This window comes from Leucoraja erinacea, chromosome 14 (assembly GCF_028641065.1).
Source record: "Leucoraja erinacea ecotype New England chromosome 14, Leri_hhj_1, whole genome shotgun sequence".
NCBI classification, from domain to species: domain Eukaryota; kingdom Metazoa; phylum Chordata; class Chondrichthyes; order Rajiformes; family Rajidae; genus Leucoraja; species Leucoraja erinaceus.
Genome location: NC_073390.1, coordinates 16,281,132 through 16,569,489, shown reverse-complemented (window position 1 = coordinate 16,569,489; position 288,358 = coordinate 16,281,132). Strand labels below are relative to the sequence as shown.

At 42.6% G+C, this 288,358-nt stretch overlaps 1 protein-coding gene across 2 annotated transcripts; it reads right to left on the bottom strand.

The window, feature by feature from the left end:
* Positions 1–113,867: 113,867 nt before the first annotated feature.
* Positions 113,868–278,151, bottom strand: dipk2ab (divergent protein kinase domain 2Ab). Of its 2 annotated transcripts, none has more exons than XM_055645683.1 (4): positions 278,058–278,151; positions 253,668–254,530; positions 206,110–206,413; positions 113,868–116,325 (listed from the first exon to the last, which is right to left on the bottom strand). In XM_055645683.1, the coding sequence occupies exons 2-4, from the start codon at positions 254,319–254,321 to the stop codon at positions 115,994–115,996; spliced, it is 1,290 nt and encodes a 429-aa protein (XP_055501658.1). In that variant the 5' UTR covers positions 254,322–254,530; positions 278,058–278,151; the 3' UTR covers positions 113,868–115,993. The 2 variants fall into 2 exon arrangements, with proteins under 2 accessions (XP_055501658.1, XP_055501657.1); XM_055645682.1 differs by lacking the exon at positions 278,058–278,151 and adding an exon at positions 277,166–278,049.
* Between the last annotated feature and the right edge of the window lie 10,207 nt (positions 278,152–288,358).

Genomic DNA, 288,358 nt, shown 5'->3' with positions numbered 1-288,358 from the left:
TACCCTGATCTGCAAGAAACCCAGACAAGGCTCAATACCTCATCCAATCAACACGCGGCAAAATAAAACTTTTCAACATTATTTACAATTATTTAAAAGGTGTATGTCTGGTTTGCAGTCATCTAATCTATTCTACGCATTTTGCACCTAATTGACAGGGTCTGCAGATGTTCATATCCTTTTCCTGCAGCTTGTATCTAAGCTCTAGACAAACTGGCACCACTCCACAGCTTGTCCCAGTTCTGCAGAGAACAATTCCAAATTGACCAAATCTCCCAGCAGCCCTGAAGTTTTTACCCCATTTTAAAGTCCTAGCCTCTCCAATATGGCCAGGATTAACAACGAGAGAGAGATTTATTACCCAACATTCCCATCTTATGTTGAACACCAACTCATTAACATATACATGAATATGTATAAATACATTACACTGCTCTCCTTTTTTTAAAGTATTAAATCTAAGTACTCAGTTACAATTTTGTTGTTGTGATACTTGTTTTGAACTAATATTCATGAAATTCTAAATGATAACATAATATATTTAATTTACATATCTACACATTTTCGTTTTCCTTATACAGTGAGTTACTTAACATACAAACCTAACCTGACTACTGGTTTACGCATCCTACCTTGTCGTCTAACAGTAACAGGTGTAACAGGTTTAGGTGTTGACTCAACTGTAGGCTTGTTTGGCTGTGTTTCAGTACCCTGACATTGACCAGAGGTGTAACAATTCACCTAATACTTAGCTGTACAAAGGTTACACGGTTTGAGGAACTCGACAAAAAAAAGTCTAAAATCTTTAACAATTCCAAGGACGCCTTCTTGCCACGTAGACACAACATAGAGATAGCCTGACTAACTCCCAACAATTTGTACAGCTGCTGTTTTAAACTACAGTCCCCTGCATAGAAGGATCTGTGGCCTATCCCTCAAAACTGATCACCAAACTCCGTGACTTGGGCATCAACCCCTCCCTCTGCAACTGGATACTGGACTTTCTAACCAACAGACCCCAGTCCCAACAGAAGCACACCTCTTCAACCCTCACCTTGAACACCGGCGTTCCACAGGGCTGTGTGCTGAGCCCCCTCCTCTGCTCCCTCTTCACCTACGACTGCACACCTGTATATGGCACAAACACCATCATCAAATATGCAGATGATACAACGGTGATTGGCCTCATCAGCAACAACGATGAGTCGGCCTATAGGGAGGAGGTCCAGCTCCTGGCAGCATGGCGCGCTGAAAACAACCTGGCCCTTAACTCCAAGAAATCCAAGGAGCTCATTGTAGACTTCAGAATGTCTAGGGGCGGCACGCACACCCCCATCCATATTAATGGGACGGAGGTGGAACGTGTCTCCAGTTTCAGATTTCTGGGGGTCAACATCTCCGATGACCTCTCTTGGACCCACAATACCTCAACACTGGTCAAGAAGGCTCACCAGCGTCTCTTGTTCCCGAGGAGACTAAAGAAGGTCCATCTGTCTCCTCAGCTTCTGGTGAACTTCTACCGCTGCACCATCGAGAGCGTCCTTACCAACTGTATCACAGTATGGTATGGCAACTGCTCTGTCTCCGAAACTGTTGCTAGGCGCTGGACCTCCTCCCTATAGGCCAACTCATCGTTGTTGCTGATGATGCCAATCACCGTTGTATCATCTGCATACTTGATGATGGTGTTAGTACCATGTACAGGTGTGCAGTCATAGGTGAAGAGGGAGTAGAGGAGGGGGCTCAGCACACAGTCCTGTGGAACGCCGGTGTTCAGGGTGAGGGTTGAAGAGGTGTGCTTGTCTAACCTAACAGACTGGGGTCTGTTGGTTAGAAAGTCCAGTATCCAGTTGCAGAGGGAGGGGTCGATGCCAGGTTACCGAGTTTGGTGATCAGTTTAGAGGGTATAATGGTGTTGAATGCTGAGCTGTAATTGATGAACAGCATTCTTACGTAAATGTCTCTGTTGTCGAGGTGGGAGAGGGCGGAGTGAAGTGCCGTTGAGATGGCATTCTCCGTACTCCTATTCTTGCGGTAGGCAAACTATTAGGGATCCAGTTTGGGGGGTAGGCAGCCTTTGAGGTGTGCCAGGACCAGCCTCTTGAAGCACTTGGTGCGTAACGTTTTGGTTCAAGTCCCTTTTTCATACTGATTCAGGAGAGAGCGAAATGTGAGGTATGAAAAGGTACAAAGAACAAATGAATGAAAGGTATGAAAAGAACAAATCAAAACCAGCAACGATGATCAAGGAAAGGTGAAGCCCAGAGTGGTCCATTGTTGGCTGTGGAAAAGATAACAAACAGATACAATCAGTGAAACCAAGCGGGATGACAGTGAAACGAGCAGGAAGACTAGAGTGGGAGAGGGACAGAGAGAGAGGGAATCAAGGGTTACTTGAAATTAGAGAAATCAATATTCATGCCATTGGGTTACGAAAAGATGAAATCCAAGCCAGCAACAATGATCAAGGAAAGGTGGAGCCCACAATGGTCACAATGGTGGAAAAGGTGATAACGAGTAATAAGAAACAGTGAAGCCAATGGGAACAGTGAGTTCACCTCCATGAAACTCAAAGGGTCGGAATACAGGTTTAGTAAGTAGTGAGCGGCTAATGAAATGAGACACTTTATCGCATGGGGCACCGCATACAAAGGTAAGTTTTGCTTCAGCTTCACAGAGTACAGGTGAGCCCATATTTGGCATACTGCATACAGTTTCAATCTCCAAATTTGAGGAAGGATAAAGTTGTATTGGTAGCAATGCAGAGATACCATAATTTCTGTGATGAGAGGCTTGGAATATAAAGATATATAGAGTTAATCGGGCTTAGTCTCACTGGAATTTAAAAGAATCAGACATTTCAAAGAATCTCATTAAATCATGTAAATTTCTGAAAAAAACCACTTCTGAGGTTTGGGTGATATCATTAAAGCATTTGAGGTTGTGAATAGGGCATGACTACCAGCTGTGGAAGAAAATTAGCTGTCCACCTGGGGTTTTTCATATTGACATGCAGAGCACCATACAGTTTGGTAGAGGTTTAAGATGAACAAGAGGGAGAAATAGATGTTTTTTTGCCTCCAGTATGTGTCCTTTTCCCCTGTAATCTTGGCGTACAATTTCATCATAGTCATGGATGGAATGGACCTTCACATAGAGTTAGCTGGAAATCTTTACATTGGCTCAGTCTAAAGGCTATGGCTGCAAGAATGGCAGGTCACATCCAGAAGAGTCCACTCTGTGATGTGGCTCCATCAATAGCCCAGACAAGAGATCAGCATCAATGGTGAATGGGTCATTTTGACATTGCATTACCATGTGCTCCCTCGTAACTAGCACCAATGAAAGTGTAGTTGTGGAACAAGATAAGCTAATATGACATGAGTTCATAAGTCATACGAGCAGAATTTGGCCATTTGACCCATCATATCTACCCCACCATTCAACCATGTCTTCCCTTCTCAATCCCATTCTTTTGCCTTCTCATCATAACCCTTGACACTATTTCTAATCAAGAATCTTTCAATCTCCACCTTAAAAATACCCAATGTCTTGGCCTCCACAGCCACCTGTGGCAATTAATTCCACAGATTTGTCACCCTCTGACTAAATAAATTGTTTCTCATCTCCTTTCTAAAGGTGCATCCTTTTATTCTGAGGCTATGCCCTCTGATCCTAGACTCTCCCACCAGTGTAAAGATCCTCTCTACATCCACTCTATCCAGGCTTTTCGCTCTTCGGTAGTTTCAATGAGGGTCCCCCTCATCCTTCTGAACTTCACTAGGTACAGGCCCAGTGCCGTCAAACACTCCAAAAATGTGTCTCTGCTGTTGTCAAACTCAACAATAGTATCAACCAACTCCAACAAGAGTCAACACATTTTTTTTAATCTTGGGTCCATTATCATAGACACCTCTTTTTTGTTCCTGATGATAAACTGATGAAACACGCTTTTTGGATAGGTAGCCATCAACTTTGGCCCATTTAACAAAAAAGGCATGAAAGAATAATAAGATCACCCTCAAGAATAAGAAAGTGATATACAGCATCTGATTTATTAGTGTAATGCTTTACGCCAGTGAAATGCTGTCTACAGCTATGTTCCACCCATCGAAGAAGATGCTTCCCACATAGTTATCATTTTAGAAGCAAAATTGCCAAGCATCTCAGTATTCATTAAGCAAAAGAAACTGTACTTGCTTGGGCATGTGATGGAATCAAACAAGGCTGCACCCACAATGGTACGATACAGTCATGGATCGGAAAGGTATAGAGGGATAAAGGCCATACACGGGCTAATGGGATTAGCTTAGATATGGCATATTTGGTCAGCATGGACAATTTGGGCAGAAGTGCCTGTTTCCATGCTGTATGTCAATGACTCTTTATGCAGTAGTGACCCAAGTCAAAAGACCCATAGGCCACCCAATACTCCATGTTAAGACTGTTTGTAAAAACAATTTGAAACTTCAACGTTAACTATGACAGGGGTAAACTGTGACTGTTGACAGGTGTGAGTGACAATATTGCCTGCTGGGAAGAATGCATTACCATGGCAACCAGTGCTTTCATCAGCTTAATTGTAGATGTTGCTGCCACCAGAAAATCACAGAACCATTGATCGTCCTCAGACATCAGTCAATCACACTTGTGGTTGTGACATTTGTGATGGACACTGTCTTACCACAATCAGCTTATTTAGTCAACAGCTAAATGTATTCCATGATGTGACCTCAACAAACATTGATCTATTGATCATCTTACACAAAGGGAAGGAGGGAAGGTTGTCCACAATGTTCTAAAGTTAGGCCCAAATTACCAGAGTAATTCAGCGGGTTAGTCAGCATCTCTGGAGAAAATGGATAGTTGACATTTGGGGTTAGGACTCTTCTTCAGAAGGGCCACCTATCCATTCTCACCTGAGATGGTGCCTGACCTGCTGAGTTACTCCAGAATTGTGTCTATCTTTGGTATAAACCATCATCTGCAGTTATTTTATATTATATTTTCTACAATGTTCTTGTCTGACTGTTGTGGCCATAGTCCAATTAACTTCTCGCCCACTGTGTGCTGGATCCATCTGTCATTTGCTTCCTAAACTGGTAACCTCCAGTGATTCCAATCCAAAAAATATATATTTGTTGCCCATTATAATAACGTTTTATCAAAATATAATTTCAAATAACCTTATTGCCAGCTCCAACAAAAAGGAATGCAACAATGAGAAGTTAGTACGTTTATAATAATGTTAATTGATTATAATATTGCAGAGAGAATTCCAATTTTATCAGCTGGTCATGTGAAATTATCCACAACCCCTCTCCTCACAGGCATGGCTCAATTTTTAACATTTTGTGCTCTGGTTCTAAACACATTGACCAGCCGAAAACGTCTTTCACTATCTACCTGATCAAAATCCTAAAATATCTTAAATATATCTTAATAAATCTCCTAGATACCTTAATATCTTAATCCTTAAATGTATCTCCTCATATCCATTTTATTCCTGGGAATATAGTTTATTTTGTCACTCCTCACACATGGCATTTTTCACAACTACGAAACATCCCACGGAGATTAGCATAATAAAGTCACGGTCATAATGCACTAATGCGAGGTGTTGCATTTTGTGATGTCTAACAAGGGCAGGACCTACACAGTGAATGGTATGCCTCTGGGGAATGTTGTAGAGCAGAGGGATCTAGGAGTGCAGGTGCATGGTTCCTTGAAGGTCGAGTCGCATGTAGATAAGGTGGTCGAAAGGCTTTTGGCACATTGGCCTCATCAGAGTATTGGGTATAGAAGTTGGAAGGTCATGGTGCAGTTGTATAAGACATTGGTGAGACCGCATTTAGAGTATTGTGTTCAGTTCTGGGCACCATGTTATAGGAAAGATATTGTCAAGCTTGAAAGGGTTCAGAGAAGATTTACGAGGATGTTGTCAGGACGAGAGGGTCTGAGCTATAGGCATAGGCTGGGACTCTATTCCTTGGAGCGCAGGAGAATGAGATGTGATCATGAGAGGACAGAATCTGTTGCCGAGAGTGGGGGTAATCGAGGACCAGAGGACATTGGTTCAAGGTGAAGGGAAAAAGATTTAATAGGAATCTGAGGGGTAACGTTTGGTGGGTGTATGGAACAAGCCGCCAGAGGAGGTAGTTGAGGCTGGGACTGTCCCAACATTTAAGAAACAGTTAGACAGGTACATGGATAGGACAGGTTTGGAGGGATTTAGACCAAACGCAGGCAGGTGGGACTAGTGTAGCTGGGACATGTTGGCCAGTGTGGGCAAGTTTCCACACAGTATCATTCTATGACTCTCTGATTCTAATGAGGAAACTATTCACCCACAGCGAGCCCTCACAAAAAGCAGCGATTAATAACAATCACCCATATGTTGACTGTGGGTCAAGCACTGTCCTGACCAACAGGGAGAAAGCCATTCATCTCACTACTCTACAAAATATGGACATGGCATATTTTACCACAGTCTGAGGGAAAGTAAATAGGGCCTCATATGACCCACTTATGCTAAGAAAGCTTCTCTGGGTCATGGCATAAAATGTGCTGTATGAGGTACAGTGAAAAGCGTTTTGCTGTTTGCTAACCAGCCATCGGAAAGACTATACATGATTACAATCAAGCTGCCCACAGTGTACAGATACATGATAAAGAGAATAAAGTTTAGTGTCAGATGAAGTCCAGTAAAGTCTGAGTAAAGATAGCCCGAGGGTCTCCAATGTGGCAGATGGTAAGTCAGGACTGCTCTCTAGTTGGTGATAGGATGGTTCAGTTGTCTGATACAGCTGGGAAGAAACTGTCCCTGAATCTGGAACTATGTGTTTTCACACTTCTGCACCTCTTCATGGGAGAGGGGAGTAGAGGGAGTGTCTAGAGTGAGACTCATCTTTGATTATGCTGGTAGCCTTGCTGAGGCAGCGTGGAGTGTACGTGGAGTCAATTGACTCCATTTGGCTACTGTTGCTATGTAGGTGTGCCTAGCAACGCAACCTCAACCTAAAGGTATTGCGTTGGGTCTGACTGAATTTTTGATCAGATCTGGAGCATGTGGATAGGTGACATTTTGACGTCAGGACCCTTCTTCAGTCTCAATATGCCTGACCCACTGAGATATGGGATTATGGGGAGAAGGCAGGAGAATGGGGTTGGGAGGGAAAGATAGATCAGCCATGATTGCATGGCGGAGTAGACTTGATGGGCCAAATTGCCTATTTCTGCCCCATATAACATAAGAACATGAGTTACCCCAGTACTTTTTGTCTTTGCTTTGGGTCACGCCGACCATGCATTGCAAACCTGCCTCAGGACTTTGCACAGGTCCAGACCATTGGATTATGAATGCTGCACATGATAACATGTTTGAGATCATTACAGTTACAGCAATCAGATTCAGATTCAACTTTAATTGCCATTGTCAGTGTACAATACAGAGACAACGAAATGCAGTTAGCATCTCCCTGGAAGAGCGACATAGAATATGATTTCAATACATAAATCTATTTACATGTATACAGACATAGTGTATTTTCCTGTGGGAGGAGTGTCCGGTGGGGGGGGTGATTGGCAGTCACCGAGGTACATTGTGGAGTAGTGTGACAGCCGCAGGGAAGAAGCTGTTCCTGGATCTGCTGGTCCGGCATCGGAGAGACCTGTAGCGCCTCCCGGATGGTAGGAGGGTAAACAGTCCATGGTTGGGATGAGAGCAGTCCTTGACGATGCTGAGCTCCCTTCGCAGACAACGCTTGCTTTGGACAGACTCAATGGAGGGGAGTGAGGAACCGGTGATGCGTTGGGCAATGTTCACCACCCTCTGCAGTGCTTTCCGGTCGGAGACAGAGCAGTTGCCATACCATACTGTGATACAGTTGGTAAGGATGCTCTCGATGGTGCAGCGGTAGAAGTTCACCAGGATCTGAGGATACAGGTGGACCTTCTTCAGTCTCCTCAGGAAGAAGAGACGCTGGTGAGCCTTCTTGACCAGAGTTAAGGTATTGTGGGTCCAAGAGAGGTCATCGGAGATGTTGACCCCCAGGAACCTGAAGCTGGAAACACGTTCCACCTCCGTCCCGTTAATGTGGATGGGGGTGTGCGTGCCACCCCTAGACTTCCTGAAGTCTACAATGAGCTCCTTGGTCTTCTTGGAGTTAAGGGCCAGGTTGCTGTTAGCGCACCATGCTGCTAGGAGCTGGACCTCCTCCCTATAGGCCGACTCATCGTTGTTGCTGATGAGGCCAATCACTTGTATCATCTGCATACTTGATGATGGTGTTAGTACCATGTACAGGTGTGCAGTCGTAGGTGAAGAGGGAGTAGAGGAGGGGGCTCAGCACACAGCCCTGTGGAACGCCGGTGTTCAGGGTGAGGGTTGAAGAGGTGTGCTTGTCTAAGCCGTGTAATTTTAACCGTCTAATTTTAACCCTTTTATGTGCTTTTTAAAATCGTTTTGTTTCATTGACGTTGTTTTATTACTCATACATTTGTCGTATTGCTTGTTTTGCAATTTTTAATTATTGACTATTTTATTTTTTCTTTCCTGTAAAGCACCTTGAATTGCTGTTTGCACGAATGATGCTATACAAATAAATTTGCCTTGCCTTTGCCTTGCCTTAACCTAACAGACTGGGTCTGTTGGTTAGAAAGTCCAGTATCCAGTTGCAGAGGGAGGGGTCGATGCCCAGGTTACCGAGTTTGGTGATCAGTTTAGATGGTATAATGGTGTTGAATGCTGAGCTGTAATCGATGAACAGCATTCTAACGTAAGTGTCTCTGTTGTCGAGGTGGGAGAGGGCGGAGTGAAGTGCCGTGGAGATGGCATCCTCCGTACTGCTATTCTTGCGGTAGGCAAACTGATAGGGATCCAATGTGGGGGGTAGGCAGCCTTTGAGGTGTGCCAGGACCAGCCTCTCGAAGCACTTGGTGATGATGGGGGTAAGTGCAACTGGGCGGAAGTCGTTGAGGCTTGCCGCAATGGAGTGTTTTGGCACCGGCATGATGGAGGTGGTTTTAAGGCACGTGGGGACAACTGCTTGGGCAAGTGACAGGTTGAAGATGTCAGTCCAGACGTCTGTCAGCTGCGCAGCACAGGCCCTGAGGACGCGCCCGGGGATGCCGTCAGGGCCAGCAGCCTTACGTGCATTAGTCCTACTCAGTGCCACGTACACGTCGTAGGAGGTGAGTGTGAGGGGTTGGTGATCAGCAGGGAGCACAGCCTTGATGGCTGTCTCTAGATTGTCCCTGTCGAAGCGGCCATAGAAGTGGTTAAGCTCCTCAAGGAAGGAGGCGTCGCTGGATGTGGGGGTGGTGTTGGTGGGTCTATAGTCCGTGATGGCCTGGATGCCTTGCCACATGCGTCAGGGGTCGGAGTTGTTGTTGAAGTGCTCCTCAATCCTGAGCTTATGGCAGTGCTTGGCCTTCTTGATGCCCCTCTTCAGGTTAGCCTGGATGAACTGCCGACATCGCCTGACAAAGCGGGTCGTGCTTTCAGCAGTAGCCTGACCTCGCTGTTCATCCATGGCTTCTGATTCGGGAATATGGTCGCCCGTTTGAGGGAGGTGACACTATTGATGGTGGAGTTTATAAAGTCCAGAACAGAGGATGTGTAGGAATCAAAGTCCGTGTGGGAGTCAAGGGTGGCCTGGGCTGCAAACGCCTTCCAGTCAGTGTTTCCAAAACACTGCTGAAGTGTGGAGTCCGCTTCCTCTGACCAGACTTTAACTGTCATCACAGTGGGTTTAACCCGTCTGATGAGTGGGGAGTACTATAGGGAGCAGGAACAATGAGAGGTGATCAGACTGACCAAGGTGGGGGAGGGGGACGGCTTTGTAAGCTTCAGCCATGTTAGTGTAGACTTTGTCCAGTGTCTTGTCTACTCTAGTGGGGAAGGAGACATGTTGGTGGAATTTGGGGAGTACAGTCTTCAGGTTGGAGTGATTGAAGTCACCCGCAACAATGAAGGCTGCCTCGGGGTTGTGCGTCTGTTGTTTGCTAATGGCAGTATGCAGCTCTTTCATTGCAAGCTTGGCATTAGCATCAGGAGGGATATAGGCTGCAGTCACAACAGTGGAGGTGAACTCTCTGGGCAGATAGAACGGTCTGCATCTAACCAAGAGGAACTCAAGGTTAGCTGAGCAGTGACTCTCGATGATGGTGGAGTCCGTGCACCATGCTTTATTTACATAAATGCACAGACCCCCACCTCTGGTCTTACCGGAGTCTGTTGTCCTGTCCGCTCAGAGTAAATGACGCCCCGTTAGCTGGATGGCGCTATCAGGAACGTCGATGTTGAGCCAAGTTTCCGTGAAGATCAGGATGTTGCAGTCTTTGATCCAGTTGTGGGAGGTGATCCTTAGCCGGAGTTCGTCCATTTTGTTTGCCAGTGAGCGCACGTTGGCGAGGAAAAGGCTAGGAATCGCTAGCCTGTGTGGGGCTAGCTCTAACCTGGCCTTTAACCCACCTCTGCGTCCCCGGCGGTACTTTTGTACGCGTCGCCGTCTGTTGGTGCTTCCGGTCGGCCGAGCTGGCTTGGTGCGCGCTGGTGTTCTGGCCGCTCCATTGCTCCGTGCCTCCGTGGCTCCGGTGGCGGTCTCCAGCCCCGCGGCTCCGGTGGCGATCTCCAGCCCCGCGGCTCCGCGGCTCCGCTGGCTTTCTCCAGCCCCACGGCTCCGCTAGCGTTCTCCAGCCCCGCGGCTCTGCTGGTGGTCTCCAGCCTCGCCGATCCGCTGGCTTTCTCCAGCCCCGCGGCTCTGCTGGCGTTCTGCAGCCCCGCGGCTCGGGTGGCGTTCTCCAGCCCCGCGGCTCGGGTGGCGTTCTCCTAGCCCCGCGGTTCCGCTGCCATTCTTCAGCCCCGCAGCTCCGGTGCTCCGTTGCTCTGACGAGCTCAGGAGCAAGATGGAGATCGCCCAGAAAGTTGTTGCAGCCACAGGAACTGAAGTCCAGAAGTTCCTGTCGGCGGTACGAAATGGATACAAGACTGCTCCGTGTGAGCAGCCTTGAAACAGGTAGGGGAATTCTAGTATTCTATTCTGGTCCCAACAGACCTTTATTATGTAATGCATTGAACACTACCTGCCGGGGATTAATTTCCAGGCAAGCTCCTCCATTAATGCAGAATTCCCTCAATGTTTCTCTTTATTGTGAGTTAAGGGCCTTGTCCCACTTAAGCTTTTATTAGGTGACTGCCAGCAATTGCTGAAAAACCGGCGACTGGACCCCCTTTCGACATAACATTTGAAATAGAATCATTACTTTAACAACAACAAAAAAACAAAGTCACCTATGTCACCGGGCAACAGCCTACGTTAACCTGCCGACAACTACGACAGCACCTACGTCAGGAGAAGTCACGCTACGCTCATTGGCATCAAACCCACTGTCTCCGAAAAATTTTCAATATGTTGAAAATCCAGCGGTGACCCAAAAGACTCTTTGGGCAACTCACGACCATACAGGCGACACCCCGGCAACCATGTGGCAACAGCCTAGTCGCCAGTGGTCGCCTATAAAATAGCTTAAGTGGGACAGGTTCTTTTCAATGTTGTCTCTGATGAACCTGCAGGCATTTAGCTGAAGGGCAAGTACTGTCCCTTCTGAGCCACGTGGCTGACATTATAATTTAATTATAATTAAATCCTTGGAGTCCTGGTAATATTTGGGTGATTTGGAATTCGACTCTCGCTAGCCTGAGATAACTTGCTGTCTCAGAATTGCATGCAAATCTCCAGGGCTTTGTGTGGCTTTCAAGTTTATCTAATTGTGCTTTGCACTGATGTCTTGTACAGTATTTTTTCTTTCTCCTGCCTTGCAAACTGTTATGAGCAATTTATGTATAATTTATGATCTGTGTTTGTCTGAGTCTATGTACCTACAATCCTGCGGCCAGCATGATTTTCATCGTACTTGGTCCTCAGTGCTCTTGTGCATATACAATCAACTCGACTTCACTTGACCGTATTCCTTCCCTGTGGTTATTAAGGCTGACCAGAAAACTCTGTGAGATTTTATATATAAACAGCATGTTGCACGATCGATGTTATGTATCGTAGAGGATGAGGCAGGGGGTTAGCCAAAATACATACATACTGAGCAAAGATGTATTACTTTGGAGGGGTGCAAGGAGACTCAGCAGAATGTTGCCTGTAATGGAGCTTTTCAGTTATGAAGAAAGACAGTCGTTTTCTCTTTTAAACAAAAAGACACAACACTGGAATAACTCAGTGTTTAAGAAGGAACTGCAGATGCTGGAGAATCGAAGGTACACAAAAAAGCTGGAGAAACTCAGCAGTCTGAAGAAGTGTTTCGGTCCGAAACGTTGCCTATTTCCTTCGCTCCATAGATGCTGCTGCACCCACTGAGTTTCTCCAGCTTTTTTGTGTACACTGGAATAACTCAGTGGGTTGGGTAGCATCTCTGGAGGATGTTATCAAGTGACGTTCCTGGGTTGGGAACCTTCTTCAGTCTGAACAGGCTGCCTGATCCAATAGGTTACTCAGACACTTTGTGTCTTTTTAGACTTTGGAATTTAGAAAAACTGAGTGGAAACAGGCCCTTCAGCCCAACAGATCTGAGGTAACTAGTGATCACCCCATACACTAGCACTACACACTAGGAGCAAATAACATTTTTTACCAAAGCCAATTTAACCTACAAACCAGCACGTCATTGGAGTGTGGGAGGAAACTGGAGAAAACCCATGCAGTCACAGGGAGAACCTACAAACTCTGTAAGGACAGCACCCATAGCCAGGATCGAACCTGGGTCTCAGGTGCTGTAAGGCTGCAACTCTACCATTGCACCACTGTGCCCGCACGTTGTTTTGTAAACTAGCATCTGCAGTTCCTTCTGTCTACTGTGCATTTTGCTTTGCTCTATGTGTTGTACTTGTGTATGGTTTGATTGTACTCATGTATGGTAAGATTTGACTGCAGAGCACACAAAAAAAGCTTTTCACTGTATCTTGTATATGTGACAGTAGTAAATCAATACAAAAGATACCAATGACTAGAAAGTAGGTCTGTTGTCGCTGGAGTGGTAGTGGAGTATAAGAAGCGATGTGATTATGGTTAATAAATGTACGAGAATTATGGATAGGGTAGACTGCAGGAAACCTTTCTCCCCATCAGAGGTATATAGAATTAGAACGTGCAGATTTAGGGGAAGGGGTAATGAATTTAGAGGGATCTGAGGGGTACCTATTTTCATCCAGAAAGTGGCGAATATCTGGAATACACTTCCTGAGGGAGTGATGGAAGCAGAGTTGCTGGCAGCATTTAAAAGGTGTCTGGACAAACACTTCAAATGCCAAGACATAGAAGGCTATGGGCCAAGGGCTGGAAGATGAGATTAATGCTGATGCTTGCCCAATTGTCTACAGGGACATGCTGGGCCAAATCATAATCATAATAGTACTTTATTAGCCAAGTATGTTTTGCACCATACGAGGAATTTGATTTGCCATACAGTCATACCAATAAAGAGCAACAAGACACCCAAATAAATGTTTAGATCAGATTCAGATTCAGATTCAATTTAATTGTCATTGTCAGTGTACAGTACAGAGACAACGAATTGCATTTAGCATCACCTGAAGAGCGACATAAAACGTTTGAATTAAAAAAAAAATAAATAGGTAAGTGTCCGTGAATGGCAGTCACCACCACAGCGAGTCCCCCAAATTCCTCACTGCTGATTCGGAAAATTTAAATCTCCCGGATTCTCCATTTGGGGTGAGAGCCCTTGGCGATGCTGAGCACCCTCCGCAGACTCGCTTGCTTTGGACAGACTTCGTGGAACCCGGTGATGCGTGGGCAATTTTCACCACCCTCTGCAATGCCTTCGGTCAGAGACAGAGCAGTTGCCCCACCATCTCGTGATGCAGTTGGTAAGATGCGCTCTCGGGGCAGCGGTAGAAGTTCATCTGAGGAGGGCAGATGGACCTCCCCAGGAAGAGAAGAGCCCTCCGTGTTGAACCTCCGCTTCGGGGCGACTCATTTAAATCTTCTTTCCTTCTTTGTTCTCCTGCAGTCGGGGCTCTCGGACGTTCCATTGCCGGGGCGATCTTGGCTCCCCCAATGAGCCCTCCGTCGAACCTTCCGCTTTGGGGCGATCAAGTTCCCCAGCGCTGGGCGATCGGACCCCGGGTAGGAGCTGGTCGAACCTCCGGTGACTTTGGCGCTTCCCGACATCAGACTCTACCCGAGACTTCGGGCTCCTCCATGTTGAAATCCGCAGGCCACAGTTGGAGCGTCGATCCCAGGCAAGGGACCGCAGGCTCCGATGGTAAGTCCACAGCCCCGCGGTGGGGCTCAAAGTCAGCCTCGAGCACGGCCGCCAGCTCCATGATGATAGGCTGCAGAGCGACCAGAGATACGATCCAGAAAACAAAATCTCATCTCCTGCAAGTTAAGAGATTGAAAATAGTTTCCCCTGACCCCCTCCCCCACCCCCCACATAAAACAACCAGAAAACATTAACACATACTTTTAAAACACACTAAAAATAACAAAATAGATGAAAAGACAGACAGACTGTTGGCGAAGCTGCCATCGCTGAAGGTGCCACCTGGTGAATGGCATGATCTATGACATGATAAACGGGAGACATGAAAAATGAGGAAGAAATATTGGGGAAATAAATGAGGAAAAATATTCAGTGCAGTGAAAAGAATATTTGTGAATGTGCGAATAAGGCAGGGAATGGGTTTTGTTGAGTTTAAATGCTATGGAGAATGTATTTAGGAGCTTTTGGAGAGTGCGCAAAATACTTGTAAAACGAAAGCATTTTGCTGAGTATAGTTAAAGATGTTTGAACATGATGAAGAGGGCATTAAATGCACTGAATCTGCACACTGTGGACTTGCTGTCAGCTTGGGAACGGTAGTAAATAAAAGATGAGCAATGGTGCAGTGTTGCTTGTTTACATTTTGGACAAAAATGTTCAACGTTGTCAGAAAAGATCTTCAATGAGATTTACTGAAACCCGTACACGTGAGGTCACTTTCAGGTTAGCGAGCATTTTTCTTATCATATGCACTTGGCAACAAGGAAGCACAGATACATCGCAGTGTGTATCATTACATGACTAACAGCTTCCCTACTTCTTCGAACATATCTCAGTAGAGGTTGCCGTCTATTAAAGGAACATTTTCAAATATTCATGACATCGATCTCTCAACATATAACATGTAACGTGAGGTCAGTTAAATGCTCTAATCTGAACAAATCTTACATACACGTTGTAGACAAATTTCAGAACACACTTCAACATCTAATAGATCAATTGAAACTTTTATTTGGTTAATCAAAGGATTTCAGGGATTTTTGTCTTATTCATTCAAGGGATGTGGGCTGAGCCAGCATTTAATTGCCCATCGCTAATTGACTGTGAGAAGGTGGTGGTATATTGCCTTCTCCAACCGCTGTAGTCCGCTGATGCACACCCGCAATGTTGTCAGGGAGGGATTTCCAGGATTTTGACCCAATAACAATGAAGGACAGTGAAGGAATAATTGTATAATACCAAGTGTGACTTTACTTTAGATTTTAGAGATACCGCACGAAAACAGGCCATTCGGCCACCATTACCACAATGACCAGTGATCACCCTGCACACTAGCACAGTCCTACATATTAGGGACAATTTACAATTTTATGGATGCCAATTAACCTACAAATCTGCACATCTTTGGAGTGTGGGAGGAAACCGGAGCACCCGGGGAAAACAGGGAGAACGTTCAAACTCCGTACAGGCAGCACCCGTACAGGATCGGACCCGGTGTTTGGTGCTGTATGGCAGCAACTCTTCCTCTGCACCATTGTGCGTCCCCACCATGTGGTTTGGAGGAAACTTCCAGTCGGAGGAGTTCCCATCCTTTTGCTGCCCTTGTCCTTCTGGCTGGTAGTAATTGTGGGTTTAGAGGCATTATGTAAGGTGTCATAGAGAGAGGCTACAGTGCATCCTACACACGGTACAAACTATTTTAATGAGCGGTAAACTACCTCATGCACTCAGTTTAAATGTACCTCCAAGGATGAAGTATCTAGCATCTATATTATGCCTTTCATATTCATAGCATTTCACAGCAAATTAAATATTTCTGGAATGTAATTAATGCTGCAATGTAAGGACCAATGGCAGCCATTTTGCACACACAAGCTCCACAAATGGCGGTAAGACACCTGTTCCGAGAATTTACCTGAGTGACGTTTAGGAGGGATCAGAAGAGGCCAGATGCTACTTTGATGGTGGTTCCAGGCGATCCTTTAAATTAAGTACAGCGGCAAAGCGGTAGAGTTGTTGCCTTACAGTGCCAGAGACCCAGGTTCGATCCTAACGACAGGTGCTGTCTTTACGGAGTTTGTACGTTCTCTTCGTGGGTTTTCTCTGGGTGCTCCGGTTTCCTCCCATGCTCTAAAAACATACAGGTTTGTAAGTTAATTGGCTTGGTAAAAATTGTAAATTGCCCTGAATGTGTAGGATAGTGCTAGTGTACGGGGATCGTTAGTTGGCGCGGACTAGGTGGGCCGAAGGGCCTTTTTCCGTGCTGTAATTCTAAACTGAACTAAACCTGCGAAGGCAGATGTGACATTGGTTTCCTGTTCCAATAGGAAGACTGTTTCAGCCTTGATATGGTGCACAGCTCTCCCAAGTAGGGATTGAACTCACAACCTTAACAATGGTCATCAATTGACTATAACACCACCCACGGAACACAATTGGCCTCACGCATTCTGAACTATATTTCCCAGAACTGATTCACATGTGTGCAAAAAGGCATTTCCTCTGTCTCCAGAAATGTTCAGATTTTTACATGAATATGAAACTCGTTTATAATTCTGCACTTGAACTAAGTGACTTGCCGCCCACTTCAATTCCATCCCCAGAGGATATTGTTGAAGCAGATGGGTTGTTAAGAAAATCCATTGGTTTAATGGTCACTATTTAAAATCCTAATGTTTTTGTTTGCAGATTTAGTTTAGTTTATTACAGAGATGTAGCGTGGAAACTGGTCCTTTGGTCCACTGAGTCCTCGCCGACCAGCGATTCTCCATACACAATCAGAATTACAATAAGCCAAGTATTATTAGCCAAGTATATTTTGCAACATACGAGGAATTCCATTTGCCAAGTCAGTCATAAAAATAAAAAGCAACGGAACACACAAAACACATTTTAACATAAACATCCATCACAGAGACTCCTCCACATTCCTCTCTGTGATGGAAGGCGAAAAAAAGTTATATCTCTTCCCTTTGCTCTCCCGCGGTCGGGGGCCTCGAGCCCTCTGTTGACGGGATGATCTTGACTCCCTTAGCCGACGGCATTTGGGCCTTCCGCGTTGAGGCGATCAGCTCCTGTGTCGGGGGGATGTCCGCTCCTCCACGCCAGACGATCAAATCTCGCATCAGGGCTGGTTGAACTTCCGCGACATTGCAGCTCCCGACATCCACGGCCCCTCCCGAGACTGCGAGCTCCCGATGTAAAGACCGCAGGCCGCGCGCGGTTGGAGCCATCGCAGGCACGGGATTGACTCTGATGTAAGTCAACTCCACCTTAGTGGGGCCCAAGGCCTGTCCAAGGAGGCCTCCAGCTCCAATGATGGTTGGCCGCAGAGCGACTGGAGAATGCGATCGGCAAATTAATGGCATCTCCGGCAAGGTAAGAAACTGACAAAAAATGTTTCCCCCGACCCCTCCCCCTCCCCTCACATAAACCAAACTGGAGAACATTTACACAGGCTTTAAACACACACTAAAAATTTAAAAAAGACGAAAAAAAAAAAACAAACAGACTGTTGGCGGGTCTGCCAATCGTACGGCACCCCTGGTGGTAACACTAACATTATCCTACACATTAGGGACAATTTACAATTTTTACCGAAGCCAAATTATCCTACAAACCTGTATGTCTTTGGAGTGTGGGAAGAAACCAGATCACCCAGAGAAAACTGACACGGTCACGGGAAGAACATACAAAATCTGTACAGATAGCGCCTGTAGTCAGGATCGAACCCTGGTCTCTAGCACTGCGCCACCGTGCAGCCAATCTACATAATTGTTTACATTTAAATTCTCCAGCCGGCCTTGTGGAAAAACACATCCTTCATTGTGTTCTCAATGTATCTGAAATGTGACCATTTCCACCGTTACCCGCAATACAACCCTTCACTATCCTCCAATGCTGCTCAGCATGTCCGGCCTCTTCCACTTTGGATCAGCTTGTGTTTCCTGTTTATTTCAGAATATTATTCTGCCTGCTCCGCAGGCTGGAAGTACAGCTGTCTGGCAACCCTAGTAAAAAGCATCACAACTGAGAAATTATGCTCAGCAATTGTTCATTCCATCACTGGTCTTCAAGTACACGCAACCCTTGTAATAGCATCAGCTGTCAGATTTACCTCCAGGCCTGTGGTAATGCGGCTAACATCTTGTCTGACACACAGATTGTCTGACTTGTCTGACACACAGGCAGATGCACGAGTTGCAGACTGGTAGAAATGACTCCAAGTTCATTTATCTGAGGCCACTAAAGGTTACACAGCTCTGAGTAAATTAAATTTACTTTTCTCCTAAATCTGTTCCCACCTTGAAGATTTTGCTGCCAATCATCTTGTGCACTGAAGAGAGTGGACTGCCAGTTCTATTGGCTGGTTGCCTGAGAAACCAGACTTGTTGGTGGATCCATGATACAGAGATGGTGGCAGTTTTGACTGGAAACAGCGTGGAAACAGGACTTTTAGCCCTCTAAACTGTCAACCATCCAATAATCCTACATTAACAATATATTTTCTATTCTCTTGACATCCTCATTAGCTCCCCTCCCCATTCCCCACCACCACTGCCCCGTCCTCTCCCCCCCTTACCTGACAGATTCCACAGGATCCAAGACTGTGCCTGTGGATTGACTATTGCATGTTAGCCAATTAGAATGCTTAGTAATTATAACTCCACCTAATTATAACCAAAGATCCTAGAGGCAGCAGTGTGAATGTGTAATGACCTGCTTAGAAGATTATGACCTGAACATAAAAGATGCTTATGTTTCAACCTGTGTGAGTTTGAGCTCTTTACATGGTGTCAGTAAATCGAGTCTACCCCGAGTCTGTATACCATGATTTATTTTGTTTATCAGTTTTTATTTGTGAGTGATTTTGATGACATGGCTAACTCTTGTCGAAAGCCTAGACCGCTCGTGTTTGACTCCGATATTGCCGAGCTATTAACAAGCTGCCAGTACCAACCGATGTCACCAGCCTACAATGATTTTTAGGTATGGTTAACTACTTGGGCAAATTCATCCCCAATCTCAGCGAATTATCAGCCCCACTGCGACAATTGACCCACAAGGACAACACCTGGTCCTGGTACCCACAACATCAACGAGGTTTCGAGACTTTAAAATTACAACTCACTAGTGCACCAACCTTGGCATACATCAACATCAATCTGCCCGTCACAATCACCTGCGATTCATCCCAGTATGAACTGGGTGCAGCATGCCTGCAAACTTCCTTCAACGGCGACGTGATGCCCGTATCCTACGAATTGTGCACCCTAACTGATACTGAACAACGCTACGCACATATAGAGAAGGGACTGCTTGCTGTGGTTTTCGCCTGTTCGAAATTCAAAGCCTTTAGTTTTGGCAAGACCTTCACGGTAGAGACTGATCATCAACCACTAGTCACCATCCTGAGCAAACTGATCCATGCTGCCCCAGCCAGACTTCAAAACATGATAATGCAGCTACAACAGTTTGATTTTCGCATTGTCTACTAAAAAGGAAAGACATGCACATCGCAGACACTCTATCTAGAGCTCCACGTACCACCAGCGAACAACACCCATTCGAACAGGACAAGTTCTCCGTCCTGAAAGTCTCGTTTGTTCCCACTACTGTGCATCGCTTGCACCGCCTTGCCAAATATATCGCTGTAGATAAAACCTCCCAACTGCTAACTTCCATCAAAGGCGGGTGGCCAAACAAACAGTCTAACACCCCTCTTGAAATACGACACTACTTCCTGGTACGTGACGAACTAGTACTACAGGATGGAGTGATTGTCAAGGGTCACAAGGCGGTCATCCCCTCATCCCTGCGAAACGAGTACTATGAGGAAATCCACGGTGGTCACCCGGGCGTGGAGGCTGCCTTACATTGTGCGAAAGAAATGTTAAATGCAAATCGCCATATCTAATAATAATGGGGTTAAACACAATCGCCATATCTAACAGGTGGCTTGCTAACCCGCCCGGGTCCTCATACGGTATGGAACTGCCTCATCAACCTCTGATGAGGGTTAACGCTATCAAAGTCAGCAAGTAATGTACAGTCTCAACCATCCGACAAGCATGAATCGCTTGCTCCAAAGTCAGTTCAGCGTTGCACAGCAGTTTGGCTCCGCAGCGATCGCTCATTCCTCCCACAATTTTATCACGTACTAGCTCATTGGTCAACTCACCAAATCTGCATCGAGAGCTGATATGTCTCAAGTCGCCAATAACTCGTCCACATGTTCATCAGCCTGTTGCATTCGGGCAAAAAATCTTGTCCTCTCGAGGATTCTGTTGAACCTGCGAAATATTGCAAGAGATAACATTCTAGGTTCTCCAGCCCAGCGCCTGATGTCCCGCTGAACGCGCCCTCCATTGCCAGTCGCCCAGGATCATCTAAAACCTAAAGTCTTCACCCCGCTGTAGTACAAAACCCCTCACAGTCTAATCGAGACGCGCAGAAACTATGTTACGATAAGACCTGCAAATCACTCAAGCCACTCATTCAAGGCCAAGTGTACCGACTAGAGACAGACAAAGGACGTACCAAACTGGGGTACATTTATGGCCCCTCGAAGGAACCGCGTTCCTACCTGGTCGATGTCGATGGTACCATCTATAGACGCAACCGTCAACACCTCCTTCCTGTGAAGGAACGCCGCCCGGCGCTTCAGGGTCATGATTCCCCACCGCTCAAGTTTAAAGTGATCGCTGTTCCAGCAGTTCCGGCATCTGCCGCCACCAGCCCCATCCACTCCCCGCGTCATCCTGCCCCCACTTCCCCTTTTGTAACCGGCTCTCCGGTGCCCACACGACGGTCTTCCTTGGGTTCCCCTACGGTGTCTCCCCATAGCCCGTCGGGCTCACTGAACTTTTCGGAGGAAAAGGTTGATGAGGCAGCTCCATACCGTACGAGGACCAAGCGGGTTAGCAAGCCACCTGTTAGATATGGCGATTATGTTCAACCCCATTATTATTAGATATGGCGATTTGCATTTAACATTTTATTTACTCGTTGTAGTTGTGATGCCTTAGTTGCTTTTCATTTATACAAGATAAGATGTAGATTGGCTATTGCATGTTAGCCAATTAGAATGCTTAGTAATTATAACTCCGCCTAATTATAACATTCATAGTGTAAGAGCTCGCCCACTGCCTGCCAATATCAGAACTGAACAAGGAGGAGGACACAAATGCAGGCTCAGACACAGGGCAGATCAGTCTTCAGAGTTTAATCGGTCCAAGTCGGTACACAGGTAAGCAAAACAGAGGCAACAGTACAATCTAGGAGCAGGCAAAAAACAGAGGTCGAAAAACAGGCAATGGTCGAGGTCACAAGATTTCTAGAGCTGGAACGAGGTGATACCAAGTAGCATACACAACGAACTGGCAATGAGAACTAAAACACAAAGGGCTTAAATACAGACTAGCAGGGGATAACGAGACACAGGTGAAACACATCAGGGCGGGGCCAATAATCACATGAGGGTAAACGACCTGACAGGAAATGGGACCTGAAACAAGAGGAGATGCGAGACACCAAAATAAAACAAGAATGCACACTCTAATACTAAAAAACAATAAGAAACAGAAACTAGATCAAACCCGAGACCTGACAGCCAGTAGCTGTAGCAGTGTGAACGTGCGATGACCTGCTTAGAAGATTATGACCTGAACAATAAAGATGCTTATGTTTCAACCTGTGTGAGTTTGAGCTCTTTACAGCGCCCAAGGCAAGTGACTCATTGTGTCCTAGTTACGGACGTACATCTGCAATCACGCACTACAATCACTCCACTCTTTTAAATCTCTACTCCATCACCAGCATTTCTGACTTCAGCTATGCTCCTCTTATTCACGTTATTCCCTTCATCATGTACCTGTGCAGTATGATCTGCTCGATTGTAATCATGTATTGTCTTTCCGCTGACTGGTAGCACGCAACAAACGTTTTTCACTGTATCTCAGTACACGTGACAATAAACTAAACTCATAGGTTCACCTACACACAAGGGTCCAATCAATGCAAATATCCTGTGATGTGGAAGGAAGCCAGAGCACCCAGGAGATACCCACACAGAGCAAACTCCACACAAACAGCACCTTAAGTCAGGATTGAACTTGGGTCTTTGTGCTGTGCAGTAATTTTTTTTTTAGCTGCACCACTGTGCTGCAAGTTTCTTTGAAATTTAAAAAATCAGTGAAGGTTCTAAACACAACTGGTGTTTGGAGCCTAGGAGCCTTCTTTCATACACTATTGCACATGGTTAAAATGCCTCTGAGGATTTTCGCTCATAGGCTTAAGTAGGGCAATTGATATTCACAGACATCCTACACATGATAATGTAAAGACGGCTGGAGATCTCGTATCAGAGTTGCCAGGCTGTGTCATGGTCTGAATAGTCCCAAATCCACATCACAGCGAATGCATATTTTCCTTCAAGTAAAAGGTTGCTTTATCTTATCTTGAATTTTGGAAAATTAAACTTTGGCTTATACTAAACTAAAGCAGCTGATCATTCCACAGACTTGGATCGGGGAATGGAAGATCCAGAATCAAAACAGGAAATAGTGGAAATCCTCAGAGAGAAAGATAGAGAGAGACAAGACATGACATTTCGAGTCAATGACCCTTCATCAGGAACCATTATAGTGAAGGATACATAATGAGTCTGAGAATGTGACAAAAATTTGCCTTAACTTCTTACATGTACGGGAAAGATAACTTGGCAGTCAGATTGATTTATATTCTGTGATTGAAGACCACATTGTTAAGCAGAAAAGCTGCTGAGGGTTCAGGTCCCTGGGTAGGCGTACAAGCTTTCTGAGTTCTGCTTTAAAGATAATTGTACCTAGAATAGAACAACATGGAGTGTGGAGAGACACCAGAGTTGGAAAATTGAATTATATTTACAGTAAAAGCTATTTGCATTAATCAAAGATTAAATTGAAGGTTCCGTAGTATTGAAAATTCTGTAATAATACCCAAAACCAAAGTACACAAATAACAAATTGACCTCTTAATGATGATAGCGTTACCAGCCTTATGAGGAACCTGGAGATGCGCACAATATTTGGGCACTTTCTGGAGAGCTGCTGCCACTGGGTTCCTGGCATTTCCGTCTTAGTCTCTTTTCAAACTTGGAATCTTGAATCTTGAATCTAATCCTTCTGGAAACGGCACGGAGGTGCGGCTTTCTCCGAAGACCCAAATTCGATCCTGTCCTGTGTGGAGTTTGCATGTTCATCCTGTGCCCGTGTAGGTTTCGCCCGAGTGCTCAGGTTTCTTCTCACATGCCAAAGTCATAAGAGTTGGTGGTTTAATTGGCTGGTAAATTATCCACCAATTATTGCAGATGGGGGTGGTAGGAGAATGGGAAGAATTAATGGCTACGGGAGAGAGAACAAGTTACAGGGAAATAATGGGGGATTGAGATTGATGGATTTGCTCAAAGAATCAGCAGAGATTCAATGCACCAAATCGCCTCCCTCGATGTATAGAGAAATAGGAAAATCTTGAGGAATGCCTGGAGAGTTCTGGATCTGTGCTGATATCATCACTCAATTAAGAAAAGCTCTTGCAAAAGAGGGCAAAGTTCAGTCAAGTACATAGCATCTGAGTTACTGCCCATTACCTTTGCTTACCAACCTCCCTTCCACTGACATCGGCAAGGCCACCTGCATAATCAAGGCTGAGTCTCACCCTGGACACTCCCTCTTCTCTCCTCTCCAATCATGCAAAAGACACAGAAGTGTGAAAACGCACACTTCCAGATTCAGGGACAGTTTCTTCTCAGCTGTGTTTGGGCAACTGAACCATCCTGTCACCAATTAGAGAGCAGTCCCGACCTACCATCTACCTCATTGGAGACCCTCACACTATCTTTAATCAGACTCTTCTGTACTTTATCTTGCACTAAGCATTATTCCCTTTATCCTGTAACTGTGTACTGTGGGCGGCTTGATTGTAAACACATATAGTGTTTCTACTAAGTGAATAGCATGCAACAAAAAGCTTGTCAAAAGGTTTCACTGAACCTCGGTACACATGACAATAAACCAAACTTAACTAGACTAATCTAAACTGCTTCTGTGATGACAAATGGTAATGTTCCCTGAACAATTAATTAGCCCACCAACATTCACTGTCAACAATTACCAGAAGGTCCACACAGAAATCTTGTGAAAGGGAGAGAAGAATGGCTTCCAATGGAAGGCTTGCATCCAAAGTGAAAAGGCATGTGGAAATGTCTGCACCATGAAAGATAAGAGAATTTGCACAAATTAGAGTTTGCAAATATTCTCCAGACACTCAGGGAAATTAATGCACACAAATAACCATTAAACCATCCAGGGATGAAGCTGCAAGAACGATATATCCTCTGGATGAATTGCTGGTTGAAGCTGCCAATAGGATTTTTGTTCTATGTGGTGTACGCTGGTGATGAATTGTGCTGCAGAAAGACTGCAGCTTGCTCACTGGAAGAATGCTTGGTGAATTGTGCTTTCACTATGCAAATCACTGGCTACTGGGTTGTGTGGATTTCTGGATTTGCCAGCCAATTTTCCTTGAACAGTTTATTACACGATTCAAAAAGCCAGTGTGGGCCACGGCCTTTTATCCCAAGCTAGTTCCCTCAGATACCAGAAGTGACGTGCATGGACATTGCATCACCAGCTACTACACAACTAAGCTTCTACGCATTATAAAACATTAATGGAAATCATATCTTATCCCTCAGAGTGTGAAGTCTGCAGTTTTATTCAGACCACTATGTGCCTCAGCAGCCAGGATATGAACGGCAACATACAAAGAAAATCAACACAAGGAATTGCAGATGCTGGTTTACTAAAAAAAAGACACAGAGTGCTGGTGTAACTCAGCAGACCAGGCAGTATCTCCGGATAACATGTACTCCTGCAGTGAATGTCTTCAGAGTACCTGTCACATTTTCTTCCGTTTAACTTAAAAATTGCATCCCTGGGGAGGTCCCTAAGCTTTGTTTAAAAATTCAGGGCAGGTACATCCCTTTAAGTAATCTCCTTGCTGGATCTATAATGGGATTGTCCACCTGACCTCCTACACATTGACACAAGGAATTGCAGATGCTGGTTTACTAAAAATGACACAAAGTGCTGGAGTAACTCAGCAGGTCAGGTAGCTTCTCTGGATAACATGGATAGGTAACGTTTCGGATCGGGGCCCATCGACAGACCGATTGTAGTAGGGGGAGAAAGCACCCACCCACCCACTCCCCCCCACCTCCTCCTTCCACCTCTTTTCCCGTTTTCTCCTCCCCACTACAATCAGTCTGCAGAAGGGTCTGGACTCAAAACATTGCTTTTCCATGTTCCCCAGAGATGCTGCCTGAGCTGCTGAGTTAGTGCAGCACTTTGTGGCTTTTTTTGAAACACAAATATAATCTGGTTGGCAGTTGAAGGATGTCGAGTGTTGCATGATCCGTGATGTCTAGGGGTGCTCCAGCAGTGAATGCCTTCAGAGTACCTGCCACATTTTCTTCCATTTAACTTAAAAATGACATTCCTGGGTAGGTCCCTAAGCTTTGCTTACAGATACGGTTCTGGTATGTCCCTAAGTAATCTCCTTGCTGGACCTATAATGGAATCTTCCCTTCACCAAAGTCCCACGTGACTCAATACAGCGTCCAGCATCCACCTGATCGCCAAGTGTACTCCAACCCAATCACAACCTCCAGCTGATTACTGCCCCCTCTCCTCCACAACAACATCCAACAACCTAATGGGCAGCACAGTGGCGCAGTGGTTGAGTTGCTTTCTTATAAAGCCAGAGACCCGGGTTCGATCCTGACCGCGAATGCTGTCTGTAAGGACTTTGTATATTCTCCCAATAACTGCAGAGGTTTTCTCTGGGTGCTCTGGTTTCCTTCCACATTCCTGAGACATGCAGGTTTGTAGGTTAATTGGCTTCTGTAAATTATCCCTATTGTGTAGAATAGAACTGGTAATCAGCACCACCAGTCAGTTCTATCATGTTTAGGCTTGTCATTTCTGATTGCTTTTCATTGTCCTGTGAGAAAGATGCTGGTGCTAAGTTCATAAATTCATAAGTTCTAGGAGCAGAATTAGGCCATTGACCCATCAAGTCCACTGTGCCACTCAATCATGGCTGACCTATCTTTCCCTCTTAGCCCCATTCTCGTGCCTTTGCCCCATAACACCTGACACTCTGACTAATCAAGGATCCACACAACAACTTGCTACAGAACCATCACTGCATGAACCACATCACAAAGCAACCTGCTGGGTTACTTGTTAAAAAAGGATGCCCTTTCTACAGAACGAGTGTAGTGAAGATTCACCAGACTGTTTCCTGGGGTTGCAGGACTGTTGTAAGAGAGGCTAATTGGCCAAATCTTCATCCTTTCGAGTTGAGACGAGAGCTGGCCTTATTGCAATGAGATTCTAAATATTATAGATTATAGAACAGTACAGCACAGGAGTAGGTTCAGCCCACAATGTCCACACCAAACAAAATGCCAAATTCAACTAATCTTTGCCTGTGTGTGATCCAAATCCCTCGATTCCTTGCATATAGAATCCAAAATCCTCTTAAATGCTACAATCGTATCTGCCTCCACATCATTCCTGGCAGCATATTCCAGGTTCCCACCACTCTCTGTGTAAACAAATTGCCCCGCACATCTCCTTGAAACCTTGCCCCTCGCACCTTAAAGCCATGGCCGCTAGTCTTTGACATTTCCACCATGGGATAAAAGGTTCTTCACTCAAAAGGTGATGGTATCATTGGAATTCTCTATCCCAGTGGTCTGTGGAGCCTTGGTCAACGTTTCATTCAAAACTGACACCGAGACACCGTTCTGAAACATGAGAGGAATTAAGACATTACAGGTGTGACACAGAAAAATGATGTTGAGGTTGAGAATCGTCTAGACATTGATGAACAGTGAGGCAATCTGGGGAGGCAAGGACAACTCTTGCTGCTTGTTGTTATTTATGTTATGTTATGAGCAAGAAGCAGATCGAGCTTTGATTCTCACTGCAGTTGAACAGCTCAATTTCTATCACAGGTTAAGTCAAGTCAAGTCAAGCTTATTCGACACATACACATACGAGATGTGCAATGAAATGAAAAGTGGCAATCCTCTAGAATTGTGCGAGCATTGCCACTTTTGTACTGGTCTACCTTTTAAGTACCTTTTAGACTGGGCGGCACATTGGCCCCGTGGCACAGCGGCACAGGTATTCTTTATCTAAAGGATAAGACTGGGCAACAAAGAATATCTAGAATCAGTGTACCCTTACCAAAAGGAGAGATAGCCTCCCCACTGAAGAGTGTGTTCAGTTTACCACTGAGACTAAAAACCTGGGATGAGAATAACAAAAGCAAGAAGAGCAACTGCCTTTCCTCAAACTGACAACCACACCACTTGGGGAGCATACAGCCTAACAGTATGAAGATTGTGTAAGAAAGAACTCCAGATGCTGGTTTAAATCGAAGGCAGACACAAAATGCTGGAGTAACTCAGCGGGCCAGGCAGCATCTCTTGAGAGAAGGAATTGGACGTTTCTGGTCGAGACCCTTCTTCAGTATGAAGACTGTATTCTTATTTCAGGTAACTAACCTACAAACGTCCCCCCCCCCCCTTTCCTTCTCTGTGTCCCCACCTGGGTTCTGAGCCCTCACTGCTCCAGTTATCAAACAAACGGCAAAGTGCTCTTCTCAGTTTCCACAGGCTTCAGAACCCTGAAGAGACCGAATACTCATTCAACATTGAAGCCCTCAGCTCCACTGTGCTACACAACCGTTCTGAAGCTGGATCTCTTCTGAAAACTCTTTAATTAATGCTGACGCAAGGACACTGCAAATCCCTGCTTACTTGCTGAATGCAGCAACTAACTCGTAAGACAAATCAGTTGCTGTATCTCCATGACACCTTCAGTAAACCTGGAATGGTGTAGGGTAGGCTCTCTCACAGAGGAGATTACAGCTGTAAGCCCCGGTGTTTGAGAATGTGCACTCTATCTTGGAAACAAAGTGTAGGCGGCAGCTGTCAACAGAGGTCAGAGGAGTAAACGGACGTTACATTTTTGTTTCTCCCCGAACATCTGTTACTGACAGAAAGCACTGCAGGAAGAATGATATTAATATTCAAACAGCATAGACCTCAAACATTTCTCTTAAAGTTCAGCACACAGGAAGCCTTCAGAAAAGAAAACTACTTTTGCAACAATAAAAAAAGAATTTGAATTTCCGGGAGACCATACACAAAATAGTCAGCGAAGCATAAAGGTTTCTGGCATAAATTGAACCCATCGTTCAAAACCATGGTTGGAAGTATTTACTGCACCACTTGCCTACAACGACCACAGGTTAGCTCTGGTGTCTGCATGGGAGGCACAAGGAACTGCAGATGCTGGTTTACAAAAAATGAAGTAAAGTGCAGGAGTAACTCAGCAGATAAGGCAGTCCCCTTGCCTCCTTCTTGCACTAGAAGTTAGTTCACCAGTTTCACTGTTTGCAACGATGTAGGCTCCCCACCCAAAATGGCATCTATCCATTTTCTTCACAGATGCTACCTGACCCGCTGCGTTGCGTTGCTACAGCATTTTGTGTGTGCATTTTTGGTTTAATGCAGGTATTATAGACCAGTAGAGTTGCTTTAAGAAATCAATTCTCAAGGCAGTGACTCAGGCGGTAGATTTTATTTTCAGTTCATATATTTCTGTGGCAACCAAGGCATAGCACGAAATAACAAGACTTATGCCCCTGTCCCACAGGCAAATGTTTATACTGGCGACTAGGCTGTCATCACATGGTCGCTGGGGTGTCGCCTGTATAGTCTCCTCAGTCGCCCAAAGAATCGTAGCCTTTTTCTGGTCACTGCAGGATTTGAAATGTTCAAAACTTTTCGGCAACAGTCGGTGACAGTTGGCTTGACACCAATAGCCTGACGTACTGGTGCTGTCGTAGGTTGTTGCCAGGGTGATGCAGGTTGTCGCCAGGATGACGTGCTGGTGCTGACTTTGGTGAATTCCATTAGTGACTACCAACATCAACCTACGTCAACCGGCGACAGGTACCAGCGACTGAATTGGCTTACCTTGTTGTAGCTTGTTGCGGGTGGGTGTAGGCTGTCGTAGGTGTGGTCATTAGGTGGATGTCTTAATGGGTCGCCGGTTGTCGGTAGCTTGCATCGACTAGGTGGTAGGTTGTCGTAGACATTGTCAAAGGGAGGTCCAGTCGTCGATTTTTCAGTGACCTGCTACGACTAAGACAGTCGCCGGCAGTCGCCGAAAAAAATCGCCTGAGTGGGACAAGCCCATTACTTTCACATCCTCAGTGTATCTGCCCTTACTTCCAAGATGTAAGGGTAAAGAAAAGAGTGCTATGAATGAATTCACTATCACTTTGTTTCCAGAATGTCCAGCTTGAAGGAGTTATACTTGGCTCTCCAATTGTTTCTTTTATCTTGATCACATTCATTAGTTTCTGTTCCCTCAAGGGCCTGTCCCACTTGGCCGTCATTTACCCAACAGGTTGGTAGTGACGCACGCGCGACAGTCACTCACGTCATCACCCGTCATCATGCGCCTTCAAATATTTTATCTGCTCTGCAAGTGGAATTAGTCAGCGTATTGACATCATTTGTTAAGTGAAACATTGATAAAATTATTGTTTGCTGGAAAAATTCATTTACTTTTAAAATTTCTGAATTACTCCCAACAAACACAAAATTGAATTACATTATAGCAGTTTGAGGGTTTGAACCCAGCTTAAGAATTAGTTTGCAATTATTTTTTTAAATGGTGTTAGTAAAAATGTTGGTGGTTATTTAAAAAAAAAACGAATTTGGTTACTAGTGTTCTTTTAGAATATAAAATCTGCAATCTTTACCTGGATGTTAACTTCTGAAACATCCTTAACTAAGGATATGTCAAAAATACTTATTAAGGTGTTACTCTGAAGGCATTACTCTGAAAGCATTCATGTTTACGGAGTAGTTATTTTCTCATTGTGGCCGACTGCGTATGGGCGATGCACGGCGGCGCATGGTCACGCATGGTGATGTAATCATGCATAACCACGCGCTACCCGTACGAGGTCAGGACGCCCGCATGCGACCACAATACACCTGCGTGCGTACGCGATACGTCACGCCGGAGTTGCGCGAAGATTTTGTGCCCTACAAAAACCTGGAGCACCACGCAATACCGTATGCAACTCCATACCTCTCCATGCAACCGTACCGCACGGCCCACACGCTACCCGTGCGTCTCAATGCGACGACAAGGTCGCGTAAATGGCGCGCAAATGACGGCCAAGTGGGACAGGACCTTAATTATTTGATCCAGTACCATCTAATGCCCCCACCCTCACACTGCACTCTTTTGTCCAGTTCGCCCCACCTCCACCCCACCCCACCTTCTCTACAAATTAAAATGTTTAATCGCTAACTTTTCCTAATTCTGAGGAATGGTTGACAACCTGAAACATAAATCAAAATAAAAACTGTAGAGGCTGGGAATCTGAAACAAAAACAGTTTATGCCAGAAATACTCAGCAAGTCTGGCAGCATCCATGGAGGGAGTAGTAGATTTAACAGTTCAGGTTGTCGACATAGAACATAGGGCAATACAGCAATGGAACAGGCTATTCAGCCCACAATTTCGAACCCGATTCCATGAAATTAATTTGCTCTGCCTACACATGATCCACACCCCTCAGTTCCCTGCATATCCATGTGCCTATCTAAAAGTCTGTTAAACACCACTATCATATCTGCTTCCACCACCACCCTTGGCAGAGCATTCCAGGCACCCACCGCTCTCTGTGTAAAAAAACCTGTCCTGCACATCTCCTTTAAACTTTGCCATCTTACTTTACATACAAGCTCCACACAGACAACAGCTGAGGTGAGGATCAAACGTGGGTCTTTGGAGATCTGAAGAGGCAGAACCGACCACTGCACTAGTATTCCCCTCCCCTTGACCGATAACAATGCTGACAGTTCAGCACTCCCTCTTGGTATGTCTTTGGAATACCAGCCATGCTTATGAGCTTGAGCAGACCCTAGAAACTACAGCCTGCTAACTAGGAAGAACATGGGTTCCTATCGGGGCGGGCCAAGGTTGGCAGGAGTTTTAGTTTAGTTTAGTTTGAAGATACAATGTGGAAACAGGCCCTTCAGCCCATCGAGTTTGCACCGTACAACGATGCCCACACATTAACACTACCCTACACAAACGAGGGACAATTTTTTACATTTATACCAAGTCAATTAACCTACAAACCTGTATGTCTTTGGAGTGTGAGAGGAAACTTAAGATCTCGGAGAAAACCCACACAGGTCACGGGGAGAACGTACAAACTCCATACAAACAGCACTCATCGTCAGGATCGAATCTGGTTCACAGGTGCTGTAAGGCAGTAGCTCTACCACTATGTCACCATGCCACCAAAGGTACGTACTGGCAGCTCAAAAGACACCAAGTAGATTGTATCCCAATGATTTAAAAAACAGACAATGCACAGTAAATAATTTGGCTGGACAATGGCTGCAGCGCCTCAGATCTCCCTCCAGTCAATCTCTGAATACAAACAGGTTCCTTTTCTTAAATAGGAGGAAGAAATCCAAGATGGTTAGGATTCAGGATTGGACTGCTCAAGAAACTGCAGCTGCTGGTTTAAACAAAGAGAAGCAAACTGGCGCAGTAGCACAGTGGTAGAGTTGCTGCCTTATAGCACCAGAGACCCAGGTTCGATCCAGACTACTGGTGCTGTCTGCATGGATTTTGTACATTCTCCCTGTGACCGCTTGGGTTTTTTCCGGATGCTCCGGTTTCCTCCCACATCCCAAAGATGTGCAGGTTTGTAGGCTAGTCGCTTTCTGTAAATTGTACCTAGCGTGCAGGATAGAACTAGTCTGTAGGTGATCAGTGCATTCAGTGGGCCGAAGGGCCTCTTTCCACACTGTATCTCTAACCTAAACCAAGTGCTGAGTAACTCAGCGGGTCAGGCAGCATCCATGGAGAGCATGGAAGGTGACGTTTGAGGTCTGAAGAAAGGTCCCTGCATGAAACATTAAATCTGAAGAAAGGTCCAACTTGAAACGTCACCTATCCATGTTCTCCAGAGACATTGCCTAACTTGCTGAGTTACGACAGCACTAGTGTCTTTTTTCACAACTCAAAGTGGCTCAATGATCAGCACTGATATCGGATTCAGTCTCACATGACTCTCAATCGATTAGCTGTAAGGATAATAACTGAACAATGGCTTTGGACTTCCACATAGAAGGAAGATTATCTGTGGGTGACATCGACTTTGTTCCTGAGTTTTCTTTAACAGCAGCTGAAGACAATGGCGGTGCCACTGATTGGAAGTCAGGAAGATGAATACAGAGCCCAAAATACTCAGTTACTATGAATCCTGCAGAGTAGACCAAAGCTTCCTTGCCACGTTTGTACCGGTTTGAGCAGGCAATAACAGGGACACCTGAAATAATGAAGTGTGTGTGAAGTTGGCTCAGATATATTCTAGAGATCCTTAATGAAAATTGATGCAAAGTAAATTTAAAACCAACGTCATGAAATGTATGTGTATACAATGTATCTGTCATTTATGTTTTATGCGGTGTCTGTGTCTATGTGCTTGCGACGTTGAGGCAAGCAGTTTTTCTTTGTACCTGTACCTCATCCGATCTGTGCATATGAAACTACAATGGCTCAGCGGTAGAGTTTCTGCCTTGCTGCACCAGAGACCTGTGTTCGATCCTGACTCCAGGTACCGTCTGTACGGAGTTCGTACGTTCCCCCTGTGACTGTGTTTGTTTTCTCCGGGTGCTCCGGTTTCCTCCTACACTCCAAAGGCGTACAGGTTTGTAGGTTAAATGGCATCAGTAAAATTGTTCTTAGGGTGTAAGATAGTAAGATAGAACTAGTATACAGGTGATCGCTGGTCGGCACGGATTGGGTTGGCCAAAGGGCCTGTTTCCATGCTGTATCTCTAAAGTAAACTAAAGTAAAGGTTTTTTTGTCAAGTATGGCCAAGTTCACCTTGTAAATCACGGCTTGCTTACTGGACAGTAATTCTCCAGGTGAAAATCACCACTGTTACTAACACGCAATCAGCCATATGTTGAGCAGTGGCTGTGACACAGTTAACACAGTCATTCATCTGTGGAACTGGGCTCTCGACTGCCTGTGAGCAGCGTCAAAGGGTAGCAGCAGGTGCAGTGCAGAGGAAAGAAATGATTAGAACGGATCAGTGCCCAGATTAAAGCAGAATTCAATCTGTGAATGTGAAAATTGCATTCTGAGGCTAAATGAAAATTAAAAAGACCCTACAGCATCAGAAGCTGAATGCCAGAAATCCACGCAAAAATCCTGTTCACAAAATGGATGGGAATCAGTTCACTTCAGATGAGTTGGTTTGGTACTTATTTATTATTGTCAGGTGCACTGAGATACAGTGAAAAAGTGTATTGGGACGGCACGGTGGTGCAGCGGTAGAGTTGCTGCCTTACAGCGTCTGAGACCCGGGTTTCATCCTGACCTTGGGTGCTGTCTGTATGGAGCTTGCATGTTCACCCCATGACTGTGTGTGTTTCTTCCGGTTGCTCCGGTTTCTTCCCACACGCCAAAGACGTACATGTTTTGTAGGTTAATTGGCTTTGGTAAAGATCATTAATTGTACTAGTGTATAGGTTAGTGCTAGTCTGTTGGGATCGCAGGTCAGTGTGGACTCTCTGGACCAAAAAGCCAGTGACCGCGTCGTATCTCCAAACTAATCTAAACATTTGTTTGCAAGCTATCTCGTCATCAATACTGTACATGAGTAATGCCATACATACGTGAGTAGCCAGAATTGCACAAAATATTTCAAACATAGTCTCACCAACGTCTTAAACAACACCTTGTTTGAAGATAGGTTTAAGAGTCAAGAGTCAAGAGTGTTTTATTGGGATATGTCCCAGATAGTACAATTAATTTCTTACTTGCAGCAGCACAATAGAACATGTAACCATATTCTCTATAAACAATATCATATATTATATATATAGAATGGCTGTAGGGATCTGAAGAAGAATATCTTTAATCCATAAGGCAGATAGCATCTGCAACACACTCCCTGAGCGAGTGATGGAGGCTGGTATATTGTAACAGCTGGAGTGAAGCAAAAATACCAGATTACAGATTATAGTTTTTCAGTATTGTATCGAAACAATCCTAGAGAAAAATACCAATGTCCACAATAAAGTAGGTTGGAAGAACGGGACCTAAATTTCTCTCACCTAAATTTCACTTATTCTGGGGCAATAGACAAGGATGCGCTCTCTCCCCGATGCTATTTGCATTAGCCATAGAACCTCTTGCCGAGAGTATTAGGGCCCACCCAGGCATATATGGATACAATACTAAACATACTATTAACAACATTTCCCTATATGCAGACGATGTACTTCTATACGTTACCAACCACCAAATCAGTATTCCAAATTTATTAACCACTGAATGTGAAAATTGCATTCTGAGGCTAAATGAAAATTAAAAAGACCCTACAGCATCAGAAGCTGAATGCCAGAAATCCACGCAAAAATCCTGTTCACAAAATGGATGGGAATCAGTTCACTTCAGATGAGTTGGTTTGGTACTTATTTATTATTGTCAGGTGCACCGAGATACAGTGAAAAAGTGTATTGGGACGGCACGGTGGCGCAGCGGTAGAGTTGCTGCCTTACAGCGTCAGAGACCCGGGTTTCATCCTGACCTTGGGTGCTGTCTGTATGGAGCTTGCATGTTCACCCCATGACTGTGTGTGTTTCTTCCGGTTGCTCCGGTTTCTTCCCACACGCCAAAGACGTACATGTTTTGTAGGTTAATTGGCTTTGGTAAAGATCATTAATTGTACTAGTGTATAGGTTAGTGCTAGTCTGTTGGGATCGCAGGTCGGCATGGACTCTCTGGACCAAAAAGCCAGTGACCGCGTCGTATCTCCAAACTAATCTAAACATTTGCTTGCAAGCTATCTCGTCATCAATACTGTACATGAGTATTGCCATAAATACGTGAGTAGCCAGAATTGCACAAAATATTTCAAACGTAGTCTCGCCAACGTCTTAAACAACACCTTGTTAGAAGATAGGTTTAAGAGTCAAGAGTCAAGAGTGTTTTATTGTGATATGTCCCAGATAGAACAATTAAGTTCTTACTTGCAGCAGCACAATAGAATATGTAAACATATTGCTCTGTAAACAATGTCATATATTATATATATAGAATGGCTGTAGGGATCTGAAGAAGAATATCTTTAATCCATAAGGCAGATAGCATCTGCAACACACTCCCTGAGCGAGTGATGGAGGCTGGTATATTGTAACAGCTGGAGTGAAGCAAAAATACCAGATTACAGATTATAGTTTTTCAGTATTGTATCGAAACAATCCTAGAGAAAAATACCAATGTCCACAATAAAGTAGGTTGGAAGAACGGGACCTAAATTTCTCTCACCTAAATTTCACTTATTCTGGGGCAATAGACAAGGATGCGCTCTCTCCCCGATGCTATTTGCATTAGCCATAGAACCTCTTGCCGAGAGTATTAGGGCCCACACAGGCATATATGGATACAATACTAAACATACTATTAACAACATTTCCCTATATGCAGACGATGTACTTCTATACGTTACCAACCACCAAATCAGTATTCCAAATTTATTAACCACTGAATGTGAAAATTGCATTCTGAGGCTAAATGAAAATTAAAAAGACCCTACAGCATCAGAAGCTGAATGCCAGAAATCCACGCAAAAATCCTGTTCACAAAATGGATGGGAATCAGTTCACTTCAGATGAGTTGGTTTGGTACTTATTTATTATTGTCAGGTGCACCGAGATACAGTGAAAAAGTGTATTGGGACGGCACGGTGGCGCAGCGGTAGAGTTGCTGCCTTACAGCGTCAGAGACCCGGGTTTCATCCTGACCTTGGGTGCTGTCTGTATGGAGCTTGCATGTTCACCCCATGACTGTGTGTGTTTCTTCCGGTTGCTCCGGTTTCTTCCCACACGCCAAAGACGTACATGTTTTGTAGGTTAATTGGCTTTGGTAAAGATCATTAATTGTACTAGTGTATAGGTTAGTGCTAGTCTGTTGGGATCGCAGGTCGGCATGGACTCTCTGGACCAAAAAGCCAGTGACCGCGTCGTATCTCCAAACTAATCTAAACATTTGCTTGCAAGCTATCTCGTCATCAATACTGTACATGAGTATTGCCATAAATACGTGAGTAGCCAGAATTGCACAAAATATTTCAAACATAGTCTCACCAACGTCTTAAACAACACCTTGTTTGAAGATAGGTTTAAGAGTCAAGAGTCAAGAGTGTTTTATTGGGATATGTCCCAGATAGTACAATTAATTTCTTACTTGCAGCAGCACAATAGAACATGTAACCATATTCTCTATAAACAATATCATATATTATATATATAGAATGGCTGTAGGGATCTGAAGAAGAATATCTTTAATCCATAAGGCAGATAGCATCTGCAACACACTCCCTGAGCGAGTGATGGAGGCTGGTATATTGTAACAGCTGGAGTGAAGCAAAAAATACCAGATTACAGATTATAGTTTTTCAGTATTGTATCGAAACAATCCTAGAGAAAAATACCAATGTCCGCAATAAAGTAGCTTGGAAGAACGGGAACTAAATTTCTCTCAACTAAATTTCACTTATTCTGGGGCAATAGACAAGGATGCGCTCTCTCCCCGATGCTATTTGCATTAGCCATAGAACCTCTTGCCGAGAGTATTAGGGCCCACCCAGGCATATATGGATACAATACTAAACATACTATTAACAACATTTCCCTATATGCAGACGATGTACTTCTATACGTTACCAACCACCAAATCAGTATTCCAAATTTATTAACCACTATAGAACAATTCAGTTCCTTTTATGGCTACAGAATCAATTGGGGCAAAAGTGAAATTATGCCAATGAAAGAACAAGACGGCACCCAGCTCCAACAGTTTCCCTTTAGAATGGTTACCGAAAAATTCAGATATCTCGGAGTTTACATTACCAGAAAATATTCCCTTCTGTTTCGGACAAATTTCCCTCCATTAATCACTAAACCCCATATGTATATTCAATTTTAGAAAACACTGTCTATTTCTCTTCTCGATAGACTAAATGCCGCAAAAATTATTTTTCTCCCGCAACTTTTATACCTATTCCAGTCAATACCGATATATCTTCCCAAAATTGTTTTTTTTTTTAATTGATTCTATTGCCACTAATTTCATCTGGGATTATATAAACCACCAAATACACAAAAGACATCGGTGTAAATCTAAAGAGAATGGAGGACTAGCCTTACCAAACTTCCTCTTTTACTATTGGGCAACCAATATTAAAACTATAATTTTCTGGCTGGATGATTCATGCCATCAGGCCAACAGGTTATAAATGGAAAGAGAAGATTGCTTGCCTTTCTGCATAGGCTCGATTGTCCTGTCTCCAATATCCCTGAACAAGTCAACGCAGGAGCATAATCCGATAATACATACTACTATTCGCATTTGGAAACAGCTGAAGTCCAGTCTCAAATTGAGAGACATGTCTCTCCTCCTTCCCATTGCAAATAATTCCTCTTTTAAACCCTCTACTCTAGATGATGGTTTTGTTCACTGGAAGAACCAGAGAATCAAGACAGTGGGAGACCTTTATCAGAAGGGGACACTCAAGAATTGCAGGAGAAATACGATCGGAACACCAATAACATTTTTAGATTTGGCATAATTTTTCACTTTTTTTGTTAGGTCCAGACAAACTCAATGAAAGCTTGAATAGACATACAGATACAGAGAAGTTGATATCCCACATTTATAATGCCCTCCAGAATATCGACACTCCATCATCTGAAATTTATGGGCATTCATGGGAAGATGAGATGGGTCAACACATCTCCAAGGATTTATGAGACAAAAGCCGACAATACATACATTATTGCTCTCTAAATGCCAGACACTGCCTGATACAGTTTAAAGTGCTGCACAGGCTATATTACTCAAAGACCAAATTGAGCACGATTTTCCCCACTGTTTCCCCTTTTTGTGATTCTTGTCAATCTCAAGAAGCCACTTTAACCCACAGTTTTGTACTGTGTAAAAAAAATAGAAAGTTTTTGGACGGAAGTATTTAGCGTCACCTCTAAAACACTGAAAACTCCACTATAGCCAGACCCAAAATTGATAATACTGAGAATATCAGAGGCATGTAGCAACCTTACGGCCTCTCGAAGACGCTTTCTTGATTACGGTCTAATATCAGCAAAAAAACATATACTTAAATTTTGGAAAATGACAACAGTCGCCTCAATGAAGAAGTGGATTACGGAAATGACAGATACACTACATCGAGAACAAATTAGGTTTATCTTGACTGACAAACCAGAACAATTTTTTAAAATATGGTCTCCTTTTATTGAATTTCTTGAGCAATACAATGGTTGAACACAAACTCAAAACTGATTGTAGGGCTGGGTGAGTGCGCGCATGGGTGGGTTGGTGGACATATCTCCTCCTCTTTCTCCTTTTCATTTTTCTCTTTCTTTTCTCTTCTCTTTCTTCTCCTTTCAATTGAAAATTCTGTTTGTAAAATCTTAAAATTGAAGCTGTGATAGAGTTGTAGAATTGTCAAGTTATTTTTTTTTGTACAATTGCTTCCAATAAAAATATATATAAAAATAAAAAATAAAAACATTCCAATGTCCACAATAAAGTAGGTTGGAAGAACGGGACTATATCAAAGTTTACAGGTGACAGCAGAGGGAAAGAATGTATTCCTGAGTCTGGTGGTATGTGCTTTCAAGCCTAAGGGGGTCAGAAGAAGTGAGAATGACCATGGTGAAAAAGCTCCTTGAATGATGGTTGCTTTCTGAAGCACCCCACTCCCTACCTTCAGTCTGAGGAAGGGTCCTAACCAGAAAAGTCAGCTATCCTTTTTCACCAGAGACGCTGCCTGACCTGCTGAGTTACTCCAGCATGTTGTGTCTATCTTTGGTATAAACCAGTATCTTCAGTTCCTTGTTTCGACTTATCCAATCATTTGTCATTGCAAATTAGTCTTTAAAAAAAAATCAATTCTGCTGACTTAAGCATTTCTAATCAGCATTAAAAACCAAATCCCCTGTGATCTGAGATCGAGAACTAAATGCTCTGAGCCCCAAATGCAATGACACCCTCCCTCGCCTCAACCGGGAACAAATAACAACTAAGATTAGAGCCTACGGCAACAACAACTTTAATTTATGTGCTGCCTTGAAGTGGAAAAATAGCCGAAGGTACTTCACAGGAGGGTCGTCAAACACACCTGACACAGATCTGAAGGAGAACTTGGCCCAAATGCTTGTCTAACGAGATGGGCCTCCCAGGTTCAAAGGCCATTTCAGTCGAGACAATAAATCCACCTCTACCAAAAAACACCCCATCGGCTAGCCATGCTTGACAAATGCTTGTGCTTATCCAGGATTCTAAAACTATATGTTTTGCGAACCCTCAGGCTGAGGGTAAATTCAGGGATGGATTATGAATCCAATTGTATTGAATTAAGCACCAGAGAGCAATTTATTTCATTTTTCATTTCACACGCAATGATGCTGAAATCAGCAAGAACACAATGATAATAAAATGTCTGGTATAAATGAGTGTTTCTGTGCACTGCAAAGACAACTAACAAATCAAATAATGACAAAATACTGAAGGATGACCTGTCTGAGTACTCCTGTCACGTGTGGGCTTTTACTGCTTCTTGTTTTTAGCTTCATTCGTAATGTATCCCTGAATTTTCACATCACAAGTGAGATATTGTCAACAGAACATAAAACAGTACAAAGGGCAGACACAAAGTGCTGGAGTAACACGGCGGGTCAGGCAGCATCGCTGGAGAAAAAGGACTGTTGTTTCAGGTCAGGACCCTTCTTCAGACGGAAAGTAGCAGGCGGGGGGAGAGGGGTGGTTAAGGTGAAGAGCTGGAGGCAAGAAACGTTCAGGATCAATCAGGGCCTGCCACAAATGACCTCAAGCAGGACGTTGTCTGGTAGGTCCATTGGTGACTTGGGAAGGAGTTCTCTCAAGAAAAACAATGTGGAGAACTGTGGAACTGGTAAAACTACTTGGGAGGAGAAAGATCCCAACCCAAAATACCACCCATCCTTATTCTCTGGAGATGCTGCCTGACCTGTTGGGTTACTCCAGCACTCGGTGTCTATCTTTGGTATAAACCAGCATCTGTAGTTCTTTGTTTCTATAGAATAGTATAACACAGAAAGAGGCTTTTTGACCCACAATGACTGTGTCAAACATGATGCCATGTTAAACTAATCTCCTCTCGACCCAAAAACCTAACGCCCATGTCTGGGTTCACCGCTTGTCCTTGACAGCCAAGACATATGGGCCCTGGAAATTCACCAGGATCACAAATCCAATAATATTTGCCATGTTACCAGCACAAATAAAATAAATCACACTTTCATATCCCCTAGCAATGAAAATACACATAAAAGTTAAATGGTTTCAAACAACCCACTTAGAATGAATATCATTAATTCGCTGTAAGGCAGCAACTCCACCACTGTGCCACTGTGACCTCCGTGTGTGTTGTGACTGTTGGCAGAACAATTTCCCTCCAGGGATGAATAAAGCCTTATCGTATCGTATCGTTCTGACAGTCTACCCTATCTATGCCTCTCATAATTTTATATACTTCTATCAGGTCCCCTCTCAGTCTCCAGCGTTCTGGAGAAAACAAACCAAGTTGCTCCAACCTCTCCTTGCAGCTGATAATCCCTAATCCAGGTAGTATTTTGGTAAATCTCTTTGCACCTTCTCCAAAACCTCTTCATCCTTGTCATAGACACACGCTACCTCCCAAACAACCACAAATTGTAAAAATACTCTTGAACTTTGGAATCAGAGAAAAATATATTAGCCTGATTTGGATAAATTACTTGGACCTCACAACACTGGAAGTGATGTTATCTTGCACTACCAATTCTACAGTTGGAGAGGTGAAAATGGCTGGGTCATTAATGTGTGTCAGTGAATCTGTTTCTAATGCTCAAAGAGTGGCAATTAAAAATGGCTGCAGTATTCTGGAACGATGTTGGTGTCAAAAAGACTGCAATAATCAAAGAAAACTTTGCCGGGGAACTGGACAGAATACAGATACACACTGAATGCAGCAGCATCACTTTAGATGGGAACCAGGACAAAATGATAGCTCAAATGCAGGCAGCCCAGGAGTGTATCAAAGTATCAAAGGTATTTTATTAGTCACATTCACATACACCTAGGTGTACACACGTGAAGTGAAATGCTTTTTGCCATTTTGCAGCACATAAAAAAAGAATACAGACATAACACCAATGAGAGTCTTAAACACATAGAACATCCCCCCACAATGGCTCCCACCATGAGGGAAGGCACAAAGTCCAGTCCCCAACCCCAGTTCACCCATAGTCGGGCCTATTGAGGCCTCCACAGTTGCCTCTACGGAGGCCTGATGTTCCTGGCCATTCTCACATGTGTGATGTTGCTCCGGCGTCGGGAGAGTCCTCCCAGCGGCCTGGGAACCCTGGAACGGCCGCTTCCGCACTGGAGGCCACGGCTTCCGAAGCCAACAAGGCTGCGCAGGTTGCAGCTCCACAACTGGCGATCTCGTCGCGAGATCCCAGGCTCCCGGTGTAAAGTTCAGGGGCGCCGCCCGCAGCTGGTCGCTCCTCAGACCCGCAGTTCCGCGATGTTGTTCCCGGCAGTCTCAGCTCACCGGAGCTCCAGCGCGGCGACCCAGGCAAGGCATCGCCCGCTCCACAATAGCGCTCCAGCGCTATGCCGCCGCTAAAAGCCGTGGGTCTGGGCGGTCCCCGACAAGAAACGCCGCTCCAGGCCCGCTGGTAGGCCGCGAAGACGGGTCGAAGCTGCAGCCCGGAGAAAAGCCGCATCTCCGACCAGGTAAGGACTCTGAAAGGTAGTTTCCCCCTCCCCCCCCCCCACATAAAAAAAGTAAAGACCTCCAACAGAACACTTTAACTAACTTACAATAAAAATGAAAAGATGAAGAGACAGACAGCTGCTGGCTGGGCAGCCATGCATAGGACAGCGCCCCCTAGTGTATAATTAACATAAGATTGTTTCACTGCATATGTGGAAAGAATGGACACATTCTTCAGCTCTGATACGATCTGGGAACTGAAAACTCCTTTGGCACAGAGGTCTGCCAGAACAGAGTGCATGAAGACTATTGTTGTAACAGATTATAGGCACAAAATGCTGCATTAGCTCAGCGGGTCAGGCGCATCTCTGGAAACATAGAAACATAGAAAATAGGTGCAGGAGTAGGCCATACGGCCCTTTGAGCCTGCACCGCCATTCAATATGATCATGGCTGATCATCCAACTCAGTTTCCTGTACCTGCCTTCTCTCCATACCCCCTGATCCCTTTAGCCACAAGGGCCACATCTAACTCCCTCTTAAATATAGCCAATGAACTGGCCTCAACTACCTTCTGTGGGAGAGAATTCCAGAGATTCACCACTCTCTGTGTGAGAAAAGTTTTCCTCATCTCGGTCCTAAAAGATTTCCCCCTTATCCTTAAACTGTGACCCCTTCTTCTGGACTTCCCCAACATCGGATTCCTGCATCTAGCCTGTCCAACCCCTTAAGAATTTTGTAAGTTTCTATAAGATCCTCCCTCAATCTTCTAAATTCTAGCGAGTACAAACCGAGTCTATCCAGTCTTTCTTCATATGAAAGTCCTGACATCCCAGGAATCACTCTGGTGAACCTTCTCTGTACTCCCTCTATGGCAAAAATGTCTTTCCTCAGATTAGGAGACCCAAAACTGTACGCAATACTCCAGGTGTGGTCTCACCAAGACCCTGTACAACTGCAGTAGAACTAACCTGCTCCTATACCATACAAATCCTTTTGCTATGAATGGCTACATACCATTCCCTTTCCTGCCTTCTTCACTGCATCTGCTGCACCTGCATGCCTACTTTCAATGACTGGTGTACCATGACAACCCCTTCTCAATTTGTAAGTTCCTATAAGATCCCAAGTCAATCTTCTAGATTCTATAGCGAGTCAAACCAAGTCCTCCTACCAGCCAGTTTTCCTTCATATGAAAAGTCCTGACAGATAAACCTTCTCTACTTTCCTGTTTTTTAGGAGACCACCAAACTCCTAAAAGATAACCTCAACATGCCCTATACTCAAATCCACTTATACTTCGCCTTCTTCATGCCTGCTGCCCTGCATGCATTTTAATGCCCACTCCATGACCCCAAGTCTCCTATCCCCCCTTTCCTAATTGGCCACCATTCAGATAATAATCTACCTTGCAGCCACCAAAATGGAGCTCACATTTATCCACATTATACTGCATCTGCCATGCATTTGCCCAGCTCACCTTGCAGCCTATCCAACTCTACCACCTTGCAGCTCCTAGCATCTGCCTCCCCAGCTAAAAACCTAACAGCCCAGGCATCCTCCCACAGCTAACACTGTCAGCTCGTGTCATCCGCAAACTTGGAGATGTTGCATTCAATTCCCTCATCCAAAATCATTAATATATATCGTAAGTAGCTGGGGTCCCAGAACTGAGCCTTGCGGTACCCCACTAGTCACTGCCTGCCATTGTGTGAAAAGGACCCGTTTTACTCCTACTCTTTGCTTCCTGTCTGCCAGCCAGTTCTCTATCCACATCAATACTGAACCCCCAATACCGTGTGCTTTAAGTTTGTATACTAATCTGTTATGTGGGACCTTGTCGAAAGCCTTCTGAAAGTCCAGATATAACACATCCATGGGTTCTCCCTTATCCACTCTACTAGTTACATCCTCGGAAAATTCTATAAGATTCGTCAGACATGATTTACCCTTCATAAATCCATGCTGACTTTGTCCAATGATTTCACCACTTTCCAAATGTGCTGCTATCCCATCTTTAATAACTGATTCTAGCAGTTTCCCCAATACCGACATTAGACTAACTGGTCTGTAATTCCCCGTTTTCTCTCTCCCTCCCTTTTTAAAAAGTGGGGTTACATTAGCTACCCTCCAATCTTCAGGAACTACTCCAGAATCTAAAGAGTTTTGAAAAATTATCACTAATGCATCCACTATTTCTGGGGCTACTTCCTTAAGTATTCTGGGATGCAGCCTATCTGGCCCTGGGGATATATCGGCCTTTAATCCATTCAATTTACCTAACACCACTTCCTGGCTAACCTGGATTTCACTCAGTTCCTCCATCTCATTTGACCCCCGGTCCCCTGCTATTTCCGGCAGATTATTTATGTCTTCCTTAGTGAAGACAGAACCAAAGTAGTTATTCAATTGGTCTGCCATGTCCTTGTTCCCCATGATCAATTCACCCGTTTCTGACTGCAAGGGACCTACATTTGTTTTAACTAATCTTTTTCTCTTCACATATCTATAAAAGCTTTTGCAGTCAGTTTTTATGTTCCCTGCCAGTTTTCTTTCATAATCTATTTTCCCTTTCCTAATTAAGCCCTTTGTCCTCCTCTGCTGGTCTCTGAATTTCTCCCAGTCCTCTGGTAGGCTGCTTTTTCTGGCTAATTTGTACGCTTCATCTTTTGTTTTGATACTATCCCTGATTTCCCTTGTTATCCACAGATGCACTACCTTCCCTGATTTATTTTTTTGCCAAACTGGGATGGACAATTGTTGTAGTTCATCCATGCAGTCTGGAGAAAAGGAATCGGTGACGTTTCGGGTCGAGACCCTTTAGCATTGTTGCAAACACCGGCTCTGTGTCTGACCATATGTTTATTGAACTCAGGAATTCAAAGATGCTTCATTCACTGAACTGCACAGAATTTGGAGGATGGTTCCAATCTACAGCCATTTAAAATGGCAGAGAATTCTAAGCTTGGCACAAAGAATCCAAGAACAGGAGAAACAATCAGCAAATACGTTGTGCTGTAAATGATTTATCAAAGGGTTGGCTTTGGTAAAATCTTACTGTGAGATAGATTAGTGCGTGACTTATATATTAATTGGACCCAGTATCACTTGGTAAACATACAGTATCTTGCATTAGATCTGACATACAAAAGTGCCAATGTATTTTGTCCAACACTAGATGCAAATGTAACAGTAGCTTACAGTTAGAAGACAGGAAAGAAAGCTCAATGATTATAACATTTTATCAGAACCTTACACTGCTGGCGTGGTGGTGGAGGCAGATATTATGTGGCGTTTAAGAGGCTTTTGCATAGGAACATGGATATGCAGGGAATGGATATGAATCATATGCAGACATATGAGATTGATTTATCTTGGCATCATGTTTGGCACATACATTGTGGGATGAAGGTCCCGTTCTTGTGCTGTCCTGTTCTATCTTCTATGGTTATCCAAACAAAGCACAACTGCTGATGCTTTATTCATGCAATAACTTGAAGATTTTGACATGCTCAGTGAGAGGCCAGGTTCAACATGTTAAATGATTGAGGGCATAGCTTTATGGTAAGAGGAGCAAAGTTTAAAGGACATATGTGGGACAATCTTTATTTACACAGACGTTTGTGATTACCTAGAATGCGCTGCCAGGGGTGGTGGTGGAAACGGATACAATAATGACGTTTAAGATGCAATCACCACTCCCAACTCTACCTCATTCGGGTATTTCATTATTGCCTTTTAATTTTGTTTTTGCACTGCTTTGGATTCCCCTACAATCTTGCACCAGGCCGCTGTATTGCACTCGCGGTGTTTTATAGTTGCGTTTATCATTACTGTGTTTATACCGATTACTCGGTGAGCTTCATGTGAACAAGGAATTTCATTGCGCCCTGGTGTCTAGGATAATAAACTAATCTGAATCTGTAAGCAAGTTTTTGCTTCTGAAGAGATCCCTTTTGCCAGCCTTTTGCCTGCATAACGGTTGCATATTAATTCCTCTGCCAAAATTGAAAGTAGGAAGCCAGAAAAGGAGCTTAAGAGATTAGGGAATGAGATTAGTGCAGCCAAGGGAATGCAAAAATATAATTAAAAGAATAAAATGAAGTGAGGGGGAGGATAAGGGGAAGAAAATATGAGTTGGTTTTAAGGGTGCCAAACAGATTGGAAATGTGTCAAAAATTGGGTTCAATTTGTTTACTGCTCCGATCACTAGCATTTTTAACCATTTCCATCTTAGCTAGCATCCTGAGAGACAGGGGATCAAGTGCCTGTCTATTTCAAATCACAGTACGTCTAACCTGACAGTGTTAAGAATTTAATGAATTCTGTTCTCCATATCTATCAGTAGGGCCCTGACAGTAATGCTCCTACACAATGTCAGAAACAGGCACCTCAGATCTTAGCAATGAGACTTAAGCTTTCTACTTGATTTGACACATTCATAGTCCCTTAAAATAAGCTTTTCCAGCTGTAAGTTCTCAATTCTAATAGTTTCCAGTCCAGAGTCAATGAGAGATTCAAATGAGGTGTGAAATTCTGATTGTTTTCTGCTAGACTCAAGCCCACAAGGGAATCGGCAGAGACTCAGAATTCTCTTTTTTGCAAATTTACAACAAATGCAAACGACACATTTCCCTGGCATGCTCCTTATACTGTCACACTGAATTAAGCATCCATTGCTGCCTGCCAATGAGCCAGGGAAACCTGAACATATTTGCTGAATAAATGGTTATGGAACACTGCTTTTCATTTTCTTACTAACCACTAAATATTATTCATTACCAAATCCCTCCAGAAATGACCATACGAGTAAAATAGTTTAGCAGTGTGAAAGGTGAGGGTTGGTGAGGCTGCCTCTCCACAGGCAATGGAGCAAAATCGAATGCATTAAAAAAAAAAATAAGCAGAACATCCCGATACTCTGTAAGCCAGATGGGACTTGTGCTTCTCCGCAGTGTTGGAGCATAAATAAGTTAAGAGCTTTGCTGCTGACAGCATTACTAGTTGGGCTTTGTCGCTCTGCAAAATGTACCAGCCATTTGATGCACCGGGATAATTATAAATGGGGGCGCAGTAAGCATAGGACTGCACTCGACCTTAGAAAAGCTTGATCGAGACTCGCTTTCCAGGCCACTTTATATTCAAAATGTAATGAAGGTTTTTTTTTGCTTTCCAGAGCTTAATTCTGATAGTTGTTATCTTTCCACTCACCTTCAAATGGCCTACGCCTGAAGTTTACGTTTTTTAAATTGACCAGAGCCGTTAATTATTAATATAAAATCGTCATTGACAAATTATCTCCTTGAGCACAGTCGATAACCAGGCAGAGCATAAAGCCTTTACCGTTATTCATAATTATTCATGAAAGTATGAGTGCAGTTTAAATATCTTAACTTGTAGCAAGTTTTTTTTTAGCTTTGTGAAAACTCGGGTAAAATATTAGAATTTTCCAACGGCAAACCTGAAAATCTAACTCCCACGTCTGGTTCACTGTTTGTCCTTGACAGCCAAGACATATGCACCTGGATATTCAGCAGCACCACAAGTCCGATAGTTGTTGTTATGTTGCTAACACAACCGAAATATACCACACTTTCATATCTCCCAACTTAAAGAAAATGGAAACAAAAGTAAAATGGATTTTTTTTAAAAGACAAATTAGTATTGATACAACTGTTCACACCTCGTGGGTCATTCAGTTCAAAAAAAGGAACTCAGTGAATCTAAAGAAGGATCTTGACCCGAAACGTCACCCATTTTTTCTCTGCACATATGCTGCCTATCCCATTGAGATACTCCAGCTTTTTGTGTCTAACTCAGTGGATTAGGCAGCATCCATGGAGGGAAAGGGTGAAGGTTGCAGCTTGAGGCACTGCATCAGGTTCATTCAAAGCTTTTCACAGACAATAATGTACTTTGCTGTACAGTCACTGTAGTAACTTAAGACAACAAAGTAGTCAATAATTATAAACCAACCTCTTATGAAAACAACGGGCCTGATGAGCAGAAAATGGGCTGCAAATTTGATTTGCTAATTATACTTTCCTAGCGTAGTATTTGGCCTTATGTCTTATTGCACTAGCCATTATGAACATTTCATTAACATCCTCAGGTAGCATTCTGCTGGAGATGATTTCAACCATGGACTACCACAGTAAGTGCATAAGAACAGAAGTAGGTGTAGACCATCTAGCCCTTTGAATCTCCTCACCATTCAGCAAATCATGGTTGGTGTAGTTTAACTTAGTTTAGAGATACAGCATAGAAACAGGCCCTATGGCCCACTGAGTCCACGCTGGCCAGTGAACCCCTGCACGCTAATACTATCCTACATACACACTATTTTTACAATGTTACAATTTTTACTGAAGCTGTTTAACCTACAAAACTGTACGTCTTTGTAGAACGTCTTTGTACCAGAGCACTCAAAGAAAACCCACGCAGGTCAGGGGGAGAACATACAAACTGCGTACAGACAGCACCTATAGTCAGGATTGAACCCGGGTCTCTGGCGCTGTAAGGCAGCAACTCTACTGCTGCACCACATCCCTACTTCAAACACCTTTTCCTGTACAATCCCCATATGCATTGATCCCTTTACTATCCAAAAACCCATCAATCTTTAATTTTAAATTTGCAATGACTGGGCCTCCATAGCCACCCCAGGGAGGAAATTTCAAAAATTCTCCACGTGAAGACATTTCTCCTTATCTCAGACCTAAATGGCCTGATCATTATTCTACCAGTGACGCCTAGTTTAACACTACACCGCCAGGGGAAACTCCTGCACCAGCCTGCCAAGCTCTGTAAGAAATGTGTAAATTTCACAGAATCCGCCAATTCTTCTAAATTTAAGTAAATCTTTCTCGTGCTAATGTGCTTAAAGTTGAATGAGAGTAGTGATGGGTGGCACGGTGGCGCAGCGGTAGAATTGCTGCCTTTATGCCCCTGTCCCACTTAGGAAACCTGAACGGAAACCTCTGGGGACTTTGCGCCCCACCCAAGGTTTCCATGTGGTTCCCGGAGGTTCCCAGAGGTTTTTGTCAGTCTCCCTACCTGCTTCCACTACCTGCAACCTCCAGCAACCACCTGCAACCTCCGAGAACCGCACGGAAACCTTGGGTGGGGCGCAAAGTCTCCAGAGGTTTCCATTTAGGTTTCCTAAGTGGGACAGGGGCATTTTACAGCACCAGAGACCCAGCACCCGACTACAGGTGCTGTCTGTACGGAGCTTGTACATTCTCCCTGTGACCGTGTGGTTTTTCTCCAAGTGCTCCAATTTCATCCCACATTCCAAAGACAGGTTTGTAGGTTAATTGCCTTTAAAAAAAAAGTTTAATTGTTCCTAGTATGTATAATATTTAATTGTCCCTAGTATCACGTGCTAGTGTACGCAGCGAACAGTATTCGGCACGGACTCTGTGGGCCAAAGGGCCTGGTGCACTCTGGATCGCTAAAGTCACAAGGCTAAGGAATACAGAGAAGGTGGTAGGATTAAGAGACAGTGAAGTGGGCTGAGGAAAACTACAGTTATTGGTGGTGGGGATGGGAGGGATGCATTAAATGAGTGCAGAATACTAGAAAGGGCAAGGTGGCAGGCAGTGAGCAATGACACAAAGATAGTAGCAGCAACAATCGGAGAGAGGCAGTAATATCTGCTAGTAACCTGTTCTTCCCAGCTCCTCCTTCAGCCAAATATATTTTTAAGCCTACATTTGTACTGACCAGAAGCCCGATCCTTTAAAGATGTCCCTTTGGGCCACATACATGGGAGACAGGTTCAAGAATTTACAATCCATAGAATTCAAGACATGTGCAAATTGTAACCAAAATTGACCTAATGATAGGAGAGAGAGGGTGATGTTGAAGGGTTATTTTTTGTGATTGGCCTGTCATTAGTGGTGCACCACAAGGATCGGTGCTGGGACCCCTGCTGTTTGTAATATGCACTAACAATTTGGATATGAATATTGGAGGCATGATTAATAAGTTGACAGATAACACCAAAATTGGTGGTACAGGTGCACAACCTTTTATCCGAAAGCCTTGGGACCAGACACTTTTCGTAATTCAGAATTTGTCGGTCTTCGGAATGGAAATTTTTTTGCGTAGATTTTAATGGCTGGCTCAGTGGTAGAGTGCTCGGCTCATATCCGCAAGGTCGCGAGTTTGCGCCTCGATCCCGGCAGTTACTCGGTCGCGAGCTTGAGTCTTCAATGTGGTTTTTTTTTTGCAGAATAAATGTTTGTATGAAATGCAGTGTAGGAGAGGTGTACTGACTGTGTGGGCAGAACTTTGGAAGAGATTGCCCACCAGTCTAAAAAGCCGCTGTGTCTCCCTGTCCCTGGGATAGCAGGGGGCGATCAAACAGCACACTACTCCCCTCCCCCTCCAACTCCAGAGGAATTCGCTCCCCGATGGGCCGCTACGGCGACAAGTGGCAGTTCGCCCACAGCCCGAGCTGCGCGACCCAAGAACAAGACGTTATTCTTGCACACCATCAGCTTCTGCCCATACGGGGAGCGTGTTCTTCTGGAGTTGGAACGGGGCTGGGCTGGAGTTGCTGATCTGGGATCTCCGTGCTTGCAGTGGGCCTGGGGGTCGGTGTTCCGTTGGTCCTGACGTCTCCGGTGACTGCACTATGCTGCTAGCATCGCAACGTGAAGACAGTACAAAGCCCCCGCGCCGGTGCAATGAGCGGGGAGCTGGAGAGGGGAGGGAAGGGGTCACACACATGGCCGGGAAGCAGAGGGGTGTAGGTGGGGTGAAACTGAAGGGAGCGACAATCTACTGCTGCCTGCACGCTGAGTTAAAAAGTTACCACGCAAGACTCACGATACACTGTGTATCGTGTCTACCATGGGAACTTTTTAACGCAGCTGGCAGGTAGCAGCATATTGTCAATTATTAACCCTCCCGCGCAATATACCCTCATCTTCTCTTTTATGAATGGGGATTTAGTTCCCCTTTCTTCGAGGACCGACCGGAGGTTCCGCTGTCACCTCTGCGGGCCGCCCTCGTGAACGATTTCAAGGACCTTTCTTCAAGGACTGAAAAAATGTCGCTATTCGGAGGTTTTCGTTATTTGGATCGTCGGATAAAAGGTTGTGCACCTGTACTGTGGATAATGAGGAGGGTAGCCTTCCGTACAGTCAGTAAAATGGGCAGCCCAATGCCAGAAGAAAGTTATCTTGATAAGAGGACAAAAAAGTGTAGGACATGGACAATGAATGGTAAAATCTAGATAGCGCAGAGAAACAGACAACGTCAATGCATGTCCAAAGATCCTTGAAGGTGGCAGCACTTGAAGATGTTAAAGAAGGCATCAGGATACTTATACATACACTACAAGAACAGGGGGGAGGGGCTGGTATTGTACTCCTATAAAACTTAGGTTCGGCAACAACTGGAGTATTGTTTGCAGTTCTGGTCATTAAACTATAACAATACATGATTCCACTGGAGAGGTTGCAGAGAGGATTCACCAGGATGCTGTCTGGGATGGAGTTCTTCACAAGACAGGTTGGGGTTGTTTCCCTTGAAGCAGAGCAGGCTAAGAGGTGAGCTGATTGATGCATATAATATTTCTCGGGCATGGGCAATGTAGATGTCAGAAAACCTTTCCCCAGAGCAAAGGTTTCAAAACCTAGAGGACATACGTTTTGTGTGAGGGAAGAGGTTGAGAGGGGATCTGCAGAATAATTTTTCTCACGCAGAGAGATGGATGGAATCTGCAACACACTGCTTCAGGGGGTGGTGGAAGCAGATGAAATGTTAAGGCGGAGAGAGCTATGGACGAAGTGCCGATGAATGGGATTCGTGTAGATGGGTCGGCATGGGCACGGTGGGCCAAAGGGCCTGTTTCTGTGCTGTATAACTCGTTGAAGGAAGAGTTTGAGATTGAGTTTAGTTTATTGTCACATGCACCAAGGTACAGTGATCAGCTTTTGCTGCGTGCTAACCAGTCAGCGGAAAGACAATACATGTGACAATTGAGCCATCCACAGTGTAAATCCACATCCACATGTGATCAAGGGAATAATGTTTGGTGCAAGATAAAGTCTGATCAAAAATAGTCTGCGTGTCTCCAATAAGGTAGATGCAAAATTAGCAAGGTGGGTATGGTTGGGTTGTGAATGATGTGAGCAAACAGTGAAAAAAGTCCTTAAAGCAGGACTTACTTGAAAGAAGATCAATGCCTTGGACTCTCGAGGTAAGGCCTGCTGAGTGTTCAACAGAGGTACAAATTATATGTCGCCTGGTACCAATACATATGTTACAGGCCGATTACAACCACTGCATACATCCACCAACATTGATGTGCCATACACGGATCCCTCTAACAAATTTAACAAAGGCACACTGTGCGCACAAGGCTGTCGATAACGGTTGGCAAACAGGTCTTAAATCACATTTCATTGTGTTGAACAGCACAAAGGAATTCATAGCTCACCCTTTTCATCTTATTTTGGATAAACCAATGCATCTTTTCAACATTAATACAAAGGAACTATTGATGTTTAAGATTCTCATCAACTTCTAATGTTGGAAAGAACCTTTAGCATTCTCAACAAAATGCTCATCTCTAAGACAGTCAGTATGAAATATTGACTCATTTCAGTCTATTAATATTCAATATTCCCCAGGAGAATATGCTTATCTACCATGCTAACAGCTCTGCTAATAGCTACCTTGCCCAGTTTAGCTAAATTTGACTTATCGTCATGCACGTACCAGGAAAGCGTACAGTGAATTTGTTTGAAATGTCATTAATGTATTATTATGTATGTAATGCTTCCTCCGAGCTTCAGTGTTTGAAGCCACGTGTTTTGATTATAAAGATTGTGCTCACACAAAGAATTCTTGATGATTTTCAATTACTAGCATTGTGGTACTGTGCAACCCAGAGAAAAGCCATTCAGTCCGATCCGTGTCTGCTGGCTCTTTACAAGATGAGTCCCATGCGCCCTGCTCCACTATGATCTGTGTCAAGGACAATGTGAGTCTCATGGTGCCTTCTTACTGATGTTAATAGGATACCTGAACGAATCACCGTATGTATATTAGCAGAAAATATACCAAATGCTGGAGTAACTCTGCTGGAGAACATGGGTAGGTGACATAGAAACATAGAAACATAGAAAATAGGTGCAGGAGTAGGCCATTCGGCCCTTCGAGCCTGCACCGCCATTCAATATGATCATGGCTGATCATCCAACTCAGTATCCTGTTCCTGCCTTCTCTCTCCATACCCTCCGATCCCTTTAGCCACAAGGGCCACATCTAACTCCCTCTTAAATATAGCCAATGAACTGGCCTCAACTACCTTCTGCGGCAGAGAATTCCACAGATTCACCACTCTCTGTGTGAAAAAAGTTTTCTTCATCTCGGTCCTAAAGGATTTCCCCCTTATCCTTAAACTATGACCCCTATTTCTGGACTTCCCCATCATCGGGAACAATCTTCCTGCATCTATCCTGTCCAACCCATTAAGAATTTTGTAAGTTTCTATAAGATCCCCCCTCAATCTTCTAAATTCTAGTGAGTACAAACCGAGTCTATCCAATCTTTCTTCATATGAAAGTCCTGACATCCCAGGAATCAGTCTGGTGAACCTTCTCTGTACTCCCTCTATGGCAAGAATGTCTTTCCTCAGATTAGGAGACCAAAACTGTACGCAATACTCCAGGTGTGGTCTCACCAAGACCCTGTACAACTGCAGTAGAACCTCCCTGCTCCTATACGCAAATCCGTTTGCTATGAATGCTAACATACCATTCGCTTTCTTCACTGCCTGCTGCACCTACATGCCTACTTTTAATGACTGGTGTCGTTTCAGGCCGGGACCTTTCTTCAGTCTAAATTGAACAAGGGTCCCAACCCAAAATGTCACCTATCCATGTTTTCCAGGGACACTGCCTGACCCATTAGTTACTCCAACATTTGATGTTGGGTTTTTTTGGTACACTAGCATCTGCAGTTGCCCCCCTGTTTCTATATTAACAGGTACACAGATATTGTAAACTGCAAAAAACAAATACTGGAAAGCAAAAACAGATTACATTGCTGGAACCAAGCCCGAAAGCGATTTCTAAACCTAAATGTTCCTCATGATTTACCATTCAGACTTTTCTGTCTGACAGATTCCCATTTTCCAAGCTCAAGGGACATTTTCTTCACTTGACCTCCGATGCCCACATTTTCCAGGCATCCATACATCTTCCTGATGAAAGGACATGGACCTGAATTGCTAATTCTGTATTTAGACAACTGTCGGTAACATTTCACTAGTTTTATCAGTTGATGTGCTTGTCCCATAGTAGTACAGGAGAAAGCATTTGAGGAATAATTTTACATTATGTAGATTAATCCCTTTGAATGAAATGTCTTTGTTAATATAATAAGATCTCTACTTTAGACTTTAGAGATACAATGTGGAAACAGGCCCTTCAGCCCACCAAGTCCACGCCGACCAGCAATCACCCCATACACTAGCACTATTCTACACACTAGGGACACATTTACAAATTACAGAAGCCAATTAACCTACAAACCTGCATGTCTTTGGAGTGTGGGAAGAAACCAGAGCACCCAGAAAAAACCCACACAGTCACAGGGATAATGTACAAGCTCCATACAGACAGCACCCGTAGTAAGGATCAAATCTGGGTCCCTAGCGCTGTAAGGAAGCAGCTCTATCACTGCGACACTGTGCCACCCCTATCTTCATTAATTACATTAAACTAGGTTCTATTGGTGAACCACAAATAAATCTAGAGCAAGTCTGAGGCTGTAGAGTTTCACAAGGAAAACTGCAATAGAAGATATTTGTCATTCATGATCAAAGTGACAGAGCCAAACCCATTCAACCACAGAGCCTATTCCAACATTGCATAAGATCATGGGTAATCAGCCCCATACTCCATTCTCGGACATTGCCCATACTTGTACTGCACTGCTCGCAAGATTAGTGTATTATTTCTGAGTTAGAGTGCCAGATCATCAAGGATGATGATAGCCGCTATCGTCAAGGATTCCCACCATCCTTGCCATGGCCCCTTCAAGCTGCTGCCATCGGGCAGGAGGTACAGAAGCCTGAGGTCGCACTCTTTCAGGCTCAGGAACAGCTTGGTACTTTCCAACAACCAGCAGATTCTTGAACTGACCTACACAACCCTGCCGCACGTGCGGCAACAGGCAGTAGACAGGACTGTTCAGTACATTTGTAACGTTGTCTGCGCTAACACATGGCGACACTTGTGTACCGCCTTGGTTGTATGCTTTTCACTGTACCTAGGTACTCTAGCTACACGTGACAATAAAGCATCATTAATTCATTACGTATAATTCATCCATTCATTCTAATCCTACCTTGACAATGGAAGAAGATGGACCACCTCTTGACTACCAATGCCTTTTTTTTCTAAATGTATTTTTCACTCGTGTCTTCTTTTCCAGCCGTCTTTCTCTCTACTGTCTTGCAGAATTTCTATGTGCAATTTATGTATGATTTATATCTTGCACTATTGCCTGAGTCCGTGTGAAGCTGCTGCAAGCAAATTTTTCATTATACCTGTATCTCGTTGTACTTGTTCATGTGACATTAAATTGGAGACACAAGAAGGGTCCCTACCCGAAACGTCACCTATTCATGTCCTCCAGAGATGCTGCCTGACGTGCTGAGTTACTCCAGCACTTTGTGATCTACACTGCAAATAAAGTGGACATGACCTGGTCTTCTAATTCTAAAAAAGAATATTCCAAAATACTTGCTGATTAATTTTGCCCATGGGTAACGCACTTTTACAAACTATGTACACAAGCTCCATGATCTCTTCTGGATCACTATTGGTTTAGCTTTTCAACATTTTAGAAATATCTTTACTGACTTTGGAAGCCATGAACAGTTTCTCCCACTCACTTAATCAGACAACAAGCCACCATGGAGTTCAGATTCCCAGTGACCTTAACACATGGTGTCTATTGCAACAGTTAATCCATTAATTAGTTGGTTTCTTGTCACAGATCCTTGTGGGACTTCAACCCTTTCCAGTTCAATCACATGAGTGCTATCCCTCCTCTTTATCTTCCACTGGTTAACATAGAATCAAATCATTAATTTACCTTCAATTCCATGAGTTTTAATATTAGCTAACAGCTTTGTGAAACTAAATCTCTTCTGCAATGCTATATCTATGCATCCATAGACTTTTCCTTGTCTAATTAGTTACTTCAAAAAATTCAATTAGATTTGTTAGGCATGACCTACGCTTTACAAATCCATGTTGGCTCTTTCTAATTAGCACAACTACTCTCCGTGCTCAGTCACTCTGTCCCTAATTATACATTCCAAGAACTTCTCTACAACAGATGTTACACTAACAGCTCTATAATTTCCTGGTTTCTCTCCCTCTCACTTTCTCTTTCAGCTTTCTCAAATCGTGATGTTTCTAATTCTCCATTGCAAAGAAGTTGAACCTGGATAGTTTTGGAAGTGCGGCTAAAGGATAGTTTCCTCACTCACTTCCTTCAAAGCCGCAAGGTGGAAACATCAGCTTCTCTTGTCTTGTGGCCCTTTAATGCCTTTAGTATTTTGGAAGTATTTTGATGCTTGCATTAACTTTCCTGACCTAATCTGGAATGTCAAGAATATTTATGCTCAAAATTATTATTGAGCATAATTAAAGTTCCTGTATGTCCTCTCAGGTAGCCACAAGATATCCCATAACACCATTTTTGAAAGGGAAATGGAGAACTATCTCCATTATAGAACACAGAACACAGAGCACATGCCGTATGTGCTGAACCTGGTGCCAAGTTAAACTAATCTCCTCTGCCTGGACATGAATCTATATACAGGTACCTCCATTCCCTGCATATCCATTTGCTTATCCAAAAACCTCAAAAACGGAATTATCAAACCTACTTCCACCACCATCACTCATGGGAGTGCGTTCCATGCACTCACCATCCTCTGGGTAAAAACTTGCTCTGCACATCTCCCTTAAACATTGCCCCTTTCACCGTAGACCAATGCATCTAGTTTCCATTAACATTTAGATCCTGGCAAAACGATTATGACTGTCGTTCCTATTTATACCTCTCATTATACCTCTCAGACAATGTCTGTCATTCCAGAGAAAACAATCCAAGTTTGTCCAACCTCTCGTTATAGGTAATGTTCTTTAATCTAGGCAGCATTCAGGTAAACCTCGTCTATACCCTCTCCAAAGGCTTCATGTCCTTCCTATAATGGGACGATCAGAACTGCACGCAATACTCCAAATATAGCCTAACCAAAGTCCTATAAAGCTGCATCATGATATCCTAACTCATATACTCAATTCCGACAACTAATGACGGCAAACGTACCATACGCCTTCTTTACCTAATATACTTGTCTGGTCATTAATTATTCCCAACCCAATGTTACAAAAGCTGATTATCTGCTCATTATAACATTGCTGGTGTGGGATCTTGCTCGCTTGCAAACTGGCTGCCATGTTTAATATATTAAGCAGTAACAACTCTTCAGTGTAGTTTCATTTGCATTTAGGAAATCCTAAAATTGTGAAAGTCTGCACAATGGTGCACCTTATAGAGCTGTAGCCTCGTAGCATCAGAGACCCAGAGACCCAGGTTCAATCCTGACCTCTGGATGCTGCCTGTGTGGAGCTTGCATGTTCTACCTGTGACTGCATGGGTTTCTTCCAGGTGCTCCGGTTTCCTACCACATCCCAAAGGTGTGCGGGTTTGTAGGATAGTTGGCCTCTGTAACAATTGCCGCCAATAGGTAGACAGTGAATGAGAAAGTAAGATAATATAGAACTAACGTGAGCGGTTGATCGATGGTCAGTATAGAATCGGTGGGCCGAAAGGGCTGTTTCCATGCTGCAAGTCTAAATTAAACTAAACATTCTTTTTAATTCGCATTTGATATATTTGGTAAGTGGAGCACTTGGCCCTTCAAAGTAAATGGCAGTCCTGAATTGAGCTAAATTAGATTTTAAATGCCCTATCTGCTCATTTGTAGTTTAGCACAGCAACACTTTGACCAATTTGCCTTTGTCAGTCTCTGTCTCAGCCCATTAATGTTTCCTTATTGTTAGATTATTAACTAATTCTGCCTCATTACTCATCAATAAGCAAACCTTCTGTCAGTTCAGGATCGTACAGGTTTGGCCAACTAAAATAAATATAAAATCTCTTTGAATTGAGGTGATCTGTTATTGCTGATCTAGATGAATAATCAAGATGTTAGATGTTTGCTGCTGTCCCACAACATTGTTGCTGTCAGATGGGGTTTAATCAACTTCTATTACAGTTTAAAATCTTCTCTAATTCCTCAATTCCAACTACATTGTATTTGTTGCTTGCTTGGTCTCAGTTTGCAGCTTTAATCAGTACGGCAACCCTTCATTTCCTTCCAACTTCTCTCTCCTTCCCAAAGACCTTATATCCTAAGATCCTTAGCTCCAAACGATGGCCAGTTGGCAGCCAGGTCTCAGTAATACCTTGCACATAATACTCTGAGCTCTCGCTGAGCTTCTAATTCACTCAATTCAGATTGTTGTACTCTGTGTACTTATATATGAAGCTCCTATTTGGCAAAATAACACAACCAGGCACTGCCCGATTACTGCTTTTCACAAACCATTCACACTTTCTTATTTGTCACTCATAATGTAACTGCGTTAGTCGTTGCAATATTTCCTTCTTCTGGAAACTTTTTTTTTTGCCACGGCTCGCCAAACCTTCCCCTTGTTTACAAGATCAAAGTTCCCCGTACCAGCTCACCCATTCTCTCCATTGGGATCCTTTTCATGGCATGTTCAAAAGCAGTCTTCTCCACTAGAGTGCCTCATTCCTATTTTAGTTCTCCATGAATTTAGGAAATCCTAAAATTGTGAAAGTCTGCACAATGGTACAGTTTATAGAGCTGTAGCCTCGTAGCATCAGGGACCCAGGTTCAATCCTGACGCCTGGATGCTGCCTGTGTGGAACTTGCATGAATTGGCAACACATGCTGGAGTAACGCGGCAGGTCAGGCAGCATCTCTGGAGAACTTTAATACGCGGCGTTTCAGTTTGACACCCTCTTCATACTGATTGTAGGGGGTGGGAAGAAGAAAGCCAGAGAAGGGGAGAGGCAGGATAAAGCATGGAGGCTAATAGGCTAACACAGGCAAGAGTTTATTTTTGATAGGCAGATGGTTGAAACAAAGGCCAGAGAGAAGAACAGTAGGTGCGAAACAGGTTTGAAGAGTTGTGGCTTGTCGAGAAAGTCAGGACGGGGGAAGTAGCAGGGGGGGTGGGGGGGGGGGGAGAAATCGGTGGGAGTCCAGGTGGGGCATAGCGGACGGGAGGGAGTGCTCTACATTTATCCATAAATTGGAACAATACTTGGTCACAAACCATGACTAACTTTGCCCCCACCCTCACTTACATATGATATTTTCCCTATGTCAAATAGCAGGTGGCACCAGTAACATTCTCGATAATAATATGTTTGTGCTGCTCCCTTTCAATTTTGCTGCTAATTCCTGGTACTCACTCAACAGAGGACATCTGCCGCTTTATTCCAGGTACTAGTTTAAAGACAAACTGCAACAACCACCAGACTGACGGTAGTTAAGCTGCTGCCCCACAGCGCCAAAGACCCTGGCGTAGAGTCATACAGTCATACAGTGTGAAAACAGCCCAACTTGCCCACATTGCCCAACTTGCCCCATTTACACTTGTCCCACTAGCCTACGTTTGAAGCATATCCCTCTAAACCTATCCTATCCATGCACCTATCTAAATGTTTCTTAAATGTTGTGATAGTACCTGCCTCAACCACCACCTATGGCAGCTCTTCCATACACTCACCTCCCTTTGCATTTAAAAAAAAAGTGTAATCCCAAGCTTTGGCACTGACTGAGTGGAGTTTGCACGTTCTCCCTGTGATCGTGTCGGTTTCTTCCGGGCGTTTCCAGTTTCATCTCATATCGCAAAGACATGGAAGTTGGTGAATTAGTTGGTCTCTGTAAATCAACCCTTGTGTGTAGGTGAGTGGTAGAATCTGGGAGGAGTAAAAAATGGGATTAATATATGATTAGTGTAATTGGGCGCTTGAGAGGCAGTGGGGAGGGAGGGGGTCAAAGGGCCTATTTCCGTGCTGCATCTCTCAAAGACTCTTTGATTCTACAATGTTAAGTGGACATCCTCCACTTACGGTTCCAAATTTATTTTCAATTGTCATTGAACATATGTTCAACCACACATCCATCTGGATTCGTAATCATTACAACACAGAATGCTTCCAATCCCTGTAGTATTGAATCCACTGTTCCATTTCCATCTGCTTACTGACCCTGTGGACTATCTGTGGTGGAAATCAGCATCTGCAGTTCCTTCCTACACATATTTGTCTGCTCCACTGCAAAATCTCCTCAAGGTATGCCAACTTTGAAGACGTTCCCTTCTCTCTGACGCCTTGATCATTGTTGCTGGCTTTAATTTGTTGCTTTCATGCCTTTCATTTATTTGTTCTTTGCACCATTTCATACCTCTAGTTTCCCTCTCCCCTTACTCTCAGTCTGAAGAAGGACCTCGATCTGAAACATCACCTATTCCTTTTCTCCAGAGATGCTGCTGATCCATTGTTACTCCAGCATTATGTGTCTATCTTTGCTCCACAATATCTGGGTTAGCTCTTCCTTTCATTCTCTCCCACTAACACCAAAGCCAAGAATTTTTGCCCATTTCTGATAGTCCTGTACATTCACTCCAAAAGAAGCTTCTTAAAATGTTTAAGAGTAACCCTCATGGTGCAGTTGGGTAGAGAGGTCAGGAATTTGATCTAGTTTGAAGGAGAAACATTCCAAACGTCTGGCTTTGAGGGAACTTGCAAGTGGTGGCATTCCAACAGAGATATTGTGGTAATTCTGGAAATACGTACGAGCCAGACAAGTTAAAACAAAAAAAAACAAACTCAAAGGGCATAAGTGAACCTTGCTAATGGTAATTCTGAGGCTTGAGGCAGTATAATTCCATTGCCATATACAGTATAACTCCCAGATACATAACGTTAAGGGGTTTGATCATATTCTGAATCTATCCAATTTATCCATCACATCACATTGTTGGGTGTCCAGGATGTGAAGGCAAGGCTTTCTGCACATTCTATTATAATTTTTCAGTTCATTCCCACCCATATGAAGTACTTTATACTATTGGATAGGACCGATGTCTGCAACACGACTCCCCCTTGCATTCTCTTCTTCATACCCTTCTATGTCCCCTCATTTCTGCACTCATGCCTCCCTCTGGGTTATAACTCTAAACCAGAGGACATCTTATTATTCCACCCCATCAAGTAAGTGGTGGGGTGTTTCAATCTCAGGCTTGTTGGATTGTTTCAAGTCAAATGTTTACTGCACATGTGCCAAATTCCCACATATTACAGATCCACATGGAACCATCTTTGCTGTCTAATGTTTTAATTCATTAATTAGTTAATATAATTTAGTTTTCTGTTTATTATATATTCAGTGCCTGGATTTATAACTCTTTAACCACATTCCCTTACGTTAATTTATAATTTATATATATATTATTTTAATGGCATGCTGACTTTAATTTTAATCATGGCAACAATTAATTATTAATTATTAATTAATTGTATATGTTTATATAATTATTTATTTCCTGATTCATTGAGTTCTAGTCCTGATGCTTAATTTCCCATTGAATCCCTCTCTCAATGTCTTTGTCTGTTTGGACATTCACCAATTCTTTGCAAACTTGGGGTCTAAATCTCACATGTTGAAAGGATAGGCACTGAGGAAATCAACAATTATTTGCAACATTGCCACTGTGATTATAAGTTTTGCAAAAGACTGCATAGGAAGGGAATCGTTGTTTTCCAGGAAAAGTATGTACAGAGAGTGGTGGATGCCTGTAGAGTTGTGATAGTTGTGATAGAGGTAGAGACGACAGTGGCATCTAAGAGGCATTTGTACAGGCATATGGATATGCAGGGAATGGAGAGATATGAATCACGTGCTGGAAGATGAGATTCGTTTAACTTGGCATCATGTTTAGCATGGACATTGCGGGCCAAAGTGCCTGTTCCTGTGCTGTGATGTTCTATATGCAAGAGTGTTTTTACTGCCGTATATGGTTGCAAAATGGAACAATTAAATTCATGTTTGTAAAGTCATTAAATATTATAAAGTTTAGGTTTAGATTCAGGATTCGTTTATTATTGTCAGGTATACGAGGAACAATGAGAAGCTTTGTTTGCATGCTCTCCAATCAAACCAGATAACACTACACATAAATACAATCGAGCCAAATTACAACAGACAGACCAAAGGGAAAGATACAGAGTATAGTTCTCAGCATTGCAGTGCAACAGCTGCAGACACAAAGTCCAATATCAGCAATGAGGTAGAGGTGAAGCAGACAGTAACCTAACTTATGGTCGGACAATTCAGAGCCTGGCAACCAGGGCTGGATTTAGATGAAGAGAGGCTGGTTTCACTAGGTTGTTCCACTTGTGAGGCCCCTCCAATCTCCCACCCCCACGATGAGAGGAAGATGGAAGAGTCTACCAGATTGACACCGATGTGCAGCCGAGCGTAGCCAATGAGATAAGGGCTGGAAAGCTGCACTTTTTATTTATTTATTGCCAATGCTAGTGTCGAGTTATCGGCTTAAAACACTAATATTCTGAAATGGAGGGCAAGGAAAATGACGGAAGTGTTGTTCAGAGACTACAGTGCGTTGTGACAGCATATTTAAGAAAGGCCTATAACAGTGTAAAAAATATTATACACCAGGCCCGTACGAAGCTTTTCAAAAAGAAGGTGGCATGGCAGGATTACAAACATTTTATGTGAAATAAGTGCATGCAGCGCACTTCACAAGCGTGAAGCTCAAAGACCAAAGTGGCCGGGGTCCAGGGCCCTGGAAGCTCTTCGGTTTTAGATGCTCTCTGGTGCATTCTGAGCTTCATTTTGGAACATCTTTGCACCAAATATATGACCAATATTTCAGAAATAATTTTGGTGGAGTCAAAAGTAATGAGTGGTTGGAATGGGATGATTGGGGTCATTGTTGTATACATTTTTTAAAATAAAGTATTGATAATCAACTTGTACTGTAAAATCTGAAAATGTTATGTCAAATGTTATAAAGGAACATGCAAACACTGCAAATAAAATAAGACACTGCAAATAAAACACAGACACCGCAGCCCGCCCCCGGCCCGGAGAAACAGGCACTCTCTCAACGCAATATTCCACTACTTACCTGGAGTAGACACCAAGGATCTTTGGTAGACACAAGACATTGAGGTGATTGTGTGGAGTGCAAATGGAGATCTGAACCCGCCCGGGCGCACTGCGCACACAGGGAGAGACAACTTCACCGGCTGTGTCACCAACTGCTTCACCGGCTTCCCCCAACTGCGCCGGCGCGGATGGTCGCAATTTTTCCCCAAAAAAACTTCCAGCGGACCGGAAGCAGAATTTTGGGTAATTTCCATTAAAGTGGAAACGCTGAGAGGACTCCAATTTTGTTTATCTGGATTTTTCTACTCTGGGATAAAAACACCTTGGCCGGAGGCCACCTAGATTTTGAGGCCCAAGGCTTCAGCCTATGAAGCCTATATGTAAATCTGGCCCTGCCGAGGCCTCCCTTGATCTCGAGGCCCTAAGCTTAAGCTTATGAAGCTTATACGTAAATCTGGCCCTGCTGGTAACAGAGGGATTCACAATATTACTGAGTCTGGTGCTGTGCACATTCAAGCTTCTGAACCTTCTTCCCAATGGAGCAGGAAGAAGAAGGAATGGCCTGGATGGGAAAGTTCTTTGATTATGTTGGCTGCTTTCCTTAGGCAGAGTGGTGTATAATTGGGTGTTTGGGCTGTATGATGGACTGGGCAACATCCATAACTCTCAGCAGTTTGCAATGGTTTGATTGAATAGGAATAGAGTGGATGTTTCCACATGAGAGGTCAGTCCAAAACATTGGGTTCATGATGGGGCTTTAACTTTTCACATTTTACTTTAAGGTTCTAGTTAGATTTCAGGGAACTAGTTATCTTTGTTTATGAATTAAACTTCAGTTAATAAGAAGCATAGATTTTCACTGTTTTTCAGTTGCAGCAGAAGCAATCGAAGTAAAACAATGGCTGATGTGAAATGTCCGTGCACTGACACATGGGGAGGCTGTTCCGCAGTGTGAAAGCTATCTCTTCTGGTTGAGCATGGGGTTGCCGGCATTTGTTAGATGGGGAGGGAGAGATCAGCTGCAACTCTGCATCTTTTAAGGGTGCGGTGGAATTTTTTGCTCTTGTTGAGATTTGTTCAAGCTCGTACAGAATTAACATGAACTGCCTTTGTGATCTGACAAGAAATATGTTTAGCAGCAAAAGGGATCCCTTCAATAACAACGTCCTGGTGGTTTGCTTTTGAGCTGGTAGCTGCTTCATTCAACATTGGAGATCCCTCAGAGGATTTTTCTGCTCAAGCATGATCTCCCATTCCGAACAACTTTGTCAAATTCCATCCTTCATTAAGGGTGTGTGCATCTGATGCTTCCGACTGCCTTCTGCACCGAATCCCACCTCACCAAATTCCCAGTGTTTTTTGTAGAAACAAGGAAATGTAGATGCTGCTTTACGGAACAAAAAGACACAAAAATGCAGGAGCAACTCAGCGGGACAGGCAGCATTTCTGGAGAGCATGGAGAGGTGATGTTTCAGTTTGGGTCCCTTCTTTTTCTGTTTACACAGACCTACTAACTCACTGTAAACACTAAAGTTCACAGGCCAAATGGATGATACAAAGCAGAGGAGGACCAGTTACAGGATAGCAATGCCCTTTATCTTGTATCTGCACACTGAATAGCTTGACTATATAGTCTTTTTGCTGACTGGATAGCAGGCAACAATAAAGCTTTTCACTGTACCTCGGTATGGTAATAAACTAAGGTAAACCAAACAATAACACTGAGGTCAAAACTATCAGGAAAGACTGAACATGGTGGGTATCTTTCCCCATGGGAGAAAATTGACGCCATGTTTTTAGCCTTCCAATTTGTGACCAGGCACATCTCACAGACAAGTGCGATTGTCCATAAAGGTGCGTTGAAATTCACACACAGCACTCTGAAAGCAAAATGTAAATTCTGAATTTATCGTCAGTTTGTCAACAAATCAAAATGAAAAATAATTTTTCCATGTCAGCCCTCAGGCCTGTTATTTTGCTTTTATCTGCTCAAGCAGAAAACTGGAAGCCCCATATAAACGTTATCCACAAATAAATCCAATGAGAAGTTCAGAATAAACGTGAAGAATCTCAGAACGATTGGACGACTGGGCTTGGTGCGGCCGACAGCTTTGAGGTGGCTAGTACCAGTACATTTAAAACACTCGTTTGTCAGAGTGAGGCCAAACGCAAAGAGGAAGAGCACCTTTTATTTTCCTTGGGCAGTTTACAACACAGCAGTATGACTGTGGATATCCCTAACTTTAAGTAACCTTTGCATCCCCTCTCTCTCTGTCTCTCCCCAAACCTAGTCGTTGTACTAATCTCACTGTCCTCCCTGGTCAATTCGTCCCTTCCCACCCAAACCACCCGCTCTCCTGGCACTTTCCCTTGCAACCGCAGGAAATGCTACACTTGTCACTTTACCTCCTCCCTTGACTCCATTCAAGGTCCCGAGCATGGTCTTTGATTATGTTGGCTGCTTTCCCAAGGCAGCGTGATGTATAATGTGGAGTTTGCAAGGATGATGGACTGGGCAACATTTATAACACTCAACAGTTTCTGCAGTGGTTTAATTGAATAGGCATAGATGTTTCCAAATGAGAGGCCAGAACATGGGTTCACGATGGGGCTTTAACTTTTCACATTTTATTTTAAGGTTCTAGTTAGCGTTCAGCAAAATAGTTAGCCTTATTCATGAATAAAACTTAAATTAATGAAAAGCATCAATTTTCACTCTTTTTTAGGCGCAGTAGATGCAATCAAATTAAAACAATGGCTGACATGAAATGTCCGTGCACTGATATATAAGGAGGCTGTTCCACTGTGTGAAAGTTATCTCTCCTGATTGGGAGGAATAATTATATGGGGTTGCCACAACTTGTTAGACACAGAGGGAGAGATCAGCTGCAATTCTACATCCTTTAAGGGCGCGGTGGGATTAGTATTTCTTGTTGAGATGTGTTCAAGCTTGTCCGGACAGTATTTAAGAAGGAACTGCAGATGCTGGAAAATCGAAGGTATACAAAAAAATGCTGGAGAAACTCAGCGGGTGCAGCAGCATCTATGGAGCGAAGGAAATAGGCAACGTTTCGGACCGAAACGTTGCCTATTTCCTTCGCTCCATAGATGCTGCTGCACCCACTGAGTTTCTCCAGCATTTTTTTGTGTACCCTGTCCGTACAGTAGTTTGTGTTTTGTGCCTCCAATGTAGATTCAGTGCACTGAAGAACTTGTTTTGAAGCTGTGTGATTCTATGTTCAAGTTCAACTTACATTTATTATTGGTACAGTGAGATTTAAGTTACCATACAGTCATACGGATAACAAAAGAACGCAATACACGATAGAGTTTAATATAAACATCCTCACACAGCGGAATCAACGTTTCCCACTGTGAGGGAAGGCAATAAAGTTGTCATCTTCCTCTTTGTTCACCCATGGTCGTGGCCTTTGAGCCCTCCGCAGTCGCCGCTACGGTGGCCTGATGTTCAGGCCCTCTCGTCGGGATGATCGGAACTCCGACGTCAGAACGGAAGAACACTCTCAACGGCTTGGAGTTTCTGAATCGGTCACTTCCTACCGGAGACCGCGGCTCCTGAAGTCCAGGGGCCGAGCTGGGTGGAGCTCCAACAATGGCGACCCCCAGCAAAGGATCCCAGGGCTCCACGATGTTAAAGCCAGCGCTGCCCACGGCTAGAAGCTCTGCAAAGCGCAGCTCCATGATGTTAAAGCAGCAGGCCCAACACTCCGGAGCCCCAACACGGCGATCCCTGTAAGGCATCGCCCACTCCATGATGGTAATTCAGTGCTGCGCCGCTGCCGAAGCTCTGGCTGGTCTCTGGCAGGAAAGGCTGCGCCAATCCAGACGGTAGGCCGCGGGGAGATGCGACTCAGAGAAAAGATGCATCCTCGACCAAGTGACTGGGAAATGGTTTCACCCTTCCCCCCCCCACATAAAAAAGACTAAGAAACCTCCAAAAACATACTTCCATACAGACAAAAAATAACAGAAAGGGTGAAAGTACGGACAAACTGCTGGTGAGGCTGCATGCGGCGCCATCTGATGATGATTCTATGGCTCCACATCTCTCATTTTCGACTCACAGCCTCCAAACTACTTCAGGAGTGAATTTTAAAAGGGTTACTGAGCCACTGAGTACCTGCATGTGGGGAAGGCACAACGCCACGTAGCACAACTACCTTGGTGCACCCTGATTCAACAAGAGGGCATTTGGAATTGCAATGTGGTCTGGGAATGTCATTTTCTTCATTGATGTAAGTGACACCCTATTAACAAATGTTACACAGCCTTGGAAATTTCTGATGAAAAAGATAGTTACAGACACTCAAATTAGCATCCGCTGTGGCAAATTGAAAACAAATATTAAAGTAACCATTGCTAATCTGCCTGCTGCTCCAACAATTAATATGAAGGATTATGCTCAATTTATTCATACCAGCACACAAAATACTGCACTCACCGGAGACAACAGCTTCAAACATTCAAGAATCATCAACTATATCCACACAGAGCGATGATGAAAGTCACTTCAGCATTGATTCATCACAAATTGTTCACAATGGCCACTAATTCACATCAACAGCGAATCTAATCTAGACCCTGCTTCCATTAAAAAGGCTTGTCCCACCCCAGTCATTCCTTCTTCTCCTTGCTCTCATCCAGCGCACCACCAGACCCAGGAACAGCTTCTTGCCTTTTGTTTTCAGGCTTATGAATGGTCCTTCCATAAGCTAGGGTATTGTCTGATTCACCTCTGCCCCATTGTGGACATTAGACTTAGTCTATGGCTGGGCCATGATGTGTAAGAAGGAACTGCAGATGTAGACACCGAAGTAGACAAAATGCTTGAGCAACAGAGCGGAACAGGCAGTATCTTTGGAGAAAAGGAATGGGTGATGTTTCGGGTTGAGACCCTTCTTCTGACCTATAATGCTGGGAATGATATCCTGCACTCTGTATCTTCCCCTTTGGTTCTATCCATTGTAATTGAGTTTGAATTGATTGTGGATATGTATGGTATATCTGATCTGTTTGGATAGCATGTAAAACAAAGCTTTTCACTGTAACTCGGTACAGGAGAAAATAATAAACCTAAACCTAAAAGACGTTTGATAAGAATTTATAATAAAAAAAAAACACCAACAGATACATCCTGCTTGATCAAGATAAGGGAGACCGCTCTGCGAAGGCCAAGGGAGTCAGGTTATTTGTGCAGGTGATTTCAAGCTGGTTAACAGAATTCCTGAAACTTCTCAAGCCTAATGTGTGCTAATGGAGAAATCAGCATTATCGACACATACTAAGTATTTAAGTCTTAGCCCAAATGAAATCAAGTCCTAACACCAGTGGGGCCTCAGCACAGTCATACTTTAACATAGGTTTTTATGGCCAATTGAATTTCTAGGCCACTGTCTCATGGCCAGAGGTGCTTTGATTCTAAAACGTTCAACATTGCTTGGATTTATTGTGTGCAGATTATGGATTTCTTACGGTAACACAGAAATCCAAGACCTTCCCTAAGGCCCCAAAAAACAGGTTTTCAGCTTTCAGAAGTAGGGAGGATATAAAAGATTGTTGTTGTATTTGCTGCAAGCTAATAGAAAAATTCTGAAGGGATCTTAACTAGAGATTCCAGGCAGGCTAATATAGGGGATTAAGCGCGTTAAAGTAGCCTTTTGTTGCCGGGTAGGTTAGACCATGTACTTCTGCAGTATTTATTAAATCATACGTGGAGAATGATATGCTGATGTTGGAAGGAGAATTTGTTCTGTACCATTTCACAATGCTAGATTCTCTGTACAGTATATCCAGCATTGATAATTCTAGCTTTATGCAGAATGTTAGTGAAACTAATGAAAGACAATCAATTTTAGTTTGGCATGTTTTGATTTTTTTTCCACAGTGAAAGTTCCGGGCCCGCAGGTTCAGAGTGTTCTTTAGATTTTCTGCTTTCCTTTCAAAAATAAATATCTTCGCTCTGTTGAAAATTTCACTCACTTCACTTGATCCGCCCAAAACATTTTGATGTGGCATCTTTGACGTCACATAGCTCACAGGGGAGTTCACATATATCTTGTCAAATGATATTTGGCATGAGCTGCATATTAAGAGAGATTTATACTTTAGAGAATCAGCACTGAAACAGGCCCTTTGGCCCACTGAGTCCTCACTGATTAGCGATCACCCCATACACTAGCACTATCCTACATACTAGGAACAATTTACAATTTTACCAAAGCCAATTAACGTGCAACCCTGTACGTCTTTGGAGCGTGGGATGAAACCGGGGCAAGTGGAGAAAACCCAGGCCGTCACAGGGAGAAAAAAACAAACTCTGTACAGACAGCACCCGCAGTCTGGATCGAACTCGGGTCTCTGGCGCTGTAAGGCAGCAACTCTACCACCATGTTGCCCCCTTTCTTTCTTCCCCAAAATATTCAACTTTATTTAAGTTTAGTTTGGCCATAATTACAACATTGTTTATAATTCATTCCAATGACCACAGTTTGATCAAAGAGGCAAGTTTTAAATAGTATTGTAAAGAAGGAAAGTAAAAACACAAAGTGCTGGTGTAACTCAACAGGTCACCTTTGGAGAACAAGGCTAGGTGACATTTCGAATCGGGACTCTTCTTACAGCTTCTCATATTTAGCTTGGGCAGCTATTGATTTCTCAGTTAGCCCCGGCTAACTTCAGGTAGCCCTCTCTCCCTATCTCTCCCCCACCGAATTGGCACTAGCTTCTCGTTTTCACCCAATAAAGAGCCAACAATGGCCTGTTCCTTTTATCATCATTATTTTTGCATATCTTTCATTCATTGTTCTTTATCTCTCTACATCGTTTCCCTTATCCCAAACCAGTCTGACGAAGGGTCTCGACCCGAAACTTCACCCATTCCTTTTCTCCAGAGATGCTGCCTGACCCGCTGAGTTACTCCAGTACTTTGGGTAATTTTTTTGTAAACCATCTTCTAAGGTCAGTTCACTTAGACTGGACGATTAAACTGGAGATACACAGGACAGGATTAGAGGAATACATATTTAATTGTGTTGTTGAACTGGTGGGGATTAAAAATGAGAAAGGGCAAAGTTATGGAAGTATAGGAAACAAAGATACAAATTTTTAAATCTAGGTGTTGTTTAATTAGGAACCAATGGCAATGAGCACAGGGGTGATGGGTGAATGGGATTTGGTCCAATTTAGGTCAATGACAAAAAAAAGGTACACATGCTCTCAGGTTTATAGACAACGGGATAAGGATAGCAGATGAAGTGTAATGGGACAGTGAAGGCTACAGGCAACAGAGTCATGTGTAAGGATTTCTTACACATGAGCTCAGCAATGCTGTAGAAGTTGAAATAGGTTCTTGGCATCAATTATAATGCTTGATTCAAGGCACAGTGGGTGGTGGTAGAGAGTTGCTTTTCAGACTGGATGCCTGCAACAAATAGTGTACAACAGGGATTGTGACCAAGGCCACTGTTGTTATCTATATAACTAAAGGTCTCATCTTCACCACTTTCTGTCTGCACTGTATATTGATTTTAGAGAAAATGCTACCATATATCGCTATGAATTTTGGCCATCTTACTCACAGTCCTCCTCCGCTGAGGCAGCTCCAAGGAATTTTTCGATCGATGAAAAATAAAGAAGTTATGAGAGTTTAAAAAATCTTGAGATCAACTGATTGGTCCTCTCGCCTGTCAATCAACACAATGAAGCCCCTTCCGGTGGGGGGGCAGGACTATAAAACCTCGGATGCCTGGACGTGAGTCAGTCACTGGAAGATCGTGTACAGTTTTGGTCTCTTAATTTGAGGAAGGACATCCTTGTGATTGAGGCAGTGCAGCATAGGTTCACGAGATTGATCCCTGGGATGGCGGGACTGTCATATGAGGAAAGTTTGAAAAGAGTAGGTTTGCATTCACTGGAGTTTAGAAAGATGAGGGGGGATCTTATAGAAACATATAAAAAAATAAAAGGACTGGACAAGCTAGATGCAGGAAAAATGTTCCCAATGTTGGGTGAGTCCTGAACCAGAGGCCACAGTCTTAGAATAAAGGGGGGGCCATTTAGGACTGAGGTGAGAAAAACTTTTTCACCCAGAGAGTTGTGAAATTGTGGAATTCCCTACCAGTGGAGGCCAAATCGCTGGATGGATTTAAGAGAGAGTTAGATAGAGCTCTAGGAGCTGGTGGAATCAAGGGATATGGGGAGAAGACAGGCACAGGTTATTGATTGGAGACAATCAGCCATGATCTCAATGAATGGCAGTGCTGGCTCAAAGGACCGAATGGCCTCCTTTGCATCTATTTTCTATATTTCTATGAGGGAGAGTCCACAAATGTGGTTCTAAGCTGTGAATCAACTGAACTGTGAGTCTGCGATGTACTTGCAATAAATGATTTGTTAGCCCTTAATGACAATGCAATGAGTTGTTTGGCAATTTGGTGGCCTGTACTCTGCTTGAAATGCTATGAAATGCTATGATTTGGACATGAATGTAGGTGGCATAGTTAATAAGTTTACAGATGACAGTAAACATGATGGTACAGTGGAGATTGAAGGAGGTTGCCTATGACTATAATGGGATCTTGTTCAATGGGCCGAGAAATGGCAAATGAAGTTTAATTCATAGAAATGTGAGGTATCCCTATTTGCTAGGACTTACATGGTAGGACAAATCAAGGCAGGACAGGAAATGGTAGGGCCTTGGGGAGTGTTGTGGAACAGACAGGTACATCATTCCAAGAAATGGCAACACAAGTGAACAAGGTGGCGAGGAAGGCATTTGCTTTCATCAGTCAGGGCATTGAGTATAGGAGTTGGAACGTCACATCACAACTGTACAAGTCATTGGTAAGACCCCATTTGGAGTAGTTTGTGGGAGGTGAATTGGACACAATTGTGTCAGAGCCACCATGCAGAGAGATAGGAGAGAAACTAGGGCAAGATGCTGGATTATGTGTAAGATTGGAAAGCTTGATCTGATGGGCCAAGGGGAAGGATGTAACTGCTGCAGTTGATGTTCCAGATCTTAGCAAGATGGTTCATGACATATGTTATTGTAATTGAAGGTGAAGGAGACAGTGGAGAGCAATTTATGACAATGGCTTGCAGTAGAAAAGTAAGGAAAGAAGATAAGGATTTTCATGTATTCCAGGATGATTCTTGAACAGGAGTGGAAGATAAAAGGCATACATGGAGGGGAATGATGATGCCAGTTGTTGTCATGTTTATTCAAGCCTGCCTTCCATGCATGAAGGAGCAGAGATGAGAATGGCAAGAGATGGCGGGTTTTAATGGGGATTTGAGCATCATATTGGAGGTACCCGCTCCTAATCTCAAGGGACTGCTCAACTGTATCTGCCTTCATCGACCATTTGTGATATTGGTGGAGGTTTAATCTCTGATCAATGCAAAGCATCTGATCTCAATCACTGCAGTGACAGCGATTAGGACACTAGTCAAAGATCTGTTTAGATTTCCATTGTCTTTCACTCATGCTGTCCCATTGCCACACTAGATGTGTGGAAGGATATGATAGGGACAGAATTACCATCTACTGTGATTCAACTTGATGAGGCAAAACATCTCAAAGTTCTGAATATTTGTAACAGGGTTTATGTGGCAAAGCCTGATTAAAAGATCTGCCACGTTTTCCCTAGACATCACAGCCATAACAGCCTTATAGAGTACAAAATAAGTATGATATAAATCCAAAAACTGGCCCATCATTCACTGTGCATTGATTCAGTTATCAATCTATACATATATTTAAACGAGAATATTTGTGGTAAATGGATTATGCTTTTCATAAAGCTTCATTAAATGCCACAGCCATTTCCACTCCACAGACTTTATTCGGCATATTTCAGAGATCCTGGGTCCTATGATAGCTGAATACTATTAAATATATTTAATGTATCCAATGAATTAAATGTACTTAATGGATGTTTAATAAATATTGGGAAATAAATCACTCATGAACAAAGTCTGTGTATGATACAAAATCCACATTATTACTTATGTAATGAAAAGTTTATTATTTGCATTTTCTCATTTTTGGTTTGCACAAATCACATTCTCTGCAAAATGAGAAGGGTTTCAAACTTTTGTTCTCTCTACGCTGTAATCAGTAGTAGGGAAACCCTGCAAAAGTAAATGAAGTAACAGAATAAACTATATGCTGTAACAGCCTGGAGCTCGGCTGGACTGGGCACCGATTCAAGAGGCCTGGCGCATGGACCGGACACAGTGAAAAGCTTTTGTTGCATGCTATCCAGCCAGCAGAAAGACAATACATGATTACATTTGAGCCATTTACAGTGCATGGATACGTGATAAAGGAATAGCGGCTTGCGCAAGGTAAAGCCAACAAAGTCCGTCTGAGAAGGGTCTCGACCCAAAAGGTCGCCAAAGATGCTGCCTCACCCGCTGAGTTTCTTCAGCTTTTTGTGTCTACCAAAGTCAAATCAAGGATTGTCTCAGGGTTGCCAAAGAGGTAGGTAGTAGTTCAGCACTGCTCTCTGGTTGTGGTAGAATGATTCAGTTGTCTGTTTACTGATAATTGTACTGAATCGTATACAAAAATGAATTTCACTGTACCATGCGGCAAATAAAGTACTCGTTGTAGCTCATGCCACAAAGGCAGTGTGGTTTCAAGATTAATTTGATAGCTACCTCTATGTCTTGCCTGACTCTGGACAAAGTTGTCGAACTCAGTAGAGTTCATCTAAAAAGGAACCTCAACATAATAAGCATAAAAAATAAAAGTTTTCCCTTTTTGTTCAAGTCAAAGGGTCATAGGAGCCCCAATGACCAACTTGTCCCTGCTGTCCAAGATGCCCTACATAAGCTCGTTCCATTTGTCCGTGTTTGGCCCATATTTCTTTAAACCTTTCTTATTCATGTACCTGTCCAAATGTCTTTTAAATTTTGTTATTGCACCCATTGTTTTCTCTGCAGCTTGTTCCATATACCTGTGTGAACAAGTTGCTCCTCAGGTTCCTATTAAATCACACATCTCCCAATTTAAACCTAGGCTCTCTAGTTCTTGATTGGAAAAAGATAATATCCCCTATAATATTCCCCTATCCTGGGAAAAAGCCTCACCAATGTCTTGCACATCTGTAACATAACATCCAAACTTCTATAATCAATTATAGAAAAAGCTGGAGTAACTCGGCAGCACAGGCAGCATCTCTGGAGAGAAGGAATGAGTGACGTTTCGGGTTGAGACTCTTCTTCAGACCTATAATCAATTGCCTGAAGGCTAACTCGCCAAAAGCCTTCTTCACCATCCTACTTACCTGCAATATTTTCTAACTCCTCAGTGAAAGGAGGCAAAAGAATGACGCCATCCCAGACTGTGACACTAATGACAGTGTAGGAAAGAAGTGCAAATGCTGGTTCACACCGAATATAGGCGCAAAATGCTGGAATAACTCAGCAGGTCAGGCGGCATCTCTGGGGAAAAAAAATAGGTGACGTTATGGGTCAAGTCCCTTCTTCAGACTGAGAGTGCTTTGTTGATATAAGTGAGTAGCACATCCTTAGTAATTAAAAAAAAAATATTTGAAGCAGTGTACAAAAATGTAAACAGCGGCATATGACGTAATAGTTATTGTACAGCTTCAATTTTAATTTTTAGCTAAAGATGAGAGAAAAGAAGAGAGAAAAAGCAAGAGAGAGAAAAAGTGGATGTGCAAGAATAGAACCCCTAGACTACCAAATTGGTGTAGTCAAAGAGCGAGTAAGTAAAAGAAATATGAAAGACGTAATTTAGTGATTTTTCAGAGATTCCTGGATTTCAATTGACCAAGCCACTTTCTACTGTTGCTAGTTCTACTATTTTAGATAAGCAAAGAAACCAACATCATGGAGTGAATTAATTTGGCCTATGTTGTCCAAACCAGCCAACAGAAAGACATCCAGCCTTGTCCCACCTTGCAGCTCTTGACCTATAGTCTTACAGTCTATTAGGAGAAATAGTGTTTACTTATCATATGTACTAGGAACAGAATGGTTACATTATTATTTGCTGCAGCTTTACAGGCCCATTAATACAATAACATAACAAATAAAGTTATAATAATCAATAATACAATAAATTGACAATCAGTAATATGCGGCAACCAGACCGTAATACTGCAAAATCAAAGTATGTAGTGTAACCAAAGCAAAACTATGCTCAGGTAGGGTTGTGGTCAGTGTTATCCAGTGCCATTCAAGATCATTGCTGGGAAGAAGTGGTTCTCAGGCCCTTGTGCCTTCAGCCGATGGTCACATTGAGATGAGACATTGGCCAGATTGGTGTGGGTCTTTGTTAATATTAGTCACATTCTAGTGGTACCACCTCCCTTGATGGTGGGCTGCAAAATAAGTGCATATTTCATTTACACGAAAGAGCTGTAAACGTCAAATAAAAAGACTGCTGGTGACCACTGAAGTAATACATCACTGTTCCTTTTTGTCATTCATTCTGAACCTAAGTTAATGTTATCTCAGTAATTGCCCAATTCAGAACTTTAAGAATGACAAATGAATTACAGTTTGAACAGTGTGGGTCAGAAGATGAATCCCAGAATGCTGACAAAGTAAAGGCCATCCAATTATACTTGCCACAGGTGCAACATTGACTGGAAAAGGAGCTTCTACTGTGCCACTGGAAGTAATTAATTACATCTCTAGGCTTTATAGCACCATAAAATATTTGTGCCATTAATGTTTCCATTGCATAGTTCCAGGCCAATAACTTACTTTCACTCAATGGCATGTGAATATACCAGGTAAGATTCTGATTTACCAGCACATTTTATGCACAGCAGTTTTTCATGTTTATGCTTTAAGATTGAAGATCCATCTCAGGGAAGGCGCACCTGGAAGTTACCCTCCGAGGATTTGAACACTGAATGAAAGCCAGGAAAAAGTATATATAATCAATGCACAATATCTTTTAAAATAAATATTAAATAAATCTGAGACAACGGGGAAAATAAACCATTTTAAGGACTGAAAACAGAAAATGGCAAAAATTATTTTATATTTACAAAGATGAAGAAAAATATATCAGAAGGGAATGGATCCCAGCAATAATATTCGTATAAACAAAGCTTCAATCCTTTCCGGAGGCCTCTGATGCTTTCTAGCTTGCTGAAATTCTCAGGAGGGGGATTAGAACAAGACAACATAGTTTGGTTCATTGGAGAGGCAACATTAAGTCATTGCTCACTATTTCACAGCTCATGCCTTTATGTCAGTACTGAATTATCAGCCGTGATCACATTATATATAAATATATATGAAGTGTGATGGGGAGACACGTGTGGTTATCCACTTTAGAGTAGAAGCGCAGAATATTATTTAAAACATATGAGACTAATAAATACTGGCATTTAGAGGGATCTACATTTAGGGCGATCTGTCTCACAGAAGTTACTGTAGAGTTACAATGCAAGCAGTGAATAATTACAGAGTTACAGAGTTGAACAGTACAGAAACCGGTCCTTCAGCTCACCAGATACACTGGTTCCATGGTGCTTCATTTGTCAAGGTTGCAATTGCGCAGGGAAATTCCTTTTGCATACTTACACATGCAGGCACTGCCATGTTTTGGCGCCATTTCCAAAGTCCAAAATCTGGTCCGCAGATCTACTGGAGCGGCTCCCATTCCTATGGAGCCCCAAGCTCCTGCAGGGCCTTCCTCCATCGCCTTTGACTGCATCGGCCCATGAACCAACATCCCTCTCCTCACACACCCATCTTGGTGTCCCCGGGGCACCATCTGCGGTCAACAATTGCCCAGCTACACTAATCAACCCCCCACTTAGGTCAGTATTCTTCGTGTGACTCACCTATTTAATTTCTTGTTCAATTGCCTCTCAAATGTGACAAATGTATAATTTGTATCAAATGTATCAACTCCTCTGGCAGCGAGCTCCAGATATCCATCACTGTGTAAAGAAGCTTTCTCCTCAATATCCCCTTTAAAACTCCTTCCTCTTACCTTAAATGTATGCCCTCGTATTTTTGATGTTCCTACCACAAGAAAACAATTTTGTCCATCTATCCTATTTATGCTGCTTATGATTTAAAAAACCTCTATCGTTACACCTCAGTATCTTTCACTCCTGAGAAACAAGCCCAGTCTATCAAATCTTTCCCCACAATTAAGTCTTTCAATCCAGGGAATATCCTGGTGAATCTCCTCCACAGTCTGAAGAAGGGTCTCGACCCGAAACATCGCCCATTCTTTCCCTCGAGGGATGCTGTCTGTCCCGCTGAGTTACTCCAGCTTTTTGTGTCTATCTATAGTACAACCACTTCCTTCCTGTACAGTGATAACCAGAAATGCGCACAATTCTCCAAGTGCAGTCCCATCAGCGTTTTGTAAAGTTGTAACATAATGTCACAACTTGTAAGTAGACTTGAGAGTTACAGCCCTTCGGCCCACCAAGTCAGCGATCACCCCGTACACTAGCGCTATCCGACACACTAGGGACAATTTACAATTTTACCAAAGTCAATTAACCTAAAACCTGTACAACTTTGGAGTGTGATAGGAAACTGGTGCACCTGGAGAAAACCCGCGTGGTCAGGATCGAACCCAGGTCTCTGGCACTGTAAGGCAGCACCTCTACCACTGCGTCATCTAGTTTTATGCTACGTCCAATGAAGGAAAGAATACTATAGGTAATCTTCGCCACCCCATGTTACCACTTTCAGGGGACTATGGATTGAATCCCAGGGTCCCTCTGTTCAGCAACATTCTTTATTTTGGTGTCATTGACTACATATGTGCTATCACGTTTTGATTTCACAAAATGGGTCACCTCACAGTAGTTGGGATTAAATTTAATCTGCCAATTTTTAATTTAGTTTAGAGATACAGCACAGAAACGGGCTCTTCAGCCCACCAGGTGCTCGCCGACCAATGATCCCCGTACACTAACATTACCCTACACACACTAGGGACGTTTTTTACATTTACCAAGCCAATTAACCTACAAACCTGTACGTCTTTGGAGTGTGGCAGGAAACCGAAGATCCCGTAGAAAACCCACGCAGATCACGGGGAGAACGTACAAACTCCGTAAAGACAGCACCCATAGTCGGGATCAAACCCGGTCTCCGGCGCTGCATTCGCTGTAAGGCTGCAACTCTACCACTGCGCCACCGTGACCGCCTTATCCAATGCTCTATCCAACTTTCCATCTTGCAAATTAAATATTACCCTTTATTTTAAAAGAGATAGAGTAAAACAGGGAGGATGCCTTGACATAAATGTATAAAGTTTTGATGAGAAGCATGTTCAGTTTTAGCCTCTTTAAGAAGAGATGCTTTGCAGGGAGTACATAAGGGGTTTATTAGATTGAGTCCTTGGATGAAGGGTATGTCCAATGTGCAAATCTTGAGTAGATTGGGCCTGAGTGCTCTGGTATTCAGGAGATCGCAGGGATGTGTGTAAGAGTCTGTTTGCATCTGGCAGCGTAGCACCTGTGAAGACTTTGCCTGCTGTGGGAATCGACAACTTACTGAAGCGTGTCAGGGAACGAGAGTTGCCCAGTTTTGAACTGAGATAAGGAAGAATATCTTCTTTCAGAGGGTTGCATTAATTCATCATTTAGGCACACTGAATACCAGATCATTTAGTATGTACAAGGCTAAGATAGATTTTTGAATTACAGAGGAATCCAGAGTTGTGGGATCATGAGGTTAAACACAAGTGAAGGATAGATCAGCTCACCCATATTCTGTTATTTAATTACATTATTTCAACCCATTAGCCATTGCTAAAGGAGAAAGCTTTGTCAGCAAATATAACTGGGGCAACTTACTGCATCTGTGTAAGAACATCCTCTGAAATCTTTCATCTGTTCGTGATGAACACTTCATGTCAACAAATGAAAAATCAACATAGGAAATAGAAACATAGAAACATAGAAACATAGAAAGTAGGTGCGAGAGCAGACCACCAGGTCCATCGAGCCCGCACCGCCATTCGCTCATGGCTGAACACTAAACAGACACACTTACCCACAAACAGTAGACACAAGACACAGAACACAAGACACTACCCTCCCCTTTATACCGCTATCACCCCTCTCCACCCCAAGAACCTCGTGATCTCCTGGGGGAGGCAAAAAACCGGATAAAAACCCAGGTCCAATTCGGGAAAAAAATCCGGGAAATTCCTCTCCGACCCCAATCTAGGCGATCGACACTTGTCCAGGAGATCACTCAGGTCTTACTATACTAACCATACCTAGGTCCATATCCCTGCCCTCTCCCCGTAGCCCCTTATCCCCTTGGCAGCTAAAAAACCATCTATTTTAGTCTTAAATATATTTAAAGTTTCTGCTTCCACTGCTCCCTGGGGCAGTGAATTCCATAAATTAACCACCCTCTGGGTGAAGAAGTTCTTCCTCATCTCAGTTTTAAAAGAGCCCCCCCTTATTCTGCAACTATGTCCCCTAGTTCTAGTTTCCCCGATCATTGGGAACATCCTCGGTGCATCCACCCGATCAAGGCCCCTCACGATCTTATATGTTTCAATGAGATCGCCTCTCATTCTTCTAAACTCCAAAGAGTAGAGTTCCAGCCTACTTAACCTTTCCTCATATGTCAATCCCCTCATTGCAGGAATTAATTTTGTAAACCTTCGCTGCACTGCCTCCAGGGCTAGTACATCCTTTCTTAAGTATGGACCCCAGAACTGTACACAGTATTCCAAATGTGGTCTCACTAATACTGTGTACAGCTGCAGCAAGACCTCCGTGTTTTTATACTCAATCCCCCTAGCAATAAAGGCCAAAACTCCATTGGCCTTCCTGATTGCTTGCTGCACCTGCATACTAACTTTCAGTGATTCATGTACTAATACCCCTAGATCCCTTTGCGTTGCATTACAACGCAGCTCCTCCTCATTTAGAAAATAACTTGCCCTATCATTTTTTTTCCCCCAAAGTGAATGACTTCACATTTATTAGTATTAAATTTCATCTGCCAAGTTGTTGCCCACTCACCTAGCTTATCTATATCCTTTTGCAGACTCTTCCTATCCTCCTCATCCCCTACTTTTCCTCCCATTTTTGTATCGTCCGCAAATTTTGATATATTACACTTGGTTCCCTCCTCCAAATCATTTATATAAATTGTGAACAACTGGGGTCCCAGCACCGACCCTTGCGGAACCCCGCTAGTTACCGGTTGCCATCCCGAGTATGAACCATTTATCCCCACTCTCTGCTTCCTATTTGTTAGCCAATCCTCTACCCATGCTAATATATTACCCCCAATCCCATAATTTTTTATTTTTAGCAATAGTCTCTTATGTGGCACCTTGTCAAAAGCTTTTTGGAAGTCCAAGTATACCACATCCACCGGTTCCCCTTTATCCACCCGGGTTGTTACTTCCTCAAAGAATTCGAGCAGATTCGTTAAACAGGACTTCCCCTTCACAAAACCATGTTGGTTCTGTCCGATGAAGTCATGTTTATCCAAGTGCCCCGTTAGTGTTTCTTTAATAATTGTCTCTAACATTTTACCCACCACCGATGTTAGACTAACCGGTCTATAGTTACCCGCCTTCTGTTTACTTCCTTTTTTAAATATAGGTGTTACATTGGCCATTTTCCAATCCACTGGGACCGTTCCTGCCTCCAGGGAGTTTTGGAAAATTATCACCAATGCATCCACAATCCCCACCGCTATCTCCCTCAAGACCCTTGGATGTAATCCATCAGGCCCAGGGGATTTATCCTCCTTCAGTCTCATTAATTTCCCTAATACCACCTCCTTGGTGATCTTAATAGTATTTAGCTCCTCCATTCCTACCGCCCCCTGTTTATCCAGCGTTGGAATATTTTTTGTGTCTTCTATGGTGAAGACTGATACAAAATACTCGTTTAATGCCTTTGCCATTTCCATGTTCCCCACCAACAACTCTCCAGTCTCACCCTCCAATGGACCAACGTTCACCTTAGCCACCCTTTTTCTTTTTATATAGCTATAAAAACTCTTACTATTAGTTTTTATGTTGTTCGCTAAATTCCTTTCATAGTCTATTTTCCCCGTCTTAATTAATCTCTTAGTTATTTTTTGCTGACCTTTAAATGCTTCCCAATCCTCTACCCTCCCACTATCTCTGGCTACCTTATATGCCCTTGCCTTCAGCCGAATACTATCCTTTATAGTTTTACTGAGCCATGGCTGACTGTTCTTACCCTTACCCCTTTTTTTCTTCATAGGAATAAATTTTTCTTGAAGGTTATACAGTATACCCTTAAACGTACACCACTGCTCATGTACCGTCTTATTCTTGAGTCTGCTATCCCAGTCAACTTTGATCAGCTCAGTCCTCATACCTTCATAATCCCCCTTATTTAGACTAAGCACCCTAGCCTGAGTTTCAACCTGCTCCCCTTCGATTTGAATATGGAATTCGACCATATTGTGGTCACTTGTTCCCAACGAGTCCCTAACTATGACATTTTTAATTAATCCTGCTTCATTACACAGGACCAGATCCAAGATTGCCTCCCCCCTTGTCGGTTCTGTGACATACTGTTCTAGGAACCCGTCTCTAATACTTTCTATAAACTCTTCCTCTAGTCTACCCTGCCCAGTTTGGTTTGCCCAATTAATATGAAAATTGAAGTCCCCCATGATTACAGCAGTTCCCTTTTTACATGCGTCAACTATTTGCAGATTTATGTTCTGACTAACAGCGTCACAGCTATTTGGAGGTCTATAAATTACACCCACTAGTGTTTTTTTCCCCTTATTATTCTCTATCTGTACCCAAGCTGTTTCACTATCCTGATCCTTCAACGCAATATCCTTCCTCTCTATTGCCGTTATTCCCTCCCTTATTAAAAGGGCCCCCCCTCCTCCCTTTCTTTCCTGTCTATCTTTCCTAATTGTCGAGTACCCCTCTATATTTAACTCCCAGTCCTGATCCCCTTGCAGCCATGTCTCCGTAATGGCCACGATATCATAACTATATATACTTAATTGCACCGTTAATTCATTTATCTTATTACGAATACTCCGTGCATTTAGATAAAGCACTTTCAGATGATTTTTACTACCCTTCCTTTCCGTTTTTGCCCCTTTTACATCTAAAGCTTTATCTTCACACATTCTGTCTCCTGTCACATTTTGACTTTCCGCTTCCCCACTGATACCCTGCTCTATTTCCTCTACCCCTGCCGTTATTACCCCCCTTGATACCTCCCCCCCGCTACTTAGTTTAAAGACCTCTCTACTGCCCTAGTTATATGATTTGCCAGGACCCCAGTCCCAGCACCGTTCAGGTGAAGTCCGTCCTTACAGAACAGATCCCCCCTGTCCCAGTACTGGTGCCAGTGGCCCAAGAAACCAAACCCATTATTCCCACACCAGTCTTTGAGCCACGCATTTAGCTTCTTAATTTTACGTACCCTCGCCGATTTGGCCCGTGGCTCAGGTAGCAATCCGGAGATCAGTACCCTCGAGGTTCTGCTTTTTAATTTATTCCCTAACTGCTCAAACTCCTTCAGCAGATCCTCCTTCCTCGTCCTTCCTATGTCATTGGTCCCCACATGGACCACGACCACTGGATCCTCCCCCTCCCACTGCAAATTTCTCTCCAGCATCGCAGAGATATCCTTAACCCTAGCACCGGGTAGGCAACACAGCCTTCGGGACATGTTCTGCTGGCCGCAGAGAACCCTATCTACCCCCCGAATAATACTATCCCCTATCACTACGGCATTTCTTCTAACTCCCCCCTCTTGAATGGCCTCCTGATCCACGGTGCTGCAGCCAGGTTGCTCATTCCTCCCACAGCCCCTGATCCCGTCCTTACATTGAGTAAGAGCCTCGGTCATGCTCGTCAGGGACAAGGGCTGTGGCTCCTGCCGCATCTCCTCCTGGTTCCCCCTACCTGCCTCGCTTATGGCCACACCTTCCTTTCCTTGCTCACTGCCTACTGAATTAGTTAAACTGGTCGGTGTGACCATCCCCTGGCACAAAACATCCAGGTAATACTCCCCCTCCCTGATGTACCGCAGCGTATGAAGTTGGGTCTCCAGCTCATCAATGCGGAGCTGGAGTTCCTCTAGCCTCAAACACTTACTGCAGCTGTAGGGATCTTCTACATCAATGGTGTCGACAAATTCCCACATCTCGCAGTATTGGCACATCTCCTGACCGCCCATCTTATATAAGTAATTAACTGGTCCTATTTAAGAATCCCCTACTGTATTGATACACCCCTTATTTATATAATCCTACCTCCTATAAATGGGAAAGTACTCACCCCAGCCGTAAATTACCTACTGGTTTGGCTGTCTAGTGGTAATTCCGTCCGCTCTTCCTGTCTGGTCCACTGCTCCCTTGCAGTGCGTGGCAAACCTCTTTGCCTCTCCCAGAATCCTTAGCCTCTCAAGCGTATTGCGTGGTCTCCTCTCCTCAGCCTCCTCTCCGAAGACTCTCGAGCCAAAGACTCACACTTTTCTCACAGGGCACTTCACTCACTGCCGCTCGCAAAGGGCTGTCCTGCTTAAATTGACTGATAAATTGCCTATTTACCAATTTACACAGCCAATTCCTCAGTTTTCAACTGTTTTCACCCCTCTCCTCACACTTGGGCTAGAGCCAATCAGTGGTATCTCTAGCTAATCTGTTGCTGCTGTTGCTCCTCCCAAATAAAAGCAGGAATTGGTGAATTAGCAATTAAACCTCCACAGCTGCTCAATAATGTGCAGTAGGGTGGATATTCAGAGAAATAATTGTAAGGACCTAAGGAACCAGGATCAAATTCATGAGTCAGAATCACCTTTTTGGAGGCTTTATCTGATTATCCTATTTTAAATGCAAGATAAGTATTTTGCATGGGAACTAGCCAGAAGCTTACACCTTTGCAATGGTTAAGATGCAGAAATCACAGTGAATTGTTAATCAATTAGCGATAAAGTGCAGCAGAGAACTAGCTCTGGAGCTTCATCCCTGCACTTCTCAGTCAGTCAGTCTTCCTCCATTGTTCACCCATGGTCAGGGCCATAGTCGCTGTGGTTGCTGCTACGGATGATGTACAGGCCCTCTCGTCGGGATGGTTGGAACTCCGACGTCAGGACGGTCGAACACACTGACGGCCGCGTGGGAGGCGACATGGAAAAAGTCGCCTCACCGTGGAGGAGGCGACCGAAAGCGTTCCCCCCTTACCTCCCCTCATTTCACTCAAAAGAGCAGAATTAATCCAGTGTATGATATTACTTGAAACAATACTGTTCTGGTATTATCTTGAGCAATGTGTGTAGTGTGCACTATTACATCTTTTACCACAATATCTTGGAGAAAGATGATAAATCCATGGAGGAGCCATGACAAATGAATAATTATGCTCTTTCATCAGATACACAATACCCACCTTCATTCAACAAACAGCAAGAATTAAAATATCTTGTTTGAGTTTATTGAAACGTTTGATTGTAATTCTTTCTGAATAGTGAAGCTATCCATTGGTCATAATTTTTGTATGAAAACACTAGGGGATGTTTGAATTGGCAAGATTTAATTCCAGGTTCTATTTATTTGCATTACATATAATGCATGTTTTATGATGTGGTGTATGTCCATTAGCTGTTAAGTGAAACTATCTTATGAAAGCATGTCACATGATTAACATTCTTGGTATGAGCTGAAGACTGCCACAATAAAAAGGTACATCTACGCAATACTCCAAATCTCAGTGTATGAATGAGTGATGACCCTGATAGATCTTCAATGCACCACGCAGGTGACAAGGAAAGGATATACGCAAGTCCCTGATTACAGAAAAAAAGGGCTGGTTGAGATTGCAATTTTGCAGAAGAGTCATAAAGTAGAAGTCATGCCCAAAAGTACAATAAAGGTGGCACAGAGATGCATCTGGTAGAGCTGCTGCCTCACAGCACCAGAGACCCAGTTTCGATCCTGATCTCGGTTTAGTTTAATTTAGTTGTGAGATACAGCGCGGAAACATGTCCTGCAGCCCACTGTGTCCGCAGCTACCAGGGATCGCCACACATTACCACTATCACACTAGGGACAATTTAGATGTATACCGAGCCAATTAACCTACAAACCTGTATGTCTTTGGTGTGGGAGGAAACCAAAGATTTCGGAGAAAACCCACGCGGTCATAGGGAGAATGTACAAACACTGTACAGACAATATCTAATGTCGGGATCGGACCCGGGTCTCCGGCGCTGCAAGCCAGCAGCGCCACAGTGCCGCCCTTACTGTCTTTGTGGAGTTTGCACTTTCACCCTGTGACTGCATGGGTTCCCTTCTGGTGCTCCGATTTACTCCCATATCCCAAAGACCTGTGGGTTTTTAGGTTAATTGGTCTCTGTAAATTGTCCATGGTGTATAGGGAAGAGATGCGAAAGTGGGATAACAGAATTAGTGTGTTCGTGTGATCAATGGTCGGCATGGCGATGGGACAAAAGGCCTGTTTCCATGCTGTATGTGTCAATGATTCTGTGAAAGATTAGTACATTCAAACTGGGAGCTTAAGACCGGATGACAGAAGCAGCAGAAATGGAACATTTAGGATGGCAATTCAAGAAAAGACTGCGAGAGTTCAAAATCATGATTAATAAATGGTCAGAAACTTAGAATAGATGTCAACAAGCAGCAGACTGTTGAATAATGAAGCTAAAACTCCCAGGCCTAACTTTAGACAGTGTGTTAGGGGCAAACTCTAGAGAAGTACTGTGGACTCTCAAACAAACTGGGTGCATAGGGCGGCAAAGTGCACAGTGGCAGAGTTGCTGCCTTACAATGCCGGAGACCCGCTTTTGATCCTAAGTTTGGGTGCGCCTGTACGAAATTCGTACATTTTCCCTGTGACTGTGTGGGTTTTCGCCAAGTGCTCCGGTTTCCTCCACCATCCAAAAGCATACAGGTATGTAGGTCAATTGGCTTCAGTAAAATTGTCCCTAATGTGTAGGATAGTGCTACTGGTCGCTGTTCGTCGCAGACTAAGTGGGCCGAAGGGCCTGTTTCTGGGCTGTATCTCTAAAGGTTAAACTCTAAAGCATGCAGTTCAAAATAATCAGGTCAACTAATGATAAGTGCAACCAACTTTACCCAGAAACAAGCTGTGCTGGGATTGGATAGGTACACTTGAGGCTAAAAACTTGATGCCACTTGCAGGGGAAGGGTGGGAAGAATGGCTAATGAATGAACAGACGAGTCTTTACCTCCAACACCACTTGCTATGCCTGTAATTCAGCACAAGGTAGAGGAGGAAAGAGAGAGACATCCAAGTGAGCCGATGGTCAACACAGAGACAGGACGTATTTTGGCGTTTCGGACAGATGATGTATAAGCATGTGCTATGTTGCAGCTGTACAAGGCAGTGTACAAGGTGCTGGTGACGCAGCAGTATTGTGTTCAGTTTTGCTCACCGAACTATAGGAAGGAAGTTAGACACAACATGCATAAGGATACAAGGCAAAGGGATGCTATGAGGTGATTTCAATAATAATAATATATTTTATAATATATACTTTATATATTTTATTATTATTATCAGGTAACAAGGAATCCACCGTATGTGTAAAATGTTGTCACTGCTTACATATATATATATATATATATAATAAGGAATCCATATATATATATATATATATATATATATATATATATATATATATATATATATATATATATATATATATATATTATATACACATAAATGTAACCACATTTATATGTTTATATTTTTAGTAACTGAATATTCAAGCTTACAATTGACCTTGGATGCTGGTTTACGGAAAAAAAAAAATTGCTGGAGTAACTCAATGGGTCAGGCAGCATCTCTGGAAGACATGGATAGCTGACATTTCTTTACTTATCCGTGTCTTCTACAGATGCTGCCTGACCTGCTGAGCTACTCCCAACATTTTATGTTTCTTATTTACAATTGAACTTGTTGTCTTACTGGAGTATATAAGTCTACAGTACAAACACATTTATTGGCTTATTCAGCATTGTTCACTTATTTCTTTCCTTTAAGGGTAGATTAGTGTAGTGTATATCTATCTTCTTAGGTGTACATCTATCTCCACATGCAAACTGGATGAACAGCACTTTATATTCTGCTTGGGTAGCTTACAACCCAACAGTATAAACATTACATTCTCCTATTTTAGGTAACCTCCATATAATCCACCCCTAACCTTCGCTCCTTCACTCTCACACCCACCCCCCCACTTCTCTCTCTCTATTTCAGCCCCCTTCCCTCCTCGATGGTTCACCTGGAATCCTACCACCTGCCTATCAAAAAATCCCTTTGCATATTACCTGGCACAGTACCGATTACCTGCCATGTTTTGTCCTGCATCTTCCCTTTTCCAGCTTTCTTCTCCCCCCCTACAATCAGTCCGAAGAGGGGTCTCGACACAAAACGTCACCAATCATGGTCTCCAGGGGTGCTGCCTGACCTGGTGAGTTACTCTAGCACTTTGTGTCATTTTGAAGAAATCCCTTGAGGTCAAGCATGACCTGCTTCCACTCCTGTAGGTTCTGAAATGACTGACCGTATGGCCAATGCGAGATAATATCAACCAGACTTTAGTCATTACAGAAAACTGTGATAACTTAAATAAACATTATGTGATGATCTATTGTAATAATTGTGTATATCATAATTGCAGGTCATCTGAAGAGTAACTTGTCATGAATAACGATAGATACAAGAAACTGCAGATGCTGGAATTTTGAGCAAAGCACAAGCAGCGTCTATGGAGCACATGCTTACTGCCTGACTCACTGAGTTACCCTGACACTGTGTCATGAATAAAGGTTGGGTTTGCTTGAAGCTCCATGTCCAAGTGAGTGAATAGGTGATGAAGTAAAGTTTGGAAAATCCTCAATATACTATAAAGATAATAAACAAAGTCCTCTTTCCAAATAGGGTGTTCAGTTGTATAGAACAGCACTGTGAGGAATAAAGATAAACCTGCAAATACATGTAGTGTTGGATATAGAGAGGAAAATGTTGTCATATTTCATCAAACAATGAGATATTCTCTAACATGCAAACATTTTACACATCGAATATCCTTTATGTGAAATAAAATTATCAAGGACAGAAGGCATCTTTCAGTAACACCGATAATCTGTTGCCATTAGAATAACGCGCATTGGTAATCACTGCACAGAACAGCTACCCAGTCAACTCCTAAACAGTCAGCAGCTGCAAACACAAGCTGACTTTGACTAAAGATAGATGCTATTCATTAAGCATTACGAATTGCTTTGCCATCTACTGGAGTGGAAAATGAACTTTACAAATCTCTGCGCTAATCTGGGGTTAAATAACATTTTTTTTTGGACATTCGCTTTTAAGAGCAAAAACGTTTTTTTTACAAAAAAAAGCAGTCCAAAGCAAAATTTGACAAAGCAAAAAAGTCCAAAGAGTAATTCATCATAGTTGGGACGATTGTTAATGAGAAGTGGAGAGAGATTACATGCGGTTGTGGAGCAAATCCAAGCTGGTGCCACCTGGCCTCATTTCTAATTGCTAAGAGTTTAATCGCATTCTCCACTTGAGTGCCAACGTCACTTGTCTATTTCCTAGAGTGTATTTACAGTGAAGTCTGCTTCAAGCACCAACTTTTTTTTTAAAGCTGTTCCGAATTTATTTAATGATGCTGGCATTTCTGAGGAGCCGGCAGTCCTGCTGTGCAAGGCAAAACTATGTCAACACCACTAAATACATCTTATTCTTAAGAGGGTCGTTGCTTCGCATGCAAGATATTCAGTTTTTTTATTAACGCCCAGACTGCTGGGATAAGATGACGGCAAGGTCACAATGTGGATGCGCGGGAGTGCTGCACCATCTGCCTTGGCAGTGGCTCTGACCTGGTCAGCAGGAGGCTGCTTGGACTGGCCACATTTTAAAAGACAAACAGCGTCAGACCTAGAGCTCAGTGCTTTCACTCTGTTCACAGACATGATACTTTTTGACAGCAAGTTGTCACTTGTGCAGCTCAGGCAGCGTGCATTGTTTCTTCGGCGAATTAAGTTTATTAAAGCACTCTTAAAGCACTTATCAAAGAGAAAGCTCACAATCAATGATTACCTGCCTTAAACTGGAGCAAGACTTTCCAATGAATGTAATGTAATCCTTCCTAGTGGATGGCTTGACTTGAAGGCCAGCTTTCATTCTGATGGCAGCTTATTCAGATGTTATTCTCTCCACAGGTAGTTGCATTTAAATACCGAGTTGGTGGGTTGCACGGTTTTTGGAGATTTGAACACGCAGGAAATGACGTGGTCTTTTCAGAGGGCAGATGAGGGACAACAATATTGGTTAGTTGTCGCAGAGGAACGGTGTTGTTTTGCTTTAACACAAAGATCAGATGAAGAATGGCCCGGGGGAAAATAAAATATATTTTCCACATTAATGGCAACAAACCTAAAACCGTTCAAAACTATGTATGAGATTGCTTTTGAGGCAGAGGAGGGAGTGGAAGAAACCAAACACCTTTCATAAGTGCGTCCACATGTTTGAATCAAAAGGCTTAGTTTATTATTTTTACTGGTACCCATGTACAGTGAAAGGCTTTTATGTTGCTTGATGTCCAATCAGAGAAAAGACTATATATGATTACAATCAAGCTGTCCACAACGTACAGATACAGGATAAAGGGTAATTAGAGTTTTAAAAGAGTGGGGTGATTGTAATGAATGATTGCAGATCCACTTCTGGGACCAGCATGCAAAGAGTTGCCTGCCTTTGATGTCATCTTGTTTTACTTTGTAGATGTAGTTGTCGTAACTCTCCTTCCTCAGCCTTGCTCATCTTGCCCGCCTTGCTTGCAGGCTTTCTTAGCGCTCTTCTTTGGAGTTGATCTCTGCAGTTCGGGCATCTCCTTGGCAGATTTCAAACATAACAGTGGTCTGGTTGTGTATGATAAACCTGTACAGTCACAAATCATGTAAGCAATCACAATGTAGCCATTGGGCTCAATGTTTTTGTAGTGAGGAGGTCTAGGAATAATCTTCATGGAGCTTGTACCAAGAGTGGCAAGCAATCTGTTAGACTGACGCCATCAAGCCACTGACTTCTGATGGATTACTCCAACTAAAACAGTCCATTGCCAACATGTGTTGCACAGATATTGCAGCAGATAGTCCAATTCCATCCATACAGATCCACAGCTATCTTCCGCTTCCTCTGAGACCATTTACTTTACAGAGGAAATGTTTATAAGTATGTAAGTGGTACATTGTAACCAACCTATACCTCAAGCAATTCTGTTCTGAGGGCTCCTTCCAATCCATTCTATCCCAGAGATGTAGCACTGGACAAATCTATAGTAAGGTGGGCTCCCCTTACACAAAATTCATTCATCTTTAAGTTATGGGAGCAGAATTAGGTCATTCGGCCTATCAAATCTACTCCGCCATTCAATCATGGCTGATCTATCTTTCCCTCTCAACCCCATTCTCCTGCATTCTCCCCATAACCTCTGACACCCGTACTGATCAATTGACAGAGATATCTTCTCCCAGAGCCAAATCTTTTTTTTTGCTGACATCATTTACATTTCAAAAATCATTCCAAAGTAAATATTTGAATGTGGGAACTTGGCAATATTCATTGTTGCATTTATTAGTTACGAGTGAATACAGGACATGACTTTGGAGTACCGTGGCCAGTACTCTGGGTTAGAATAAAGGGAAGGTTCTCCAATCAGTGTAAGATGAATAATGACAATCCACAGGAAACACAGGCCTCAGGGTCTCAATATGTTCCTTAATGACTTCGATGCTGTGATACATTGTTAGGTAAAGATCTTTGCCAAAAGATGCAAGGTAGACAAGTGGCAATGTTGTTAAGAATTACATTTCCATTTCTCTCATTGTAGATGATGCTTGAACTGGGAGGGGAAGGAAGAATGGAGGACCCGGCGTGGGGGGGTGTGGGGCTGCGAGGGAGGTGGGGGAAGAACAATGGACAATAGAGGGGGAGGAACAAAGGACAATGGGGACCCAGCATGTGGGAACCGCTTTGTGGAGGAGGAGAACAAGAGGAGGAGCCGGCGTGCTTTGTAACTTTGTCAGTGCCATAGATGGCCGCTATTTGTGTACATTGGGTGTGCAAGCTGTGTCACTGTGCCTACTCACATGTGACAAGAAAGTATTCCATTCCATTCCATTCCATTATACCAGCATTTTATTTTTATTTCCGCCCTTCATGATTCATCAGTTGATGGTGTGAGATCAGATGTGGGGAGTAATCAATAATGCAATTACTTGTCCAAGTTTGATCTCTTGCGATACTTGAGCTATGCTGAGAGAACCCAGGTTCTCGATGAGATCAATTTCACTGTGGAATGAGATGTGCCCAGGCTTTGCAATGGAGAGCGAGGATAATGGTTGTATTTTCGTAAATGCTACAACATTCAATTACAGATCAGACATTAATGCTGCAATAAACTTGTAGGGGTGGACTGACTATGTGTAAACTTTAGTTTTTTGGAAGCTTTATCGGAATGGAGACAATTTGAGGCATTCACTTGCCCTCTCTCCACACTGGTAAATCCCCCTGCATTGCAGTGACACTTCTTTCCTATCCTTGTATCAGGGGTAACGCTGTAATTGACTAATAGGCATTTTGCAAGTAATATGGCACCTGAAGAGATAGAAAAACAAGGAAGGAAGAGTTTAATAATCACTAGAATGTGGGACCTGTTGGGTCCCAGTCACAGGGGAGGCCTGATCTCCCAATGCAACCCATTCCCCAACGCAATATTCCACCACTCACCCGTTCCCCCAACGCAACCCGTTCCCCCAATGCAATATTCCACCACTCACCCATAGTCTCTAACTGCGCAGGCGCGGCTGGCGGGTGCCCGTTGTGACGCCCCTGAACCCATCTCTCCCCCCCCCCCCCCCCACCCCCCCCAACTCCGGCCCTTACCCTTCTCCCCCTCCAGGCACTGACTCTACCCCCCTCAACCACCCACCCAACCCCCCATCCACTCTTTGCGGCTCCCCAGTGGTGCAGCCATTCCGCCCATTGGGTTCCTATTGTGATGTAGAATACGCAGATATTACTACGCAGGTGCAGCTGACGGGCACGGTGTGGAAAAGGGAATTATTAAAGCTTACTTCTACTTGCGAATGAAACATCAATAAACCAAAGGAATAGTTAGATCGCAAGCCGGGTATTGAGCAGCCAGGTTGTTGTCTCTGTGTCAATGTCTGCCAGGCACTGAGTTCCATTTGGTGGGTGGTGGAGCAGGCACTTAGAGATGACATGGTTGGCTGTCTGTTGCTCTGCTCCACATTCACAGGCTGGGCTCTGGGGGAGCCCCCATCTCCACTTGCTGGCATTGAAACGCCCAACTCCAGTACCAAGTCTGTTGAGCTTCACCCTTGCTCCTCTGGGGAGGTCAGACCCTGGACAGCTTTTATCTGGTGAAGAGATGTAAAGCTTATATTGTGAATAACAACAATTCAGATGAGATTTATTCAGTCCATTCTTTCTTGTTGTGTTCTGCAGCCGGGGGTGGGGGACGGCTTCAGGCGGTGGCTGTCGGGTGCAGATGGGGTGGGGGGGGGGGGGGAAGCATCCTGCAGCTGGGGGGGGGGGGACGGCTTCAGGCGAGGGCTACCATGGCCTATCGATGTGTGGCAGGAGAGTTGTGGGGAGGGTTGGTGTGCGGGGAGAGGGGGTGTGGGGGGGGGGGTGTGTGGGCGGGGGGGTACGTGGTGTGGGGGGGTACGTGTGGGTGGGAGGGAGGATGTGGGAGGGGGGTGTGTGGGCCAGGGGTGGTGTGGGCTGGTCCGGGGGGGGAGGGGATGTGGGTGGGCTGAGGGGGGTGTGGTCCTGGGAGGATGTGGACCGGTGATGGGGTGGGGGGGGGGGTGGGCCAGAGGGGGGGGGGGGGGGGGGTGTGGACTGGGGGGGGGGTGTGGACGGGTGGGGGGGGGGGGGGGGTGTGGGGAGAGGAGTAGAGAGCTCGGAGAAAAGACGGGGCGTTGTGGGGGATGAGGGGACAGGAGCCAGTGAGGGGGACCAGAGGGGAAGGGGCTGGAGGTGCGATGGGGTCTCACAGTGGGCGCTGGTCGCTGGTCGTTCTCCTCCGCCGGGATCAGTCTCCGCTTTCCGTTTGGCGACATCGGCGACATCTCTGACTCCACGCAGAGCCGTGCGGGGCGGGGGCGCTTCCGGTCCCTCCGAAATTATGTCTGGTTGGAGACCTCCGCCGGCCATCCAGAGCCTCCCTCAGCCCCAGTAAAGACGCGATGGCGCAGGAAGAGGCGGACCGTCCCGCAGAATGACAGGAGAAAAGACCAATCCACGCGGCGCCGATTGGAATAGATCAACCTGCGCGCGCGAGATTTTTAAACCACGCTAACTTTTACATTAGACCACCGATCGGAACAATACTTTGTGCACTCGCAGCAGAGGAGAACGGTGAGTAAGCTGCTGAAAAATGGTACCACTATCACGTACCGTTTTTGCACAAATAGAAAGACCACGCAAACCGGAAGATAACAAGATCAGAGCTCTAGTTATGTATAGATGATCTCATAACCATTAGGAACTCAGTAATTCACTTATAAATTTAGTGTCTGTTTGCAAATTCCCACAGGCACTCAGTGGGATATAAAAAACTGAAAATATCAGAATGATAATTTGTTGTCCATTACTGAAATTGTGCCGTTTTCTGAGCTTGGAGCAACTGTGACTGGCTTTGCAGCAATTGCTAATTCGGCTGCAATTTCGGACACATTTTATTCGCATCATTAACATCTTTCTATGAATCATGGTGACTACGTGAACACCTACACATTCATGTAAGGAAGCATCACAGTGCCACGCATCTCAAAAGAGAATTAGACCTAGCACAAACAAAGGCAGGAATCATTTCAGATAAAGACTGTAGCGCCAGGAGCCATTGATGCTGTTAGATCCAACATTGTGCAACTGTGGAGGTGCTGAGATTGTGGGAGAACGCATTAGGTAAGGAGACCAACTAGAAAAACAGTAACAAAATTTAACATTCACTTCATCTCCCCTGTACTAATAATTCAATAGATTCATTAATAATTCAATAACTCTGAGGAAGCTGGACCTGTGTTGTGAAGAACTGTGCAATAATAAAATATGCAATGTGATTCTTTTATTAGGCAGCTTTATAAAGTGTGTAGTCTGTACCTCTATCAGTAATGCAAGCATCCTTAATAAAACTCATGCCGGCGCATAAACTCTTTCCCATAAGATAATAAACATGTTCCATTACCTCACACACTATGCGCTGAACTTCCTTTCCACTGACAAAAGACATCGCAGATTATCTACTGTCACTACGTCAAGGCTGAGGACAGAGTGGGACTGAAATCTCAAGATGCCACTAACAATAGCATCACGCCTACACCCCCCAACTCCCACCACCCCTTCGTAGCTTTGCTGAAAATATTTTCAATCACCCGCCAGCACATGCATTATTAAAACAACACGGTATCTATGCACGCAGTTGTCCATTTCAGAATGCAACCAGTTCAATTTCCATCCCTGGCCAGCATCTCAAGCACTTGTGGGAGGGGGAGTGAAGGCAGGCAGATTGGCCATATATTAGCACTAATGACACATTTAGAACAAAGCAGCCAAGGTAGGCTACAAGATTCCTTAAGTCTGCTCAGCCATTTAATAAAGACCATGGATGCTCCCCAGAAGCCACAAATCCTTTACAGTCCAAAAATCCAGTCAGTTATATATTGAACATAAAGTTACTAAGCACACAAAACTGTTGAAAATTCATAAATACACAGCCATAAGAAATTTCTCCTAATCTCAGTTTTAAATGAGTACCCTTTATCCCAAGGTTCTGCCCCTTCCATCCAGTTTTAGATTCTCCAGCCAGGAAAAAGCATCTTCCTGATGTATTTCATTTAAGTCCCCCTCATAAGCATATATATATTTTAAGAAAGGATCAAAAAGTGTACAGTAACTCAGCAGGTCAGGCAGCATCAGTAGAGGACAAAAACGGACCCTTCCCAAACCAAACATGTCTCCTATCCACATTCTCCAGAGATGCTGCCTTACCTGCTGACTTACTCCACACTTTGTGTCCTCTTGTGTAAAGCAGCATCTGCAGTTCCTTGTTTCTATATTTCAAGGAAATTATCTCTCATTCTTCAGGCCTCCAAATAGTTTGGCAGAATCTACCTAATCTGTTCTTCTAGGACAAGCCTTTCTTCCCAGGAACCCACGTAGTGAGCCTGCACTACATTGCCTTCAAGGGAAGTATCTGGTCCTTAAACTGCTATACATACATGCAGTTCTCCAGATGTGATCTCAATTGCAAAAAAAGGACAGCATTAGGTTTTCCTTCCTAACTACTTGGTATAGTTAAAAGCTTACATTTGAGGACACTTGTGGCTCTCTGAACACCAGCATTCAGTGACTCACACTAATTATATGCTTTTCTATTCTTTGCAAAATGGATAAATCCTTTTCCTTTATTGTACTCCATCTACCATTATTTTCTCTGGAACATCAGAGGCTATGGGAGACCTGATACCAATTTATAAACTTATGGGAGGTGTAGAGAGGGTAGACAGTCAGACCTTTTTTCCCAGGGTAGAAATGTCAAATTCTAGAGGGTAGAGTTTTAAGATCAGAGGGGGAATGGCTGGAAAAGAGAATGACTGATATACAGTGCATTCAGAAAGTATTCAGACCCCTTCACTTTTTCCACGTTTTGTTACGTTACAGCCTTATTCTAAAATTGATTTTTTTTTAACCATCAATCTATACCAGTGGTTCCCAACCTTTTTTTGGCCATGCCCCACCTAATCACCTCTAAAATCCTGATTGCCCCCCCCCCCCCCCATGTGGTGATATATAATTCTTATCATTTAAAAAGTGAACTTCTAAGTCCAATTCAATAAATAAGGTTCTCCCATGACCTCGCGCGCTTCGTGCGACGTGCATGAAGAGCGATGGTGCGGTGATTATGTAATAACTACACACTAAAGACCCTTTTTTTACCCCAAAAAAATTATTTACTCAAAATAACATCTGAAACATAAACTACATATGTTTACCTGATGGAAAATCAAAAAAAAAAAAAATCGAAAATTTGGACCCAGACCTCCTCAGTCGCGCTCAATTGCCCCCCTTAAAAATCAAATTGCCCCCCTGTGGGGCGTACGCCCCACGTTGGGAACCACTGATCTATGCACAATACGCCATAATAAAAAAGCAAAAATAGCTGTTTAGACATTTTTGTAAAGTAGTTAAAAATAAATAACTGAAATATTACATTTACATAAGTATTCAGACCCTTCACTCAGTACTTTGTAGAGGCACCTTTGGCAGCGATTACAACCACAAGTCTTCTTGGGTATGATGCTACAAGCTTGGAACACCTGTATTTGGGTAATTTCTCTCATTCTTCTCTGCAGATCCTCTCAAGCTCTGTCAGGTTGGATGGGGAGTGTCGATGCACAGCTATTGCCTGGTCCCTTCAGAGATATTCGATCGGGTTCAAGTCCGGGCTCTGGCTGGGCCACTCAAGGACATTCACAGACTTGTCATGAAGCCACTCCTGCGTTGTCTATGCTGTGTGCTTAGCGTCGTTGTCCTATTGGAAGGTGAACCTCTGCCCCAGTCTGAGGTCCAGAACGCTCTGGAGCAGGTTTTCATCAAGGATCTCTCTGTAGTTTGCTCCGTTCATCTTTCCCTCGATCCTGACTAGTCTCCCAGGTCCTGCCGCTGAAAAACATCCCCACAGCATGATGATGCCACCACCATGCTTCACCGTAGGTATGGTATTGGCCAGGTGATGAGCTGTGCCTGGTTTCCTCCAGACGTGACGCTAAGCATTCAGGCCAAAGAGTTCAATCTTGGTTTCATCAAATCTTGTTTAGGTGCCTTTTGGCAAACTCCAAGCGGGCTGTCATGTGCCTTTTACTAAGGAGTGGCATCCGTCTGGCCACTCTACCACAAAAGGCCTGATTGGTGGAGTACTGCAGATATGGTTGTCTTTCTGGAAGTTTCCTCCCATCTCCACAGAGGAACTCTAGAGCTCTGTCAGAGTGACCATCAGGTTCTTGGTCACTTCCCTGACCAAGGCCCTTCTCACCCAATTGTTCAGTTTGGCCGGGCGGCCAGCTCTATGAAGAGACCTGGTGGTTACAAAGTTCTTCCATTTAAGAATGATGGAGGCCACTTTGCTCTTCGGGACCTGCAATGCTGCAGAAATTGTTTTATACCCTTCCCCAGATCTGTGTCTCAACACAATCCTGTCTCGGAGGTCTACGGACAATTCCTTCGTCTTCATGGCTTGGTTTTTGCTCTGACATGCACTGTCAACTATGGGACCTTATATAGACAGGTGTGTGCCTTTCCAAATCATGTCCAATCAATTTAATATACCATTTGTGGACTCCAATCAAGTTGTAGAATCTCAAGGATAATCAATGGAAACAGGATGCACCGAAGCTCAATTCTGAGTGTCATAGAAAGGGTCTGAATACTGGTCTGAATGTGATATTTCAGTTATTTATTTTTAATTACTTTGCAAATATTTCAAAACACCCGTTTTCTCTTTTATATTATGAGGTATTGTAAGTAGATTTATGATTAAAAAAAAAGAATTTCATCCATTTTACAATAAGGCTGTAAGGTAACAAAATGTGGAAAAAGTGAAGGGGTCTGAATACTCTCTGAATGCACTGTATGGTAACTGCACTTTAGATCATTTGTATTCCCAAATTCTAAAAATGAAAAAGACCAACTGTCTTGTTCCAGGAAATCCTCAAATTCCAGCAAAACTCAATCCCTACTCGAGGGGCGGGGGGGAGAGGAGGTAATCCGACCACAAAACACATAGCGTGATGACCTTGTTGCTAACATTGTCGGTCCCACTTCACTGCCAGTAATGTCATTTCAAGACTTTCATGTTTCGGAAATTTTAGCGCAGAACTGGCATTAGAAACTTAAGCCTGCCCTTATGTTTTGAGAGACATAGTTTGCAACTGAAATGATGCTGTAACAAGGCACCAATGCAGAAAAATGTAGACATCTCAAGATTTAGGTGTGCATTTAGAATTTAAGGATGTTTTCTAAATTTGTGCTAAACTAGAGTTATAAAGACTTACAACAGGGAAACAGTACAGTTGGCCGACCATCAAACATCCATTTATATTCCTCCCACACTAAGCTATTTTATTCTCCCCATACTCTAGCACTCAACTACACATTAGGAGTAATTTACAGTGGCCAATTAACCTACCAAACTATAAGCGTTTGTGATGTGACAAGAAACTGGAGCATCAGGAGAACACCCATGCAGTTACAGGGAGTTAGAGACAAGTCCCAAGCTCCGGGGTCACTGGAACTGTGAGGCATTGGCTCTGTTAGCTGCACTACGTGACGCTCATGTAGACACAAGTTTTCATTTTATACATTTACATTTTTTTCTGTTGAAAATCTTCTATGCTGTTCAATGCAGTTACAACTACGGTATTTACTTCATTTTTGAGTTAGTCAAACTCTGAAGATAGACACAAAAACTGGAGTATCTCAGCGGGCCAGCCAGCATCGCTGGAGAAAAGGAATAGGTGATGTATCGGGTCGAGACATGAGACTGAGAGTCAGGGAGAGGGAAGCAGAGATATGAAAAGGTACATAGAACAAGGGAATGAATGCAAAACAGCAGGATCTCATCTCTCTCAGCAGTTCTGGCGACAATACAGTTCAATGTCACTGGATATTGAGGACAGGCCTTGCAAAAGTCCTTGATAATCAATGTGCTGTCCATATTTTCACATGCCTAGACCAGATTCTCGCAACAGGTACTCAATTTTGGGCTATCGTAGAAAAATATTACCAGATAGGCAGAGGAAAAGATACAAAGTCGTTCTTATAGTCTAGTTGAAATAAAAAACGCAACATTCACACTGCCTTCTGGGAATCTCTGTATCATGACTAATAAAAGCATAGGAGGACCATTTGGGATAGATCCTAGAACCTTTAATACCTTGCAGGGCACACAGAAACACAGAATAAATGGCAGAAGATTGAAGAGATTTGGTATGTCAGAGAATACTCCACACAAGTGTACAATAGAGAGCTTATTAACTGGTTGCATCCTGACCTGTATGGCAATTTGAACACCCAGGAACAAAAGAGATTGTTGAGAACAGCAGACACTGCCCTAATCCTCCACATATACTGACTTCCCCATCATAAAAAGGAACTGCCTCAAAAAAGCAGCCATTATCATCAAAGACCCACATCACCCTGGTTACATATTCATTACACTCCTGCCATCGGGAAGAAAGTATGGAATCTGAAAACCATAATCAACAGGTTCAAACATGGCTCTTCCCAACAACCATCCGTCTCCTGAACACTACACAACACTCACGTCAACTACGACCGGAGTTTAGTTTAGAGATACAGCGTGGAAACAGGTCCTTCGGCCGAATGAGTCCACTCCGACCAGCAATCACCCTGTACACCCTGCACTATCCTACAAACTACGGAAAATTTACAATTTTTACCAAAGCCAAGTTAACCTAGAAACCTGTACATCTTTGGAATGTGGGAGGAAACTGGAGCACCCGGGGAAAACCCACACGATCACGGGGAGAACGTACAAACTCCGAAAAGACACCACCCATAGTCAGGATCGAACCCGGGTCTCTGGCACTAAGGCAGCATCTCCACTGCTGCGCCACCATTCCAAACTATGGATTGTCTGGTTACATTAAGGACTTTGCGGGTGCTTCTTGCAATAGTATTGGAGTTATTAATGTAATGATTTTTTATTAATTATTATCTATGTGCATTGCATTTACAGACCTGTTATGCTGCTGCAAGTAAGAATTTAATTGTTCCATTGTCATTACATCTGAGAATTAAACACTCTCGACTCTTTTGACTCACCCACCTCCTGATCAGACACTTCCTACCAGACCCTGGCAGCTCCAACATTGGGCTCATCAGTAATCTCAGAACCCAGAGGGCCAGAGTGCAAGCCATACTTAAAACATTGAAGGTACACAAAAGTGCTGGAGAAACTCAGTGGGTGCAGCAGCATCTATGGAGCGAAGGAAATAGGCAACGATTCGGGCCAAAACACTGCTAAGAACAAATTTTATAGTTGACATTGGAAACTTGAGATAAACAGATTTTTTGTTTAACAAACATCCAGTCTTCGGCATCTGTAAAAATAAAGTACTGATGATACTGTTTTTATTTTAACTGGTGATACAAGTGTAAATCACGGCTCTGGATAGGATCAGGCTCACCTTGAATCCCTACACAGATGGTTGATCATCCTGCTAAGTGCCAGACAGTGAGACTGGCTACAAACAATACATCAGTGAATTGCATCCCCATGGAATCATACTTCTCCACAGGTCAGTGCCTTCATGAGTCAAAAAAATAAAACTGGAGGGAGGAGAAAAAAAAAACGTTCCATGAAATCGTAGTAAATTTTTGGTAGTGTTTCAAAAGAGGGCGTCTTGTTTATACAAAGGAGGTAGCAGAACAGATGTCGGACGGCATAGGAACTAATGAAGTATTTATTCTATTCTGAGTATAAAGCAGAGCTTTCTTCCTGTTCAAGGAAAATAGATTAAATTCCATCTAATGTTCGTGGCAATATTGCAAATTTGAAGAAATCTGAGAGCTGCCCACAGTCAGACAAGAACAAATTGCATACATTTTCTTGCAACACAATGGACTCACTTACTTGAATTACTGAGATAATGTGACTATACAGCACATTCAAGCTATTGATAATCCTTCTCACTGTATACTTTGGCCCTAAGCACCCTGCAAAATTTCAACATGTTTCTAATGCAAGAGCAGAGTTTCACTGAGAACATCAGATATTAGAGCCATTAAGAGGCTGTCCAACTTGGTCCTAATATCATGATTGATCCTACAATTGTATCTTGGTTCCACACAACGATACGATGAGAAGGATTAATTCTACATGCATCAGACGCTTCCCTGGAATCATTAAAGAGTACTCAATGCTGTCACTGATGGAACTAATGCTACTCACTTCCCAACAGAATTCCTCGATTCACTCGAGATCTCTGGATTACCACCACACGTATTGTAGTTGAAAAAAGGATCTCCAATCATGTTAATGAGAAACTTGGAACCCCCAAAGCTATGCAATGGAACGAGGATGATTGTGAGAGCTACACAATCATCTGACCGTTGCAAGAAAGAACATGGGAGCCTTCAAAGATGACATTGTTCACATTCCGAGGATAACGCTCAATTTGACAGAAGGCGGACATTCCCCTTCAGCGACCCAATTCCCCATTCAGTCAAGTTTTGCTATGACGATCCATAAAGTGCAAGGACAAACAATGGAGAAGGTGTTGATCTAGCTCGAGAAACCAGTATTTCAACATGGACAAGTATATTTAGCCGAGAAAGATGAAGGAAAATGTCAAAGTTTTCATGAAGGATGGAACAGCGACCAAGAATGGGGTCATTAAAAGCGTGCTTGGTTGAATAATGACTTCTGAAGTAAATCCTCAAATTTTCTTCTTTAAAGTTTGACCACTCTATGTCTATATTAAAATTATGTCTTTTTTCATCAACAGCAAAGAGGCATCAAGAGGCAGTAAGCAGCAGAACGCAACAGGAGACACAACAAGAAAGAAGTGAACTTAATAAATCTCATCTCTAACATTTAAATTGTTGTTATTATGTTGTTATGCCTACCGGGATGAGGTGGAGCAGCTGACAGTGTGGTGTGAAGAAAATAACCTGCTCCTCAACACCTTAAAGACAAAGGAAGTAATAATAGACTTCAGGAAGAATAAAACGGACATGGTACCATTGACTATCAGAGGGGACTGTGTAGAGAGGGTGGCGGATTTCCGCTTCCTGGGAATCCATATTGAGGAGGACCTGACGTGGAGCGTGAACACCACTGCGCTGCTGAAAAAGGTCCAGCAGAGACTGCACTTCCTGAGGGTGCTCAGGAAGAATAACATCACTCAGAGACTGCTGCTGTCCTTTTATCGGTGCTCTATTGAGGGCATACTAACTTACTGTGTATGCGTGTGGTACACCAGCTGCACAGCGGCTCAGAGGAAAGCGCTCCAGAGGGCCATTGACAACGCCCAGAGGATTGTCGGCTGCCCTCTCCTTACCTTGGAGGACTTACACAGTTCCCGCTGCACCAAAAAATCCCAGAGCATCATAAAGGACATTTCCCACCCCGGACACTCCCTGTTTGAACTGTTGCCGTCAGGCAGACGGTACAGATCTACAAGGACAAGGACGAACAGATTAAAAAACAGTTTTTACCCCACTGCTATAAAAGCACTAAATGTAGCCACCAAGGAACGCAGGGGCGATACATACTAAGGGACTGTGGTACACTGTGAAATCGACAGAAGGATGGAGGGTTGGGTGTTTATGCGTGCTATTTTCGTGATATTTATTTAGTTGTTTATCTTTTAATATTTTACCTTGTATGTATCGTTAGCTTTTAGAAATGTTTGAATGGTGCACTGACTGGCTGACATTTTTAAATTTCGTTGTACATGGTTCATGTTACAATGACAATAAAGAAACAATTCTATTCTATTATATTTGAAGAGTTATTCACATTTTAAGCTTTAATAAATCCCTTTTCCATTTGCCATGCCCGTCAGCTGTGCCTGCGCAGTAATGCCTGCGTGTTCTACATCACAATGGGAACCCAATGGGCGGGAATGGCTGCGCTGCCGGTGAGCCACTAAGAGTGGATCTGGGCCAGGGGGGGGTTGAGATTGGATGGACTGAGGGCCTGGGGGAATGGCAAGCGGCGGCGTGGGGGGGGGGGCGGATCAGAAGCATCACAACGGGAACCCGTCAGCCCCGCCTGCGCAGTTGGGGGCTATGGGTGCATGGTGGAATATTGCATTCGGGGACCAGGCCTCCCGTGTGAGAATGGGACCCAACAGGTCCCACTTAGTCTAGTACATAACTAAAACTCTGATCTTGTTATCTTCCGGTTTGTGAGGTCTTTCTATTTGCGCAAAGACGGTTTGTGATAGAGCTATGATCTTTCGCCAGCGTACTCATCGTTCTCCTCTGCTGCGAGTGCATGAAGTTTTGTTCCAATCGGGGGTCTAATGTAAAAGTTAGCGAGGTTTAAAAATCGCTTGTGCGCAGATCGATCTCCTCTCCTGCCGGTTGGTCTTTTCTCCTGTCACTCCGCGGGACGGTTCGCCCCTTCCTGCGCCATCGCGTCTTTACTGGAGCTGAGGGACGCTCTGGATGGCCGGCGGAGGTCTCCAACTAGACACAGCTTTCGGAGGGACCGGAAGCGCAAGTCAACCCAGCCCGGTGCGGAGATGTCGCCAAATGGAAAACAGAGACTCTACTGGAGCTGAGGGAGGCTCTGGATGGCCGGCTCTGGATAGCCTGGTCTCCAACCAGACACAATTTTCGAACGGACCAGAAGCACGAGCTCAACCCAGCCCGGCCTACCCTGGCGTGGTGTCGGAGATGTTGCCAGACGGAGAACGTTGAACGACCAGTGTCCGCTGTGAGTCTTCAGCGCACCGTCAGCGACAGCCCCTTGCCCTCTGGTCTCCCTCGGTGGCTCCTGACACCCTCCCCCGTGATACCACCCTGTCTTTTCTCCAAGCTCTCTTCCCCGCCCACGGACCCTTCCCTCTGCCCACACCCTTCCACCCCACCCCCACACACCTCCCCCCACAACCCCTCACACACCCTTCCCACTGCCCACTCACCCCCCCACAAACCATTCCACCCCTCCCCCCACAACTCCCCCTTGCCCCCACAAACCCCTTCACCACCCACACCCTTCCCCCTGCCCACTCACCCCTCTCCCCACAAACCCTCCCGCCCACACACCCTCCGCCCACAACCTCCCCACCCCCCCCCTTTCCCCCACCCACAACCCCTAGCCTCACACCCCCTTGCCTCACACCCCCCCCACATCACCCTCCCCCTCACACACCCTCACCCCACCCCCCCCCCTCACCCCCCCCCCCCCCCCCCCCCCCCCCCCCCCCCACCTCACACCCCCCCTCACATTTGGGTGAATGGTGGAATATTGCGTTGGGTGAACGGGTGAGCGGTGGAATATTACGTTGGGGGAACGGGTGAGTGGTGGAATATTGCGTTGGGGAATGGGTTGTGTTGGGGGACCAGGCCTCCCGTGTAACTGGGATCCAACGGGTTTCACTTAGCCTAGTAATTGTATAAAATCAATCATTTGTGCTGCTTTCAAGCTATATGTCATAACAACCTGCCACTCGTGTAACAGACTTGCTTACGCGAGTTCCCAATTTTGTTTTTAGACCCAGGCTGTAAAGTGTAAGTACACAGTGACACAAGAGATTGAAGGTGCTGGAAGCTGGAGCAAAGACCAAACTGCTGGTGGAACCTAGCGGGTCAGACTGCATCTGTGAGGGTAAGGAAGCCGGGGCAGGGGGAGGTGGTTGGGTAGGTAGGGGGAATCGTCAACATTTCAGGTCAGTACCCTGCAATATGACCGTTCAGCTGCAGGGTCTCGATCTGAAATGTCGACAATGTCTTCGCCACTCTCATAGTCACAGGTTCATACAGCGCAGCAGGCTCTTTTGCACAACATGCCCCATCTGCACTAGTCCCACCAGCCTGCTTTTGGCCCATAGCCATCTAAACCTACCCTATCCATGTACCTGTCTAAAAGGTGCTTGGGTACCCTCCTTGACCTGCCGAGTTCCTCCAGCGGTTTTCTTTTTGTTTAAGTATAGGTACTCTACGGCTTGCCGTGAACTGATACGATATAACAGATTTCTGTAGTTTGCTTATGAGTCTATTATTTTCCCAGAGAGGCTTGTGCGATAATTAGCAAATACAGTACGAGTCTCATTCTTCTCAATATTATTTATATGGTTATGCATGCAGAAGGTCTGAGCAGCTGGAATGGGCTCTCGATCTCAATGGGCATTCAAATGTTCTGCATAATAATTGAGAGTTGCTGACAGTAGGGCACCTTGGCAGATGACTTGCTAACACCCCTATTGACAGTGGTGAATTTGCATTCCTTTTCTGCTATATTTGTATTTCAATCTGGATAAATCGGCTTCACTGGAAATTTGACCTCAAGTATTCTTCTGAAAAATCCTTTTAGATGTCAGCATAATTTCTGTGCTACTGTGACTTATTTCTTTCAAGGGCAAGTTCAGTAGTTTCACAGAGACCAAAGTTTTCCTCATAAGTAGCACCTCTAACACGGTTGCCTCTGGATACAGCACATGATTATTCTTGACCCCCCACCATTTGGAAATGCAATAACAATTTTATTGCATGTTATGCAAATAAGGACTACCTCCTGCAGGGAAATGCAAGCGGAATTGTTTCTCTGAATTAAGAGGGTTTTATTGTTATATGTCATAAAATGGTACAATGAAATTCTTATTTGCAGCGACAAGTTTGGAAACACAGTACTCAATAAATAATATAATAAACAGAATATAATTTTTTTCAATAAGTGAAAAACTTAGTGCAAAAGCAAAACAAAGCCTCGTGCAACCCTGACAGTCCTTAGGTCAAAGATAGACACAAAATGCTGGAGTAACTCAGTGGGGTAGGTTGCATCTCTGCAGAGAAGGAATGGGTGACGTTTCGTGTCAAAACCCTTCTTCAATGTCCAAAGAGACAATGGATATTTAGACCTAATGTGCGAAGTATATTTTGCATGCTTTGGTATTATTGCTCGACTGTATTTTATTTTCAGTTTAGACATTGGAGATACAGGCCCTTCAGCCCACCGAGTCTGCGCAACCGATGATGACCCTGAACACTAACCTACACGCACTCGGAACAATTTTACAACTTAAGGTAGCCGATTAACTTACAAACCTGTACGTCTGTGGAGTGTGGGAGGAAACCAGAGCACCTGAAGAAAACCCACAGGGTCACAAGGAGAACATACAAGCTCCATACAGACAGCCACCGAAGTCAAGTCGAACCCGGGTCTCTGATGCTGTAAGGCAGCAATTGTACCGTTGCACTACGGTGCCACCCAGTTTGAAAATAAGTTAAAATAACCAAGCATTGGAAAGAGTCAGCAGGTCGGGCAGCAATTTGTGGAAAGATTGCTATCTGTTTCTCTCCACTGATACTGCCTGACTTATTGAGGATTTCTAGAATGTGGTTTTTACTTCAAATTACCAGTATTTATAGGAAGGAACTGCAGATGCTGGTTTACACCGGAGATAGACACAAAATGCTGGAGATGAAGGGTCACGACCCAAAATGTTACCCATTCCTTCTCTCCAGAGATGCTGCCTGTCCTGCTGAGTTACTACAGCATTTTGTGTCTACCAGTATTTATCGTTTTTTTTCAAAAAGTAAGTTGAATTAGGTCATGTGACAGAGGTTTCACAGGCAACAACTGAGTACCAACTTTAAAGAAAAATAAAACATGGCATCTCCGAAAAATTTGTAACACTTAAGGTCGAAGGGATCTGCAAACTTCACTTAATTATCAGAGCACGACCACTAGGTGGCATATTTCAAATAGGGGGAAGTAAATGGCAAATACATTTAGCACAAATTACATCAAAGCTGTGGAGGCTTTGGAGAGGGTGCAGAGGAGATTTACCAGAATGGAGCATGGATTTGAGGGTTTCAGCTACAGGGAGAGGTTGAATAGACTTGGATTGTTTTTTCCTGGAAAATCCGAGATTGAGGGGAGACATGGTAGAAGTATATACAATTATGAGAGGCATAGTTAGGATATACAGTCGGAACCTTTCTACCCCAGGATAGGAGTGACCAACACTAGAGGACATGGTTATAAAGAGAGAGGGGAAAAGATTAATGGAGATATGCGGGGCAAGTTTTCTTTACACACAGTGGGTGCCTAGAATGCATTGCCAGGGTTGGTGCTGGAAGCAGATATGACAGTGGCATTTAAGATGGAATGGTGGGATATGAATCAAATACAGGCAGATGAGATCCGTTTAATGAAATATTGTGGGCCTAAGTGTACAGCTCAGTTCTATATTCTAAATATCAAATTTCAAATGAGTTTCAATCAGATACAATCATTTAATTTCATTAAGAAATTAATTACCAGCACTTAGAAAACATATCGTTATGTTGGAAGCCACAGTTAAAGCCAGAGAGTTAGTTGCATAGATAAAACATTAAATCCTGCATAGCCCCTGAAAATATGTCAGGGTGCAGATCAATTGTTTTAATTACCTTGGAGGAAACATGTTAAGTAATATGGGATAACATTAGCCTGAGGAATTCTCCAAAATAAATGAACAATTATTAAGTAAGTAAATTAATTTTATCATTGCAAGACTGAAGTATTTAGACCACATTTTGTCTGTAATTGTTAAATAGGGAATTCATAGACTGCTCTGATCAGGATTTGAACCCAACTACAGAATTTATCAAATTGGTACCTGTCTTCTTCACTTCTTTGGCAGGTCCAAACATGGTATGCTTCCATTCTAGCTTTGTGGTCAGGGTGGCTGCAAATGTGTTGTCAGTTCCACATATTTTGATACAGGCAGGGCAAAAACTGCATGATGGGATGGTAGGCAACATGTTTATTTCACCATTTCTGCTAGATTTCTGCAGGATTCCTAAGAGACTAAATGTTCTTGGTGCATTTTCAGAATTTCCTTCTGCATTCAGAAGCTTGTCTGATCAAGATTTGCTCCGTGATAGAAATTATCGGCTTTAAAACAACTCTGCTGTCAAATGGTGTTTTTTTTTAATTCAAAACAACTTGTTCTTAATTCTCTTTGCCAATTAACATACCGGTGGTGAGAATAGGAAATTTAGAATAAATACTGAAAATGCTGAGAATGTTGAGGTCAGGCAGCACTGATAGTCAGGGAAACTGTTAACATTTTGGATCAAAGACCATTCATCAGAATTGGGAATGAGGAAAGGCAAATTAGTGTCACTCTGCAGGGAGGGAGGAGACTAAGTGATATCTTTCTGATAGGGTGAGGAGGCCAGGAGTCTCTTGGGATAAACTGCAAACTGAGCAAAGGGTGAATGGAGGCTGTTGTGGGAGAGAGAAGTTGGTCTTTGGTACATAAGGAATGAGGGCAGTTATAGACACAAAATGCTGGAAGAACTCAGTGGGCCAGGCAGCATCTCTGGAGAGAAGAAATGGGTGAAGTTTTGGGTCGAGACCCTTCTTCAGATTCAAAGAGCAGTAATAGAATGGGAACAGGCTAAGGAAGGTAAGCGATATAAAATATATGGATCCGAGTCATGTCCAGCAGTTCAGGCTTATGCTAATGATGAGAGAAAAATCAAGCTCATATCATAGATGCTACTGATACAGGCAGAGAAATCGAGTTACTAAAAAATTGAAGTCTTCAAGTAACTCGTTTTCTCTGTTCATTCAAATTTAGATTTAGAACGCTGGTAAAACAGCAAAGGGAAACATTGACCATATTTTAAAAAGCCCTTTCAGCTTAGTAAAAAAACCCAAATGGGGATAGATTAAACAAAGGTTTTAAGGGGCTGAGAGATGCAGCTAAATCTATTTAGTCAACCTTTACTCATTCCCCTCAGTGTCTTGTTTCTAGAAACAATCCAACATGGTTCTAGTGTGGAGCACCTCAGAAATGTCTGGTTATATCAATGTTTCCAGTTAACAGTGAAGTGTAAAGAGAATGCTTGCCAGCGAATAATCCATTAGATATTGATCAAACCACATTATTATATAGTCTAACAGCATTAGTGGAGCGAGAACATTGAAAAATCAGTTCAATGACCATTCATCATCACTTTGGCAAAATGGCACTGATGTGAAACTGCCACAATTTCCACACTCCTGATCAGCTGTGTACTACCTATATTTTGTCTTTCTAATTTACATATGCAGCATTTAGAAAATTTAAATTTTGTCAAAATTTTTTATCACACTTCCTGCCTTCCAATTTTATTTCACAATCTTTTTATTTTTTTTTTGTGAAACCTTAACCTTTATCTCACCACTTATCATACACGCACTTTAAATACAGTTGGAATTTATTTTAAAGAAATGTTAAATTAACTAAAACATTGGTATTTCTCAGGTGCCGAGACTAATGCATGGAACAAGCTGTTTTTACATGAAAAAAATCCCATCCATAGAATTTAGAACAAAGTTGAGGTGAACAGAGAAAAGTTAGGAAGTCTTTCTGAAATGATAGGGAGCGGTGACAGACTGGAAACTTCAGCCAGATTCAGAAGAGATTGGTAAATGCCAATACAGATTTGGGATTGGAGATTAGTGTAACCTTTATGAAGCAGAAAAAAAGGATAATTTTAAGTAGCCAACAGTCATCCTCACATTTTCCTACAATACAGCAGGGCATAAGGCCCATTAAGTTAATGCTTGCTTCTATTTGTCTTATTCTGCATTTATTTCCCTGCAACATGCCCTCCACAAACCCAATAACTCAACCAATTACCAATAAGTGTCATTTACAAATGCCAGCCTACCATCCAGTCAAATGGTCTACTTCTTCTAATAGATACACAAAATGTTGAAGTTAGGGACAGGCAGCATCTCTGGAGTGAAGGAATAGGTGACGTTTCGGGTCGCAACCCTTCTCCAGAGATGCTGCCTGTCCCGCTGTATTACTCCAGCACTTTGTGTCTATCTTCTGTGTAAAGCAGCATCTGCAGTTCCTTCCTACATACTTCTTCTAGTACTTATGCAGCCCAAAAAATCTGGCCTATTTCAAGTTAAACATTTGTCAAGCAACACTGGAACTAATGTATTTATTTGGACCTCAAGATCCTGCTGTAAAACAATGCTGTTAAGAGTCCTGCCATTAACTGTGTACTTTCCCTTACATTTGACCCCAAAGGTGAAAAACCTTACACTTGCCAGGGTTAAACCCCATCTTCTATTTCTCCACACATATCTGTAACTAATTAATATACTTCTGCATCCTTTGACAGCTTTCTTCAATGTCTGCAATCTCACCAATTTTTGCATCATCTGCAAACTTACTAACCAACTCATCTACATTTTTGTCTAAGTTATTATATATTGTATATCACAAACCACATGTCCCTGGTCAAAGACCTCCAGCCTGGATAACGCCCTTCTAACACTATCTTCTGAACTCCATGTGTAAGCCAGTTTTGAATGCAAACTAGCAAGTCACTGTGGATCCCATGCATCTTAATCTTCTGGATTTCAGCCAGTACCATTGCCACTCCTGGCTCTTGGTTTCCACTTCCTCCACTTCCGATGAAACGTCATCTTCCTGAATTGTAAAGTCAGTTTCTCTTTCCAGATTCTATTTTTAAGATTTCCAAAATCTGCAGTATTTTGCCTTAACATCAAGGACAATGCTACTTCTGATCAGATCAATTCAATTAGATGCCACCAGATCTGTGTTGATTCATGGCTGTTGAATGGATTAGTTCTATCCAAGATTACATCAACAATGGTAGTCTGAACTAGTTGTACAGCTACAAGAGATTTCTGATTCTATTCACCTACTTTGTTTGCTGTCTTCCACATGTGTTTTTTTTTTCTGTTTTACAACACATAACGGTGGGCTTCATTTCATTATTGGTGCATGTATTCAATTATAGGGGTACCAAACGTGATGAATAAACAGTTGCTTTATTCAGTGAGAAAATAGGCTTGATTCACTAACATAATAGGCTTGGTCCACTAACGTAATAACGTTATTGCTGCTGCAACTGAGCGAGGGTGTTGTCTCGAGCTCAGCTACCTGATGACCCCGACGCCCAAGAGTGGAATCCTCGAAGGGAAATTTGGAAAAAGAAAAGCATTCTGCCACTGCTGCCTACGAGGCCAAACTCAACGCAGTCTTCCTGAAGCTACCTACATTTTGGACCTCGCAGACGATGGCTTGGTTCCGACAGGCCGAATCTCAATTTCACATCTGCGGCATAACGGCCGACAAGACTCGTTACCACTATGTGGTAAGCGCCCTGGACCAGCAGACGGCCGGTCGGGTCATTCCTTACCTGGATAATCCGCCAGCGGCGGGTAAGTACATAGGCCTCAAGGAGCTGCTGGCCGAGCCGAATGCTTACCTTCAGCAGTTGCCACACGACATCCACCGGCAGCTCTTGGGGGAGAGCTTCGAGGATCCGATCCGGCTAGCGGCCCGCGCCGACGAGCTGTGGCTGTCCGACCAACAGCAAGTGGGTGCGCTGGAATACCTGGAATCGCTGGACCGGATCGATTCAGCGGCCTGGCAGGCCCAGCAACCCAGGACCACGCCCACAAGAGGCCCACACCCACAAGAGCCACAGACCAGACAAGTGGCACAGGAGAGGACGATGGCTGAGCCACACATCAGACAAGTGCACAAGAGAGGAGAAGGGAGCTGTATTGGAAAGAATAAACACGTTTAGTGCACACAACTCGTGTCCGATTAGTTTTTGGCTGGATTCCTGCGAGTCCCGCTACACTATCCAAATAAACTAGTTTCTGTTTGACTATCATTACCTTGAGTGAATAATTGGGCTTTGTTTGGCCAAGAAATGAATGACTGACTCTCCTCGCCTTTGAAAGAATGTTCAGCAATCTTCTACATTTCAAATGTTTCGATCCTATTCACCTTGCACTTTTAGATTGCAGCTTTCACACCCACACAATGTGAAAAAATAAACAATTTCTGCTGTTCTTATTTTGGAGTCACAGTAACGCTTATCCTTCAAAAGTTTGATCAAACATGTCACATTGTCATTCTTGCCAACTAATCATTAGCCATGTTCAGATTTCTTCATTGCATGTCCTATTTCTGTTTATCTATTGGCACCAACGAAGCTCAAACCTTCCACTACCTGGTCTTTAGCTAATGTTCCATTCTTTCATCCATGTGGATAAACATTGTCTACAAGATGGAATAACACAGTAGCTCCAAAACTCTTTGGTTTTCAGAATGAGTTTCTTCAGGTCTTCATTGCCACCTGATAGTATTCTCACTAAACCCTTGAAAACGACTGCATGTGCTGGATAAATAAATGAAAGCAAAATACCTCAGGCGCTGGAAACGCTCAACAGAACAAGCAGTATGTGAGGAGAGGAAAATGGTGTTGACATTTAAGGTTGATGACTTTACATCAGAAATAATCAAGCATATGCTATGAGCTCCGTAAAATCAAAAAGCTTCTTAAACGGCCTTTCCAGCATCACAAAGACCAGAAACCTAGAATTTAGAGCAGAAAGATACAGCATGGATACAGGTCCTTCAGCCCACCGGGTCCACGTCGACCATTGATCACCCGTGTTCAGGAGTTCTATGTTTTCTCACTTTTGCATCCTCTCCTTGTCAACCAAGACTGCTGTTTTATTCAGGATTGTATCAAGCTTCTTGCAATTGCACTCACCTAGGACAGTACTCCATGATCCACATGAATGAAACTTGTAGAAAGTGGGAGGTGGAGTGAAGGCAGCCAGATTGACCATGTATTAGCACTATAATTAAATAATTATAATTTTAAAATATATTATAATAGATTAATTTATATTAATTATAAATTAATTCATAATTTTATAAATATCTGGGACTGGAAAATAGTCCCGGCACAACCAGTCTCTCATTTAACACTCTACAGTCGTGGCATTATCTTTGTGAATATTTTCTGCACCCCCTGTAGCTGAATCATATCTTTCTAGACGATATGTGACCAGAACTGCACACAACTCCCAAGTGATAGCCTTACCAATGTCTTCTAAGCTATAACATGGCATCCCAAATTGATGTCCTGCTTGATGATCTCAAGCAAGCCTATTGCCGTCTTCACTACCCTGTCTATCTGCGTCACCACTTTCAACAAACTTTGCAGTTTAGAGATTTAGCATGGCATCTGCCCCTTCATCCTACAGTCCATGCCGAACATTGGCCACCTATACACTAATTCTATCCTACACAAACAAAGGACAATTTACATAAGATAATTAACCTACATGTCTTTGGAATGCGTGAAGAAACCAGAGCATCTGGAGAAAACCCACATGGCCACATTCATACATACAAACTCTGTACAGACAGCATCCATAGTCAAACCTAGGTCACTGGCACTGTAAGGTAACAACTACTGCCTTAGATATTTGTAAAATTATGAGGGCATAGATGGAGCAAATAGTCTTTTTCCCAGCGTAGGGGAGTCTAACACTAGAGGGACCAGCATATTGAGCCTATTACAGCTACCAGCCTCCCCCTAAAGCACGTTTAAAGATTAAAAAATGCTGATTTTGACATTAACAACAAACAGTTTTAATAAGTAACATGTTTTATTATATGAATCCACTTTAAGTTATAAAGACAATTTTGCATGAAAGGCACAGTGAGACAATTTTGATAAAACATGGAAACTAAATAACATATTAAAAAAAGGTGAAGACAGCATTTTACAATCTTCAAATCCCATTCATATAATCGCTGACCGTCTTCATCTTCACTAACAAATGAATACAGAACAAAAGCTACATGTGTACCATTAAATGGATCATAATTTTATTACTTCAGTGTCTGAGAATTTGAAAAAACACTATTGCTTTCACTGTACTTTGTGATGTTGCAGCATTCAATCCTTTAGAACAAAGCCAACTCGAGCTAGTTTTTGAATCAAAAGCATCAGCGTGATTTCAATGAAGATTAAAGCCACAAAATTGCTTTATGGGGAACAGCTTAACATTTATCCAGATTGAACCACAAGCATGAAATAAGCTGGCAATGGTGTTACTGCTGCACTTCAGCTAATCAGCGGCAAAAGCAGATTTTCCACCCCATTTCCACAAAAACAACCAGGCTTTTTTTTTAATGTGCCAAAGAGATTTTTTTTTATAAAACAGGAAACAAATTGATATAAGGTAGACACAAAATGTTGGAGTAACTCGGGGAATGAGGTAGCCTCTCTGGAGAGAAGGAATGGGTGACGTTTCGGGTCGAGACCCTTCTTCAGACTGATGTCAGGGGAGGGAGCGGAACAAAGATAGAATGGAGGCTATATTCAATCTTTGTCCCGCCTCCTCCCGACATCAGTCTGAAGAAGGGTCTCGACCCGAAACATCACCCATTCCTTCTCTCCAGAGATGCTGCCTCACCCGCTGAGTTACTCCAGTGTTTTGTGTCTACCTTCGATTTTAACCAGCATCTACAGTTCTTTCTTACAAACAAATTAACATCGTTTAGTTGAACATAATGAAAAATGTTAACCCCAAACTTTCAAATTACAATACTGTACTAACATGGTTACAGACAGCAGAAAGCAACTGCTATTTGCGTCAGCCCAGTAAATCAGTAAAAAATAGAACCAGTCAAGCACATGGCAAATGTAAACTTGTGACCAATAACCTTAACCCAGTGATAAAAGAAGCAATTTTAAAATACAAACAGCTATTGAAATGTGTCCTCATTATGCTTTTATTGTTGTTTACTGCAATAAATACATTTCTTCTACCAAGATAAAGGTAATTTGGAACAACTCTTACTCTTTGGTTTACGCTCATATACTAGATGCTCCTGCGTCTTCCTGCTTCCCGTAGAAAAGAAGCTCTCCTGATTTTATTTACAGAAATGTCAACTGTGTTCTGTTTTGAGTATTCCCTACAGGTTCTTAAATGATTATCTTACCTTTTTTAGATTTCACTGCTACAAATTAACCTCAGGTCACTATTTCATGCTCAAAAAACTTCTTATGTAATACTTAAAAGTAATGTGATTTTTGATCCTCTCCCTATTCTCTGTTGAACATCAAATTATTGCTTAATGGTGATGAAGGAATGGTTTAAGATTTTCAAAAGAATACCGCAATGCCATTATTTTCCTCAGTGCTTCAGTGTACAGATGATAAGTTACATAAATGTTCACATACTTTCAAAGTAGTAGAGGCAAGTATATCAAAATCTTGCACATTTTAATGGCAGTACATGGAAGTCTTTTAATTAAAAACTTAACGTTTCCTTATTGAAAATATAGAAATGCAAGACAATATCAGCAGGTTTAAGCCTTGAAACAGGCTTTCAATTAAGCAAGGTTTCTTCAGTAAAGGCATCAACCTCACAATTTGTGACAGTAAAGTTGTGTTTTGTCAATTGCCCTTTGACACATGTGCAATCAATAAACCTGTCAGTCTATTATCTCCAGTGACCTGCTGGTCTTCACCCATGGGCAGAGTCAATAAAAGCTCAATGCTCTAATCAGATAATCAACCCCACACATGGGTTGGCAGATGTCCATTGTTGTTCCAAGCACTAATTATTACCTTGTGCTGTCATATCTGCATAGTTTCATTCAATGTAAATTTACATTCTACACAGGAACCACTCTCACATTTGACTAACTGCAGTCTCAAACTAGAGTAACTAGTGTAAAAAAAACAGTAGATCCCATTTTGAGCTACCTTACATTATTGTTCAGCTTTGCAAGGTAATCTCGTAATTCTCTTGCTGCCTGGAATCGACCATATTCTTTCTTTGGGTTGGCACATTCTTCGAGCAAGGCTTCCAGTCTGCCAACTCTGACAATTTCTGAGGGGGGGTTATGCAAGAGCCCTCCTGATGTACCACGCCAGTTGGCATACCTGGAGAGCAGGTTTTGACAGATGGCATAATAGTTATGGTCAATTGTAACACGAGAACATAAAATATCCTTCGAAAATGACAGGCAGGCTTCCTTTCCACAATCATCAAACTTGCTTTCGTACCATATATCCCAATTTTGAGGCTTATCTGCAGGGAACAAAAGGAATACATTTGATCACAATGTCAAGGAACGTGCATTTAACTACATTTGCAATTTTAGTTTAAACTGTAGTAACTGATACAATGGTTCTTTAGAAAGGAAAAAAAAAACATTTATACTGCAGAACTAATTCAGAGTCATGAAACAGTACAGCAGAGGAACAGGTCATTCAACCCACAATGTCCGTGCCAAATCAAGTTAACGTCAAGTTAAACTAATCTCCACTGCCTGCAGGTGACCCATCTACCTCAATACACATGTGCCTGCCCAAAAACCTCACACAGATTCACCACCACACTTGACAGTGGGTTCCTGGCACCTGCCACCCTCTTTCTGCAAAAATAACTTGCCCTGCACATCTCCTTTAAACCTTCCCCCCGTCACTAAAGCTATGCCCTCTAGTCCTTAACATTTGCCCTCCTGGAAAAACTGTCTAACCTGTCTATGCCTCACATAATGTTATATCCTTCTATCATGTCTCCTCTCAACTTCCAAAGCTGTGGAGAAAACAATCCAAGTTTGTTAGCATTTTCAAAGAGGCATACAGCACAAAAATAGGTCCTTTAGCCCATGGAGTACACACTGACCATCAAGCACCCATTTTCAATACTAATCATATTCTAAAGCATACAATTTTGTCCTGAATCCCTTCAACTTTACATGTCCTCTCCCCACCACTAGGAGTAAATTATAACATCTAATGAACCTAATGTATTTTTGTGACATGGGGGGAAATTGGAGCACTCAAAGGAAACCCATGCATTCACAGGGAAAATTAGCAAACTCCACACAGATGACTGCAGAGTTCTACCAGCTGCTTATCTGCAATCACGCAGTTAAAGGAAGCTGGTGAAACTGACTGATGGTCAGTTAAGGTTCACTCCGTTTTTAATTTTACATGGTAACTTCTTAACTGTCAAATGTTCATTTAGACATCCATCTCATTATTTCTTCAGCATGTTCAGGTAAGACCCCATATTTTGAAGTGTAGCTCATCAGCATTTCAATGAAAAGTCTCTATTAGCAACCTGATCCCTTTAGGCTTTTCACATGTGACATCAATTTATTTGCTTCCTAATCCACAGAGGGCATGGGCTATAAGCTATTGCATTAAACAACTATAATGCTAGTTGCTTAACTTGGTGGGTCACAACCTTAAAGTCAGTAAAGAATCAATTAATAATGTTCAACTGCCTTTTGGTTTATGCAAAGCTAAATCCCATTTTTTATGTAAATGACTGGATATATTCCAGACTGTGACAGTGAAGTGTGGAAATCAAGGTTCCACTACAGAGGTATCAAGACTATCAGATAAATCAAGATCATAAATCATCCAAAAGCAATATATATAATATCCCAGTTTCAAGAAGTAGAATCAATAGGACCATTAATTCAATTTGTGATACCTTTGTTTATTTATTAAAGACACAAGGAAAAATATTACATTAATTAACATCTTTTGGAAATCGTAACTAGGCTGAGGTCACTAACTAAAATTTGACCCAGTCCTGGTTGTCAACAGAATGACAGATCTCTCAAAATGACCATGATAAATCCATATATATTAAGGTTCCAATATCTCTACGGACTCGCCAGCATATGTACCCCGTTCCGTTCCATCTGCCCATGAATTGGCTGACGAGGACAGATGGTTGATGATTCATTAGCTTTTTATATCATTAACACCAGTTGCAAATTAATGGTGTCAAATATATAAAGAGTAGGAGGAAAAGAGCAGAACCAAAGTATACAACAGATTTCAATGTCAGTTACAAGTGCAATTCATTTCTTCATATAGAGAACTTAATTCAGCCCAGTAATGAGCAGAATACCAGTACAAGTATCTACTGTCTGGTTTGACCCAAGTTTGCAACCAATGGTGGGTGGAGTTGGTGACATAGAAGCAGGGTTTTTAACAAACAGCCCAGAATCAATGGTTTGATTTTCCTCATGTTCCAAATCAGATAAAAACCAGCAATGGACTGAGGAATATGCTAATGGATCTGCTCATGATCAAGTTACCAACAATCCTGTTTCTCCACTTTCAATTACATTACAAGAGTTGCATGCAATTGCAAAAGGAAAGAATGGATCATTGGGGGGCTCAAAGAGGGCCACATAGATGGGTAAGAAATAAATTAGTGGAATGGAATTGATATGGATAAATTATATAAGGATTTCCCAACAGAGGTGGAGGAGACAGGCAGTACAACATTCAGTTGCAGTTAAAGACATAATTCAGTATTGTCTCTTCAGGCATGCAGAAAAGTACTCAATTAATTAGAAGTGGAAACATTATGAATGAATATGGTACAGGAAGTTTTTGACATATGCAACTACCTTAGATAATAAATGTACATCATGGATGAAACAATCCATGAATAGCATAAAAGGATGAAATTACTAAGAGGCATGAGAGTAGTTATGAAAGGAAGAGGGTCAGTGGTATAGCAAAAACATCAGCAGTAAAATGGTTTTATCAACAGGAAAGATGCTCAGGGATAAGATGGGGAAAGATCAAAGGTGTAAAAGTGGACAACGTGAAAGGGTTTAAAGACTAGAGATCACAGTAAATCCAGAAGGCCAGGGTATGATTGTGAAGCAGAGCTCAGTGATTTTCTAGATTTTTTTTTCTATTGAAGTCGCATGTCAAAGAGTCGTATCTGAGTGCACAATTTACTGAAATAGCACCCTGAGGCCTGAACCTACAATCCAGAGACAAGATGGGCGGCGTGACTCACGTCGCAGCGGCCTCTGCAGTCCGTCTGTCATTTTCTTTCATCGTTTGAGTGTAGTTTATAGTGTTTTTTTTTAACTGGGTATGTGTGTGGGGGGTGGGGGAAACTTTTACATCTTTTCCCTGTACGGAGGACCCAACCTTTTCTCTGTTGGGTCTCCGTTGTCGTTGGAGTCTAGCACAGTGGGCGGCCTCCAACCGGAACGACCTGGGGCTCCAGGCGCGGAGCCTGCGGACTTACTTACCATCGCGGAGCTGGCCGAGTTCAGAGCGGGAGGAGCTGTGGTGGCGCGCTGCTGCGGCCCGACCCTGGAGATTTGGAGATTCCAGCCGCAGGTCTGGTGGACGGTAACATCAGAAGCCCGCGGGTCCTAGGTGGGAGACCGCTTTTCGGGGCTTCCGCAACGGCGACTTCTCCCGCCCGAGTTGCGGGGTTGAGGAGGACCTGGAGCGGGGCCTTACATCGCCCGACACGGCTTTAAATGGCCGCGGGATCTTGCTAGCGCCCGCCAGGGGCTCCAACATCAAGACTCGGAGCGCGGCCTTGCATCGCCTGGCGCAGCCTTAATGGCCGCAGGACCTACTTATCATCGCCCGCCGGGGGCTTTGACTCTGACATCCGGAGGAGAATGGGGAGTGCAGCGGAGAGATAAGACTTTGCCTTCCATCACAGCGAGGAGGAGATTCACTGTGATGGATGTTTGTGTAAATTGTGTTGTGTCTTGGTTTTTCTACTTGTTTGTATGACAGCAGAAACCAAATTTCGTTTGAACCTCATTGATGTTCAAATGACAACAAATAAATTGTATCATTGTATGTATCGTTAGATCCTCCATGAAAGGTAGGCATTTAACTGATGCAATTACCACTACTGGCATCAAGAGATTATAAATTATTATAAACACTGCTGTAATTTCTACATGGTGAAACCAAAATGTATAAAAATGGCCTTAATAATTTTTAATCAAATCTGACAATGTGCACTTTAACCACATGTGATTTTTTTCTATTACAAATCTCAAATGTGGAGTACAGAGGCAAATAAATAAATGATGGGTTTTTGTCCCAAACATTATGGAGGGCACTGTATAGTAGGCAAATATAACGTGTTGCAGATTTTTAAGTACATGAACGTGGCAGAAATGTAGATTTACTAAAGTTAAAAACTATCTGAACACTGATCTGACAAGAGTGCAATTTGGATCAGGATGCTGTGGAAATGTGTTGCTCTGCAGGCTAAATACTATTAAAGAGACTGACTATTCATTTTCTGCAAAATAAATTCAGAATAAATTAAATACTCACTTTATTGAAATATATATTTGGTTTCTATTGCACAACTGAATTCAAAACGCTACAAAATGTTTTGTTATTGTAGGAAAATAGATGAAATTCAATTCATTTGCTCAGTGACTGACAAAATAATTGAACCAATTAAATCAGTTTTTTTTTGTTTTGTCACTGAGGAGAATATTAAAGAGTTAGATTTTTCTTGTTGTTGAAAGTATTCTTCTGTTTTTAGTACATTGCATGCAAAGGGAGATTTCCAACTGGCACAATAAAATTTGCAATGCAACTAAAATTCTTGGATGTTGATTATCTTGTCAGAAGACATTTGCGTCCAAATTATACCAGGTGAAGAGAGGATGATGTTTTGAACTAGATACATGTTAATTAGTCTGACATGTTAAACTAGTATTGCAGGAAGGCAAGTTTCACTTTTCTAACTGAGATTAGTTTGATAAAACGCCTTTCAAAAATTATATTTCTTTTTAAATATTACTAAAGATAAAACTCCTAATTTTAGTCATATTTCAAATCCACACCATGTATTTTAATTATGCATCACAGGTCCTTCAGGAACAAGTTTAACATAAAAGAGCAAACAAATTCCTTACTTTCAAAGTTCCATAAAATATTTAAGTCATCCTGAAAAATATTCACAATGACTAAATATAGTCATAAGCTTAAAACATAATGGTTGTTCGATAGAAACCCGGATGAAAAATGAGATGAGTGCCAGGTAATGGAAATCTCTATTTGAGACGCCTAATCATGTCAGCATCAAATGTTTTCTTAGAGAGGGCATACTTTCTCTACTCATCCCAAATAGATGCAGCAGCTTTACCTCAGCACACCTCTGCTTTCTTCTTTAGGTATTTGCTCCCCTCCCTCTGCTTAGTCATCCTACAATTTTGCGTCAAAGTGGCAATGCAGGTGCAATTTCGCAATACAGAAACATATTTCATGTAACTTAGGTCAAAAAAAAATTATATTCAAGGCCAATTTTGGGCGGTTTGGATATACCAATTTAGTTGTAAATCAAGGGCAGAGTAAAGGGAGCCATTTGATTCGACCTCTATAAGCCGGGCAATGGATGACAGGTTTGTCAGCAAACTATTCCGTTTGGTACCTGCTTTACTTTTGGCCAGTCAGAGTCATTCAGCATTGAAACTGGTTATTTGGTGCACTGCATCTATGCTATCATGCTTATCTCTATATATCCTACTGCATTAATTCCAATAACCAATACCAATGCCTTGTTCATTCAAATACACGTACAAATAATTCAAATGTTGTTACGGTTTCTGCATCCATCACCTCAAGCTCATTCCTGAAACCAAACGCTATGTTGGAATATTTACTCAAACCCCTTTAAACAATTCGATAAAACTTTATTCATCCCCAGAGAGCAATTGCATCCTCCCTCTCAACTTTAACATATGACCTTAAGTTGTAGACACCTTTGCCTGGGGAAACACTCTTGAAATCTACCTTAATATGCCTCTTAATTTTATATAACTTTATCACATCACCTCACAGATCCAGCCTATTCAAATCTCTCCTTATAATTCAAGCCTTCCAACTTAGGCAACATCTTTATTTAACATTGTTATTTCCTACACCTTTTCGTGCTTACCTGTGGATGTGGGGACCAGAACTGTACATTATATTCCAAGTCCTGCTCAACCAATGTTTTGTAAAACTTTAACATGCCATCCCAACTTAATGCATTGGCCAATGAAGGCAAACCCTTTTTTTGGCCACCTTATTGCTGCCACTTTCAGGAACCATAGGTTGGTGGGGGCGCTGCAAGGTCGGCAGCCCTGCCAGCACCGTGTTACTTTTTTCAACTTTGTTACATTTTTTTTAATGTATGTTTTTAATGTTTCTTTGTGTGTCTTGTGTGGGGGGGTAATGGGGAAACCGTTTCTGTCGCCGCCTCCATGGAGAGGGGACTTTTTCCATATCGCCTCTCCCATGGCCTAACATCGGAGGATCGGTGCGGCCTTTCCCGGAGACGTGCCCGGGGCTTCAGCGGCGGGCACAGCATGGACTCTCGTCACGGACGAACCCTCGCCGGGGTCGCTGGAGGGGAGCGCTCCGTCCGTTGGCCCACGGCAGCCTGAAGCCGCGGTCTGCGGAGCTCCAGCTAGCGGAGTGTCCGCAGTCTGGGATCCCTCGTTGGGGACCCGGGAGGAGAAGAGCTCCGACCGCCGGCCCGCGGCCTACTTCTACCGCGGGCGCGACGGGGACTTACCATCAGGAGCGGGGTCCCTCGCCAGGGACCCCTGGAGAGGAGCTCTGACCGCCGGCCCTGCGGTCTGCGGTGCTTCCGACTGCAGCGCGGTGGAGACTTTAGATCTTCGACCGCCGGCCTGCAGCCTACACCAACCTGAAGTCGCGGTCTCCGGTGGGGAGGCACCAATTCAGGACTTACCTGGACTTTACCTTGTCTACACATCTGGACACCCGCAGCAGCGGCTGCGGAGGGTTGAGGTCCCGACCACGGGGGAAAATGGAGGAGGACTGGCCAAATTTTGTGATAAATGCTGTGGTGGATGTTTGTGTTCATTTTAATTGTGTTTTTGTGTGTTCATTTTCCATTGTACCCCTGCTGGCAAATTTATTTCACTTGCACTTTATGCGCAAGTGACGAATAAAACTGATATTGATATTGTACCTCTAGGTATCTCTGTCCAATAATATTCCCCAATCCATTACTTCTTCCCTACATGGTAATACTTAGCAAAAAAGGGCCCCTGTTTTGGGACATGAATCTGATGGTAATTTTTTTTAAACATTATGGACCATGATTAAATTGAAATAAACACAGTAAAAGTACATAGCAGGCTGTACGTTTTGAGAAGGCTCCGCTCCTTCAACGTCTGCAGTAAGATGCTGCAGATGTTCTATCAATTGGTGGTAGCCAGTGCCATCTTCTTCGCTGCCGTGGGCTGGGGCAGCCAGGCGAAGGCTATGGACGTCAATCGAATTAACAAACTCATTAGTTGGCTCCATCCTGGGGTGTAGTTGGATTCTTGGGAGGTGATCTTGGAGGGGAGGATGCTACTGAAATTGCGGAGCATTCTGGACAATACAGCTCACCAGCTCCATGACACACTAGTCAACCCGAGGAGTACCTTCAGCAACAGACTGGTTCCACCAAGATGCAAGACAGAACGACACAGGTGATCCTACTTCCCTGTGGCTATCAAACTGTACAACTCCTCCCCCTTCTGTCGTGGAGTAGACTGAGACTGACTCCGTTCCCCCTCCCCAATCTTTGCACACCCCCAATCCTTTCCACTCCTTACTTTAATTTCATGTTTCATGTATTTTGTGTTTTTATGACTGTTGGAAGATCAATTTCCCTCTTGGGATAAATAAAGTTCTGTTGTATCGTATCGTAAAACAAGAGTAACGGTCTCATATTAGTGCAGGTTTCTCTGGCCAACAGTAGCATTTTTCTTTCTCTTCATTTTGACTTTACGGCTATAAATGATTCAGTCTTGCTGAAATGCAGAATAAAGGAGTGTTCAATCTTGATAAAATTGCAGATCTGGTGTAGGTAAAATAATTCCCAATGCTTGCCATTCAAAGTCAACTGGGAACTTGGTAGAAATAATTATGGACAGGAAATCCTGGGAGAAAAAAAAAGCTAGCTTGACTAAATCCCATTTGAAAATCAAATTTGAGTTTAAATGGTATCTTTATTCACACATGACCATGTCTGTTTAATTTATCTACATCATTTAATTTCTTCATATCTGTATAATTTCTCATTGTGGAGATCAGCACCCATCTGCACATCTCAACATTTGTTGATGGATGAAATAATGTATAGCTAGCCAGCATTACCATTTTCTGGAATGAATTCCTTCTGAAAGCAATCAGTAAATTTGTACTTTGTTGGTTACATGGTTGCAATATGAGTATGCTAAATAATTCGTTTTTAAAAATATTTGAAATGTTGCAGTAATGCAACAATACATTTTATAGAATTACATCTACATTTCAACACGGAGGTTAGATTAGAAATAATTTGTGATTATGAAATGATGAAAACATAACAAGACCTCAAATTTAAAAAACGATCATATTTGAACTAAAATTTGATCTCTTCTGAACTATCTGAATAATGCCTCCATGACACTTCTGATCAAGAACGGCGTGCATATTATCATGTTATGAAATATCTCAGTTACTCTGGAACGTTAAAATGTCTGGCATTACTCTCTGATACATTTCAGCTCTGCTTAAGCAGCAACACTGCCTTTCCGTAGCTGAAATTGACTTGTGTATGATTATTTCCACAATGTCCATTACAGCCAGAAATTATTTCTATAACTAACCACTGTAAAGAAATCACTTCTACAATGGTAGTATTTTCATTTGCTTTTATCATGTACAAAATATATTTTGAGGACCCAGATTATGATGATGTCCTATGTTGATTACTTTTGCAGGACCATTTTGTTTACAAATGCAAGAATTATATTATTTAGGCTACTTATTTAAGGTGAAGATAAAGATGTCAAAGCTCTTTCAGTTATACAAAATCCCAAAAGAAAATGTTCAGAAGTTATGTAAAAGACGTGCAACGGTTCTGCTAATGTTGCATGCAAAAAAAGTCTTCAAATGTACCCTGACAATAAGTGCAGGTTTAACATAAGGTTAAAGCAAAATTAGAATCAATTAAAATATAGAAATACAGACATTGTAAATCTGAAATCAAAACAGAAAATGCTGGAAATACGTAGCAGTTCAGGCAGCATAAGCTTCAGGTCACAGGCTTTTAGTGAACCACTCCAGATGACACTGCTAACTGAGTGACCAGTCTTCAGACTATTTTACTATTCAACGTGATAGCAAGAAAGGACCAAGGCAAAGAAAATAATAAACATCATCTCTAACAAAATTATATCTGAAGTGCCTGAGGGTTCACCTAACCTTAATTCCTCTAAAGGGCCTGAACCACTGACGCGACCTTTCAACGACGACTGTCTTCAACCTTCAAGCTCGAGGGCACTCGCCTGGAAAACCTTGAGCTGGATTGACCGTCAGCGATGAAACTGCGAGCTGGATCGACCGACCGCACACACTTTGCAAAGGCGGGGGCCATAGAAAGCGGGGGAGCGCTGTCTGAAATTCACACCCGCGATGAACAGAAAGGTAAAAGACGGCTGCACAATGTACGGTAAGTCCTTTAGAGAGTGTGGAGGAGGGGAGGGGAGAGAAAGGGAGAGAGGGGGAGAGAACGGGAGAGAAGGGGAGAGAAGGAGGAGGAGTGGAGACAATTTTAAATAGCCAGACAACTTATAATAAAGTTTAGCGGGCATTTTACATTACCGGTCGGTTTTCCTTGGTCCTGAAAACTCCAATAAGCCAATTAAAATGTCTGGTCAACGAAGGAGATTGCCTACGGCTGCCATCAACTGTGTGTAACTACATAGCGAACCCACTCCACTGCACTACGAGTTCAAAACGACCTTGCCAACCAATTTTTACTCGCCAAAAATTTTTCGACATGCTTAACATTTTTCCTCGTCCAAACTGCGGCCGTGAGTATGCGGGAACTTCCCTCGAGCATGAAGGAGAGTTCCAGTAACCTCATAGGACCTCCCAGGACCACGACCATGCTGCGAGTTTGAGGCGAGGGCAAACTCTTCTAAACTCGCAGATTAGGTCGCTGCAGTGAGACAGCCCCTTAACTAAGCTATTCCGTTATGACTATAACACTGATCAACCAGACAACATGAAAGAATATGAATGATTGATCAATAAATGGATCAATGAGTATGTTATCAATAGTCATACATTACCAATGACCTATTATACATTGCTCACTATGATATCTTCCAGGCCAACACAGATCTACATATCAAAGACCTAATTGATTGCAGAATGCAGTCCAATTCGTAATCAAAATAATGAAGCATTGACTCACTGAGGATGGATTACAACATTCAAGTTAAGATTCAAGGTCAAACAACACATATTCTGCAGAGGTGTTCGGCAATGACAATCTCCAGCAAGAGGGAATCAAACCATCTGTCATTGACATTCAACAACTTTACCATGACTACATTTCCTATCACCTATATTCTGAAGCAGTTCACCGTTAATCAGAATTTAAATGGATCAGCCACAAAAATAATGGTTACAAATAAAACATGACATGGCAGAAACTCTGCAGCAAAATACTGAATTGCTGTCAAAAGTGACAATTTAGGCTTTTCCAAGTCATTAGTGAGATTAAATAATCTTCAATTGCTTGGCCGAATTCAAATGTAAAACCATTTAGAGCAAGGAGATAATGCAGTCCACTCGATTGTTATATTTCATACAACCACAAATATTGATCCACTGCGCAGAAAATCCACAGAATCCACCTTCTAAAACTCGGACTCAACAATCCGACTGTAAATACGGTTATTAATTCTTTGCCACATTACCATTCAGCACTGTGAAAGTAGCTTAGGTACACAGATAGCTGCCGTTGAAGTGCTTCAGCTTCTCAAAGAGATCAGATGACAAGAAATAAACCATCAGCCAGACCCGAAGCAACCACACTCTATGAAAATCAAATGAAAAATCGTACAGAATACATTGCTTTGGGTTTACAAATGAGAAACAGGAACACGTATCGATTATTAGTTCACCTTGAAATCATCACCTCAGCTTAGTTACAGGTTTGTGGATTTTCTAAAACAAAAGCTTAATTGGACCTAGTTCAGGCAATGCTGGTAATTTCACTGATCACGGCATTTAAGATGACATAAACCAACAATGCTAAACATTTCAATTCATTTTATGCAACACTCCTTCCTCTTGTAAACTATTTTTTTTCAAATATGCTACCAATTCTCACAAATCTATTTTTCCCCCCAAACTATCAGCAAGGGAGTGGTGGCAGTGATATCGATGGAATAGCAGATTAAATTTCAAAATATTTTTTGATCAACTTCGCTGGGACAACATTTTATCCCATGAAACAGTTACTGTTATAAAGACATATCATATGTGTATTGTGAAAGTAAATTCAAGATTAAACCCGTTAGCGCAGGATCAGATGCTGGATTACTCAAGTCTATTATGAACAGTGTAAGTAATCATCAGATCTGTAGACTAGAAAAGATTAGATTAGATACCAAGTAGAACTCATAGACACAAAAAGCTGGAGTAACTCAGCAGGACAGGCTGCATCTCTGGAGAGAAAGAATGTGTGATGTTTCGGGTCGAGACCCTTCATCAGACGTCAGGCAGGACAGCAATGGGCACTACAAATGGTCTCTCAGGGTTAGGGAGAGATTAAAAAATCAATCACATTTGCAATCTGACTGGTAATGAATACTCGTACCGTGTAAAATTAGAATCGAGCTGAGCTGTGATATTCCCACAATTTGGTTGGCATGGACCAAGGGCCTGTTTTTAGATGCTTTGTCTCCACGATGCTATATTTGAATGTTGTGCCAATCTCTATTGTGAGCATAGACAGTAAATCATTTAGCGCAAGTAATGCTTTGGTTCAAGTAAACAGTCACTGGGGATGGGCATTAAATGATAATGATGCCCACATCCTGAAAATAAATTAAGGACGTGCAGACTGGCTATGACTGAGACAATGATTCAATCAGAAAGGTTTGCTGAATTGATGGTACAATGTCTAAATAAAAATGGTTGCAACATGCAAAGGTTGGTTTTAGTTGTCACAATTGATATGTATCATGCCAGGATCTTTTGCCATCTTAAATAGTTTTTTTTTTTAATCAAGTAAACCAGCATAAATGCAATGATGCTTGCTGCATTTTACTTCCATGTTAAAGAATTCCAAACATTTTGAAAAATGATGCATCATGAAGGGCAGAACTCTTTATTGATAGGTTATTGAAATTGCTGAATGCAACCTCAATTTAAATAGTATAATGTACACTGCTCTTCTAATCCAATGGGTTGTATTTCCCTTCAAAAATACAAAGGGCTTTTAAAGTGTAGATGGATAATACAAATGACACTAATTATGGCTTAATCTAAATTTGGATGTCATTTGATTAATTTGACTTGGAAAGAAAATAAAGAACCATAAAACACTTTGGGATAAATAAATCAATAAACCTTCCTTGGTATTGAATTTACCAGACTTTGCAAAGCCGAAATTGGAAAGCCCTCTTAAACTCCTTCCGAATCTCGAGAAGCAAATGTTATTCCAGCAGTATTTAATTAGAGCTTGAGAACTGAATGACTGTAGGGGAAACAGACAGCTATGATTTAACAGAACAATGAATGCAGTAGGTTATTTTGCCTGAATCTGTATGCGAGCTCCATTTATTAGTTACCACAGGCTGAATTTATCTCTGCATCAAAGCACTGCTTGGAAGGCAGAACTATCCTGTTTGCCACATAACAAACCTACCTCTGGGCTAATAACAAATACGCAGGTAGTCAATAAAATCTTTAGCCTATGGAGGTATTTCAGAATGTAATATTTATATATAAATATGTCCCTATTCAAAAATTGTTGCCAGATGATTAAACGTTACAGACTATTCTTTTGATTGTTGTTTCCTTTATCTGTTCTTGGGTTGATGCCTAGCATTGCATAGGGCAATGCTGCATATATTGTCATGCAGCAACTGTGCACCAGTGAAATAAATTATTGTTACGGATAATTGAAGGGGCGTCAATCAAGAGGATTGGTTTGCTTCAGATGGCATAGAGCTTCCTAACAGCTGTTACAGCTGCACTCATCAAGAGGAGAATATTCCACCCTGCTCCTTAAATATGCCTTGCAAATTGTGGAAAAACTTTGGTGTGTCAGGTGGTGAATTGCTCAATACTCAGCCTCTAACATACACTGATAGACATGGAACTTATGTTCAGTTTATTTTTTTGTCAATGTGAGCCCTTGATGTTGTTGGTGGTTTCTTAGCAATGGTTATACCATTGAGTAGATGGCTAGAGTCTTCCTTCTTGGACAAGGGGTAGCACTGTAGGCAGCACGTAGAGCTGCTAACTCACAACTCCAGTAACCTGGGTTCAGTCCTAGCCTCTGGTGATGTGTGAGGAGTTTGCATATGACCCGTGATCACAGTTTCCTCCAGGTGCTCGTTTCCAACCAGATCCCAAAGATATGAAGACTGCTAGATTTTTAATAGCCGCAAAGTGCTGGAGTAACACAGTGGGCCAGGCAGCATCTTTGGAGAACATGGATGGGTGATGTTTCAGGTTGGGACACTTCTTCAGACTAATTGTAGTTGGTGAATTTAGACGGGATGAAACATAAGGACTGAAGAGTTGCAAATTGTGAAGCTAGAGGAAGGAATGTGGTGGAGGGGAGAAATAGGTGCAAGTCCAGGTGAGTAGGAGGAACATTGGGGTGGGGGGAGTTCTTCTGCCTTTTAACCTCTGGCCCTTGTCCATCATTTGCCTATCACCCCCCCCCCCCCTCCACATGTATTCATATGTATGCACCCATTGGTTGCCAGGCTTTGTCCTGCCCCCCTCTCTTCCCACTTTCTCCCCCCCTCCCCACCACAATCAGTCTAAAGAAGGTTCCAAACCTGAAATATCATCTATCCACGTTCTCATGAAATGCAGATGCTGCATGACCCAGTGAGTTACTTCAGCATGCTATATTTTTTAGTAAACCAGCATCTGCAATCCCTTGTTTCTACAATAACAATAGTTTAATTGACCTTTGTAAATATCCCCAACTTTGTAAGTGAATGGTAGAACCTGGGGGTGATTGATGGCGAGGGCAGGGGTGTGTGTGGGCAGGGGGGCTTGTGGGAGGAGGGGTGTGTGGGCGGGGGGGTTGTGGGGGGGAGGAGGAGTGTGTGGGGGGGGGGGAGTGAGAGAGGGTGTGTGGGCTGGGGGGAGTGAGCTCGGAGAAAAGACGGGGGAAGAGCCACGGGGGGAGTGGTGGGGCATCACGGGGGTGGGGCATCACGGGGGGGGGGGGGGGAGGAGCCAGCTAGGGGGACCAGAAGAGTAGTGGCTGGAATTGGCAGTGCGATGGGGACTCACAGCGAGCGCTGATCGTTCTCCTCCGCCGGGATCAGAGTCTCCACTTTTCGTTAGGTGACATCTCCGACTTCGGGAATGGGCTGGGTTTCCGACTCTGGGCTGTGTCTCCAATGCTGGGATGCTGCTTGGGGCTGGGCTACTGCTTGCGGTGTGGCGGCTGCTTGGGGCGGGGCGGCTGCTTGGGGTGGCTGATTGGGGCGGGGCTGGGCTGCTTCGGGTCCCTCTGAAAGTCCGGTTGGAAACCTTCGTGGGCTTTCCTCAGCTCCGGTAAAGACGCGATGGCGCAGGAAGGGGCGGATCGTCATGGTGAGTGACAGGGGAAGAGACTAATCTGCGCGGCGCTGACTGGCAGAAGAAGAGGTCGATCTGCGGAAGCGCGGTTTTTAAGATTTTAAAAAAAATTATTTTTATTAGAAGCGTAAACACATAATAACAACACGGTTTGTTGATCAATTATTCATACAAAACTTATGTTCTTTTTTAGAATTTCTTGAAAGATAGAACTGAAAAGAAAGGTCTATAAACTAATAGAGAGGGAGGGGAAAAAAAACCTTGCTAACTTTTACGACATTCAACCGATCGGAACGAAACTTGGTGGACTCACAGCACAATGAGTGAACTGGGTAAAAGTCGTAGCGCTATCGCAAACCGTTTTTGCGCAAATACAAAGACCGACAAACCGGAAGATAACAAGATCAGAGGTTTAGTTATGTATAGATTAACAAATAACATTTGATTATTTAAAAGGGGATCGTTACTGTTGTGGGGAATAAACATTAGTGATGATACAAAACCTACCTTCAGCGGTGCTCCAGATTACCACTGGCTGTGTGTGTGATTCCGGAGCCTTTGGGGGGGGGGGGGGGGGGTTAAAATGTAGTTTGTATCGCTTGTCGGAGAAGGATTTCCTCGGGCTGCTAGTCGATTAAGAAAAATCGATCGGACTTCCGTTTCCGTTTTTTTTTGTTTTTTTTAAATTGCTGGACAATTTAATTGTTGGATTAAAGTAAAAAGCGACTTCTAACGCCCTCAACACCTTCAACGTGACGGATCGCAATATCAGGACAAAACAAACAGTAAGTCGTATATTTCACATTTAATCTTGGTTCTTGGGGTGGCTTTAATCTAATTTTACTATGCGAAAATGTTATTTAGTCCCCATACGGTTCGGCCGTGTCTTGCCTGCCGATATGGGCTTAAAATTTACGGCAACGGCAACGTTCCAATCGATCACATTCCAGAAACACCCACTCGCAAGATGATTAAAATTCCCTTTTTTTTGGACAATCATTTCATAAGAGCATCTAAATCATCTATATTTTGTGTTATTCTCTATCCATGATCAATATTTTCACACTAAATAGCCACAACAGTTTTAGTCATATGTATTGTGCAACAAATAATAATTTTGATTATATTGAGAGTGGATGTTTCTAGATTAATTTATGGGAATTAAACATTAAATTCTTTCCATTTGGCATATAAGTTCATGACAGTGAGATTTAAAAATCATGTTATATTGTGAATTCTTCTCCTGAATGGGATCAGTTTGTTATTTGGATATTTAGGCTATTTAAAATTTTTAGCCTTTTCTTAAGAAATGGACAGATGTTTAGATCTAGTAATTTAATTTAGATTAATTTAATTGATCAGATGAATTTAATTGATTTGATGAAACTGATGACTATTAATTTTTTGTTGAGTATTTATTATTTGTTTTAACGTTTAACGTTATCATTTCTACCTTTTTGCTAAAACTGCCAATAATAACTTTATTGTTTCTGTTAATGTTGTTCAGTGTGTTTTTTTCCTTTACATTTTAAACAGATGTTTCCAAAGAAGAAATGCAAAATTGTAATTCCAAATGCCCAGCAAAAGAGACCGATTTAGACAGCATTCGCAGAGATTATCCGAATTCGGACTACTCCAAATGTGATGATCTACAGGACATTCTTAATGGAAAAGTAGTGGGCAGAAAGGCATGTCATGCGTGGTTTGAAGAGCAAAAACCTGTAGTTTACAAAGCCAACATTGAAAAGTTGAGGAAAAACAAGGTGTACAGAGTTGCTTATTGGTTACAATCTGAGGAGTATGATGATGCTACTGATTATGATATGCCAATGTACCAGCTAGCAACTGATTTTCTCCATAAAGACTTGGTCTATTGCTAGAAATTGTAATTTATTTACCTATCTGTTACGGACTTACAGCATATAATACAATAATATTAAAGTTCTGATCTTGTGAATATCACATTTTTGAATTTTCAAGGCAGTCTTGGTGTTTATTACTATTTCCGTCACAACTGTCAATTTTATAATCAGCTACAATTAGGTAACTAACTAATTATATGGTTTAATTTCAGGTCATCCAAGTAAGATGTTTTATATTTGTTTCAGAATGCTTCAATCTATAATAACTGAAAATTTCATTCAGTTCTCTTAATGTTTAAGAAAGTTATGGGATTTTGACTGTCCTCGATCACAGCTTTTGTGTTAAATCAATGGAAAAGCAATAGGGAACAAGATGCTAGTTTCTGAGTGTGAAAATGGCCATAACGTGTTTAATACTGAAGATATGAAAGTGAATTAGGTGTCAAAATAAAGTTCTTTTTAAAGTTATTTTTATGCTTTATCTGATGGGACAAATTACAGGCTTGATTTTTAAAATCTCAAAATTTTGTAACATTCTTAAACATTAATGAATCAGAAATTAAATGGTGTTATTTATTTATCAGTTGAAATGTATAATTCTCAAAATACACAACATTGTTTTAAGATAATATGTCAATTTTCCATTTCTTAAAGTATTTTTTCAGCATTTCTATTGGTGTGAAGAGAATATCAACATCATTTAATTACAACATAATATTACTATTTTAAAGTTGGCATGCAACCCCTTTCAGCGTACGGAAATGCTTCAATATATGCAATCTAACCAGTAGCAATGTAAAGTGGGTGAATAGCTACTTTGGGAGAAATGCCTGCAGATGCCATTGACCTAATAATACAAGATAAGGATAAAAGCTACTCTGCTCATTTTCCCTCAAGTGAATACGTGGCACATCATTATAGCCTCAGTAGTCAAGAGCATACATGCACGTAATATGTTATGTTTCTTTCTAAATATTATTTTCCTCTTTAAACATGGTGCACAGCACAGATTACTTCATACAGAAGACAGTTTTAACTTGAATTAGATATCACTAATGACATTGTTGACATTAGTTCACAGATTCTGCTATTATTATAGTCGGAACAGACAAATATTAATATATCATGGGCAGTTACAGTTCATGTACACTAATTAAAGTACCAACCAGGCAGATTATTTCAAAATCCGAAAAGCCATTTATAGTACACTCATGATGAATCATTTATTTTTTTACGTATTTGTTATTCGTTCAAATACTTTAAGAAATGCCACTTAGCTCAGGACATGACATAGAGCTGAAGTGCACTCTACATATACAATGTAGCACAGTGCCTCCTTTGTAATGCGCTATCTACACTAGGTGGCTACAAGAGCAGCTCCCTCAACCCCAGTGTAGGAGGCCATTACACTGCAGTTGGTTTCTACATCTGGGAGGAGGTGGGGTACACAGAAATCAAAGATCCAATAGCTGGTAAGCTATCCCATGAACGCTGCTGGGAATGGATATGACATTGTCTGTTAAAAAAGGCCTGTACTCAGTTGTAACACCTGTCTACATGAATGGCCTGCAGGGTTAAGTTCTAAGCCAAAACCTCCCTGAACAAGTCACAATTTGTCTTCCTATACTTATAAAAACAAAATTTACTATACGTTACTAAACTCCCGTCCACATCTTTGCAACACTGAGTGAGTTCTTCATCATCGGAGGCACTAGCCTTTTAATGAAAGATTTAAACAGAAACCTTGATTGTCTATTTTAGTTGTTCAGGCTAACATTAAATATTCCTAGCTTTATTCAGATATAGTCAAGAAATTCATCCAACACTTTCATAACGTTGAATAAAATATATGTTTTAAATATTCTGGGTTTTTTACACGAGATTGGGAAGTGTTGATGCGCGAAAGGACTTGCATCATCATACACAGACCAATTTAAACATATACATGAGCAACAATTGGGAAGGCCATTGGTTTGCTGGATTTAATTATGTATAATTCAATACAGGAATAAAGCTATCTTACTTGCATTTATATAGCGTGTTAAATTGATGACACCAGTATTGTGCATAAATTGGGTCTTCTTGCTTAAACAAGGACATACTTGACATAGAGAAGCGCAACAAAGATTAATTAGACCTGATCTTGGGATGGCTAATTTGTCATATGAGAAAAGATTGAATAGGGCTGTATCCTCTGCGGTACGGAGTCATGAGAGGCAATACGAACCCCAGGAAAAACTATACTGTAGAATTCCTTCGTCCCTAGTGTGTTAATGTGCGGGGATCGCTGGTCGGTGCGGACTCAGTGGGCCGAAGGGCCTGTCTCCGCGCTGTATCCCTAAACTAAACTAAAATGATGATGGCTCATACACAAAACGGCACAAAGTGCCGGGGTAACTCAGCGGAGTGGGTCAGGCAGCATCCCAGGAGAACATGGAAAGGTCACGTTGGGACCCTTCTTCAGGCTGATTCAGTTTGCCGAGTTATTTCAGCACTTCGTGTCATTTCACCTTATAACTAGGCGTCGATGCCACTGGTTGGAACTAGCGAGTCCTTCTTCATGGTTGAAGTGACTGATGTTCCAGTTCACATGGTAGCCCCTGGCCGTGAGCAGACGCTATGAACCGGACTGTGCGGTGGGTGAAGAGGTATTTGCTGGTGCACCATGTGAGCCAGGGATGGCATCGGAAGCCAGGGCTGGATAGAAGGTGCAAGCTGGGATGGCATCATCTGGTCCCTCCGCTAAAACTGGAATCAGTTATAAAGGGGTCTATTCTAACAATTTTACTGGACTTTTCTAAATGTTATGTCCTTGCAGCTGCAGCACCTTTAATCGCATGACCTTCAAATTGGCTACAAGCTTACTTTATGCCTTTTGAAAATCTGAATATATACTACATCAACCACATTTCCCTCATTAGCCCCTCTAATATCAACTAAATATTATTTACACACAATTCGCTTTGAACAAATTATGCTGGCCTTCTCTCAGCAATTTATTCATGGTCAAAAGATGGAAGCAAATCAGGATCATTGTTGGCAGAAATGAAAACACTAAACTCTCAAAAGGCATCAACATTTTACACACTATACTTTCTGTTTACTATGCATTACTTTGACTGTGCTCTTAGCTCCTATAAAAATGCTTATGAGTTATTGAATTTCTTCTTGCATCTTGAACAGGATGCATCCTTTTTTTCAATGTTCCTGTTCTGTCCACTTTGCATGTATTTCAAAAATATGGTGAAGACCTGCATTTCTTTACTTTCCCTCTACAACTTATGTTGCACCCCGTCTGGGCCAGATGATTCAAATATTTAATTTATCAAAATCTGAATTAAATCTTCCTTTGCTGAGAATCTAACAGCACATTTTTTCTTAGGGATCACCGATGTAAACTATTCATTTAATACTCTACCGTGAATCAAAAAAAATACAATACAATAATTTTATTTTTGAGATTATTGATCAAGAGTTTTAAGTATATGAATATGAACTAAGTATATGAATATGAACTAAATGCCAAATTTTATGTAGTCTCTTACAGACAATCTGAAAATAATTAAGAGTTGGGACAGGTTTAGTAAATAAAAATGTTTCTATTTTTCAGGGCTACGAGCATTCGAATCAAACTCAATTATTGTTGGCAGAAATAAAGATGGTGAAGCACATATACAAACAGAAGTGTTCAACCCTCCAAAGGCAATTATACCTGCTGAAACTACCTTTTATATAAAATAAGTTTTAATGTATGAGAATAATCAAATTATTAATAACTTCTTTGGCAAAGGCGTGAAGTCTTCCCATTCTCCCCTGTCCTCTGTATTTTGGTATAAGACACAGATGCTGCTCTGACCCAATAATATGAAAGATTTAAGCAGCAGCACTCCCAGTTGCTTTTGCACCAGTTAATAAAAAGCATTAACTAAGCCTCCAATTTTGAGATACTACAATTTAAGATTTCTTACATGACTTGCCATTGAGTTTAGTCAACATCAATGTCATTTTTCATGAAATAAACATCAAATGCCTCATGCAATCCTAATCACATTTTGACATGCACAATAGCATTTTGTTTTTCGCATTTTACTGACATTGTTGCTATTTCATTAACAGCAAGATACACATATTAATTAACTGTACAGTATTACTGTATTACAGTTTTACTGTATATTGAATGATGCACCAACCCCTCTATCTCTATCTTAAAATCTAGCAAATCATCTGAACTGAAATCTTATTCACAGTTGGTAATTGCTTTCACACAGATCTCCACTGATATTTGAAAGTAATGGAAAAAATCCAAGCCTTACACTCTTCTTAAATATACAACATTATAAAGAGAAAGATTATAACAGTTTAACAAAATCTATCCATAAACTATGGACAGCTGCCAGGTTAGGTAGGATTTTTCCATTTCCAAGAAAGGTCCATTAACTCATTCTTCAGTAAGTCAAAAAGTTCAATTTTCTATAGACAAATCATATTGCTCTTCATACACTTAACACACAGGCTATCCCCAGTTTTCAAACTCACAACTTATGGACACCCCTACACAAAAGTCTGACGTGTACATTGCTATGAATGGCAGAACTAGTTTCCCCTCTTGCACCACTTGTACTAATTGTTCTTTCTTATCAATCTTGTGCTTTAAATGTCATTCATTACAATACTACGGATATCTGACTATGTTAGAACAATTTTTTTGCATTTGTTATTGGTATTGGTTTATTATTGTTACATAGCACAGCGAAAATGTTTTGCTTCCGTGCTTTTGAATCAAATCAAACTAAACACAAGTGTAATCATGCAATACAACAGGCAATGTAAAAAAGAAAAATACCAATGTGCAAAATATAGTTACCGCATTACAATTACAGTGAAAAAGTGTAAGGTCTGCAATGAAGTAGGTTGGGAGATCCGGACTGCACACTAGCTTATAGGACAGTTCCAGTAGTCTGATAACAGCGATAAAGCTATTCCTGAATCTGGTGGTTTGTGCTTTCGAGCTTTTGTATTTTCTGCCCAATGGGAAAGAGAAGAAAGAATGACCGGGGTGAAAATGTTTTTTGATTGTGTTGGCCGCTTTTTCTTAAGGAGGCTTTGAAAATGTTTTTCATTTGTTTCTTGTCAAAGTAAAGTATTTGTTTTGCAGTCTGTAATTAGGAATGCAAATGATGTGGTGTGCCCAAATAAACCTGGGCTATTGAGTTGGCAGAGAAAGCTGATGTTGGTTTGTTTACCCTTCCAGTGGATTTGAAGGATTTTTTATGACAGTCTGGGCTAATTTCTTGAGACTCTGATGTAGGATGTCTGGTAGACAATGTGGTTGGTGCTGAGTTTGAGGACTTGATCTTTACACACTCTTTCTCAGATTGACTCTGTCATTGGATTGAAATCATTGACAAATTGCAACATGGTTGTATCCCTTCGCTGAAAGATGGCTCCATAAGTAATGGAAGAGGTCTGCATCTTGTCATTAATCTTTTTATTATCCCAAAATAATATTATGTACTTATGCAATTCGTGAGGGCATTTGTTTTGTGAACATTCAGTGTATGGCCCATCCCTTTCTATGCCTTAGTGAATGAGTAAATTTGGAAATTAACCACCTTGGCGCAAAGCAAGCACATCAGTAGCCTGACAGATGTGATCCTTGGTTCTGGAATGGACATGATGTAGGCGACAGCGGCCTAACATCTGAGTGGAAAGAAACCAATGATGTAAGTGAGTTGTAAAGTCTCCTTTATTGCTGATTGTCCACTATAAACCAAGTAAGGGATTTGCCTTAACCACCTCACTCTATGAAATGAGTTGTTTTCAAATACAAAGTTGTTTTTAACAGCTAAATATGTGTTTTTGTTACTTCTAAAACTACTAGAAGCTGTTATATTGTTTAACAGAGTATCATTGCACAAGTGCTCATCGAACCAATTGGTTGTCAATTTTCATGAACCCCCAGTGTTCATGGCAGCCTGTGTTCTTAAAGACACAGTGGTGTCTGATTACCGTGGGGGCGCTCCATACATTATAACACAATCCATTATAGAGGCCTGTAACGACAACCGCAGATTGTAGTTCACAAACCTGGCTCTACCCTGAGCAGTGGGGAATTCTAACAATAAGTAACGTGTCTCCTCTTGTGATGACAACCTACAAATCTGGAAAGTATAACATAGTTACTATCCAAGAGTTTGGATGCTCGTAAATATCTGATATTCACAAACATTCAACTGAAAATTTTTCCATACCCATAATTTAAAATCATTAAAATATTTAATTAACATTTTTTTTAAATAATATAAAATTAAGTAAAATTCTCAAATGTCAGAGAAAACAATTATATATATGTGGTTAAAGCAATTCAATTTAATGTAAGTTTAATATATATTTTCTTTCAGCCATTCCTTGTTATTGATATGAATGCAGTCACTAAACTTGCATCTGGTTGCATAGGGCATTGTAAGGCAGATTTCCAAAGATTAACAGGAGCTGAAACTTCTGGAAATTTAGCGTTCTACATTTTTGCACACTCGCATTCAAGTCCTGAACTTCCAAACAACTACATAAGAAAATGTCAGCAGTTCCACAAAGAACTCCATTAGATATCAGGCAATAGATTCTGAAGGGTATTTGATCTGAAACATTTATTCTGTTTCTTTTTCCACAGATGCTGCCCAATTTACTGTGTGTTTTCAACATTTTCTGGTTTTATTTCAGAGTTCTTTTTTTAATTTCACCCCCTGCATGGTCCGTTATAACAAAGGTAATCTGAATATAACTGTAAGAAGACCTGCGCCATGTAAGTGTAGAGCTCGTGGTCGGGGATCTACTAAGTATGGGTGTCTCTTGCCACTCCTGGGAATTTCTGTGCCCAGTATCATTTATTTTTCATACCCATTCTATTATGTGCTTATCCCTTCAAATAAAACAATTAATGTCTGTAAATCGTCCTTTGCATTATAGTTGCCAATGTAATTAGATTTTAGTTTAATTATTTTACTTGAAATGTCTGGAGATTTTAAGAGTGGCGATACATACCTTAACTGTTCCAAATATCTTGTACACTTTTCCATCAACACATGGGGTGGGGGTGGGGGTGGGATATCACCATCGGTATAGTATTTTCAATTTCAAAAACATCCTCAAGTCTAAGGTAACTGAAACTGTCTGTATAATGACAATCAATGGGATTTACATGGGAATTTGTTTAATGCTTTGGGCTTATCCATTTGGAGCAGTTGAGTACCCTATTTTCAGAGCCTTTCCATCAATGAGATTTCATCCTGTCACTGGCATAGATTTGAAATAGGATATAAAGCTTATAGAACTATTATGAATCTATTTACAAATTACTTTAACAGTGCACTTCATTCACATTAAAATATTTTAATATTTACCTAATTTCCATGTTGGAATTAACTGATTTCTCAGAATATAGACTTTTGATTACTTTTATTCTGAGCTACATATTTCTATGCTAATCTACTGAAAATTCGATAATTATCTTTACAGGACATTATAGGATGAACACTACTGCTGTGAAATTACTAAATTAGATGCAAATCACTATAGGCAGTTTTGTTTCTGTTAAGAATCTATGCTGGCATTATCATAACATTTTCTGGTCAGAATGGTAAATTTTAAGGCTGTGTTTCTAACTTGGATAAAGGTTGATTTGTATCCCATGGCCCTGTTGCCAAATGTTAAATTAAGTACACAAAGAACTGCAAAAGTTGGATTAAAAATAAAAAAACATTGCTGGAGTAACTTGACAGGTCTGACAGCATCCCTGGAAGATGTGGATAGGTGACATTTGACGAGGGACCCTTCTTCAGACTAACTGAGGAAAATTGTGTTCTTTGCCTCAGGAATAAGTGGCATGTTAGTGTGCGCTGACAGTTGGTCAGCCAAATTCACAATCTGTGCTATGTTGTCTCTTGACTTGGACTTTTCCTTTGCAACCTCAGGGAATGACTAAAATCTTCCTGACATTTGCACTGTATGTGTAATATACAGCAGCTGAGATTCTGAAATGTGTTGGGCATGTAAATTGAAAGGATAAAAGGGCAGCTGTTGTATTTCCTATGGATGTGCAGGAAGCTTATCAGTTGTAGTCAAAATCTCACTATTACCAATTTTCCTTATCTTCACCCTTTACCTTTTGCAGGTCACTCCTTATTGTTAGTTTCCATGATTTCTGCCAACCACTTCATGATCCCAGCACTTAATTACATTGTTTGATATTGTATTTGTAGATACATCCTTCACAGCGAGTTGCCTGTATGGTGTAGTATACACAGATTGATATTTACATTGATCAGAATGGTAGAAGTGGGAATATATTGTATGCATTATCAAGTTTAAAATACATCATGACTAGTCATAAACCTGGATTATGCTCACATAAATATAGTTTTCAGGTTTCAGTTCAATGGAGAACTCTGCAGCTTTATAATATAAAACACTGATCTTGGATGTTTACTTGCTTGTGGGTTTGCTTGCTTGAACTTTTTCGTTGATTCACATCTCCTAGAAAACCCGACGAGGTAACGGTGATATTTTTATATATCCCGGTAGAGATTTACCTCATGATTTAAAAAATCCCATCATCTGTAAATTTGATTCATTATTTCCCGAGTTTTTTACTAAAATTGTTCACCAATATGAAATCTTTTTAAAATCTAACGTGCTGAAGCGAGCTGGATGACGTCACAACGCCTTTGCTCCTCGCGGCAAGCTGCGCAGAATTTTCAACGCGCAGGGGCACTGTTTTCCACAAGCTGCGAGTTACGTTTTCCAGAGATGCTGCCTAATCCGTTATGTTATTCCAGTACTTTGTCTTTTTTTGGAAACTATCATCTGCAGTTCCCTGCGTCTCCACCCTAGTACTATATTGAGTAGCAATTTATCACTGCTTTTGGTGCTGTTCACTTTCGGTCAGTCAGTTGGTGCTTACGTAAGACATAAATTTAAATGGAAGAGTTAACCAAGGGAAGAAAATCAGTTCAACAGATTAGTTTAAATTGTAGGAAGTAGGATGTAAGCTGTTGAATCTTGGACATGGGTGGCTTTATTGATATTTGCATGTGTATTGACTGTACAATTTGTATGGCCATGCTGTATTTCAAAACATCTTTTTATTGGCTGTTTACAGTCTTCTGTCAACAACACTTCAACATAATTGAATGCCATATTCTGGGAATATCAATTGGCCTAACTATTGTCAAGCTATTGATTTGTCATGCATACTTATTTGCTTTAGTTGAAATCTGTGCTGTATGGAGCTGACTTTTGCTGACAGATCATGGAGTTTGCTGCTGAGACCTTGACTATATATTGATTAAATTCATATAACATTGATCAAAAGCAAATCTTTTGATAATGTTTCCGTTTTTCTAATCAAATTGAAAAGCAGTGGAAAATGTGACTTATCTGGCCTAGTAAAAATAAACATTAATATTGTTATAAATTGTTTCTTGGTGAGTCTTTGTTGCTGTCGGGACAAAATCAGGTTTTCACATATGTCTTGTGCACAGTGGTAGCTTGAAACAGACATATCTTCAGGCCCAGTTATAATCATGAGGAAAGTGTGAAATTGTTACTACCAGTATTACATTATAATCAAGCGAATAAGGCATGAAGGTATTGATGCTGCTATACTTTATGTTACCGAAATAAAACCTATACATCACTTCATTTTATTTTAAATAGATGGCTTAGAATTTGGCATTACAGGCAACTCCAATGTTGCAGAAATAAGGGTGAGACAGGAGTCATGAGGCAAGAGTCCATGTACAAGGAGAGCACTGGTTCTCAATCTACCCATTTGTCCTGTAAGGCACCTAATATTTCACCCGTGATAGTCTGAATTCCCACAATAGCCTCAGTCACTTCAGAACCTATGGTGATGAACATGATGACCTGGGCTAATAAAACAAACACCATTATAACTTTAATATTTTGAGCAAACCTGCATGAATTTGTCATCTATCTCAGCAATGTAAAATGATCAACATCAAAGCAATGCTCATGTGATACATTGAACAGATGAGCCATGGATGCCACCGCTACAGCGAGCTGTATGGTCACGCTAATCCTGTTTTGGATGATCTCGGTCAGGCCTTTAAATTAAAGGGAATCAGCCTTTCAGGACTCGAAGATCATATTCACAACCTTCAGCTCACTGGGTTTGCACATCAAATCCCAGCATTTCTTGTCAGCAATAAAATGTGCTTCAGTTCCCACAGCCTGGAGCCAAGAGACTTGGTGAGGAAGAGTATTTTATAGAATACATGCCACCTTCATCATCACAAGAAGCATTAGCAAGACAGACCAACCCCCATATCACCAATCCTGTGCTGTCGTCGGGACAATGGGCGCTTAAGGACAAGATAAAACTCAATATTTTTAATTGCATGGCATTTCCGTGCACTGCCTAAGAAGAAATCTTCTAAATCTCTGCACTCTTTTGCTTACGTATAGTATGATTTTACTGAGTGTATGTGACAATAAAGTAATTACCAGTTAATAAAACATCCAACGGAGTTGAGATGCTGTTCAAAATACTTTCATGCATATTCTATATTTCATTCAATTTTAGCCAAAGTGGCATTGCACACATAATGAAACTTTACAAAACTGGGTAGAAGATGCAGTGGGGTTAAATGGTTAGAACTTTCAAAGACATAGCATAGCATATTGGATCAATTGATCTCAGCTACATTGTTTTAATCTGGGATTAAGAGCAAAGAATCAATAGGCAAGACAATAGGTGCAGGAGTAGGCCATTCGGCCCTTCAAGCTAGCACCGCCAATCAATGTGATCATGCCTGATCATCCCTAATCAGTACCCCGTTCCTGCCTTCTCCCCATATCCTCTGACTCCGCTATCTTTAAGAGCCCTATCTAGTTCTCTTCTGAAAGTATGCAGAGAACCTGCCTCCACCGCCCTCTGAGGCAGAGAATTCCACAGACTCACAACTCTCTGGGTGAAGAAGTGTTTCCTCGTCTCCGTTGTAAATGGCTTACCCCTTTTTCTTAAACTGTGGCCCCTGGTTCTGGACACCCTCAAAATCGGGAACATGTTTCCTGCCTCTAGCGTGTCCAAACCCTTAATAATCTTATATGTTTCAGTAAGATTCCCTCTCATCCTTCTAAACTCCAGAGTATACAAGCCCAGCCACTCCATTCTCTCAGCATATGACAGTCCCGTCATCCCGGGAATTAACCTTGTAACCCCATGCTGCACTCCCTCAATAGCAAGAATATCCTTCCGCAAATTAGGGGACCAAAGCTACACACAATACTCCAGGTGTGATGTCAATAGGGCACTATACAACTGCAGAAGGACCTCTTTGCCCCGAAACTCAACTCCTCTTGTTACGAAGGCCAACATGCCATTCGCTTTCTTCACTGATGAACAAGGACCCTCAGATCCCGTAGTACTTCCCCTTTCCCAACTTGACACCATTTAGATAATAATCTGCTTTCCTGTTTTTGCTACCAAAGTGGAACAAAACAAATCAAAACAGAAGTTTACTTGCTTTAGCCACAACTAACATTGCGGAAATGAAGTCAAATCAAATCCAATTACTAAAGCAATGTTTTCAACACCATTTACATGAACATAATATTCCTCTTCCTTGCAGCATTGTAAAGCAGCAATCTGTTTCAGGCTTCTGTCAACAATACCCACTCCTTTTCCTCGGGTACCCTCCTGCATAACTACAGGTGCTCTTTTACCATTACACTTCATATACTCAGCAGCCCAAACACATTTTCCAGGTGAAACAATTTATTTGTACTTTTTGATTCATTATACTGTACTTGCTGTCCACAATGCAGCCCCAAAAGAGAGCGATTCCTCCACTCGGAGGAATTCAATCTGTAAGTATTATCTTATCCTCGGATCACCTGTCATTTTAATTTTCTTAGTCACTCCCACTCTGAGCTTGTCCTCAGCCTCAAAAACCGTTCCACTAAATAAAATACAAAAGTAAATTTGGTGAATATTAATTCATCTGTAGTCTTATGTTTTTTGAAACTCCATATTAAGGTTCAAGAATTTCATGAGTGTATTCAGCATTGGTTTTATTCCAACTATTCTGCATTCAACTCCTATAAATTCAATCAATGATTCTGCTTTTCCTATTTATAGTTCCCTTCGAGATTTCTATTCGTCCCATGTAACACTTTAAGCATGCAGAATTAACCCATGTCTTATTCATGTTTTCCTGCAGTTAACTTTTATTACATTCGTTTGCTTACATTCCCTTCTCCACACCTGTTTCCACAACCTCCCTGTATCTGAAAGTGTACAGTACCCTTGAATGGTGGGAGAGGGGAAGGTTGAGATCAGTCCTGAAAGCTGCACACAATTGATTTACTTTCTAATGCTTTCCACTTGTTCATACAAGAATGCATATTTTACAGCTGCAAAAAATGATAAAAGACAAAAAAATTGAAAAAATAAATTTCAGACTGAAAATAGAATATAGTAGCTTTTTTATATTCAGCAATAAAATCAAGAAACAAGAGCTTTCGTAGAGCATTTAAATTAATCTCTGCAGCGATTAAATTAGAGATAGATTCCCTAATCACAAACCATATTTCATTTCCAATCTTTTACTTACATTTGCAATTCTTATGTAATTATCTTAGCATGATTGAGATCTCAACAATTTGGAATTTTAGCTTGATTGCACTTTTATTTGTTTACTAGACCAAGTGGGAGTTGTTGGGTTCCAGTCACACAGGAGGCCTGTTCCCCCAACGCAATTACCTCGCCATCCTACCCCATCTTCCATTCCCCCTCATCCCGCAGAACTTCCCCCCCCAGCTCTTCATCCTCCCTCTTCTTTCCCCTCTCCTCCTCCCCTCCCCCACTGCCTCCCTCACTATCCTTTCCTGTCAATGAAAATCGCGATTTAAAAAAATCCTCCCCCTATCACAACCCCCCCCACAATGAAAATAGCGATTTAAAAAAATTCCACGATTTATGTAAATGGAAACCTCCCTCTTATCCAACCCTCCCAATGAAAATCGTGATGTTTATCTTCAAATGAAACCTCCCCCTTATCGCACCCACTTCCCCCCCCCCACAATGAAAAACACGATTTTTTTTAAAATGGAGTTTCTCCCCGCGATTTTTTATGTAAATGGAAACCTCCCCCCTATCCCACCCCTACAATGAAAATCGCGATTTTTTCCCCCAATTGAAAGCTCTCCCTATCCCTACCCCCCACAATGAAAATCGCGATGTTTTTCTTTAAAAGGCAGTTTTTTACCTCCAATTTGTAATGTGAATAGAAGCCTCCACTCTATCCGACCCCCCACAATGAAAATTGCGATGTATTTTTTAAATGAAACCTCGCGTTTTTTTAAACAGATTTTTTTCGCGATTTTTTAATGTAAATGGAAACCTCCCCCTTATCCCACCTAGCACACAATGAAAATTGTGATTTTTTTTTCTAATTAAACCCCCACCCTATCCCACCACCCCACAAATGAATAATGCAAGTCCCCTCCTCCTCCTGTTCAGCTAAAAACTTGCTGGAAGGACTGAGTGTTACTCGATTGCAACTTTGTTGCAAGCTGGTGCCAGCAAGGATTTAGATCCCAACAGCTGCTAATTTTTTCTTAAACTTTAATTTCTAAAGTTAAAAATTATGAATAACTTGTAAAATATAATGTCAACCTGAACAAAACTTGACACAAACCACCACAGGACAATGCGGAGCAAGGTGGTGCAAAAACATTTAGCGCTATCGTGTAGCGTTTCGGCACAATTTCAGGATCACATGGGCTTACATAGATAGATAGATAGATAGATAGATAGATAGATAGATAGATAGATAGATAGAAACAAACAAGATGAAAGTATTAGTTATATATAGATAGCTATACAAGATTAACAACTTGCAGCCAACCTTGTAGTGACTGTTTTTACAACGTCTCAAGGATTTATCCCTCAATCGTCACTTTAATTGATGACCATGGATTAGAAGGTAATCTATACGCACCCACGAGCCCTTCACGAGACATTCAATGCTGTCGAAAGATGAATCTTCCAAAAACAGTCTCTTGATTAATAGTTTCTTTATTGTAGTAGTACAAACAGTAAGATAATTCATAAAAGCTTCTTCTTGTATAAGTACATTTCAATCATACTCATGGTCATGCTCGTGCATGGTCAAAAACTGTCTCTCCCCCGATCTTTATCGAACTAAACTAAACTCCTTGGAAGTCTGCGCCAGAATCCCAACCGCAAACATGTAACAGACTACGTATAAATCCCACCCACATAATTACAGACAGATAAAATTTACAGGTAACTGGTTATAGTTATAACATACTGAGTTAAGCTTAATGGCTACTAATTGTTCTATAACAAGGCAATTACTAATATTATTAATAGATATTAAAAAAGGAGCTTTTAAAGCTTAACATGTATCAAAAAACAAAAATAACACACATATATATATATATATATATATATATATATATATATATGTGTGTGTGTTAATGACGTTCACAGTGATGTTTTGTTTAATTTCCAGATCATTAGCAGAAATTTCAAATCCCAGATCAAGCTTTGGCCATTCTCTGTCTGGCTTACAGAGAAACTCTGGTCCATTGATCCATCTCTTATTGCTTAAGAAGCGGTCTGCTGTTAGTCCTCTAGAAGCTTCATCTGCAGGATTTTCTTTGTGTTAACATATTTCCACTGTGAAACATTAGTAGCTCTCCTTATACAAGAGTTTCTGTTTGCTACAAATGTTAGGAAACATTTGTTCTCATTGTTGAAGTATTTAAGCACCGTAGTACTATCAGTCCAGAAGATAGATTCTTCCAGTTGAAGCTGTAGTTCTTTCCGTAGCATTATGTCAATTTTAACAGCTAAGACTGTGGCAGTAAGTTCCATTCTGGGAATCGTCATTTGCTTCAATGGTGCCACTCTGGCCTTTCCCATTAAGAATGCACCATGTACTTCACTGATATCATTTTCTAGTCTTAGATATGAAACAGCCACTTTCACTTGCATCTGAGAAATGATGCAACTGCTTACATCTGATCTTACCAAACTTTGTAGGCTTCATATTACTTTGAATCTCGAGATCTTGTTGAGATCAGCTAACCATTCTGTCCATCGGTGAAATGGTGTTATACTCTCATCCCATCTAAGCTTTTCCTTACAAAGATCCTGCAAAATCAACTTGGCAGGCAGTGTAAATGGTGCGAGAAATCCCAAAGGGTTATAAACAGAACCAATCACAGATAGGATACCCCTTCCTGTACATGGTCGCTCCTGAATCGAGATTCTGAACTTGATTACATCTGATTCAACACACCAGTGCAATCCCAGTGCTCTTTCAATTGGCAGATTGTCTTTGTCCAAATCCAATTCCCTGGTCTCCTTGGCTCTGTCATCTAGTGGAATGCTTTCCAATACAACATGGCTGTTGCTGATCCATTTGGAAAGTGTGAATCCTCCATTATTGCAGAGGGAAGTCAGATGTTTTACCATTTGAATTGCTTTCTGCGCCGTAGACATAGATTTTAAGCAATCGTCCATGTAGAAATCATTCTTCAGCGTTTGTCACTTCTGGAAAGTGAGCTATATTGTCCTCTGCGGTCTTCCTCAATGCAAAGTTTGCACAACTTGGTGACGACTCTGCTCCAAAGAGATGTACCGTCATCCGGTATTCAACAAGATCTTGTTGTGCATCACCATCAGGCAACCATAGGAATCGCTTTTGTAGTCATGTGCTTTTCTGATACTTTCACTTGATAAAATATTGCTTTAATATCAGCCATCAAAGCAATTGGTTCTTGGCTGAATTGAATAAGAACTCCACTGATGAGTTGGTAAGGTCTGGATCCTGCAATAGTTGACAGTTGAATGATGTCCCTTTGAAGACTGCAGCACAGTCAAAGACCACCCTCAAGGTCCCTTTCTTAGAGGAGTACACCCCATGGTGTGGAATATACCAAAGCTCTCCATCACTTCGATTTAGCTGTTTTGTTGGTAGCATTTTGGCATAATCATTGTTAATCATGTCCTTTAGGAAAGACGTATATTCCTCATGAAATTCCATATTCTTGCCAAACTTGTGTTTCAGATTCTGGGTGTGTTGCTCTGCCTTACAACGATTATTTGGCAGACTAACGCTTTCTTGCTTGAAAGGTAAGCCTAGACAATAGTGTCCTTCTATCATCTTTACTGAGTGGTTCATAATAACCAAAAATGTATTCTTCTCTGGACATTTTTTCCGATTCCTTACATACGTTCACTGAAATCATGATTGTATTGCTTGATTAACAGCTCTTCTAATTTAACAGTAGATATTTGATTAACAGCAGCAGCAGTTCTTCTGGTTTGTGCTTTCGTTCTCAAGGGAGCCGTAGATAACCCATCCGAGTAGGGTTTTCACAGCAAAAAGTCTGTCCCCTTGACTCCTCAGTCTGTATAGGTTCCAATGCCTTCAAAGCATTCGGTCGATACTAGAATTTATTCTAGGTATCTTGACATCCTTCAAGTAAGGCCATTGTTTCAAGTCCTCATGTCTGGGTATATTTTGATGACAAACAGGCATGGTCTCATGTGTAAACACATCAGATATTTGTATAAAATTGTTTTCATCCAGTCTAAGCTAAATGCCTACTGCAAACCTCATCAACTTTGACAATTTAGTCTCATTTAACCAAACACTTGCGCAATGCAATTCCAAAATTCTATTTGAATACTATTCACTGCCTTCATCAGTGCCTTGGTCCAAATGCAGTTTGTCACATTCAGAGATGATACAGATCAATACATCTTCTGTCTCTAAAACACACTGTCGATGTCAGCTTGTTTTTTTAAACAAATTTTAGTGATTACCTGTTGTAGAAGAAATTTTATACGGGGATGCATATCCAGACCATTAAAGCAAAACAAAGGTCAGGAAAGTCAAAAGGTTTCTCCATGTCTTCCACAGAGACTATCTACTTCTCTACAAAGTGAAGAGAAGTAGAGAAAATAGCTCAATGCCATTTCTACAATCTTATGTAGACAATTGGACAAAGATTCTGGAATTTCAATATCGGATTTTTCCAGAAAGCTATCTTTTCCTTTGTACAAACTATTTTCAAAATAACTATTTAAACAGACAAAGGATACCATTTCTGTACTGCTTGAATTATCTCAATAAATATCAAAATACTGTACAGATAATGTTAATAAACAGCGTAATTCTACCTCCAATTTGCTGGATTGTTGATCTTTTTTTTATTCCAATTTTGAGCCAACATACATTTTCAGCAGTAGATTCAGGTAACTGTCACTAATCAAAAGGGTTTTTATTTTCTAAAATGTTTGAACAGGCCCCTGTTGCAATTACAGTTTATGTAAAATGTCCAATCATTCTTCTTGTAAATGGTGGGGAAAGAGCAAGAGAGGTGCTGAATTTATGATGTACTTCACCTGTGCAAACTGCAAGCCAAAGGAAATACTGTTAGAATATACTTACTACAAACACATAATTTGAATGTGAGCATACATTTAGGGATTCAGTTAAGAATACATTTTAGAAATGTCTAAATAAATCTGGGTTCCACATGGATGGACATTAGTAAAAGCTTTGACATGATCCACATGAGTGACTGGTTCAAAGGTCAAACAGAATGGCAGCTACAGCAATTTCAAAGGTGCTTTTATTGTCACGTGTGCAAATGCACAGTAATATTATTTTCTTACTTACAGCCCAGTACAGTATTGCCATACCTAAGCATATCCTTGACCAGCAAAGTGTACAGAAATAGTCTGCTATGCAAGCATGCAAGAGGTGCCAGGTTTTGCCGTCATTTTCAAAGTCCAGTGCATGCTCTAGGTCTAATGAGCATTGCCTGGTCCAGGTAAGCCCCAGGATACTGCAGGCCTCCAGCCATCGTCTTCCATGGACGTCTGGATCGACCACGAACCGATGTCCATCTCCCCACCTGTCCATATTTGTGCCCCAGGGGAGCCTCCCACAGCCAACCAAACTGGTTCCAAAATTGACAATAGGAAACAGAGGCTGATGGCACAGGGTTGATTTTTTAAAATTTGGATGCCTGTGACTTTTGGTGACTACTGGTGCTGGGACACTTGGTGTTTGTAATACACATGAATAACTTTGATGTGAACATGGGAGATGGAATCAGTAAGTCCGCAGATGACACTAAGATTGGCTGAGTTGCTGAGAATGGTGAAGGCAATATGCTACACAGAGAAATTAACATGTTGGTAAAATGGGTTAAATAAACAGCAACTAAGAGTTTAATCCAGATAAATTTGAGGTGATGCTTTTTGGGAGTACTAAGCTGGGCTGATGACTGTATTTAAGGAGTACTTAAATCACCTAGGCATAGAAGGCTATTGGCCTAGTGACAACAGATGGGATTAATACTGAAGGGCACTCATTGCTCTATGTGGACTAGATGAGCTGAATGGCCTGTTTCCATGCTGTACAATTTTATAATTCTGTTATATGAACTGAGTCAAAACAACTGAGTTAGCATTCTAAGTAAAATCTTCATTCCCTGTTAATGAAATAAAAATGCACACCTATGAATTAATTAAAGTCTGTTGCAATAGTTATGAAACATACAGATGTTTTTAAATAGTCAAGGAGCATACATCTTACTAAACTTTCTTCAAACCTAATTACTGACAAATCCCCACAATGAAATCTCCACTATGGAATTTACATTTGCTTCCCTTTAGAGACATCGACAAATATGCATAAAACCGTATTCCATGTTGATGTAATCCAACCTTTGGGGGTTCTGAGGCATGTAGGAATGCTGCTAATTTTTTAACTGGCTTAAACCATGGACTACCAAAGTAAATGACCAACAACTTCAGATGCTGTTGCAGTTTTCCTGTAATCAAATTTGGCACCAACCAAAATGAATTCAATAGACAGTGTATTTTAGCTTGCTTGTTCACATACAATGGTTCAATAAGATTGTAATATAGTCCATGTGGAATATTTTAATTGCGCGGCAATGAAGAATCGTCAGCTGTTGACAAGAGATTGCCAAAAAATTGGAAGTGGTTTGAATAAAGCTTAACTGTAAAACACAGCTTCCCCTCTATTTATCTTGTTCTGCAATAAGATGCAAAAAAAACTTAACACAAGCAGCATGAGTTATCAGGTTTTGGGATCATTTCAAGACTAACAACAACCTCCAGTCTTTGATCCTAATGAGTCGATTTCTTTGTGAACATGCTATCTTTGCATTTTCCAGTTTATACAAAATCCAGATTTCATGATCTCTTTCAAGTAATCTCTCTCTTTTCCCCATTCCTATAAAACAAACAGCTGATAAACTGCATATCATAACAGCTAGTTTTAGTGCGAAGAAAATAGGCAATGTTCCGGGCCGAAAACCTTCATCAGTCTGAAGAAGGGTTTCGGCCTGGAACGTTGTCCATTTCCTTTGCTCCATGGATGCTGCCTCACCTGCTGAGTTGCTCCAGCATTTTTGTCTACCTTCGATTTTCCAGCATCTGCAGTTCCTTCTAAAACAGCTAGTTTTAGTGTTGCGTTATTAAGTAGCTGTTGTTTTTCAAGGTAGCACAACCTGCTTCGAAACATATTAAACACTGATTTGAGCAACTGTTATGTAGGATTAATAGCAGTCAGCTGAAAGAAAGGTCCCCACTACTTTCAAACTTCACCCTTAGGCTAAAAAGATTCGCTCAGATCAGACTTGGAATGCAGCTGCTGATTCATCGATGGCTCAGTTTCTTCAGTTCAGCTGAATTTAAAGCAAACTAAAATGCGAACCTCTGTGGATGTTCATCCTTAATGCTATGTCTCTACGATATGAAGAATATGATCCTTTCAGTAGTACTGCCAAAATTGTCACCCATTTGATTACTCTTAACATCAATGATTCGTGAAATCATAATTGCAAAGACTATCAATGCATTAGTGTTTAATCGAATCAATGCAATTGATGAAATATTGGCTTTTTACCATACATTGTAATATGTCTTGAGTAATGGTTGCATTTTAGTATTGCAATAAAGCAACCTGTACTTTGAGAAAATACTGAAATCCAAAAAAACCCAATGGAGCTTATATTACTCCTTATTTGAAAACTTGTTTAGCTGCATGTTTATTTTGAGATGTTATCTTTTGGAGATAGCATTTTTGAAGCTAACCAGTTTTTCTGGACCTGTAGATTACCATGTGCACTTCACCAGCACAACTCGTAGTTAAAACAAATAATTCTTACCCAACTAAAATCTTTATATGCAATGGGTTCAAACTGGTTGGAGCCAAATGGGAAGATTCTTAATCAATAGTGATTGAAGCCTGGAAATAAACTAGGCTAGTTGATCACCTGTACCTTCCTGGACTGCATCAAATATGCTTTCTACAGAGATCAATATTGTAACAATTTTTTTTTTTTTTTAAAGCATAAATTGGCTATTCTCATACAATAACTATTTAACATAATGTAACAAATAGAAAGCGGCCATTCTGAACCTCGAGCATGCTTTGCTACTCTAACAGATTACAACTGGCCACCTATCTCAAACTCCATTTTTCCAAAGCTCCATGTGTCGTAATTCCTTTAATAGCCACAGATCCATCCATCTCTCCCTTTTGAACACAATCAATGACTGAGGATCCAAAGCCCTCTGGTCTAAATAATTCTAAAGATTCACTATTCAATGGGTGATGAAATTTTTAATTTCACAAGAAATGGCCTATCCTTCAATTTGGAATGTGATCCAAGTTCTAGACTTCATACACAGGGGAAACCTTTCCATATCCACTTGGTAGGTTAATTAGCCACTGTAAATTGCAATTAAACGAACCGAGTGGTAGAATCTGGCAATAATTGATAAAATTAGATTATGGAGAAATTAAGATGGAGAAAATAAGAGGAATTAGCATAGAATTAGTGAAAGTAGACATGGTTTAGGTGGCCAGAAGCATCCATTTCCATGCAACATCTCTCCATGACTAACATGACATTCCAACTTTTATACTCAAAATCCCTACCAATGAAGGTAAGCATGCCATGCACCTTCTTTACCACCCTACCCATTGGTGTTGCCACTTTCAGAGAGTGAAGGACGCACCCAAAATCCCAATGTACATGAATGCTGTTAAGGATCCTGCAGTTTACTGCATGGTTCCTTGTGCATTTGACCCCTAAAGTGCAACAACCTACACTAGCTATCAATAACTTGCATACAAGGACATATTCAACATTAATACTCCCAATCTCCCACACCATTAAAAAGCAATTGTATTTTATTCCTGCCAAAGATATCAACCTCATTTTTTTGCACATTGTACTATCTGCAATGTTATTACCCACTCACGGTTTATCCATTTGAAGCCTCTTTATATCTACCTCACAACTAGTATTTCTCCTTTGTGGCATCAGCAAGCTTGGAAACATTACATTTCCTGTCCTCAAATGTTGATACTGTTAGTGAAAAGTTGTGGCCTAATCTTCGGAAAACAACACCAACGAAAGTCTGTCAACTTTAGAAAATCATTTCTCCCTACTTTTTTTTTTCAATTTGACCTTTTCATTTGCTACAGAGGAAGTTGGCAAGTGAACATGATAGCAGGTGCTATTGATCTCCTTCTGAGCTCTTCAATGTTTCCTTATTATGCCAAAATATCAGAAGAAATTGATGCTTTTGGCATTACCAGTGATTGCATAAAAGGAATGAAAGAAATATCTTCATTGGTTTCCATCTTCCTATTCCTTATACCTCACACATTCTCTATCAGTTTCTCCTCGTCATTCTCTAATTTACTTTTCTGGCTTCCCTCTTCCTTTCTATCGTCTTAGTCGCCTCCCTCTTTCAATACCTTTCATTCTTATTCTTGGTGTATGGTGAAAGAGTAATCCTAGGGATACTCACTGTGCATAAAAAATATTTCCTTCCTTATTACTTTCCACTTCGATATCTCTGTCTCTTTTACTTTTACTTTCCATAGAGACCAGGAAGTACCAGGCACTCCACATTTTGAGAGTAAACAAAGTTACATGATTCCAACCTCTGCACAAATATTACCCTAGAACTTCAGAATAACAATTCTGTAATAAAAGATGCTTGTGGCGTGGAGAAAGTGAGCAGTGCAAATCAGAAGACAGCAGAGAGCCACCAATTAAAATTATGTAAAGTACTTACTAAGTAACAAAATTGATTACAACCATACCACTGCACACTAGACACTGTAAAGGTTGAATGCTACCATAAATAAAATAAAATGTTTGATATACTTAGCAAGCTAGGCAACATTTATGTGGAGAGAAATGGAATTAATACTTCAGCTTGATGACATTTCAGCAATTTCAGAAATAATTATTTTTCTCACTAAAAATGTTCCCTGACCTGCTGAGTATTTCCAATGTTTTCTTTTTCATTTTAGATTTATTGCATTCTGCATTTTGAGTAAATGCTATTTTATTACATTCAGCACAAGTGCAGATGTTCAGTACAGTACTGGAAAGTAATGCATCAGCATTTATTTATCTCTGTACAGTATTACTTGATCAATTAAAAAAATAATTTTAGCAAGTGTTTTGCTTCTCCCAGCAATTGGTGTGGCAGTTAGAACATAGAAAGATATGGTTAAAATACATAACTATATGTGATGCACAAAGCAAAGGACTTGCTGTTTATGTCAGCGAACCTTTTATATCATGTGGTTTATTTTTTAATAACTGTTGAGGGTGACAACCAAACCCGCATTTACTGTCAAATTCTCATTGCCATTGAAATAGAGGCTACCTAAGCCATTTCAGAGAGCAGTTTCACATTGAGATTCGGAATCTCATGTAGTCTAAACCAGCGAATTCAGTAAAAGGACGTGAACTAGATTGATTTTTAAATGGCATTTATTGCGGCTACGATGCTTGTTTTGTTCCCTAAATTTATTCATTTCACTGTGTGATTGACCACTCCACATCATTAAGACCAAGCCTCAGGATTTATGATTCATTAACGCAATCATTGCTATCATACCAGTAAACTATGTAAATTTAAAATGACAAAGGTAAATATTTATATAAATGCCATTATATGGTGTCCTAAAGCATACTAAAGATTCACCCTTAAGAAATATGCCTGGGCAAATGCCATAAGATTGTAGTTCAGGACAAAAGGATGCTACGAATACATATTTGGGTTATATTAAGCAACATCAATCAACAGTTATCACGTTAAGGATTTCAGGCTAATTTAGAGCACTGTTGGCAGAATTGAATTAATTTGAAACAATGGAATAACATTTAAAATTAGTTAAGAGTATGCGATGACTGCAACCAGAGTAATCCAAACCCTGTGACAGATATTGCTGACCTGCTACTCGCCACTCAAGTTTTCCATTTCCCTCCTGTCTGGTCTGGATCTATAGTGCTGAGTTTATTTACTGGCATCTTGGACATGAATAACATGGCCTTCTGTAGCAAGAAAGAACCTTGCAACATAATCAGGGCATAGGTACAGGTATTTACAAACCATAGTACAATACTGCAAAGAAAATCTTTGATTAGCAACTGAAAGGAAAAAAACCATAAGGTCTCAGAAATCAGAAAAATAAATTGAAAATGCAGTTATTAACATCAGTGGAAAGAGAACGAGTTAACATTTCAAGTCAGACCTATCATCAAAACGTTGATGATCAAAGCCTGATATTCAACATTCAAAAACTCTGAAATGAATTAAACAGGTATTGAATATGTGTTGCATTAAAAATGTCTTCAAACTAGTTTTCTGAGTTAAAATCTGTATTTTGTACCTTACTTCTTTATTTTGACTGTGAACATGGTTTAGCTAATTATTTAGTGGATGCTTTTTCGTTTCATATCAATTATCTGCTTTCCTCAGCTACCTTTAGAAAGAACAAACAAGAGAAGAGTATTTTTTTCCTGCTTTCAATTTTGGTTTAGTTCAGGAATGTTTTTTTCATTTTGTGTTAAACAAATCAAACTCAACAAAGTACTGGTGTTGAGGTGCAGGTAACGATACGATAGAACTTTATTTATCCCAGGATGGAAATTGATCTGCCAACAGTCATAAAAACACAAAATACATGAAACATGAAATTAAAGTGACGAGTGAAAAGGATTGGGGATGTGCAAAGATTGGTGGGAGGGGGAGAGGGGAGTCAGTCTCAATCTGCCCCACGACAGAAGGGGAAGGAGTTGTATAGTTTGATAGCAGCAAAGAAGATGGCACTGGCAACCACCAATTGGTAGAACATCTGCAGCATCTTACTGCAGGAGTTGAAGGGTTGGAGCCTTCTCAAAAAGCACAGCCGGCTCTGTCCCTTCTTGTACAGAGCCTCAGCGTTCCTGGACCAGTCCAGTTCACTGTCCAGGTACACTTCAAGGTATTTGTACTCCCTGGTAAACTGTACATCCACACCATTGATGGAGAAAGGGTACAGAGGTGTCCCTCTCCTCCTAAAGTCCACCACCAACTCCTTAGTCTTGACGGTTGAGCTGCAGGTGATTCAACCCACACCACTCAACAAAGTCGTTGACTACACCTCTGTATTCGGCTTCCCTCCCCTCACTGATGCAGCCCACAATTGCAGTAACCTGAAAACTTCTGCAGGTGGCAGAAGACTTAGTTATATCTAAAGTCGGAGGTGTTGATGGTAAACAGGACGAGAGAAACAGGACGAGAGAGAGGACCGTCCCCGGTGGGGCCCCTGTGTTGCTCATCACCATGTCCGAGACACAGTTCTGTAGCCTGACAGATTGTGGTCGTCCAGTCAGGTAGTTGCCGATCCAGGGCACCAATGGAGCATCAGGTTAAGGGCTGAGGAAGTGGACCAGGGGATTGAGGGGGAAGAGTCTGTCGGGGAGCAGGGGGGAGGGTGGGCAGAGGCACCACTATTGGCCCAGTCCTGATTACTTTCCCTCCCCAGGCCACTGGACTTCGTGTAGCCTGTAATGCACCTCATACAGCTCCACACATCCCGCATGTTCTGCTGAATTTCAGCTCCAACTTCCTCCTGTAGTCGTCCTTGCCCTGTCTGTCCCACCTTCAGGTCTGTCCACACCCGTTTCGCCTCCTCCATCTCACCATTCCTGAAGGCCCTCTTCTTCTGGTTGAGAAAGGCCTTTATGTCACAAATGACCCAGGCTTGTTGTTGGGGAAACAGTGTGCAGTCTCCTCAGGGACATTATCCACACAGATCTTTATGTAGCTGGCAATAGTCCGTAAGTCCATCAATGTCCACTCCATGGGGTCTACAGGGCGCATCCCAGACCTCAAAACAGCCCTGCAGAGCATCACAGACCACCTGTGACCACCTCCTCTCTGACCTTGTGGTCACAGGCAGCATCTGGAATATTGGCTTAAGGGCCTGGCCCACTGTACAAGGTAATTCAAGAGCTTCCCGAGTTTAAAAAAAAAATCAAACTCGTGGTAAGTACGTAGAATGTACATAGCAGGTACGTCGGTGCTCGGGACGTCTCTTAGTGGCTCGTAACACTAACGCAGGTACTCGGGAAATTTTTTTTTTCAACTTGTTGAAAAATGTCCACGAGAACCCCGAGTACCTACGAGCGGCTATTACCGTAATTCTCCGAGTTCGAATCAGGGGAAACTCGGGAGAACTCTTGAATTACCTCGTACAGTGGGACAGGCCCTTTACAGCTGGGTAGGAAGTGCACCAGGTTGTGGTCGGATCTTCCCAGTGGCGGAAGGGCTATGGAGCTGTATGCCTCTTTAACATTAGCATACAGCAGGTACAATTTTTTCATATCCCTGGTGGGACAGGGATGCTACACACAAAAAATAGAAGAGTACAGCACAGGGACAGTCTTTTTAGTCCACATCTGCTGAACATGCCAAGTTAAATTCATCTCTTCTGCCTGATATGATTCACATTCCTCCATTCCCTGCATGTCCATATCTATTTATATATCTATATTACTAAAACTCTTGTCGTATGTATATGTGTGTCATCTGGCCACATTCTGGTTAATTCTTATTTTCTTCCAAACGCTAGGCCTCAGCTTTCCCATTTCCACACATTCTACTCACATTTTTCCCCTCGACGAGATAAACACCTTCCCGTCACATTCCAACCTATATTTCCAAAGTTTTTTAAGTATTAATTGTTAATTAAAAAAAAATAATTGCTTTTCAGTGGGAGACTCTTGCAGCACCTTTCATTGATGATGTCATAGTGCCATCTCAGACATCCAATCACAATGGATCTCATTTACAAATGACATCACAATGGGACAGGGGTGGGAGATTGCAATCTTCACATGGTCCACCCTGTTTCGACGAATGCAATCAACCTGTCCTTATAGCTAATACCCTCTAATCCAAGCAGCACGTTGGTAAATAAGCGGATGTGACTACATTTTGTTGTTCAATAGTGCAAAATTTGGAGAATAAGTCATAGATCTGGTTCTTTTCAATAATAGTAATGTTATGGAAATGGATAGGTAATGCAGTCTATAAATGCCCACAACATTATTTATTTTTTGGATTTAACCTAAGTATACCTAAAGATTTTCCTTTAAGAACCTGCCTATGCAATTCTCTTTCATGATACAATGGTATTAGTATGTAATGTTATGTGTTTGTTGGTAGCTTAATTTGCTCCTACAAGATACAATTGCTATCCACAGCAAGCATGTCTGTGAAAACAAACTTACCGTAGTATTGCTTGGTGGTCAATATGAAATTAATTGAAAAACTGTATAGAATAGTATTACATTTTGATCTGTCACACACTAGTTTTTCAAATGGATCAATAAGAAATCTAGGGGCTGTACACTCAATCAATTGTATAATACAAAGTTCATCATTCCCTCAGTAATTGTATATAACAATCAACGATCAAGGTTGAGCCAGAGGCAGCAACTTTTTAATGTTGGGACTTAACATAATTTAAGAAGCTAGATGATTGGCAATTAGAAATAACTGAAGAGGGCTTGGTGTTTGATAGATTTCCAAGTAATATTGCCTTTGGTATATGACTTTACCAAAGAATGAAAAACAAAGATTGTCTCTATTACAAAAAAACAGCTGTCAAATGCATGAAAATAGCACACTTGCCATTATATTAAAGTATCTTGTATTTCTTCATTCATCCATACGCACAATCAAAAATTTACAGCAACAGCTAAATACAGATCTCAAAACTGTCCGCATTGCATTAAGATCTTTTTCAATCCAACCAGCTTCTTCTACTCATAACCCACAAAATCCTTGAAGCCTTACATACTTTTGCAACCCCGTGAAGTGAAACGTGCTGCCTTTGGCAACAAATCCTAATGCCCCCTACAGAGATTGCAATACTCAACGGTGGATGTTAATTATGGAACATTGTTTTCTAACAAATGTGAATACCTTTGATGTTATGTAATGAGATTAAAAAGTTTGGTTTTAATATGCTGGTACCATAGTCACTACTATCCCATGTTTTCCATTTATTTTAAATCTTTACTATACATGTGCCTGTCCAAATGTCTTTTAAATGTTGTTATTGTACAGCCTTCCAGTATGTCCTTGATAGCCCATTCCATATACCCACCCTCTGTGGAAAAAGTTGCCCCCCATGTTCCTTTTAAATATTTTCCCTCTCACCTAAAATCTATGCTCGCTAGTTCTTGAATCACTACTTTGAGAATAAGATTCTGCTCATTCACCCTATCTATTCCCCCCATAATTTTATGTTCACCCCTCAGCCTCCGGTTCTGTATAAATATAATCTTGCCTGGCCAACCTCTTCTTACAGCTCAGGCCTTCTAGTCCTAGTAACATCCTTGTAAATTATATCTGCACTCTTTCCATTGACATATGTAGGCATATATCCTACAACAGGGGGACCAAAACTGAATACAATACTCAAGTGTGACCTCACTAACGCTTTAAACAGCTGTAAAAACCATCCATATTTCAATACTTCAAAAATATCTGACTGATGAGCGCCTTCTTGACCACCCTACCTACACGGAACACCACTTTCAGTTTACAATGTACTTGTATTCCTTGATCCCTCTATTCTACAACACTCCCCAGGGCCTGCCGTTAATTGCAAACATTTTTGCCTAGTTTGACTTACAAAATGCCACACCTCACACTTATCTGCCACACCTCACACTTATCTCTTCCAGAGAACCCTACCATGCAGAAACTCATCAAAAGCCTTGCTGAAGTCCATACAAACTATGTCTATAGCCCTGACCACAGCAACCTCCTTGGTTACTTCTTCATAAAACGCAATCAAATACAAAAATGTGATGACTATTCCTAATTAGCCCATCCAAATGTATTCATATACTGCATGACTCTCAGAATCCTCTCTAATAACTTTCCTACTATAGTTAGGCTTACTGTTCTTTTTTTTTTTTTAATAATATTTTTATTAGAAGCCATGCGCCATTCCTTGGCTCACTTACCCAGCTGATCAAGATCGAGCTGTAATACTTGATAAGCATCATCATTGTACGATTCCACCTTTTTTAGTGTTATCTGTACATTTATTAATGAGGCCTTGTACCTTCTCATCCAAATTGTTTATATAGATGACAAACAGTAATGGGACCAGCAACAATCCCCAAGACTTACCACGAGTTGCAGCCCTCCAGATTGAAATGCACCACTCTCTACTTCCTATCAAAAAAACAATTCTGTATCCAGTTAGCTCGTTCTCCTTTAATCCCAAATGATCTAATCTTCCAGAGAACCCAACTCATCAAAAGCCTTGCTGAAGTCCATACAAACCATGTCTACAGCCCTGACCTCAGCAACCCCCTTGGTTACTTCTTCGTAAAACTCAATCAAATTTGGGAGACTCAATCTCCCATGTACAAAAATGTGATGACTATTCCTAATTAACCCCATGCCAGTTAGGTAGTACGATTGTATTAAAGAATGTCAATGATTACTGAGGAGATAGTAGGGAAAGGCTTCAAATTCCTGAATTGCGGTGGAAAGCATCTTGTCCGGGAACATTACCTATCTGGTTTGGAAACAATTGCCTGCCAACGGACAAGAAGGCTCCGCAATGCAGATGAGAAGCTGCCTCAAAAAGGCAGCCAACAACATCAGTGACCCACGCCAACCTGGCCACACACTCATTTCACCCTTGTCATCAGCAAGAAGGTACATGAGCATGAGCCTGAAAACTGTAGGGAACAGCTTCTTCTTATTAAACACTACAACCTCCATTACGCTCTGAATAACATAGACTATTATTGTTGTTTGTTTTTTGTATACGTATATGTGTGTGTATAAATGTAATAAACTTTTTTTTCTCCAGTGTTTACAGTTCGCTATGTTTACATATTCTGTTGTTCTGCTGCAAGTAAGAATTTCATTGTCCTATCTGGGGCATATGACAATAAACCACTTGACTCTATAGCTCCAAGGTTTTACTTTGCAGTCCTTCATAAGTAGAGGGTCAACATTGGCCACCCTCCAGTTTTCCAGCACCTCACCTGTGGCTAATGATGATTTATATATCTCAGTCAAAACTCCTGAGTTTTCATCTCTAGCTTCCTACTGTCCTTGGATATATCCGATCAGTATCGGGAAATTTTTTAACTTTCATAAGACTTAGTTTGTCAAGACTGTCCTCAAAAACTCTCCATTACATTTCCTAAGTTTACTTCTCTTCATGTCCCCCTCCATGGTAAAATCAAAGGAGAAATATCCCTTGAGGACCTTATCCATCTCCTGTGGCTCCTTACATCTCATGTAACATCAAAAGTCAGAGGTCAACATCTCCAATGACCTCTCTTGGACCCACAATACCTCAACTCTGGTCAAGAAGGCTTACTAGCGTCTCTTCTTCATGAGGAGACTGAAGAAGGTCCATCTGTCTCCTCAGATCCTGGTGAACTTCTACCGCTGCACCATCGAGAGCATCCTTACCAACTGTATCACAGTATGGTATGGCAACTGCTCCGTCTCCGACCGGAAAGCACTGCAGAGGGTGGTGAAAATTGCCCAACGCATCATCGGTTCCTCGCTCCCCTCCATTGAGTCTGTCCAAAGCAAGCGTTGTCTGCGAAGGGCGCTCAGCATCGCCAAGGACTGCTCTCATCCCAACCATGGACTGTTTACCCTCCTACCATCCGGGAGGCGCTACAGGTCTCTCCGTTGCCGGACCAGCAGGTCCAGGAACAGCTTCTTCCCTGCGGCTGTCACACTACTCAACACTGTACCTCCGTGATTGCCAATCACCCCCCCCCCCCCCAGACACTCCTCCCACAAGAAAAACACTATGACTTTATGCATGTAAATAGATTTATTTATTGAAATCATATTCTATGTCGCTCTTCCAGGGAGATGCTAACTGCATTTCGCTGTCTCTGTACTGTACACTGACAATGACAATTAAAGTTGAATCTGAATCATAGATTACAACTTTGGTTTCTGTGGGCCCCTATCTCTCTCTTTACTCCTTTTGCCTTAATATACATAAATTCTCTTTGGATTCCCTTGGCACTAATCATTGCCCTCTGCATTCCTGTGTGCTGTTGCTGCCTTCTGCAGCAGTGAATTAACCACAGCTTAGTGTGGAGAAGTTGTCTGTGGAGTTGGGTAGGCATTGCAGCTACACAAGATGCAGGGTTCAGGCAGCACCCTGGACAGTTCAATGAGTACAGACCATTACTGAAGACTGGCAGCACCTGCTCAATTCAATTCAATTCAATTTAATTCAACTTTATTGTCATTGCACAGATACAAGTATAGGTACAACGAAATGCAGTTTAGCGTCTGGTCATAGTCATAGTGCAAGATAGTAGAAGTAGAAAATAAAAATACAGAATAAGCATACAATAGAGTAAAAGATTACTGGTTAACAATGTGTGGAATGTGGATAGATTAGAAAAAAAACTGGTACATAGGCAAATTCTGTATACAAATAGGAGAGACTAAAGATATCTAGCGACGGGACTCCGAGTTCAGCAGTGTAATGGTGTTATTGAAAAAGCTGTTTCTCATCCTGCTTGTGCGAGACCTGAGGCTCCTGTACCGCCTTCCTGATGGGAGGAGGGCAAACAGTTCATGGTTAGGGTGGGAGGGGTCCTTGATGATTTTCCCGGCCCGTCTCAGACACCGTTTTCGGTGGAGGGCATCCATGGCAGGGAGCGGGGCACCGATGATGTGCTGAGCGGTTTTCACCACCCGTTGTAGTGCCTTCCTGTCAGCTGTGGTGCAACTGCTGTACCATACCGTGAAGCAGGGGGTCAGGATGCTTTTGATGGTACAGCGGTAAAAGTTGGTCAGGATCTGTGGGGACAGGTGAGCTTTCTTGAGCCTCCTCAGGAAGTAAAGGCGCTGCTGCGCCTTTTTGATCAATTTGGTGGTATTGAGGGACCAGGACAGATCCTCCGAGATGTGTACCCCGAGGAATTTGTAGTTGGAGACGCGCTCCACCTCAGTCCCGTTTATATGGATGGGGGTATGTCTACCCTCTCTGTTCTTCCTGAAGTCAACAATAATTTCCTTCGTCTTCTTGGAGTTGAGGATGAGGTTATTGTTGGCACACCAGGCTGCCAGGTTCTGGACCTCCTCCCTGTAGGCTGACTCGTCCGTTGTCACTGATCAGTCCTACCACAGTGGTGTCGTCGGCAAATTTTATGATGGCGTTGGAGCCATACTTAGGGATGCAGTCATGGATGAAGAGGGAGTAGAGGAGAGGGCTGAGCACACAGCCCTGTGGCACGCCGGTGTTCAGTGTTATAGTGGAGGAAGTGAGGTTGTTGATCCTAAAAGACTGGGGTCTGTTGGTGAGGAAATCCAGTGTCCAATAATTGCAGAGGGAGGTGGTGATGCCAAGTCCGCTGAGTTTGGTGATCAAGCTAGCGGGGATGACAGTGTTAAAGGCGGAGCTGAAATCGATGAACAGCAACCTGATGTAGATGTTATTGCTGTCCAGGTGGGTCAGGGCAGAGTGTAGGGCCGCCGATATGGCGTCCTCTGTAGACTTGTTGGTCCGGTAGGCAAACTGATGGGGGTCCAGTGTGGGGGGGAGTCTAGCTTTGAGGTGAGCCAAGATCAGCCGCTCAAAGCACTTTGCGATGACAGGGGTGAGTGCCACTGGGCGGAAGTCGTTGAGACTCCCTGAAGCTGATTGTTTGGGTACTGGCACAATGGTCGAAGAGCTCCTTGAGGCAAGTGGGGACGACACCCTGGGCCAGTGGCCGATTGAAAATGTCGAGTGAAGACCAGGGGTAGTTTAACCACCAATGCCCAACATTTTTTTCGCACCACCCGGTGCCCAATGGCCCAGGCAGTCTCCCACAATCAGACAGTTTCTTTTGTCTCTGCTTTTGGGGGGGGGGGGGGATTCGCTGGAGAGCACGAGCTCCCTTCCATCACAGCTATTTGCACGACTTTCCAAAATGTAGCATGTAGGGGGGGAGTGTGTGTAAGACTGGATTCCAAAACGGCCTTTTCACCAAGGCATCTGTGACAATAATATAATTGCAATTGATCAATTTGGTGATAAAGCTAGGGGATGCATCTTGATCACCAAGCAAGAAATCGATGAACAGTTAATCAGGTAAGCATTAATGCCAACTTGCATTTCGAGAGAGAACGAGTTGAACATTCATGAAGGATTATACAGTGATGGCACTACTTTGTTGCACTTACACAGTGAGTTCCAGGATTTTGTTGGAACAATGAACAAACAGCAATACATTTTCAAATCATGCCTTGACGCATGCCTTGAAGGTGACCTTGCAAAAAGCTGTGTGAAACACTGCTCAAATAAAATTGGTCCGGTTTAAAGACACCGAGGCCAATAGTATTAACTAGTAGTGTTAATACTATTGGTCTCGGTGTCTTTAAACCGGACCAATTTTCTTGTTAATAATTTTACTAGTGTTAATACTATTGACATACTCCTCCATTGTCAAAGAGGCTAAACGCAAATTGGAGGAACAGAATCTCATATTTCGCTTGGGCAGCTTGCAGTCCAGTGGTGCCCAGTGGTATGAATATCGATTTCTCTCACTTCAGATATCCCCAGCATTCCTTCTCTCTCTATCCCTCCTCCACCCCATTTGCACTAGCTTCTCATTTTCACCTGACAAACAGCTAACAATGGTCTGTTTCCTTTATCATCCTTACTTTTTTGCATATCTTTCATTCATTGTTTATTTCTTCACATCACCGACTATATCTCTTGTTTCCCTTATCCCTAACCAGTCTGAAGAAGGGTTTCAACCCGAAACGTCACCCATTCCTTCTCTCCAGAGATGCTGCCTGTCCCGCTGAGTTACTCCAGCTTTTTGTGTCTGTTTTCAGTTTAAACCAGCACATCTGCAGTTCCTTCTTACACGTATTAACTAGTGTTATTGGTCCCTTGGAAGTAATGACATTCAGCCACTGAAACTGAAGAAATTTTGGACTTCATATTTACTACGAAATGTATAGCTATGGGATTTACTAACAGATCAAGTAGCTGAATCTGTCAACTCTCCTCACAGAGGAGGTGCATGATTTAAGTGCTCATTATACTTTTTTCCCCCCAATCACCTCTAAACCTCACACAGCCTTGGCTCAAACCTGGAGCAAGACGATGAATACAGAGGAAAGGTGAAGGTCATAATGCCACACACTTTACTGTATTTGCACAGTGCATGTAACCAACTGTGCTTGATGTACAATGACACTACTATTGTGAATTGTCTCACGTAGGACCATTATTGACATATATACAAAGACAATGAAAGCGGGTCAGAGTTACGGTATCTTGTGGAAAATGGCTCACTTTCTACTTTCCGACATCGAAACAGGCACAAGGTAAGAACAAGATGAAATATTCTCAACTAGCTTGGATCACTATAACAAATACTCAAGAAATTCAGCACCCTGAGTGAAGCAGCCCGCTGAATTAGCAGAACCCCATTCGCCACTCTAAAAATTAACCACTTCACCACCATCATACCATGCTAAGTAAATGCAATTCCTGTGGCTTTGGGAGATGCAACTCCCAATACATCTCCCAAACCTACAACAAGGAGGATAACACATACAGGAACACAACTAACTGCAGCTTCCCCTCACTGTCATAAACCATCCTGACATTCCTTTGTCAATGCTGAGTGCAAATCCAGGAACTGAATTGTGGGAGCTCTTCCGCAAAAGAAATTGACACAATTCAAAAGGGTGGCTCACAACGTCACATGCAACCAGGTGTGGACAATTAAAGGTGACCTTGCTTGTGACAGTGATAATCTGAGAAAGAGAATACAAAATAACAACCACTCAGAAACAACACTCAAAAATTAATCTGATAAAGATTGCACATAGCTAAATATACACAGTAATTATTTTGATAGAGAATTTTAATAAAATCATCTTACATGCTTCAAAATTGATTTTTTTTAAATCAATGATATGGTTGAGAAAACATACTATTATTTCAAGATAATCATCACCATTCTAAAGAAATTCTTCCTTCTGAAACATTAATATACCCTCATCATCAACACCTGTTCTTTCCTTGCAGCAGGTAATGATATTGGCTTCTCTATATTCATTTTGTTTTGAAATTCTTTAGTCTTTCTTTCCACCATTACCATCCTTCCATAGTACCCATGCTCCACAATCATCCATCCACCCACTGACTGTCCATGCAAATCCCGAGGCCCGCTCCCAAAAAATATACCCTCTTTAGTACATAGTTTTTACCTATTGAATCTCAATTCTTTGTTCCATGTAACTTTGTAACTTAAAATACACGCCACTTCGAACATGCTGACAGCATTTCCAACATTGTGACTTTTTATTGCAAGAAATTCTTGCACTTGAAAACACACAGAGAAGTATTGGAAACATACTATTCCAGTAGGGTTTTCTGCACCATCATATTACAAATGTCATTACAACTGGCAAAACAATAATGGCAATACAGAATTAAGGATGCACTCATTTTGGGGGGTTAAAAACATGATCGGCAGTCTACAATTGATAATATCCTTTTTCCCCCAATATCGGAGTGGTGACTAGATTTCACAAATACCTCACCGGCTGTAAAGTATTTCAGGGAGACATGTTAAGAAAAATGTGCAATCGAATGCAAGTTTTTTTCTGCTTTTTATCAGATTATGCATCTCTGTTTTGTGCTCTGATGGACACCATCTTAATTCAGCACAATAACTAAGTCAATCCTTGAATTCTATCGAAAGCATAAAATGATAAATGTATTCATAGAAAAAGGCTATAGAACGGCAAGAATGAATAGTCTCCCAGGCTACAGCTGACAAGAACAGCTGTTATTGTACATCCCTTTTGCTAATCTTGCTCAAAGCCCTTTCCGACTTCAAATTCTGTAACATTCCTGATGAAGTCAGAAGTCAAAAGAATTAAAAATCTTGGAATTCCAGGGGCAATTCCATCTGCTGTCAATGCCAAGGCAATTCAGTTCTCATTTGCATTTAATTTTTGATTTCTTGGACAACGGCAATGTGGAACTGATTCCCAAGAACCCATAACACATAGCAAATATTCAACTAAGCTACATCAAAACAATGTTTGTAGGGGTTTTCAGTTCAATAGGTTGCAAACTGAGTTACCGTAAGTATCGCATGATGAAAAAATACTTGCACATACATTAGCAATGTTACAATACTCACCTTCAGCGGCGCTGCAGTTCTGCCACTGGCCATGTGCACAACTTTGGCGCCTTTGAGGGGGGGGGGGGGGGGGGCGGGATTAAAATTCCGTTTTCTCCTGCCTACGGAGCTGTTCAGCTGCTGCAGAAAAATCGTTCCGACTTCCGTTCTCGGAAGTTTTTTTTTAAATCACGGGACAATTAATCCCTGTAATCCCTGGAGTAAAATAAAAAGCTACTTCTAACGCCGTCAACCCCTAAAACGGGACGGATCTCACGTAGGGGACAAAACATAAGATAAGTCGTTTATTTTACATATAAACTTGCTCCTTAGGATGACTTTAATCCAAATTTAATTGGCGAAAATGTGATTTTGGCCCCATACGAACATGCAGTGTTTTTCCTGCCGATATGGGGTTCAAATTCACTGCAACTGCAACGTTCCAATCGATCGCGTTCCACAAAAACCCACTCGCAAGATGATTAAAATGCTCATTAATTTACGGGAATTAAACATTAAATTCCTTCCATTTGGCCTATAAATTCATGACAATGAGATTTAAAAATCATGTGAATTCTTGTGTGAATGTTATTTGGACACTTTATGTTAACCTTTTCTCACTGCATTTCGTTGTCTCTGTGCTGTACACTGACAATGACAATGACAATTAAAGTTGAATCTGAATCTGAAGAAATAGATAGATGTTTAGATCTAGTAATTGAATTTTGTAATTAGCTACAATTAGGTAACTAATTATATGCTTTAATTTCAGTTCATCCAAGTAAGATTGTTTCATATTTATTTCAGGATACTCCAACCCATAATAACTGAAAAATTTCATTCAGTTCTCTTAATTTTTAAGAAAGTTATGGGCTTTTGACTATCCTCGATCACAGCTTTTGAGTTAAGTCAATGGAAAAGCAATAGGGAACAAGATGCTAATTTCAGAGTATGAAAATGGCCATAACTTTTTTAATACTTGAAGATATGAAAGTGAATTAGGTGTCAAATTAAACTTCTTTTTATGCTTTATTTGATGGAATAAATTGCAGACTTGATTTTTTAAATCTCAAAATTTTGTAACATTACTACATACATTGCACTTTTCATCTAAGCATGTGCAAAGAACTTCACAGCTAATTAGTACTTTTAGATTGTATTGACCAATTCACCCATTTTAGGGGAACAGATTAATCTACTTCATGTAGCAAAATCTCACAATCAGCAAGATGACAAATGATAAAATAATCAATTTCAGAAAAGTCATCTGAACAATTTTGTCTAAAACACTGAAACCTCAGTTCCTCTCCCGATGATACCGTGGGATGTGTTAAATCCACTCAAAGAGCATTTTGAGATCACATCTGAAAGATGGCACCCTTTGGGCTGCATTCTTCCAATATTGCACTGAAGTAATACCCTGGATTATGTACTTCAACCTTGAAATGGGATTGGATTTAGAAGAGGTACCATCAGTGAGCCAAAGTAGGTACCTGAAAGGTTTTGCTTCTTACTCATAAGGCAGGAGTCAATAGTCAGTGATAGTATAATAATAATAATAATACATTTTATTTATGGGCGCCTTTCAAGAGTCTCAAGGACACTTTACAAAAATTTAGCAAGTAGAGGAAAAACATGCAAGCGGAATGAAATAAATAGTAGAGACATGACTAGTACACAAATTAATGACAGAATTCAATTCAAAACACAATATGAGGCAATTCAAGCACAGATGAAAAGGGAGGGCGACGTGGGGCTAAGGATAGGCAGAGGTGAAGAGATGCGTCTTGAGGCGGGACTGGAAGATGGTGAGGGACAGAATTCAGATCAAAAGGGACAATAGCCTGGGAGCTGCCCTTCAAAGGCTCAAAACGCGGAAGTTGGAATGGAGGGAGGGCTGATGTGAATCGTGGGGCTGAGGGTTGGATAGGCAGAGAGGTCAGTGAGATGGGGGGGGCCAGATGGTGAGGGCTTTGTAATAATAATAATAATAATAATAGATTTATAGAGCACTTTAAAAACACATAGCTGCAATTGCGTACATCACTAATCATTGGGAAAAAAAGTTAATACCACCAGCCAATCAAACGAAATAGTAGGAAAAGCATGTAAAATAAAGAAACCAAAAACACCACAAACAGAAGAAGGCTCTGGTCCCCAGGGAGTACAAAACACTGGATTTGGAGGACAGTGGGGGGCCTTGTGGGCAGGGTGTTCCAGAGTGCCGGAGCAGCAACAGAGAAGGCTGGCTGATGACTAGACCTCGGTACCTCTGAGGGCTGACCGTGAGGGTTGGTAGGGTGGAGCAGAGAGGGGGTCAGTGAGATATGGTAACTTAAAATGAACCCGAAAGTGCCACGGGAGCCAGTGTAGGGAGGGAGGGCTCCCTCTTTCGAGTCCCTGAGGCGACCAGCATTTTGAACTAGGAGACGTTCCAGTGGGAGATGGCAAGCCCTGAAATAGAGCGCGTTACAGTAATCCAGGACTGGATGTGATGTGATGCTGCCAGCTCGAGAATGGGCTTCACCTTCGCCAGCTTCCTTAGGTGAAAGAAGCTGGACTTAACCACCGCGCATATTTGGCGATCTAATTTAAAGTCACTGTCCATCCTAAAACCCAGTTCTGGTGAGGACCAGGATTTGTAGGTCGGTGGGAGATGGGAAGGTGGAGCCAGGATTTGGTGTGGGTGATGAGTCGGGCGGCTGCGTTCTGGACCAGTTAGAGTCGGTTGATGTAGGTGGAGCTGATGCCAAGGAGAAGTGAGTTGCAGTAGTCTAGTTGGGAGGAGATGAAGGCATGGATGAGTCTTTCAGCAGCGGGAGGTGTGAGAGAGGGTCTGATTTTGACGATGTTGCGGAGGTGAAAGAAGGAGGTTTTAATGACATGGCGGATGTGAGGCTCAAGGGAGAGGGTGGAATCAAAGATCACGCCAAGGTTGCGGGCCTAGGGAGATGGGGAGACAGTGGTGCCATCTGCCCAACTTGCCCACACCGGCCAACTTGCCCCAGCTACACTAAACCCACCTGCCAGGACTGCAAGAGAAACACCAATTCAACAAAAACTACTGAATGCGGACTTCTGTAGATTTTACAAAGATAATGATTCAGCAAAGTTTCATCAAAATGGTTTGCAGGTAGGTTAGAGGGTAGAGATAGCTTTTCAATCTGGATTTTACCACAGGGATTGTTGCTGGGATCACTGTTGTTCCTTAATTATAGTACCAATTCTGGACGAGAATGTAGGTGGTATGATTAGTAAGTTTGTGGATGACACTAAAACTGGTGCTCGAGTGAATACTGAAGAAGGTTATCTAGGATTACAATGAGCTCTTCATCAACTGGTAGTAACAGGGCACTCACAATGACAGTATTAAATCTGAGAAATGCTAGATGTTGCACCTTTGTAAGACAAACCCTGGTAGGACTTACAAAGTAAATAGTAGGTCCATGGGGATGGTTGTAGAAGAGACCTAGAGGTACAGGCACATGTATACAGGGTGGTGAAGAATTTGTTTGGCGCGCTTGCCTTCATTGCTCAGGGCATTGCATACAGGAGCAATGGAAGATCGTGTTTTAAGCTGTATAGGATGCTGGTTCAGCCACATTTAGAGTACCATGTACAAATCTGGTCAGCCAGCTGTTGGAGGATCACAGGATTTAAAATCATGAGGGTCACAGATAAGGTGAATGGTCACAGTTTTTATAACTAGAAGGTATTGAATTAAAGTCTGTGTCTGCACGTGTATGTGGGAGAGGGGGAGATTTAAACGGAACCCGAGCCACTAGTTTATCATACAGAGAGTGGTGCACACATGGAATGAGCTGCCAGAGGAAGCGGTAAAGGCTGATACAGTTACAATTTCTATACAACATTTGAACAGCTACCTGAATAAGATAGGTTTGGATGGATATGGTCAGGTGCAGGCAAATGGGACCTCCTGGGTTAGGCAACTTGTGTTGTAGCCATTTAGCTTAACTCAGTATGTTATAACTATAACTTTACATTTTATCTGCCTGTAATTATGTGGGTGAGATTTATTACATAGTCGGAGGCGTGTTTGAGGCTGGGATTCTCGCGCAGAAGCGCTAGCAGTTTTTAGTTTAGCTGGTGGAAGCATGGGGGAGAAGGCACAGCTTTCAACCATGCACGGGTTCCTCCATGCATGAGTTTGACTACGAGTAAGAGCAAAACGTACTTAAACAAGAAGAAGTTTGGATGAATATCTTACTGTTTTTACTACAACAACAAATACACTATTAATTAAGAGACTGTGTTTTGAAGATTTATCTTTGGACCACTTTGAATGTCTTGTGGAGATATCGCATTCGTATCAAAATTATCTCCCCAGTCTTCAATCATAGTGGCTAGAGGAAAGATTCCTTGAATTATATAATAATCTGCCATGACAACTTGGTTGTCATGGACTGCTTGGGCAGAAGTGTCCGGTTCCATGTGGTGCAGTTCTACAGCTACATTGTACCCACTCTAAGCTTTCAATGGCAGCTTGTTAGATATACCCACCTCTCTCTGTGTAAGAAAAATACTCCTTAGGATACCTTTAAATCTTCCCTTCCTCACCTTAACCAATAACCTCTAGTTTTAAACTGCCCTACCCTGAAGATTGTGGCTATTCACCTTATCCATCCTTGTCACAATTTTATCTACATGGTCACCCTTCAACCTCCTTTGCCCCAGAATAAAATGTCCCATCCCATCCGGTCTATCCTAATAACCGAGATCCTCCAGCTAAGATCCTTTTCTGCACCCATGTCAGCTTAACAATGTCCTTTGTGCTAGAACTCCACACAATACTACAATTCCTCCATCACCATCCACTCTCACCATCAACTTATACAGTTGTAACATGACATTCTATTTATTGTGCTCAATGCTCTGACTAATGAAGGCAACCATCTTCTTCAGCATCATTTACCTGTGTCACCACTTTCAGGGAACGATGCTCCTGTGCCTGCAGGTCTCTTACAGTGTTTCTACAACAGTGTCCAGAGACATGTATTTACTGTACAAGTCCTACCATGGTCCAATTTACTATAATGCAATATCTCATCCAAACAACCCAGCTATGGTATAACTATGTAGCTAACTCTCATGTTTTCATTAACGTGGCTGTTTTATATTTACAATGCTGGCTTCTCCAGCAATTGCCTTTCAATACAGACAAAAATATCAATATATGTTTATTAACAAATAACAAATAAAATGTAGAATTAATGGAGAATTTGAGTAAATGAGTGGTAGATGGATGACTGTCATGGTGTCCATGGCATATGCCTTTATAACTAGGGTAATAATTAATTAAAATATATATACATTCAGTTTAAAAAAAAGTGTTGCAAGGGTCCGTCATTTTTACTATGTAAACAGTGATAACCCTCATGGTAAATCATATATATTCTAGTTTGTTCAGTTCATAAGTTATAGGAGTACAATTAGGTCATTTGGCCCATCAAGTCTATTCCACCATTCAATCATGGCTGATCTATCCTTCCCTCTCAAAACCATTCTGTTGCCTTCTCACCATAATCCCAGACACCCATACTAATTAAGAATCTCCCAATCACCTCCTTATATATATCCTTCCATCTGTGACAATGAATTCCACAGATTCACCACCCTCTGACAAAATAAATTCCTCCTCATCTCTTTTCTAAAGGTATGTCCTTTTAATCTGACGTTATGGCCCCTGGTCTCTCCTCTCCATATTCACTCTATCCATGCATTTCACTATTCGGTTAGTTTCAATGAGGTCTTGCAGCAGTTGGTGGGGCAGCGGCAGCTGGTATAACCTCTCCGCTCTGGTGGTCGGCTCCGGGCAGGTCATGCGGAGGAGCTCAGCGGCCATCACACAAGGCGGCCTGCCCCTCTGACGGGAGCGGGAGAGCGGCAGCAGCCGCTGCTTCTCAGCTCCGGTGAGCAGCAGCTGGTTGGGAAGAGGGGGCATCCCAGGTGTAATGGCATACCTCACTGCAGGGCCGGGTTGTCGGCAGCGTAGTTCTGCAGGGCTGGGCAGCCGGCTGCACACATCAGGTCTCCCGAGGCTACATGCTTCAGGAGAGTCCAAATTTCAATTTGGACAGTCGGGGGTCACCAATGCAGCGGCACCAAACTTGGTGAATAAAGGTGAGACGTCAGGCCGGTTCAAAGAGTCGTTTATTCAGTGGTGACACGTTAGGTTGGTGCGCTAACTATAATAACAGTGTTGCTGTACCTGAGCGAGGTTGTTCACTCGGGCTCAGCTACTGGTTGACTATCTTAAGGTCTCGAGGTGAGATGACCTTAAGTACCAGGACACTCCCTCTAGCCCATGATGTCACGTGCCCGCTCTCGTACCTCCTTACGAGGGTTCGAGTATAAGTGGCCCGTGTATAGGCTGATGCCACAGTATCCTTATCAAAATGAGGATACATTGCTGAATAAATTAGCAAAAATTTGAATTTCACTAATACATGTTTTTGAACCTGTACAAAGTATTTCAAAGATATAAAGGTAGCTCACTTTAAACCCTTAATTTTTTGCATGCTACCAAATCATTGTAATACTGCATACAAAGTTACCGTGGTTCCTATGCAGCTTACTTTCTTAAGTACTGAATTGTTCTCGAGACATTACATTTATTTATCATTCAGTCATTCTATGATTAATTATTGAGCAGTGCAGATGTTCACAGTAAATAAAAGATAATTGCATTACCATCAGGCCACGGGAACTACAGTGCATTAAGCTTAACAATTAATTCAAATCCCGCATTTCAGCAAATTTTAAAACACCAGCACAAAAGTGCTTCACAGTCAATTGGAAATCAATTGGGATTTTTTTAAGAAGTTAGGTTCCTGAAACAATTCAAAATAACCTGTTTTGAAAATTGATTGAGTGATATTATAATGCAAATCAAAACAGAAAATGTTGACAATAAACAGGTCAGGTAGCATAAATGAAAAGACAAAAAGAGATAACGTTGCAAGTCAAAACCTTTCAGCTTTCCAATTCTACAAATTTATTTTTTTATTAAGATGACGTTTGGCCAGACATTTATTGGATAGTGTCAGGAAAATGTGGAGAACATCCTGTATAACTAGTGAAAATTCTTTATACTTGAGCATGAAGTCCCAAACGTTCCATCAGCAATTTTCTATTGCACATTTGCTCTCCGATACTGGATTGTGTGTGAAGAAAAAACAAATTGGGTCCTTTGGCCAACATTAACATCTCGTACTCAGATTGAATGCAAGCACATGGAGGAAATGAAGACTGAAGGGCTTCCCACACTAGATTCCATTTTGTGGGTACTTGCAATTATTTTTCTGTTCTTTGCTAATGATAGATAGATAGATAGATAGATAAATACTTTATTAATCCCCTCAGGGAAATTCAGATTGTCAGCAGCGGTACAATAAAAATGTAACACAAACATCCACCACAGCATTCATCACTGCGACTTTTTAGGCGACTACAGGAGACTATGAATGTAGACGAAAATGCTGGAGAAACTCAGCGGGTAAGGCAGCATCTATGGAGCATCTATGGAATAGGCGACGTTTCAGGTCGACATCCTTCTTCAGATTCGACTCGAAACTTTGCCTATTCCTTCGCTCCATAGATGCTGCCTCACCTGAGTTTCTCTAGCATTTTTGTCTACCTTTGTTTTTTCCAGCATCTACAGTCCTTTCTTTAACATGCAACTATGAGGTCGCCACAGGTTTGCCAGAGGTTGTTGAGGTGTTGCCTGCATGGTAAATCTTCTTGAGCACCTGCTGAAGGTCTGTACACTTGGAGCCCTTCATCACTTGGTGTTGTATGTGTTGTTTCGTTTGCTTGAACGATGGATTTGTCCGCCATGGTTGCTTTGGTCTCTGCCCTGGGTGTTTCGTCAGTTCGCTTGCGTACCTGATCTAGATGTCACTTGACTCTTACAATGCCGGGAGACAGCTGGTTGCCAACTTTCTTTGTGCACGAGTCGAGTGTAGATTTTGCCCTCAGTACTAAATGTTCGTGGCCTGGTGTGGGTACCTGTTCTGCTTCATGGCCTCTTGTTTGTTGCATATATTCTTGGATGGTCGACTTGAAGTATGAATCTGGTTCTTAAAGAGCGTTTGAACATTGATTCAGTGGGGGATGTGCCCATTAATTCATTTGGAGTAATCCAATAATGGAAAAGGAAACTACTTAACTTCGTCAAGCGACTTGCGTTTGTTTCACAAGGCCTCGATTCACCGGTGCTCTGCATGCTCAGCAAGTTCATTTGAGGTTACGTAATATGGTGCTGTTGAAAAATTAGCGGCAACCAGAATTTTGACGCCATGGAGAGTAGTGAGAATTTGCGTGACGTAGGTACAGTGGTAGTGGGTTGCCAGGAGGACGTAGGTTGTCATAGGTTGTCGCCAGTGCCGACCGGTGAATTTTATTGGCTCATTGGGGAAAAAAAACCCATAAACAGTAGGTTTCAGAATCAAGGATAACCGACCGGTAATGTTAATGTCCGCCGGGCTTCACAGCTGTACATCTCTGGCTTCTTAAAAGTTGTCTCCACTCCTTCTCCCCCCCCTTTTAAAGGACTTACGTGACCCTTCCCGTACACTGTGCTTTCACCGTCTTAATTACAGCGCCAACCTTCCTGTTCATCGTGGTGACATATGTCTGTATCACATTGGCTTTGCAACATGTGAATTTCACTCTGACAGCGCTCCTCCCGTTTGCCCTGTCCCCGCCTGCATAACTGGCTGGCGAAGGAAGCTGTGTGTCTGTGTGTGTGTTCCACTCTGACAGTTGCCATTCCAGTCGCCGGTTTTTCAGTGGCCTGCTATGACTTGACAGTCGCCGGCAGTCGCCTGAAAAATCACCTAAGTGGAACAGGCCCATAAGTTAGATACTCTCATAAGCCTTCTTGTAAAGGTTTACTCCTGCCCAGCCCTATTGTCTTTTTGTCCACGCATGTTTAATGGTTCTGCGGAAATGCATCAGTATTATCAGCCTTAAGAATTCAAGTTCCACGTACTAAACTTAGTTTCATGCAATTCCTCCTGGACAACTTATCCAATCTTTTACTGGTTCTTTACTAAATCCAAGCAATACTCCATGAAATTAAAAAAAAAAATGGCAATGGTTTACCCATTCTTCTTCCATAAATTTAAAGGCCTTGATTATGCTTCCTTTTCATTTTTCATCTTTCTAAAAAGCATATGCATGCTCAGCCTTTCCTGATTGTTGGAATTCTATTTTTTCAAAACCATTTCATGGAAAGGGATAAAATAAAGAGGAGCTCTGGAAAAAAGCTATGGATGGAGACAAGCAGAGAATAAAGTGAAAAATAAGGAACGGAAACAACAACGATTTTCAATGATAAACAACTAATCTAGATACCAATATGTGAGGATAATTTACAATTTTGCAAGGACTGCAAAAAGTTTTTGCATAAATTCGGATGACCATAATGTATCCTGTTTGATTTTAATCTCCTTTAACTTCAACAGGATAAATTAAATTATGACGGCATGTCAAAACCATCAAATAAGAGAATGTCAGTTTGAATTGCAGACACTTAGAAAACGGGAACAGGAGAAGGGCGTTAGACCCTTATCATTCAGCACGGTCAATTTCATGTTATGATTCTAATTCTACTGACTCGATTGATCTAATTTTACCTTTGAAGTCAAACAAAATTTTTTAATGAATATTTATTTTTGACCCAATTTCATGCCAAAGCAAAATCTATTTTAAACCACAAATCAATTATTGCAACAATCACAAAACTCTCCAACTAATTACTAGCACTTTATTGAAGTCATACTATGAATTTTACATGCCATTCAAGCAGTATTCCTTCTGGGATTAATTGTGCACATAAAAAAATATAAGAAAATGGGTTAATTCTTGAAACCGAATTTCATGAAAAGGGTTCGGGCAATACGGGTGCAGCAATATTAGTCGCCCTTGAGGGCAGCAAGATAACCAGATAATGTGGGATTTACTCTAAAGCGAGATGTCAAACGTTTAGCTCTTAAAAATATATCATTTATGCAAAGTATTGTTCATGTTTTCAATAACTACATCCTTTCTTCCTATAATTTTAATCTTTGAACAGTCTTGTACTATTTTTGTTATATCTGTATTGTTTTATAATGTTTTCTAATAGAGAAATGATTTGATGCTTTTATTTAAGACATTCATACCTCAACTGCATATTATGTTTTATTCAGATGGTGACTGTTTTCTAATCCCTCACTCACATTTCTCCCATTTTACAAACTCCTTCAACAATCATCAATTATTTGCTTTCCTTCAGCTACATTCTTATTGATTCCCAAGTTTGACTCAATTCTCAGAAGTTCATGTTTAATTAAGTATATCACAAGAAAATATATTCAAAGTTTGGGTCTTTTGTATGCAAAGCTTTCCAGAGATGATTTTAGCTGCTGCTACCTCAAAGAAAACAGTTCTCAAAGCAGAAGCTCCCCCTTCTGAAGCTACAGTGAATAGAGTGTACAAAAGTTATTATCGTACCACAAAGATTACAGGTGATTACACACAATTATCCTTCCATTGAAAATTATTGTGGAAATAACTATCATCTGCTATCTTCAACTGGTTATAGACAACAGGCAATAGGTGCAGGAGTAGGCCATTCGGCCCTTCGACCCAGCACCGCCATTCACTGTGATCATGGCTGATCATCCACAATCAGTACTCCTTTCCTGCCTTCTCCCCATATCCCCTGACTGTGCTATCTTTAAGAGTTTTATCTAACTCTCTCCTGAAAGCATCCAGAGATTTGGCCTCCACTGCCTTCTGAGGCAGAGAATTCCACAGATTCACAACCCTCTGTGTGAAAATATTTTTCCTCATCGTTCTAAATGGCTTACCCCTTATTCTTAAACTAATATGTTAATTCTATCAACATATGACAGTCCCGACATCCCATGAACCTATGCTGCACTCCCTCAAGAGCAAGAATGTCTTTCATCAAATTTGGAGACCAAAACTGCACACAATACTCCAGTTGTAGTCTTACTAGGGCCCTGTACAACTGCAGAAGGACCTCTTTGCTCCAATACTCAACTACTCTTGTTATGAAGGCCAACATGCCATTCACTTTCTTCACTGCCTGCTGTACCTGCATGCTGACTTTCAGTGACTGATGAACAAGGACCCACAGATCTCGTTGTACTTCCCCTTTTCCCAATTTGACACCATTCAGATAATAATCTGCCTTCCCATTTTTGCCACCAAAGTGGATAACTGTAGATAATTGTTTATCCTGAATAAACAGTGTATAACCTGACAGGGCATGAGGTCTTTATATATCACAAGAACTCTAAATCGACAATAACCTCACATTTATCCTCATTAAACTGCATCTGCCATGCATCTGCTCACTCACCCAACCTGTCCAAGTCACCCTGCATCCTCATAGCATCCTCCTCACAGTTTACACTGCCACCCAGCTTTGTGTGCAAATTTGCTAATGTTACTTTTAATCCCTGCACCTAAATCATTAATGTATATTGTAAATAGCTGCGGTCCCAGCACTGAGCTTTGCGGTATCCTACTAGTCACTGCCTGCCATTCTGAAAGGGACCCGTTAATCCCTGCTCTTTGTTTCCTGTCTGCCAACCAATTTTCTATCCATGTCAGTACTCTACCCCCAATACCATGTGCTCTAAGTTTGTCTATTAATCTCCTATGTGGGACCTGATCAAATGCTTTCTGATAGTCCAGGAACACTACATCTACTGGCTCTCCCGTGTCCATTTTCCTAGTTACATCCTCAAAAAATTCCAGAAGATTAGTTAAGTATGATTTCCCCTTCGTAAATCCATGCTGACTCAGACCGATCCTGTTACTGCTATCCAAATGTACCGCTATTTCATCTTTTATAATTGACTCCAGCATCTTCCCCACCACAGATTTCAGGCTAACTGGTCTATAATTCTCTGTTTTCTGGCCCTGGGGATTTATCAGCCTTCAGTGCTATCAGTCTACCCAACACAATTTCCTGTCTAATGTGAATTTCCTTCAGTTCCTCCTTCACCCCAGAACCATTGGCAACTAGTATATCAGGGAGATTGTTTGTGTCCTCCTTAGTGAACACGATCCAAAGTACCTGTTCAACTCGTCTGCCATTTCCTTCTTCCCCATAATAAATTCACCTGTTTCAGTCTTCGAGGGTCCAACTGGTCTTAACTAATTTTTTCTTCTTCACATACCTAAAGAAGCTTTTACTATCCTTATTTATATTCTTGGTTAGCTTATCTTCGTACCTCATCTTTTCTCCCGTACTGCCTTTTTAGTTATCTTCTGTTGCTCTTTAAAAGTTTCCCAATCCTCTGGCTTCCCGTTCATCTTTGCTATGTTATACTTCTCTTTTATTTTTATACTGTCGCTGACCTCCCTTGTCAGCACTGGTCGCCCCTTACTCCCCTTGGAATCTTTCTTACTCTTTAGGATTAACTGATGCTGCACCTTCTGAATTGTTCCAAGAAATACCTGCCATTTTGTTTCCACTGTCATCCCTGCTAGGGTATCTTTCCAGTCAACTTTGGCCAGCTCTCCTCCCTCATGGCTCCATAGTCCCCTTTGTTCAATTGTAATACTGACAGTTCCAATTTTCCCTTCTCCCTCTCAAATTGTAAATTAATTGTAGATTAGTAATCATGCAGGAATTTAAACAGTCCCAACTACTTGATTGCTGAGACAGTGACATGTGTTTAATCATCATGTTAGGAATTAAACATCCAATCAAAGCAAGCTGTCCAGGAAGTCAGAATCACCATTTTTCAGATGAGAAATTAAACTGGTTGGTGCCTAGTTATGAAGATTCTATGCCATCATTTAGGAACTACAAAGGAGCATTCCCAGCATTTCAGATACACTTGACCTTAAATAATTCAACATCAAAAAATATTGGAGCATTCTGATTAGATTTGGCAAGTGATAGAAGATTTTGAATTAGGACATCAACTGAGTTAATCATTTCATAAATTTAGTTATTTCAAACAGCAAAAATAGTGTGCATAAACTTTTCCAAAGAAGCAGCTGGTAGACTTCACATATTAAATAGCCTTCACATATTAAATAGCAATTCAAATTATTTATACATGATGAAGATTAATTTATATTGCAATGAGAACATATGTTCAAGTTATACAATTAAATATCATTCAAATATTTCAGAAGTAGCAGCTACTGATCTCATAAAATGGAAGACAGTCTTTCAGCAGATTTAACACAAGCAATAAAACCACCAGGCTACTTATGGACTAATATAATGCAAATGAGGAAAGTGTCACACAATTAATGTCTAAGATTGCTTTGTTATTTGTTACTGATGTTTCAATAGAGAATGCAGAGCTGAACGGAAGAGAATCGCGGGAGATTTGAAAAGCAGCAGTTAGAGTAAATGCAGGTTGGTTTAAAAAAAACAGAACTGGAAGAAGGAGGCATGAAGGAGTTTTGAAAAAGCAGCCATTTCCAGGAATGATGGGATCAATGGGACTGCTAATTTGGAGTAGCCATTTTGGGAATAGCTGTGATTGAGTATTAAGATGTTCACCTTGTTGGGCTTAGATAATAGGCCCCAACCAGTCAAGAAGAGTGCTAACCCAAGACTTGGATGGAGGAGTACTTCACCTTCTGGCGACTTCGCCCTAACCCATCTAAGACAACTGTTACTGTCTTTCACCTCAGCAATCGGCTCGCCACTGCAAAGCTCGGAGTGCTCTTTTGTGGTAAGCCGGTGAAGAATGAAGAATTCCCCAAGTACCTCGGAGTCACCCTGGATCGCACCCTCACCTATCGTGAACACCTGAAGAGGGTGGCTGATAAACTGAAAGCGAGGGTCAACATCATCAGGAAACTTGCAGGCAACAGCTGGGGATCCAACGCACACACCCTCCATACCGCAAGCTTAGTCCTCGTCTACTCAACAGCCGATTTTGCTCAACAACTTGGGCTAATAGCTGCCACACCAAATGAGTTGACGCTGTCCTTAACTCTGCAATGCGGGTCATCACAGGGACGCTTAAGTGAACACCTTTGCAGTGGCTACCTGTCCTCTCTCATATCGCCGCTCCCAGCATACGCAGAAGGGAGAGGATGTTGAAAGATTGGCCAACCCTGACCTTCCCATCCATGCTGACGAACAATCTGCCCAACATATGCCTGAAGTCCCGCAAACCCTTCTGGTCTTCAGTTAAATCTCTGGAAGACTTTGACTCCAAGACTGAGTGGCGCAGAGCCTGGAAAGATGCCAACCCCAACAAAGGAGAGGTCTTCACATACCCACAGTGAAACCACTGGGATTTGACCTCCATCGCAAGCAACCCTCCATGCAACAACAGCCCATCAGCTGCATAAGTGGGGGATAACAGACAGCCCTGCTTGCGACTGTGGACATCCAGACCAGACCATCCCACACATCGTGAATGGCTGCTCACTGAGGCTTTTCCCTGGTGGCATCAAAGCCATCCACCCAGTAACTGATGCTGTCCTGGCCTGGATGTCTACCCTTGACCTACAGCTTTAGGCTGTGCATGCCATACGCAAGAAGAAGAAAAGAAGAATTAGAGCAACAAATGTACTGGGAGATTGCAGTGTTGCAAGAATCATGATCGTTATTGTAGAGGATTTTACCTTTTCCAATAAAAACCAGGACTGCCAGAATGATTGAATGAATGAATACTTTATTCCCACGCTGGGTCCTCCATTGTCCTTCCTCCTCCCTTACAGCGCTCCCCCCACGCCGGGTCCTCCTCTGTTCCTTCGCCCGAAAGCAGCATCCTCACTTCCACATGGTCCATCCGGGTCCGTCGGTCGACGCCATCATTGACCACCACACTGGCCTCTCCACTATCGCCGCCAGGTCCTCTCTGGATTCCTCTGTGGTACCGAGCAAGGCCACAGCCGTGGGCTCTGTAGACCCAGGGGCCGTTGGCTGCAGGCTTCATCGACTCGTAGCTCTACCTCTGGCCAGCGAGGACACTACCTCAGAATAAAAAGATACCTTCAAAATAGAGATGAGGAGGAATTTCTTTAGTCAGAGGGTGATGGATCTGCGGAATTCATTGTCACAAATGGCAGTGGAGGCCAAGATATAGGAATTTTTGAAGCAGAAATTGTTAAGTTGGTGATTAGAAAGGGCATCAAACATATGGGGAGGCGGAAGGAGAATGGAGCAAAGTGAGAAAAATTGATCAGCCATGTAGAGTAGACTCAATGGGCTGAATGGCTTAATTCTGCTCCATGTCGTATGGTCTTAATAGTATTGGAATGAGACTGGGCTATAAAACTATATGAAATAATACATTTGAATGAACAACCAGTAAAACTATTTTTATTACATTCATATTCTATGGAATTTCTTTGCAAGCATTTTGTACATTTGCTTAACTGGAGTTACCACAGTTGATTCATGACATCCATCTGGCTTGGATAACCAAGAGTCAAATGTTCTGGATCGTGCCATTTCATAAATTTGAACATAAATATTCTGCCATTGCAATTACTAAGTAAATGCTACATGTTAGAGGTGTTATGCATCAGGTGAGCACTTAAAATGTAAAATGTAATTAAAATGTCTAATTTCTGTGTAATTTACCATTATTTTTGCTACAACAGATAACACCAGAGAAGGGTTTTACTAGTTATAAACAACAATCCATCTAAACTTTACCATGGAAAGATTCCTTCCTCTCCATTAAAGTAAAATACAGTAATCCATCTCCAAAGAGCAAAACATAATATATCAAAATGTACAATCCAAAGTTTAACCCAGCAATGCTAAAAGTCAAAATATGTAATCTTTATTTCAGCAACAAATTGAAATGCTGAACAGCTCAGTGTGCAAGTATCAAAATATCCAACACAAATAACAGGTTTTATACTTGGGAAGGCAAGTTATAGAAAAAGCAATTATGCTTGCAGAGGGATCACAAAGGATTAATTATTTTGATGGAAACTGGCCAATGCTGAAAAATACAAATGTCTACACAGGAATACTTCTACCATGCCAGTACAAAATTTGATCGTGGTATCTGATTTAAAGTGAATTTCTAAGAATTTGAAAAATCTAATTGGAAAGACATTTAAACTTTTTTTTTTTAAACAATGTATGCAAAATAACAAATTAACAACGAAAAACCTTGAAAGAGGTTATTCAATCAATTTAGGTTTGTTGGATATTAAATAAGCTATTAAATTACAGATTAGAGGATCCCAATAAAAACAAACGTTCAAGGCTTTCTACATCAGCTCCACTTTGTCAGATCCTCACCTTGATCCAAATGTAATAAACACACTTCAAGGACACTGAACAAAAATGCTTGATTTTTTTTCATCCGCCGTTCCTTTTTTACATCTGGTTACATCCAGAACAGCATGGGTTATCTGGCATTTCTGACTCATAGTAACATGTGTTACATTTAAAGTCGACGTCTGTTAGCATTGACATCCCTCCCTTATCAAACAAAAGGGTATCCGCATTGTGAACTGAACATCCCAACACATTTATGATATAGCATTTGTTACATTGATAACACATCATTTTCAAGTCAAAACATCTCATAGTCCTCGTATCTCTTGGGTGGTCTTATTTGACTTTTGGTCTGGCCACTGCATCTGTCTGCGCAGGTACTGAATTCTGATCGGTCATGTCCTGTTCCAACAGCTCATCATCTTGATTCTGGTTTCAGTCTTCAGACTCATGCATTTTTGGCTCCTCAATTTGGTCGGCAATAATCTGATCCCCCACAGTCGCAACTTCAGTTTGCTGTGTCCGTGGACTATCAAAACTGTGATACTTTTTCACATACGATGTTTCTATCATATTTGACTCCTTCTGGCGACTGGAGGACCTTATCTGGCCACCACTGCCTATGGTTGTGGAAAGAAGAGTGTGTCCATTTTGCTTGGACTTTCCCTCCTCACGAGCACCTCATCTCCTGGCATCAAACCTGATGGTCTGGCTTGCACGTCGTCTCCCGTCGGCGTGAAGCTTTGATGTCCCTTTCTTTTCCGCATCATGATCCCTCAATTCTTCATCATTTACTATGTCACTAACCCATGGTATCTTGGTACAGATTTTCCTTCCAAACAACAATTCTGCCAGACTCCTCTTTGCGTGCTGTGTGGTGTAGCTCTGCGTATGATAAGAGCATCTCCCTCCAATCTTTGCTTTCTGCTTGGAAAATTCTCAACCTCTTCTCTAGAGATTTGTTCTGACAATCCACTTCTCCATTAGCTTGCAGCCACTTTGGTGTACCTTTGTGATGGTACACACCTGTGTTCTTCATGTAGTCAGCAAACATCTGAGAAATGAACAGAGGTCCCTTGACTGAATATAATGTCACTGGTAGACCGTGTCTTGCGAATTTCCATAAAAATTGCTAGTCTTTTCCGATGTTGTAGACGTCATTATTGTACTCATAATATCCGCTATAGTAATCAATCATGACTAGTATGGACTCTCCCGATGGAAGTGAGCCTAGAGCCTAGGAAGTGAGAACTCAATATGGTTCAACAACCCCATACCAGCCGTGAACGTGCATGAGTGCTTGCTTGCTCATCTATCACACAGTTCAACAATATTAGTGTTCAATCAAAGCGGCTCGCCTTAGCGGAATTCATCCGGTGTCCGCCCTCACTCACGTGCTTGGTTCTCGTCGTATCTCGCTCGGACACAACCGTGTTTGCTGTAACTCAATTAACCCGTGTTTTCATAACCCATGGTCGTTCTTGCTCTGCACATACGTGACATATATATGTATATGTGTGCGTGCGTATTTGTGAGTAGGTGCATATATATATATATATGCACTGAACTTTTTTTTCTCTCTCGCTTATTATATTGTGTACAGTGTACTACGTTTACATATTCTGTTGTGCTGCAGCAAGTAAGAATTTCATTGTTCTATTTAGGACATATGACAATAAAACACTCATGACTTGATATTTGGAGACAAGGATCAAAATCGAAATGGCATCTCCGTTCCAGCATCCTCTCTTGGGCTGCAGCTATGCCAAGACCAACACCCGAAACCTGACCGCAATGGAAGAAAACCTTCCAGGATTAGATCCAACATCTATTTTGTCTCCAATGGCGAGGCTGGAGGAAGCGACGAAACTCAAGTTGCTTCACATATATTTGGGCAAACGTGGTCAGAATGACTTTGATGCACTACATTTACCAGGTGAATCAGATTTCACCAGCATATTTTGCAGCTCTCAATAACATTTGGGGGGTGCACGACAATGTTTTTATGGTGTGCTTCAAATTCTCGCAGCCGCTACAGGCCCCAGAAGAGAACATTGACTATTTTATTACGAGACTAACTTTGGCTGTTCAAGTATAAAGGGATCCGGCCAAACAAGTTCAAAGAAACAATGTTAATGCAGAAGATAGATACAAAAAGCTACAGTAACTCAGCAGGACAGGCAGCTTCTCTGGAGAGAAGGAATGAGTGACCTTTCGGGTCGAGACCCTAAGAAGGATCTCGACCCGAAACGTCACCCATTCCTTCACTTCAGAGATGCTGGATGTCCCACTGTGTTACTCTAGCTTTTTGTGTCTATCTTCATTTTAAACCAGCATCTACAATTCCTTCTTACACATGTTAATGTAGTTGCTAATTATCGGGGCCTGTGATGAAAAACACGTGAGGGCCTTTTGCCTGAAAAGCACAATTTGGCCTGGGACAAGGCCTGCTCCACTGCTCGTCATAGGGTGGCAATCAAGAAGGCTTCAACCTAATCATCCAATGCTGATTAATGGAGCGAGAACCCCCTCACAGAGACATCAATGTTTCCCAATGCCAACCGACCCGTGACCCAAGCTACGACCACGTCAACCTACACAAAGGTGCCTTCGCTGCATTGAAAGTCACGTACAGTGGTCTGACTGCAAGCAGAAAAACACAGTTTGCAGGTTCTGTCGGAAGGTAGGGCACATCGAGAGGGTATGTTATGCAAAGCAAAGTGCCGGTGGGAAAAAGGCAAACTTTGACTCGCAACTCCACACGAGTAGACAGCCATTATATAGACATGGGGAACATTTTCAAAACCCATGGGACGAAATGTCAGAGCCAGCCTCCGTACATGGTTACGCTGACAGTGGACGACCAGCCCGTGAGGTTTGAACGGAATACAGGTTCAGCCGTCTCACTTTAATAAGCGAGTCATCGTTACGCCAAATACCAAAATTACAGCACCCAGACTCGGTGCTCTGCAGCTACACGGGAGATAATGTCGATCCTCCCTACTACAGAAACTTCAGCGCGCGTTCCAAGCCGAAGCTTTTTGCCAACAGCCAAGTTTGAATTCAAAGAAAACAGTCAGCCAAATTTTACAAAGCCCATCCGGTCCTTACACTGCAGGCCCAAAGGTTGAAGAAGAACTGGACCGCCTACAGAAAACGCGTGTGATCGAACTGGTGCTATACTCGGTGCAGAGAGCTCTGACTGTGCCAGTCTTCATGCCCAACAGATTCTGGGCATTGGCAGTGACTCTAAGCTAACCACCAACATCGCAACAAAATTTAACACATATCCTCTATCACAAATAGACGACATATTCATCCTTCTCAGGACAGCAGTTCACAACGTTAGACCTGAAACATGCCCATAATCAATTCATGCTGGATGAAGAGTTGCGGGACGTTACAACAATCAACACACACAGGGACCTATTTCGCTACAAGTGGTTACCATTTGGAGTGAGTTCTGCCCTTGGTATATTTTCGAGCCTTATTGATAACTTAGTTCAGGATATCCCTTGTGTGTGTGCTTACCTTGATGACATATTAGTAACAGGTACATTAGAGGCACACCATCTTGAAACATTGGACAGGGTACTTCTCGCCCTGAGGAAGCTGGCTTTACACTAAAGAGTGAAAAGTGCACGTTTCTGGATGACTCAGTTGATTACCTAGGAGTTGTAAAGACAGGTGTCCATCCCCAGGACAAAAAGATCACAGTCAAAAAAGGCACAGTTGCGCTCTTTCCTAGGGCTAGTTACGCATTACAATCGGTTCAAAAATCTTTCAGCTGCAGTGTTAAAGCCCTTGTACGGATTATCCAAGAAGGACCAGCCCTGGTATAGTCAAAAGCCGAGCAGAGAGCATTCGAACAAATAAAAGCAGCCCTCAGTTCCTCTTCTGTACTGGGGCATTTGACCCTGAAAAAAAAACCTATAATCATAAAATGTGACACCTCGCCATATGGAGTAGGTGCCGTCCTTCTGCATCGAATGCCTTGTGGCCTTTGCATCAAGAACAATGTCTCAGGCGGAGATTAATTATTCACAACTTCATCGAGAAGCCCTCGCTATTATATTTGGTATCAAATGCTTCCACATACATATTTGGGCATCCTTTTGAACTCCACACAGACCACAAACCTATTAGGCTTGATGGAGGAGACACACGGTATCCAACAGATGGCGTCACCAAGAATACAACGATGGGCATTATCTCTATCTTCTTACTCTTATACAATGAAGTATACCCCCGGAAAATAAAACATTGTTGCAGATGCCTTAAGAAGATTACCAATTGTTGAGAATACACTCTCTGGCATACCTCCGCTCGAGGTTGTTCATCCCTCGCAAAGCCTACATAAAATACCAGTCATTTGTCAGGTCATAAGGCAGTGGACAGCCCATGGTCCATTCCTGTCGCAGGTTAAAAGGGGTCTACAGGTTGGTTGGCCTGCCAGCCTTCACCATGAGTTTCAACCATTTACAAGCTGTAAACATGAACTAAGCCTAGAGGGTGGCTGTATATTATGGGGCAATTGAGTAGTTGGTCTCCCTCAAGGCCACAGGCGCATACTCTGTGATTTGCATGATGCTTATACTGGTGTTGTTAAAATGAAGGCACTGGAGAGAAGCAACATGTGGGGGCCTAAAATTGATAAGATATTGAGAATATGCTGCACACGCTTGTCCCATTTGTCAAGCAACACAGAATGCATCCCCAAAGGTTCCCCATAAATCATGGGCCTGGCCCGATTCCCCTTGAAAGCGCATTCATATCGATTATTTCAGACCATTCTGGGGAAAGGTTTCTATTTATTGTTGATGCCCATTCAAACTGGATAGAGGAGCTACCTACTCATATATCATGTACTTCGGCAACTTCTATATCTAAATTACAATCAGTCATTGCTGCATTTGGCATTCCGGAAATGTTTGTATCCGACAACAGCCCGGTTTTCACAAGTTTAAAATTCATGGAGTTTGTGGAGAAGAATGGTATTAGGGCACCTGACAACAGCACCATATCACGTAACCTCAAATGAACTTGCTGAGCATGCAAAGCACCGGTGAATCGAGGCTTTGTGAAACAAACGCAAGTCGCTTGACGAAGTTAAGTAGTTTCCTTTTCCATTGTTGGATTACTCCAAATGAATTAATGGCCACATTCCCCGCTGAATCAATGTCCAAACGCTCTTTAAGAACCAGATTCATACTTCAAGTCGACCATCCAAGAATATATGCAACAAACAAGAGGTCATGAAGCAGAACAGATACCCACACCAGGCCACGAACATTTAGTACTGAGGGAAAACTCTACACTCGACCCGCGCACAAAGAAAGCTGGCAACCAGCTGTATCCCAGCATTGTAAGAGTCAAGTGACATCTAGATCAAGTACGCAAGCGAACTATACCCAGGGCAGAGACCAAAGCAATCATGGCGGACAAATCCATCGTTCAAGCAAACGAAACAACACATACAACACCAAGTGATGAAGGGCTCCAAGTGTACAGACCTCTTCAGCAGGTGCTCAAAGAAGATATCGAGATAGAAGATGCTCCCTTGTGGTGGTCCACCATGTTTGGTGCCGCTACAGCTGCAATATAGGCCTGGCAGAGCATCACCAGAGAAGACGCCCAGCAACTGGTGATGTTCATGAATCGCAGACTTCAAGCAATCATTGCATGCAAAAGATATGCAACAAAATACTAAACAGTACTACTTTCATTTGCTGTGTCCCTAACATTATGGTGCCCTGAAATGGGGGGGACTATGTATAAACACTGCTGTAATTTCTACATGATGAAACCAAAATGTATAAAAATGACCTTTATTAAAATCTGACAATGTGCACTTTAACCACATGCAATTTTTTCTATTACAAATCTCAAATTGGGGAATACAGAGGCAAATAAATAAATGATGGGTCTTTATCCTAAACATTATGTAGGGCACTGTATCTTTAACCTTGTCTCTTAATCCAAATGGAATTCTTCTCATTGGTTGTGCTGCAGGCTTAACATTTGGGTCTATCTTCAGTTTGACTTGACGATCACAAAATTTTCCAATGTCTTCAAATACTGGCTTGAACTTATCCTTAAGTCGGCATATGACTTCAGTGAGTTCACATTTATTCCAATGTGTGGCACACCTAAATGCTTGAGCAGTCTCTCTATGCATGAGTGGCTCTCCTTTCTCCTTGATGACTACAAATTCAGCCAGTGTGCTCATCACCTGCTTGGACCTCTGCCTTGAAACATCCAACCGTCTGGAATGGTTTCGATGATATACAAGGATACATTCTCTTCTCACTCCTTCTTGAAGATTTTATCTTATTCCGTTTTAAGTCTTCCCACAGTGCTCTATCAATAACATTGCTATCACTTCCTGAGTCTACTATAATGTCTACTTCCACGCCTCCAATTCTCACCAGCACCTTTGCGTGCTTATTGTTGATAGCAAAAGCATATCCTGCATCCTTCCTTGTTTCGTCACATTTACATTCACTCGAACATTTATCAACCTGACGTAACTTTTTTTTTAATAGTATCCATCTCTCTGCCCTCTTCTTCCTCCAACTCCATTTGTTTTTCCATCATCTCTCTTTGGTTTGCCTGGAGTTCGACTTTTTGGTCTCTTTTCCCCACCTTCTGCATGTTTAACCTCTGGCAGGGCAACATGAATCCTTGGCAAAATGTCAAAAATTCCCACATCTAAAACACTCAGTCATCTTCAGCTTTGGAATGACCAATACCATGTCCCTTGCAAGTGCCAGTAGATGTCAACTTGGCTTCTTCCATCCAGTCTCATAGATAGCCTTTTATTGTCATTCAGACCGAAGTCTGAACGAAATTGCAGCAGTCATACATATAACACAATACAATAAAACAACAATAAACACATATTAACATCCACCACAGTGAGTCCACCCAGCATCTCCTCACTGTGATGGAGGCAAAAGTCTTAGATCTGCAGTCTCTTCCCTCCTCTTCTCCCTCTGCGCTGGGGCGATGTTAAAAACAGTCCCGCGGCTCAAACACCGCAGCCCGGGGTGGTTGAAGCTGCCGCCCACCAGTTCTGCAGACGCAGCCGCTGGCCCGCGGCCGAACCCCGGACTCAGGCCACCACCGCCAGAACACCGTCCCAGCCACCCTCACGTGAGTACTGCGCCGTCTTCAGCCTCGGGCCGGGCCGCCCCGACATGGGTGCCGAACCTCCCCCGGACCGGGCCGCCCCGACATGGGCGTCGCTTCTCCCCCGGACCGGGCCGCCCCGACTTGGGCGTGGCTTCTCCCCCGGACCGGGCCGCCCCGACTTGGGCGTGGCTTCTCCCTCGGGCTGGGCTGCCCCGACTTGGGCTCCGAACCTCCCTCGGGCTGCCAGCGCCGCACCTCCCCGAGCTCGGCCGCTCCGACGGGAGCCTCGTTCCACCCTCGGGCTGGCCGCCCTCACGGGAGCGTCCCAACCTTTTCCAGCCCTGGGCCGGACCACCCTCACGGGAGCGAGTCCTGGCGGGCTCTGCCTCCGGAGCCTCGAGGTCGTCAGCTCCATTAGGCCTCATCGCAGACGGAGGCAGAGAAGGTCTGAAACTGGGTTTCTACAGCTTCAAATGAACAGGCAATTTTCAGTGTTTCTCCTAATGTTAGCATGTCACCTTTTTCCAACAACGCATCTTAAGCAAATTGATTTGCAACTTTGTACAACCTGATCCATGATTTGATTCTCCAACAGCTCCATAGTTGCAGCCCTCAGAAACTTGACATAATCTTGTGACAAACTGAGCGATGCTTCTCACCTCTCTTTGTGTCAATTGCCGGAATACGTCATTGCCATATAGCAATTTGGACAGTGGACCGAGGTGCTTTCTCGTTTCATTTTGTGACCCAAATCACATATCTACCTGTATTTATAACATATTGTGTAAAATTATGATAGAAATCATACCTAAAACTTGTCAAGAAAAACCCTCCAATTTTCCGAGTAGTAATTGTCCAATCAATGCACGTTTGACATTGTGTCAGACGCCAATTGATCAATCACGCGCTTTGTTTCATGGTAGCTAGGCAGTGAGTACTCTGGGATCATGGCTGCCTCGTAATTACAACAAAACAATAGAAAGGTTTCGAAGAAATAAAGGTAATGCTAACCTTGCTGATAATATTGTTTTACAATTGATTTATCTTTGTAAAATTATGATGTGAACTGTTAAATTAAAATGACAAATAAAAATGTAGAGCTAGGGTTAGGATTAGCGGCCACACGTATGGAGCCCGTAGCCCGTCCCAAAGCAGCTCCAGCTCCAGCCATGGGCAGCTCTGGAAGGGGGGCGAATTAGGGTTAGGGTTAGGCATTTTCTTCTCAGTGGAAGATGCCTTAGCCTTCCCCCAGTCTGGTACTGCCCCAGTCCCACTATGGCCCTGACCCCCACTCTGCCCACTGGCAGTCAGTGAGGTTCAGTAATTGGCGGAACGCACAGGATCTGCCCTCACCCATTAATTAGGCAGGTTCAGGAGCTTGTGAAACCCGGGAACTCTGCGGCAGTCTCACTCAACATACACACTCACAATTATATTAATCACATTATTTTTATATAATATAATTATATATATAACCAGTCATATTCACAAGTTTGTGTGGTATAATAATATATGGCTTAAATAGACCGCAGCACAGAATTAGGCTCCCCAAAGAGTAATATGAGCATTGAGGACTAGATGGCACTTACTTTTTCGATCTAATTTTCTAATTAGCTTAATTATTTTAATTAGTGTGCAACTTTTGACACTGACGAGTTATGAATTCCTTCTCAATTATATTTTATCTAAATCTGTGCCAAACTTCAAGTAGATACCAGACTTAGGTCACAAAAGTTAATTTCTAGACACATTTTCGATGCTCGGCCCACAGCTGTATTTGTTTGCACCTCATAATGCTTCTTCAAAGCAGTCATCGCATAATCTGCTTTTCCTCTCATCTCTGGAATTATTTTGAAAATCTCCCGCACTGATCCTCCAGCATTGTACAATAACAATGCACTCTGTCGTGTGAGCTGCACCAGCATTGCTCCTTCAACAAGCAGACCTAAGCTATCAGCATTGGTGTCAAATTCCTCGTCATGCCTCAAACTTTGCACTCAAAACACTCGCCTCCCCATTTGGGTCGAATGAATTCAAACATAATTCCAGCTGCTTCATTAAATACCATATCTGCTTCAAACTAAACAATTACTCGTTCATCCTCTTCAGATTCTCGCTTTGATCCAAATGTAATAAACACCCCTAAAAGACACTGAAAATAAATGCTTTGTTTTATTCATATGCCATTCCTATGTTGCATCCTGGCAACTTGTGTCCTCTGATCTTCCTGACTCATAGTAACTCGTGATACATTTAAATATGACATCAGTTACCATGACATACTTTAATAACAGAAAACTGAACTATAAAATAAATCATTGACTATATAATCAAAGTTTCCATTTCGGATAAAGTTGGAGATAAAGTTGGTTTTTAAAAGCAGAGAAAGGGAGAGAATGAAGCAGTAAGAGAGTGGAATGCCCAAGTTATATAACTGACATTCTGTGCAAGGGAAAACTGATGACAATGGGGCACAAAAATAACACCTAAATAATAAATGGAAACATCAGAATCTACATCAATAGCTGTTACCCCCACATCCCCTCCAAAACGGCAGTGTTGAAGTCAAGACTGGGGTCAAGGTTTCTGCCACAACAAATACGGCAGATAGGAAACAATGACACCAATGAGAATAGGGAAGAAAACGGAAACGAGCAATGATCAAGTCCTTGGTGATAATTGAAAGCTTGCCACAGATGTTTGCAAAATAGTCAAATCTACATTTGTTCTCCTCAATGTAGATTTAGCATATTTTGGATTTTAGTAGAATATAAAATAAATCACTTTCACTTAGAAAATATTCAGGTTTCTGGATAGCGGAAGCAGAAGATATAAAAGGAGAAGGAGAAGCATTCGTATCTCCTGAATTGGCACAGGAAGTTGCAGTGAGAAAAAAGTATATAATTGGAGTAATTGAGGAATTGACCAGGTTATAATGAAAAAAAATATTTCAGAATGAGAGACACTAACCTTTTGAATGAAGTGGTTATATAGATAGAAAGACTGAGGGAACCTTATCATAATTCCAAAGGGAAGAGGGTATGAAGAAAACAGTAGGAAACGTGACAAAATAGAAACACCCCATGAATCAAACTGAAGAATAATTTACTAATGTGGAAAATAGAAGATGTGTTTGAACATTCAGAGACATTTGCACAATCAAAAATCAAAGTACATTCTCCGCTGCCTCTGTGATGTTCTTGATGGCTCTTCTCTCCATTCTATTTGTAGAGCGATTGCCCTGCAAAACCTCTGCAGCCAACCTCGATGGGCATACAACATGCCTTCCAGCCCTGCTTACGGCAATATGACCAGCTCTTCGTACTTGGTCATCTTCCTCTCGTGGGCCTCCCGCAGATGGTCCTCCCACGGCACTGTCAGTTCCAACCAGATGATGTTTTTGGTCGCCTCTGAGACCAGGAGAATGTCTGGCCTCAGGGTGGTTGTGGCAATGTGCTGTGGGAACTTCAGCTGTTTCACCAGGTCTACAGAAAGCTACCAGTCCTGCGCAGTCGCCAAGATTCCTGACTGATTCCTGGCTACTGTGGTTCTTGGCAGCTGCACTCTGGCCTTCACGAAGATGATAATCTGGGTGGTGGGCCGTGCTCGTCTGCAGGTGCTGATTCTCGTGCTGATGGCTTCTGCAATGGGTTTAAGAACCTGGTCATGACGTCAGGTGTATCGGCCCTGCCCAAGAGCCTTTGGGCAGCAGCTCAGGATTTGTTCCTCCATTCCCTTGCCTGAGCATTGTGGGCAATCCGGAGATTCCCAGATGGGCTGGCAGGACATTGTACACTGCCTGGACCAGGAGTTCAGTCCAAGTGACTTTTCGGTCCATGACCTGCTCCCATCTTGTCCAGGCCCCCTGCTGCCTAAAGCCAACCGCTCTGGTAGACCTCTCCTACTACACCGTTGTTGTCACTTCCTCCTGGACCAGCCTGCGCCTCTCCTTCCCCTTGGCCTTGTCAAACTGGGGAGTTGGGAAGACTCACAGACCAGCTCTTCCCCGAGTCACTTCTCCCACCAGGACACTGTGGCGTATCCGAGACTCCGCTTGCAGCACGGCTTCGCCGGCTCTCCGCTTTACCAATATGGCAAAATGAATTTTCCCCAGATATTTCAACACTAAAAAGAATTTGAGCCAAATAACTCAGAGCTCTCATTGCTCCATTCAGTATGCATTAATTAGAGCGAATATAATTGTGATGTGCATAATAGCAATAAAATCTTGTTCAAATTACAAAGCAAGTCAAATCACACCTTATTTAGTTCTGTTCATCAAAAATAAGTATTGGACAATTCGCAGAAAAAAACCCACAAAACTGAGCTCTAAAATCAGAGATCAGCTCCAATGAAAGCCTTGAATATTTGACTCGAAAAATCAAGAAACAGATGATCTCAGAAATAATGATGTGGTATGGAAAAGGTTAATATGGAATCTTACTACAAAGTGGATTGTATAGGAAAGACAGATATTTAAACAAAAGGCACAAATACATCACATTTTATGAAGTCTAATCAACACGTAAGAGTCAGAGGTACATTAACAGAGGCAACAAAATGAAATAATTTAAGAAATGTCAAATTGTGAAATGGGAAATATGTTGCAATAATTGAATTGCAATAGACCACGCTGTTTTTTCATCACATTTTTTCTCTGATTTTCAGCTGTGCCTATTTCAAGATATTTAAAGATTATTTTCTCATTTCTAAAATTCAAAAGTCATCCTGAACTCTATAAGCAATATCTATTTTGGCATATAATATTGCTGTTACCTCACCTTGGAATATTCTATCATAATTCAAGAACTAGACTTAACTATGCCTCTGCCATCTAATCCTATGCCATACATTCTTAGCAATAAAAAAAATGTTTCAAGGCAGGGAAGCTAGTGGGAAAGGAGAAGGAACCAACAAAAGAATAGGTTTCAGTTTCCAGTTGTTCGTTTCTTTATTCATCCTGACCCACGAAAATCAGATTCAACATATAATTTTAAATATGTTTGCATAAATCATGTATAAAATGGAATCTGACAGTAGCAAAATATTTCATTTTAACATTATCAAAAATTAATCATAAAAAATGGATGAGAAATGAAAGTAGTAATAGACCATTTGGCCCTTCAAAACCTGTCTGCTATTGAATAAAATCAAGACTGATGTTCAGCTCAATGATAATCTTACACCATGTAGCACTTCAATGTTCAAGAATCTATCAACCATTATCTTAAATACACTCAAATGACTGACTATACATATATTTCTGGGGTACAGAATTCCAAAGGTTCATAACCCTTCATCTCTCCAAATCCAATAGCGGTTGGATCTTTGGAATTTTCTTTTTGTGAGGGTTGAGGATCACTACAGGTGCACAACCTTTTATCCGAAAGCCTTGCGACCAGACACTTTTCGTAATTCAGAATTTGTCGGTCTTCGGAATGGAAATTTTTTAGCGTAGATTTTAATGGCTGGCTCAGTGGTAGAGTGTTCGGCTCATATCCGCAAGGTCGCGAGTTTGCGCCTTGATCCCGGCAGTTACTCGGTCGCGAGTTTGAGTCTTCAATGTCGTTTTTTCTTGCAGAATAAATGTTTGTATGAAATGCAGTGTAGGAGAGGTGTACTGACTGTGTGGGCAGAACTTTGGAAGTGATTGCCCACCAGTCTAAAAAGCCGCTGTGTCTCCCTGTCCCTGGGATAGCAGGGGGCGATCAAACAGCACAATACCCCCCTCCCCCTCCAACTCCAGAGGAATCCGCTCCCCGATGGGCCGCTACGGCGACAAGTGGCAGTTTGCCCACAGCCCGAGCTGCGCCACCCCAAGAACACCTTGCACACCATCAGCTTCTGCCCCTACGTGTTCCTCTGGAGTTGGAGCGGGACTGGGCTGGAGTTGCTGCTGGCTGTGGGTCTCTGGGATCTCCGTGCTTGCAGTGGGCCTGGGGGTCGCTGTCCCGTTGGTCCTGACGTCTCCGGCCACCCCCCTGGACTAGAGCTGAAACTGGGAACTGTACCGCCCTTGCCCCCTCCCTCTGCAACTGCAAACAACCCCACTCACCTGCAAGGGCGGTACAGTTCCCGGAGGATAGCAGGTGGCCGGAGACATCAGGACCAACAGGAACCCGCTCTCCGATGGGCCCCTACGACGCCCCGAGCTGCGCCCCGTCATCCGCAACCCAGGTTCCTCTGTAGTTGGAGCGGGGCTGGGCTGGGCTGCTGTTGGCTGTGGGTCTCTGGGTTCTCCGTGCTTGCGGTGGGCCTGGTGGTCGACGTCCAATTGGTCCTGACGTCTCCGGTGACTGCACTAGCCTGCTGGCTGCATCGCCGACGTGAAGACAGTACAAAGCCCCCGCGCCGGAGCAATGCGCGGGGAGCTGGAGAGGGGAGAGATGGGGTCACACACATGGCCGGGGAGCAGAGGGGTGTAGGTGGGGTGAAACTGAAGGGAGCGACAATCTGCTGCTGCCTGCACGCTGAGTTAAAAAGTTCCCACGCAAGACTCACGATACACTGTGTATCGTGTCTACCATGGGAACTTTTTAACTCAGCGGGCAGGTAGCAGCATATTGTCAATTATTAACCCTCCCGCGCAATATACCCTCACCTTCTCTTTTATGGATGGGGATTTAGTTCCCCTTTCTTCGAGGACCAACCGGAGGTTCCGCTGTCACCTCTGCGGGCTGCCCTCGGTGAACGTCCTGTCTCCCTGTCCCTGGAATAGTAGGGGGCGATCAAACAGCACAATACCCCCCTCCCCCTCCAACTCCAGAGGAATCCGCTCCCTGATGGGCCGCTACGGCGGCAAGTGGCAGTTCGCCCACAGCCCGAGCTGCGCGACCCCAAGAACAAGACGTACCCCTTGCACACCATCAGCTTCTGCCCATACGGGGAGCGTGTTCCTCTGGAGTTGGAACGGGGCTGGGCTGGAGTTGCTGATCTGGGATCTCCGTGCTTGCAGTGGGCCTGGGGGTCGGTGTTCCGTTGGTCCTGACGTCTCCGGTGACTGGCACTGTGCTGCTAGCATCGCGACGTGAAGACAGTACAAAGCCCCCGCGCCGGTGCAATGAGCGGGGAGCTGGAGAGGGGAGGGAAGGGGTCACACACATGGCCGGGAAGCAGAGGGGTGTAGGTGGGGTGAAACTGAAGGGAGCGACAATCTACTGCTGCCTGCACGCTGAGTTAAAAAGTTCCCACGCAAGACTCACGATACACTGTGTATCGTGAGTCTACCGTGGGAACTTTTTAACTCAGCTGGCAGGTAGCAGCATATTGTCAATTATTAACCCTCCCGCGCAATATACCCTCACCTTCTCTTTTATGAATGGGGATTTAGTTCCCCTTTCTTCGAGGACCGACCGGAGGTTCCGCTGTCACCTCTGCGGGCCGCCCTCGGTGAACGTTTTCAAGGACCTTTCTTCAAGGACCGAAAAAATTTCGCTATTCGGAGGTTTTCGTTATTTGGATCTTCGGATAAAAGGTTGTGCACCTGTATTTGAGTATATTCACAAAAGTGATCAAAAAATTGTAAATAATGAGGGAATTAAAGGATAGTGTTTGAAAGTAATGTGGAGGTAAAGGATATGCTATCATCTCACTGAACAATGGAGAAAGTAGGGTGGCCAAATTCTCCACTTCTGCTTCAACCTTTTTTGTTCTTATGTTCTCGAACAGTTGAATCATCTCACTTCAGTCATACAAGGCGAACATCTTATCTTCATACCATACCACTGATACAAAAGTCAGTAACCAGAGGCAATAAAGTATCTCAACTTCTGCTCAGTAAAGACTCTTTCCCTGTCTCCCAAGTATTTATTTCCTTAGGTTTATGGACTAAAAATGCTCATATACACCACTACCAGATTCCTGGTAGTTTCTTTTTTGCATTGCCCTTACAACAAAGATCAAGGTAGTTTGGACACTTTACTATACTACGGATGTTTTTTCCCACATTTTATACTTCACTATTGTCATTTTTTTCTCACCAATCAAAATTCATACCATTTTTACTTAACTTCCTACCACAGTATATAATATGATAATAGAAATATGGATGTATTAAAGCTTTATGTAAAATAATCCATTCATATATTTAACACCCTTTCCCACACTGACCTTCTTATCCTGGGCATCCTCCATTGCCAGAGTGAAGCCACATGCAAACTGGAGGAACATCACCTCATATTCTGCTTGGATATGAACATTGAATTCTACAATTTCAGGTAACTAACCGACTAACAACCACGCTCTTTTAAAAAAACAATTCTCCCCCGGGCTCCACCTGATTCACACCCAGTTATCTCCTTCCCCGTCCCCAACCATTATCTTAATTAGGATGGAGAGTGATATTGTTAATTCAGAAACAAGGGTCCTGAACTTAAAGAAAGGTAACTTTGAGGGTATGAGACGTGAATTGGCCAAGATAGACTGGCGATTGATTCTTAATGGGTTGAAGGTGGATATGCAATGGAAGGCATTTAAAGACTATTGGATGAACTACAACAATTGTTGTACAATTGGATGAACTACAACAATTGTTCATCCCAGTTTGGCAAAAAAATAAATCAGGGAAGGTAGTGCATCCGTGGATAACAAGGGAAATAAGGCATAGTATCAAAACAAAAGATGAAGCGTACAAAATTAGCCAGAAAAAGCAGCCTACCAGAGGACTGGGATAAATTCACAGACCAGTAGAGGAGGACAAAGGGCTTAATTAGGAAAGGGAAAATAGATTATTAAAGAAAACTGGCAGAGAACATAAAAATGGACTGCAAAAGCTTTTATAGATATGTGAAGAGAAAAAGATTAGTTAAAACAAATGTGGGTCCCTTGCAGTCAGAAACGGGTGAATTGATCATGGGGAACAAGGACATGGCAGACCAATTGAATAACTACTTTGGTTCTGTCTTCACTAAGGAAGACATAAATAATCTGCCTGAAATAGCAGGGGACCGGGGGTCAAATGAGGTGGAGGAACTGAGTGAAATCCAGGTTAGCCGGGAAGTGGTGTTATGTAAATTAAATGGATTAAAGGCCGATAAATCCCCAGGGCCAGATAGGCTGCATCCCAGAATACTTAAGGAAGTAGCCCCAGAAATAGTGGATGCATTAGTGATAATTTTTCAAAACTCTTTAGATTCTGGAGTAGTTCCTGAGGATTGGAGGGTAGCTAATGTAACACCACTTTTTAAAAAGGGAGGGAGAGAGAAAAAGGGGAATTACAGACCAGTTAGTCTAACGTCGGTAGTGGGGAAACTGCTAGAATCAGTTATTAAAGATGGGATAGCAGCACATTTGGAAAGTGGTGAAATCATTGGACAAAGTCAGCATGGATTTATGAAGGGTAAATCATGTCTGACAAATCTTATAGAATTTTTCGAGGATGTAACTAGTAGAGTGGATAAGGGAGAACCAGTGGATGTGTTATATCTGGACTTTCAGAAGGCTTTCAGCAAGGTCCCACATAAGAGATTAGTATACAAACTTAAAGCACATGGTATTGGCGGTTCAGTATTGATGTGGATAGAGAACTGGTTGGCAGACAGGAAGCAAAGAGTAGGAGTAAACGGGTCCTTTTCACAATGGCAGGCAGTGACTAGTGGGGTACCGCAAGGCTCAGTGCTGGGACCCCAGCTAGTTATGATATATATTAATGATTTGGACGAGGGAATTGAATGCAACATCTCCAAGTTTGCGGATGACACGAAGCTGGGGGGCAGTTAGCTGTGAAGAGGATGCTAGGAGGCTGCAAGGTGACTTGGATAGGCTGGGTGAGTGGGCAAATGCATGGCAGATGCACTATAATGTGGATAAATGTGAGGTTATCCACTTTGGTGGCAAAAACAGGAAAGTAGATTATTACCTGAATGGTGGCCGATTAGGAAAGGGGGAGATGCAACGAGACCTGGGTGTCATGGTACACCAGTCATTAAAAGTAGGCATGCAGGTGCAGCAGGCAGTGAAGAAGGCGAATGGTATGTTAGCATTCATAGCAAAAGGATTTGAGTATAGGAGCAGGGAGGTTCTACTGCAGTTGTACAGGGTCTTGGTGAGACCACACCTGGAATATTGCGTACAGTTTTGGTCTCCTAATCTGAGGAAAGACATTCTTGCCATAGAGGGAGTACAAAGAAGGTTCATCAGACTGATTCCTGGGATGTCAGGACTTTCATATGAAGAAAGACTGGATAGATTCGGTTTGTACTCGCTAGAATTTAGAAGATTGAGGGGGGATCTTATAGAAACTTACAAAATTCTTAAGGGGTTGGACAGGCTAGATGCAGGAAGATTGTTACCGATGTTGGGGAAGTCCAGAACAAGGGGTCACAGTTTAAAGATAAGGGGGAAATCTTTTAGGACCGAGATGAGGAAAACTTTTTTCACACAGAGAGTGGTGAATCTCTGGAATTCTCTGCCGCAGAAGGTAGTTGAGGACAGTTCATTGGCTATATTTAAGAGGGAGTTAGATGTGGCCCTTGTGGTTAAAGGGATCAGGGGGTATGGAGAGAAGGCAGGTACAGGATACTGAGTTGGATGATCAGCCATGATCATATTGAATGGCGGTGCAGGCTCGAAAGGCCGAATGGCCTACTCCTGCACCTATTTTCTATGTTTCTATGTTCCTTTACCTGGTTTCATAATTTGTACCTCTTCCATCCTTGTCTCGTGCTTTTTGTCTCTTCATCTCTGTCCATTGTCCAACCTAGGGTGGCACAGTTACTGATGCAGAATCAGGATCCTGATTATGGGTGCTAACTGTATCGAGTTTGTACGATATCCCTAGGAGGATAGAACTAGTGTACGTGTGGTCGTTGGTCGGCACAAACTCGGTGGGCTGAAGTGCCTGTTTCCACATTTTATATCCAAACTGTAAACTCAGTCATCTACCTATCTGCCCCCCCGCCCCAGATCCCTCCCCCCCCCGCATATGCATCCACCTATCACTTGCCAGGCTTTTTCCTGTACCAACATATCTTCCAACCTCCTCCATCACCACTATCGGTATGAATAGACAATAGGTGCAGGAGTAAGCCATTCGGCCTTTCGAGCCAGCACCACCATTCAATGTGATCATGGCTGAAGAAGGGTCCTGATCCGGAATGTCACTTATTGTTATTCTCTTGTGATATGCTGCATGACCCTCCAGCACTTTGTCTCTTTTTGCCTTATCTGCAGTTGTATTTCTCATCTCCATTAGTATCTTCCTCAATAGGATAAATGCCATTGTTTCATGAATTGAAGGAATAGGAACATTAATAGTTTGTGATAAAACTGTAGAACATATTGAAAACAAAAGGCAGTTCATTCTGATGGCAAGTCTTATTAAAAAATATATAATGACAAACTATAAAACATGAGGATTTATACTGATAAAACAATGGGATTTATACAGTAAACCATTTAGGTTTACATACAATATCTGAAATCCCCTTTTTCACTTGTCATACATTTAAAAGGTTTGAGCTAAGAATGACAAATTCTTGCATTATTCATTGTTCCAATAAATATTTAATCCTTGTGTTAAATCACATGATTCATCTCCAAATGAAAAAAGCAAGGCACCAACAGAAAAGTTGGTATTTGCAAAACCAGAGTTTAGTTGATCAAAATATCAAGTATTACTTATTCGATACGAGTAAGTTTAAAAAAAAAATGAGAGCAAACAAAATTGCAGACCAGTTTGCTTGGGGCAGTAGCGTGAAAATGTTACTGTTTATTTTGAAAGATGTAAAAGTGGAGCATTTGGGATACAGTTAAAGGATCAGTCAAAGATAGATACAAAATGCTGAGAGTAACTCGGGGCTTCAGGCAGCACCTATGGAGAAAATGGATGGGTGAAGTTTCGGGTCAGAACCCTTCTTCAGATTAAAGGATTGGCCAAAATCAGCAAGGATTTATGAAAGGTAGATCATGCATGACACATTTATTGGATTTTTTTTTGAGAAATCTAGTAGAGAGGATGAAGGAGAACCAGTGGATGTGTGCATTTCAAAAGGTTGTTAACAAGAACTCATAAGAACGTACTGCACAAAATTAATGGTTATGTGCTGTAATCAAAGGAGAGCTGATGTTATACTGAAAATAAAGGAGGAATAAACACGCCTATTTCTATGTAGCAGCCAAAGGACCAATGGAGTACTATAAGGTTGAATCTTTGGATGGCAGGTAGTCACAACACTACTGATTTACATGAGAACGAAGGACCTCAAAGTTTGTTAGCTATTTATATTATATGTACAAAGATATAATACAAATAGCTAATGAATTAAGGGATCTAGGGAGAAAGCAGTTACAGGGTAGTAAATTTCAGGCATTATTATACCAAAAGACAGAGCAGACTTTAAGGGTCAGATGACAAAATGTAAACATTTTGTCAAAAGTATTCTACCGCAGATTATGTACTGCCTGGTTTATGTAATTCTATTAGAACTGATAAGGAGGGCTTAGTAGGAGAGAAAATTGAGGCTGCACAATATCAATTTAATAGAATTTGATGGACTGAAATCCAGGCTGCCAGATTAAATAATCTGAAATTGAAAAGAAAATATTTTAGCAACAAATGAAGTGGGGCAGAGGTTAAGATTAGATTAGATTAGATTCGTTTATTGTCATTGAGACCTTTCGGTCTGAACGAAATTTTGTTTCCCTGCAGTCCTACATATAATTTTTAAAATGTCAAAAACACACAATCAACACAAATTTAACATCCACCACAGTGAGTTCACCAAACACCTCCTCACTGTGTTGGAAGGCAAAATCTTAAAGTCTCTGTCTCTTCCCTCTTTGTTCTCCCTCTGCACCGAGGCGACGGTTCAAACTCCGCGGGTGGTCGCTGCAGACGTCACAGCTCCGAGGCCGAGTCGGGTCTCCGCTGCCGCTGCCCGCCGCCACCACAGCTCCGGGGCCGAGTTGGGTCTCCGCTGCCGCTACTCCGCCACAGCTTTGGGGACGAGTCGGGGCTCCGCTACCGCTGCTGTCGCTGCTGCCGCCGCCACAGCTCCAGGGCCGAGTCGGGTCTCCGCTGCCGCTGCCTCCGCCACAGCTTCGGGGCCGTGTCTGGTCTCTGCTGCCTCCGCCACAGCTTCGGGGCCGAGTCGGGTCTCCGCTGCTGCCGCCGCTACAGTTTCGGGGCTGAGTCGGGTCTTCGTTGCCGCTGCTGCTGCCGCCGCCGCCACAGCTTCTGGGCCGAGTCGGGTCTCCGCCGCTGCTACAGCTCCGATGCCGCCAGCTCCGCAATTATGCCTCGGCGCAGACGGAGACGGGGACAAGGAATACGACCGAAGAAAAAGTCGCATCCCCCGAAGGAAGAGACTAAAGCATGTTTCTCCCACCCCACCCACACACATACACAACTTAATAAAACAAAATTAACTAAAACATGACAAGGAACAAAAACAAAGAAAAAAAACAGACGGACTGCAGGTGGGCCGCAGCTGTTAAGCCAGCGCCGCCATCTTGAACTAACTAAGGGTAAGGTAGGCGATGGTACATCTAACTAGCTTTTGCAAAGATGTGAATGAGGAATCAGAAGCTCTGCATGGATCTAATTACAAACTCATCCTTCCTTCACCTAACCTCGAATGTGTCATTCCAACAGACGTCACTGGATAGAAATATTTCCCCTTTCAATTTGCAAAAATGATAAGAACAACTACAATTCCCCAGTTACTTTCTCATCAGATAGCAACTTAACCCTGCAGCTCAGATGTTGCTGGTCTGTATGGGTTGTTCTAAAATATTTATCGTTGATACGTAATATTTAATTTTGAATGCAATACATTAAAATAATTCAAGGTAGAATTAAAATACTTCACACAATTTGTTTGAAAGTTATGACAGAACTAAACTCCCTATACATTTTTATAGATCAAACTGGGTGAGAGAGTCAACAATATGGAAACATTACCATTGATAATGAGAAAGCAAACCAGTTCCATTGTTAGCCAAATCATCCTCTTGTGCCAAAACCAATGTAACTGCATATCTACTATTTTGTTTCATAGTAATTTGTGCAATAATAAATATAATTACCCTCCATTAATTTAGCACAACACATTTCACTGACCTGAAGTTGAGGTTTATGAGAATTTGGATACAGAATACAATATATATAGAATCGCCTAGTAATGCTGAACTTGGTTTATGTTTACAGAATATTTCATGGTTTATTGAGAACTTTGAAAGTTGGGATCATATGTAGATATAGAGTTTACAGCATTCAAGGTAATTTTGGACCGCAACTCATCCAATTTAATAGTTCTCAGTTGTAGCACGAGATCTGAATAAAAACATTGTATCTAAAATGCATATAAAACCTACAAGCTTTTACCAGTAGAATATTAACGCTGGAAAAATGCATACTTGAATTCAAGTCAAATAGCTCTCAGTATAACTGGGGCATAGGTCTTTCTTTTTTATCCCAACACTAAACACTTCAATAACACTTTTACATTATGCTTAAACATATTGCCAGAGTCATCTTTACTGGAAATCAAAAAGGCTACTAAAGTATTGTGATGTATTTTGGGAACAGAGACATGAATAAAATACTTACTTTGTTTAATTAACCTTTTGTCTGCCACAATTATGTTCTCAGCATCAATGACGATGACTTTTCCATCCCGAGATCCAACAGCAAAGTTATCAAAGCTGACATCGAGGAGGTAGAGCGCAAATTCAAAATCATTGTTAGTGAGTTGCTCAGCGATTTCCAGCAGCTGCCAGGCCAAGTCTACTCGTTTTTCCCAAGGTGCATGGTAGAAACTCCAAAGTTCATTGCCTACATAATTTACAGCCACCATTCTCCCACAGGCTCCAAGGTATTTTGCAAAAGGCCATCCTTCATCTGATGGAAAACTCTATGTAGACAAAGGAAAATATGCTCAAGTATTATGTATACAATGAAGCTTAATAATTCATAAAACAATCTACAAGTTACATGGTTTTAAACATTCTTATATTGTAGGAATTACAGATTCAAGGTCTCATATGCTCTGTTAAAAAAAAAAGCAACGTCCAAGAATTATTTGATCGGTAACTGATTCTCAGCCAAAATGCGAAGCTTATTACTTCTGTCTTTTTTATTTCCATTTTCCTCTACAAATACTTTTCCAATTTATTTGGGAAGGAGACTTGTTAAACATCTGAGGTGAGGAGGGGTCGTTGAATGATTCTAGATGATCTGGCAACTATTAATTCTTGGTAAAACAAATTTAATTATCATAATGCTGCTTACGCAAGATTGCCCATTTTCAATTTGGCTGCTGTGCTTGCTTTGGTACAAAATTCACTACACTTCATTGGCTGGATTGTGAAAAGTGCTACACAATGGAAATCATTTTTAATAATCACTAGACCAAGTGCAGACCCGTTAGGGTCTGTTCCTCCAACACCCGGTTGCGGTGGGAAGAGAAAGGAGGGGAGGAGAAGGGAGGGAGGAAGAAGGGAGGGAGGAGAGTGGTAGGGCCGTCTAGCAGCTGTCGGCCTCAGAGTGAGCCTCAGTAGGGTCGCCCAGCAGCCGTTATCGTTGTGCGGGGCACGCGATGAGAAGGTGGCCCTGGCGGCCATTACTCCCTCTGGATCTTTATCCGCAACACAGCGGGAGGCGAAAAAATGACGGGGGGGAGGGGGAAGGGTGGTGGAAAGAGCGCCTACGCGTTGAGTGCATCTGCTTTAATCGAGTGCGGGGGAGGAGGGGGGGCGATGCTGCGAGCAAGGGCATTGTGACGTCCGCAGCTGCCGCAACGGTTTGATTTTTAAAAAACAGTCTGTTTTGTGAACAACTTTATTAAAAATCTGGGGAAATAATCGATCAAATTGAGGGAGGAGTCCATTTCCGAAATAATAAGTTAAATCGCCACCGAAATATGTAAAAATCTCAGCGTATTTGTGTCTGGTTTTCGACAAAATACGTTTCAAAGACAAAATGACATACACCCAACACACACACAGAATTTCAATAGATACTAGACCAGAAGGGGGAGAGAGGGGAGAAAGAGAGAGAAAGAGAAAGAGAGAGAGAGAGAAAGAGAGAGAAAGAGGGCAGGGAGGGGCCTGGAGGCAGTTGGACCAGGTGCAAAGGCATTGTGAGGTCAGCAGCTGAGTAACCGTAATATTGTTTTGAATGTCAGGGAGGGGGAGAGATCTCCTACCTCTGTCCCATTGTGACATCATATGTAAATGAGATCTATTGTGATTGTACATCTGTGAGATGGCACTGTGACTCATGCAGCAGTTTGGATTTACTGGGACCACGTGAAGGTTGCAATCTCCCATCCCTGTCCCATTGTGATGTCATATATGTAAATTAGATCCATTGTGATTGGACATCTGTGAGGTGGCACTGTGACATGCAGCAGTTTGATTTTAAAAATGTTTGATGTTTTGGGAACAATTTTATTCAAAATCTGGGGAAATAGAGAGTCAAATCTAGAGAGGAGTGGATTTCTGAAATCATGTTAAATCCCTAACGAAATATGTAAAAATCTCCGCGTCTTTGCATCTGGTTTTCGAGGAAATACGTTTCAAAGGCAAAATGACATACACCCACACACAGAGTTTTAATATATAATAGATGATAGACTTGAATTTATCCTCTCACTATCATCTGTCCAATAAAAATGTCAACTAGTAGAATTAACAACTCCCTCAAAACTAATGTCCACCTCACTTCATGAAATGTCGCTAAATATCAGCTCAACATAGTATTACCTGCTTAATTATTGTGGGTCAAATGTCCTCTATTGCATTTTCTTTTCTAACTATTTTTCCATTCATCTTAAAATAATCATAACATTTCAAATGAGAAGTTCAAATTTCAAACCTGGTTAGAGTGACATAGTGACATAGCTATTACAGCTCTTGCCTCAATGCCAGAGACATGCATTCCTGAGGTCAGGTGCTGAGGAGTTTTTCAAAGTCCCTGTGACCACATGGAATTCCTCCAGGTGCTCCTATTTTCTCCCACATGGGTTGATATGTTAATTGGTCCTGTAAATTACCCCGAGTGAATAGGCAAATGGTTGAAGTTGGAGGATTGATGAGACTATGGACAGAATTTTGTTTTAAATGAGATTATTGTAGTATAATTGGGTGGTTGATGGTTGCTGCAGATTCAAAGGGGCAAAGGGCCTGTTTCTGCGATTTATGTATCTATGACTAAGTCTGTGAATAACAGAAAGGTACTGGAGAATAATTAAGGATATTTTATCTAACAACTACAGCCACAATGACACATTTTAACATATTTGAAGGATAAACCAGCTTTCCATTTAGATTATTTTTGTTACTCAACAATATTATTCAAATGAATTTTCTCTGCATTAGATTTTAGTTCCTCAACATAAACAATTACATTTTCTCTACACTACATGCATCTTTGATACCAATACAATATGTTGCAATTAGAAATCAAAAGTCAAACATATATTTTGTACTACAGGTGCACAACCTTTTATCCGAAAGCCTTGGGACCAGACACATGTCGGATTTCGGACATTTTCGGATTTCCGAATGGAAGATTTTTAGCGTAGATTAGGTAGGTAGCGCGGGCCGCTTGAAAAGTCTGGAGCAGCTGCCTCCTCCCCGGAGACCGGGGAATCATTGTAAATCATTGCATAAATGTTAGTCAGTTAGTTTGGAGGGATTTTATGTGGTGGTGGTGGTGGTGGTGGTGGGGTGGGTGGGTGAAGGGGTAAACTTTAATTCTTAGTCCCCTACCTGGTCGGCGACTCCCAACATCGCGGAGCTGGGGGCTCCGTCCGGCCGCGGACGGCGCCGGTTGTAGCTCCGATCCCGGCAACTCTACCCCTGGCTGCGCGGCGCTCCAAATGCAGCGCCGCCCGCAGCCCCCAGCTCCACGAACGTTGGGAGAAGGCGGCCTCAGCGCCATGGAGCTTACCGCACAGCGACCCGGTAAGGCATTGCCCGCTTCCCGCTGGTATCCCAGCGCTGCGACGCCACCGACTCCCAACATTTGCGGAGCCTCGCAGCCAGGGGTAGAGTTGCTGGGGTCGGAGCTACAACCGGCGCCGCCTGCAGTTGGCGGCCATAGCGCTGCGGAGCTTACTGCACGGCGACCCGGTAAGGCATTGACCGCTCCCCGCCTCTCCGCCCAGGTAGGGGACTGAGAATTAAAGTTTACCCCTTCAACCCCCCCCCTCACATAAAAGCCCTCCAAACTAACTGACTAACATTTAAGCAATAATTTACAGATGTTTAAGTGTCTCCCCGGTCTCCGGGGAGGAGGCAGCCGCTACAGTAGTACAGACCTGGGTTGACCGTGAGTCGTTTCGGGTCAAACGCCAGCTTTCGTGTGCAGACGACATCCTGGAAAAAATGGCCGGTTTTCGGAGTTTTTCGGTTTCCGGAACACCGGATAAAAGGTTGTGCACCTGTAGCAGCATTTAATATCTTATGTATCAAAAAGAATATCAATATAGAAAAAGAAAAAGAAAAAGAAAGAAATCTCCAGATATCTTTTTTCAGAAAAAGGTGAACATAATGCAGCGGTATGTGTGTTATGGTGTTAGTTTTTCCATCCAATATGTTCGAGTTGTTATAAAGTAACACTGTAATTTCTGCAAAATTTTGTTCTGTTTGATCAACCTTTTAAAAAAACAAATTATGAGCATGGAAACGTAATAGACGCCACATCAGGAGCACTAAATACAATAGACAAGGTTGGAAGAGATGCACGTGAACCACTGTCTCACTTGGAAGGGCTGCTGGGGTCTCCGGATGGAAGTGAGAAAGGAGGGCAAGTCAGGTGTCATATCTCCTGTGATTGTCGGTGAAGGTTCTGGGAAGGGTTTGGCTTGGTGAGAACGGATGAGTGAATCAAGGAATTGCACAGCAATTAGTGGATGAAAGGTGAGGATTACAGCAACTATCCTTCTCATGTATGGAAGAATAGGACTGCAAGAGCCAAATTGCGGGACATGAGACGCTACAATGAGACGAGGGCTCCATTCCCAAAAACATGCGGGGAGGGGAGTTGCAGAAGGAAATCACATTTACTGAAGAAAAAATACATCACGGATGTCCTAAAGTGGAGGGCCTCATCTTGGGAGCAGATATGGCAGAGAAGAATAAATTGACATTAGGAGATTGCAAGACGGAAAGTGGGAGAAGGTTGTCAAAGTATCAGCGGTCGTCTATGGGTTTGTAGTTAATAATAAACATAGTCTTTGCTATCTGGAGGATAACAGACCATTAATAGTACGTTTAAGAACTACATATGTGACACGTGCATATGATTTACTGAATATCAAGAGTACAAAACATTTCTGCTGCAAAGTAATAAGGCAGCAGTACAAAATGAAATCAATTCTGTATACCCCAGGGGGCATTTTGTTTCACTTGCGCACTCTCCAGCTACAGCATTTTTTTTTTAAAGTCACAATATTACCTAATATAATTAATACAATTCATCAAACTACAAACCAAAAATCTTATTTCTAAACAGGGTATTGTTGAGATATCTAGAGCACCACATACAACTTACATCTCCTTATTTAAGGTGAGATAAATTGCACAGCCCAGAATTGGTAGAGCACTACATTGACACAAAATGCTGGTAACTCAGTGGGACAGACAGCATCCTTGAAGAGAATACATGGGTGAGGTTTCTGGTCGAGACCCTTCTTCATACCCTACTGAAGATGGGTCTGGACCCGAACTTTCACCCATTTCTTGTCTCCAGAGATGCTGCATATCCCACTGAGTTACTCCAGCATTTTGTGCCTACCTTCGGTGTAAAGCAGCATCTGCAGTTCCTTCATACACAGTGCACAAGGTTGATTTCTGGGATGAGGTTAATGAGATTATGAAATAGAGACTGAAGGTTCAGCCTACATTCATTCATCCATTCATTCATTCATTCATTCATTCAATCATTCATTCATTCAATCATTCATTCATTCATTCATTTATTTGTCTGTCTGTCTGTCTGTCTGTCTAACTGTCTATCTGTCTGTCTGTCTGTCTGTCTGTCTATCTATCTATCTATCTATCTATCTATCTATCTATCTATCTATTTATTTATCTATAATTTTTTTTTAGAGTGAAGAACAAGGGGTGATCTGATTGAAACAGGTTCTGATGGCACTTGACTTGGTAAATGCTGAGATGATGTCACTGCTCCCCCACAGTAGAACCAAACATTAGGGAGCATAGTTTTAGAATCTAAAATAAAGCACAGTTTCAGATTCAGTTATAGTTGTAACAATTAAAACACAAGACAATGGCTTATTTGCATTTCATTGGCACAACTTTGGTCCTCATGTTGATAAACAACACTAAAAGTTTCCAAAGGTGATGGAAAGACTAGGTGCTGAGAGCTCTCTTATACCTGCATTAAGGAGGCAATTAAACACACCTGAGCAATTACAAACATCTGTGAAGCCATGTATCCCAAACATTATGTATAAACACAGATGAAATTTCTACATGGTGAAACCAAAACGTATAAAAATGGCCTTTAATAAAATCTGACAGTGTGCACTTTAACCACATGTGATTTTTTTTCTATTACAAATCTCAAATTGTGGAGTACAGAGGCAATTAAATAAATGATGGGTCTTTGTTCCAAACATTATGAGGGGCACTGTACATTGTATTATAAGCTGCTATAATGGAGCGATCCTAAAAATATAAATTGAATAAACCTCCTTTCAAAATCAACTCTTGTAAAATGAACTATCAATCTGTTCACAATTTTGCATTCAATTATCAATAATGAATAAAATACAATTTTTATTGAAGACAACTTCATGAAAATGAAAACTTCTGGAATATCTCCTCGAGTTATCCAAAACAAAGGTTGTTCAACTTAAATTAGGGCACCTTTTCGAAAGCATAACAAGAATCAATGCCATCTTTTAATTTTATAAACTCACAAGACCAAGTGGGACCCATTGGGCCCCGTTCCCCCAACGCAATATTCCACCACTCACCCATTCCCCCAATGCAACCCGTTTCCACCACTCACCCGTAGCCCTCAACTGCGCAGGCGCGGCTCATTTCCCCATATCCATCAGCACTCCCCCCCCCCATCCTATTCACTGGAATATACGTGATACTTGCTGGAAGGATTAAGTGTTCCTCGATTGCAACTTTTAGGATTTTAGCTGCTAAATTAGTCTTGAACTTGAATTTCTAAAGTTAAAATTATGAGTAACTTGTAAAATATAACTTCAATCTGAACAAAACTTGACACAGACCACCACAGGTCAATGGTGAATAAGGTGATACAAACATTTTAGCACTACCTTGTATCCAGGATCACATGTAATCACATAGATAGATAGAATTCCAGGATCACATGTAATCACATAGATAGATAGAAACAAGATAAGAGTTTCAGTAACATAAAAAGTACACCAAGTGGGACCCGTTCCCCAACACAATAATCCACCACTCACCCGTTCCCCCAATACAACCTGTTCCCCCAACGCAATATTCCACTACTCACCCATAGCCCCCAACTGTGTCCCCCCCCCCCCCCCCCCCCCCAGGAAAGTTCTGGAAATTAAACCTCACCCCTATTCAACCCCCCACAATGAACTCCCCACGCCCCATCCCACCACAAGAAAAACCTCCTTCCAAGAAATCTAAGAGATTCCATTGTGATGTACTCATTCCCCCAACTCAATATTCAACCACTCACCCATAGCCCTCAACTGAGCAGGCACGTCTCATAAACTCCTTCCCCCTCATCTTCACCCTCCCTCCTCTCCCCTACCCTCAGTCACTCCCTCCCTCACCTCTCCCCTTTTGCACTCCCCCACTAAACACAATGTTTAAATAACATTTTTTCTCCTCCCCTCCCCCATTCCCTACCTCTCCTTACAACAATGTAAGAAATCTCTCATTGCACTGGCTGGAGTTTATCCCAACACTGTTGATTGGCAGCTGAGATCCCATTGTGACATCATTGTGGGATGGCGGAGTGTTCACGACAGCGTATGTAAATGATATCCCATTGTTATTATAAAACAGTGAGATTCCATGGTGATGTCATAGCTGCTAACTGCCAGAATCTCCGATCAACTGTCGCAGCATCTGTCAAGTTATTCTTCGCAAAGTGGGTTTTTTTAAACTTGTAAATGTCAATAACGTGAAATATAACATCACTCTGAACAAAACTTTATACTAAAGACCACGGAACAAAGGTGAATAATGTGGTGCAAAATATGTGCTATTGTGTACCGTTTTGCCGTAGGTCACAGAGTAGGTATGTTGCAAAACCTACCTTAAGCGTCGCTGAAGATCTGTCCCAGCCCGTGTGTGCGATTATGGCGCCGTTTAGAGGGGGGCGGGTTTAAAACGTGATTTTCCCTAGGCTTCAAATCGAGCTTGTTCAGCCTACTAAGTTGCTGACGAAAAATCGCTTTGAGGTTCGCTCGCTGGAGCTATTTTTACATTTTACGGGTTTATTTAATTATTATAATAAGCTACAAATTAACCTCTAAACCCGCAACCGCCGACAACGGGCCGGATCTCATACAGGGGACAACGGAAGGTAGGTTGTTTATTTTACATTAAAAAGGGCTTCTTAAGATCCCTTTATACAAAGTTTAATGTTGCGAGTAGCTAATTTGCGGCCCCATTAAATCCCGCAGTATTTTTCTGGGCATTTGGGGCACAAATCTACCGCAATGTGAACGTTTTAAACCAGCGCATTCCACAGGATCCCACTCGAAAGCTGATTTAAATGGCCATTAATATACAGCAATTGAACACTAAATTCCTTCCATTTGGCCTATAAATTAATGTAAATGAGATTTAAAAATCATGTTTTATTGTGAATTCTTTGTGAATGTTATTTGGACACTTAGGCTATTTAAAAATGTTAATCTTTTCTTAAGAAATGGATAGATGTTTAGATCTTGTAATTGAAGTTTGGAATCAGCTACAATTGGGTAACTAACTAATTATATGCTTTAATTTCAGGTCATCCAAGTAAGATTGTTTTTTTATATTTGTTTCAGAATGCTTCAATCTATGATAACTGAAAATTTCATTCAGTTCTCTTAATTTTTAAGAAAGTTATGGGCTTTTGACTGTCCGCGATCACAGCTTTTCTGTTATGTCCATAGAAAATCAATAGGGAACAAGATGCTAATTTCCGAGTATGCAAATGGCCATAACTTTTTTAATACTTGAGATATGAAAGTGAATTAGGTGTCAAATTAAACTTTTTATGCTTTATCTGAAGGGATAAATTGCAGACTTGATTTTTTAAATCTCAAAATTTTGTAACATTGCTACACAGATCACATGTAATCACATAGATAGATAGAAACAAGATGATAGTTTTAGTAATATATACTAGACCAAGTGGGACCCGTTGGGCCCCACTCCCCCCCATCGCAACCCGTTCCCCCAATGCAATATTGCACAACTCATCCATAGCCCCCAACTGCGCAGGTGCGGTTCATTTCACCTCATCCCCCAGCACTTCCTCCCGATAGCGCAAACATACTTGCACCATCTTACTCACCATTGTCCCGTGGTCTTTTTTTGTCAAGTTTCATTCAGATTGATGTAATATTTCACAAGTTACTAACATTTAACATTTTTTAAAAACCCACTTAGAGAACAATAACTGTGACTGTGCTATGAGTTTTCTGACAGTTTCTACCTATGATGTCACAATGGCATCTCACAGTCCTCCAATCACTATGGGATCTCATTTACATACGCTGCCGTGAACATTCCGCAACCCGACAATGACATTACAATGGGATCTCAGCTGCCAATGAACAGTGTTGGGATAAGCTAAGCCACTGCAATGAGCGGGGCAGGGGAGGAGAATAAATGTTATTTAAACATTGCGTTTAATGGGGCAGTGTGAAAGGGGAGAGGTGAGGGAGGGAGTGACTGAGGACAGGGTCATCAGCAACTTCCACCTTAAGGAGGGGGTGAAATTAAAAAAAAAAAATCAGTTTCAATCAGATTCTTGGGTTAATGTGTGTGTTAGTGTGCGTGTGTGGGGGGCATTACTGTGTGTGTGGGGGGGTTAGTGTGTGCAGGTGGGGATTTGTTTGTATGTGGGGGGATATGTGTGTGTGTGGGAGGGATTAGTGTGTGGGGGCTTAGTGTGTGTGGGGGGTTAGTGTGTGTGTGTGGGGTTAGTGTGTGTGGGGGGTTAATGTGTGTGTGGGGGGTTAGTGTGTGTGTGTGGGGGGGGTTAGTGTGTGTGTGTGGGGGGAATAGTGTATGCGGGGGGATAGTATGTGGAGTGTGGTTAGTGTGTGGGGGATAGTGTGTGTGGGGGGGGTTACTGTGTGGGGGTTAGTGAATGTGGGGGGGGGGGGGGGGTAGTGTGTAGGTGGGGCGGGGGGGGGGGGGGTGGATAGGGAGAGGTTTCATTTCCAGAACCTCTCTTGTGGGGGATAGGATTGGGGGTGGGGGTTTTTACGTAGGAAGGATTGGCGTTTTACAAAAAAAGATTCCAGAACTTTCCTCCGATGCCGCCCCCACACCCCACCCCCATAACTGGGAAGGATAGATTGGTTCCGAAGAGCACCGATGCTGCCCCCAAAGCGAGTCCATTCATTGGCTCCGGGGGAGCGCAGACGACGCCCAGCAACGTTTTACAAAAAAAGATTCCAGAACTCTGTGATCTCAGGAGCTACGCCAAAACAGTACACAATAGAGCAAAATTTTTTCAGAATCTTACTCAGCTTTTTCCTGTGGTCGTTCGTATCGTTTCTTAACAATTAATATTATATTTCCGTTATTGATATTTAAAGTTTAAAAAAGACAACTTTGAGAATAACTGACTGTGGGTGAGACTTTTCTAGCAGCTTCCAGTGATGATGTCACAATGGCATCTCACACTCCTCCAATCACAATGGGATCTCATTTGCAAAAACGGCCTTTCGACAACCGTAAATGACATCACAATCTAATCTCTGCTGCCAATACACAAGCTATGAGAGTTGACAGAGTGGGGGATGGGAGTAGAAGAAATGTTATTTAAAAGTTGTCTCCAGTGGGGGAGTACGAAAGGGGAGAGGTGAGGGATTGACTGAGGGTAGGGAAAAGGAGAGGAAGTGAGGTGACAGGGCTGAGACAATTGGATGAACAGCTTCAAGGGTAGTAAAGAGAGACAATAAACAATGGGTGCAGGAGTAGGCCATTCGGCTCTTCGAGCCAGCACCGCCATTCAATGTGATCATGGCTGATCATCCTCAATCAGTACCCCATTCCCGCCTTCTCCCCATATCCCCTGACTCCGCTATCTTTAAGAGCCCTATCTAGCTCTCTCTTGAAAGTATCCAGAGGACCGGCCTCCACCGCCCTCTGAGGCAGAGAATTCCAGACTCACAACTCTCTGTGTGAAAAAGTGTTCCCTCATCTCCGTTCTAAATGGCTAACCCCTTATTGTTAAACAATGGCCCCTGGTTCTGGACTCCCCCAACATCGGAACATGTTTCCTGCCTCTAGCATGTTCAAACCCTTAATAATCTTTTATGTTTCAATAAGATAGCCTCTCATCCTTCTAAACTCCAGAGTATACAAGCCCAGCCGCTCCATTCTCTCAGCATATGACAATCCTGTCATCCCGGGAATTAACCTCGTAAACCTACGCTGCACTCCCTCAATAGCAATAATGTCCTTCCTAAAATTATGGGAGCAAATCTGCACACAATACTCCAGGTGTGGCCTCTTTGCTCCTATACTCAACTCCTCTTGTTATGAAGGCCAACATGCCATTCGCTTTCTTCACCGCCTGTTGTACCTGCATACTTACTTTCATTGACTGATGAACATGGACCCCCAGATCCCGTTGTACTTCCCCTTTTCCCAACTTGACACCATTTAGATAATAATCTGCCTTCCTGTTTTTGCTATCAAAGTGGTTAACCTCACACTTATCCACATTAAACTGCATCTACCTTACATCTGCCCACTCACCCAACCTGCCCAAGTCAGCCCGCATTCTCATAGCATCCTCCTCAAAGTTCACACTGCCATCCAGCTTTGTGTCATCTGCAAATTTGCTAATGTTACTTTGAATCCCTTCATCTAAATCATTGATGTATATTGTAAATAGCTGCGGTTCCAGCATCGAGCCTTGCGGTACCCCACTAGTCACTGCCTGCCATTCTGAAAGGGACCCGTTAACCCCTACTCTTTGTTTCCATTCTGCCAAACAATTTTCCATCCATGTCAGCACTCTACCCCCAATACCATGTGCCCTAATTTTGCCCACTAATCTCCTGTGTGGGACCTTATCAAATGCTTTCTAAAAGTCCAGGTACACTATATCCAGTGAGAAGTAGATGTAGAGAGTGAGATTTTTGCCCCCCACACAGGAAGGATTGAATGGCTCAAGGGAACGCCAACGCCGACCCAAAAGTTGAGTTCATTCAAGCGCTGACTGCCCACCCCCATGTGGGAAGGATTGATTGCGTTGGGGGAACAGGTTGCGTTGGGGGAATGGGTGAGTGGTGGAAACGGGTTGCGTTGGGGAAACTGGTGAGGTGTGGAATATTGCGTTATGGAAACTGGGCCCAACGGGTCAGGGGGGTGGGGAGGGGAGAGGGCTTATGGAGGGTGGGAGGGAGTGACTGAGGGTAGGGAGTGACTGAGCGGAGGGAAAGGAGATGGAGGGAGTGGAGGAGGGGAGAGAAGAGGGAGGGTGAAGAGGAGGGGGGAGGGAGTGTTGGGAGATGAGGGGAAATGAGCCACGCCTCCCGCAGTTGGGGGCTATGGGTGAGTGGTGAAATATTGCGTTGGGCAAATGAGTTACATTGGAGGAACGGGTGATGGGGTGATTGGCTCCGGGGGGCTCCCGTCTCTGCGGTGAGCGCCAAAGACGTGTTCGGGGACCAGCCCACCCCGTATGATGCTGCACCCACGTCCCACGCTTGGGGACGGGGAACCACACGATCAATCAATCAATCAATCAATCAATCAATCAATCTATCTATCACAATAGACAACAGTTGCAGGAGTAGACCATTCGAGCCCTCACCATCATTCACTGTGATCATGGCTGATCTGCTTATGCGATCCAGGAACTACGGCAAAACGGGGTTAGTGTGTTTGAGGGGTGGTTTGTGTGTGTGTGTGGGGAGAGGGGGAATAGGGGAGAGGTTTCATTTCCAGAACTTTTCTTGCAGGGGTAGTGGGATGGGATGTGGTGGGATGGGAGGGTGGGGGTGGGGCTTTTCACATCGGAAGGATTGATTGGCTCCGGGGACCCAAGTGAGTCCATTCATTGGCTCCGGGGAGCACAGATGTTATCACGCAACTTTTGACAAAAAAACATTCCAGAACTTACCCCTGTTGATTCCCAGCATCACACAGGAGGGCTGGCCCCAAACACAATATTCCACCTCTCCACCAATTCCAATATTGGTGGCCAGTGGGGAGCTTTCTAGAGGGCTAGTATGGGTGTTGTGCGCTGAAGGGACTGCTTTCCAGAGGGCTAATATGGACATTGTGGGTCGAATGGATTCTTAGGCTGGCAGCTCAATCACTCAAGCCTGTTGTGCTGGCAGCTCACTCACTCACGGTTGGTGGGCTGGCAGTTGACTCACGGCTATTCCTTGAAATTCCATTTCAAGCAGGGTGCAAGGCCACCAAATTCAAGTACAGTTTCATACCATTTCAAGCAGGGTGCAAGGCCACTAAAGACAGCAAGTCGTGACCTCTCCCTCCTCCATCTTGCAGTGACTGAACCACGCCCACACTCCTGGGTTTTAAAGTCCCTCCCCCTCCCACCAGAAGGTGCGTGGCCTCCATGGCGTGATTGACAGGAGAGAGAAACTCAACATTTTTTAAACACTAATAAATCTTTTATTTTTCATCAATGGTAAAAATCATTGGCACCTGATGAGCAGTGGGGGATTCTGAGTAAGATGGCCAAAAATCACAGCCTTACGTGGTAGCGTTTTTTCTCAAATCAATATAAAGCACAAACAGGAAGTGGTCAAGGTTAGACTTTTAATTTTTCGTAGGGGGCAACTTTAATTTGGTAAGGCAACTTTAATTAGGCAAGGCAACTTTAATTAGGCAAGGCAACTTTAATTAGGCAAGGCAACTTTAATTAGGCAACACAGTGTTAGCATTTCCAAACCACAGGCAGCATGGCTTCAGCATTTCCAAACCAAAGGCAACACAGTTTTAGCGTTTCCAAACTATATTTTCAAACCACATTAAGGGTACTGACAGGTCAGTAAAACCACTCACAGTTTAGTAAACATGTGTTCAGTGTTATTCACAGCTCAGACTAAGAGACATGACCCTCTCGCTCCTCCATCTTGCAGAGACTGACTGAGGCACTCAACACTTCCGTGTTTTATAGTCCCTCCGGAAGGGGCGTGGCCTTCAAGAGAGAGAATCTCAACATTTTTTAAACACTAATAACTTTTAGTTTTCATCGATGGAAAAAATCCTCTTATCCTGCGCAGCGGAGGGGGACATTGAGTAAGATGTCCAAAAATCACAGCCATAACTGGCAGCGTTTTTTCTAAAATCAAAATACAGAACAGGAAGTGGCACTCCTGTCTCCCCCCCTCCCTCCCTCCCTCTCTCCCCCCTCACTCTCCCCCCCCTTCACTCTCTGCCCTCACTCTCCACCCCCCCCCCCCCCCCCCCATCTCTAGCTGCGCCTGCGAGTTGGGGGCTATGCGTCAGTAGATAGGCCGATTATGTGGTTAAAGGAGCAAATTAATAATATTAATATATTAACAAGGGGGGGTAGTTAGCGTGTGTGTGGGGGGGGGGGGGTGGGTAGTCAGTGTGTGTGTGGGGGGTGGTTAATGTGTGTGAAGCCGCATGCCTCCCCCCTCAACCGCACGTTGGGGGAACAGACCCAACGGGTCTGCACTTGGTCTAGTATATAACTAAAACTCTCACCTTCTTTGTTTGTTTGTATGTGAGTGAGTCCTAGAAACTGCACCAAAACGGTACACGATAGTACTACAATTTTTGGCCCACCTTACTCACCATTGTCCTGGGGTGTGCAATCGCCAAGTTTCATTCAGATTGATAGTATATTTTACAAGTTATTGACATTTGAAACTTTACAAAAAACTTTTCCACATGCCCTGCCTGTCAGAAGCGTTCAACGTCACAATGGGATCCCGAATATCATTAAAACAAAAAAATCACAAAAGATTCTAAAAAAAACTCAGTTTTAATAAAGTCCTTCCATTTTCATTAACAGCTAACATTGTGTATAGGCTATTTTAAAGAAAAAACACGACTTTCATTGAGAATGCCATTTTAAAAAAACATCGTGATTTTCATTGTGGGCGGGTGGGCTAGGAGGGAGGTAAGGAGTGGGGAAGCAGCGGATAGAAGAGGAGGAGGGGTTAGGATAGGGAGGAAGTGAGGAGTGGGGGAGCAGGTGAATAAAGGGAGAGGAGAGGGGTTATGGAGGGAGGGAGCAAGTGACTGAGGGTGGGGGAAAGGTGCGGGAGGGAGAGATGAGGGGGGGAAGGGAGTGGGGATGGGAAAGAAGAGAGGGAGGGTGAAGAGGAGGGGTGGGAGTGCTGGGGGATGAGGGTGGATGGAGGAGGATAAGGGTAGGAAGAGGGGTGGCGAGGTAATGGTGGAGGGGGGGAAAGAGGGAGGAGGGGAGGGGGAAAGAGGGAGGGGGTGAGGAGAGGGAAGGGGTGAGGGGAGGAAGCAGAGGAGGGTTGGTGGGGGATGGAGAGAGGCAGGATAATGGAGAAGGGGAATAGGGGACTGAAGAAGGAGAGTGAAATGCGTTCACATTGATCTTACATTTTACAGGTTATTGCCATTTTGAACTTTTAAAACGTCGCAGTCACACTTCCACGCCCGCCGCGCCTGCGCAGTTGGGGGAGGGTTGCCGTGACTTGCATCACATCGGGGATCTCTGGCGTCACAATGAAAACTCGTCAGCCGCGCTTCCTGCGCAGTTGGGGGCTATGGGTCAGCGGTGGAATATCACCTTGGGGAACTAGTCCAACGGGTCCGCACCTGGTTTAGTATTTAAGTAATTCTTTTTTAAAGCTTCTGCTGAATCTGCAGTCCAGCTGATAACGAGTTGCTGTGTCAGAAAACATTTTTCCTAATGTTACCTGTTTATTTTGTCACTTATTGTAAAATTTGGTTTATGTAATAAAACCCTTCAGCATTTTGAGAACAATGTACATTTGGGTGCATCCAACTGCTCATTTCCAAGAACATCACAATTATTATTTGGTGTTACTGCTATTCTTTGAGAATTAGCAAACCCATGCTACCCCAAAATATTCAAATACAGAATTAATGCCAGTGAGGGCAAATCATGCCATGACCATATCCTGAGCAAAACAGAACTTACTTCATCTTAAGTGACTAGACAAATGTGTGATAGATTCATTTTGCAATCAATCTAGAATTCCAGTTAGTCCTGTAGCACTATTCCACCACTGCATAGTCCATTTCCCAGTCTTAAGGGCCTGCCTCACTTGGGCGACCTAATCCGCGAGTTCTGGCGAGTTTGCCCTCGACTCATACTCACAGCATGGTCGACACGAGGTTGTAGGTCTTCGTAACTCTCCTTCATGCTCGAGAGTGGTCTCCGTGTACTCGAGGCCTCAACTAGGTCACGGCGTATTTTCCAATATGTTAAAAAATGCCCGCGAGTTAAAAAGTCGCCATGGAAAAAAAAGATACTTTTTTTACTCATAGGTTTAGTCGTACTAGATCGGCATGTTAGTCGTTGGTAATCGAGGGTAGTCGAAGGTAGTCGTAGATAGTCTTCATCATAGTCGAAGGGAGGTCGAAGGCGATCGGCTTCACTCTCCACTATTCGGTGGCCAATTTTCCCGAAGTTAGTCGTAGCTCGTCGAAGCTGGTTTTTAACATAGTCAAAGTAGGTCGAAGTAGGTCTTCTACATAGTTGAAGGTCTTCAACATGTCATTTTTTCAAACTCTTCTAAACTCGCACAATCAACATTATCTATTGCCAGACATACAATGGTAATTTGCCATTTCCACGTCAATTCAGAGATGCTGCTGATACGTTACCGCACTCTTTTTGGTTTTACACGTCAATCCTCATACACAATAGATTAAATATTATTTTTGGTAAGGTTTCATCAGTAGGAACTTGCCTTTTATTAATCCTTAATTATCATCTTGATTCTACAGTTGCATCTACTTAATGTTTCATGTCAGGAAATTGCAGAACGCTGTTTTGCAGAAAATGGCCTGAGTGAGTTACCACTTGAAATATGGCTCTTAAAAGACAGGGAAGAACATGAAATTACTGTTTGGTATTGCACATTTAGTTTTACCTCAACGTTTAGCTATATATTATAAATGGATTAAAAAGTTGGAATACACACAATGAAATTGTTAAAATAGATTGCATTTAAGATCAGGCAATCTAATTATTTCCACCTACAGCAAGGCATCGCTACCTGACGATCAAAGCACAATTAAGCACTTAAAAATGGCATATATAATTTGTATGTTGCTCATTAATAATCAATTTTCCAACTGATCCTCACTTTGCTCTTAAACCGTGTTAATGCATCATTTTGACATTCACATGACTTAAAAACTTGTCAATAATTTAGTGCACTGATGATGATATAAATGCTGCTTTGAAGTGGCAGTGACAGTAACAGATGAGTTGCCATTAACAAGCTGCACTCGTATGCAAGAGAAGCTCTCATATAGAGTACTATTCAAGAAACTACACTAGCCTGTGTTTGCATGTTGAATAAAATTAAAAAACTCTACACTGCATTACTATAATTTCTCAAATTAAATTCCCTTCTGAAAGGCTTCCTATTTCTTTGGGGGATCCTCATGATCAAGGATGACCTGCTTCCATGCCAGTTCTGTAGATTGAGGTAAATGATGAGGTCAATGTGGATCTACAGACGGGAAATTCCTGACTCCAAGGGAACGATTATAGTTTGCACGATAATGTTCTCATTCTGCTATTTAGAGATTGGCTTCATATTGCTCCTAACACAGACTCTTAAGGGCCTGTCCCACTTATGTGTCCTTAGCACACAAATTACGCGACCTCGTGGTCGCATTGAGGCGCATGGGCATCGAATGGCCGCGCGAGGCCGGTCCCACTTAGAAGTGCAGAGGGGTATGTAGTTGTGCGCGACATCGCACGGGGCTCCAAAATTTTTGTAATTAACTAAATCTTCGCGCGCCAATGGCCTGTCGCGGAACTGATGGCCAAAGTGGGACAGGCCCAAGATCCTGGCGCGATGCAACGTCTCACCTGCAACAGCAGCAGAAGCAGGCAAACGATCGCCGAGCTCGGCCTGGGGCTCACTTTTCTTGGCCCAGCCCCCATCTACTCCCAGAGCGGGTCCAAGAAAATTGAAGATAGACACAAAATAACTCAGCAACTCTGGAGAGAAGCAATGGGTGACGTTTCGGGTCAAGACCCTGCTTTTCAGACTGAAGAAGTCTCGACCCGAAACATCACCCATTGCTTCTCTCCAGAGATGCTGCCGGTCCCACTGAGTTACTCCAGCTTTGTGTCCATCTTCAAATGACGTCACGCGCTCCAGACGGCTGGGCGTACGCATGTAATCACGCCCGACATTCGTGGGACCGTCGTCGCTCAACGCGACCACGGGGTCGCGTAATTTGCGTGCCAAGGACACGTAAGTGGGACAGACACGGATAGACTCGGCTTGTACACGCTAGAATTTAGAAGATTGAGGGGGGATCTTATAGAAACTTACAAAATTCTTAAGGGGTTGGACAGGCTAAATGCAGGAAGATTATTCCCAATGTTGGGGAACTCCAGAACTAGGGGTCACAGGTTATGGATAAGAGGGAAGTCTTTTAGGACCGAGATGAGAAAATCATTTTTTTCCGTGGTGACTCTGTGGAATTCTCAAAGGCCCATTGCAGGAAGATTCCGTGGTGACTGTGTGGAATTCTCTGCCACAGAAGGTAGTTGAGGACAGTTCATTGGCTATATTTAAGAGGGAATTAGATGTGGCCCTTGTGGCTAAAAGGGATCAGGGGGCATGGAGAAAAGGCAGGGATGGGATACTGAGTTGGATGATCAGCCATGATCATATCGAATGGCGGTGCAGGCTCGAAGGGCCGAATGGCCTACTCCTGCACCTATTTTCTATGTTTCTATGCCCTTTAGGTTATTAGAAATACTTCAGCTAGAATAGTCAAGAGCGACCACAACTCAGTTGGGGAAGTTGCAAATTTGAGAGCATCTTTGAATTTTTTCCTGCATCCACCTGGAGATCTCTTTCTATGACAGAACTCAATGTCTGTTTCAAGAGTGTGATGCCAAATAATGACATGGCTGCGCAACATAGCCAACAGAAATTAAGGGCTTTCTACTGGCGCCGTTGGCCTGGGAAAAGATTCTGACTTTAATCACTTATCTCACCAGTGGATTTGGAGGGTTTTACAAATACAGCATTTGAAGGATTACTCCCTGCATTAAGATGCTTGCTCGGATGTCCAGGTATTTGAAGCATACAAGGACAGGGGTAACAGATGAATAGTAGACCATGAGTTTTGTTCAAAGTTTTAGATTCGTGATTTGTTTTTTTCCTCTCTAACAGCAATGCTGGAATACAGAAGATGATGGCGAATTATCGATGACAGTCTTCACTGAGAAGTGGCTATATAATTTGTAGCCATTTCTCAGTGAAGACATGGGAAATGATCTTCATTTTCCTGCATCTTGAACAATGGGAGCCACGGCCCATACCAATGGCAGGCCTGCATGGCTGCAGAACCAGGAACCTGACTGGAGAGAGAAGCTACGGAGAGTAGGATGGAGGGAAACCGGGGTGGACGCTGGCCAAAGGAGAACTGGGGAGGGGTCTCATCTTCTGCACCTCACAGGGAACAAAAGTTGTGCAAGGAGGTGGATGACAGTTCACGGGACCAGAATGGTGGCAAATGCTGCAATGGGCCTTTGAGGCCAGCTGCAGCTGGGACTGCAAAATGGCCCCAAGTTGGCACCTCTTGCGCACACTCAGTAGGCTGTTTTGTACCAGCCTGGGGATTATGTTTATGCATGATGACCGCCTTGCTGAGTTGTATGCAACAAAAATATTTCACTGTACCTCGGTACACATGTTAATAGAGAAACCATTAAGCTTGTAAAAAAAATTGTATCCCAGATGCTTACATTAGCATATAAGAACCATCTCAACATGGTGTGTTGGAGCTTTGTTACCAAAAGCATTTTTGCAAGTTTTATTCGTCTACTACAACTCAACAGCAGAGATTAGAATGACCTGAAGTAGACACAAAATGCTGGAGTAATTCAGCGGGTGAGGCAGCATCTCAGGAGAGAAGGAATGGGCGATGTTTCAGGTCGAGACCCTTCTTCAGACTGATGTCAGGGGAGCGGGTGGGTCGAAGATAGAATGTGGGCGGGGGCAGTAAAACTAGTGGGAGAACTGGGAAGGGGATAGAGAGAGAAGGCAAGGGCTATCTGAAGTTAGAGAGGTCAATGTTCATACCGCTGGGGTGTAAACTACCCAAACGATAACCTTAGTTCTAGAGTCGGATGACATAGGTTGAACAGATTCCCATTAATCCAGTAGATTAGTTCCTTTACATCAGAAACCTTATTGGAAGAATGTTACAAAATTATAGAAAGAAAGGTGCGGAAAAAAAACCCTTAAGGGTGATAATGCAGTCTTGCTTGTTTTGGGTCTTCACTGAAACTGATTCCATTGTGGGCCAGTCAACAAAAATCATGGTTTGCACACCATTGTGAAATAAATCTAATATGGAGATGGTTTTCTGCAGGCAGCAGAATTTGAGGAGGTTGTTCCACATGACCTCATAATTGAGATGAAAGCTTGAATAAGGTTAAAAAAAAGGTCCGAATGAAATAATGCACCAGATGTAAGTGAAAGAACAAGCATTATTCCATGTTTTCTACAAAGATGGGCATACCTCAAAACCCATATCGGATCCTTTCGCTATACCTTTAACTCTACTTGTTTCCTCCAGGGGGGAAAACAGGTGGATAAGATGGAGGCATATGAGATACCTGCCTTTGTTTGCCGTGGCACAGAATACAAGAGTTGGAATATCATGTGGCACATCAGGGTTATGTCTCGCTAATGATTGATTTTCTGAGGAGGTGGCAGAGTATATTGATGAAAGTAGGGCAGTGGATGGTGTATAAGGATTTTAGTAAGACTTTTGATAAGGTCCCCCATGATTGGCTGATCCACAAGATTAAGATGTACGGGATTTACAAAGACTTGGTCGTATGAATTTGGAGCTGATTTATTCATAGAAGACAGATGGTTGCAGTGGAAGCTAGAGATTCTGGTTAGAGGTCTGTGACCATTGGAGTTCCACAGAGATCTGTGCTGGGACCTCTGCTGTTTGTCAATAGATAATAGGTGCAGGATTAGGCCATTCGGCCCTTCAAACCAGTACCGCCATTCAATGTGATCATGGCTGATCATCCCCAATCAGTACCCCGTTGCTGCCTTCTCCCCATATCCCCTGACTCCGCTATCTTTAAGAGCCCTATCTAGCTCTCTCTTGAAAGTATCCAGAGAACCGGCCTCCACCACCCTCTGAGGCAGAGAATTCCACAGACTCACATCTCTGTGAGAAAACGTGTTTCCTCGTCTCCATTCTAAATAGCTTACCCCTTATTCTTAAACTGTGGCCCCTGGTTCTGGACTCCCCTGACATCGGGAACATGTTTCCTGCCTCTAGCACGTACAAACCTTTAATAATCTTTGATGTTTCAATAAGATACCCTCTCATCCTAAACACCAGAGAATACAGGCCCAGCCGCTCCTTTCTCTCAGCATATGACAGTCCTGCCATCCCAGGAATTAACCTTGTAAACCTACACTGCACTCCCTCAATAGCAAAAATGTCCTTCCTCAAATTAGGGGATCAAAACTGCACACAATTCTCCAGGTGTGGTCTCACTAGGGCCCTATACAACTTCAGAAGGACCTCTTTGTTCCTATACTCAATTCCTCTTGTTACAAAGGCCAACATGCCATTTGCTTTCTTCAGTGCCTGCTGTACCTGCATGCTTACTTTCATTGACTAATGAACATGGACCCCCAGATCCTGTTGTACTTCCACTTTTCCCAACATGACATCATTTGGATAGTAATCTGCCTTCCTGTGTTTGCTACCAAAGTGGATAACCTCACATTTATCCACATTAAACTGCATCTGTCCAAACACCCAACCTGTCCAAGTCACCCTGCATTCCCATAACATCCTCCTCACAGCTTACACTGCTACCCAGCTTTGTGTCATCTGCAAATTTGTTAATGTTACTGAATCCCTTCATCTAAATAATTGATGTGTATTGTAAATAGCTGCGGTCCCAGCACAGAGCCTTGCAGCGCCCCACTAGTCACTGCCTGCCATTCTGAAAGGGACCTGTTAATCCCTACTCTGTTTCCTGTCAGCACTCTACCCCCAATATCATGTGCCCTAATTTTGCCTTATCAAATGCTTTCTGAAAGTCCAGGTACACTACATCCACTGGCTCTCCCTTGTCCATTTTCCTAGTTACATCCTCAAAAAATTTCAGAGGATTAGTCAAGCATGATTTCCCCTTCGTGAATCCATGCGGACGCGGACTGATCCTGTTACTGCTATCCAAATGTGCTATTTCATCTTTTATAATTGACTCCAGCATCTTCCTCACCACCGATGTCAGGTTAACTGGTCTATAATTCCGTGTGTTCCCTCTCCCGCCTTTCTTAAAAAGTGGGATAAGATTAGCTATCCTCCAAAGTAGTGATAGAACAAAATAGGACATGGGCTGAAAAATTTAAGAATAAGCAAGTTCTGTTGTGGGACAAGAGCCTACTGAAACAATGAGTCAACTAGAGAAGTTATTTCGTGGATCTCAGGAGGTGGAATTGGACTGTGCTTCATTCGATAACAGGAAACTGGAGGTTGTAGTGGGAAGATCTCCAAATCATGCCTTCAACGGAAGTGATGTCTGGAGGTGTCTAGGAGACAATGATTTGATATTCCAAGGACGGGCAATAGTCCAAAATCATACAAGCTGGTAGAATATTGGCATTCAGCCTTGGCGAAGTTGAGGTCGCTTCCCATCACGCATATGGGAAAACCATATGCATAGCCGAGCTGGAGAACACGATGTAGAAACCCACAAACATTACAACAATTTATTTCTGTCAGCTTTACATGTTGTCCAAGTATTACAGAATTAACATTTATATATTTTTTAAATCTGCTGTAATGAGTTACCTATATATTCCATAGCAATACATCTTGCACTCTATCTTTCACAGGTTCATCCATTTGCAGATGTATTACGAGTAGAAAATTGAAATAGCAGGTTGTGTTGAATGCACACTGCAGAAATAATAGAAGACACTGGGAAGTGAAAATATCCAAACCTTGAAGCAAACTGTGAAATCCTTGCACTCGGTAACTTTGCTTTGATAGTGCAGTGGAGCGTTGATAGAGCTGTGCACAAAAAGCAATAGATGCTGGAAAACCAAAATATAAACATCAAAAACGTGAAGAAGGGTTTTGGCCCGAAACGTTGCCTACTTCCTTCGCTCCATAGATGCTGCCGCACCCGCTGAGTTTTTCCAGCACTTTTGTCCACCCTCAAGAAATATAAAGTAGGTATAGTAGTTGCTTCAGCTGAGAGTTAACCTCGGTATCAATGTTCTTTCCAAGTTTAATAAAAAATTATTAACCTTATGTATTAACATTTTCTCTCTCCTGCTCGGTATTCAAACTTTTTACCTGATCTTTCTTTATCCGAAATCTATATAAAGCGCACTAATAATTTCTTCTCAAAGTGATTTACTACCAAAAAGGATATGATAATGTAGTGATTATACTACTCAACTAACAAGATGAATGAGTACTTAAATCTCAGCATTTTTAAATATGGATGGAGTTTTACTGAATCTAGTAATAAAGTAGATGCCACAAAAATTTATCAGAAAGCCACTTGATTGCATAGGACAAAAAGCATATGGCACAAAGACATGCGTCTTTTACAGAAAGCAATCTAACTCTGTCATCATGTCTAGCTGGCATCCATTTTCAGCCCTTCAAGAATGTTTAATGAAAGCCTCGCAATGCAACTTTTTTTTTTTTTTTACAATCTTTCATGCAATAGTCAGATTCATTGAGGTAATAACATGCATGGAGCAATGGTACAGCAGTTATCATGGGTGTCTTTAATTTACATAGATTGGGCCAACCAAATTGGTAACAGCGCTGAGGAGGATTTCCTGGAATGTATACGGGATGGTTTTTTAAGCCAATATGCAGAGGAACGGACTAAAGGGCAAGCCATCCTAGACTGGGTATTGTGTAATGAGGACGGATTAGTTAGCGAACTTAAAGAAAGGAGACGTTGAAGGTAAGAGATAGGACTTCGCAAGATTAGACTGGCAAATCTACCAACAGATAGTTCTGGACTTGTGTTCTTCCGGCTTGCGTGGTTTTTCTATTTGCGCAAAAATGGTTTGCAATATCACTACGATTTTTCGCCAGCTCACTCACCGTTCTCCTGTGCTGCAAGTGCAACAAGCTTTGTAAAAGTTAGCGAGATTTTAAAATCGTGAAAATCGCAAGTGTGCAGATCGATCTCTCCTGCCAGTCAGCAGCGCGCGGATTAGTCTCTTCTCCCGTCATGCCCCTTCCTGCGCCAATGCGTCTTTACTGGAGCTGAGGGAGGCCGGCGGAGGTCTCCAACCGGACACAATTTTTGGAGGGACCGGAAGCGGCGCGGTGATGTCGTCAAACTGAAAGCGGTGAATCTGATCCCCACAGAGGAGAGTCCAGCGCCCACTGTGTCCCAAACGCCCTGAAGCTCCAGCCCCTTCCCCTCTGGTCCCCTCACTGGCTCCTGCCCCCTCCCCAGTGATACCCCATGGCTTTCCCCCTTTCCCCATGGCTCTTCCCCCGTCTTTTCTCCGAGCTCTAATTCCCCCCCTATCCCCATGCCGCCGTAGTCGCTGGTGCTTCCGGGCTGATCCGAGGCCTGGTTCTGAGGGTGCCAACGGCTGATGCTCCTCTGGGGAATGCAAGAAAGGAGAGGAGTGGCAACCTCGAGAACCTGGGGAGGGAGAGTGGGGGAGGAGTAGGGATAGAGGGAGAGGAGAGTACGGAGGCTTTATGGAGGGAGGGAGTGACTGGGTATGCGGAGGGGGAAAAGAAGGTGAGGAGGGAGAGTGGGGAGGAGGGGAAATAGAGGGAGAGGAGGGGGAGTAGCGGAGGGGGGTTAGGGAGTGGGGAATAGAGGGGGAGGTGGGCAGTGGGGAGGTGAGGAGGGATAGTGAGGGGAGATAGGGGAGGTGAGGAGTGGGAGAGGTTATGGAGAGATGGAGTGACTGAGGGCAGGAGAAAGGAAGGGTAGAGAGGGGAGGGATGGATTGGGAGAGGGGAGAAGGAGAGAGGGAAAAAAGAGAGGATGAAGAGGAGGGGGAGAGAGTGTCAAGGAAATGAGCTGTGCCCATGGAGTTGGGGGCTATGGGTGAGTGGGGAATATTGCATTTGGGGACCAAGCTCCTGTGTGACAGGGACCCAACGGGTCCTACTTAGTCCAGTTATATTTAAAGGGTTGACGCAATGGTAAAGATTTAAGGATCACATGGATGAACTCCAAAAATTGTTCATCCCTGTCTGGCGAAAAAAATAAAATGGGGAAGGCGGCTCAACCGTGGTTAACGAGGGAAATCAAGGATAGTGTTAAATCCAAATTCATATGCCTCTTAAATCTTAAGAGGCGTATAAGTTGGCCAGAGGAAGCGGCAAACCGGAGGACTGGGAGAAATATAGAATTCAACAGAGGACAAATGAGGAAAAATAAACAATAAAATGTGCTCAAATGATAAGTTCTTAAAGAACTTGTGTTAAGTTGCAAGAGAAGAGCTTGGAGTTGGGGCTTTCAGAAATACATGTCTCCACAAAGAAATAACAAACAAAAAAGCACACACAGAACAGATGGCTTATCATAACATGGAAATGTTGATCTGAATAGGCATATCTTTATTTATTGCTTTGAAGCATTAATCATGCTGTCAGATGTTGTATTTGGTTTAGGTTGGCATTTATAATGGAGGTTGTTAATGGGATCTTTCTCCATGACTTGGGCACCATGTCTTCTTTTGTGACACATCTTCCGAGTTTGGCTGTGTCATGAAGAGGATTTATGGTAGTGGGTTGTAGGCACCAAGGGTAGATACTAGTCTGTGAGATGGGTTGTGCTGTTTAAATGTATTTATGTTGAGATAAGAGATAAGGCATGGGTGATGGTCATGTGACCTTTGCAAAAAGGTTTCTTATGGTTATCGAAAACTGAGAAAGTAACTCTGTTTTGATAATCTTTAATTTGTTGTGTGGATTGCTTTTAGTGAAGGGATTGCTTTAAGAAATTCTGCCGTGAATCTTATTCAAAGGAACGCGGTGTCATTAATACTTGGTCAAAACAATTATATTGCTTGAGGAATGCAGATCGATGTATTGGTGACACAGTGTATAACTACGTGTTAACTACTGGCTGTTAACAAGTGCTAACAGTGGCAGTTAACAATTAATTTTATCTCAGTTGAATCAAGTGATAAACGACTCCAATCTTTCTTCAGTACTTATTAAACCCAAGCTGGAAACTGAAAAGTAGGGGAACACTGTCCCCCCCCCTCATTTCCATCACTGGATCCGGTGACAGTTTTAAGAGTTAACCGCGGGGCTATGTTGTTGTCAGTGAGGAATTTCACCTACCGAGGTCGTTGCTAAGCAGATAGTGTGTGTTGCCCCCCAGCCTAGCGTGGGGCCCCCTTAGGCACGGGGCCCAATTGGTGGCAATTGGTCCAAATGGCTTAAGGCCGGCCCTAATGGCAGAACAGTTAAACAAGTACTTTGGATCTGTCTTCACTAAGGAAGACACAAACAATCTCCCAGAAATACTAGGGGATCGAGGATTTAGTGGGAGGGAGAAACTGAAGGGAATCCACTTCAGTCAGGAAATGGTGTTATGTAAACTGTTGGGACTGAAGGCAGATAAATCCCCAGGGCCTGATGGTCCCAGAGTACTCAAAGAGGTGGCTCTACAAATCGTGGATGCATTGGCGATCATTTTCCAATGTTCTATAAACTCTGGATCAGTTCCTGTGGACTGGAGGGTAACTAATGTAACTCCACTTTTAAAAAAAGGAGGGAGAAAGAAAACAGGGAATTATAGACCAGTTTGCCTTATATCAGTAGTGGGGGAAAATGCTCGAGTCGATTAAAGATGTAATAACAGTGCATTTGGAAAGCAGTGACAGGATCGGTCAAAGTCAGCATGGTTTTATGAAGGGGAAATCATGTTTGACTAATCTTCTGGAATTTTTTGAGGATGTAACAAGTAGAATGGATAAGGGAGAGCCAGTGGATGTGGTGTATCTGGATTGATAAAAACCCTTTGACAAGGTCCCACACAAAGATTGGTGTGCAAAATTAGAGCACATGTTATTGGGGGTATGGTATTGATATGGATAGAGAACTGGTTGCAGACAAGAAGCAAAGAGTAGGAGTTAACAGGTCATTTTCAGAATGGTGGGCAGTGACTAGTGACCGCAAGGCTTGGTGCTGGGACCCGTTATTTACAATATATATTAACAATTTAGACGAGAGAATTAAATACAACATCTCCAAATTTGCGGATGACACAAAGCTGGGTGGCTGGGTGGCAGTTGGGTGAGTGGGCAGATGCAGTATAATGTAAATAAATGAGGTTATCCATTTTGGTGGCAAGAACAGGAAGTCAGATTATCTTCTCAATGGTGTCAGATTAGGAAAAGGGGAAGTGCAACGAGACCTGGGTGTGTTTGTACATCAGTCACTGAAAATAAGCATGCAGGTACAGGAGGCAGTGAAGAAAGCTAATGGCATGTGGCCTTCATTGTGCGAGGATTTGAGTTCAGGAGCAAGGAGGGCCTACTGCAGCTGTACAGGGCCCTGGTGACACCACACTTGAAGTATCTGTGTGCAAATTTGGTCTCCTAATTTAAGAAAGGACATTATTGCTATTGAGGGAGTGCAGCGTAGGTTCACCAGGTTACTTCCCGGGATGGCAGGACTGACATACGATGAAAGAATGGGTCGATTGGGATTGAATTAACTGGAATTTAGAGGGATCGGGGAGTGGGGGGGGAGGTGAGGAGAATCTTAGAAACATATAAAATTCTTAATTGGACAGGCTGGATGCAGGAAAAATGTTCTCGATGTTGGGGGAGTCCAGAAGCAGGGGTCACAGTTGAAGAACAGAGGGTAGGCCCATTTAGGATTGAGATGAAGGAAAAACTTTTTCACCCAGAAAGTTGTGAATCTGTTGAATTCTCTGCCACAGAAGGCAGTGGAGGCTAATTCACTGGATGTTTTCAAGAGAGTTAGATTTAGCTCTTCGGGCTAACGGAATCAAGGGATATGGGGAGAAAGCAGGAACGGGGTACTGATTTTGGATGGTCAGGCATGATCATATTGAATGGCGGTGCTGGCTCGAATGGCCTACTCCTGCACCCATTTTCTAAGAGCATAAGAAGCCAGTTCTTTGTTTATATATTCTATTCAATTTGACTCTTTATTATGCACAAAAATGTTTTCCTGTTATTTGCAATATACTTTGACTGAACAACATTTTAGTGAAGGAAAGGGCAACAGTTTAATTTCCTAATAAATGTCTCCTTCAAAGAACTGCAATGTCAAGATCATAATGTCATTATTTCCTAGGCATCACCTCCATTCAATATCAGAAACAGAGGGAATTAGAATGCAACAAAGCTACGTTACAAAATTGTTGCAAGCCCTCAGTATTTCTTTCGACCATGTTGTAATTTTTATTCAAAATTACAATATTATTCTGAAACATGGACTGTTCATGGGTAACACCAAAACCACCACTAAAACCTTCAAGGACTGAATGAGCTGTCATTCCATTGCACCACACAAGTTTTTGTTGCATTTACAAAAATATTGATTTAGTCCTGTTGTCAAGGCAGCCAAACACATGAAGGCCAAAATGAAATGGGATGGAGTCTTCAATCATTTGACAAATTACAACGGTTGATGAAAGAATAAAGCGGCTGCAATTCAACTTTAGTAACCATTAATCCAATCTGTGAAGTGACAGTACCCTAATGGGTACTTTCAGACTAAGTGCATAGATCTGAAAATCTGAACATGTTTACCTTGCATATACAACCCAAGCATGTTGATCAATGCAAATTAAATACAGATTAGTTTATTGTCAGATACACCAGAGTAAAGGAATTACTTGTTCCGATGTGGTGGCGTCACTAACACTGGTGGCGTCATGGGTGAACTTAAAAAATGAGTTGATCTTGTACTTGACTACAGTCATGGGTGCAAAGGCAGTAGAACCGGAAACAACACACACAACCATGAGCAGCACCTGTGTTGAAGCTCAGAGTGGAGGAAATTTTGGCCAACTGAAGTCTGCCAGCTAGGAATTATGAAATAAATTGTTTTCTATTCTGAGATCCATGTAAAACATAGATTCATGTAAAACACCAGTTTAAAATGTTTGCAAAATGCTAAATACACATGAACCAACCAAGTCCAGAAATCCTGTTTCGCCCAAGTACTCGCAAACTATTAAACTCATCTTGTGATCTCCATCAGCCACCAAACATTAGCTACGATGGGAAATAGTTTTATGAGTTACTGTCCTCTGAGATTTATACATGGTATTTAAACTAACTTTTATTTGAACTTTAAATTCATCAAAAGAATAAAATATTTCTGACATCCTCGGGTGGCGACTACACTTGCACCAAATACAAAAGGTATGTATTAGATAATTTCTGCCGAAGGAAGACGACTCAATGGCAAGATACACAGCAAAATGCTGCGAATTATGAAAATTATAATAAAAAACAGAAATGGCTATAAATATTCATCAAGTTAGCTAGCTTTTGTACTTAGCTAGCTTTCGTAGAGAGAAATAGTTAACTATTCCATTAACCCCTACATTAAACAATGCAGGTATAATAAAAAGTTGAGAATGAATTATAATTAAACTACATGTTCCTGCTAACAAACAGATTGCAGATACCAACCAACCAACCAGGCTTTCTGTACAATATTCAATTCCTAACCAAGCAGGTCACAGTTCTACAAGCAGATATGTGGGGGCTTTTAAATGTGGTGAAGGCTTCTGCCTCCATCACTCATCCAGGTAGCCTGTTCCAATCCCTCCAATCATCTGGGGGATTTGCTCTTCTCATATCCCTCTTCTATTTTACATTTTGGTTTTGATTCCTCTATTAAAAAGATTCAATTTTGCTTATGCTATCCAGTTGCAGTATTTCCATCACCCACTCCCCTCCATGAAGTCCTGGCAACATCCTTGTAATCACCACTTGCGTCTTTTAACAAGCTAAGAAATGATTATCCAAGCCTGATTTATTCACTTTCAAAGATTCTACATCCTAAAAGACATCCTCTTTTACTATGGAACTGCAGATGCTGGAAAATCGAAGGTACACTTCACCACTAAGTTCCATCCGGCATTCGAATACACCTGGACCATTTCTGACACTTCCCTACCATTCCTTGACCTCACTATCTCCATTGCAGGTGATAGACTTCTGATCGACATCCACTATAAACCCACTGACTACCATGGCTATCTGGACTACATTTCTTCCCACCCTGCTTCCTGTAAGAACTGCTCCCAATTCCTCCGTCTACACTGCATCTGCTCCACGGATGAGGCGTTCCACACCAGGACATCTGAAATGTCCTCATTATTCAGGGAACGGGGGTTTCCCTCCTCCGCCATAGATAAGGCTCGCAACAAGGTCTCTTCCATACCCCGCAACACTGCTCTCTCTCCCCATCCCCCCCACTCGCAATAAGGGCAGAGTCCCCCTAGTCCTCACCTTTCACCACACCAGCCATCACATACAAAAAGTAATCCTCCGTCAGTTTCGCCACCTCCAACGTGACCCCACCACTCGCCACATCTTCCCATCTCCCCCCATATCTGCCTTCCACAAAGACCGCTCCCTCCATAACTCCCTTGTCAATTCTACCCTTCCCTCTCGTACCACCCCCTTCCCGGGCACTTTCCCTTGCAACCGCAAGAGATGCAACACTTGTCCCTTTACCTCCCCCCTCGACTCCGTTCAAGGACCCAAGTAGTCGTTCCAGGTGAGAGAGGTTTACTTGCATCTCCTCCAACCTCATCTATTGCATCCGCTGCTCTAGATGTCAGCAGATCTATATTGGTGAGACCAAGCGGAGGTTGGGCGATCGTTTCGCCGAACACCTCCGCTTGGTCCGCAATTACCAAGCTGACCTCCCGGTGGCTCAGCACTTCAACTCCCCCTCCCACTCCGTCTCCGACCTCTCTGTCCTGGGTCTCCTCCATGGCCACAGCGAGCAGCACCGGAAATTGGAGGAACAGCACCTCATATTCCGCTTGGGGAATCTGCATCCTGGGGGCATGAACATCGAATTCTCCCAATTTTGTTAGTCCTTGCTATCTCCTCCCCTTCCTCAGTCCCCCTGCTGTCTCCTCCCATCCCCCAGCCTTCGGGCTCCTCCTCCTTTTTCCTTTCTTGTCCCCGCCTCCCACACCCCCGATCAGTCTGAAGAAGGGTTTCGGCCCGAAACTTTGCCTATTTCCTTCGCTCCATAGATGCTGCTGCACCCGCTGAGTTTCTCCAGCTTTTTTGTGTACCATCCTCTTTTACTATGTTTATCCGATTCAATATCTCTCCCACTTTCTCGGTAATATAATTAGCATTGTTCTCTTACAGCATAAAGACCCAATCCCTCCACGTTTTTGCTCCCTTTTAGTCCCTATTCAGTTTGCCTCTTCCTTTTTATATTTAAAAAAAAAAATGTTTTACATTTTCTTTCATTTTATCCATCAACATTTTGATGCCTTCACTTTCCCAATTTACCTTCTTAATTTCACCAATAAACTTGCTTTAAACTTCAAGGATAACTGTAAAGTTCTCTAAATGATATAATCCCTCTGTCCCATCCTCTCGCTCTCTGGGATCTAACCATCTAAGGGAATTCAGATTTGACAGTCCAACCCTTATTCCTTGTGGGAACACCTACTGCACCGAATATCTTGAATTTATTTATTTTTAGGCAGTAGCAAAATGTACCAATTCTAGTTACACAAAATATTATCTCCAAGAGGTTTTATCATGTTTTTTTGCACCAATTAATGAATACCAAATAACAGTAAATGGAATAATCTATCCAAACTGTCATTTTGTTCCATTTTGGGGGGAAAAAAATTCTAAACAATAAACATGTAATATTCTTTTTAAACTTTCTCACTAGGCATCTGTATTTATTTTACACCTCCCTTCAACCATAGGAACATGGCTGTTAAATAATTTCATTTAAAAAACCTAAGTTTCAAAGGTATTATTCAACATTTATTCAATAAGAGCGTAAAATTCTATTTAAGTTGAAACTATTTTAAACCATTTGAATGAGACAATTTATCACACAATGACCAAAATAACCAGTAAAGAACTGCGGGACTAATGAATAGGCGAATCAATGCTCAAGTTTATCAACATCACCATTCATTTTCATCCTGCATTCAAATTTACTTTGACCATCTCCTGACACCTCCCTCCCATTTCTTGATCTCAGTCTCCATTACAGAAAACAAACTATTGACTGATGTCTATTACAAAACCACTGACTCCCACAACTATCTCAACTATACTTCTTCCCACCCTGCTTCCTGCAAACTCTATCCCCTACTCCCAATTCCTCTGTCTACGCCACATCGGTGCCCAAGATGCATTCCATACTAGGACATAGGACATCCTTTTTTTAGGGACCGGGGTTCCCCTCTTTTCACTCGTTCTTCAGGCTCCCCCTCGCCCAATAACCATATAACAATTACAGCACGGAAACAGGGTTCCCGAAAACATAATCTCTCCCATATACCTGCCCATATCCATTCCCTTCCCATAGATGAGACCCCACTAAAGAAGTTCCCCCTGCCCCTAAACTCTCCCTTAATTCATGTCATGTCCCCTTGTCCTTGCTCCCCCTCCCCTATCTAGTAAGCAACAGAGACAGAGTCCCCCTAGTCCTTACCTTCCACCCCCTCAGCCATCGCATACAACACATCAAGTCCCCCCTAATCCTCCGAAATTTTGTTGACCACCATCTCCATACTCCAGAATTGGCCTCACCAATGCCTTGTACAATGTTAACATTACATCCCAACTCCCTAGTCGCAACAGAGACAGAGTCTCCCTAGTCCTTACCTTCCACCCCATCAGCCGTCGCATACAACGCATAATCCTCCGAAATTTCCACCATCTCCAACGGGATCCCACCACTAGCCACATTTTCCCATCTCCACCCCTTTCCACAGACATCGTTCCCTCCATAACTCCCTGGTTAACTCATCCCTTCACAAACCACCTCCTCCCCAGGTAACTTCCTCTGCAACCACAGAACATGCAAAACCAGTCGCTATACCTCCTCTCTCGACTCGGTCCAGGGACCCCGACAGTACTTTCAGGTTAGGCAGAGGTTCACTTGCACCTCCTCCAACCTCATCTACTGTATCCGTTGTTCAAGATGTGGACTCTTATACATCGGCGAGACCAAACGCAAACTGGGTGATTATTTCGCGGAACACCTTCGCTCAGCCTGCCTGAACTTGCTCGATCTCCCGGTTGCTGGACAGTTTAATTCTCCTTCCCATTCCTACACAGACCTTTGTCCTAGGTCTCCTCCATTGTCAGAGTGAGGCTAAATGCTAATTGGAGGAACAGCACCATATATTTTGCTTGGGCAGCTTCCAGCCCAGTACAGGTGCACAACCTTTTATCGGAAAGCCTTGGGACCAGACACTTCTCAGATTTCGGAATTTTTCGGATTTCCGAATGGAAGATTTTTAGCATAGATTAGGTAGGTAGCGCGGGCGGCTTGAAAAGTCTGGAGCGGCTGCCTCCTCCCCGGAGACCGGGGAATCATTGTAAATCATTGCTTAAATGTTAATCAGTTAGTTTGGAGGGATTTTATGTGGTGGGGGGGTGAAGGGGGAAACTTTAATTCTTAGTCCCCTACCTGGTCGGAGAGGCGGGTAGCGGGCAATGCCTTACCGGGTCGCCGTGCGGTAAGCTCCGGAGCGCTGTGGCCGCCGACACACAACATCGCGGAGCTGGGGCTGCGGGCGTCCGGCCGCGGCCGCGCTGGATTTGGAGCGCCGCGCAGCCAGGGGTAGAGTTGCCGGGGTCGGAGCTACAACCGGCGCCGCCCACAGCTCCGCGATGTTGGGAGTCGGCGGCCACAGCGCTCCAGAGCTTACTGCACGGCGACCCGGTAAGGCATTGCCCGCTCCCCGCCTCTCTGACCAGGTAGGGGACTAAGAATTAAAGTTTCCCCCTTCACCCCCCCCCCCCCCCCCCCTTCACATAAAAGCCCTCCAAACTAACTGACTAACATTTAAGCAATGATTTACAGATCTTTAAGTGTCACCCCGGGGAGGAGGCAGCCGCTACAGTAGTACAGACCTGGGTTGACCGTGGGTCGTTTCGGGTCAAGTTTGGTGCCAAACGCGAGCTTTGGTGTGCAGACAACATCCTGGAAAATATGGCCGGTTTTTGGAGCTTTTCGGTTTCCTGTGGTTGTGCACCTGGAGTATGAATATTGATTTCTCTCAGTTCAGGTAGCCTCAGCATTCCCTCTCTATCCCTCCCCCACCTAAGTCGCATTAGCTTCTCATTTTCACCCTACAAACAGCTAACAATGGCCTGTTTCTTTTATCATCGTTACCTTTTTGCATATCTTTCATTCATTTTTCTTTATCTCGTCACATCATCTATATCTTTCGTTGCTCTTATTCCTAACCAGTCTGAAGAAGGGTCTCGATCTGAAACCAGGGCAGGTGCCTGAAAATATGATAAATTGGCTTAAGGGCACATTGGTCATCCACCCAAATGCAAAGCACATCTTCCATTTTCTCCAAAAAATGCTCCTTCTTTGGTGATAGGCATGAGGTTGTTATGGTAGAAGCTTTTAACTTATCTGCATTTTTAATAATTCAGGGATTCGGTGAGAGATTCCTCCCAGCTATTATCAGGCAACTGAATCATCCTACTACAATCAGGGAGCAGTGCTGAACTAGTATCTATCTCTTTTATGACCCTCGGCCGCTCCTTGATCGGCTTTGCTGGCTTTAACTTGCACTAAACGTAATTCCATTATCATGTATCTATACACTGTAAATGGATGGATAGTAATCATGTATTGGTTAGCACACAAAAGGTTTTCACACACACACACACACATATATATAGACATACCACAAACAGATCCAAGCACTGATCATTTTGGAATTTCTGGATTCAAACTACCTAATGACCATGGAACCCATCCATCTTAATCTTCTAGATCACTTCAATATATCTTGGTACATGGGCTAATAAACTAATACCAGCCGACCTTACCCAATGCCTGACTAGAGGCCGTAGACAACATCCACCATCATACCTTCAACAATTCCTTTTGTCACCGCCTCAAAAATCAATTAAGGTTGTAAGATTGTAAGGTTGTAAGGTTGTGACCTACCCCACACAAAGTCATGTTGACTGTCCCAAATTAGCCCATTCTCTACCAAATGCAAGTTATCCCATCCCCACAAATCTTCACGTTTCCTTGCCACTGATGTGAGGCTTACCAGCCTATAATTTCCTGGAGTATCCCCATTTTTCTTCATAAACAAAGGAACATCTGCTACTTTCCAGTCCTCCAGGACCTTGCCTGTGGGTAGACAGGGTACAAAGATCTATGTAAATGCCCAGCAATCTCCCCTCTCTCATGTCTTGCTTTGCCTTCATTTTTATGCATTGCATTGTTTAGGTAAACGGCATGCAGTAGATGACAGTGTAATATGATTAACCTATTTAAATGAATAATGAATCAATTATAATAAATTATATTCAATATACCATAATCATTTTTGGGCAATCCCACTACCTAATCTGCACTCTACTGAAATGTAGCAATGTAATATTTCAGTGCACTAGTAAATGGCATTCAAGCTGTAAAATAATCAAATAACTAAGCAGAGTAAAAATCTGTAAGAAAGAACTGCAGATGCTGGTTTAAATCAAAGGTAGACAAAATGCTGGAGTAACTCAGCGGGACAGGCAGCATCTCTGGAGAGAAGGAATGGGTGATGTTTTGGGTTACCAGTAAAAAATTAATGCTAAGCATGACATAATGGTGTTCCAAATAATTTTTAATGGGAACCCAAATGCAAAAAACATTATAATGCAAGTGTAATGCACCAGCCAATTCTTTCCACACCCAAAAGCTGCTGTATTCATAAACATTTACAAATAATTTGTGATATAATATCCACTTCAAATTTTCTCCATCATATGCTAAACATTTCAAATAAAAAGACTTGATATTAAGCCATTGCTTACTAACCAAAGTTTCAGAACAGTTCAGACTAGTTTATTGTCATGTATACCGAGGTACAGTGAACAATCTGGATCAGTCTGTTTCAGCAAGTGCAGATTGTTCAGAAAACTAAAGATTTTACTGAAATGTGACAGTTGATAAATAATCCTACACAATAAAGCCACCACAATAAATAATCATAACTGATAGCTATAATAAATCCACTATGCCTTGGCGAATAAAAGCAAAGTATCTATACATAAATAAAAATGTAGTTAAACCAGTATGTTCAACTCAGCCAAAGATTAGGTTTAAGTTTATTATTGTCATGTGCACCGAGGTAAAATGGGCAGCTTTGTTTTGCATGCTATTCAAATATCTGATATATAACAAGCAAAGGGGAAGATACAAAGTGCAGACTATAGTTCTCAGCATTGTAGTGCATTAGATCCATAGATTGTAGTTCCACAGACTATAGTTCCTAGCATTGTAGCACATTAGATCCAATGTTCACATGTGCCCCGGACAAAGTTCCCAGATCGCTGAAGTTGCGTGAAGCTCCACAGCAGCCAGTAAACCCTGTTGCTCTCCCAAACATTCATTTGCAAACCTGGGCCTTTACAAGTCGGGTGACCTAGGGAGAACAGTGTCATTCCTAAATGGATCCTCAAGCAAACATTGCACATTCAACTCCACCCCAACAAGTTATAGGACTGTTTAATAAAGAGCAGCTGCATGATTAAAAACAACATAATTCTCTCAGCCACAGATTATTTAACCATTGTAATGTTCCACTATTTCTTCACAACACTAATCACATTTTGAAAATTTATTGTAAAGTACTTGGAGGTATCCCAGTACACAAATGCAAGTTGGTCCTTGTAGAGCCAAGAAATTAGCTCATTTTGAACATCTCCACAAAGGACCAACAGCAGTCATTGAGTAGAAAATACTTTTTCTTAAGAATGGCAATGATATAGAATAACTGAAGAGAACAGTACTGGTACATTTAAGAGGTTTTACATGCAAGAAGGGAAAATGGATATTTCAACTGGATTGGATGGGATGGAAGGTGTGGATCACAAAGAAGAGGGAGAGACTAATTAGACAACATAGCCCAATTCTATGAAGTGATACATTTAAAAGTTCAGAGCAGAAAATGTAATCTGGAATACTGCCTGCCATGATGACTTTGCACTTCTAGGCTACATTTCTCAGTTATAAATTAATGGTAAAACCTGCCAACTGACATGACTTAATTTGCAGTAACTCAACGTGTTAGATAAATGCAAAATCAATCCCATGCAATTATTTCTGAATGCCTGAACTTACATTGTTAGCACATCACACTCTCTAAAAACTCAAATGTTTAAGGTTCAATTACTATTAGATCCTATAAACACAGCAGGGAAATTAAAACGCAATGATGTGTAAATTAGGATGCCAAAATTAAACAAATAAACTGCAAATTATATTTTGCAACCAGGGAGGTGAAGCTTGACATTTGGGGTTGAGTGGAGTAAAGAAGGGACTTTGTTACAGAACTATAATCAGATAAAATATTGGCCTTTGATAAGCTTGATTTGGTCCTTCAGATTAAATTGATCCTTATGACAGTAATAGTCAAATATTTGTTTTATCGATTACACTTTTAAAGAAGTAGAAATTAAAAAATGCTATTTATGCAGTTACTAAAATGCCAAAAGGCTAATAATTTTAATCCTATGAATCCAAACCACAAGTTACACTACACACCAAAATTGGATATTTTAATGCTGCTTTGAGGTATAAAGTCATTGGGAAAAATCTTATTTTAGCCTCCCCCCCTCTAGATTTAGGGAAGTTAACTGAGGATTTTATTTATTTGATAATCCCCATAGCGAAGAAACCAGTGGTTGCCTGCCTAAATGACTACCACCCTGTCGCCCTGACCCCAATAATAATGAAGTGTTTTGAACGCCTGGCGAAACACCACATTACTGCCAGCCTCCCCTCAACGTTAGACCCCCTCCAGTTTGCCTATCGCCCCAACCGTTCTACAGAGGATGCCATCTGTACCACGCTGCACACAGTACTCACACATCTGGAAAACAATAACACATATGCCAGAATCCTGTACATTGTCTTCAGCTCAGCGTTTAACACCATCATCCCACAGAGACTTGTGGAGAAACTAACCCTGCTGGGCCTCAACACCACCCTGTGTCACTGGATCTTGGACTTTCTGACAGAGAGGCCGCAGTCAGTCCATGTTGGCAAGAACACTTCAGGCTCGATCACGCTGAGCTCCCCTCAAGGCTGTGCACTCAGCCCGCTGTTGTTCACATTGCTCACACATGACTGTGCTGCCAGATTCAGGGACAATAAGATCATAAAATTCGCGGATGACACAACAGTGGTGGGACTCATCAGCGGAGATGACGAATCAATGTACAGGGAGGAAGTAAAACTAGTGGACTGGTGCGGCAAAAATAATCTAGAATTAAATGTCGACAAAACGAAGGAGATGGTTGGCGACTTCAGGAGGGCGCAGCCAAAGCATACACCCCTCAACATCAGTGGCACTGCAGTGGAGAGAGTGGAGAGCATAAAGTTCCTTGGTGTGAAGATTACAGACAGCCTCACCTGGTCCAGGAACACCACTGGGACCGTCAAACGGGCCCATCAGCGACTGCACTTCCTGAGGAAACTAAAACAGGCCTCACTCCCCACCAACATCTGCAGGACTTTCTACATGGGTACGGTGGAGTCTGTACTCACGTACTGCATAAATACGTGGTACTCCACCTGCAACTGCTCGGACATGAAGGCTCTGCAGAGGATAGTGAGGGGAGCAGAGAGGATCATTGGCGTCTCCCTACCCTCGGTACATGAACTGTTCCAGAGCCGCTGCCTGAAAAAAGCTCAGAGAATTGCTAAGGACAAACTGCACCCCCTCCACATACACCTGGAACTCCCGCCATCAGGCAAGAGATATCGAAGCATCAAAGCCCGGACTACATGACTGCTAAACAGCTTCCTACCACAGGCTGTGAGGCTGCTAAACAGTCACTCTGTACTCACAGTCACTTGATTCTGCGGCTGGCATGGACACTTTAATAACTGGCACTGGCCACTCAAATCAGCTGCCCCGGACATTTTTATGATTGGTTTATTGTATTTTAACGTTGTGTTTTACCTGCTTTCAACTATTTATTTATACTGTTCCATCAGGGACTGGGTTATTTTTAGTGTTATTATGTGTGAAACGTTTTAAATTTCATGTGCGATGCTCCGATATTCCCTGGGAAACGTCTTTTCATTTTGCACTGTATAACTGTTGCTTGCAAGATGACAATAAAGGTTGATTGATTGATTGATGTACCAGAGATACTAAAATAAAGAGGAAGTTTTTGCATAATATGTATTATCAAAATATTGAGCTATTTGTGCCTGAACAGTGTGTACACTGCTTCAAGAAAGCTAAAACATGCGTTTCATTCCATACATTTAGTCAGACCACTTTTAAGGATTGGCTGGAAAGGTAGGCATCCCCGGTGGACATATGATTGTACATCCGAATATATTGCTGTGGATATTGTTGTGATAGTGGATTCCATAAGATAAATAGCAGTTTCTGGATCTACAAATAATCCAGCCTGGTATATTGCCTCGAAGGTACACAAAAAGGCTGGAGAAACTCAGCGGGTGCAGCAGCATCTATGGAACGAAAGAAATAGGCAACGTTTCGGGCCGAAACCCTTCTTCAGACTGATCGGGGGCAGGGGTGGGCGGGGACAAGAAAGGAAAAAGGAGGAGCCCGAAGGCTGGGGGATGGGAGGAGACAGCAGAGGGAGATAGCAAGGACTAACAAAATTGGGAGAATTCATGTATGTCGGTAAGAAGTCTATCACCTGCAGTGGAGATAGTGAGGTCAAGGAATGGTAGGGAAGTGTTGGAAATGGTCCAGGTGTATTTGAGTGCCGGATGGAAGTTAGTGGTGAAGTGGATGAAGTCAGTCAGTTGTGTGCAGGTGCAGGAGGTGGCACCAAAGCAGTCGTCGATGTAGCGGAGGTAGAGGTCGGGGATGGGGCCCTGGTATGTATTGAACAAGGATTGCTCGACGTAACCGACAAATAGGCAGGCATAGCTGGGGCCCATGCGTGTGCCCATAGCTACGCCTTGTATTTGGAGGAAATGGGAGGAGTCGAACGTGAAGTTATTAAGGGTAAGGACCAGCTCCGCTAGGCGGAGGAGAGTGTCAGTGGCTGGGTATAGGTTGCTTCTCTGGTTGAGGAAGAACCGGAGGGCTTTGAGACCATCGTGGTGGGGGATGGAGGTGTAGAGTGACTGGACGTCCATGGTGAAGATGAGGGGGTGAGGGCCTAGAGAATGGAATTTGCGGAGACGACAGAGAGTGTCTGAGGTGTCTTGAACATAGGTAGGGAGGGATTTTACCAAGGGTGATAGGATGGAGTCAAGTTATTTGGAAATGAGTTCGGTGGGGCACGAACAGGCAGAGACAATGGGTCTTCCGGGACAGTCAGGTTTGTGGATTTTAGGGAGAAGGTAAAATCGGGCTGTGCGGGGCTGGGGAACGATGAGGTTGGAGGCTCGGTCGGGTAGGGCATTGGAGTGGATGAAGTTGGTGATGGTGCTGGAGATGGTGGCCTGGTGCTCGTCAGTGGGGTCATGGTCCAGGGGTAAGTAGGAGGAGGTGTCCGAGAGTTGGCGCGTGGCCTCAGCTTTGTAGAGATCGGCGCGCCAGACTACCACGGCACCTCCCTTGTCAGCGGGTTTGATAACCCAAACTGGGTTGTTGCGGAGTGAGTCGATGACAGAACGTTCATGTGGTGAGAGATTGGAGTGAGACAGGGGAGTGGAGAAATTGAGGCGGTTGATGTCGCGACGGCAGTTATTGATGAAAAGTTCTAAAGCCGGAAATTGGCCACGAGGGGGGTTCCACGAGGAGATGGTGCGTTGGAGACGGGAAAAGGGGTCATCAGTGGGGGGCGAGGACTCCTTCCCATGGAAGTATGCTGTGAGGCGGAGGTAGAAGCGCTCGTATTGCCTCGTTGGTGCTGGGGCAAAAAGGACTCAATGGCTGATTGAATAGCCAATTGTCATAGTGCATATCAGTCCCAATAACATATAGTACACCCTCATTTTAATTATGCAGGTAGACAAAAGTGTTGGGAGAAACTCAGCGGGTGTAGCAGCATCTATGAAGCAAAGGAAATAGGCTGAAATCTTACTTTTGTTACGCGAGGTTTTATTTCTCGTGATAATGGTTAAGTAACAATTCTTTTGGATTCAATTTAGTAATTACATCAATCCTACAATGAAGGATTGCCAAATTCAGCAGCAAAAATGAACCTAGCCATGTTCGTGTGTTTCTTTTATTCTATTGTCAGTGTATAAACTGTACAAACTCATTAAACTGATGAAACTGCTTAACTGCAAGCACGGACATAAATATACACGAGTGAAACCTACATTGTCTTTTCAAACCAAAAATCACATGACCGCAGAGAAGATCATATGTCAGTCAGATAGCAAAAACAATAGCTGACACCAACAATTGTTGAAAAGTGCTTGAAACTTAATTGATAACAAAAACTGCTTTGAGAGCAAAGTTCTGATTAAGGTAACCAACAAAACCTCTGCAAGATAAAGTGCGAGGTGTCGTATTTTAGAAAGTTTACCCAGTTAATAGTAAATGGTGGGGCCATAGTAGGTGTTGTAGGACAGAGATATCTCGTACAGTACCCTCCATAATGTTTGAGACAAAGACCCATCATTTATTTGCCCTGTACTCCACAATTTGAGAGTTGCAATAGAAAAAAATTCAATGTGGTTAAAGTGCACATTATCAGATTTTAATAAAGGCCATTTTTATACATTTTGGTTTCACCGTGTAGAAATTACAGCTGTGTTTATACACGGTCCCCCCCCCCAATTAAGGGCAACATAATGAGTGGGACATGGCTTCACAGGTGTTTGAAATTGCTCAGGCATGTTTAATTGCCTCCTTAATGCAGGTAGAAGAGAGCTCTCAGCACCTAGTCTTTCCTCCAGTCTTTCCATCACCTTGAAACTTTTATTGCTGTTTAATAACATGAGGACCAAAGTTGTGCCAATGAAAGTCAAAGAACCCATTATGAGACTGAGAAACAAGAATAAAACTGTTAGAGACCCAAGCCAAACCTTAGGCTTACCAAAATCAACTGTTTGGAACATTATTAAGAAGAAAGAGTACACTGGCGAGCTTACTAATCGCTAGAGCCAGGATGTTTAGGCGCTAAAAAACTCTGAAATAAGCATGCAAAAAGGCATAATAAAATTTATTGACAAAAAAGGCATGTATTTCCACCACCAAAATATGGTTAAAAATTATAATATAAAGGCATGCTACATAAAATGACCAAAGTTGCCTGGTTGCACATAATTACTAGCATTTAAAAAAAAATTGTAAACGAGTCATACACTTTATGTGATCCAAAAATCATCTTTAATCAGTATGTAGACTCTAGCAGAACAGTGGATGATTAGTTGTCAGAGCATCCTGACTGCTGTACAAACTGAGCAGTGGAGGAAGTAGGTGTTAGAATAAATGATACAGTAAGGTGAGGTTAGTGATGCTAACTTATATATGATTGGTTGATATGCATAAACCAATCTACATCCTTCCCCCTAAAGACTAAGTGTAATGGGCACCCATGCCATTAGAGTTAAACATATTCGCCATAGCTATCAGGCGGTCTACTAACACAGCCCGAACGCATACGGACAAAGCCCGCTCCTCACTCTCCTGAAAGATTAGGCGGATTGGGAGAACCCAGAAGCGAGAAAAGCGTGGGAGAGACTTGTGGTGTCCGAAAGGGGCAACATTCAGGAGGGGAAACCCCATGGTTAGTCACAACCGCGGGACGTGGAGGGGTAGAAGGCACGGCAACAGGCGGCTGGAACTGGAGCATTGGAGCATGGGGTCCGGCTAGTGCCGGATGTGGTTCCCGCACGGCAAGCAAGTGTTGGCGACTTCTGCGGTACACGGCTCCCTCATAGTCCACAAAGTAAGATCGTGGTTCATCAGCCGGGCCGACAACAGTACCCAGATGGGAGTGTCCCATAGAAGTTTGTAGACGAGCGACCTGGCCCGGCAGTAGAGGCTTTAGTGGTATGCTGAATTTGTTCGGCTAGGCTGCGCAGTTGTTCAGTAGGCACAAAGTCGACGCCGAGTATTGTAAAATCTTCCCGTTCGTAGGGATGTCGTTTGCAAGATGTCCGAGGTGCACGAGAGAGTGTCCGCAATGTGCATGTCCTTACCCTTTTTGTAGATTATAGTGAAAGCGAAACGCTGCAGGCGAGCTGGTGCGGCATGGATGGGTTTGTTCAGATTTGTCACCAGTGGCTGGTGGTCTGTCTCGACTGTGAAAGTGTTTCCAAAGACGAAGTCATTGAATTTGGAACAGGCAAAGACGACAGCCAGCAGCTCCTTCTCGATCTGTGCGTAGCGCTTTTCAGTGTCGGTCATGGTACGGGAGGCATACGAGACAGGGAGCAGGGTACCATCAGCAGATGGCTGTAGGCAGGCTGCACCGAGCCCGAATCACGAGGCATCACAGGTGATCGTCACCGGACATTTCAGATCGAAAAATGTCAGGGTCGGTGCACTGGTCAGCTTTGATTTTAAAGCGTCAAATGCTATCTGATGTTGCTGGACCAGGCAGTGTCCTTCCCAGTTAGTTGTCGTAGAGGTGTGCTTAGTTCACTGAGGTTTGATATGAATTTGCCAAGATAGCTTACCATGCCCAGGAAGCACTTCAGGCCATGCACGTCTGTGGGGGCAGGCATCTCTGTGATGGCAGCAACTTTCTTCGGATCAGGTTTGAGGCCATCGGGAGTGAATACATGGCCAACGTAGGTGACCTCTGAAACCCTGAACTTGCATTTGTTAGGGTTGAGCTTGAGGTTGATCTGACGTGCCTGCTCCATGACAAGCCTCAGGTTGTGATCATGTTCTGGCGCATCTTTGCCATACGCCAGGATATCGTCAACAATAATGGCATACGGCAAGTCCAGGAACAATTGCTCCATGGTCCTCTGGAAGACCTCACTGACGGAGTTGATTCCGAATGGCATTCTCAGAAGCTTGAATCTGCCAAACGGGGTGGCAAATGTGGTGAGGTTTGACGACTCGTTGTCCAGCGGTATCTGCCAGAAAGAGTTATTTGCGTCAAGGACCGAAAAAAGGGTGGCCTATCCGACCTTTGCTGCAACATCCTCGACAGTCTTCATGGGGTGGTGGGGGCGCCTAATGGCAGAGTTCAAGTCTTTCGGGTTGATGCACAGGAGGATTTCATTTTTATCCTTCTTGAGAGTGGCAACCATGGTTGACACCCAATCAGTGGGCTCACTGACTGCTTCGAGCACGCCCAAGGAGACCAAATTTTTAAACTCAGATTCATGGCATGTGACAAACGGTGTGGCGCACGAACGACAGGTGCCACGTTGGGGTTGGTAGATATCTTGTAGGTCACAGGCAGCTTGCCTAATTTGTTATTGAACAAATCGGGGTATTCTTTTAACGGGTCCATTGAAATCAGCAGCTTGTGGACCGTTTTGTCAAAGAAAATCAGCCCCAGATCCTGGCAAGCACGGTTGCCCAGCAGAGTCAGAGAGTTAGAGTTCAAGACATAGATGGTCAGATTTGTGTTTTTTTCCGGCGCACATTTGAAAGTGGCTCTTCCCAGTGGACCCAGCACCTCCCCCCCATAAGCATGCAAAGTGGAGCTGTCAGTGGCTCGTTATTTCTGATCTTGTTGTAGAGGTTGATTGACATTGCTTTGACCTTTACACCTGTATCCAATTTGGCCTCGAAGCCGACATTGCTGACAGTAACCAGAACTGTAGGGTCGGAGATCTTGCCAACAGCATGCCGTAATGAATAAACAGTTGAATTTTCTTGCAAATTAATTGGACTGTGATCGTGGGCGGTGTCGAGCTGGTATGGAGAATGGAATTGTTTTTGTCTCGTTGCAAGAAGTTGAGATTAGGTCTAGAACTGTGTGATTTCTTCCCATGGGCCCGACAGGCGGCAGCGAAATGGTTTAATTTTTTACAATAATTGCAGGCCTTTCCATATGCAAGACAAGGCGATTGCTTGTTGTGCAATTAATTGCAATTGGGGCATCTTTTGGGAGGCTCACTGTTAGCTGCCTGGCTTGCTTGGGTCATAAATCACCTGTTATCTGTCTGTGCTCGCTGCCTGGTGAGTCCTGTCTGATTAATGGATTTGGTTTCGGTTCCGAGCGGACTGTTTAATGGGTCAATAAATTCTGCCATACGACAAGCGTGCGCGGCTTCTTCTAATGTTAAATCAGCTTTTCGCAGAAGTTTAGATCTTAGCTTTTGGTCACTAATCCCAGTCACTAAAATGTCCCATGTTAGCTGGTCAGTCATATTTTCAAAGCGGCACCTCTGAGCCATATACATTAAGTCAGAAATAAACGATTTGACATATATGATTGGTTGACATGCATAAACCAATCTACACAAATTATCTGGTGTTAAACCATGCCATCCGTCAGACAGAATATGCTTCAGTTGTGAAAAACCTATTTCTGCCTCAGCTGAGGTCACTGGTGCATACCCAAAATAAGCTACAGACTATATTCATGTTGATATCTTGTGCATTACAACTACCTTTAAGAACTTTAGCTATGTTTTGTGTTTCTTCAAGATCTTTGATAGCTAAAATCACTCTCACATTTTCCTTGTATATCTTTACCTACATCTACAGGAATTTTACGGATATTGTCAGTTACTTTGTTGAAAACCTGCAAGTTATTCACTAATGTTTCGCCACGTTTCTCAAGGGAAGTGAGTTTGTGGGAAATTTACAAAATTGGAAGCAAATAAACACAAGGTCGCGGTGGAGGGACTTCTTCTGCATGATTTAACTGACGATCCTGACTGCAGCAGATTCTTCTTCAAAACTGCTGACGATTTCAAAATTTGCAGCATCATAGAGTACAGCAGAGAGCCATGTACCTAGTCAAAACAGGCTGAGGTAGCGGAATATTGGGTGCCATTTCCTTGAACAACTGCACACGTGACAGTGCTTCGAGGAAGATTTTCTTGACATTGAAAACTAGGCGATCGACATTTGGAAACAAGCTACGTATGTGCTTAGCAATTCTATGAAATCCTTGAACTAAGCATGTCAAATGGAACATTTTGTGGAATAAAACTTTAAGTCAAACAGAAGAACATTCTCGTGTTTTATACCAAAGTACAGCAAGTGAAGATGTAAACAACTGAGTAATAGTTGAGCTGTTTGACTTCTCCAATACTTCTGATGTCAACAAATACTCCTTTGATGATTGACCTGCCTCCAGTGTCCCTGTCAGCTGCAGCAGAGTTGGGGACAGTCTGATCCCCAACGTTTTAAATTGGCAGATTATTTGTTGGACAAAGGCCAGGGATGAAAAGACAGGTGTGAGCCCTGAAGGATAAAGAGTTGTGAATAGGGAAGCTTGGGGTTAGAAATGTTTTAATTTATATTCGTATGTGAAGATAAAAAGCTACTTAAGAGTTGCTTTAGAATTTGACAAGGAGAAATAAAGCTGTCTTTGGTTAAAAAAAGTTGTGGAAATAATACTATATCCTAATCGAACATAATCTTCTCTTAAGAACAGTCTGTAAGTTTCATTGCAGATGGCCATAGAACTTGACAAGCAATATCTTTGGTTGACACTTATTCAGTGATACTCTATGAAGCAACAGCTAAATAACAGCTGTAACTACAGCTTCTAATATTTTTAGCTGGCAATAACAAAACATTTTTAAAGACCTCTATTTTTTGAAAATCCTGCAAACAAATTTTAAAAGCCCTGTCACACGGTACGAGTTCATTCCAAGAGTTCTCCCGAGTTTGCCCTGATTCGAACTCGGAGATTTACAGTAATGGCCACTCGTCGGTACTCGGGGCTCCCGTGAGATTTTTCATCATGTTGAAAAATCATCATGAGTCTTCCCGTGCTTACCTGTCGTTAGTGAGTCTTCCCGAGTACCTGCCGTTTGCGTTAAAAGACGTCCCCGAGCTCCGACGTACCTGCTACGTTCATTCTCCGTGCTTACCACAAGTTTGATTTGCTTTTAAACTCGGGAGAGCTCTTGGAATGAACTCTTATTATGGGACAGGGCTTTTAGTCTGAAACTCTTGCCACGAACATCCTATTGCCAATTGACACAATTGTTTTTATAACATTATCTATAACACGAGCTTCATTAGGAATGGATCTATCACATTATAGAGAACCATCTGTGGATTGAAATGAGACAAAAACAAACACATTTAGAATTTAGCATATTTGATGTCCTATATGCAAAAGAGATCAGAGATTTTGAAAATATACATTTATCAAATTAGCCCAACATTTTACATATATCATTAACACGCTTTGAGAAAAAAAAAGAACATTCTGCCATTATTCTGAAGGTTACTCTATATTAATAGCAATGTTAAAGTACAAGCAATTACTGCCAAAACTATACCTGTTTAACAGAAATTATCATTGACATACCTATAATCAAAATCCCTCAACTCAGTTATTATATTGTACACATGGAAACATTAAGCTACTATTTTGGAATGAATAAACAACCAGAATCAAAATCTGCAGAAACTAAAGGTAGATAATACATGTTATATCATACCTGAAGAACCAGTGGTTCTGGGTTAAAAGCCAATGTCAGAAGCAGCTGCATCCGCTCAGAGTCTTTCAAATTCTTCATCAAAAAGCTTCCAGAATCCTTTGTTTCAGCATACCTACGTACGATTCTGTCCAGGAGTCTCTGTGATGGACAATGCACCAAGTCTGACCACCCTTCCACAATATCTGGGGTCAGTAACCGAACTTCTCCATTTAAACGGGAAAACTGAGTCTTGTACATAGCTTGTGTAACATCACAACGAGGTCGGCCCGTGGCCCTTTTGCAGATCTTTTGTTCCATCTCCATCAGTTCTTGATTAGAACCCAAGCGTTTGAGAACAATACGCCTTGCACCTTCCCTTGGCTCGCCATACTGAGCGAAGTAGACATTTTTCACATTCAAGAAATCCAGAATTCGCAGGCGACCCCATGTTTCAAAAGTGATTTGGCCATTCATAAACTTGCGACACCAGCTAGTGCCAAAACATGCTGGACATTTGTTGAGGCTAATGAAACGACGATCTGTAAGTTCATTCTTCTGAAAGGAGTCGAATAACGTGTGCGTATTCATTAACATGAAAACCAATAGACTCACCACAAACAGGAACTTCAAACAGCAGTACAACCGACCAAGCTTCAGTGTAAGCAATCGCCACATGGTTCTGTCTGCCCTTTAATGAAACATTAACACTTGAGGTTCTTCATAAAGTCAATGTTGATAAACAATTTTGCCTTACATACTCAGTTTCTATTTTAAATGTAATCACGAAGTCAATCATAAGAGAATACTCGTTCTGTGGATCCCACGTCTCATCTTCAAATACTGAACAAATCTGTGCAAGGAACTTCCTGTTCTGCAGATAATATCTGGGGGGGAAAAAAAAAGCATTTTTGCAACAATGAAATTGTTTTAGTACATATGTATAATCATATTTAAATACAATTTTCAATAGCATTGCACACATCAAATGTAAATGGTAACGTTTACAGCAGTTTCAAAAACAGTTGCTCCTTAGTGCAGGCTAGTTGGAAGGCGGCATATTGGGTTGCTAAGCTCAGATAAACATTCTCTAACAATCTGATATCTGGACAAAGAAACACAACAGTAATGGATGCACTGTTGACAACTTGTCCACCCAAGATTTTAATATCTGGTACAGGTGCACAACCTTTTATCCGAAGTTCCAAATAACGAAAACCTCCGAATAGCGACATTTTTTCAGTCCTTGAAGAAAGGTCCTTGAAAACGTTCACCGAGGGCGGCCCGCAGAGGTGACAGCGGAACCTCCGGTCGGTCCTCGAAGAAAGGGGAACTAAATCCCCATTCATAAAAGAGGTGAGGGTATATTTGGCGGGAGGGTTAATAATTGACAATCTGCTGCTGCCTGCCCGCTGAGTTAAAAAAGTTCCCACGGTAGACTCACGATACACAGTGTCGCTCCCTTCAGTTTCACCCCACCTACACCCCTCTGCTTCCCGGCCATGTGTGTGACCCCTTCCCTCCCCTCTCCAGCTCCCGCCCATTGCACCGGCGCGGGGGCTTTGCACTGTCTTCACGTCGGAGCTAGTGCCAGTCACCGGAGACGTCAGGACCAATGGGACACCGGCCCCCAGGCCCACTGCAAGCACGGAGATCCCAGAGACCCACAGCCAGCAGCAGCCCAGCCCCGTTCCAATTCCAGAGGAACACGCTCCCCGTAGGGACCGAAGCTGATGGTGTGCAAGGTGCGTCTTGGTCTTGAGGTTGCGGATGAGGGGGCGCAGCTCGGGCTGTGACGTCTCCGGCCACCCCCTGTACAGGAGCTGAGACTGGGAACTGTGGGGTTGTTTGCAGTTGCAGAGGGAGGGGGCAAGGGCGGTAAAGTTCCCAGTCTCAGCTCCATTCCAGGGGGGTGACCGGAGACGTCAGGACCAACGGGACACCGACTGCAAGCACGGAGATCCCAGAGACTCACAGCCAGCAGCAACTCTAGCCCAGCTCCGCTCCAACTCCAGAGGAACCCGGGTTGCGGATGAGGGAGCGCAGCTCGGGCTGTGGGCGAACTGCTGTAGCGGCGCATCGGGGAGCGGGTTCCTGTTGGTCCTGACGTCTCCGGCCATCCCCCTGGACAGGAGCTGAGAGACTTCAGGACCACCAGAAGCCGCTCCCCGATGGGCCGCTACAGCGACAAGTGGCAGTTCGCCCACAGCCCGAGCTGCGCCCCCTCATCGGGACACCGACCCCCAGGCCCACTGCAAGCACAGAGATCCCAGAGACTCACAGCCAGCAACAACTCTAGCCCAGCCCCGCTCCAACTCCAGAAGAACCCGGGTTGCGGATGAGGGGGCGCAGCTCGGGCTGTGGGCGAACTGCCACTTGTCGCCGTAGCGGCCCATCGGGCAGCGGCTTCCTCTGGAGTTGGAGGGACAGGGAGACACAGCGGCTTTTGAGAATGGTGGGCAATCACTTCCAAAGTTCTGCCCACACAGTCAGTACACCTCTCCTACACTTGTCTCCCGCACTAAGATTATCTCGCAGAGAATGATCCCAGCCTAACCCTTCCCATTCTCTCCTATTCTGCAAGAAAAAACTACATTGAAGACTCAAACTCGCGATCGAGTAACTGCCGGGATCGAGGCGCAAACTCGCGACCTTGCGGATATGAGCCGAGCACTCTACCACTGAGCCGGCCGTTAAAATCTACGCTAAAAATCTTCCATTCCGAAAGCCGAAAAATTCTGAATTACGAAAACTGTCTGGTCCCAAGGCTTTCGGATAAAAGGTTGTGCACCTGTAGTACTATTTTATTAAATACTTCTGCTTCAAGTCTGCATAATTTTGTCAACAAAACTATCAACCTTTTAATTATAAATTATATTCTAAACTTCCACTCCCTGGAGTGCATAAGACCATAATACATTGTAGCTGAATTGGGCCATTCAGACCACTGAGTCTACTCTACCATTCAATCATGGTTGATCTATTTTCCCTCTCAACCCCATTTTCCTGCTTCCCCCCCCCCCCCCCCCCCCCCCCCCCCCCCCCCCCCAACGTTTGACACCTTTACCAATCAAGAAAGTGTGAAGGGCACATTGTGCATAACAAATCAGTTAGAATTTTAAAATACTTCAAAAATACCCAGTGACTTGGCCTCCACAGCAGTCTGTGGCAATGAATTGCAGATACACCACTCTTACTAAAGGAATTTCTCTTCACATTTCCAAAGCTACATCGTCATAGTCTGTGGCTGTGGCCTCTGGTCCAAGACTCACCCACCAGTGGAAACATCCTCTATGCATCCACTCTATCCAGACCTTTCACTATTTTTGTAAGTTTCAATGAGTTCCTACTTCATCCTTCCAAACTCCAGCGCGTACAGGCCCAGTCATCAAATGCACACCATACATTAACTCAATCCTCCTCCGGATCATTCTCGTAAACCTTCTCTGTACCCTCCACTGCCAGTGCATCCCTCCTCAGATATGGCGCCCAAGACTGCTCACAATACTCCAAATGCGGTTTGACCAGTGCCTTATAAAGCCTCAGCATTACATCCCTGCTTTTATATTTTAATCTTCTTGAAATGAATACTAATATTGCATTTGCCTTCCTTTACGGATTCAACTTGCAAATTACCTTTTAGGAATCCTGCACCAGCACCCCAAAGTCCCTTTGCACCTCCAATTTCTGGATGTTCTTCCATTTAGAAAATAGTCTACCACTTTATTCCTACCCACAAAATACATGGCCACACACTTTGCTACATTGTATTCCATCTTCTGAGCCCACTTTCCGAACCTGTCTATGTCCTTCTGCAGACACCCTGCTTCCTCTACACTAGCAGCTTCAGATGTCTGAAGGGTCTCAACCCAAAACATCACCTATTCCTTTTCTCCAGAGATGCTGTCTGACCCGTTGAGTTACTCTAGCTTTTTGTGTCCATCTTCAGTTTAAACCACCATCTGCAGTTCCTTCCCACACAATGCCATCATCCAAATCATTAATACATAACGTGAAGAGTAGTGGTCCCAATACAATCCTGCGGAACACCACTAGTCACTGGTATACAACCGGAAATAAAAACCCTTATTCCCAAACATTGCCTTTTGCCATTTGGCCAACCTTCCATCCATGCTAGTATCTTCCCACTAATACCATCCGTCCTCATCTTATTTAGCAGCCTTACATGCAGTACCTTATTAAAGGCCTTCTGAAATTCCAAGTAAACAACATCCACGGACATTCCTTTGTCTATCCTGCTATTTACGTCCTCAAAGAATTCCAACTGATTTGGCATGCAAAATCTGCCCTTCACAAAACGACACTGACTTCGGTTTATTTATCATGCGATTCCAAGTACTCGGAAACCTCATCCTTAATTAATAATGGACTTTAAAATCTTACCAACTAGTGAAGTCGGGCTCAGTGGCCTATTTTCCCCTCTTTTGCCTTGCTCCCTTCTCGAACAACAAAGTAATATTTACAATTTTCCAGTCCTTTGGGACCAGTCCTGTCTCTAGCAATAGCTGAAAGATCACTGCTAATGCCCGCCCAATTTGCAAAGCTATCTCTTAGAACCCTGGGGCGTTGTCCATCTGGTCCAGGTGACTTATCCACCTACAGACCTTTTAGCTTCCCAAGCACTGTCGCCTTAGTAATAGCAACTGCATTACCTTCTTCCTCCCTGATGCTCTAGAACTTCGGGCACATTGCTGGTGATGCAAAAAACATTCAATTTAGCTGCCATTTCTTTATTCCCCATTACTACTTCTCCAGCATCATTTTCCAGCAGTCCTAATGTCTACTCTTCCCCCCCCCCCCCCCCTCTCCCCCTTACATATCAGAAGAACATTTTAGTGTCCTTTATATTAATGGGTAGCTTAAATTCATATTTTCTACCCTTATTGCCTTTTTCCATAACTCTGTTGGTTTTTGAAAGCCTCCCATCCTCTAGATTTGTGCTAATCTTGAAACATTATTTGTATTCTCTTTTATATTTTGCGGTCTTTGACTTCCTTTGCTAGTCACGGTCACTTAATTTTCCCCTTAGAATCTTTCTTCCTCTTTGGGATGAAAAGATCCCGTGTCATCCGAATTATTCCCATAAACTCTTGCCATTGTTGCTCCACCGTCATTCCTATTAGGGTCCCTTTTGAATGAACTTTGGCCAGCTCTTCACTCATGCCTCTGTCGTTACCTTTACTCAACAGTAATACTGACATGTCTGGTTTCATCTCCTCCCTCTCAAACTACCAGTTGAATCTTATACTATGGTCACCACCCCCATTACTTTAAGCTTCAAATCAAATCCAGTTTGTTATACAATACAAAATCCAGAATTGCCTTTTCCTTGGTAGACAAAAGTGCTGGAGAAACTCAGCGGGTGAGGCAGCGTCTATGGAGCAAAGGAAATAGGCAACATTTCGGGCCAAAATCCTTCTTCAGACTGCCTTTTCCTTAGTAGGTTCAACCACAAGCTGCTCCAAGATGCCATCTTGTAGATACTATACAAATTATTTCTAATGGAACCCATCACTAACCCTATTTTGCCAGTCTACCATCATATTGATATCTTCCATGACCACTACTATGGTTCAAGAATAGCTTCTTACAAAGAACCATAAGGCTTTTGAACACAACCTCAAATAGGAACTGTCTTTTAGTTGCACCAAGGTCTTTGGACATTTTTTTTTGCACTTTCATTGGGGTTCTCAATTTATTGCATTTTTGTGTATTGTATATTATCCATGTGTATTGTGTTTACAGGTTTGTAATGTTGCTGCCAGTAAGAATGTCATTGTTCGGTTGTTGGTACATATGACAATTAAACACACTTGAGCTCTTTTCTAATGTCCTGATGAACATAAGTTTTAAAATTCATTGTATGGTTCCATTGCCTTTTAGGGTGAATTTGCTGTGCAAAGATTTTCCATATTGCATCAAAAATACTTCATCTGGGGAGTTCAAGGTTATGATGGAAACCAAGTGCATGCAACTTATTCAATTCAGGTTCTGAAATGCTTCAAACATTTACACAGTGTGCTATACCCACTGAGTACAGTGCTTACAGAATAAAGTATATTGAAAAGAGAGTTTGATGCAGCAAGAGCAAAGGTACAGATCCATACTGAAAGGAAAAAAGATTAAAATAACTTTTTTGTTCTGGCTGAAGTTGTGGTTTCTTTTTTCCATTTTAAATGGGGTTCACTCTAACTTATAAATTATAGTTCACTGCATCCATTTAATTAAAACTGGTATCATGAAAGTATATTAGTAACTGGATAAAATTACAAGTACAAACATCTAATTGATATTTTAATGTAGACAATAAGATTATGAACGTCAAGCTGTCGTTCATCGAGCCTAATAAACTGAACTGCTCCCACCCCTCCCCCCCCCCCCCCCCCCCCCCCCCCCCCCCCCCCCCCCCCCCCCCCCCCCCCACCCCCCCCCCCCCCCCCCCCATAACTAGATCCATGGCGACAGCACGTTGGCCTCAATAACTATCAGCTCAGGGGCACCTCAACGCTTGATACCCAGTCCCCTGCTCTACTCTTTCTTGACCCATGACTATCTGGCCACACAGTTCTAACACCATCTTTAAATACAGTGATTACACTTGAATGATAATAACACCTCAAAGGTCCAAACACAAAACATTACGTATCCATCTTTCCAGAGATGGTGGCTGACCCATTGAGTTACTCCAATATGTTGTGTCTCTCTTCGGCAGTAACAATGTTTGAATCAATAACGGGAGAGAGATTGAAAATCTGAATGGTGCTGGAACAACAATCTTGCTGTCATAAACAAGGAGTTGATTGTTGACTTTAGGAGGAGAAAGCCAGGATCCACAAAGGTGTCTTCATCGACAGGACGGCAGTGAAGATTTAACAGTTTCGTTATCACGTTGTGCACATATCTGAAGATCTGTCCTGGGCTCATAAATGCCTCTACTTCCTGAAAAGATTAAGGAGATTTGGTACATCGACGAAAACTTTCTAGAAATTCTACCGGTATACGGTAGAGAGAATATTGACTAGTTGGAACAGTCTGGTTTGGCCACTCAAACATCTAGAGACATAAGAGATATCAGACACTGACTGGTTCATCACAGGTACTGACCATCAAAGGGACCTATTATCAATGTTGTTTTGTCGTTATCAATGGAGCTGCTGTAGGGACGGCATCCGAGAAGATTCGGCATATTCACGAGGATTTTCACAAACTTCTACAGATGTGCTACAAAAAAAATATTCTGATGGGACGCATCGCAGCCTGGTATGGCAACTGCTCTGTTGTTGACTCCCCGAAGCTCCAAATAGTGGTGAACACAACCCATTCCATCAAAGATTTGTCACTGCCTTTCATCCAATCCATCTTCACTGTGCGTTGCATCAGGCTGGAACTACGGTCAAGTATATCTGTCACCATGGCCATTCCCTTTTCTCTCATCTACCTTCTGAGAGAAAATATTTAGGAGCTTAAGGGACCAGAAATGTGGCCTTAAGAATGGCTTCTTCCCTACTGCTATCAGACTGCTGAACTAATCACCTCTTTCACACCTCCTTCCCAGACTACCTTATTCTCAACTCTGAACTCCACCACATTCGGTTAATCCATTATTACACTTTAATGTTTTTGTTTTTGCACAACCTTTGCACCATTCTAGTGATTTGTGTTCTAGTTCATTGCGATATCTATCATTATTGCATATATACTGTTTACGAGCTCCATGCAGAGAAAGAATGTCATTGCACTGATGTACACTGTATATGGCATTAAACTAATCTGACCTAGAAAGGGGTTAAACCAGGAGGAGAAACATAGAAATTAGGTGCAGGAGTAGGCCATTCGGCCCTTCGAGCCTGCACCGCCATTCAATATGATCATGGCTGAGAAAGGGAAAGATCCATTTGTCGTGGTCCACGGGGAAATCACTGAAGTGAATAGGATTAGGGAGGCACTTCTGCTGAATGAGTACAGGTATAAAATGTCAAAAATAAAATGTAGAATCTTAAAAATAATCTTTGGATTATTTATTGAAATATGCACAAGAAAAAAAGCCCAGAAAGTTGGACAAATTACTCCAACACTGGTGAGAAGTGGGTTTCCATTCACAGATCACTGGCACAAGTATGTACCAAGGAGAGGACGAGGTGTCCCACTACTCATAGGTATGTTACAATACTTACCTTCAGCGGCGCTGCAATTCTGCCACTGGCCGTGTACGCGATTTTGGCGCGTTTGAGGGGGGGTTAAAACGCGTTTTTTTTCTTACGTGGTCCAGGATTATATTTGGTTGGAGTGCAATATTTTGTTGAAGAATCGTTCTGACGGGCGTTCTGTCTATTTATTTTATTTATTTGTTTAAATTAAAAGATTTTTAGATCGCCCGACTCGTTCAGCGTTGGAGTCATTTTAAAATCAGCTTCTAAAGAAGTCAACGCCGACAACGGGAACGGATTTCATGTAGGTGACAGGTAAAATAAAGCGGTTTATTTTTATGTATAAAAGTGGTCCTTAAGATACCTTTAGTTCACATTTTAAGTTGCGAAACCGTGATTTAGTCCCATACCGACCGGCAGTGTTTTTCATGCAGATAAGGGGATCTAAATCACAGCAAACCGCAACGTTCCAAATGGTCGTGTTCCAGAAAAACCCACAGGCAAGTCGATTTAAATGGCCATAAATTTACAGCAATTAAACATTAAATTCCTTCCATTTGGCCTATAAATCCATGAAAATGAGATTTAAAAATTATGTTATATTGTGAATTCTTGTGTGAATGTTATTTGGACACTTAGGCTATTTAAAAATGTTAATCTATTCTTAAGAAATTGATAGATGTTTAGATCTAGTAATTGAATTTTGTAATTAGCTACAATTAGGTAACTAACTAATTATATGCTTTAATTTCAAGTCATCTAAGTAAGATTGTTTCATATTTGTTTCAGAATGCTTCAATCTATAATAACTGAAAATTTCTTTCAGATTTCTTAATTTTTAAGAAAGTTATGGCCATTTGACTGTCCTCGCTCACAGCTTTTGTGTTAAGTCAATGGAAAAGCAATAGAGAAGATGCTAATTTCTGAGTATGAAAATGGCCATAACCTTTTTAATGCTGAAGATATGAAAGTGAATTAGGTGACAAATTAAACTTCTTTTTATGGTTTATCTGATGGGATAAATTGCAGACTTGATTTTTTAAATCCCAAAATTTTGTAACATTGCTACTAAATCCATTTGTAAGCTAAATATTACTGGAGCATACAACATTCTTGGAGGACATCTCAGGTTTGCAGTAGGAATGGCATTTTTCTTGGCAGAGGTGACTCGCACCTGGGATCACCATTTCAAAAATGGAACTAGGCACTCTGACCGGGATGAAAGAAAAATAAAATCACTAAGAGGATAGAGAAGTCTTGGAATTTACTACCCAATAGAGCCAAGGAAACCAATATTCAGAATACATTCAAGAAATCTATCAATGTTTCAGCACTGAGTTAGCATGTGAGATGAGTGAAAGAAAGTGACATAGATAATAGATTAGCAATGACCTTATTAAATACCAAAGATAGACCCAGCATCTGCAGTTCCTTCCTACACATTGTTAAATACCAAACTAGATATGGGCCAAATCCACTAGTACTTCCTATATTGTTGTGATCCATTTATGTGTAACTATTCCACTATTTTTTTGAGAATATAATACTTTCAAAAGAAGTTGCGCATTTGCTTCAGCTGCTCTTCAAATGGCAAATTTCCACAGTAAACCAGCTTTATTTGTCATTTGTAATATGCAACTAACATTGCCTCCCCTTCAACTTGATGTTTTTGAAATAAATACAATCTGTGCTGATGGTCACCCTCCTCCCCAAGTTTATCTCTCCCATGATCCACCTACCCCTTATATACTCGTTCCCCATTTCCCTTTATTACCCCAACTCTTTCTCCTCCTGTTTTCTTCCAGTCATCTCTCCCTCCAGTCTTCCATTTAACACCCCTTCTTTCCTTATCAAATACCTTTTTACCATTTCACCTCACCATCTCCAGTCATTTGCGAATAACCCCACGATACATCATTTGCCAGGTTTTGTCCCACCTCATTACTTTCTCCAACTTTCGTCCCCCGCGCATTCAATCTGAAGACGATCATTAACGTCATCTGATTTTTCCTTCCACAAATGCTGCCTGACCCACTAAGTTACTCGAACATTGACAACTGAAACATTACTTTATAAGTGTTCTCCAACCAATTTACCATGCATTTTTCCAAAGGCATTAATTAAAATGTTAATATTTACATTTATGCCATTACTCAGGTGAAGGTGATAGATTGCTTCAAATGCAAGCTGTTAGTTTTACATAGTAAAGAACCTATTTAGCCATCCAGGGTTTTATGCCCCACAAACCTCTCTTCCTACCTTTCCAGAATGTCTCAACGTCTTACAAATTGCAGAAAGCACAAAGAAAAGCAATAGCATATTATCATTTTGTGCCACTGTCCTATATATCAATTTATGAGTCCACCACAATCCAGCCCCACCCCCACTCGCCTCCATTTACACTTCACACTGCCTTGAGAAAGTAACAAACACCATCAAGAATCAATCATACCTCGGCCATTCTCTCTTCTAACCCTCTTCCATCTTGCCGAAATGCAGAAGCTCAAAAGTATGTACCGCCAGATTCAGGAACAGTTTCTTCATTGCTGTTATCAGACTATTGACTGGACCTTTCCTATGCCAAAGATGTTTCCTTGTCCTTCCAATCTACCATGTTTTATAACTAACCCTGTAGCTGTAACACTGTATTCTACACTACCTGTTGTGCTTAAGTACGCTATGATCTGCCTGGATAGTACATAAAACAAAGTTTTTCCCCTGTATCTCAGTACATATGAAAATAATAAACCCATACCAATACCGAACAATAGTTAAAGGAACAGATTTTTCAAGTTCAAATTCTAAGTCCTGTTGCGACCCAGGAACCTGGGTACTCTCAATATGCCTCTGGTGTCCAATGTCACAGCTTCAGGAAAAATACAAATCCCAAAATGTTATTTTGGTTTTTTGTTTTAAAAGAAGCTTAATGAATAGATTTAATCCTAACCCCTCTTTCTCTTTGTACTCTTTTTATTATCTTTTATTTGTTTTCAGTCATGAGATGTTGAGATACAGAAAGAGAAACTGTGACTGATCAATATTTGCTCAGTTATTTTGGGAAATACACAGAATATATGCTTACGTGCAGCTTTTACTCACAACTGCCCTTATCCACCATATCTAACCCCTCCTTTTCTGGTTCCCAAAAACCTTGCTTCCCACCTAATTGACCTATTAATTTTACATTTGTACCTTACTTAATATTCATAATTTTGGCAAGAGTCCAAAGTCATATTAGACAACACTATTTCTTCTTCCTTGTGGCTACTCAGCTTTCCTAATAAGCTTAGCTCAGATTGGTTCCCAACCCATCCCTCTAAATAATTGACTAAGATTTTTAATAAATTAAGAATGTACGCATGCCACTCTCACTTTGTCTATCACTCTCTGGAGTGTTAACAATTACACTCCCTGGAGTGTTAACAATTAAGATCACCATCTTACAGAAAAGGTATAATTAGAACTGTAATAATTAGAACAGGTATTAATAATTAGAACTGCCCAGGCTATTGATCTGGGGACTCAAGTTTGAATCCCAATTTGGCAGCTGTTGAATTTAAATTCAAATATTTAAATAAAACCTGGAATGAAAAGCCTTTGGGTTATCATAAAAGCCCATCTGGCTCACAAAGTTCTTCAAGGAAAGAAATCAATCTTCGCTTGCACTGGTCTAAATTATATGCCCGACCTACTAGTATGGTCAACTCTTACCTACGCACAACTCTGTAATTAAGGATGGGCAATGACTGCTAATTTTGCCAATATCCATTAACCAAGATATATATAAAAATTACAATGTCTGCATCAAAGCCTTAGTGAAAAACTAATTTTGACTGCACTTGGCTATACAACTATTTAAGGAACTAGTGGCATTGTGTGTTTTTCTTCTTTTATTCTCTACATTCTAACTTATTTTTTGGACAACATGTTTTTAGTTGCTTAATTAAGATACACATTCAATGTTTTGGTTTTCAAATTTACTCTCCAAATAAATCTTGATGAACCAAGCTGAGACGAAACAAATCTAAGCTGAAGAGAACTGTAGTTTCGAAACAGTACAATGAATTAACAGCATTTGGATATTACATGGACGTGCCAATAACATAATAAATAAGGACAAATGATCATAAAGGCTCTTGCAGCTGCTCAATTGCTCACCCAGCATCCCAATCTGGCAAATATCTGTAATACTCTTCCACTGCAAGGGCCCAACTGCCCTACCCTGCCCTGCCCCCCCCCCCCCCCCCCCCCCCCCGCCCAAGTAGGAAAACAGGCATTAGTCCGCACATAGTTTCACAAAGGATCTGAATAATTTTTAACACCATTTTTCTCGACACACATTCTAAATGTCTAATGAACCTGCATTTTTTCTTTATGATTAGTGAACAAAGACTCGATCTACTGAAAACCAACACATTTTATATCACCTCAGTTTATCTTTGCTACTAGAAGATGCCAAGCTCGTGCGCTTATCCATTCTACTGGCCTGCTTGTATTCCCCTTAAGACTTTCTGCATCCACCTTGTAGCCCATACTGCCACCTAGCTTTCTATCTTGGCGATATTACCTTGATCCCTTCATCCAAATCATTTACACAGAACTTGGGGTATCAAACACCAGCCCTTCAGTATATCCATTGATCACAGCCTATCAAATCAAACAAGAATCATTGATTCTCCTTGTTTGTTTATTAACTCACCATTAATTCACACCAGTATGTTACCCCAAATAACAAGAGCTCTAATTTTACTCACTAACTTGTGGCACTCTATTAAAGCCTTTTGAAAACCAAAATACAAACAAAACTGTTTTTTCCTCATCTACTACATCTAGCTCAAAATTCCAACAAATTTGTCAAAAACAATCTTTCATAAATCCATGATGACTCTGCCCAATTTCAAGTACTTCGTTATGACTTAAAAATAGATTCCAGCATTTGCCTATTAATATCAGGCTCACTATTCTAAAGATGCTCATTTTCTCACCCTGCTCTTTACTAAATTAAAAAAAATTTGCAACCTTCCAATCAGTGGGAACTATTTCTGAAATTGTCAGATTTTTGGAGATGTACCAGATGTTGTTCTTCTCCACAGACTTCATCTTCAAAACCATAAAATGCAAGCTATAAAAGGCAGAAGATGTATCACCTTACAGACCTATCAACTTTTCCAATGTTGTTTTCCTAATGCTGATTCCTTCAGGCTTATATACTCCTTCCTATAGGCCTCCATTATTTTAGGATGTCCAATGCATTTCTTCCATGAAGAAAATATGTAATTTCACTGCCTAAAATGAATTTACATATTTTACAGCAATGGTCACTAAACTTAACTGAGAGGAGAATTACCCAAATATCATCACTGTGACCAGCTATAGAGAGCATTAAACACCTGGCAATAGGCCAGGACACGGATGGTACTTAATTGTGCCACTGCCTAGGAGTTCAGGCGGAATACCACACAGAGCCAGCTGATTCAAATACAAATGTGAAGTTAACCCAAATAGAGAACAGAATTGGAACAGATAAACATGGTGCGAAATCAGCCCAAATAATCAAATTTATCATTGCCTTTCCATTAATCATGTACTTAAGGACAAAGCTATCACGAACCCTGGAAACGCAGGAGGCTGCAGATGCAGACACCTCCTATGGGGCCGCGGGGAATCCGGGCCGGTGAAGCCTCTGGGCCTCTCACCGGCAGTGGGGCTGTGCAGCCGACAGAGCCTCGCGGGTTGATGGGTACCCTCATCGGGGTGGGGGTGGGGGGGGGGGGGGGGGGGGTAGAACAATGGAAGACCTGGCTTGGCCAGGAGGAGGGTGTTGGACGAGAACAAAGGAGGAGTCAGCAGGGGTACTGTAATTTTGTCGGCGCCGTTTATGTGACAAAGTATTCCATGCCAACTATATTCCACCATAACAGAGCTACTTTACATAATACATTGTCCATCAAGGGGCAAAGTTTAAGGAGATATGCAAGGCAACTTTTTTTTTCCACGCAGACTGGTGGGATGCTGTTAGGGGTAGCAGTGAAGGCAAATACGATACGATAGTGGCTTGCAAGAGGTTTTTGGATGGGCACATGGATATACAGGGAATCGAGGGATATGGATTATGTATAGGCAGAAGAGATTAATTTAACTTGGCATGTTTGGCATGGACAGTGTGCACCAAAGGACCAGCTATACCATTGTATGTTTATGCTCAAATTATTATCAATTACCATCCAATCACATTTCACCAATTCATATCTATTCACTGATAAATTTCTCTTAAACCTATAAATATTCCTATAGAAGCATTCAGAAATACTTAATTATTTACAATTTCCAGACAATTCTGTATGCAACCAGTTAAACCCACTAATTATTTGTATACTCAAACTTCAAGTAGTTTTCATTGTGACTTTGGTTTAACAATTGTGTATTGATTTCAAGGCTTGCAATCCAGACGTTTTAATGATTCAGCAAAGGATCAATTTGTTCATCCAACAGTTTGTGGGTTATTTAACTGCAGGTTAGGAAGGTGAAAATAATAGATCTTATGAGAAAAATGTCATTGTTTTATGTTAGTAAAAAAAAGCAACTCGCAGAGGAAGGTCGTCCCCATTGCATGCTGTATTGGCCAGAATCAGAAAGCCAAGTGCACTGGGTCCACACAGAAATTAAAACCCCTGTCATCTTTCTCAATGTACCACGTAGAAACTGTGATATCGTACTCAAGCAACTTATACAAGCTTAAGATTGTAATGACCAGTGTAATGTTTCACTTTACACCATGGATATTGGCCAAAATGTTCACATTATTTTGATCTGCTCATGAAATGACATTTATCAGTGTTGAAAATCCATGGATAAAACAATTATCCATGTGCAAATTTTCCACTGTTAGAACATTGTCGATGAGTTAAAAAAAATCACTTATTCTGCTCCATTGAGCACTTGCCTAGTATCTAAAATAATTAAATTAAGATGCCTCTGCCGTGTGGTCTCTCAAACTAAAACAAATATTTATGTATTCAATTGAATATGTTATTATTGATTATTAGTTTCCCCATAACGTGTAACCAACTGATTTGGAAACTCATTATTCCGATTTAAATTAGGTCGCTATTTAGCTATCCAGGTACACAAATAACAGAGCCATTTAACAATATACAATAATAAATGGCAAATCAAATATAGGCCCATATGTCAAGAGCACTAGAATACAGAAGCCCTAGGTCAGCCATGTTGGATTACAGATTTTAGTTCAGACCTGAGCAAGCATAACTCAGGGGCTAATAACAATCATTTATGATGGCATTACACATTATAGATTTAGCCGTCTTTAAAAGTATAACATTTCAAAGTATGACATTTTTTGATTTATCATAACGATTAAAAGGGTAGACGAGAAATGGACAAGAAACTATCTTATGGGGTAAGGACGGTGGAAGGTTGAAAAGACAGTGTTGTCAGAAAGGCACTAAAAACTATCAAAATTGTGGAATACTATTTCACAAGCAGCTATTACTATCTAAATGGCATCAAGTTGGGAAAAGGGGAAATACAACGGGATCTGGGGGTCCTTATACATCAGTCTATGAAAGTAAGCATGCAGGTACAGCAGGCAGTGAAGAAAGTGAATGGCACGTTGGCCTTTATAACAAGAGGAATCGAATATAGGAGCAAAGAGGTCTTTGTGCAGTTGTACAGTGCCCTAGTGAGACCACACCTGGAGTATTGTGTGCAGTTTTGGTCCCCTAATTTGAAGGACATTTTTGCTATTGAGGGAGTGCAGCGTAGGTTTACAAGGTTAATTCTCGGGATGTCATATGCTGAGAGAATGGAGCAGCTGGGCTTGTGCACTCTTGAGTTTAGAAGGATGAGAAGATATCTCACTGAAACATATAAGATTGTGAAGGGCTCGGACACACTAGAGGCAGGAAACATGTTCCCGGTGTTGGGGGGAGTCCAGAACCGGGGCCACAGTTTAAGAATAAGGAGTAAGCCATTTAGAACGGAGACGAGGAAACACCATCTCACAGAGAGTGGCGAGTCTGTGGAATTCTCTGCCTCAGAGGGCAGTAGAGGCATGTTCTATGGAAGCTTTCAAGAGACAGCTAGATAGGGCTCTTAAAAGATTGCAGAGTCAAGGGATATGGGGAGAAGGCAGGAACAGGGTACTGATTGGGGATGATCAGCCATGATCACATTGAATGGCGGTGCTGGCTCGAAGGGCCGAATGGCCTATTCCTGTACCTATTGTCTATTGAAGCTAAGTAAATCCCAAAATTAAAAAAACATATTTATGGACACATTAGGTGCATGTATTAAAAGTTCTAGAATGTCAATAATCTAACCAAATGGTGTGATTAGGTTTAAGGGGCAGGATAGTACATTGTTGAAACTATTAACTGTAGATGCTGGTTAATACACAAAAGGACTCAATGTGCTGGAGTAACTCGGGTCGAAAAATGTGCCTTATCCAGCGCAGCCTCCAATGCGTTTTTAATTCAGATTTCCAACATTTGTAGTTTTACTTTTGATTTGCAAAATAGCAACCTAGTCAGATTTCAATAATTAAATAAAAGTCAATGTGTCATATTCAAAATATGAATATGGTTAGCATACAAAATTAATTCAAGAACTAAGCAAACACTGGTGGTGCAATTTTCAAAAGCTAGTTTTCAATATCCTTCAAAGACAAAAAAATAAAAAAAATAAGTCAGGATCACCTTGGAAACAGTTTCACTTTTTTGGCACAGCAAAATATAAATTCACCAAAACCCGCTCATTTGCATTAATAGCAGTTGACGTCCAAGTCCTTCAGCATAAAAAGCTTGGACAGCACCTGCTCACTTTTACTAATGCAAAATATGTCACCCCATATTCCAACAAGTACATCTTCAAAACTGCGTTCTATGTGCAATATTAAGGACATTAGCAAACAAAGCATTATTCAACCATTTTATTTTCTGTGCTGTAAAGTGCTGGACATCTTCTATATTCTAAATTATTCATGCCATTGGCCAAGATCACTCCCATAAAGATTTGTAGTTTGGAACAATGATCACTTAAATTTAATTGGCAGCAATAAATTTTAGAACAATTTTGTAAATTGACGTACAAAACACTAAATTGCTTAAACTAAATCTTCAAATTTCAAACAGTATCTCTAAATATATTTGTACGCAACTTTCATCTATTTCTTTTGACAGCCTTCCTTATACCATACACCTTCAAATGCTAACTAGGCTTACGCTCAACATGTTTGGATCAAATTGGTGTATTCAATTCACCATGATTCTTAAGTCAACAATGTCTATATCTTAAGTATTGAAAGATCTTAAGAGTACATCAAGAGATTCAGATAAAATTGGGGATTATGACAACTAGGTGAGCAATTACAGGTTTCAGACAAAGTGAGAGTGGCATGCGTACATTCTTAATGTTCACCAAATAATAGACAATGACAGCTGGGTTTCAACCCTTGTGAGAGAGTTTAGTTCCACCCAACTGATGTTGTGTTGTTGTAATAGTCATCCTGCCCAATACAAAGGGAACCACAGGTTCTGACATTTGGCACTTAGCTGAGGAGCCAGAAGTGTAAACATGTAATATGTGAATTATGAACAAAGTCCCAAAGTCAGAATCCCATCAGAATGTAATAAAGGAAGGCAAGCTCAAAAAGTTATCACAATTTAAAAAAAATCTTTATGAAAACATGAAGACATTATTAGATTTTCTCCTTGAGTCGTTGACAATTTAAGATTGGCATAAAGAAACTCAGGACAGTTGTTTTATGTTCCTTAATACAAAATGTAAGATCCTGCAAATAACTCTATATTTTGAACGGAAACAGACACGGATTTAAACAGCTTTGGGAACTAATCATTAATAATAGAAGCTGGACTGGGTGTTTCTAACAGGAGAAATTGTAACGACCATGTGGATGAGATGATTTTGCACTACCTAGTACCAACAAAGGAAAATTTCATTGATACAGTGACTTTCACAATCTTTCCAGACTGGCCTGAAAAAACACCTCAGCCTAGGGTCCCTTATACCTTACAGTGAAACAAAAAGAAAATGGTGGAAATACTCAGCAGGTCCAGGAAGGGTCTGGTCTTCACCCAGTTAACATTTCAGGCTGGAGACCCTGTATCAGAACAGAATTTTCACAAACATTATAACTGAGCTGTCCACCCAAGTATCCAATAAACATAAGGGGCAGTCACAGTGGCACAGCGGTATAGTTGCTGCCTTACAGCAAAATGCAGACCCGGGTTCGATCCCGACTACGAGTGCTATCTGTATGGAGTTTGTACATTCTCCCCGTGATCTGCGTGTCTTCTCCGAGATCTTCGGTTAATTGGCTTGATAAAAGTTACCAATATAAAAAAATTTGTCCAAATTGTCCAGTGCAGAGTGATGCTCTACCTAGATCTTTTCAGCATATTACATCCAGATCACCAGACATCCAGTGCTTTGTGATGTTTGTAAAGGGGTGAGTATTGACCAGGATCCTCACACTAATTCCACAGCTAACCACAGTTCTTCAAAGTAGTGCAGTAGGCTCTCTCACATCCAAGGGAATGTTGGGGTATCGGTTTAAACATCACATTTGAAAGATCCTAACAGCAATGCAAGAATCGGTCGTAAAATAAGAATTTTGATTTTTGAGTAGCAACTGACATGGATGTTAGATGGTCATACCCAAGCCTGTCCATGGTGTTTAGTTTGTTATCAATAAAAAAATTACCAAGCAAAGCACCTTTATGAAAGTTTCAGACAAGATGAATACTGACCATATTTGGCAAAGCACATCATGTGGAAATCCAAGTCCCTGCAGCACTTCACTTTCATATCCAATTGCATCACTACATGCTACCTTCAATTTCTCAGGAGTAATCAGAAAGTGGGCATGTTACTGATGAGATTGGAAATGAAAGTGATGTGCGGCAACTACTGGAATTTGCATCTGGAGAAAACGTAGCTGATGAAACCTTTTTCACTGGGAAAGAAAAGTGAATAGTGATCCTAAAAAGGCCAAAAAAACAAAATTAGATAGCAGTTTATTTTAAAGAGTGCCATGATCGGCCATACAACCTAATGTTTTCAGACAATAATTTTTCCTAAAACATATGGCAATTTACTATATGATAATGGTTCAATTTCTATATTGCTAAAAGTCTGATCGTGACCACTTCCTGTTGTTGTGTATATTGATTTCAGAAAAAACGCTGCCACTTGCGGCTGGGATTTTTGGCCATCTTACTCAGAGTCCCCCTCCGCTGTGCAGGACAAGAGGATTTTTCCCATCGATTAAAAATAAAACAGTATTAGTGTTTAAAAAATGTTGAGATTTGGTTTGGAAATGCTAAAGCTGTGTTGCCTTTGGTTTGGAAATGCTAAAGTTGCCTTGCCTTGTATATAATTAAAAGTCTAATCTTGACCACTTCCTGTTTGCGTTTTATATTGATTTTTTATTTATTTGTTTTAAACACGACCACGTACGGCTGTGATTTTTGGCCATCTTACTCAGAGAGTCCCTCTCCGCTCATCAGGTCCCGAGGACTTTTCCCATCGATGAACAATAGAGTTATTAGTGTGTAAAAAATGTTGAGATTCTCTCTCCTGTCAATCACGCCATGAAGGCCACGTCACTTCTGGAGGGGGGGGGGGGGGGGGGGGGGGGGGTGTATATAAACCCAGAAGTGTGGGTGTGGCTCAGTCTCTGCAAGATGGAGGGAGAGGTCATGACTCGCTGTCTTTAGTGGCCTTACACCCTGCTTGAAATGGTATGAAACTGCACTTGAATTTGGTGGTCCTTGCACCCTGCTTGAAGTAGTAAGAAATTGCACTTGAATTTGGTGGCCTTGCACCCTGCTTGAAATGGAATTTCAAGGAATAGCCATGAGCCAACTGCCAGCCCACCAGCCGTGAGTGAGCTGCCAGCACATCAGGCTTGAGTGACTGAGCCGCCTGCCCAAGAATCCATTCGGCCCACAATGGCCATACTAGCCCTCTGGAAACCTGTCACTTCAGGCCACAACACCCATACTAGCGCTCCAGAAAGCCCCCCCCCCCCCACCCCTCCACTGGCCACCAATATTGGAATTGGTGGAGAGGTGGAATATTGCGTTGGGGGACCAGCCCTCCCGTGTGATGCTGGGACCCAAAGGGTCCCACTTAGTCTAGTGCATACTATAATCAACAAGTTAGCGCGCCAACTGCAAATGGAACCATGGACATTGTAGTTGTACATAATTAACGAAAAATAACAACTGAAGTGTCACCATCTTTAGACAACCAAATCCAGCAGCTTCAAAGTATTTTGAACTATCCTGGGCCCAAGACTCAATATACAAAATTCTACATTTACTTTCTCCAGAGGACATTCAATGTGAAATAAATCCAAAGGCAGAAACTATTTGTGTCCCAAAGCACATAAATAACAAAGACTACACTTTTGTGTTCAAAGAGTGTGCCGGTAAGGATCCCTAGTGCAAGCGCTGAATAGACCAAACACAAACCTCTACCCTGATGCTGCTCCAACAATACAATACAAATCTGAGCGCAGAAATCATTCTCAACTGCATCAGCACAATATTATCAAAGTTGAAATTATGAACGGAATAAAGAATATTTGCCCACAATCAGAACTCAAGAGTAACAGAAAACATCAATGCATGGTTGGCAACATATAGCGACTCAGAAGCCACTTTTGTTGGAAGGTAATTTAACTGAATCACACAGCACCTATGAGAAAATAATACTCAAATATTTTATATCAAATAGTTCTAAATATATCCAATAAACAGCTGAACCTTGAATAATCACCAACTGGTATCAGTGTCAAATGTAGCTATTCCAAATTGCCAAGCAACATACCAATGAATACAGAATTATTGCAGTATAATAGAATTGATACAATAGCTTCTATTACTCATTCCTTTGGACACATGGCAAACCAAGCACAAATCCACAGTTTGAATATGATTTCCCCCCTCCCCCCCAATAAATTCCAGTTTCTGTTGAACCTATGTTGCATAACTACAAACATAAAGGTCACTTCGAACTGAACCAGTGCAATAAGCTATCCTTTAGAAATTTGCTTTCCAATATTTATCATTATCATCATCGTTGAAAACATCAACGGACACAGAGCCTTACAATGCTATGTACGACAGTGATCGCAACTTCTACTGAAGTGTGGATGGCCGTTGGCTCGCTAGGAGCTCATCCGCTCTTTGACAGGCCTTGTTGTGGGTCCACAACCCCTTCCTCACCTGGCAAACCAGGTGGGGGAGATGGTGTAGTCGCTGACTATCCGACCATGAAGCAGGGAGCACGGGATTACATGGTACCCGTGGCAGTGGGAACTCCCCCGACCTAACCTGTAAAAATCATTATTATATTGAGAGGCAATTTGGACAATTTGATTAAAACAACAGACATGTCTGCTCTCCTGGTCTTAATTGTTTTAATTAAAAACAATTTCCAATGTCAACAACATTGCCCACATGAGCTTAGCCACCAAGCTCCGAATTTCCTCCGAGTCTCCAGCTCTCTTATCGCAGTGCCTTAAAGAAATCCTTTAAATTAACCAACTTGTACCAGGCCCAATATCGGGTGTCAGGTTTTGATTGCGAACACCCCTGTGATATACCTTTGGATATGTTACTGGCACTACGATATTATAAGTGTAAACCAAATTACTGAATATAAACATTAAGCAAAAGCTAGTTCAATGTAAAATTACACTAAATAACAAGCTGACTTCTAATACAAAATTATGTTGACACAATTCAACACTTACATCGACAGTTAGTCAGTAAAGTAAAAAAATGGAATTGAAATGCTTTTAAAAAGTGCTTATTAAAACCTTTGCAACTCAAATATTATGAACTTTGGGAATAGTCAGGAAATGTTCATAATTAACAGAAAGAGACAGGGTTATGCATATTATGTAAAGATTTTTAAACAACCCTGATAAAAAAAATTCAATGTGATCTGCAATTAAACATAATTTTGCTCAAACCCAGAAATGGTGCAATTCAGAGATTTCGAATAAATAGCTGAAAAAAACTCCAGTCTTCCATATGTAAGATGCTGTTAATTATTATGAAGTTAATGAATAAATATGTTTATTTTACATTTTGACACCATGGTCACAGTCAGTTCAGGATTTGCAAATAATCATGGTAAAATTGTGGATTAGGTTTCTACTTGATATGGCAAACTGTGTGCTGGTTGGACAGCAAGCCGTTTGGAAGCATTAAAGGTCAAGGATTAATTTGTGGTAAGGCTCAAGAGTGCTGTTTAGGAATACACGCTACTAACAGGTTCAGGTACCCAGACTGGATTTGACTGAAAGATTTTGGCACAAAGCTCTTAGTCTTCAGTGGACACATTTTAATTTAGTACAGAAACCTAGTGAAAATTAGAACATCTTATAAATGATGTGAATCAAAGCGCTTAGAAGCTGCTTACTTTAGTCGAAAAACGGAATGGAACATTTTTAGCGGTTGTAAGTAGCAGCAAACTGTAATAGTTGAAGAATTTGAAAAAGGTTTCTGAAGGAGAAAACCCAGATTTAAAATACAATCGTCCACTTAAAAATAATGACATTAAAACAGATGCATTTTGTAACGCCAATGCATACACCAGAAATTCAAGGCCGAGAACTCCTGATGAATCCCATTTACCCTTACCACTCACGCCTTACTTTAGAACAAAAAATATATAGTTTCACCTAACACCGTACGTTACAATCTCGTGAACCTCTCTACATGTTTTACACTTGATGTCAAAGTGTTAATTATTTTCTTAGATCGCAAAACATAGAAACGTTCCAGTTAATTGCCGTAGCAGCAAAAAGTGAACCAAATCTGAGCTCAATTTTTTAGGACTCCCTTTTCAGAACGTAAATGATAATTCAAACTTCTTGTCGTTGGCAATTGATGGACAAGTGTCCAAAATCAGTGATATCCTATCTGTTATTTCTCGATGACGATGTAACCGGAGCAAACATAAATGCCATTTTGGCCAGGCAAGAACATTTTTTTCAGTTGTAGTTTTGGAACATTGGGACGTTACCACTTAGTTACTGCACATTTTTTTTTTAAATGATGTATTTGTTTTACTGCGATCCATAAACAAACTGAACTGTATTTAAATATCAAATCGGATCAACTGCAGGGACAAAAGAGCCCGAACTGCAAAGCAATCGGCGCATGTTAATTACAACCCATAAAACAGCCGAATGTGCAACCAGCAGTTTACACTGAATCTGCTCGACCTACTAAACATAACAAATAATCAGAGTTTTCCCTACAATCCCATCAACACAGAACATAATTCACTCACCGAGTCAAAATTAGCTCCTGGGATTATAAAGTAAAACCAATTCCAGCCTTAAAAAGAGGCAAGCAAAGAGCTTCGGTGAAATGTTTAAAGTTTCATTTGTCGGTCCCTGAGCTTCATCTCTCGCCGAAGGAAGGCGGACAAAAAGGGGAGAGGGAAAGAGGAGGAATATGTAGTGTAGCTCAGTTTGGACTGGTGCGCCCCCTCTAGCGTTGACAGTGCAAGGAAGCCCTGGGTCCCCCCCTTCACTTGTGTTTGCTGTTGTTCAACTCGGCGCAGCTTTGGGAGAGCTTCAGCCACTCCGCCAAGGCACAGAACCTCGCAGTACTGACATATTTTGGAGGGGGATTTCTCCCACCCACCGCTCACAGCTTTTTCCGGGTAGGGAAGAAAGGAGCCCACAGTAACAAACTTTATCGTTCGACCATATTTGGAGCAAAATAGATTTTAAAAAACTCTTGCTACTTTATCTTCCCCCTCCTCCCTATAATCACCTGCCCTTCAACAATCTAATTGACCTGCTTTGCAAGCCATTTCGGGTTTGATATCCGATAAGCCAACTTTCTGCTTCAATTGTCCTTTAAAAAAAATATTTTTCCTTTCTTTTAAACTCCCTTCAAAGCCTCTTATTCTCTCTCCCACACGCACTCGGTCTTTGGCTGCTCCGGAGCAGCGCAGTCGGCAATCTCACCCCCGGTCCGAACGAGGGAAAGGGGGGGGTGTGAAAAAAAAGGAATGGATTTTAGTTCGAAACAAGATTTCTGGGGGTTTTGTTAAGACATTTTTCTTCACGGCTCTTCGGGTCCGGTTCGGCCGTGCAGCGAGCGAGCGAGCAGCTCCCGGACGCGGAGCCGGGCGGGCGTTCGACGCAGCCGCTGCTCGACGGAAAACCAACCTCCTCCGCGCGCAGCTCCTCCTTCTCTCCCTCCCTCTCCGCGCGCGCGCCAGCCCGCTGCTCTTCTTCAGCTCCTCCCCCCTCCCTTCAGTTCAGCGCCAACTAAGCTCCGCCCCTCCACCGCGCGCCGCTCAATTAAAGTTAGCTCCGCCCCTCCACCGCGCGCCGCTCAGTTAAATTAAGCTCCTCCCCTCCACCGCGCGCCGCTCAGTTAAATTAAGCCCCGCCCCTCCACCGCGCGTCATTCGGTTAAATTAAGCTCCGCCCCCCTCCTCCGCGCGCCGCTCAGTTTCAGTGCAGCTCTAGCTGCGCCTCGCATGCCCTCCCCTCCTCCTCATTGGCTAGCCCCCACGTCGATCACTTCGCCCTATCCCTCCCCATCGTTTCCGCTCCTGCCGTCCCCCCCCTTCCTAAATGCTCCAGTATCTTTGCCCCTTCCCTCCATTCAACATGGAGCTGCCCAAAGATCCTATAGCAGAGCTGTAATATATGTAATATAGCTCTGCTATAGGATCTTTGGAGCTGCCCACTCACTTCCAAGCTATAGGATCTTTGCTTCCGACTGCCTTCTGCGCCATTCTTTGCAGCTCTGTTGTAACATCATAAAACGTTTACCTTTGCATTCCCATCCAGCGGCGCGCTGTATTGGTTTGCATTTTAAAAAATAAACGCTTATGATTAATGCAATGGTGTGTGGATGGATTGAGCGTGTGTTGGGGGGGGGGGGTTAACTTCGTCGGGAAGATTTTGCAACGTTCCTTTTTGTGATACGAAACGTCAGTTTTATTGCAGCTTTTTCTTGTAAATTCTGTGACGTTGGGGCCGGATTTTAACTAAAGCTGTAGTTAAGGTGTATTGTTTTGATACTTTGTCCGGTTTCTGTTCTGCCGGGATCCCCAATTGTGGGAATAAGAGGCGGTGCGTGAGCAGGAAACGGCGCCCGGATAGGAAGCGGCGAGGACTCCCGACCAAAGATCATAGTTGCTCCCGACTCTTGAGGTATTTACCGAACACTTACCCCCTAAAAGGGGCGGCTAACGCGGGTAACCACCCACCCGTGGCAGGTTCGAGGCTGTATGGGCGCAAGTAGGTGCATTTTAACCAGGACGGAGACACAAGGAAATGCAATTCAGTGTGGTCTAATAGTCCCGACCCGATACATCACCTCGATCCGTTCCCTCCACAGCTGGTGCCAAACCTGCTGCGTTACTTCAACATTTTGTGTTTCGATGTTAACCAAATTGGCTTTTAGCCTGGCAGTAATAACATTACTTGTGCATGGCTTTTATTTTAATAAAGGCGTGTAATATGTGATTATGGGCCCAGAAATTAGAATCATATGCCTTTAGTAAAAAAGAAACTGAAAGTAATGTCGACTGTCGAAACAAATGAACTACAGATGCTGGCTTACCCAAAAGATACAAAGTGCTGATGTAACATTTTTGCGTCGGCCCCTTCTACAGATTTCTATTGCCTCAGAATGAGTATTTAAAGGTTGAAATCAAAATGTGCAGGAGGGAACTGCAGAAGCTTGTATAAACCGAAGATAGACATAAAAAACTAGAGCAATGTTGGCAGCAGTGGTGTTTTCCACTTAAATTAAATGGGAAAACGAATGGTCAGCAACTAGAAAGGAGGAAAACAACAGTACTGGACTGGCTCAGGCAACATCTCTGGTGGACATTGGTAGGTGACATATAGGTGGGGGACCCTTCTTCAGACTAATAGTAGTAGGGAAGAGAATGTTGGAAAAGAGGTGGGGGCAGGACAGCCTGGTGAGGGATAAATTTAGATGGGAGAGGGGAACATTGGAAGATGGTTGTAAAGGCCTGGGATGAAAAAGCATAAAGTGTGAAATAAGGGGATAGGATAGGTGGGAATTATAAAGCCAGAGGAGTGAATTTAGGTGGAAGGAGAAAAGTTTGTAGATTGGTTACATAATGTTGGAGATTTCAAAGTTTACACTGTTGTGTTGTAAGCTACTCAAGTAGAGTACGAAGTGCTGTTCCTCTAGTTTGTATGTGGCCTCACTCAGGCAATGGAGAAGGCCCAGGACAGAAAGATCAGTATGGGAAGAGGAGTTCAAAAAAGAGAAAGAGCAAGTTAGGATCTAATTGCAGTGACTGTGGGGAAGGGATGGATGGGACAAAGGAAATTATTCTAAGAGAATGGTGCTGAGGTAACACAGAAAAGCTGGAGAAACTCAGCGGGTGCAGCAGCATCTATGGAGCGAAGGAAATAGGCAACGTTTCGGGCCGAAACCCTTCTTCAGACTGATCAGGGGTGGGGGTGGGTGGGGACAAGAAAGGGAAAAGGAGGAGTAGCCGGAAGGCTGGAGGGTGGGAGGAGACAGCAGGGGAGCTGAGGAAGGGGAGGAGACAGCAAGGACTAACAGAATTGGGAGAAGTCGATGTTCATGCCCCCGGGGTGCAGACTCCCCAAACGGAATATGAGGTGCTGTTCCTCCAATTTCCGGTGCTGCTCGCTGTGGCCATGGAGGAGACCCAGGACAGAGAGGTCAGAGACGGAGTGGGAGGGGGAGTTGAAGTGCTGAGCCACCGGGAGGTCAGCTAGGTTATTGCGGACCGAGCGGAGGTGTTCGGCGAAACGATCGCCCAACCTCCGCTTGGTCTCACCGATATAGATCTGCTGACATCTAGAGCAGCGGACGCAATAGATGAGGTTGGAAGAGATGCAGGTAAACCTCTGTCGCACCTGGAACGATTGCTTGGGTCCCTGAAAGGAGTTGAGGGGGGAGGTAAAGGGACAAGTGTTGCATCTGCTGCGGCCGCAAGGGAAAGTGCCCGGGGAGGGGGTGGACCGAGAGGGAAGGGAAGAATTGACAAGGGAGTTATGGAGGGGGCGGTCTTTGCGGAAGGCAGATATGGGGGGAGATGGGAAGATGTGGCCAGTAGTGGGGTCACGTTGGAGGTGGCGAAACTGACGGAGGATTATTTTTTGTATGTGATGGCTGGTGGGGTGAAAGGTGAGGACTAGGGGGACTCGGCCCTTGTTGCGAGTGCGGGGATGGGGAGAGAGAGCAGTGTTGCGGGGTATGGAAGAGACCCTGGTGCGAGCCTCATTTATGGTGGAGGAGGGGAACCCCCGTTCCCTGAATAGTGAGGACATTTCAGATGTCCTGGTGTGGAACGCCTCATCCGTGGAGCAGATACGGCGTAGACGGAGGAATTGGGAGTAGGGGATGGAGTCCTTACAGGAAGCAGGGTGGGAAGAAGTGTAGTCCAGATAGCCATGGGAGTCAGTGGGTTTATAGTGTATGTCGGTTAGAAGTCTATCACCTGCAATGGAGATAGTGAGGTCAAGGAATGGTAGGGAAGTGTCGGAGATGGTCCAGGTGTATTTCAGTGCCGGGTGGAAATTAGTGGTGAAGTGGATGAAGTCAGTCAGTTGTGTGCGGGTGCAGGAGGTGGCACCAAAGCAGTCGTCGATGTAGCGGAGGTAGAGGTTGGGGATGGGGCCCTGGTATGTATGGAACAAGGATTGTTCGACGTAACCTACAAATAGGCAGGCGTAGCTGGGGCCCATGCGTGTGCCCATAGCTACGCCTTGTATTTGGAGGAAGTGGGAGGAGTCGAACTCGAAGTTATTGAGGGTAAGGACCAGCTCCGCTAGGCGGAGGAGAGTGTCAGTGGCTGGGTATGGGTTGCTTCTCTGGTCGAGGAAGAACCGGAGGGCTGTGAGACCATCGTGGTGGGGGATGGAGGTGTATAGTGATTGGACGTCCATGGTGAAGATGAGGGGGTGAGGGCCTAGAGAATTGAATGCGCGGAGACGACGGAGAGTGTCTGAGGTGTCTTGGACATAGGTAGGGAGGGATTTAACCAAGGGTGATAGGATGGAGTCAAGGTATTTGGAAATGAGTTCGGTGGGGCACGAACAGGCGGAGACAATGGGTCTTCCGGGACAATCTGGTTTGTGGATTTTAGGGAGAAGGTAAAATCGGGCTGTGCGGGGCTGGGGAACGATGAGGTTGGAGGCTCGGTCGGGTAGGGCATTGGAGTGGATGAAGTTGGTGATGGTGCTGGAGATGGTGGCCTGGTGCTCGTCAGTGGGGTCATGGTCCAGGGGTAAGTAGGAGGAGGTGTCCGATAGTTGGCGCGTGGCCTCAGCTTTGTAGAGATCGGCGCGCCAGACTACCACGGCACCTCCCTTGTCAGCGGGTTTGATAACCAAATCTGGGTTGTTGCGTAGTGAGTCGATGGCAGAGCGTTCCTGTGGTGAGAGATTGGAGTGAGACAGGGGAGTGGAGAAGTTGAGGCGGTTGATGTCGCGACGGCAGTTATTGATAAAAAGTTCTAAAGCCGGAAATTGGCCACGAGGGGGGTTCCACGAGGAGGGGGTGCGTTGGAGACGGGAAAAGGGGTCATCAGTGGGGGGCGAGGACTCCTTCCCATGGAAGAAAGCTGTGAGGCGGAGGCGACGGTAGAAGCGCTCCAAGTCGTGGTGTGCGCGGAATTCATTGAGGTGGGGACGGAGGGGGACAAAGGTAAGACCTCTGTTGAGGACGGACCGACGGTGCTGAGGTAACCATGGCAATGAGCTGTTGATGAAACCAATAGATTGAAGTTGGTGGGTGAGGAAACAAATGATGGTCAAAAAATTGTGAAACTACAGGTGTGAGCTGCAGAAACACCAGCAGGTGAGGCAGTGTAAGTGGAAGCTAAGTAATTGCAGCTGACCGACAGTAGAACTGACCAGTTCTGATACAAACAGAGCAAGTAAGTTATCTGAAATTGTTTAATTCAAAATTGCCTCCAGAAAGTCATGATGTGCTTAGATGGAAGATAAGGTGCTGATCTTCCAGCCTTGCTGGAACTGAGCAGGGAGCTACAGTTAGTCAGATTAAGATGCGAGTAAATGAAGAATTAAAGTGACAGACAATGCCTTGCTGTTTAGTTAGACCAGTTACCCAGTCTAATTTGGTTTCTCCAATGTGATGGTGACTGCATCATGAGCAGCAAATGTAATGGTATAAAGGAAAAAAAGTATAAGTGAATTGCTGTTTCACTTTGGGTCCCTTAATGGTACAAAAGGAGAAAAGTAAAAGAACAGCTGTTTCATGGGAAAGTGCCATGAGATGTTGTCAAAGCAGATATCAGAATAGATGACCAAAGGCTTAGTCAAGAAAATAGATTTTGAAGAAAGTGATGTGAAGAGGCAGGATTGAAAGATACAGCATGGGGGGAAAAAAAACCTTTGGTCCACTGGTGGATCACCTATTCACACTAGTTCTATGCTATTCCATTTTGGCATCTCTCCCATACCTACAAGGGGCAATTTACATAGGCTAAATTAATAGCAATGTTACAAAATTTTGAGATTTTAAAAATCAAGTCTGCAATTTATCCCATCAGATAAAGCATAACAACAAGTTTAATTTGACACCAAATTCACTTTCATATCTCAAGTATTAAAAAGGTTATGGCCATTTTCATACTCGGAAATTAGCATCTTGTTCCCTATTGATTTTCAATGGACATTACAAAAAAGCTGTGATCTTGGATAGTCAAAAGCCCGTAACTTTCTTAAGAATTAAGAGAACTGAATGAAATTTTCACCTATCATAGATTGAAGCATTCTGAAAAAAATATAAAACAATCTTACTTGGATGACATGAAATTAAAGCATATAATTAGCTAATTACCTAATTGTAGCTAATTACAAAATTGACCGACGTGACAGAAATGGTAATAAACAACCAGACTGCCTTGAAAATTCAAAAATGTGATATTCTCAAGATCAGAACTTTAATATTATTGTATAATATGCTGTAAGTCAGTTATGGATAGGTAAATAAATTACAATTTCTAGCAAAAGACCAAGTCTTTATGGAGAAGATCAGCTGCTAGCTGGTACATTGGCATATCATAATCAGTAGCATCATCATACTCCTCAGACTGCAACCAATAAGCAACTCTGCACACGTTGTTTTTCCTCAATTTTTCAATTTTAGAAAAAAAAGGTAGAGATTATAAAGTTAAACGCTAAAACAAATAGTAAATACTAAAAAAGAAAATCATGTTTAATCAAAATTCAATTACTAGATATAAACATCTATCCATTTCTTAAATAGCCTAAGTGTCCAAAGATTATTCACAAATAATTCACAATATAACATGATTTTTATATCTAATTTACATTAATTTATAGGCCAAATGGAAGGAATTTAGTGTTCAATTGCTGTAAATAAATGCCCATTTAAATCGGCTTTCTAGTGGGTTCCTGTGAACACGCTGGTTTAGAACGTTCACATTGCGCTGGATTAGTGCCCTCAAATGCCGAGAAAAATACTGCGGGATATAAAAAGCCCAAAATGAACTACTCGCTATAGGAAACTTTATAAACAGGGTTATATACACGCCCCATTTAATGTAAAAATAAGGTACATACCTTTAATTGTTTGCTTTATAAAACCCTGGGGCTGCGAGAGGTTGCGGAGTGAGAGAGTGATTTTTAAATTATTATAACTATTATTCGAGACCTATAAAACTAATAATACCTTTTGCGACCGGATCTTGCAGCAATTTTTCGTTAATGATTTACTAGGCTGAACATCTGCGATTGGAACAGCCTAGTAAAAATCGCGTTTTAAACCCGTCCCCTCCAAACAGCGCCAAAATCGCGGACATGGCTTTGGGCAGATTCCCAATGACGATTCAGGTAGGTTTTGTAACATACCTAAAATTAAGGGCCTGTCCCACTGCGGCGACCTAATTCGCGAGTTTAGAAGAGTTGGCCCTCGGCTCGTACTCGCAGCATGGTCGACACGAGGTCCTAGGAGGTCTTTGTAACTCTCCTTCTTGCTCGAGAGTTGTCCCCGCCTACTCTAGGTCGCAGCGTTTTTTTCAACGTGCTGAAAAATGCCCGCGAGTAAAGTGTCTCCACTTCTTGTCCCCCCCTCCGCGCTCTCAAAAGGACTTACCGTTACTATGCCAGCCGTCTTTTACCTTCCTGTTCATCGCGGGTGTGAATTTCAGACAGCGCTCCCCCGCTTTCCCTGGCCCTGACGGTTGATCCAGCTCGAGGTTTTTCAGGCGAGTACCCTCGAGCTTGAAGGTCAAAGACAGTCGCTGAAAAGTCGCATTAGTGGGACAGGCCCTTAACTGACAAAGAGAGTGAGGCGTGTCCTTGATATGCTGGTGGCAAGAGAGTGGGCAAAAGGAGGGGGGAGGGGGGGGGGGGGGGGGGGGGGGGGGGGGGGGGGGGGGGATGTTGTGACCTAAAATTGTAGATTTCAATGTTCATATCGTTGGGTTACAAGTTGCCCAAGTGGAATACGAGTTGCTGTTCCTCCACTTTAGGTATGGCTTCACTCTGGTAACATAGGAGGCCCAAGACAGAAAGTTCGGTATGACAATGGAAAGAGGAGTTAAAATGGTTAGCAACTGGGAGATCTGCAATATATAGTGAAAATAGTCATGACTTCTACTGAAGATTGATAATTTCAAGAAGTCACTGAATAAAGATCCATGCATAAGTATACTGCACATTCTTAATTTGCTCTAAGTAAAAGGTGTAATTTAACATGAAATTAGTGAATGACAAATCATCGCCCAACAGTTTGGGAAAATTGCGTATAATCATGGTTAAATTCAGAACTGCTGATGCTAAACTGGCAATGATGAAGCTGCCAATTAATTGTATAGGTTGACATTATGACATACAGAACATTCAATTAAATTCAATTAAAGAAATGTTCAGGACCATTCCTAATGAACACTGGAATTAACTTGAGGAAATGGTAAATAATGAGGAGTTACTATCTTGTTACATTTGCACTATTATAAAGTGTTCCTAATGCTGCATATCTGAAACAAAAAAATACTGGAAATACCCAACTAAGCATGCCACATATGTGTGGAGAGACACATTTAATGACTTGGGTAGGTGAATTTTCTTCAGAAGTGGGAAAGGTTACAAAGGAAATGTATTTTAAGCTGCAGAGTAAGGTAGGATCAGAGGGCAGAACAGGAAGAGGATCAGAGGGCAGAACAGGAACAAAAGAGAGGGGAAAAAACTGTTTGCCAGAATGCTGCCTGGATTAGAGGATCTTAGCTGTAAGGAGATAACCACAAAAAGCTCAGAGGAACAGGCAGCATCTCTGGAGAGAAGGAATGGGTGACATTTTGGGTCAAGACCTTTCTTCAGCTATGAGAGATTTGAGAAACTTTGATTGTTTTATCTGAAGTTTTGGAGGCTGAGGGGAGGCCAGAAAGTAAATAAGCTAGACAGTCTGAACCTTTTCCCAGGGTGGAAATGTTTGCCTCAAGACAACTGGGCATAGCATTAAGGTGAGATGGGAAAAGTTTAAAGAAGGTGTGCAGGGAAAGTGTTTTACAGTGTGGTGGGTACCTGAAATGCAGTTTCAGAGTTCATTATGGATGCAGACATGATACTGGCATTTAAGAGGCTTTTAGATAAGCATATGATTCTTCAGATATGGATAGAATCATACAGTACGCATACAGGCCCTTCGACCTATCTTGACCATGCTGACCAAGACGCCCATCTACACTAGTTCCACTTACCCATGTTTGACCCACATCTCCCTAAAGTTTTGCTATCCATGTACCTGTCAAATGTCTTTTAAGTGTCGTTATAGTACCTGCCTCAACTATCTCCTCTGCAGCTTGTTCCATATACCCATCACCCTGTGTGTGGAAAAAGTTGCCCCTCAGATTCCTATCAAATCATTCCCCTCTCATCGTAAGCCTACTGTATGTCCTCTGGTTCTTGATTCTCTGCATTAACCCTATATATTCCCCTCATGGTTTTATGCACCACCATAAGATCATTCCTCAGCCTTCTGTGCTCCAAGGAATAAAGTGATAGCTAACCTACCCATTGTCTCCCTAGAACCTAGGCCCACAAGTCCTGGCAACATCCTCATTAATCTGCACACTCTTTTGAGCTTAACGACATCCTTCCTTTAGCAGGGTGACCAAATCTGAACACATAACTCCAAATGCAGTGTCACCAATGCCTTGTACAACAGAAACATAACATCCCAATTTCTATGTGTAGGAAGAAACTGCAGATGCTGGTTTAAACCGAAGATCGACACAAAACGCTGGAGTAAAGGGCCTGTCCCACTTGTGCGTCATTTGTACGTCACGCAGATGGTGTGCGAAGATTTTGTACATCCCAAAATCCTGGGACGATGCGCGCAACCGCACGTCATTGCCAACGTCACCATGCGCGCATCACGACGCGCGCGTCACGCTTCGTGACACGTAAATGATGTTGCGTAAATGACGCGCAAATGACACCCAAGTGGGACAGGCCCTTAACTCAGCGGGTCAGACAGCATCTCTGGAGAAAAGGGAGAGGTGACGTATGGAGCCTAAACGTCACCTATTCCTTTTCTCCAGATATGCTGTCTGACCCACTGAGTTACTCCAGCTTTTTGTGTCTATCTGAACTTACAGTCTATACTCAAAACGTTGACTGATGATTTGAGGGATATGGATCAGGTGCAGGCAGAGTAGGAGATTGTTTTAACTTGGCATGATATTCATCATGATGGATACAAATTGCTGGAGTAACTCAGCGGGTCAGGTATCATCTCGAGAAAAAGGACGGGTGACATTTTGAGTCAGAACCTTTCTTCATACTGAAGTAGAGGGGATGGAACTGGAGGTAAGAAAAGGCCAGAACAAAGCAGGGAGGGCAACAGATGACCAAGGAAGGGTGGAGCCCATAATGGCCCCTTGGTGGCTGGGGAAGAGGTGATAATGAAGGGATAGAAAGATGCGAACAGTGGAACTGAGGACGACTATGCTGAATGCTGGGGTTACTTGAAATTAGAGAAATCAACCTTCTCCAGAGATGCTTCTTGGCCTGCTGAGTTACTCCAGTACTTTGGCACATATTTGGTATAAAGCATCATTTGCAGTTCTTTTCTACACATCATATTTAGCATGGTCATTGTAGGCCAAATGGCTGTTCCTGTGCTATAATGTTTTACGTTTGAAATTTATATTACTAGCAGTGAGCTTGACAACCAATATGTCATTCAGTACAATGCAATTTTTAGGTTGCGGTTCATTGGAACAGTATGAGGTCGAAGCTCAGGTTGTGGAAGTGGGTTAGAGGATTATGGTCATTCTTGTGGACTGAAGTACAACCCATTAAAGTGCATGTAGCATTCTGCTAAATTTTTGCTGGACTTCCTGCAAACCTACTGTATCCTTCATAAGATGTGGTGCCCTGATGTATTTGTATATTTCAATTGTAGTCCAAACAACAAAATCTCTGTCCCCTTCTCCTCCAACTTTATA

Bases quoted from the DNA above. Each gene is read 5' to 3' on its own strand.
- dipk2ab (XM_055645683.1), bottom strand. From the start codon at position 254,321: ATGTGGCGATTGCTTACACTGAAGCTTGGTCGGTTGTACTGCTGTTTG. The intron at 206,414-253,667 runs GTATGATATAAC...TTGTCTACATAG, and splicing joins CAGAACCACTGGTTCTTCAG to AGTTTTCCATCAGATGAAGG. The intron at 116,326-206,109 runs GTAAGTATTTTA...TGTTCCCTGCAG, and splicing joins CAAAAGGTTAATTAAACAAA to ATAAGCCTCAAAATTGGGAT.